Raw genomic sequence first — 269,128 nt, 5'->3', positions numbered from 1 at the left:
GCCGCACATTCACCTGGGACCTGTCACGTGTCCCAGGTGACTGTACGGCGTATCACGGCGGCCTGCGCTGCTCGCAGATGTGCAGTGGGTGCCCGGCTGTGAAGTCACAGCCGGGTGCCCACAGTACGCATGATGGCGCCGCAAGCGGAGCGGGGGAACGAGGGGGGGGGGCTTCGTTCCCCCGCATTGCTGGACCCTGGGACAGGTAAGTGTCCGATTATTAAAAGTCAGCAGCTGCAGTACTTGTAGCTGCTGAATTTAAATTTTTTTTTTTAGGGGGTGGCATGGGGAATCTTGTGAAAATGCATGGCAAGACGAATGCAGCATGTTATCAGAAAATACTGGCAGACAATATGCATTCTTCTGCATGAAAGCTGCTTATGGAACGCTGATGGCCTTTCCAGCATGACAATGACCTTAAGCACAAGTTCGAGTTGACCCTCCAGTGGTTAAGGTCCTGTTCACACAGAGGCAGCACGACTTACAGCGCGACTGCCTCAGGCGACCTGTACGCGACCACTATGGCGACTTGCAAAACGACTTCTGTATAGAAGTCAATGCAAGTCGCCTCAAGTCGCCCCAAAAGTCGTACAGGAACCTTTCTCTAAGTCGGAGCGACTTGAGTCGCTCCGATTAGAACGGTTCCATTGCACAGAGTGGGACGCGACTTGTCAGGCAGCTAAGTCGCCTGACGAGTCACCCGTGTGAACCGGCTCTCAAGCAGAATAAAGTGGAGGTTCTGGAGTGGCCAACACAGTCTCCTGACCTTAATATGATTGAGCCACTCTGGGGAGATCCCAAAAGAGAAATTCATGCAAGACGACCAAAGATTTTGCATGACCTGGAGGCATTTTGCCAAGATGAATGAGCAGCTATACCACCTGCAAGAATTCGGGGCCTCTAATGCCACGCACACACGATCAGACTATCCAGCGGACTTAGTCTGGCGGAAAAACCACCGTAAAGTCCGCCGGACTTTCCGAACGAGCGGACCTGTCCACACACAACCAGACTATGGCGGGAGTCTGCCGTACTTTTGAAATGAACGGACTTACCCACACACTCATTTTGAACGCGTCTCCAGGTAGCCGGGACTAGCGAAGGAAGTCAATGTCGCCGCCTTCCAGTGGCGGCTGGTGCTCCATTTTTTGGGGGGGGCGCAAAGAATGCCCGAACCAGCCCTGCGCCCCCCCCCCCGCTGGTCACTCGCCCACAATAGAGCCTACAGATAGTTGGATAAATAGACAGAGCAATTAGATAAATGGACACATGGATAGATAGACACTGGGTGGGGGGAGGGAAGGATGGATGGATGGACACTGGGTGGGAGGGATGGATGGATAGATAGATAAATAGATACTGGATGAAGGGATGGATGGATAGATACTGGGTGGGAGGGAATGGATGGATGGACACTGAGCGGGTTGGATGGATGTACACTGAGCGGTATGGATGGATGGATACTGAGTGAGTGGAATTGATGGATGGACACTGAGTGAGTGGGGTGGATGGATGGATGGACACTGAGTGAGTGGGATGGATGGATGGACAGTGAGTGGGATGGATGGATGGATGGACAGTGAGTGAGTGGGATGGATGGATGGACAGTGAGTGAGTGAGTGGGATGGATGGATGGACAGTGAGTGAGTGGGATGGATGTATGGACAGTGAGTGAGTGGGATGGATGGATGGATGGATAGACAGTGAGTGAGTGGGATGGATGGACAGTGAGTGAGTGGGATGGATGGACAGTGAGTGGGATGGATGGATGGATGGATGGATGGATGGATGGATGGATGGATGGACAGTGAGTGAGTGAGTGGGATTGATGGATGGACAGTGAGTGGGATGGATGGATAGTGAGTGAGTGGGATGGATGGATGGACAGTGAGTGAGTGGGATGGATGGATGGACAGTGAGTGACTGGGATGGATGGGCAGTGAGTGGGATGGATGGCTGGACAGTGAGTGGGATGGATGGATGGACAGTGAGTGAGTGGGATGGATGGACAGTGAGTGAGTGGGATGGATGGACAGTGAGTGAGATGGATGGATGGACAGTGAGTGAGTGGGATGGATGGATGGACAGTGAGTGAGTGGGATGGATGGATGGACAGTGAGTGAGTGGGATGGATGGATGGATGGATGGACAGTGAGTGAGTGGGATGGATGGACAGTGAGTGAGTGGGATGGATGGACAGTGAGTGAGTGGGATGCATGGACAGTGAGTGAGATGGATGGACAGTGAGTGGGATGGATGGACTGTGAGTGAGTGGGATGGATGGATGGATGGACAGTGAGTGAGATGGAGGGACAGTGAGTGAGATGGATGGACAGTGAGTGGGATGGATGGACAGTGAGTGAGTGGGATGGATGGACAGTGAGTGAGTGGGATGGATGGATGGACAGTGAGTGAGTGGGATGGATGGATGGATGGACACCAGGGCCGTCTTTAATTTTGATTGGGCCCTGGGCAAACATTTTCTTGGGGCCCCCCCTCCATTCTGAGACATACAAAAAATAGCAGGTAGACTCAAAATCAGTTTACTGTAGCAGATCACGCAGTGATTGCAATTGTTTGCCAGAGGTTACAGCCTATCCTTACTGCTCGCTGGCTGGTTGCTAGAGGTTACAACACATAATTTCTGCTTGCCGATTGGTTGCTAAAGGTTAATGCACATCATTACCACTTACTGATTGGCTGCTAGAGATTAAAGCAGATCACTACTGTTCGCTGATTGGTTGCTACGGGCTAATACACATCATTACCTCTCACTGAGCAGTGGAGCAATCCTAAATAATTGAGCAAGTAAAGGGGCACATTATTACACATACTACAGGAAAGTGTCAGAGAGTGCAGACATACTACAGGAGAGGTTCAGAGACTGCGGACATACTGCAGGAGACAATCAGAGACTGCGGACATACTGCAGGAGACAATCGGAGACTGCGGACATATGGCAGGAGACAATCAGAGACTGCGGACATACGGCAGGAGACATTCAGAGACTGCTGACATCCTGCAGGAGACAATCAGAGACTGGCGACATACTGCAGGAGACAATCAGAGACTGGCGACATACTGCAGGAGACAATCAGAGACTGGCGACATACTGCAGGAGACAGAGACTGGGGACATACTACAGGAGACAATCAGAGACTGCAAACATACTGCAGGAGACAATCAGAGACTGCGAACATACTGCAGGAGACAATCAGAGACTGCGAACATACTGCAGGAGACAATCAGAGACTGCGGACATACTGCAGGAGACAATCAGAGACTGCGGACATACTGCAGGAGACAATCAGAGACTGCGGACATACTGCAGGAGACAATCAGAGACTCCGGACATACTGCAGGAGACAATCAGAGACTGCGGACATACTGCAGGAGACAATCAGAGACTGCGAACATACTGCACGAGACAATAAGAGACCGCGGACATACTGCAGGAGACAATCAGACTGCGGACATACTGCAGGAGACAATCAGAGACTGCGGACATACTGCAGGAGACAATCAGAGACTGCGGACATACTGCAGGAGACAATCAGAGACTGCGGACATACTGCAGGAGACAATCAGAGACTGCGGACATACTGCAGGAGACAATCAGAGACTACAGACATACTGCAGGAGACAATCAGAGACTGCAGACATACCGCAGGAGACAATCAGAGACTGCGGACATACCGCAGGAGACAATCAGAGACTGCGTACATGCTACAGGTGATGGTCAGAGAACTTTTAGCAATGCACAGCTTGACAGTTGAATAACACAGCTCAGGGTTTAAGCAGTCAGGCATTTTATGGGTGCAAGGACATACCTGGGCAGCCAAACTCACTACATACATTTAGAGGTGTGTGGGCGGGGCTTCCATCCTCTGATCTCATTCTCTGAGCTCCACTGATGCTTTGTAGGGGGGCCCCGTTACCCGTGAATTGGGGCCCCGATGAAGGTTTTGCAGAGTGCGCAGAGAACACGGGAGGTTGTATTCCCGCGCTAGCCAGCTGAGAGGGGGCGGGGCCAGGAGCTCCACTGACGCTCTGACCCCGCCCCCGTGCAGCCTGTATGCTCGGAACAGAGCGGCTGTAGTGAGAGCCAGTGATCGTAGTGGGAGCGTCAGTGGAGCTCCCGGCCTCACCCCCTCTATACTGGCTGGGGAATACAGAGGTCCGGGGGCGGGGCCGGGAGCTCCACTGACACTCCCAATCCGATCACTGGCTCTCACTACAGCCGCTCTGTTCTGAGCATACAGGCTGCAGGGGGGCGGGGTCAGAGTGTCAGTGGAGCTCCCGGCCCGCCCCCTCTCAGCTGGCTAGCACGGGAATACAGCCTCCCGTCCCGTGTCCTCTGCGCACTCTGCAGAACTTTCATTGGGGCCCCAATTCGCGGGTAGCAGTGCGGGCCCCCTACAAACATTGGGCCCAGGGCAGGTGCCCCGTTTGCCCTGCGCTAAAGACGGCCCTGATGGACACACACAGATCAGTGATGAGGACTTACATGTCTGTTAATGAGGCTCTGTCCTGAGCAGGAATCCATGGCTAGTGATTGGCAGCTGTGACTCCTCCTCTGCCTCCTTCCTTCCATACGCTGGCTGTGAAGGATGTCTTGTCTCGTGTGTAGTCAGTCACACAAGGCTGGTCTCCTTATATCTACAGGATGGGCTGTGTGTTTAACAAGTGCCTCCACTGACACTGCCAAACCGAGACAGAGCAACACCAGTGGAGATAATAGAAGCACTGACGATCAGCACTTGTTAAACACACAGCCCGTGTGAAACCTCCCCCTCCATCCATCCTGTAGAAATAAGGAGACCGGCCTTGTGTGATCGTCAATGATTCTATTATCTCCACTGGCTGTGTCTTGGTTTGGCAGTGTCAGTGGAATTATTCTGCTTTGCCCCCCTCCTGTGGATTTCCTACTAGGTGCTTGTTGTTTTGTCTCTGACAGCGCAAGTGAAGGAGTCTGCTCCTCCACTCCTCCGCTCGGGCGCACTGGTCTGACACAGGGGAATTCCGGAAGTGACATACTAACTAGTCTGTCACTCAAAGCACACAGCTATAGTAATCCTATGAGCGCCGGGCGGATGCAGATCGGCACTTTTCATTGCGCCACAAGGCGGGTTAAAACCCCGCAAATGAAGCGCCGCGTCTGCAATCTTGTGATTGTATTGACGTGGCACTTCACATAGTGCACTATGTCCGGCGCTTGAACACAGTGCACTTAAGCACTTTTTTTCATTTCTTTTTTCTTTTTTTTTTTTAAAGGGCCATTTGAAGAAAAAAAAATTTTTTTTTCTTTTTTTTTCTTTTTGTGACTGATTGCCTGGAGGGGGGCAGCGCCCGGGCGCCCCCTATGGACGGGCCACCACTTCCGCCTTCGGCGGCAAAATTGACACGTCGCTGGCCCCGTCACCTGGTATGGACTTAAAGGGGAAGCCCTACGCCGAAAAAACAGCATGGGGGTCCTCCCCAAGGTCCAACGAGCAAACGCCCCCCCTCCTGAGCCGCACCAGGCCACGTGCCCTCAACACTCCAAAGCACCTTGTGCTCATGTTGATGAGTCCGGCGAGAAGACCCCCCAAGACGGAAGAAAACCCCTGGAGCAGTGCAATAAATTATTTTAAAACCTTGTGTTACTCATTCACATAGGGTGGGGGGCTGGTATCTGGGGGCCCCTTATTAAAGGGGACTCCCAGATTCCGATAAGCCCCCAGCCCGCAGACCCTGACAACCAACGGCCAGGGCACCCCCCATGTTGAGGGCACGCGGCCCGGTAAGGCTCAGGAGTGGGGCGCTCGCTCGTCCCCAACCCCTTTCCTGAACGGCCGGGTTGCGTGCTCGGATATGGGTCTTATATGGACCTTGGGGGGACCCCCACGCCGTTTTTTTGGCGTAGGGATTCCCCTTTAAGTCCATACCAGGTTACAGGGCCAGCAACGTGTCAATCTCACCACCGACGGCAGCGACATTCACTTCCTTCGCTAGTCCCGTCTACCTGGAGCCGCGTTCAAAATGAACAGACTTTTCTCCGTGTGCAGTAAAGTCCGTTCATTTCAAAAGTCTGGCGGACTAGCACACAGGCAGCCGGATTGTCCGGCGGACAATTTTTGAGTCAAAACTACTTTCTAAGTCCGCTGGACTTTTGGGAAAAAAATCCGCCGGAGCCCACACACGGGCGGATTGTCCGGCGGACTCAGGTCTGCCGGACCAAGTCCACCGGATAGTCTGATCGTGTGCACGCAGCATTAGTCAACTATTACAAATAACTGCACGCTGTCATTGATGCTAAAGGGGGTGATACACAATATTAGGAACTAAGGATATACAGACTTTTGAACAGGGGTCCAAAATTGTTTGTTCATGTTTGTACATGTTTTGTTTCATGATTGTGCCATTTTGTTATGACCTACAATTGAATTTAAATCCCATAAGAAATAAAATAAATATTAGTTGCCTGCTCACTCATGGTTTCTTTAAAAATGGTGCATACTGTATATTACCAATTCTCCAAGGGTATGCAAGCTTTTGAGCACAACTTATATATTATATGTGTAGCGCCGGTACTCCTGAAGAGCATGCGCTATGTTTTGTAAATTTAGTTTTTCTAAGACCATAGTTGGGTCTTAGGGGTAAATTATGTAAATTGTGATTCTGGTATCAGTTTGGCTGGACTGTGCTGTGTTCTGCCTGGTCATAGGCGCATGTATCACCTTTGACAGGCATTGGAATGCAGTCTGGTTGGACGCATTGGGTACCAATCAGCGGGTGCTTTGTCTCGCTGTGTATTCCTGGAGAGGGTACTTAAGGTGCTGAGGTCACGTGATTCTGGGTTCCGGTCCAGAAGTATGTTCTGACTCCAGGGGTCCTGGTCCTCCTGACCAGCCCACAGAGGCCCTCATGGCCTGGGGTGCCGATCCATCCATTTCCGAGTCTCGGGGCTGGCTAGTCCGAGGCACAGTAACTGGAAGGAGGGTTCCAAGGTGTTCCGGTGCTGTCCCGGTTTTGGAGAGGCCCAGCAACTCCAAACCCAACCAGAGGAGGACTCTTCAGAAGAGGGCCATGCACGAGGCTGGCTGCTCGGTAAGAGCCTGGAAGTTGAGCTGAAAGGACGCCAAGCGAATCCGCATTCTTACAGAATCGCCGGATCAGCTGCAAGATACTGGTACTGTAAGAAAGTTCCTAAATTCATCCTTCGGTTACACCTAGGTTTCTGTGCTAACTTAACCACTTCAGGACCGCCGTATTGCCAATGTACGTCAACACAATGGCACAGGCAGGCACAATCACGTAAATGTACGTGAATGCCTTCTAGCGGGTGGGGGGTCCGATCGGACCCCCTCCCGCTAGATACGGCGGTCCCTTTCGGTGCCGGAGCGATCGGCGATGAGGGGATGGCCGTTGGTTTCCGCCCATCCCCTCTCGATCGCTCCTGGCCAGTGACGAACTTCCTCCCCTGTGAAAATGTAAACACAGGAGGAGGAAGTGATGTCACACTCCTCGTGGCGGTCTTTTTGAACCGGACAGCGAGGAGTGAAGACGTCCAAGTAAGTGCACCAACAGTCCACTGACACATAGGTACACACAGGCACACATTTCACCCCAGTCACCCCCCGATCACCCCCCCGATCGGCCCCCCGCCCCCCCCCAGTCACAGTGTCACTAATGCAGTGTTCATTTATTTATTGATCACTACATTTAGTGTCAGTTGTGACTGTAAAAAGTGTCAGGGCAGCTAGTGTTAGGCCCCTTTAGGTCCAGGGTAGCCCCCTACCCCCCCCTAATAAAGGTTTAACCCCTTGATTGCCCTCCCAGTTAACCCTTTCACCCTCTTTTACCAGTGTCACTAAGCGATCGTTTTTCTGATCGCTGCAATAGTGTCACTGGTCCCGCTAGGAAGCTAGTTTTTTTTTTAGGTTCAACGCCAGGTTTTTATACCGTTAGGTACCCCGATATATAACCTAATAAAGGTTTTAACCCTTTGATTGCCCCTAGAGTTAACCCTTTCACCAGCGATCGCTGCATAAGTGTCACTGGTGACGCTGGTTAGCCAGTTAGTTATTTAGTTATTTAGGTTCCCCGTCAGGTTTTTATAAAGCTTCAGGTACCCCCATATAAATACCCAATAAAGGTTTTAACCCCTGATTGCCCTTAGTTAACCCTTTCACCAGTGATCACCGTATAAGTGTTACGGGTGACGCTGGTTAGGTAGTTCGCTTTTTATAGCATCAGGGCACCCGCCATTTATTACCTAATAAAGGTTTAACCCCCTGATCACCCGGCGGGTGATATAAATTTGGTTTTAGGGTCAGAAAGGGTCTGCGTCACCCCAGGCAGTGCTAGGTTAGTGCCAGCACCGCTAACACCCACGCGCAAAGCATACACCTCCCTTAGTGGTATAGTATCCGAACAGATCAATATCTGATCTGATCAGATCTATACTAGCGTGCCCAGCAATTTAGGGTTCTAAAAAAACGCATTGTTAGCAGGATCAATCCAGATACCTGCTAGCACCTGCGTTTTGCCCCTCTGCCCAGCCCAGCCCAGCCCACCCAAGTGCAGTATCGATCGATCACTGTCACTTACAAAACACAACACACATAACTGCAGCGTTCGCAGAGTCAGGCCTGATCCCTGCGATCGCTAACAGTTTTTTTTTGTAGCGTTTTATACAGTCGCTGACAGGCTAGGTGCTTTTTTACCTGTGAGTCTCACTACTGTACCCCTAAATTTAGAGCCCAAAATGGCAAAGCGAAGGTACACTAGTGAAGAGGCCTACACGTTTCTGAGCATGACAGATAGTGAAGAGGAAGACACTGATCTGTCAGATTCAGGCTCAGAATACGAACCTGTAGAGGACAGCGCCTCCATGTCAGATAGCTCTGACGACGAAGAAGAGGTCCCTGCTATTGTCAGGCGTACCCGACCCCGATTTTCTGATGTTGTTGAGGTGCAGGAACCGCAAGTCCCTCGTATGGAGTATAGAGCCAGTACTAGCGCCGCTCATCCTTTTGGTGAACTGGCAAGCACCAGCGGCCTAGTACACCCTGGACGTACATCCAGCACTGCAGTAACACGTGGTGACGTGGCGAGTCCCATAAGTGCAGTTCAAGCTGGCGAGGTGGCAAGCACAAGTAGTGTCCCGCTGCCACCAAGAAGAAGACAAAGACAGGCCCGTCGTACCCATAGTGCCCTTCCTGCAGAATTCGCCTATCCCAATTGGGTGCCCACCACTTCTGCAGAACCCGTACTTCCCCCATTCACTGCCCAACCCGGTATTCAGGTGGATACAGATGATTTTACGCCACTCGATTTTTATTCTCTGTATCTCACGGAAGATCTCTGTAGATCTATTGTGGACCAAACCAATTTATATGCTGGTCAACGCATCGCCGCTAATCCCCAGTTGCCGTCTCTTGCCAGAGATTGGAAACCAGTTACGGTTTCCGAATTTAAGACGTTTTTGGGCCTTTCCCTCAACATGGGCACACATAAATTTATGCGGATGCGGGCTTATTGGTCCACGCATCCGGCTGACCAAATGCCCGTGTTCTCTAACTCCATGTCCAGGAAACGATACGAGCAGATCTTGTGGTTCTTGCACTTCAGTGACAATGAACTTTGTCGTCCACGTGGAGACCCTGAATACGATCGGCTCTACAAAATTCGGCCCCTCATAAACCACTTCAACCAACGTTTTGCAGACTTGTTTACTCCCCAAAAAGTTGTCTGCGTTGATGAGTCCCTGGTTAAGTTTACTGGTCGCTTGTCATTCAAACAGTACATTCCCAACAAGCGTACCAGATACGGGGTCAAGCTCTATAAGTGCTGTGACAGGGCCACAGGCTATGCATGGAGCTTTATGGTTTATGAGGGTAAAGATAGTTACGTAGAGCCGGAGAACTGCCCTGATTACATAGGAAGCGCTGGCAAGATAGTGTGGAAATTGGTGTCACCCTTATTCGGAAAGGGGTACCACTTGTACGTGGACAACTATTACACCAGCGTGCCACTGTTTAGTCATTTATTTGATAATCAGATTGGAGCATGTGGCACCGTGCGTCCTAATCGCCGGGGCTTTCCCCAGCGGCTTGTAGATTCCCGTCTTAGGCTGGGGGAGAGAGCCTGCTATCGGTGTAATAATTTGCTCGCTATGAAGTGGAGGCATAATAAGAATGTTTTCGTTCTTACCTCCCTTCATGCAGACACGACGGTCCAAATTTCTACGGCGACTGGTATTGTGGAGAAACCCCTCTGTGTCCACGAATATAACAAAAATATGGGAGGGGTGGACCTCAATGACCAGATGTTGGCGCCGTATCTAACTTCCCGTAAGACCAGACGCTGGTACAAAAAAGTGTCTGCTTACTTATTTCAATTGGCTTTGCTGAATGCTTTTGTGCTATACAAAACTTCAGGCGGAACATTAACCTTTCTTTTCTTCCAAAGAGAGGTTGTCACAGAGCTTCTGTTTCCAGACGGTTCTGTACCTCACCATTCCCAACCAAATGCAGTAAGCCGGCTGCATGAGAGGCATTATTCTTATGTCCTCCCGAGTACCCCTACCCAACGAGCCCCCCAAAAAAGATGTCGTGTCTGTAGCAAGCGCGAATATAGGCGTGACACCCGTTCTTATTGTCCACGCTGTCCTGGCAATCCTGGTCTTTGTCAGGGTGAGTGTTTTGAACGCTACCATGAACTAGTGAAGTATTAGCGTAGGGTACAGCATTTCACAGGCTAGGCACACTTACACAGGGTCTCCCAAGATGCCATCGCATTTTGAGAGACCCGAACCGTTACAGTTACAGTTTACAGTTCAAAAAAAAGTGTATAAAAAAAAAAAAAAAAAATTAGTAAAATAAAAAAACCAAAAAAAATATAAAATATAAAAACCAAAAATAGTTGTCGTTTTATTGTTCTCTCTCTCTCTCTCTTCTCTCAAATTTTTTATACTTTACTGTTTACTGTGTTATTGTTAACCATTTTTCATGTTTTCAGGTACGCCATTCAGCTGCAGCGTGGATTTATTTATCTTGACAGCAACAGCGTTTGCTCCCACGATACATAAAGCCGCGACTCCAGTGCTGTAGGAGGTGATTTCACCACCACGATTTTGCTCCTAATGCCGCGTACATACGGTCAAAATTCCGACGGAGGGCTTGCCCGTGGAAAAGTTTGAACGTATGTACGCAGCATAACTTTTTTGCGGGAGGATGCCCCCATGCTTCGGCATATATATATTTTAGGCACAGGTTGTGTTAAAAAATGTTTTATTTTTTACTGTTTTTTTTGGCAATTGCTTTGCAGGTATGGTATGGTAAGGTTTTACTGGGATGTTACTTTGTTTTAACGTTAACCATAATTTGCTTAGCAGGTACGCCATTCAGCTGCAGCGCGGATTTATTTATCTTGACAGCAACAGCGTTTGCTCCCACGATACATAAAGCCGTGACTCCAGTGCTGTAGGCGGTGATTTCACCACCACAGTTAAAAAAGAGCATATATGCCGAAGCATGGGGGCATAAGGGGTGGAGGAGTGATTTTGCTCCTAATGCCGCGTACATACGGTCAAAATTCCGACGGAGGGCTTGCCCGTGGAAAAGTTTGAACGTATGTACGCAGCATAACTTTTTTGCGGGAGGATGCCCCCATGCTTCGGCATATATATATTTTAGGCACAGGTTGTGTTAAAAAATGTTTTATTTTTTACTGTTTTTTTTGGCAATTGCTTTGCAGGTATGGTATGGTAAGGTTTTACTGGGATGTTACTTTGTTTTAACGTTAACCATAATTTGCTTAGCAGGTACGCCATTCAGCTGCAGCGCGGATTTATTTATCTTGACAGCAACAGCGTTTGCTCCCACGATACATAAAGCCGTGACTCCAGTGCTGTAGGCGGTGATTTCACCACCACAGTTAAAAAAGAGCATATATGCCGAAGCATGGGGGCATAAGGGGTGGAGGAGCGATTTTGCTCCTAATGCCGCGTACATACGGTCAAAATTCCGACGGGGGCTTGCCCATGGAAAAGTTTGAACGTATGTACGCGGCATAACTTTTTTGCGGGAGGATGCCCCCATGCTTCGGCATATATAAATGGTGCATGTATGTCCATCATTAGAAGTGGGTGGATGAAGGGAGGTATCTAATGGTGGGCATACCCACCGATCAATCTCTTTTTTTTCGTTCAGACAACATGACTCTCAGTAAATAGCTTGGGGTGTCTACTTTCCAAAATGGGGTAATTTGGGGGGGTTTTGTGCTATTTTGGCATTTTATGGCCTTTGCACCCTTAGAAATCCTGAAGGTGGTGATTGGTTTTCGGGGTGCCGTACGTGACTAGACTCCCAAAAAGTCCCACACATGTGGTATCCCCATACTCGGGAGAAGTAGCTGAATATATTTTGGGGTGCAATTCCACATATAACCATGGCATGTGTGAGCAATATATCATTTAGTGACAACTTTTTGTACATTTTTTTTTTTTTTTTTGTCATTATTCAATCCCTTGGGACAAAAAAAAAAAAAATATTCAATAGTGTCAAGATGGCCCTCGGCAAATAGCTTGGGGTGTCTACTTTCCAAAATGGGGTCATTTGGGGGGGGTTTTGTGCCATCTTGGCATTTTATGGCCGTCAAAACTGTGATGGGTAGTGATAGGTAGTGAGGAGTAAAATAAAAAAATTATGCCCTTAGAAATCCTGAAGGCGGTGCTTGGATTTCGGGGTCCCGTACGCGGCTAGGCTCCCAAAAAGTCCCACACATGTGGTATCCCTGTACTCAGGAGAAGCAGCAGAATGTATTTTGGGGTGTCATTTCACATATGCCCATAGCATGTGTGAGCAATATATCATTTAGTGACAACTTTGTGCAAAAAAAAAAAAAGTTTGTAATATTCCCGCAACTTGTGGCAAAATATAAAATATTCCATGGACTCAACATGCCTCTCAGTAAATAGCTTGGGGTGTCTACTTTCCAAAATGGGGTCATTTTGGGGGGTTTTGTGCTATTTTGGCTTTTTATGGCCTTCGAAACTGTGATAGGTAGTGAGGGGTGAAATCAAAAATTTGCACCCTTAGAAATCCTGAAGGTGGTGATTGGATTTCGGGGTGCCGTGCGCGACTAGACTCCCAAAAAGTCCCACACATGTGGTATCCCCGTACTCGGGAGAAGTAGCGGAATATATTTTGGGGTGCAATTCCACATATAACCATGGCATGTGTGAGCAATATATCATTTAGTGACAACTTTTTGTACATTTTTTTTTTTTTTTGTCATTATTCAATCCATTAGGACAAAAAAAAAAAATATTCAATGGGCTCAACATACCCATCAGCAGTTTCCTTGGGGTGTCTACTTTCCAAAATGGGGTCATTTGGGGGGGGGGGGTTTGTACTGCCCTGCCATTTTAGCACCTCAAGAAATGAGATAGGCAGTCATAAATTAAAAGCTGTGTAAATTCCAGAAAATGTACTCTAGTTTGTAGACGCTATAACTTTTGCGCAAACCAAAAAATATACGCCTATTGACATTTTTTTTACTAAAGACATGTGGCTGAATAAATTTTGCCCTCAATGTATGACTAAAATTTAGTTTATTCGATTTTTCTTATAACAAAAAGAAGAAAATATCATTTTTTTTCAAAATTTTCGCTCTTTTTCCATTTATATCGCAAAAAATAAAAATCGCAGAGGCAATCAAATACCATCAAAAGAAAGCTCTATTTGTGGGAAGAAAAGGACGCAAATTTCGTTTGGGTGCAATATTGCATGACCGCGCAATTACCAGTTAAAGCAGCGCAGTGCGAAATTGGAAAAAGGCCTCTGGTCCTTAAGGTATTTATTGGTCCGGGGCTGAAGTGGTTAAAGTTCTACAATCAAGTCTGTGGCAGAGACTTTGTTAATCTTGAATCACCTGTCCACTGCTAAATCTACAAATGGTAGTTGAAATATCCAGTTGCGAATGGCTATTCCCTGAATCATCTGGCGAGAGACATTTTAAGTGTCAGCTTTACTACCCATACCTCTATTCCCAACTGAGAGACTGTGTTCTGTTCAATGTTTTATGCAAATAAAAATTCCTAAAAAGGGATTCAAGTGTCGGTCTCTGCAGTTATTGGGCCATCAACCTCGGAAACCCCTAGACAAGAACGAGGTGCAGAAGGTAAACGGTAAGCCCAGCAAAACCAGACGCTCCTTCGGGGGTCAGTGCTACATATATATATATATATATATATATATATATATATATATATATATATATATATATATATATATATATACCAAAAGTTTTGGGACACCTGCCTTTACATGCACATGAACTTTAATGGCATCCCAGTCTAATGCCCTGTACACACGGTCGGACTTTCCGATGGAAAATGTGCAATCAGATCTATTCGTGTGTGGGCTCCATCTTACTTTTTCCGTCGGAATTTCCGGCACACAAAGTTTGAGAGCAGGATCTAAAATTTTCCGACAACAAAATCTGATCGTTTAAATTCCGATCGTGCATAGATAATTCCGACGGACAAAGTGCCACACATGCTCAGAATAAATTAAGAGACCACAGCTATTGGCTACTGGCCTGTTTATAGTCCCGACATACGTGTTGTACGTCACCTTGTTAAGAACGATCGGATTTTCCAACAACTTTGTCTGACCGTGTGTATGCAAGACAAGTTTGGTAAAAAATCAGATTAATTTTGTTGTCGGAATGTCCGACCGTGTGTACAAGGCATTCGTCTGTAGGGTTCGGTATTGAGTTGGCCCACTCTTTGCAGCTATAACAGCTTCAACTCTTCTGGGAAGGCTGTCCACAAGGTTTAGGAGTGTGTCTATGGGAATGTTTGACCATTCTTCCAGAAGAGCTTTTGTGAGGTCAGGCACTGATGTTGGACGGGAAGGCCTGGCTTGCAGTCTCCTCTTAAATTCATCCCAAAGGTGTTCTATCAGGTTGAGGTCAGGACTCTGTGCAGGCCAGTTAAGTTCCTCAACCCCAAACTCACTCATCCATGTTTTTATGGATCTTGCTTTGTGCACTGGTGCGTAGTCATGTTGGAACAGGAAGGGCCATAACCAAACTGTTTCCACAAAGTTGGGAGGATGAAATTGTCCAAAATGTCTTGGTATGCCGATGCCTTAAGAGTTCCCTTCACTGGAACTAAGAGGCCAAGCCCAACCCCTGAAAAACAACTCCACACCATAATCCCCCTGCACCAAATGATCTGGACCAGTGCACAAAGCAAGGTCCATAAAGACATGGATGAGCGAGTTTGGGGTGGAGGAAATTGGCTGGCCTGCACAGAGTCCTGACCTCAACCTAATAAAACACCTTTGGGGTGAATTTGAGCAGAGACTGCGAGCCAGGCCTCAAAAATGCGCTTCTAGAAGAATGGTCAAGCATTCCCATAGACACACTACTGAACCTTTTGGACAGCCTTCCTAGAAGAGTTGAAGCTGTTATAGCTGCAATGGGTGGGCCAACTCAATATTGAACCCTACAGACTAAGACTGGGATTCCATTAAAGTTCTTGTGCATTTAAAGACAGGCGCCCCAATACTTTTGGTAATGTAGTGATGTAGTGTATATATATATATATATATATATATATATATATATATATATATATATATACACACACACACACACATATACAGTCTATGTATATACACCATTTTAAACATCCATGCAGCCCTTCTTATCATTTATTGTGCCGTAATCATTCCTGCCATAATACAGCATATGTTGCTGTTGCTAGGTGATATAATTTACTGTGATGTGAAATGCTTGCCTGGCATGACACTCAATGCAATGCTACTTTAGCTCTATTTGTGATTTCCGCTCATAATAATATTCTTCTAAAATGTTCTGATACACCCCTCCCCTTCTCTGCAGTAAAAGTCTGTGTCAGGTCACTTGTAATAAGAACTGTTGCTGTAACTCAGCTCTGCCAGCTGGGTGTATGAACTAGAAGCAGCTTTTTCACTGAAAGGCAGCAGTATTTTAAAGCCTTTCTGAGAACAGTCACAGGCATAACATAACATGGGTACAGAATTCTAAAGAAATAGAAAGGTGTAGGACTTCAACTGCGTTTTTATTCCCGCCTAGGGTGGCCCCCTAGGTGGGAATAAAAGCCCAGTTGAAGTCCCACACCTTTCTATTCTGCAATTTCCTGAACATTCTGGGCCCTGCCTCTCCCCTGTGCCATAAATAAAAGGGGGAAGGGCTATACACACAGAGTAGCAGTCTGCAGGGGTAGAAGACACAGACAAGCCACAGTAAGAGATCTATTGATTTCTCCGTTTGGCCTTGTTGCACTTTTCTCTTCTACCACTAGGTGGCTGGGTAATTGGTGGTACTAGATACGAGAAGGGCAACGCAAGGTCAGGTTATGGGTAAATGGGTATCTCAGCCAATGGGCAGGGGTTTTCTTGAATCCCTTGGCCTGCTGGGAGAGCCTATATATTCGGTGAGGTCAGGTGATCTGTGTTCTGTGCCACCTGGATGGCTGTCTGCGTGGACGTGTGTTGAGATGGGGCCTATCCTGGGCACATTTGGCTGCTAGGCTGTCTGAGGGCTTATCCAGAAGCAAAAGAGCAGCACAGGGTTGGTACTGCGGCTTGCAGTCCAACCAAAAGTGGCGGTTCTGTCGGTGGGAGAACCTGTCGTGATCAGAGGTAGAGGGGAAGCTGTCGCCAGTAAGGCACTATCCACCTAATTGTGAGGGACCACAGAGTAACTGAAGCAAGTACTGTAAGGTGAAGAATCTGGAGAATTCAGTGGGAATCAAGCCAGGGACCCAGCCAGCGGAGGTAGCACTTGCAGAGCAGCCTTGTTTGTCAAGCCAGGGATCGAGCAGGGCAGTGGGGGTGAAGCTTGAGAGGTATCTAGAGTGCCAAGTTAGGGACCCAGCAGAGAAGCGGGGTGATGCTTGAGGAAGATACCACTGTAAAGATTGGAGGAGCTCAAGTGATTCAGTGGCAGTGAGATCTATGGACTGGTCACAAGGTATGAGATGGGAAGAGTTGGTGGTAGTTCGCATGAGGTCCACGCTATGTGCTTGGTGGGACCCCATTCTGTTACTAAGAGTGATGTAACAGAGGAACTATCCACCTTATTACCAGGGAACATAGTGAGTAACTGAAGCAAGTACTGGAGCAGTATTCTCACCAACCAGGGATGGTGAAGAATTGGTAAACTTCAGTGGGAATCAAGCCAGGGACCCAGCCAGCAGAGGTGACGCTTGCAGAGCAGCATTGTGTGTCAAGCCAGGGACCGAGCAGGCCAGTGGGGGTGGTGAAGCTTGAGAGGTATCTAGAGTGCCAAGTTAGGGACCCAGCAGAGAGGCGGGGGTGACTCTTGAGGAAGATACCACTGTGAATATTGGGGGAGCTCAAGGGATTCAGTGGCAGCGAGATCTATGGACTGGTCACGAGGTATGAGATGGAAAGAGTGGGAGTATGCATGAGGTCCACTCTATGTGCTTGGTGGGACCTCATTCTGTTACTACCGTGTTTCCCCGATAGTAAGACACCCACGATTGTAAGACGTATCGGGAGTTTCAGAGGGGTCGGCTAATATAAGCCGTACCCCGAAAGTAAGACATATGTCTTACTTTCGGGGAAACACGGGGGTATTGCCGCCTCCAGTGACGTACGGTACTAAGAGTGGGGCGGGGGGTGCGGGCCGCACCCTGGGGGGGTGCCAGGCCAGCGCCCTCCCCCTCCGACTGAAGAGACAGCGCCGTTTTGATCAGTCTCGGCCGAGCAGAGTGAAGCCGCCTCCCCCTCCTCTTGTATGGCTACACAGTGCTGTGTATGGAGGAGGAGGAGGGGGAGGCGGCTTCAGTGAAGCCGCCTCCCCCTCCTTCTCCTTCATGGACAGCACTGTGTAGCCATACAAGAGGAGGGGGAGGCGGCTTCACTCTGCTCGGCTGTGAGTGATAGCCGCTGCCCGAGACTGATCAGAACGGCGCGACGCAACCACAGAGAAGGGGATTATTGTGCCAGGTCCCGGATCACTGCCGACAGGTGTCACTGGCTCTGTGTCCTCCCGGGAAAAGGTCAGTGCTGGTCATACAGAGAGAGACCAAGGAGGGGGAGGGGGAGGGGGGGGGGGTGTGAAGAGATTCTCTGCAGCTCTTATTATGTAACCGCAAGATGCAGCTGAGGAGGACTACAAGTCCCAACATACCGGGCTGTGTGGGCTTACAGTTCTCTGCTGAGCATAGCAGCTTTGTATGCTTGGACTTGTAGTCCTCCATAGTGCAGCCTTGCATGCTGGGACTTGTAGGCCTCCTTGTAGTCCTCTGTAATGCAGTGCAGCCTTGCTTGCTGGGACTTGTAGTCCTCTTCTGTAGCGCATAAAATGCATATACACTAAAAAACACATTTTACACAGTTTTTTTAGCTGTGTAAAATGTTAATTTTATGGTTAAAACAAAAAATTCGACAATTTTTTTCCAATATAAGACATACCCCGAAAGTAAGACATAGTGGGGCTTTTGGGGATAAAAAGAAAGTAAGACACTGTCTTACTTTCGGGGAAACACGGTAAGAATGAGGTAACAGAGGAACGCTGGACTGGTGCACTGGGCACAGGCTCAGCACATCCCTCCTAACGCAAACATACAAGTTACAGTGTGTAGTGACATGGGACAAGTAATTTTCCAGAGGAACTCTGAACTTTATTACTGCACACAGTGAAAGCTCATCTTTTTTTTTTTTTTTAATTCATACTTACCTAGGTGGATGCAGCATCAGATCGTCCCCCGGCATCTCTGCACTGAGAACCGAGCCACCGAACATCGTCGATGGCCCGGTTCTCACTCCTCCCTGAGCGGAGAGATGCTGCCTGTCAGTCAGCATCTCTCCTGCTTCGATCCTCGAATCATTGAAGTAAGAGCTGTGGAGGGGCGAGGAGAGACAGCCTCAGTGTCTCTGTGGCTCACTGAGCCGCTGAGACTGTCATCAGTCGGGATGATGCGCTGCCACAACTGATTGCAGTGACATCAGCGGAGAGCGGACTTCAGACCGTTCTCCACTAAAAACTGGCCAAGAGAGTGCAAAACGAATTGCACTCCTGTGACCCATAGGAGAAGCCAAGCCTAAAAAGCTCAGGCTGGACTTCTCCTTTAATTTTAGATTCTTCCATGACCACACTGAACTGGGCACTGGTACTGGGCATTGATGAGCGTGCTCTGCATGAGAGGTGAGGTACCCTCACATGCACGGGTGCAGATGACACGGACCCCCACAAGCACATCTGTGCACATGCAGGGGGCGGTAAGAAATTCTCACCTAGGTGCAAATAAAGCACTGTTAAAAAAAAGAAAAGAAAAACTTCCATTTGTAAGAGAGGGAGGAGGCAGCTCAACATGCCCTTTAGGGTGAACATCTGCTTTAACTCAAGGCATGAAAACTTTCATTCAAATATATTCTTCAATAGCCACGAAAGATATACAGTAAACCTACTTTGTGTGTGCCAAATGTTTTTGCAAACCCATTATTGCTTTGTAAAGTAGCAGTGACCTCATCACTGTGCTGTCCATACCCTGTATAGAGAGCAGAGCTATTGGAAGAACCAAGGAGTCTCCACTCACCACAGGCTGCCAGGAGAAAACTACAGGAGGGTCAGTGACAAGACCAGTCACCCTGACAAGGAAAGAGAGTGTCAGTGACTGGTCTTTATTACAGGTAGCGCCTGCATAGCGGTAACATTTCACACTGGATTACTGCACAGATCTTTATCCAGCTTTTGATCCAACCATGATGGTTAGAGGATATCTGAACAGTCTTTATTACAGAAAATCAATAAAATCCCTGTTCTCCTTTCTAGCTCCCTTATTATATTTAGCTGAGGCATCACCCTGCATTTGTTCTTTTATTACCTCCTCTGATGACGGTGACCTTCTGTATTGTCCATGGCGTGGTTGGTAAAAATCAAGCGCAAACTGCCTACACTTGCACAGTGATGTCCCATAGGCCTAAAGGCTAAGCTCACCTTTTCCACAAAGTAGCCTATGCAGTCAAGGGACCCCCATAGGTATTAACCACTTGCCGACCAGCCGGCATCATTATACACACTCGTCATTATACACGATCCCGCAAACCGTTGTAGCTGTACGTCTGTCCCTTTAAGCGGGATAGCAGGCACACCCGCTGCACTTCGGGGGTGCCAATGCACGTGGCTGGCGGTCGCAATGACCGACGGCTACGCGCAATTGCAGGCACAAGAGCCATAACAGGGATGTGTGTGTGTAGACACACACACATCCCTGTTTTGTAAGGAGAGGAGAGGCAGATCGTGAGTTCCTACTAGCTAGAAACAATGATCTGTCATTTCCTCCAGTCACTCCCATTCCCCTACAGTTAGAACACACCTAGGGAACACAGCTTACCCCTTGATAGGCCCCTAGTGTTAACCCCTTCCCTGCCAGTGACATTTACAAAGTAATCAGTGCATTTACAGTATATAGCACTGATTGCTGTATAATTGTCAGTGGTCCCAAGAATATGTCAAAAATGTCCGATCTATCTGCCATAAAGTCACAGTCACGATAAAAATCGCTGATCACTGCCATTACTAGTAAAAAAAAAAACAATAAAACAATAAAAATGTCATAAATCTATCCCCTATTTTGTAGACGCTATAACTTTTGCGCAAACCAATCAATATACACTTATTGTGATTTTTATTACCAAAAATATGTAGAAGAATACATATCGGCCTAAAACAAGGAAAAAATTTGCTCTTTTTTTAAAAAAAATGGGGATATTTATTATAGCAAATAGTACAAAATATTGTGTTTTCTTCAAAATTGTCACACTTTTTTTGTTTATAAAAAATAAAAAATAAAAACCGCTGAGATGATCAAATACCGCAGAGCTCATCAAAAAGAAAGCTCTATTAGTGGGAAAATAAAGAAAATAAGCTCTATTTGTGGGAAAATAAGGACGTCAGTTTTGTTTGGGTACAGCGACGCGCGACCTCGCAATTGTCAGTTAAAGCGATGCAGTGCCATATTGCAAAAAATGGCCTGGTCATTTAGCAGCCAAACCTTCCAGGGCTGAAGTGATTTAACTGTGCAGTTTTTAAAATAATTTAATTCATTTTATTGCCATACCAGTGAGCATGTGTGTGCATGGGGGGGAGGGGGTTTCGCTTGGGGATCAGTAAAACCACAGCTCAGCCGCCTGTTTTTACTGGCAGCCCCCCAATTACAAGGGGTGAGCCCTAACTTACCCCTTCGGCAGACTGCCTGTACCCCATGTAAGGTATATGCTCTCTGGTAGTGGCAAACCACCTCTATCCTAGCCTTGTGCTCCCCTTCAGTAGCAGCAGCAGCAGTCAATGAGAGCACAGTCTAGCCTTCTCTCTCCCCTGATGTCCATCAAAGCAGAGAGAAGAGGATAAAAAGAACTCCTTGATGCTTTCATTTTCAGCACTGATGGACAGAATGTGAAGAACCCATCTAGCGCTACATTAAAACCTATTTCTTTCCAATTTAAAGACTAATTGTAGTTAAAAACAAAATCAGCACAAGGGATGCTACTTACTATCAGTGCGATGTGTCTATGGTGCTTTTGCCTCCCCTTTGATATAGTAGAAATCTTCCTTCTCCAATCCCCTCTTCTCCTGCCACTGAAGGCAGGGGTTAATAGAATTAAGGACCTGTGACAAGCACTTATCAAGCATGCTGAACTATGCCTGCCCTTTCTTCGCCAACCACTATTCACAGAAGCTGTACTATGGCCAGGGCCGTCTTTAATATTGACTGGACCCTGGGCAAACATTTTCTTGGGTCCCCCCCTCCATGTAATTTCGCTCTCCACCTGCTCTGAGACATACAATAAATAGCAGTTAGACTCCATTCACTGAATCAAATTAGGCAGCGATTGCGTTTGATCACCAGAGGTTACAGTGTATTGTTACCACTCACTAACTGGCTGCTAGAGGCTACAGCACACATTTTGGCTCACTATTTGCTAGCGGTTACAGCACATGACTTCTGCTTGCTGATTGGTTGCTAGAGATTACTGTACATCAATACTGCTCACTGATTGGTTTCTAGAGGTTACTGGACATCCCTACCACTCATTAATTGGTTGCTAGATGTTACTAAGTAAAAATGAGGAGGATGGAGGGCTGGTGGGAGCTGCTAGTGAACACTGAACAGTCATAAGATGGTTGATAAAAAATGGGGATGAGAAAAGGCTGGGGTTTTTTTTTTCGTGTGGCAATTCAGAACAGTTTTTACAGTTCAGACTTATGTTAATAAGTTCTGGTGAATGTTGTGAGTGTCAGCCGGCTCCAGAGAGCAGAAGAGACTCTGTAACATAGGAGAAAAGAGAGGTAGAGCAGCGCCGCTCTGAGAGTAGTATGTCTATTAAAACATGGCTTTATTTATAATTTAAAAGATGTGCACTCACATTTGAGTTGATAAAAATAGGCATAATAGATCTCCGTGGCCGTCCTCAGCTATCATCCGGTGTGTCTTGCTGGACTGTAGTAGGGGATCAGACCCCGGTCGCTTCCGGTGGCGTCCGTCGCTCCGGGGTGTTTGTGTCCTACAATGAGCACGTCAGCAGGTGGAGAACGTCAGCAGATGGAGAACGTCAGCCACTTGAGATCGGGGGGCGTAGCTACAGTGCTCACTTTCGGAGCATGCATGCTCCTTCATCAGGCATTCGCTGCTTGAGATCGGGGGGTAACTACTCCCCCCGATCTCAAGCGGCTGACATTCTCCCCCTGCTGACGTTCTCCACCTGCTGACGTGCTCATTGTAGGATACAAACACCCCGGAGTGACGGACACCACCGGAAGCAACCGGGGTCTGATCCCCTACTACAGCCCAGCAAGACCCACCGGATGATAGCTGAGGACAGCCACGGAGATCTATTATGCCTGTTTTTATATACTCAAATGTGAGTGCACATCTTTTAAATGATAAATAAAGCCATGTTTTAATAGACATGCTACTCTCAGAGTGGCGCTGCTCTACCTCTCTTTTCTGCTAGATGTTACTGCACATCCTTACCGCTCAATGATTGGTTGCAAGAGGTTAGTGCACATCATTTCTGATTGGTTGCTAAAGGATATAGCACATCATCTCCTCACTGCCTGCACACCATGGCGTGGGGAGAGGAGGTGAGGGGACCCATCAGTAGACAGAAAACTCCTAGGGATACTAGGACTCCTGGGATCATTGGAAATGCTGGGGGGTGTGATCAGTGGTGGGGGGATGGCATTAGTTAGGAGGCAGTAAACTCTGGCAAATTCTGAATCATGTAGAGCAAAGCTGGAAATCTTTGGCAAGTATATAGTGGGGGATTCTACACTGACCACCAATGTGAGGGGGGATTTATACTGACCACTAGGGATGAGCTCTGTGCTCGACTCAAACGCATGTTCGACTCGAACATAGCCTGTTCGGTGAATTCAGAACTTTGTGGACTGTTCGCACCAAATTCGTGTGGCACGAATGGCCCACAATGCACTACGCCATCGCAGTGCATTGCTGGGTCATGATTGGCCAAGCATGCACTGTGACCCCGCATGCTTGGCCACAGCGCCGGCAGCGAGGAGAGCCATAATTGGCCACAGGCAGGATGCCTGTGGCCAATTATAGCTCAGGGGGTTTAGTACACGCCCCACACTATATAAGGCTGCCAGCGCGGCGGCCTTGTGTAGTGTGTTCCGGCATGCAGGGAAAGAGCTAGATAGGCAGGGACAGTGTGTTCTTTTCTCAGGCATCTTAAAGTTAAAGTGGTGTTGTGTGCCTCCAGCACAGTATACACCTGTATCTACCCTTTATTGCTGTTTTTCTCTAATTAAGGCATCTGCAGGAGTTAGTGGGTGTTGTGTGCCACCAGCACAGTATACACCTGTATCTACCCTTTATTGCTGGTGTTCTATAATAAAGGCATCTGCAGGAGTTAGTGGGTGTTATGTGCCTCCAGCACAATATACACCTGTATCTACCCTTTATTGCTAGTGTTCTCTAATACAGTAATCTGCAGGAGTTAGTGGGTGTTGTGTGCCTCCAGCACAGCACAATATACACCTGTATCTACCCTTTATTGCTGGTGTTGTCTAATACAGGCATCTGCAGGAGATAAAGTGTGTGTTGTGTGCCTCTAGCACAGTATACACCTGAAGATACCCCTTATTGCTGATGTTGTCTGTTGCATATCTTGCATATTAGCCTTTAAAATTAGCACGTTTGATTTTGAACGTTCGAGTCCCATAGACTTTAATAGGGTTCTAAAGTTCGTACGAATTTTAGGTCCGTTCAAAGGTTCTGGTGCGAACCGAACCAGGGGGTGTTCGGCTGATCCCTACTGACCACCAGTGTGAGGGGGAATTTGCACTAACCACAAATATAAAGAGGGATTTCTACACTGACAACAATGTAATAGGAGCATTTACACCAGCCACCAGTGTAAGGGGGAATATACAATGAATGGGTCCTAATATGGTTGCCTATAGGCAGAAGGTTGGCATGCTGGTGTTTCTTTCAGAACTCATTTTTAAATCAGAAAAAGTTTTATTGAGAAATAAACAGGAAATACAAAAGCATACAAATAGTGTCCAAGACAGCTCCACATATGCCACAAGCATCTACATTTAGTGTCATCATTAGTTGAAACCACAATCTAAACGTTAAAGACCAAAAGAGGAATACTACCTTCCTTGTCTTATTAGATACTTCCAGGGACTTACTTCCTGTGGTAAGGAGAGTCAGTAGAGTTACTTTTCCTAAGTATTACCCTTAGGGCTTGAAAAAGAGCTCCAGCAACCGTCTCACGTGTGGAAGCTTGTAATTGAAAGTTGTCCAAAATGCCCAGAAGACAGAGTTTAGGGTCTAGTGGTATAGAGGTCTGGAACACTGAATTTAAGGTGTTTCGATACTCCCATCCAATAAAGATGCAATTTCGGGCACCTTCAGGTTAGATGAATTGGATAACCATGATATGTTAAACGAATAAGTAAAGTCGCGCTATGGAAAAATCACCCTAATTGTGTAAAAACAAACAAAACTCAATGTGATAAAAAATTGTGATAAGAGGAAATGTGGAAAAAATGAAAAAAATGTTTACAGGGTTAGAGCTGCCTATACCTGAAGCCCTCTCTTCCTTAACAGGAAGGGGAGGGAAATTTTGAGAGTGTTAAATGAAAAGGTTATGGCGCTAAACCCGATTAGTGGTGTGCTGATTTAACCTATCATCACAAATTGGTGCTATCATCACATTTTTGCATTTTTATAATTAGGAAGCATTTGCACTTTAATTGCATATAGCACTTTCTCACAGCACCAATTTGTGATGATAGGTTAAATCAGCACACCACTAATCGGGTTTAGCGCCATAACCTTTTCATTTAACACTCTCATGATCTGTTAAACACTTGCCACAGGTAGGGGAGTTTAAGATACCCATCTTATGCAGCCTGGCCAGGGTAAAGTGGGCCCTCAGGAGTATGTACCATTGTATCACTCTTTGGGACACATTAAGGGAGCATTGGGGGACTGCTTGCAGAGCCTCCTCCCATTGATCATCAACGAACGGACCAACATCTCTCATCCATCGCTATACCATATAGGGCTAAAACGAGTATAGCTGGTCTCTTGCTGGAGCTACTTAGTCTTTTTCCACACTTTTTGAATGAGAGTGTATGTGGGTAACAAACAATTAGATTCAGCAAAGGCCACAGTCTCAAGGCCTGTAGGCACATCAGGGACCTCCGTTTATAGGAGAATAGTTAAAAAGGAGTCGGCATTAGTTTAATGGATATCGGTGTTGGGCCCCAGACCCTTACATAGGTGCTGCAATTGTGCAGCCAGTTAATACAGCCACTGTGAACTATAAATTAACATATACCGCGCTGTCTAGAGAACAAGAAGCACAGCAGTAGATCAAGTTGCAAAAAGTGACAAAAAAGGTAAAAAAGTGCAGCGCTAACAAATGACAAGTCATTAAACCACTATAAATAATATTGGTAAACTGGTAATGTAGATTTAGTGAAAAAATGTCCAATAATTTGTAATTGAAACACAAATTGTCTTTAACCACTTCAATACAGGGCAATACATACCAATTTTTTTTATCTTTCAGCGCTCTCACACTTTGAATGGCAATTACTCAGTCATACAACAATGTACCCAAATAATTTTTTTAGCATTTTAATACAAATAGCGATTTCTTTTGGTGGTATTTAATCACCACTGGGTTTTTTTATTTTTTGCATCATAAGTGAAAAAAGAGCGAAAATTTTGAGAAAAAAACACTTTTTTTAGTTTCTATGATAAAATTTTGCAAATAAGTCTACAAGCTATGGTGGAAATCATTGAAAATGTATCACATCTAATCACACCTGATGCACTGATGGCCTGAAATGTCAGGAACGTACAAATACCCCCCAAATGACCCCTTTTTGAAAAGTAGACAGTCCAAGGTATTTAGTAAGAGGCATGGTGAGTTTTTTGAAGTTGTAATTTTTTTCCCACAATTCTTGGGAAAAAGAAGAATGTTTTTTTGTTTTGTTTTGTTTTTTACAAAATTGTCATACTAACAAGTTATTTCTCATACACAGCATATGCATACTTCCAATTACACCCCAAAATATATTCTGTAACTCTTCCCGAGTATGGCGATACCACATGTGTGGGACTTTTACACAGGCTGGCCACACAGAGAGGTCCAACATGCAGGGAGCACCATCAGGGGTTCTAGGAGCATAAATTACACCTCTAATTTCCTAAAGACCTATTACAATTGTGAAGGCCCTGGAGCACCAGGACAATGTAATTACCAACAAAATGACCCCATTTTGGAAAGCAAACACCCCCAAAATCTATTCTATGAGGCATAATGAGTCTTTTGAACAGTTAATTTTTTTCCACAAGTCTTTGCAAAATGTGGAAAGAAAATGAAAACATATTTTTTTTTTACACAAAGTTTAGAAGATATTTATATAACTCAAAGCATGTACATAGCAAAAATGACACCCCAAAATACATTCTGCTACTCATCCTGAGTATGGTGATACCACTAGGGATGGCCGAACGGTGAATTTCGGCTGTTCGCGGTCCGCCCGATCGGCAGACTATTGCCACTGTTCGCCCGGCGGACTTCCGTGTTTACTGTGTAAAAGAACTTTGACCTATGATGACACATCCATCATGTGGTACAGGACAGCCAATTGAGACATTACAGCACATGGACACTTGGACATTCCCCCTAACTTATAAATAGACCCAATCTGGCAGCCATTTTACATTCTTTTGTATGTCACTATAGGGAGAGGTTGCTGTGTGGAGCAGGGAGAGACTGCAGTGACCCAAATCGCTAGCTATTAGGTCCACAAAAGTTCTTTTAAGGACTGGTATGGTATAGGTGTTAGGTGTAGTTCAGGATATAGGTTTAAGGCACTGCTATTCAAGTCATTGTTGCAGCAGCCTGTCTTTTTTCAGTGTAGAGAGGGACAGGACGCTGTGTGCAGCAGGGACAGTCAGTTTAATCATTAGCTGTTACTATTAGGTCCACAAAAGTCCTTTTCAGGACTGGTATGGTAAAGTAGTACAGGATATAGTTTTGAGTGCTATTCAAGTTATTGTTGCAGCAGCTTGTGTTTTGTCAGTTTAAATAGGGACAGGCAGGAAGCTGTGTGTGGCAGTGAGGGACAGTCAGTTTAATCAGTAGCTGTTACTATTAGGTCCACAAAGGTTCTTTTCAGGACTGGTATGGTAATAGGCTTGTACACGTATAATATTCCTTCTTCCAAATATAGAAAGAATATTATACTTGACTGCTGCCCTTCTGCTGCAGTAGTCCTTTATGACTATAGGGACTGAGGTACAGTCTGCTAATCACAACCTACTAGTTGCACAAAGGTCCTTCTAAGGACTGGTAAGGTATAGCGTACTAGAGTATATAGGGTTGTGTGAGGTACAGTCTGCTATTCCTTAAGGACTGGTATAGGTCCACAATATATAGGGTTGAGGTGCACTACTGCTGACTGCTGCCCTATTCTGCAGCAGTCCTTTATCAGTATAGGGACTGAGGTACAGTCTGCTAATCACAACCTACTAGTTCCACAAAGGTCCTTATAAGGACTGGTAAGGTACAGTGGTGTGAAAAAGTGTTTGCCCCCTTCCTCATTTCCTGTTCCTTTGCATGTTTGTCACACTTAAGTGTTTCGGAACATCAAACCAATTTAAACAATAGTCAAGGACAACACAAGTAAACACAAAATGCAATTTGTAAATGAAGGTGTTTATTATTAAAGGTGAAAAAAAATCCAAACCATCATGGCCCTGTGTGAAAAAGTGATTGCCCCCCTTGTTAAAACATACTATAACTGTGGTTGTCCACACCTGAGTTCAATTTCTCTAGCCACACCCAGGCCTGATTATTGCCACACCTGTTCACAATCAAGGCATCACTTAAATAGGAGCTGCTTGACACAGTAAGGTCCACCAGAAGATCCTTAAAAGCTACACATCATGCCGAGACCCAAAGAAATTCAGGAACAATTGAGAAAGAAAGTAATTGAGATCTATCAGTCTGGAAAGGGTTATAAAGCCATTTCCAAAGCTTTGGGAATCCAGCGAACCACAGTGAGAGCCATTATCCACAAATGGCGAAGACATGGAACAGTGGTGAACCTTCCCAGGAGTGGCCGGCCGCCCAAAATTACCCCAAGAGCGCAGCGACGACTCATCCAAGAGGTCACAAAAGACCCCACAACAACGTCCAAGGAACTGCAGGCCTCACTTGCCTCAGTTAAGGTCAGCGTTCATGCCTCCACCATCAGGAAAAGACTGGGCAAAAATGGCCTGCATGGCAGAGTTCCAAGGAGAAAACCACTGCTGAGCAAAAAGAACATCAAAGCTCGTCTCAATTTCTCCACAACACATCTTGATGATCCCCAAGACTTTTGGGACAACATTCTGTGGACCGATGAGACAAAAGTGGAACTCTTTGGAAGGTGTGTGTCCAAGTATATCTGGCGTAGAAGGAACACTGCATTTCATAAAAAGAACATTATACCAACAGTAAAATATGGTGGTGGTAGTGTGATGGTCTGGGGCTGTTTTGCTGCTTCAGGACCTGGAAGACTTGCCGTGATAAAAGGAACTATGAATTCTGCTGTCTACCAAGAGATCCTGAAGGAGAATGTCCGACCATCTGTTCGTGTACTCAAGCTGAAACGAACTTGGGTTCTGCAGCAGGACAATGATCCTAAACACACCAGCAAGTCCACCACCGAATGGCTGAAGAAAAACAAAATGAAGACTTTGGAGTGGCCTAGCCAAAGTCCTGACCTGAATCCTATTGAGATGTTGTGGTATGACCTTAAAAATGCCGTTCATGCTCGAAAACCCTCTAATGTAACTGAATTAGGACAATTCTACAAAGATGAGTGGGCCAAAATTCCTCCAGGACGCTGTAAAAGCCTCATTGCACGTTATCGCAAACGCTTGGTTGCAGTTGTTGCTGCTAAGGGTGGCCCAACCAGTTATTAGGTTTAGGGGGCAATCACTTTTTCACACAGGGCCATGATGGTTTGGATTTTTTTTCACCTTTAATAATAAACACCTTCATTTACAAATTGCATTTTGTGTTTACTTGTGTTGTCCTTGACTATTGTTTAAATTGGTTTGATGTTCCGAAACACTTAAGTGTGACAAACATGCAAAGGAACAGGAAATGAGGAAGGGGGCAAACACTTTTTCACACCACTGTATAGAGTACTACAGTACATAGGGTTCAGTGAGGTACAGTCTGCTAATCCTTAAGGACTGGTATAGGTCCACAATATATAGGGTTGAGGTGCACTACTGCTGACTGCTGCCCTATTCTGCAGCAGTCCTTTATCAGTATAGGGACTTAGGTACAGTCTGCTAATCACAACCTGTGTCGGAAGCCTCATGGGCTCAATACACCTTTAAAGTGATCCCACCAAGTTTAAAATCCATATTTACATTTATTTGTTCAACAATTACTCTCTCTTTCCCGTTCCCCTTACTTTTTCTCCCCCCCTTTTTTTCCTTTGTGGAGAAATGGGTGTGTAAATAATCGTACCAACTTCCCCACTCTCCTTCGGAAATGGTGGTCTCTTCATCTGGGACACACGTTGTGAAGGAATAACACTGTTATCAGCTCCTGAAGAAGCGTCATTACAGACGCGAAACATGTAGAGCACCAAAAATACATGTAATTGTTGACTGTATGGTTGATATCCTTGATTCTATATTTATATAGATATGTACTTTGTTTTTTTCCCTTTTGGAAATTTGAAATGGACTTTACTACCTTTGATAGGATGTCAACTAGGTCTTAAATGTGTAGTTATAAGGAGAAAACATCTCTCTTTTTTGTAAAAAGAAAATTAAATTTTTTATTTATTTTTTGTTTTTACTTCTGTTTTAATAAATAGAAATAATTCTTTTTGAATATATTGGTTGTGTTCACAACTTTCTTTATGCCTAAAAAGTCCAACTGAACCCACATTTTTTCGAGGTCTTTTATGTGAAGGTTCTTTTATTATTTTTTTATTTTTCTCCCCAATTTCCCTTTTTCCTTGTCAATGTTTACATTTATAAAGTCCTTTATCAGTATAGGGACTGAGGTACAGTCTGCTAATCACAACCTACTAGTTCCACAAAGGTCCTTATAAGGACTGGTAAGGTATAGTGTACTACAGTACATAGGGTTGAGTGAGGTACAGTCTGCTAATCCTTAAGGACTGGTATAGGTCCACAATATATAGTGTTGAGGTGCACTACTGCTGACTGCTGCCCTATACTGCAGCAGTCCTTTATCAGTATAGGGACTGAGTTACAGTCTGCTAATCACAACCTACTAGTTGCACAAAGGTCCTTCTAAGGACTGGTAAGGTATAGCGTACTAGAGTATATAGGGTTGAGTGAGGTACAGTCTGCTATTCCTTAAGGACTGGTATAGGTCCACAATATATAGGGTTGAGGTGCACTACTGCTGACTGCTGCCCTATTCTGCAGCAGTCCTTTATCAGTATAGGGACTGAGGTACAGTCTGCTAATCACAACCTACTAGTTCCACAAAGGTCCTTATAAGGACTGGTAAGGTATTGTGTACTACAGTATATAGGTTTGAGTGAGGTACAGTCTGCTATTTCTTAAGGACTGGTATAGGTCCACAATATATAGGGTTGAGGTGCACTACTGCTGACTGCTGCCCTATTCTGCAGCAGTCCTTTATCAGTATAGGGACTGAGGTACAGTCTGCTAATCACAACCTACTAGTTCCACAAAGGTCCTTATAAGGACTGGTAAGGTATAGTGTACTACAGTACATAGGGTTGAGTGAGGTACAGTCTGCTAATCCTTAAGGACTGGTATAGGTCAACAATATATAATGTTGAGGTGCACTACTGCTAACTGCTGCCCTATTCTGCAGCAGTCCTTTATCAGTATAGGGACTGAGGTACAGTCTGCTAATCACAACCTACTAGTTGCACAAAGGTCCTTCTAAGGACTGGTAAGGTATAGCGTACTAGAGTATATAGGGTTGAGTGAGGTACAGTCTGCTAATCACAACCTACTAGTTGCACAAAGGTCCTTCTAAGGACTGGTAAGGTATAGCGTACTACAGTATATAGAGTTGAGTGAGGTACAGTCTGCTAATCCTTAAGGACTGGTATATCACGGTGCTGGTGTCAGTGCTTTATGTCATGCTGCTGATGTCATGGTGCTGGTGCTGGTGATCATCTCCTGCACCCTCTTCTTTGCCTACCCTGACCTTCCCTCGCCTCCATTGTCTCAAGAGTCCTGAATTGTCAGAATTTCACATATAATAAAAGAATGCTTGTAGTTGTCGATCCCAGATTCACCTCATACATGTGTTATGTCATTGGCCATGTGGTGGGACTATGTGTGCACAGCTAGTAATTATTTTGTGGCTGCAAATATGACCTGTAGGTTTGTAAAGTTCACCATCCCTGTGCTGTGCTGACTTCCTCCTGGGGCTGCTTATTATGAGGGGCTCCCACCATCCCTGTGCTATGCTGACTTCCTCCTGGGGCTGCTTATTATGAGGGGCTCCCACCATCCCTGTGCTGTGCTGACTTCCTCCTGGGGCTGCTTATTATGAGGGGCTCCCACCATCCCTGTGCTGTGCTGACTTCCTCCTGGGCTGTACCTCTGCTGTGCACATTATGAGGGGCTCCCACCATCCCTGTGCTATGCTCATTATGAGGGTCTCCCACCATCCCTGTGCTGTGCTGACTTCCTCCTGGGGCTGCTTATTATGAGGGGCTCCCACCATCCCTGTGCTGTGCTGACTTCCTCCTGGGGCTGTACCTCAGCTGTGCATATTATGAGGGGCTCCCACCATCCCTGTGCTATGCTGACTTCCTCCTGGGGCTGCTTACGGTGCAGGTGTCAGTGCTCTCTATCACCGTGCTGGTGTCAGTGCTGTATATCACAGTGCTGGTGTCAGTGCTTTATGTCACGCTGCTGATGTCAGTGCTCTCTATCACGGTGCTAGTGTCAGATCACTCTATCATGATGCAGGTGTCATTGCTGTATGTCACGCTGCTGATGTCAGTGCTCTCTATCACGGTGCTGGTGTCAGTACTGTATATTACGGTGCTGGTGTCAGTGCTTTATGTCACGCTGCTGATGTCAGTGCTCTCTATCATGGTGCTGGTGTCAGATCACTCTATCATGGTGCAGGTGTCATTGCTGTATGTCACACTGCAGGTGTCAGTGCTGTATATCACGGTGCTGGTGTCAGTGCTGTATATCACGGTGCTGGTGTCAGTGCTTTATGTCACACTGCTGATGTCAGTGCTCTCTATCACGGTGCTGGTGTCAGATCACTCTATCACGGTGCAGGTGTCATTGCTGTATGTCACGCTGCTGATGTCAGTGCTCTCTATCACGGTGCTGGTGTCAGATCACTCTATCAGGTGCAGGTGTCATTGCTGTATGTCACGCTGCTGGTGATCATCTCCTGCACCCTCTTCTTTGCCTACCCTGACCTTCCCTCTCCTTCATTGCCTTCATGCGCTTCACAGTCCTGAATTGTCACAATTTCACATATAAAAAAAGAATGCTTGTAGTTGTCGATCCCAGATTCACCTCATACATGTGTTATGTCATTGGCCATGTGGTGGGACTATGTTTGCACAGCTAGTAATTATTTTGTGGCTGCAAATTTGACCTGCAGGTTTGCAAAGTTCGCCTCCCATTGAAGTCAACGGGGCCCGCCGCGAACGTTACGGTTTGCGAACTATCGGCCACGTTCGCGGTCCGCGTTCGTGGTCCGCGTTCGCGAAACGTCCCGTCGGAAGTTCGTCCATCACTAGATACCACATGTGTGTGACTTTTACACAGCCTGGCCACATACAAAGGCCCAACATGCAGTGAGCACCGTCAGCCATTCTAGGAGCATAAATGACACCTCTAATTTCCTAACGACCTATTACATTTGTGAAGGCCCTGGAGCACCAGAACAATGGAATTACCCACAAAATTACCCCATTTTGGAAAACAAACACCCCAAAGTATATTCTATGAAGCATTATGATTACAGGTACTTTGAAGGCTGGTGACAGGTCCTCTTTATTGGGGGGGTAATCAGTGTGGTTGGTGTGTAAGATGTTACCACAATCTCCTCCTCACACACGATGTGTGAGGAGGAGAACCCGGTAACATCTGGTTACCGTGGTTTGTTTACATTCTGTGACCGGCTGTGATTGGACACAGCCGGTCACGTGGTAGAATGAAATTGGCTCTCTACTGCGATCGGGGATGGGCTGTGTCAGGGTGACAAGCCGCATCCCTGATCTCTGCACTGCACGCGCCCTAGGTGCGTGCACGAGCGCCGTGAATGTACACAGTACATGTGACTGGCTGTGATTGGACACGGCCGGTCATGTGTATCGGGGGTAGATCGGGGATGCCAATCACACAGATCGGGGATGGGCTGTGTCGGAGGGACACACCTCATTCACGATAGCCATGCTGCGGGCTCCCGGGGGCCCCCAGGAGCAGCGAAATACCGAGGACGTCATATGACGCCCACCCAGGATGGGAGATCCCATCTGTGGGCATCATTTGACTATGGCCCGGTATTAAAGTGGTTAAAGAGAAAAGAGAAAGTTATTGAGGCAATAGCTTTGTTAAGACGCAGGGCCAGTACCATACCTAAGATTTTGATGTCACTTTGAAGTAGAGAAATCATCATGTATGGCCCTGGATCAGTTGGCTCCTTACCCAGTTTTTAACAAAAGAATAATGTTTGCTTTTGTCATAGAGTATGGTAGAATGCCCCGTTTCCTAGCAGCATTCAGCACTCTTAACAAGTATGGCAGTACCTTTTCCCCATACTGTTTATACACTATGGCAGGCCGTCATCACCTGGTGCCTTGCAATTAGGGAACACAGTGACTGCCTGCTGCAGCTTCTCCAATGAAATTGGAAAGTCAAGCATTCTCATATTTTGGGTAGATAAGTTTGGTAAACTAATTCCGTTCAAATGGGTCAAAATGTCCTCCGGTGTACATGTTTGTCTGTATTGATACAAAGTGGTATAAAAGGAGACAAGTTCTACCATAATAGAGTCTGGAGCAGTGACAAGTCTCCCATCCCCCCCTCGCAAAGGTCCAATTGAGCCCCCAAGAGTCTGTGCTCTAGCAATCCTGGCCAGTAGTCTCCCGGTTTGTTCCCCCTCCTCATAGAATGGCAGTTTTGAAAAGAAATGCTTTTTAACCACTGAAGATGACACCACATGATCTAAGGCATCTTGGGCAGATAGCCACGGACCCCTAGTGGAGTCTGTTGGATTAGCAGTATAGGCTTGCTCCAACTGGCATACCCATTGTTCCAGTTGTACTCGTAAACGGATTGAATTTTGTTTGACTGTAGTAACTTGGCTTATGAAAATTCCACATAATCTTGGTCTTGATGGGCCAATAAAAATTCCACTATAAATCTGTGTACAGCTGTGTGTGAGAGGAAGAGGTTAAGCCAAAATGGATTAAGCTTTCATGGGGCAGGTAGAAGGGAGGTTATAGGGTTCACCCCTAGGTGAATAACCAGTGACTCTAGGGAGATAGCCAATGTTGGACACGTAGGGCAATAGAGAAGAGCTAATCAATGCATGACAAGGACATTTGGGATTTAGAAAAACACGAGAACTGTTTCTCCTGTGGGTGTCTGGCACGCCGAAGGTCTATCCAGCCCACCTCCTGCTTGAACTTAAATAGAACCATACCGCTATCGCTAATTCCCATATTGGGTGATGGATGCTTATCCAACCAAGGGTGAAGGTAACAATTGAAGTTGCCCATCAATAATAGGGATTTATCAGCTTGTCCAACAGTTATGCCAATAGGGTTTGCAAAATGTTGACCAAGACTTTCAGAGCTAATTTGATTGCAGGTTGTCAGCAGACATTTACTTCTATTCACCTGTGCCTTATGGATAGAGATATAAGATATATATTTATATGGATATAAGGATGAAGTCAGTGGTTTATAATCTTCACCATTATATGCAATATAATTTATAAAATGTGCTGTGTACACATTTCATTTTTTTTATGCTGAAAGGCATTAAACCATTTCGGATTTCACCTTCTTCAAATAGATTGCTATCATCTGCATCAACTAAAGGAGCAATACAGATTATTCTTATGGAAATGACTGTATTTTTCTCTTCAGGGGTTAAAGGTGCTTTATCTCAGATTGAAGGCAGACTGGCTTTGACAGCTCTAGGGCCCTCATGAGAGATAGGACTGAAATCAGGATAGGATTTCAGACACTTGCCAATATCCCATTTAAATCTGTTCTCTATGTGGCTGAAAACAGCGAAGGAAAAAAAGTCTTTGGTAGGTGAAATGCACTGTCTTTTTTTATTGTTATAACATACTGTATATACATATTTTACAATGCATGTAATGCATGTAAAAACAGTAATGTAGAATTGGGCTCCTTTACATATATATGTGTAGATAACTACAATTCCATCATGTGAATTACAGATTTATATGTTTTTACATAAGTATATTACATGTTTTCAGATTTCCATAGTTGAGCAGTTGGTTGAGGCCAAACATTTAGTGGTACCACTATTTGTTGCCATGATCTAGTCCTAAATGAACAAATCTTTTGGCAGAAACAATAGCCATTCTTTGTGTACATTATTTTTTTATAACATTTAATCCAAATGCTTAGATTTACAGGTATGCTACAAACATATGGCTTTATTAATACGAATAGTCTTCTTTCTATCCCTTCTAAAACCCTGCAGCTGGACCATGGATACAGTCACCATGGCAGCTGGAAGATGAGAGAGGCGGGTCCCATGGAAACTGTTTCCATGGTCACAGGAGCTGCAGCATCCCTCCTATCATAGAATCCTTATATAATCAGTAGAGTACATACCTCTCAAACAGACTCCTTTCCAGATGCAATGCTGGCAGTAGGCGCAGCACTCATCTTAGTGATCAAACAAATTCTATGTATGTAGAAAGGTGGGTATACAGCACCACATGTAGTGGCATGCAATGTTTCCAGGAAATAGGATTTTGAAACAAATTAAAACGCTGCTTAATAGGTTTATAGAGTCAGTGCAAGTATAAACCAAAGGTTAATGTATTATCCCAAAATCGTAAAACTATGATCTTTTTTTACAATTTTCATCAGATACAAATTGAAAGGAATTCAGTCATGACTGAGTTTATGCAAAAAAGCAAAAATGCAAATATTCAGAGGCCAAATCAAATCCATCAATGCACACGTAGAGGTGCTTTTTTGTAGCGTTAGGCAGGTACATTGTCATGTATCAACATTCGCCTTTGTAGGTTGACACGTGTTTTGATGCAGAATAGTGTCAACAGCCATTGACCAAGGCTAGTAAATACATTTTGCCACTGCATCAAAAAACTCAAGCATTTCCTGAGTGATACGGTGCCCCAATCTCCACCTCATCCAGTCAGAGAATGCCTTCTATTCATTGAAAAAGATAATTCTATGAGTGGTGGCAGTGCCAAGCGAGCGACCTCCTGTGGTTACTATGCAGAAGGCAGCCGCTCAGCACAGCACCCAGAAGATGGCAGCCATTACTGTAGTAGATTGGGTTACTGCAGTGATATACAGCTAACACAGAGGCTGATCAGTTATCCCATATGCATACTTACATTGTGCCAAGCTGGCCTAGTGTAAGAATGTAAAGGAAAAAGGGGGGAAAAAGCCTAGTTATAGGCCCCCCCTTTCCTCATGGGATCTGAGGCAGCAGTAATTGTCTTAAGCACTTGCTGCCCGCTATATAGCAAAGTGGTTTCAATATCCTGACCGGGCATCATATGACATCCAGCAGAATAGCAAGCCGGGGGCACGCATCGCGGCGATTGTTGTTGCGGGATGTCAGTCTGACACCCCGCAACACCGATCTAAGTAAAGAGTCTCTGACGGAGACTCTTTACCACGTGATCCAATCACTGCTGATCACAGTGTAGAGCCATTTATCGGCTTTTTCTCACTCGGGTCTGTCAGGCGCAAGTAGAGGAGAGACGATCGGCTGCTCCTCTTACGGGGAAGGGGGCTGTGCTGATTGATTGTCAGCGCAGCCCCCCCCCCCCCCCGAGGATGCCCACGCTAGACCACCAGTGATGCCACTAGGACCACCAGGGATGTCACCACCAGGTATGCCACCCTAGGCATAGTGCCAATCCGTGCTACCTATCGGTGCCCATCTGTGCTGCCTATCAGTGCCCATCCATGCCGCCTTTCAGTGCCCCTTCAGTGCCTCCTATGTGTACCCATCAGTGCTGCATATCAGTGCCCCATCAGTGTCACATATTAGTGCCCATTAGTGCCACCTCATTGGTGCCACCTCATCGTTGCCCATCAGTGCTGCCTTACCAGTGCTCGTCAGTGCAGCCCCATCAGTGAAGGAGAAAACGTACTTATTTACAAAGTTTTGTAACAGAAACAAAAAAAATAAAACAATTTTCAAACTTTTTGGTCTTTTTTTTATTTGTTTAGCAGAAAATAAAAATTCCAGAGGTGATCAAATACCACCAAAAAAAGCTCTATTTGTGGGAACAAAATGATGAAAATGTTGTTTGGGTACAGTGTAGCATGACCACGCAATTGTCATTCAACGTGCAACAGTGCTCAAAGCTGAAAATTGGTTTGGGCAGGAAGGTGTATAAGTGCCCTGTATTGAAGTGGTTAAATATATCCCAATAGTTTTGAAAATGGAATAAATTCATTGGCTAGCATGAGTTATACAATGAAATTATATACATTTTAAATTTAATATAGGATAGGTCAGTTAAAAATCAGTTAATCCACCAATGAATGCATATAAATAGGGGCTACTGGTTATGGACCGTTGACAGTTGCGAGAAGAAAGTGAAGAGGGCAGCTCCCCATCCCCCTCTCCCTTGTCGCTGCTTTTTTATGTGGTTCAGATCTTTGTCTTTGGGGTATGTTTGTTTTGATTTCTCAGAAGAGAGAATATTATTAAGCCTGAGCTGTAGTGGTTAGGATTATTAATTTATCTATCTATACTTTTAAGTGATGTGATAATAAAATTATTTGTAAATATTTTCGAAAATGTATTAAACCAATTAAAACAGCCAAGGCCAAAATATTTATCCAATAACATATTTTATTTCAAATTAATTGCTTGTCTGGTTTTGAATTTATTATATATACAATGTAAAACGCCTGCTGCCTTCTATCCCATGCAAAATATATCATAGTCCTGGAAGACAGTGGAGGTCACTTTAGTAGGAGCAGCTACTACAGTAGTTTGAATCTGTAAATCAGACAGTTTACATACTTACATTAGACATGTGTGCCGTCAATAAATTTGTTTTGTTTCATTCCGTTTCGTATTAGAATTAATTCGTATTTCTTAATTCATGTCCAAAATTCAATATGGATTCGTACGTAAAATATGAATTTTTGTTAGGCACGTAAAATTTTCGTAACAATTACGAATGTTCGTTATGATGCATTTATCATTATGCGGGGCTCCCACCATCCCTGTGCTGTGCTCATTATGAGGGGCTCCCACCATCCCTGTGCTGTGCTCATTATGAGGGGCTCCCACCATCCCTGTGCTGTGCTGACTTCCTGGGTTTTTTAACTTTATCATAGCGAATAATCATAATTAACGAACATTCTTATTTTGTCCGATTCTGAATCTCCCATCGACTACCAGTACCAGCCTCCCACTCCCATATTAAAAAAGGTCATTTTCCCAACCCTCACTCAGCAGCAGAAGAAAACCTCTGATTGGTCAACAAAACACCAGTCACGTTTCCGTTGTATCGGAATTTGGATCGGAAATTCATAAACGAAATTTCGTATTTCATACAAAATTTGGAAGCATAAAAATTAGTATTTCGGATCCTTTCGAATGTTCGAATTTACGGAATTTCGTACAAATTTTTGATACGTACAAAACGAATCACACATGTCTAACTTACATTGGTCCAAGCTAGACCAATGCTACTATGCAAGAAAAATAAACCTAAACCTCAGTATTAATACTCCAACTGTTGCATAAAGCTACCTGTGGCTGGTTCTCTTGAACATGAACTTTAATGCCCCATACACATGGTCGGATTTTCCGATGGAAAATGTTCGATGGGAGCTTTTTATCGGAAATTCTGATCATGTGTAGGCTCCATCAGACATTTTTCATCGGAATATCCGACACACAAAATTTGAGATCTGGACAACAAAATCCGTTGTTGGAAATTCCGATCGTGTATACACAATTCCGATGTACAAAGTTCCACACATGCTCGGAATCAAGCAGAAGAGCCGCACTGGCTATTGAAGTTAATTTTTCTCGGCTCGTCGTACGTGTTGTACGTCACCGCGTTCTTGACGTTCGTAATTTCCAACTAACTGTGTGTGACCGTGTGTATGCAAGACAAGTTTGAGCCAATATCCGTCGGAAAAAATCCCATGGATTTTGTTTTTGGAATGTCTGATCAATATCCGATCGTGTGTACGGGGGCATAAGGCTGCATTCACAACTTGCCGTTTAGAATCATGGGTACATTTGCTGTGATTCTGCCCACGAAAGGGCAGAGGTGTGAATAACAAATCACAGCACGCACATTTGAAATCGCAGTGCTGTTCTACTGCTTTTGGTGTGCGCTAAATCGCAATGCAATCGGGTGAAGCTTGTCGCCCCAAAAAAGTTCAGGAGCTACTTTTTGGCGACATGCTTCATGCGTTGCCACTATTGCAGTGCGATTTATTGAGGCAGAACCGTACTGTGATTTTAGGTGCCATTCAAATGCGTTCTGTAATTTGTGATTCACACCTCAGGGCTTTGAAATCGCCGGCATATCTGCCCGCAATTCAAAACGCTGAGGTGTGATTGCAGCCATTCTTTTCTAGACAAAACCTTCCAGCTTTTTGCCTGTCACAGAACAAAATTTTGCTGATTTTAACTTGAACCCAGTAACATAAATCTTCAGTCAAACACTAAAATGAGTTATACGCTGTTCAAAGGTGGGGGTGACACTGGGTCACATTTAGTGTATGTTTGGGCAAAAGAAACCAACATATGTAGTACACCTCTGCAATACACACATTTCCCCATTTTATCCCTCTAAAGGCCTTATAAATACTTAAAAATACTGATGATCTGCCAGAAATGTTGTGGCTGACAACAAACTGCATTTTTATGGACTGAATGGTAACAGCCCTGCCTAGTTTTCTTTTCTTTCTTCTCTTGAACCCATCCACTTACCTGCCTCCACAACACATACACTAGTCATCCTGTAGTTCCAAGATAAGAACTGGTAGGGCTGATTACATTGGTTGAGGTAACAAAGGAAGTGTACACAAGACACAGAGAAACTCTAAACTTCTGATATGATCAACAGGTAGTTTTTGGCACCTACTGAACAAATATAAGAAAACACTTCAAATGGCAGCCGGTCCGGCGATACCGTATGAGTGTAGATCCATGAAGTGTCCTTTCAACTGAGCCTCCAGGCTCCTTCAGAGAAGCCAGCCTTGCACACGGCCTTTTCCTGAAAAGTCCTTGTCTGGGTGCTTCTCCACTTGCTGGGCCTCTCCCTTAGATGAGATGGCACCGGATCACCTTTGAATCAATAGGACCCCGATATCCATTCAGGCCTGTCCCTGCAGTTGCCTCACCTCGGGCTAGCCAGCCCCGAGACTTGGAAATGCATTATTCCGCACCCCAGGCCAGGAGGGCCATGGGGGCTGGTCAGGAGGACCAGAACCAAACAGACGGAAAAACCTCTCTGGACCGGAAACCTGAAACCACGTGAAGTCAGCACTTTAAATACCATCTCCCAGAATGCACAGCAGGAGAACACTCCCACTGGGCTGGTTCCAAAAGAAATGTGGCATTCAATACACCCAGCTAGACTGCGTTCTCAAACTTGCCGGCGGTGACAGCGACACTTGCGGTCAAGGAGAACCCAGTGCAACCCAGCCAGACTGGTACTGAAACCATAAATTTAGTAAATTTAGCCCCAAAACCCAACTATGGTTTCAGGAGAATTAACTTTGAAAAACATATAGCGCATGCTCGTCAGGAGCCAGTGCTACGTAGTTATTTCACAATCCAATATAAGCTTGCTTGAAAAATCTCCTTTCATCCTTTCATGTTGCGATTGCTGCCTGTCTGCTGGGCTCTTTCCGCAACCTCCTGGATTCCTTGCATGCTTTGCAGCATTTCTTCTGCTTTTGACATTCAGTTTCTAAGGACTACATATCCCATGATGCCTTGTTGAGTGCAAGCAGAAATTTATGTACTGACTCCACTTTCTGAAACTCCTCCACTCAGCACCTCTGTAGTTCAGAAGGCAGGCTCTGTGAAATGTGTGACACAGCAGTATCTACTTACAGGGCATAGTGAATACATGTCACAGATTTTAATAACGTAAATGGGTGGGGATCTTCACAAAGTAAGTTTACAAACTTCAAGATTGTTAGACTTTAACCTCCCTGGCGGTAATCCCGAGTGAGGCTCTGGGTGAATTTTCATTACCAAAAGCGGTAATCCGGAGCCACACTCTGTGAAAGTTACTTACCTTGTCCCCAGGAACCTGCAATGTCCTCCCGCTGTGTGTGTGGGCTCTATTCTCCGCCCCGAGGCCTCTGTGTGCCAGGCTCCATTCCCTGTGAGAATAGCAACGCACAGGAACAGAGCCTGGCCCCAAATTCAAAAAGTGAAAAAAAACATAACACATACAATACACTGTAATCTTACAGGTTACATTACTGTATCAAATTATTTCACCTCCCTTTTGTCCCTAGTGCTTTGTCCAGTGCCCTGCTTGCAGTTTTGTATTATATATACTGTTCTTCCTGCCTGGAAACTGGAGATTGTCCATAGCAACCAAAAAGTGTCCCTTTACATCAAAAGCGGTTTTAGACCAGCTAGAAAACAGCAAAAATAAATAGAATCACTCGCAAAATTGAGGGATAGCGATTTGTGGGGAGATCCGTCATCAAATACTGAAAGTAAAGACAGTGACAATTCTGCAACTGAGCAAATTTCAGTGTTTTTGATTTGATTACATTATTGAATAATTTTATTATTATTATATTATTATCTGTTATAATTATTTATAGTTATTTATTATATTATAATTTATGATTTTGGTTTTCAAACTTTATCATACCAGGGATGTCTATTAAACTCTTGTTTGGACAGATTTAAGTGAGTTATTCCTAAGAATTACAGGCCTACAATATAAAACGCCAAACTTCCATGTGAAACATTGTACCACTTTGAGACGCAAAAATCTGAAATAATTATACCGCCAGGGCGCTTAACAGACCAAAAGGAAGAAAGTAAGAGAAGATAATTGTTTCTATACACTTTAACCACTTTATGTCTGCCTTAGGCCGCGTACACACGGGCGGATTGTCTGCCCAACTAAGTTCGTCAGATAATCCGACAGACAGTCCGTTCAACTTTTGAATGAACGGACTTGACCACACACGATGAACAGACAGTCCGCTGAAAACTTGCGCGATGACGTGTACAGCACGTACGACGGGACTAGAAAAACGACGTCCAATACACTGCAATGCAACCTTCGGCCGTGTAAATCCTTTCTGAGCATGCGCCATACTTAGTCCGTCCAACTTGCCTACACACGAGCGGACTGTCCGCTGAAACCAAGTTTGGACGGACAAAACCAAGTTTGGACGGACAAAATTACGGAAATTCCGAAAGACAAAGTCCGTCAGACTGTCCGCTGAAAAAGTCAGCTGAAGCCCACACACGAGCGGATTGTCCGCTGAAACACGGTTCAGCGGACTAAGTTGGGCAGACAATCCGCCCGTGTGTACGCGGCCTTACACTTATGAGAAGAAAAAGGGCAGTTGCCTTAACTCCGCTCAAACCCTGATCATGTTAGAACCATGCAGCCAATCACAGTGCAATCCTGGCTTCGGGCACCGCAACTTTATTTTTTTGAATGAGTTGGGTGAATTTGCATTTAGTTACAACAAAGTCTGCTCACAGTGCTCTGAACTCAGTGAGGCTGATTTACTAAAGAATTGAGAATGTTCATCCTATGAATTGTGTGAATATTTACTGCAATTATCCAGTCAAGTGTAGATAAAATAGGGTAACAGCAATTTTCTTTTCATGTGATTGGATAATTTAAGTGAATTTTCATACATTTTATTGTATGAACATTCTCAAATTCTTTTAGTAAATCAGCGTTAGTGTGTCAGTAATAGCAAACTAGCCATGATTAAGGGGATCTTCTTAAACTCCTAAATATTTTTTGTAAGCAGTAAAAGGGACTTTATATTTAAAACATCAATTCAAATGACTCCTGGTGCTCCTTACAAGCTTCTTTCCCTTACCATGGAGACTTTGTTTTTGACAGTGGCCTTATTCCCATCCATCTAGAACACCTATCAGGACATGAGTCACCCACACTGCCTTTTGTGACTCAGCGTTGATACCCACCAACTTCCATTCACACTTCCGTCAGTCTCATGTTTCAGACACCGAAGGGAGAAAAGAAGGTGTATTGTTAGAAACACTGTGCATTATGTATAGCTGCATTGAAAAACAGTTAGCGTGTGGATACCGTGAAAAGAGGTGGAATTTAATTAGCTGTACTAGTTTGTTAGACCTTTATTAGGCCTCATTCACATAAGAATACTACAGCGCACACCTGTGCAAGGGCCCGTTTGCCCACACAGGTATGCACAGGTGTTCTGTGCATCCCTATGCAAGCAGTCCCATTCATTTCAGGTGGGACACAGTGGCTACATAGATACAGTTGCCACTCCCAGTTTGAGAGCCATATGGGTGAGGATGCATGGCCCCAAACGCACACTGTCTGTGTTCGAAACGGGTGTAAAGCCTGTGTGTAGAGCTGCTACTTCCCAATTGAAATGAACAAGGCTCCCTGTAGGGTGATGCATGGATCACCTGTACATCTCTGTGCGGGCAAACACAGCTCTCACATGGGTATATGTTATAGTACGACTGTGTGGGTGAGGTTTTAACCATAACACAAGAAAAATAAAACTGAATTATTAAAAACAGGGAAAAAATGTATGCAAAAGAGCTGATTTATTAAAGCAGTGGTCAGGAACACAAGTCATGCACACCAAGGTAGGCGTTAAAGGTAATTTTCAGTGCCACTCTGAAGATCGGTAGTCACATGTTTACAAAATGATTTGATATTTCTCATTAAAATATAACTGTGGTATCCCTGCCTGCATGGTCCCCCCCATCCTTTCGCATGTGGTTAAACAGAGTAGAGACCATTAGGGATTTGAAGATCTCACTCACTCTCAAAAGAACATGCAAGAGAACTTTGTCAAGATGTGGAGTCATTGGCACATGTTCCTATTTTCTGAGGAAGGCAAACAAATCATGGCCAGAGCGAAGTGAGAGTGGGGTATACTGTACTTTAGCCTTTCTCTCTAATGTAGGCCATACACGGTCAAATTTCTAACGAATTTTCTTTTCAAAATTAGAAAGTTTTTTTTTTGTGATCCAATGATGCCACCATTGATTTTCGAAATTCAGCCGACCAAGCCTTCAATTACACCTCATGTTGCTACAGAAAATAATTTTTTGTGGCTGGGAATCTTTTCTCTCTGTAAATTTTCATTTCTTGCACGATTCTCCCATCATTGATTAGAAATTCGTTCATTTTTCAAAAAATTTCCAACATGTCCGATTCAGCCCACTAATGGTGCGAAATTCATAACAAAATTCTTAGATACGATTTTCTAAAGAAAACTCTTTCAAAATTCGAACCGTGTATGGCCGGCATTAGAATCCACTTCTTTGAATATGATGATGAACATTCCCAGATCACTGGTGGCTCTCCAGGTATCACTTTCATTTTGTCCCTCCTTTTATTATTCTTGTCCATTTAAAAAAAAAAAATCTTGATTACTACCCACTGCCCAATTTTTAGTCTCCCCATTCAAAAAGAGGAACCTCTATCCTTTTTTTCCCCAGAGTTCTACCTGGGAAATTTTGACCCTAGTCCCTCCTCACCCTCTATTTGCTCCAAATTTCGATCCTAATGTCCCCTTACCCATTGTATGTTCCATTTCATACTTATTTAGGTTATTTGTTTAATATTGTTTGTGTTGTTTTACATAAAATTGGATTCCACAAGATATCTCTAAATCTCAAGATACTCTCATGTCGGATCGACCGATTAATACCTTACCCATATTGTCTTATGGGCATACAATGTTCTTATGGTCTGGATCTACCTGCACATTATGAAAGAGATCAAAGATCACTGGGGTTCAGCGCCCTTTTTTAAAAAAAAAATTAACTAGCAAGGCTTACCTAAATAGTAAGGAAAACTTAGAAAAATATAATAAAACAAACATCACTGAAAATATAAACTTAGCCTAACTTAAAAGTGGACAGTGCCAGTCAGTAGGGCAGTGGATAATGTCAGTAGGGCAGTGGATGGTGTCAGTAGAGTAGTAGATGGTGTCAGTAGGGCAGTGGACAGTGTCAGTAAGCCAAAGGTTGGTGTCAGTAGGGCAGTGGAGGGTGTCAGTAGAACAGTAGATGGTGTCAGTAGAACAGTAGATGGTGTCAGTAGAGTAGTAGATTGTGTCAGTAGGGCAGTGGACAGTGTCAGTAGGGCAGTGGACAGTGTCAGTAGGCCAAAGGTTGGTGTCAGTAGAGCAGTGGATGGTGTCAGTCAGTAGAGCAGTGGATGGTGTCAGTAAGGCAAAGGACCTTGTCAGTAGGGCAGAGGATGTGTGTTAGTAGTTTATTTTTATTATTTTAGTTTTTTTGTTATTTACAATTTAATTATGTGATTATGTTTTACACTTGTATTTGTTACAATTTTTTACTTTTCCTTTTTTTACAATTTTATTTTTTAATAATTTTTTTAATATTGTATTTTTTATGATTTTTTAACTTTTTTTTATAGCAGAACTATTGGGGGGCTTTAGTGAAATATCAGGGGTCTAAACTGACCTCTGATGTTTCACTTTTGAGACAGAAAAAAAGAGATTGAGGACAATCTCCATCTCTGCAGCCTCGGCTACACAGAATGGACAGGAAAAGGTCTGCACAGTCTCACTGTTCATTCACAAACTGAAGCATAGTGAACACAGTTTAATATGCTTCAGTTATGAATGAACACAGTGAGTGATCGGTAATGATCTGCCTGAAGATTCCCTGCAGTAGCCGATGGGAAAGGAGGGAATTTACTGTAACTGATCTCCTGTATTTTCCTCCTGTGGCAGCTAAATGCTCATTGGAGGGAGAGTAAGAAATGCCCCTTTCAGGGAATCGATTGCTGTAAATACGGCCCCTACGGCCCCTTCTGTCCGGGTTCCAGGGGTCAGCAAGGAAGGAATGCGCTCTATCCGTCACCTGCCAGTTACTGACAGGTAGATTGCAGTCAACAGGTTGCTGACCCCTGCTGTCAAGGATAGGGGGTTTAGTTCCTCTTTAGGCTGGATTCACACCTATGTGAATTGGATGTGCTTGCATGTCATTTTAAAATACGTTCATTTGAATGAGGCTGGTTCACATATGTGCATTGCATTCGCAATCCGCATTGCCCAAAAAACGTGTGCATTTTCTGGGCATTGCGGTGCAAATTGCAAGCACATTATCTTCTATGGGAACGCATCTGATTTGCAGATGCATTCCGTTATGAACAGGATAAAATCCTGACCTGATCCTGGTGTAAACCTGACCTGATACTGATGCAATCCTGACCTGATCCTGATCAAAAACTGACGTGAAACGCTAAACAACTACTTTGTCAATTAGCTGTGACAACAGAGCTTCAATTAGCACTGCACATGTGTGAACCCAGCTTTAAACTGAAGGGTTTAGTTCCACTTTAATAAAGCACTCTATAACTACTCTGTGAAAAATATAAAGCAAATATGCCGCCATGTCTGCAACAAATATAGGAAAGCAGCTAGCGCAGCAATGGATCAATTGCAACTAATAAAAACGTGAGAATTAAGTGCAGCGCTCAAAGTGAATTTCAGAATAAACTGAAGAAGTATTGTACATATACATAAAAAAGTGCACATAAATGATCTGAGAGTAAACTCAAAGAAATATATACAAACAGTGTATAAGTACATAAATAACTACAATATACATGTGCAGTAAACCAATACAATTGATATACTAAGGACAGATGTAAAATGTATGTGATTAATGTCCAATAATATCCAAGACAAAAATATATTTTAGTCCTTAATGTTTTTGGAAGGTGAACCAAACAGTAAATAATAAATATCCAAAAACATGATTCAAAGTAACTGATACCTGAACTGGATAACGATGTGACATAGAAAAAGGTGCCCAAACTTGTTGATAAGTGATCCACCACCAGAGAGTCAAAAGGCTGACTGGAACAATTGAGCCCAAATGGGTATACACCCAATCAGGCTTGTAGGGCAACATGCCCAAGGGGAACTGTCTCAAGGGACACGACCTCCAACCAGAAGACCAACTCCAACAATAGACCTCAATGGGATAGGTAATAGACAGAGAACGGCATGGATGATTGCTCCAATGGGACAATTAACAGGGACTTCAGCAGAGCATCCCGACATGTTTCGTCTCACAAGACATCATCTAGGGTAACCCTTGTGAAAGATCCCCTTGGGTGTGTTGCTCTACAAGCCTGATTGACCCATTGGGTGTATACCCATTTGGGTTCAATCGTCTCTATAACTACTTTGCCTCCTGGACTGCAGGACATAACATATAGCATAACTGCTTTCAAGCCTAACCCATTACAGTTTAATACAGAAAAAAAAATGCAATTTTCAAAACAAGCCAGCAGTATAAGTTGTCATATTCCAATTCTGGAACACATAGAGAGCAGCAGCACCCTTTGACTTGTCTAATTATCACCAATCGCCAGCTGGAGGGCTATACCAAACTGTTGATCAGCACAACTGCTAGTTTTTTTCTTTTGTGTGTATATTCCATTTCTGATAGGTTTTCTTTAATATTTGCATTTTCCATTGCAACCAAATTACATAATGTTTCCAGAGTAAGTAAATAAAAGAAAAATATCTGATTGGTTGTTATGGGTTGCAGTGCTCCCTTTCCTCGCTACTAGTTCCTTAAAATAAGCAACAATAAGCGCACTGTTATTTAAATAGTACAACTACTTATACAGATCTGTATATCAGATAGAAAGGAGGAACAGTTTTAGAGGAGAAGGGACAGAGGGTCCAAAACAGGGACCGTCCCTGCAGCTAGGAGCTATAATAATGCAGAAAACTAAGTATGACGGCTAGTCAGTTCTGATAACTTGAAAGATTCCCAGGGACAAGCTTGCAGTCCTGCGACTGTCCTTGCAAATCAGGCTCATTTGGCAAATATGTAGTACAACAGCCCGTGTGGTTAAAATTGAAAAGAAAACAGCTGTATTGGTTTGCATGCCTACTAATGAGCAGTGAAGGGGGACTTAAAAGGCAGCTAAGATAGGTCGATCAGTAGCATAATTAAATCACACAAGATCAAAGCTGTCCTCTTCTGAGAAAGTGCAAAACATCAGAGCGCATAAAATAACTTAGCTGAAATAAAATTTAAATTTAGAGTTTCACTTAAAATGGAACACCAGCCCAATATTGAAAAAAACACCCTTTAATAGTTATTAAATAAATCATTAAATGTCTTTATAAATACAACTAGCATAAATGTCAGGATCTGTCGTTATTATAATGAAAACAGAAGAGGGGCGATCAGCATACTCAGCCAATCAAATCTTAAATGTGTGGTTTCACGTAAACTGAAGCACCAGCCAGATATTAAAAAGGTATCCTTTACTCCAATTGTATAGTCATTAAATAAATCATTAAATGTCTTTTTAAATAAAACTAGCATAAATGACTGCAATCTGTCTTTGTTATCATGAAAGCGGAAGAGGGAAGGTCAGCACACCAAAATCGAAATTTAGAGTTTCAATTAAAATGGAACACCAGCCAAATATTTAAGCAAATGCCCTTTAATAAATCCAGTTATATGTTCATTAAATAAAGCATTAAATACATTTTTAAATACATCTTGAATGTGTTGCACAATGATGATTTCATCACTGTCCTGCTGCTCATTCAGACCAGGTTTACATATGTGCAAATTGGATGCAGATTTCCCCGCATCCAATTTGCATGAAATGCATGTGACCGGCTCTCAAAGGAGGCGGGTTCACTCTGGTCCGGGGTGGCCGCAGTTCACATTCCAAAAGGGTCCTGTGTGTCTTTAGGTCCGGTTCAAGTGTGAATGCAGGCAAAAATTTGGACCTGATTCTCACCTGAACTGGTGAACAGGTTCGCACCGGACGCCATGCTGGGAACCGCGGCCGCACATGTGTGAACCCGGCCCCATTGTCCATTTATAGGTCTGAAGGGGGAAAAGTGTCCATAGTAGCAGAACATCAGAAGGTTTTTTTTAATCCAATCAATCTTTATTAGTAGAAACAAAATCATTTCAAGAATACAGAAGAGAAAAGGGGATAAGTGTACAATTGACATAAACTCCTTTGTCTCTATAAATAAGGCAAAAACAATGGCCGATGAGTTTTAATGCATATAACTGTTGTCTGGGCAGCTGGCTGTTTGTCACATGTGTTATGCCCCATATTGTGATGGACGAACTTCCGACGGGATGTTTTGCGAACGTGAACCACGAACGCGGCCAAAAGTTTGCGAACCGCAAAGTTCGCGGCAGGCCTCATTGACTTTAATTGCAGGCGAACCTTAAAATCCTACAGGTCATATTTTCAGCCACAAAATACTTACTAGCTTTGCACACATAGTCCCACCACATGGATACTGACATAACAAAAGTATTAAGTGAATCTGGGATTGACAACGACAAGCATTCTTTTTTTATCTGTGAAATTTTGAAAATTCAGGAGCGCATGAAGGCCATGGAGGAGAGGCAAGGTCAGGGCAGGCTATAAAGAGGGTGCAGGAGATGATCACCAGCACCGTGATAGAGAGCACTGACACCAGCACCATGATAGAGAGCACTGACACCAGCACCGTGATAGAGAGCACTGACACCAGCACCGAGATAGAGAGCACTGACACCAGCACCGGGATAGAGAGCACTGACACCAGACCGAGATAGAGAGCACTGACACCACACCAGCACCGAGATAGAGAGCACTGACACCACACCAGCACCGTGATAGAGAGCACTGAGACCACACCAGCACTGTGATAGAGAGCACTGATACCAGCACCGAGATAGAGAGCACTGACACCACACCAGCACCGAGATAGAGAGAGAGCACTGACACCAGCACCGAGATAGAGAGCACTGACAGCAGCACTGATACCAGCAACTCGTTGCGGGACCCAAAAATATGACACTGCTCAACCTCTTCAAACAGGAGGGTACGGGCATATAGTACGGTGTGCTTATTTTGTACAAGGAAATGAGCCAAAGGTAGAAAAAAGGTCTGTGTGCTTGATTAAAAAAATAATTTATAGAGTTATGCATATACATGGTCTACTGGTCACATGTGTTGAATTCCTCTGAGATCCATGCCTCATTCATTTTTATAAATGTCAGGTAGTCAACACTGTCGTGAGCTAGGCGAGTGCGCTTAACGGTCACGATCTCCCCTGCTGCGCTGAACTTCCTTTCAGACAGGACACTGGAAGAGGGGTAAGCCAACAGTTCCTGTACAATATACTGTACACCTATACCAGTCCTTAAAAGGACCTTTGTGGACCTAGTAGCTAGTGATTTGCAGACTGTCCCTCAGTCCCTACACTGACAAAAGACAGCTGCAGAATCGGTCAGCAGTGCACTCAGCAATCACCAGCACAGCAGTCAGCAGCAGTGCACCAGCACCCTATATACTGTACACCTATACCAGTCCTTAAAAGGACCTTTGTGGACCTAATTTTAATAGCGAGTGATTAAACTGACTGTCCCTGCTCCACACAGCGTCCTGTCCCTACACTGACAAAAGACAGCTGCAGAATCAGTCAGCAGTGCACTCAGCAATCACCAGCACAGCAGTGCACCAGAACCCTATATACTGTACACCTATACTAGTCCTTAAAAGGACTTTTGTAGACCTAATAGCTAGTGATTTGTGTCACTACAGTCTGTCCCTGCTCCACACAGCAACCTTTCCCTACACTGACAAAAGACAGAATGTAAAATGGTCGCCAGATCAGGTCTATTTATAAGGTAGGGGGAATGTCCAATTATCCATGTGCTGAAATGTCTCAATTGGCTGCCCTGTACCCCATGATGGATGTGTCATCATGGGTCAAAGTTCTTTCACAATGTAAACGCATATGTCTGCTGGGCGAACAGCGCCAGAAGTCCGCCGGTTTGGCAAATCGCGAACACGCAAAATTCGCCGCAAACCAACCTTTTCCATCGGAATTTCCATTGCATAAAATTGGAGATCTGGTTCTGACAACAAAATCCGTTGTCGGAAATTCCAATCGTGTGTACATAATTCCGACGCACAAAGTTCCACGCATGCTCGCAATCAAGCAGAAGAGCCGCACTGGCTATAGAACTTAATTTTTCTCAGCTCGTCATACGTGTTGTACGTCACCGCATTCTTGACATTCGGAATTTCTGACCAACTTTGTGTGACCGTGTGTATGCAAGACAAGTTTGAGCCAACATCCGTCGTAAAAAATCCATGGATTTTGTTGTCAGAATGTCCGATCGTGTGTACGGGGCATTAGTATTAAATATGTTCTCCATCCCTTAGTCTGAGTTTACACTAGTGATGCTGCATAATCATGCACATTCAGTGCATTTTTTTGAGCAAATTTTTCATGTTTTTTAACCGATTGCCAACCTGCTGCTGTCATTTTACTGCGGCAGGTCGGCACGATCCTGCGAACCGTCGTAGCTATATGCCGGTGTCCGATCAGATAGTGTCCCCCATCACATAGTGTCCGCCCTGCCGCAGCCTGGGCGAAAAGGAGAAGCCAAACATCTCCGAAGATGAACGGTGCCTGTGCTGTGAGTCCAGGTAAAAGCCACACCATCCAAGTGGACATAGAGTTAGAATATAAAATAGCCGAGCGAAGCGAGACCATGCCTGAAGCGTGGCGAGCGAAGCAAGCCCGTGAGGGGCCCTGTTACTATGAGCAACCCTATGTCCACTTGGATGGTGGAGCGCCTGTGCAGTACGGCCCGGACACTATTCGATAGGCGGACACTTTGTGTCAGAACACCGGCTTGCCGCATCAGCATAGCAGGTGCGCAGACGCCCACTGCACAGCGAGGGTGCCGATGCTCGTGCCAATGGTTGCGATGACAGCTGGCCATGAGCGATTGCGAGCACGAGAGACAGAACAGGGACGTGTGTGTGTAAACACACAATTCCCTGTTTTGTTCTAAAAGGTGTGCCAGATCGAGAGTTCCGATTAGCTAGGACCCAGATCTGTCATGCCCTCTAGTCAGTTCCCTCCCCCTTCAGTTAGAAACATGTAGCAGGGAACACATTTAACCCCTTCATCGCCCCCTAGTGTTAACCTCTTCCCTGCCAGTGACATTTTTACAGTAATCAATGCATTTTTATAGCACTGGTGGTAACTGTATAAATGACAATGGTCCCAAAAATGTGTCAAAAGTGTCCAATGTGTCTGCCATAATGTGGCAGTCCCGATAAAAATCGCAGGTCGCCGCCATCACTAGTAAGAAAATAATAAAAATGCTATAAATCTATCCCCTATTTTGTAGACGCTATAACTTTTGTGCAAACCAATCAATATACGCTTATTGCGTATTATTTTGTTTACTAAAAATATGTAGAAGAATACATGTCGGCCTAAACTGAATAAAAAATGTGCTTCTTTAAAAAAAAAAAGGGGGATATTTATTATAGCAAAAAGTACAAAATATTGGGGGTTATTTACTAAAGAAAAACCCACTTTGTACTGCAAGTGCACTAAAAGTGCACTTGGAAGTGCAGTCACTGTAGATCTGAGGGGGGACATGCAAGGAAAATAAAAAACAGCATTTTAGCTTACACATGATTGGATTATAAAATCAGCAGAGCTTCCACTCATTTCAGATCTACCCCTTAGATTTAGAGTGACTGAACTTCCAATTGCACTTGCAGTGCAAAGTGGATTTGCCTTTCGTAAAGAACCCTCGTGTTTTTTTCAAAATTGTGGCTTTTTTTGTTTATAGCGCAAAAAATAAAAACTGCAGAGGCAATCAAATACCACCAAAAGGAAGCTCTATTTGTGGGAAAAAAGGATGTGAATTTTGTTTGAGTGCTACGTCGGAGGACTGCGCAATTGTCAGTTAAAGTGACACAGTGCCGAATCGCAAAAAAATGGCCCGGTCATTTAGCAGCCAAATCTTAAGGGGCTGAAGTGGTTAATGCATTACACGTTTTTGCTCTGGTCAATGACTAGCAATATTCACCATGACATCATTGTTTTGGATGTTAGGCAAAAAAAGTGCACTAAAATCATACTAATGCACTCTGATTGAAGTCTATGGGCTCTAAAGAACACACTCTGTAGCACTAAAAAGAAGCACATGCACCTTTTCAAGACCTGCACTGCTCTAATGGGATTTCCATTGTCATTTCCATTGTCACACCCATGACAAATCACTCTACTGTGAACAGGGGCTTATGCATATATAAATAAATAAAAATATATTTACTAGCAGAAAGGGGAGTCTGAGTCTTTGTTGGTCACAACTGTATAATGTAACTAATACAGCAACCATTTTATGAGATGAATGAGTGCTATTACCGTGATTTCAGGGGGGAAAAAGGTTTGAAACTGTATATATGGAGGCTGCCTGCATTTACAGCAGTAAAGTAGTAAATAAATGCATTAAAGTGGCACTAAAAGATATCCTTGTTCTCTACAAATAATTCATATACATCCACTACGTAATGGCCTTGTGATCTATTTTTCACAAAATCATTTTCTTTCTGTGCTTTTCTGCCTCCTTGTAACATCCTTCTGCCGAACCCCTGCGTCCCCCCATTTCCACTTGTTATAATGTTATAAACAAGCAGTGCATGTTAGTTGTGGTCATGTGCACTGCAATATGCACACTACAAATCCCATTGTCCACAGTCAGGAGCAAGCAAGAGGGGGGGTGGTTACATGCCTACATACAGTGGGACCATAGCGAATGAATATAGCCACCCTCTAACAGAAAGTAAGATCATTGCAAAAAAAACGGATCTGGAGAAGTGTGAGCAATAAGGTAAAAAAACTTCCAATACCAGCCCCCCCCCCATACCTAAACATTTACCTGAGTCCCCTCTCGATACAGCTCTGTCCCGTCTGCAGCAGCACTGCTCTTCTCTTTCTGGATTCACAGGAGACCCTGAGAGCTGCGGGAGCCATTAACTCCTGCTGCTGTCAGTTAAATCCTGTAGGTAGGGAGAAGGGGGTGTGGCTGAGTGTGTGTCTATGGAGCGCCCGCAGCCGCCGGCTTGCTCGGGAAGCACTTGGAGAAGAGGAGGAGTGGAGAGCGCCAGCAGGGGACTCCAGAAGAGCAGGATCTGGGCCTTTCTGTTCAATACCATTGCACAGAACAGGTTCGTATAACATGTTTTTTATTTTAATGAAAAAAACAATTAGCTTTACAATCACTTTAACTGGCTTAAACAAATTCCTCCATCAACAGATCCAACATCCAACAGATTTAACTGGCAACAGATTCCTCCATCCACACAAATAAGGTGTGTGGAGCAATCCCTTCTGCTTGGACATTGTATTCAGACAGTGGGACCCCGAGCTGCTGATTTACAACAATTTTCCAGCATGTCCCTTTGGCATAAGTCAGTCACACGATCCCCGCTAAAACAGACAAATTTCAATCATTGTATGGCCGGCTGTAGGAATAAGTTCTTGAATAGAATTTTTTTTAAACCAGAGTTTAGTGTTACCGTAATTAAAATCAGGGGAAAATCGCGACTGCGTGTTATACGCTGATCCCCTGCGATTTCTGAGCGATTTTTGGGCTCTGGGCGGCTTTCAGCCGCCTTCGGCTCTTCTCGCGGCTTTCGGCCGCCTTCGGCCCTTCTCGGCAGCTTTTGGCCCGCCTTTGGCCCTTCTCGCGGCCGAAAACCGCTGAGAAGGGCCGAGAGCGGGCGAAAGCCGCCGAGTGCGGCCGAAGGCGGCCGAAAGCTGCCGAGAACGGCCGATGGTGGCCGAGAACTACCGGGTGTCGCCGAGATACACAGGACATCTCGGTGGCGCCATTTTTAAAAATAAAAGCTGACATTATTACAAAAAGCTGACAATGATGCACAAGGCTGCAATGATGGACAGGCTGCATGACGGCAGGCTGCATGACAAGGCTGCAATGATGGACAGGCTGCACGACAAGGCTGCAATGACGGACAGGCTACACTACAAGGCTGCAATGATGGACAGGCTGCACGACAAGGCTGCAATGATGGACAGGCTGCACTACAAGGCTGCAATGATGGACAGGCTGCATGACAATGCTGCAATGAAGGACAGTCTGCACGACAAGGCTGCAATGATGGACAGGCTGCATGACAATGCTGCAATGAAGGACAGTCTGCACGACAAGGCTGCAGTGACGGACAGGCTGCACGACAAGGCAGCAATGACAGACTGCTGCGACCTTGGTTTCTGGTAATATGGCCTTTTAAAGTTATTCTGTTATTGGATGGTGTTATTTGATACACATTATAATTCTATGTGCTTTGTCTTTGAATAGAGCTAATTTAATTAGTGTGAAAAATGCAAAGTATACAATCATTAATGCCAAACGGCCACATAACCCATGGGGTTTTAAAATGCATTGCTGCAATTGAAAAACAAACTCCTTGTTGGTGGTGACTGGGCTCCTAGCTAGCATGCAGGGCTGGACTTACTATTGGGCTTGACTGGGCTCAAGCCCATGGGCCCCACCCAATAGATACATAGCCGAGTGTGTTCGGCTCCGCTCACAGTCACGCCCAGTCCCGCCCTATGATGGACATAACACAGGGACTGGGCATGACCGTGAGCCGAGCCGAGTACACGCGGCTATTCTCGGCTCCTCTTGGGACTGCAAGAGGACCCGAGAGCCACCGAGAGGACCTGAGAGCTACCGAGAGCCACCGAGAGGACCCGAGAGCCGCCGAGAGGACCTGAAAGCCACTGAGAGGACCCGAGAGCCACCGAGAAGACCCGAGAGCCGCCGAGATACACGGACTCTGTATCAAGGCAAATGACAAAGCTACACTGACAAGGTGCAAATGACACTGGACAAGGCTGCAAATGACACTGGGGCAAGACTGCAAATGACAAGGCTACACTGACAAGGCTGCAAATGACACTGGACAAGGCTGCAAATGACACTGGGGCAAGGCTGCAAATGACAAGACTACACTGACAAGGCTGCAAATGACACTGGACAAGGCTGCAAATGACAAGGCTACACTGACAAGGCTGCAAATGAAAGGCTACACTGAAAAGGCTGCAAATGACACTGGGGCAAGGCTGCAAATGACAAGGCTACACTGACAAGGCTACAAATGTCACTGGACAAGGCTACAAATGACACTGGGTCAAGGCTGCAGATAGATGGACAAGGCTGCAGATGGACACTGACAAGGCTGAAATGACACTGGACAAGGCTGCAGATAGATGGACAAGGCTGCAGATGGACACTGACAAGGCTGAAATGACACTGGACAAGGCTGCAGATGGATGGACAAGGTTGCAGATGGACACTGATAAGGCTGCATTGATGGGCATTTAAATGTAAGTTTTTTTCCTTAAACTTCCCTCCTAAAAGTTTTTTTCCTTAAAATTCCCTCCTAAACTTGGGGTGCGTGTTATACGTTGGCGCGTGTTATACGCCGATAAATACGGTAGTGTATAGAAGGTAGAGCCCGAAAGGGACTCAAGCCCAGGGGCCCCCACCACCCTAGGTCCTGCCCTGCTGGCATGCAATGTTAGTTGGGACAGGCCACAAAAAAGGTGACAACTGCGACATGTTGTACAGCTTAGGGAAGCGGAACTAGAAAAAAAGCTTGCCAAGATAAAGCTAAATAATAAGTAGCATAAAAATAAAAAATAAAACCCTTGTTTAAATAAGCATTCTAAGAAAGTAGGTATAAAAAATGTTCATTTAAAAACCATGTCGGTGAGGATAGGCAATCAGTTGTCCGCATGTATTTGTTCTGTCTACCACAATCATGCGGTAGCAAAAAACCTTTTTGATTGCCGCTGACCAATATCATTCCTCCGCACCTTTTCTTATTACCTACCCCCCTCTGCATGGTTGCCATGGATTGCAGTAATATTTTCCACTAGTTTTAAGAAACAATATCCTCTGAATCTCACCCATTTGCTAAACAAGCAATCATCACAGATATATAATGCACATTATGTGACAAATCAAAGCAAGTTTGAAGGTTGTGCTAGATTTAAAGGCTTACTGTTCTAGGCTTGTAAAATAATATCAATTGTAAAAGCAAGAACAAAGTGACGTCTGTTTGTGCTACTCTGTAGCGAGTGAAAAGAGTCATTGACAGGTTTAAAGCAATATTACATAATGGTAGATACTGGTGTGTTATGTTAATGTGCCTGGGAACATACACGGAATTGGAATATCTATAACAACTTAGTAGAGTTGTTAGAGCAGCTGTAAACAGAGGTGATATTACTAATGAACTGAGCGCGTGGAGAACGCCTTACACTAAGTGTTACACAGCATTTAATTGCTAGCTTTCCATAAATTATACGCTTATAGAGACTAAATGGCTTATTTAATAAAATAGTGCAAAAGGAGCACATGTGCCGGAAGGCGAGCGTCCAATTGGGTATTGGCTTTTGTTTGTCTCGTGACACTATATTTTCAAGACCACCAGGCTTATCCAGTAAGGCAGTGCAAATAGCTATATGTCTGAAGAGTACCAATGATAAGTCAACTTTCACTGATCTGTCTCACTGCAGTAAACTAATAGAAAAAGAGCTTGGAGATACGGGACTTTTAAGGTACCCATTAATACAGATGGCACAGCAGTTTGGGACTTTAAATGAGGCACGGGTTAGCGCCTCCATCCCGGTATTTAGCACAATAAGGAGGGAAAAAGTGGGACTTTAAAATGAAGCGGCTGAAGTGTGAGGGTCAGAAAAAGGTAATTTAATTGAATTCATAATATATGATACAAAGTAAATTCATATATATACATACATACATGTGCCATTGTTGGGCACAAAATGTGTTATATGAAGACATCAAGGTGTATGTAAAGACACATAAAGTCAAAAAACATATATGAACAATAAATAGTATGTGGAGCAACAGCATAGCCTAAAAATGCCTCAGGGCGACATATCCGGTACCTATGTTTGTAATCACATAATGTAAACATAAATGTACTGAATTAATATTAAAAATTAAAAGTAACGTCGGGCCGTAGTAATTATCACTGTAGCATCAAATGTAGCTCTACGCGTTTCGTGGATGTAATCTCCACTCATCAGGAGCAGATGCGACAGATACCTGTAAAATATATAGATATGGTAAACCACACTCTGTATAGAGGGGAATAGGTACAGTACATAGAGTGCTTTCAGAAGAGATTGACTAAGCATATCTACCATCCCCGGCAGCGAACACAGCAAACAGCAACTGGTCCGTGGTGCGTCGGAGGCGCAGATCGCCCCCCCGGGAGCTGAGGCGGCATATTTGGGCGGCGGATATAGTGAACAGGTGCCTGGGTATGAAGATAAGTTCCATGTGCTAACAGTGCTGGTATATGGAGAATAGGCGTATCTAAAACAAAGTATGTACATGAACGTTAAGTGAGCATGTAAAAGAAATGTAATGAAATAAAAGAGATTGTAAGTGTGTGAGGTGAAAAAATATACAAAGAATTCCGTGATAATGAAAAATAGTGTATGGGAATAAGAGTGTATAAAAATGAAATGTATGAAGAGTGTTAAAACAATGCGAGTGAAGACTAGAGGATGAAGTGTAGACATATATGTTGGTTGTGATGTGCCTGCAGAGGTATGAAAAGGATGAACAGTGTGGTGAGAGTGTGGGGTGTGAAATGAGCCAAAGCAGAGGGAGTGCTAGGTGAGTGCGGTGAAAGGGTAAAGATGTGAAACAAGTGAGTGTATAGGTGATAAAAAATGAAGTGATATAACAAAAGTGGGCAAGCAAAAAAAACAACCAAAGTGAATCCAGGACCAAATTACACCTACCCGATAGCTGTAAACCCAGCATCACCCAGTGAGAAATCAACTGGTGTGCAGGAACCACAGGAGGAGACCGGCTGTGTCAACAGCCATCCTCAACTGGGAAAGCCCAAATACAAGCCGCCAGCACCATGTGTGTGAACCGAGGGGGGGGGGGAGGGGCGCCAACACTAGAGCAGGTGGAGTCGCCCAGCAATTGGCGCCGCCCAAACACCCCCGTCAGGGTCACGTAGGTGGTACCTGCGGCGTCGGCGCGATGACGCGAAAAAAAAAAAAAAAAAAAAAATGCACACGTAACGCGCATGGCGCGCAAACCGTGGCGCCGATGCACGGAGGGACAACCACCCGAACCTCCCGGACATAAAAATTATATGTACAGGGAGGAGGGGGAGGAGCCCACAATGTGCATCGCAGCTCCCATAGGTGAGGAAAAGGGGCCGCCAACGCCACCAACGCTACCAGCAGCCAAATGCAGATCACCAGCAGAGACATAGACATGCATAATTCAAAAGGACATGAGTATTCATGTATAACCATAGGAATTGTACCGGAGATGTCATATAAAATACTTAATAGACTTGTTGTCAACATACACCAATAAACCAAGTCCGTTCTTGGCTGTACCCGATGTACATATCCCTGTAGGGCATATGGACATCTAAAGAATGACCCTAACACATGGATAGCAGGGGAGCACTACTAATCCAAATCTCCAGCCGCTCCCATCCCTGTAATAGTAGGCACAGCAGTTTGGGACTTTAAATGAGGCACGGGTTAGCGCCTCCATCCCGGTATTTAGCACAATAAGGAGGGAAAAAGTGGGACTTTAAAATGAAGCGGCTGAAGTGTGAGGGTCAGAAAAAGGTAATTTAATTGAATTCATAATATATGATACAAAGTAAATTCATATATATACATACATACATGTGCCATTGTTGGGCACAAAATGTGTTATATGAAGACATCAAGGTGTATGTAAAGACACATAAAGTCAAAAAACATATATGAACAATAAATAGTATGTGGAGCAACAGCATAGCCTAAAAATGCCTCAGGGCGACATATCCGGTACCTATGTTTGTAATCACATAATGTAAACATAAATGTACTGAATTAATATTAAAAATTAAAAGTAACGTCGGGCCGTAGTAATTATCACTGTAGCATCAAATGTAGCTCTACGCGTTTCGTGGATGTAATCTCCACTCATCAGGAGCAGATGCGACAGATACCTGTAAAATATATAGATATGGTAAACCACACTCTGTATAGAGGGGAATAGGTACAGTACATAGAGTGCTTTCAGAAGAGATTGACTAAGCATATCTACCATCCCCGGCAGCGAACACAGCAAACAGCAACTGGTCCGTGGTGCGTCGGAGGCGCAGATCGCCCCCCCGGGAGCTGAGGCGGCATATTTGGGCGGCGGATATAGTGAACAGGTGCCTGGGTATGAAGATAAGTTCCATGTGCTAACAGTGCTGGTATATGGAGAATAGGCGTATCTAAAACAAAGTATGTACATGAACGTTAAGTGAGCATGTAAAAGAAATGTAATGAAATAAAAGAGATTGTAAGTGTGTGAGGTGAAAAAATATACAAAGAATTCCGTGATAATGAAAAATAGTGTATGGGAATAAGAGTGTATAAAAATGAAATGTATGAAGAGTGTTAAAACAATGCGAGTGAAGACTAGAGGATGAAGTGTAGACATATATGTTGGTTGTGATGTGCCTGCAGAGGTATGAAAAGGATGAACAGTGTGGTGAGAGTGTGGGGTGTGAAATGAGCCAAAGCAGAGGGAGTGCTAGGTGAGTGCGGTGAAAGGGTAAAGATGTTACCCATTAATACAGATAACACATAGCAACAAAATAAAACAAACAAGTATTTTTTATTTAGAAAAAGTTAAAAGGGAAAAATGTGGCCTCTTCAGGAAAAAGTATTTCTTTCTAAGTATAAAGAGATATATCCCACTCTAGATGTATATAACGGAGAATAAAAAACAAAAATTAATGAATAACAATACATAAGAGTTATATTAGCACATACATAATATACATCTTTGCAAATGTGTGGCTCTATAACCCATAAAACCAAGAAAAATCCTGAACATACACCCGCTACAAAACATGGTGTTGTTGTTGATGCTTTATACATCTAGAGTGGGATATATTTCTTTATACTTAGAAAGCCACATCACTGAAACATGTCGAAAAAATGGGGACGTCGTATTTAACATTGTTTTATGTATTTGAGTGCTATGATAGCAGGCACCATTGCGGTCATTACATTTTCCCTTTTAACTTTTTCTAACTAAAAAATACTTGTTTGTTTTAGTTTGTTGCTATGTGTTATCTGTATTAATGGGTATCTTAAAAGGCCTGTATCTCCAAGCTCTTTTTCTACTTTTCAATCTTGGGATGTTGGTGCCATACTCTATAGATGTGGAACTAATCCTTATCCAATACCTTTGAATGCAGTAAACCAATATTTAATTAGTTGCTATGGGTAATCTATAAGGCCTCCTTCACACGGCTATTTTAAAAAAATGTGTATTCTTGCTGCTGGAATCCGATGTATGTGACTAAACGCCATGTGAAGGAAGCCTTATGCATATTATTACTGCAGTTTGCACTTTATTGAATAAAGATGGCCATGGTACAATCTGACTGTACAATTTTGAACATGGTATAGAGAAAGGCCTTGGGTATAAATTTGCAGAAGCATTGTTTAATTAGGTCCTCACACTACATCTAGCAGAGAATGCGTATTTATTGGATTGGATGCAGCCACTGTTCCACTTAGGGTTGCCACCTCATCCCTTTAAGCCCAAACACATAAGAATTCCACAATTTCTGAGGCTAATTTAACCACTTGCAGACCGGACCATTTTGCTGGTCAAAGACCAGACCACTTTTTGCGATTCGGCACTGCGTCGCTTTAACTGACAATTGCGCGGTCGTGCGACATGGCTCCCAAACAAAATTGACGTCCTTTTTTTTCCCACAAATAGAGCTTTCTTTTGGTGGTATTTGATCACCCCTGCGGTTTTTATTTTTTGCGCTATAAACAAAAATAGAGCGACAATTTTGAAAAAAACGCATTATTTTTTACTTTTTATTATAATAAATATCCCCCAAAAATATATAAAAAAACATTTTTTTCCCTCAGTTTTGGCCGATACGTATTCTTCTACATATTTTTGGTAAAAAAAATCGCAATAAGCGATTATTGATTGGTTTGCGCAAAAGTTATAGCGTTTACAAAATAGGGATAGTTTTATAGCATTTTTATTAATATTTTTTTTTTTTTTTTTTTACTAGTAATGGCGGCGATCAGCGATTTTTATTGTGACTGCGACATTGTGGGGGACCCATCGGACATTTTTGACACATTTTTGGGACCATTGTCATTTATACAGTAATCACTGCTATATAAATGCAGTGATTCCTGTGTAAATGACACTGGCAGTGAAGGGGTTAACCAGTGGGTGGCAGTGTAGGGGTTAAGTGTTCCTAGGGGTGTGTTACTAACTGTGGGGGGGTTGGGCTTTCATTTAGTGAACACTGATCTCTGCTCCAATCACATGGAGCAGAGATCAGCGTCACTAGTTGCTAGGCAGAATGGATAAATGCTGTTTACTCTGCATTTCCTCCATTCGGCCGCTCCGTGAGACGATCGCGGGGATGCCCGCGGCGATCGAGTCCGCGGGTCCCGCAACCGGACTCAGGGGGTTTCCGACCAGCGCGGGAGCGCACCGCTGGCGGCGCGCTTCCGGTGGCAGGGCGGCATTGAATATTGGACGTACCTGTACGCCAATATGCCTGCCCGTGCCATTCTGTCGACGTACATCGTCATGCGCTGGTCGGGAAGTGGTTAATGCAGATAAGGCTCCAAGTGAGTTTAATTACCACCTTAATCAGCGAAAGAACTGTGTAATTAATATGTGTTAGGTGTTAAAGGGGTGAGGTGGCAACCCTAGTTCCACTGTTCAGTCAACAATTTTCTGCCCTGCTCCTTTTATTTTTATAATTTTAGCTGGTTAAAGAGGAAGTAAACTCTCCCACTCTGAGGCTTCTTTTCATTTAGTCCATTATAATAAGTAATTATCAAACTATAGCATAGCACAAATTACACCCCAAAACACATTTTGCTATTACTCCCAAATACGGCGATACCACATGTGTGAGACTTTTACATAGCGTGGCCACATACAGAGGCCCAACATGCAGGGAGCATCTGCAGGCGTTCTGGAGCACCCAGGCCAATTTTGACATTTCTCTCCTACATGTAAAAATCATCATTTATTTGCTAGAACGCCAAACTTCGCTACTTAAAAATCCCCATAGGCCACGCTTTAATTTTTTTTACTGGTTACATGTTTTGAGTTACAGAGGAGGTCTAGGTCCAAAATTATTGCTCTGGCTCTAACGTTCGCAGCAATACCTCACGTGTGTGCTTTGAACACCGTTTCATATGTGGGCGGGACTTACTTATGCGTTCGCTTCTGCATGCAAGCACAGAGGGACAGAGGCACTTTAAAAAATGTTTTTTTTATTGTTTATTTTACTTTGTTTATGGGGTCAATAAGGGGTCAATTTATTTATGGGGTCAGCAAGACCCCACATCTCACCTCTAGGCTGGGAAGCATGAAATAAAAAAAATAAAAAAAAGATTCTGGCTTCCATCTTAGCGGTGAGTCGTAGAAGCACCAGAGGACGGCAGGAGGGGGGGGGGGGGATAACCCCTCTCGCCTCCCATAAGAACGATCAAGCAGTGGAACAGCTGCTATGATCATTCTTACGGTGAATCGCCAGCTGAAAAAGCTGATATCTGAATGATGCCTGTAGCTGCACCCATCATTCAGATATCCCCGCACAAAGTCATATGGATGTCATATGACGGCCGGCGGGTGGGAAATGGTTAAAATGCTTTTTTTTTAACACAAAGTTGTCCATTTATACAATATTTCTAACACATAGAATGTACATACCAAAAATGACACCCCAAAATAGATTCTCCTACTCCTCCTGAGTACGGTGATACCACATTTGTGAGACTTCCACAGCCTGGCCACATACAGAGGGCGAGTATAGTCATGCATGGCTGAGTATGGCTGGGTATGGCTGGGTATGGCTGAGCATGGCCGAGCATGGCTGGGTATCACCGAGTATTGCAGGGTATCACCGAGTATGGCTGGGTATTGTAGGGTATCACCAAGTATGGCTGAGCATGACTGAGCATGGCCGAATATGGCTGGGTATTGCAGGGTATCACCAAGTATGGCTGAGCATGGCCGAGTATGGCTGGATATTGCAGAGTATGGCTGGGTATTGCAGAGTATGGCTAGGTATTGCAGGGTATCATCGAGTATGGCTGGGTATTGCAGGGTATCACCGAGTATGGCTGGGTATTGCAGAGTATGGTTGGGTATTGCAGAGTATGGCTGGGTATTGCAGGGTATCACCGAGTATGGCTGGGTATTGCAGAGTGACTCTGTTGGGTATCGCAGAGTATGGCTGGGTATTGCAGGGTATGGCTGGGTATTGCAGAGTATGGCTAGGTATTGCATGGTATCATCAAGTATGGCTGGGTATTGCAGGGTATCACTGAGTATGGCTGGGTATTGCAGAGTATGGTTGGGTATTGCAGAGTATGGCTGGGTATTGCAGGGTATCACCGAGTATGGCTGGGTATCACCGAGTATGGCTGGGTATTGCAGAGTATGGTTGGGTATCGCAGAGTATGGCTGGGTATTGCAGGGTATCACCGAGTATGGCTGGGTTTTGCTGGGTATGGCAGGGTATTGCTGGGTATGGCAGTTTATGGCAGAGTATTGGCAGGGTATTGCAGAGTATTTCTGGGTATTGCAGAGTATTGGCAGGGTATTGCAGGGTATTGCAGAGTATTGGCAGGGTAGTGCAGGGTATTGCAGAGTATTTCTGGGTATTGCAGAGTATTGCTGGGTATTGCAGAATATTGGCAGGGTATTGCAGAGTATTGGCAGGGTATTGCAGAGTATTGGCAGGGTATTGCAGGGTATTGCAGAGTATTGCTGGGTATTGCAGAGTATTGGCAGGGTATTGCAGAGTATTGGCAGGGTATTGCAGGGTATTGCAGAGTATTGGCAGGGTATTGCAGAGTATTGCAGGGTATGGCAGAGTATTGGCAGGGCATTGCTGGGTATTGCAGAGTATTGGCAGGGCATTGCTGGGTATTGCAGGGCATTGCAGGGTTAATTGTCACAGAGCAGCACTGTGGGCACTACAGATCTAGCCCACAGCGCTGCTGCCACCGATCTCTTCCCTCCACTGTACTGATCGGTACAGAGAGGGGAGGGAGGAACCGGCATCATGACATGACGTCGGTTTGTTTACAAGTGATCGCTCCATAATTTGCCGGAGCGATCACATGGTAAACGCCCGCGATGAGCGCCCGTTTACCTTGATCCGTGATGCGCCGGGTCACGGATGTTCTCCAGTGCACGCCCCAGGGGGTGCGCGAGAGCGGAATTCTGGGAGGGCGTCATAGTACGTCCTCCCAGAGTTAAGCAACCGCCCTGTAGCCATCATTCGGCTATGGGCCAGTTGTTAAGCAGTTAAAAAAACTTTAAAATACTTGTTTCCAGGGGTAAGGCAGCGCCATCTTAAGTATTGTTTTCTGAGTCCACAGTGTTTCCGCCCTGACATTGAGCACTTCCTGTACTGTTAACCAAGCCTCCTTCTCAATCCAACATTTCTATGGCAACCCTGCTTCCCTGCTCATAGCTGACTTGTTTTATTTCATAGTATTTACTTGTGCTGATTATCTAGTGTTTGACTATGTCAGTCTTATCAGCTTCAGCTGATAAGACTGCAGTAATGCTGTCCGATGCCCAGGTTTACACTGCATGTGATGTCAAATGGTCACATGCGGTGTAGTAGTAAGCTCTGAGTGATTATGCAGTCTTGTGGGATTTCAGTGTTGTGCCGTAGGAAGTCCTGATATTACACAGAAAAGCACACAGAGTGTGCCGTAAATCAAGGGAAGTCTGGACATGCTCAGTGACGTCATTCTAAAGAATAAAAAGGATTACAACAATATCTAAGAAAGTAAGGAGATATCTACAAGCAGTGTTCATTAGGGTTTTGTATGCTGATTTACATGGGACAAAGTTTTGGGGGAGAGTTTACAACCGTTTTAACCAGGAACAGGCTGAATTTTCTCTGTGTATGGTCATCCTAAAGTGATTCTAAACCTATTTTTTTTCTTTAAAAAAACAAACGTTATATTTCCCTGCTCTGTGCAATGGTTTTTCATAGAACAGCCCTAATCCTCCTCTTCTCAGATCCCCCACTGGCACTCTGGGCTCCTCTCCCCTGCTAAGTGTCCCTACAGCAAGCCGGCTGTGATTGACCAGTGAGGAGAGAGAGAACTGAGAGAGCTGTTGCTCTTGAGTACATTGCGCGATTGAGGTCGGGTTCAGGTAAGTATTTAAAGGGGGGGGGGGGAGAGGCTGAGAGGGAGCTGCATGCAGAAGTTCTTTTTTACCTTATACGTATAATGCATTAAGGTAAAATCTTTCTGCCTTTAGAATCACTTTACGGCCTCTTCAAGCTTTGGCTGTGTCAGAGTGAAGCAATATCTGGAATCGCTTACTGGGTGTATAGAATATGTATTTACTGCGCTCGTAGTTGGAACTCCTTATAACAGAGTTTGTAAAATTCAGAAATGCATAGATCGGAAGCAAGCAGCTCACTAAGTGTACTGCACTGGACACTATACTGATCACAGTCTGCCAGCTAGCTATCCATTTACAGAGTCTTGCCAGGTTTCTAATATGCAGAGATTTGATAAGAAAGGCTACCAGCTATAAGATAGCGGAGATAAATGCAGGTGTATGTATACCAATGTCATTTGATCAGAAACAATCACTGGGGCTTATTGTTGCACTGCAACAAGTAATGATGTGCATTAGCTCGAATCTATCAAAATAAATGCTGCAATTCATCAATTTATAGCAGTCAGACCAGCAAAAAGATGATTAGTAAATGGCTGCTGTTTATTACTGCACTCAGTGCATTGATATATTGTGCTTATTTGCAGAACAATAAAAACGTACAAAGCTGGAAAAGCAGCCGATCTGATTTTATTTTACTGTAGTTACATCTGTTGTACAGTAATCCATAGTAATCAACCTAGTTTCACCTTTCATCATGAGGTCTGGTCAGTGTAATAAATAGCAGATTCTGAAGGCTACAGGCTACATCAGTGTTTATGTACCTCCCAAAATCTACATGGATCGACTTATTTCAGGGAATCTGCAACATTGCCTGTGCACCCAGATTGGGAATAGATGTTTTCCAATAAGAACATGCAAAGTGTGAAAAGAGCCAATCAGATCTTATTTTACTACAGTTGGATCCATTTTTGTGCAGTAATCAACCCAGCTTCCTTATTATGTAGTCTGGTAAGTATAATAAAAAATGATCACTGATTCTGGAGACCACAGCAGTGTTTCTCCTCCCAAATGGGATCGTAGGCAGAACTCATTAATCCTTAATAAATAATCACTCTTTGACTCAAACCTGTAGATTGAATAGGCCGTGGCCCTTTATTATAGGTATAAATAAATAAATAATTTATTATATCAACACCAAACCATATGTAAATAATGAATTAAATAATTAAGCAACACTCATAACATAAGTATAAGCTTATACATAACCATATAGCTCAGCTATTGAAGCTCGAACTACCACTTTCAATTAAACGTAGCTTTCAAAGAAAGGGACAAACCTTATAAAAAAGGCCGCAACAGGGGTGGGGGAGAGTACTATGTGCTTTCTTCTGTTTCTCCCCGCTTTCTTGTTTATGACACGTCATAAACAAGAAGTCTAAACTTCTTGTTTATGATGCATCCTCTCTTCTTTTATAGGTAACAGCTCGTGCCAGAAGACCGTTTTTGGACAACTGTAATTCCATCAACCAATCACTGGTAAGTATTTATTTTGAAAAATTTCTATCCCGCTTCTAGCCTTTTCTATTGTCTTCCGTGATCCCATAGGTGGTGGGTGGGGACATTTTATGCCCCACCTCTCATCTTTAAATCTTTGTGGATCTGCTTATTTCAGGGACCAGTTTTGGTAAATTCATTGCCCGTACACCCAAATTGTAAAGAAATGTTTTCCAAGCCGTAAAGGTGTTTACCAATAAGAAAGTGCAAAGTGGGAAAATGTCCTCTGAACAGTATAATCAAAAATGACGGCCTGTGTTTTTGCATTGCTTCTGAAAAAAAAAAAAACATGCAGGTCAACTCAGCTCAGGGACCCTGCAACCTGTGCATATTCATTGCCTTTACCCCAAAATTGAAAAAAATGAGTGCATATTGGGAAAAAATAAACAATCAGATTTCATTTTACTGTAATTAAGTCTATTTTTGTGCAGCAATCGATAGTAATCAACCCAGCTTCACCTTTCATCATGTGGCCTGATCAGCATAATGAAATGTGATCGCTGATTCTGGAGGCTATAATAGTTTTTCTGTACCCCCCAAAAATCACGAGGGTCAAATCATTTCAGGGACCCTGCGACCTGGGTAAATTCATTATCTGTACACCCAAATTGGGAAGAAATGTTTTCCAATGCTTTAATATATTACACTACGTATCTGCATTTTTTTCTGTTTCAATATTTTTGCATTTAAGCATTTTGTATATTAAGTATTTTTTTTGCAAAAGAGAATACAAAAGTTACAACAAAGAATGCGGATTATCTACCATGTAGATTACATACAGGATAGGTAATAGTCCAAAAATATGTTCGTATCTGCATTTTTTTAAATATGTTTTGTTTGTGAATGCTTTAATCGTTTTACCTGGTAATTCCTGACCCATAGTCCCACTGATTAATCATCTCTGTATTAAAGCACTTTGCACATCCCTCTTTGCCTTATTAAATAAAGGTCATTCTGTTAATGTAATATCCATATGTAATTGTTATTCATCATAATGAATTGGAATTGCTCCCTGCCTGTAAACCAACTATTCTTCCCTCGCTCTCTCTCTGTTTGATTCTATTGTTACTAATATATAATTATCTTGTCGTACTTCTATGCAGAGCTGCATAGTGTGTTTGCTAGTTATAAATAATCTCATGTCATAGCACACATTTTGCTGTCTTTCTGGCTTGCTTTATTATTTTTTTTAAGAACGCTGAAAATGTAGCCGTGCAAGCTCAGACCTCAAACGCATTAAACGTATAAAAAAAAAAAAAAAAGCTTTATTCTTCACGTATCTGTTTAAAGATGTATGGAGGAGAGAAGACGTGACTGTGGTTGATTTCCTTTACAAAGGAGAGAAGGAGTTAAATGGCACTGTGTGCCACCCCCAACCCCTCGCCACTTCCCTTATTCTCTCTCTGCCTCCTTATATCTTACACACTCTCCATCTATCCTTCTCTCACACCAACACACATAAGCAGTGTCTCTCTCCCTGGCTCACACACATACGCAGTTCCCTGTGTCTCTGTACTGCTATCCAGAGTGAGAGACTGACACACACAGCAGTCCACAAAGCAGCAATATAGGCAGAGCAGAGATGTCAGCACACCATTATAGCATTGGCGACATAGGCTCCCTATACAATCTTCATACACAGAGCTAATTACATTCATGGAAATAGTGGCATTCTGCGTACACCAAGGGGATAGGTAAACGTACGCGTATACACAGGAATACAAACACACCCCGCACCTACACACCGTATTCTGAATAACGGATTTGGCTCATAGGAGCTGCATGCAGCTGATGTTATGACAGAGCAAGAAATGCAGCAGCCATGAACCAGCTGTGTATGGAGCCCTGCAGAGCACTGCAAGGTGAGTGAGCGTTATCTATCTATCTATCTATCTATATATCTATCTATCTATCTATCTATCTATCTATCTAGTCATCCTATACAAATCCATGTCACTGCCATTATCTTTTATCTACATTGTCATATACTGCTTATATATTGCCCCCTGATCCTTAAATTAGCATCGTTATCTGTGTAATTGCCTCCCTATACATAGCCGTTGTACTTGTACGAATCGCCAATATGAAAGGTCATGGGTCACTTCATAAGTAATTACTCGTAAGCCCTGACTGTGAATGGCCTAACACTTTTGTTGACATGCAGATGGCCCCAATAATCACATAACCTTGACTTACATTAAATAAGCATTTTTTTTTAAATTATATATTATAATATATTATATTTTTTTGTACTGATCCAGCACATACTAAACTAAGTGTGAACAGCTTATATTGTAGTTATATGAAGCACTGTTCTGAAAGTCAGCCTCCTGTTGTCTCACTGTAGTATATAATGTGTGGGTTGTGAGATTATTTTTGCTCCACGTAGCAGTGACTTATTCATGGCTTGCGTCCATGCATTATCTGCCATGGTTCCATTTAGCAGTAAAAGTGCCTACAAACTCATGGTGCATAGCTCAGATTTCTTGCTAGATTTTTCCATCGCATGTAAAAAGTATCAATATGCTCACCGCATTGTCTCACACTGTCTCCACAGACAGCATTAGACAGCTGCTGAGCCGGGCTGGAGGAGAGTTTCGTCTCCAGAGAGTGCAACTGGAGACCAGACCCAGAAAGCTGGAAGACAGGATCCTGGTGAGTAGCAAATGTGTATTACTGCACTATCCCCTGGATGGCTGTACCTGTCATGGAAAATATCTTAATGTCCACTCTAGAATCATAGCTTGCTTTTGTAGAATCATAGCTAACAAGGCCTAGCTTGCCTTCAGGATTACACTTTTCTAGTGTAGAATCTTGGCAGGATGTTGGCAGTAGGGAGGAAACCACATAAAAGCAATAGTTGATATATACCCATGCCAACCAGACAGGCTCGGATCACTATCTACTGTAAAATAAATGTCATTAATATCGGTATCAATCTGTAGTCCTTATCTGCAGTGTCCCTTCAAACAAGGCATCTGCACAGAGTGAAGGGTGCATGCCATATCAGAGATTTGAGGAGTGTGGGTAATGTACTGTCTCTGTCTATACACCTGTTACCAACCCACATTCAGGATTTGTTTTTTTCCTGTAGGATTCTTAGAGGACACCTTGAAGTATTCATGATATAGTCAGTAAATTGTTTAATACTGCAGAGCATATGGTAGGCTTTTGGTTCTTTTTCTTGAAAGAACTTTCTTGAGATCTGATCCCTGTGGCAGCATGTGTAATGTAACCTCTGTATTCACCATTTTTGAAGTTTGAAAAGCTAAAGTCAATTAACAACTAGAGAGTGGTATCAGCAAGCACTGATGTCGTGTGAGGACTGGCATCTTGGCACGAAGCATGTTTCCTTGGCAACCCGTTGGCTTTACTGCTGCAGATATATCTGTCAGCTACCATTTCATTGACGTGAACCTGAGCTTTTTAAATGTGGTTAACTGAACCGGAGCCACGTCTTTGAAATCCCAGGTGTCAGTTTTGGTTGTTGCCCAGCTCTAGTTCTAACACCTCATCTGGAATGTGAATCTACAAGTTGTTCACCTTGAATCCAAATTAATAGGCTTTTAAATACATTAAAACAGCAGTAATAACGTATTAACAAAAGAAAGTTAAATAGAAATTAAATTCTACTGCTAAGTTAGGTCTATTGAAAATATAATGGAAAACATTAAGAGGTTGGGTGCTTTGACTACATACAGGGTATATATATAGGAGTAAAATGTCATGTGTTAACAGTATCGTGTAGCTAGACTAGTGAAATCAGATCTTTTTTTGGTTGATACGGTTTTCTTTCAGTCATTGACATTTTAATACTGTATCCAGTACAACTGTAACTGACCAAAGATGCATATAACATTGCAAGTATAGAAAGTATAAGGTAAGACGGCGGCATTAAATGGTACAGTTTTGCAAGCAATGCTCTTGCTTCAAGCATCATTTGTCGCAATCAGGATTTTTTTTGTCCTCTTCAGAGAGAAATAATTAGCATATCCAGCTGTTGAAGGTTTTCATCGTTTAACACTGAGATTTTCCAACTTAAAAAAAAAATTGTGTGCAAGCAGGCTCCAGTTTTCCACAGATGGAAGGGAATTGCTTTGCCTGCTCTACTTTACGTGTCAACCTAATATAATAGAAGGCCCTGTCTCTCTGTTAACAGATAGCTCCCCAAACATTGTTCTCTACCATCTATGGTCACCTGCAGGGCCATCTTTAATATTTATGGGACCCTGTTCAAACATTTTCTTGGGCTCTCCCGAATCCACTCATCAACTATTTTCTGGCAGTGCGTGCTTAAGGGCAAGCTCATTTGGTCCCCACAACAATGAGTGGGCCCATGGGCAGCTGCCCCTTTTGTCCTGGGTTAAAGATGGCCCTGGTCACCTGAAAACTAATAAGCAACCCTGACAAATGAAAACACCAGCTCAGTTTGGTACAGGGAGTATATTTGGTAAGCAGTCAAACCTATAAATATGGTTTACATATTGCCCTTCCTGCCGAGCCTAATATGTGGGTGGGGCGAGGGGGGATTTAGTCAAGTCTAGCAGGCAGCGATGAGCTTTGGAACTTAATGAAGCAAAGCTGATTAAAATAACCTCACAATACTGTACAAATAGCCTCCGACACACCCGTTTTTCAAGTGCCAGACTTGTTCTGTAGAGCTGAAAACATTTCACAGCTTAGCAAAGCTGTTTCTTCATCTCTAATGAGTGTCAGGAACACAGCCCAGCATTTAAAGCCAATTAAAGAACTCTTACCTTGTAAAACAACCCATTCCATTTAAAGGAGAAGTTCACCTTTTCAAAAAAAGTTAAAATAAATGCACTCTTTTTTGCAGGTTAAAAAAAATGTGCATTTATTATTTTTTTTATTATTGGGAGGCTGTAAATCAGCAGGTCATGGGTACAATGCAAGGCTATTGCAGGTTGTCGGTGTAAACTGTCTGCTCGTACCTCGTACTGGCAGGCAGTTACACACTGGGGGAGATTAATTAAAACTGGTGCATTCAGAATCTGGTACAGCTGTGCATAGTAACCATTGAGCTTCCAGCTTTTATTGTAAAAGCTTAAGACCCCTTTCACACTATAGCACCAAAGCGCCGGATGTTTTTGCCATGCATTGGAAGCGTTTTAGCTGCGATTTTTGGCCGCTAGTAGGGCGGATTTTACCTTAAAAGGTAAAAAGAGCTTTCAAATGCAATGGGCAGGGGGGGTTTCGGGGTGCTATTTACAGCACTCCCAACCTGTCCCAAAGATGCTACTTTTAGGACTTTTTATAATGTCCTGCAAACGCAAGCACGAAAGCACACACTGCAAAGAACGGGAGGCAACTTTCAGGCACTTTTTAGAGGCTATTTCTAGCACTAAAATGCCTGAAAACTGCCTCGGTGTGAAAGGGGTCTAACTGAAGAAGCTGAAGTTAGAAGTTTGGGTTCCTGGAGAACTTCTCAGTCGGTCGCCAATTCTATAGAACTATTCTATAGACGGACTGCAACTAAATGAGGAGGGTGCAGATCTGCTGGGATTGAAGAGGGCCAAAAAGTTAGAGAGGTTTTTAAACTAGGCGATGAAGAGGTAGAGATAGTCAGCAATGAACATATTCCAGAGGGTAGTATTAAACCCATGGTATGTATAGTAACTATAGTAAGTCCTATTTGCAATCTTGGAACACCCAATAAGAGGACAGTATGTGACCGGTCTAAACTATGTGGCATGTTCCCCAATGCCAGGAGCCTGGTGGACAAGATGGGTGAACTAAAGATACTGTTGAACGAGGAGGATTTAGATTTTGTGGGAATTTCAGAGACCTGGTTCAACAGCTCTCATGATTGGCTGGCAACCATTGAAGGGTATTCCCTTTATCACAGGGATAGAGAGGGTAAAAAAGGGGGAGGGGTATGCCTATATATCAAGAATAATGTACAAGTGAATGTGGGAGATGACATCAATTAGGAGTGCAACGGATCATCACTGATCCGTGATCCGAACGGGTCACCCGCTCGGATTGGCACACTCTGCGATCCGTGGAGCGCTCCGCGGTCTTGGCCTTAGGAAAGGAAGAAGTGGCTGAGATAGGCTGCAAAACATCTTCAACTTTGCAGAACAAGTCCAGTTGAATGTGGCTAACTTCTACCAGCTAACCTATGAACTGGATAAATGAGAACTTTCACAGCTTGAGGCATTTTCTTTTTTGTGTGAATGGTTGGTGCAATTGGTATTAATGGAAACATTTTTCATCAGGTCCTTGAAATGTTTTATGTCCTGATCTTAGGGAACTTTTTCACTCTCTATTGATTATTGTATTGGATTTCACTTTTATGATCATCGCCAGACATTTTGGGAAAAATCCAGAAGCAAACCATAAGGGAATGTATTGAGATGTCATCTCAGATATTTTCCAGCTAATACACAACTGCCTCTTTCGGATCATAGGTTGTTTTTGTGATGCTTAAATAGTATGTGTTGCTCTATAGTATCCTACTAGTGACATTCAGAATAAATTACATAATTCATAAGTCCATCTCAATACCCTATATTGTCAAAAGTATTGTGACGCCTGCCTTTACACACACATGAACTTTAATGGCATACCAGTCTTAATCAGTAGGTTTAAATTTTGAGTTGGCCCACCCTTTGCAGCTATACCAGCTTCAACTCTTCTAGGAAGGCTATCCACAAGGTTTAGGAGTGTGTCTATGGGAATGTTTCACCATTCTTTCAAAAGCGCATTTGTGCGGTCAGGCACTGATGTTGGACAAGAAGGCCTGGCTTGCAGTCTCCATTCTAATTCATCCCAATGGTGTTCTATCAGGTTGAGGTCAGGACAGTGCAAGCCAGTCAAGTTCCTACACCCCAAACTCACTCACCCATGTCTTCACATCTTTTACATTGCTTTGTGCACAAGTCCATTTGTAAATAGTACATCCACCAGTGCTCTGTTTAACACATATTTCCACCACTTGTGCTGGTGGAAACACTTCCACCTTTCAAATGCGCTTACCAAATTTTCAGACCCACGAAAGTTAAGGTCAAACAGACTAATTACATCAATCCCCACGGCTAGTGGTTCAAAATAGCTCTCACCAAGAGAGGAATGTTGTCCCATCAGCATTTTTCATGTTTTTTTGCCTCACAACCTGGAATTAACATGGATTGTTTGAGGATTTGCATAATCTAATTTACAGAACATGCCCACAACTTTGAAGATTTTTTTTTAATTGTGATGCAAACAACATTTTAATTGTGATGCAAACAAATAAGACAAAATAACCGAAAAAGTCAATGTGTATAACTATTCACCCCTAAAGTCAATATTTTGTAGAACCAGCTTTTGTGGCTATCACAGCTCCAAGTCGCTTTGGATAAGACTCTGTGAGCTTCATAGTTTCATAGTTAGCAAAGTTGAACAAAGACACCAGTCCATCCTGAGTGAGTATCTACAATTGTCCCTATCCCTGTACATTGCACTCACATCAGTCCCTACCCTCAAGGAGCCCACAATTCAAGGTCCCCATTCATATACTAGGGCCTATTTTGGACAGAATCCAATTAAGCTACCTGCATGTCTTTGGATTGTGGGAGGAAACCGGAGTACCCAGAGGAAACCCACGCAGGCACAGGAAGAACATGCAAACTCCTGGCAGGAAGTGTCATGGTTGGGATTTGAACCAGCGACCCTTTTTGCTGCGAGGTGAGAGTGCTAACCACTACACCACTGTGCTGCCCTATAGCTTGCCACATCTTACTACTGGGATTTTTGCCCATTCCTCCTTGCAAAACTGCTCCAGCTCCTTCGGGTTGGATGGTTTGCGCTTGTGAACAGCAATCATTTTTTTTTTTAATCTTTTTTATTGATTTTTCATTTTCAATCAAAACAACACTAGCCCATGCAGGGGCCAAACATTATTTACCCACACAGGTGCAGGTCTCATATTACAGAATCATACCGTAACTTGAATTCTATGTACGTAAACAGCAATCATTAAGTCTCACCACAGATTTTCTATTGGATTGAGATCTGGGCTTTGACTAGGCCATTCCAACACATTTACATGTTTCCCCTTAAAGCGGTTGTATACCTGCTGACACTTTTTTTTTTAATACCCCTGTAAGGCAAAAGGCATAATGAGCATACTAGCTCATTATGAAAATACTTACCTTAGACCGAGGCATCGGTATCTCACCTGGTCCACGCCGAGGGAGATGACATGCTGCCTCGGCGTATCGTGGTTCCAGGGCTGGGAGTGGCTGGAGCCGTGATGTTGTCACTCCCACGCATGCGTGCAGGAGACTTCTTTCCAGCAAGGTCTGGCATCTGCCAGGCTTTCAGCTGAGAATCCCCTGTGTGCATGCGCCACTGCAGTCAGTGGTTATTGTCGTCCTATGCACAGACATTCCAGTCTCTGCTGTGGAAATCTGCAGCTTCTACAGGGTTGCCTTAGGTCTCAGTGCTGCCTCTCTGATTAATGCCCTCCTTGCCCGGTCCATGAGTTTTGCTGTGGGGCCATCTCTTGGCAGGTTTGCTGATGTGCCATATTCTTTCCCTTTTCCTTTGGTTATGATAGATTTGATGGTGCTCCTAGGGATCATCAAAGATTTGGATATTTTTTTATAACCTAACCATGACTTGTACTTCTCAACAACATTGTCCCTTACTTGTTTGGAGAGTTCCTTGGTCTTCATGGCAGTGTTTGGTTAGTGGTGCCTCTTGCTTAGGTGTTGCAGCCACTGGGGCCTTTCAAAAAGGTGTGTATATGTAATGACAGATCATGTGACACTTAGATTGCACAATGGTGGATATCATTTCTCTAATTATGTGACTTCTGAAGGTAATTGTTTGCAGCAGAGATTTTTATGGGCTTCATAACAATGGGGGTGAATACATACACATATACCAATTATCAGTTTTTAATTTCTGAAAAATAGTTTTATGTATATATTTTTCTAGTTTTTCTTCACCAACTTAGAATATTGTGTTCTGATTCATCACATATAATTCAGATTTAAAAAACATTGAACTAAAGGCTGTAATTTAACAAAATAGGTAAAAAGCCAAGGAGGTGAATACTTTTGCAAGGCACTGTAATTAGCCTGTTTGACCTTAGCTTTTGCGGGTCTAGAAATTTTGTAAGCGGATTTGAAAGGTGGGGTTGTTCAAAGCACAAGTGGTGGAAATATGTGTTAAACAGAGCACCACTGGATGTACTATTTACAATTGGACTTGTGTACTGGCACTTTTTATATGTGGATGGACTTATGTAATATTATTTTGAATATCACTAGTAGGATACTATAGCGCAACACATTATATTTAAGTCTTTTATGTACTGTATCCAGTTTCAGTTTTTTGATTTATTGATTTATTAATTTTTTATCAAGTATTTGTGTGTTCTTTTATGGAATAGGGAGCACTTAGCGCAGTGTTTATATTTAATTTCTGTTTTTGTGATACAGTCCAGTGTTACCTCTGCCTGTAAAGTCCATGCCATCTTGCCTCTAGTAGCATGCCAAAAGTTTTTTTTTTTTTCAATTTAGTTTTTTATTTATTTAATCAACCAGTGAACACAATAACAAGAAATCTCGTACAGACCATAGGTAGAATACATTATGTCACTCAAAAGTTTATTTTCCACAATATTAGTTAAGCATTTGTTGACCAAGATATTTAAATATATAAACAATATTAAGGAATTATTTGATTTCCCTGGACAAAGATTCATGATAATTAGGTGGTTCACTCTGTAATATATATTTAATGAAACAATCTTGGTATTTACTAACAAATATCTAACATCTTTATGTCCAAAGAGATGATTAACCAAGGTCATGCTAATTAGTCTGTTAGCCTGTTAACTATGAAACCCTTCAAATTTTGGAATCAGGATAGGTCACCAGCAACAAAAGTGAAAGCCGCTAGTTATGGCTACACCAATATCTGTCTATTATTAGTAATGGATGCCAGGCAGAACAATAAATCTTGTCTTAGACATTTCAGAGCAATGGTTTGTGTACACTGTGACCATCTTGCAACGTCTCCTGAGCCAGCTCCTATTTCGAGCAATAGAGGAGGGAAAGGAGGGAAAGGGAGCAGCACATTGTCTAATTGCTGGCAAACTAATGAGGAAAATTATTCAAAATTACCAATTTTTTGGTTTTAGAAGAATTCTCATTTTGGCTGGCATGACCTGCCCCATAGACCTTGGAAAATTGTGTAGTCCAGACAAAATTAGCCAAACTGGGGTTCTATCATTTTATGGCTATAGTCACATAGTGGAAAACATACTCTATCTGCAGGATCAGCAAAAGGTTAAAGGTAGATCATCCAGGCTGCAGAAACTGGTGTGAAATGCAGATTCTGAAAATGCTTGTATACTGTGCTCTAAAGAAGTATGAACTTCTGGGAATAATAGTGAAGCTAAGCTGGAGTTAAAGTTGAACCCCAGTCAAAAATATATAATTGAAATAAATATATGGGTACTGCTTTGCATTCCAATGGTTTCATAATACTTTGCACTAATCGAACTTTGCCCGAATTTTGCATCTTTTTTCGGACATTCGCATGTATCCGAATAACAAAATAACGAATTGCAATGAATACGAACAAAATTATAGCAGATATAACGAATTACTTTTACGTGATTCGGTAATTCATTAAAGATCTAATGAAAAAAAGGTCAACTCAAAGTAAATCTTACAGTCCAATCAGCTGATTAATTTTGTGCTGGAGGTTGGATTACTGGCAAAGTGCATTCCTGAGAACGGAGTGAGACGGGGGTTGTATTGTATTTGAGCAGAGGAGAATAGATGTTGTCATTGTGTGTGTTAAAAGATTCAATAAACAAACGACTTTCCAAACTATGAATCATTATCACGAATATATATACATACATAAATATTGAATTTCAACAAATACGAACAAAATTATAGCGCATATAATGAATGAATTCGAGATTCAGTATAACGAATATCGACACGCTACAGAAATAACGAATTATAAAAAAACGTATTAACATAACATGACGAATATAACAGAACAAAACTATGTATTTTACGAATGACGAACAGAAACTAAATTCAATTTTCCATTGTGCACAAGTCTAGTTTGCAGCCAGTTTTGAAATCCAGGCATCCTGTTCAGGTACTGTTGTCTGATTTGGATATCACCTTTTACATATTAGAAACACACTCCCTCAGTTTCAGAAATGGAATCAAACTATAGCAGTGTTTATCTTCAGAGTGTGTATATGGGAATGTTTGACCATTCTTCCAGAAGCACATTTGTGAGGTCAGGCACTGATATTGAACAAGAAGGCCTGGCTCGCAGTTGGCCCAACCTTTGCAGCTATAACAGCTTCAACTCCAGCCTGACCTTAACCTGATAGAAAACCTTTGGGGTGAATTAGAGCGGAGGCTGCGAGCCAGGCCTTTTCTTCCAACATCAGTGCCTGACTTCACAAATGCGCTTCTGGGAAAATGGTCAAAAATTCCCATAGACACACTCCTAAACCTTGTGTACAGCCTTCCCAGAAGAGTTGAAGCTGTTATAGCTGCAAAGGGTGGGCCAACTCAATATTGAACCCTACGGACTAAGACTGGGATGCCATTAACCACTTTCAGACCGGACCATTTTGCTGGTAAATGACCAGAGGTCTTTTTACACTTTGGCACTGCGCTGCTTTAACTGGTAATTGCGCGGTCATGCAATGTTGTACCCAAACAAAATTTGCGTCCTTTTCTTCCCACAAATAGAGCTTTCTTTTGATGGTATTTGATTGCCTCTGCGATTTTTATTTTTTGCGATATAAACGTAAAAAGACCGCAAATTTTGAAAAAAAATGATATTTTCTACTTTTTGTTATTAGAAAAATCCAATAAACTCAATTTTAGTCATACATTTAGGCCAAAATGTATTCAGCCACATGTCTTTGGTAAAAAAAAAGTCAATAATTGTATATTTATTGGTTTGCGCAAAAGTTGTCACATCTACAAACTAAGGTACGTTTTCTGGAATTTACGCAGCTTTTAGTTTACGACTGCCTATCTCATTTCTTGAGGTGCTAAAATGGCAGGGCAGTACAAAACCCCCCCAAATGACCCCATTTTGGAAAGTAGACCCCCTAAGGAAATTGATAAGAGGCATGTTGAGCCCATTGAATATTTTATTTTTTTGCCTCAAGCGATTGAATAATGACAAAAAAAAAATTTTTTTTTTTTTTTTACACAAAGTTGTCACTAAATGATATATTGCTCACACATGCTATGGGCGTATGTGAAATGACACCCCAAAATAAATTCTGCTGCTTCTCCTGAGTACGGGGATACCACATATGTGGGACTTTTTGGGAGCCTAGCCGCGTACGGGGCCCCGAAAACCAAGCACCGCCTTCAGGCTTTCTAAGGGCGTAAATATTTGACTTCACTCCTCACTACCTATTACAGTTTTGAAGGCCATAAAATGCCAAGATGGCACAAAACCCCCACAAATGACCCCATTTTAGAAAGTAGACACCCCAAGCTATTTGCTGAGAGGCATGTTGAGTTCATGGAATATTTATATTTTGCCACAAGTTGCGGGAAAATTACAAACTTTTTTTTTTTTTTTTTTTCACAAAGTTGTCACTAAATTATATATTGCTCATGCATGCCATGGGCATATGTGAAATGACACCCCAAAATAAATTCTGCTGCTTCTCCTGAGTACGGGGATACCACATATGTGGGACTTTTTGGGAGCCTAGCCGCGTACGGGGCCCCGAAAACCAAGCACCGCCTTCAGGCTTTCTAAGGGCGTAAATTTTTGAGTTCACTTCTCACTACCTATTACAGTTTTGAAGGCCATAAAATGCCAAGATGGCACAAAACCCCCACAAATGACCCCATTTTAGAAAGTAGACACCCCAAGCTATTTGCTGAGAGGCATGTTGAGTCCATGGAATATTTTATATTTTGCCACAAGTTGCGGGAAAATTACAAACTTTTTTTTTTTTTTTTTCACAAAGTTGTCACTAAATGATATATTGCTCACGCATGCCATGGGCATATGTGAAATGACACCCCAAAATAAATTCTGCTGCTTCTCCTGAGTACGGGGATACCACATATGTGGGACTTTTTGGGAGCCTAGCCGCGTACGGGGCCCCGAAAACCAAGCACCGCCTTCAGGCTTTCTAAGGGCGTTACAGTTTTGAAGGCCATAAAATGCCAAGATGGCACAAACCCCCCCCCCAAATGACCCCATTTTGGAAAGTAGACACCCCTAAATTTAGGGGTACACTAGTGAGACTAGGTAATAAATGGCGGGTGCCCTGAAACTATAAAAAAATAACTAACCAACCAGCGTCACCTGTAACAGTTATATGGTGATCACTGGTGAAAGGGTTAACTAGGGGGCAATCGGGGGGCTTTATGCGGTAGTATATGGGGGTCCCTGGCGCTATAAAAAGCTGCAGCGAACCTAAATACCTACCTGCCTAACTAGCGTCACCTGTGACACTAATACAGCGATCAGAAAAACGATCGCTTATTAGGCTGGGTTCACACTGGAGCGATGCGGGAACGCCACGAATGCGCGGCGGGTTCCCGCATCGCATGCCTCCCGGCGGCAGTTCACACTGCCCTATGCAAACTGCTGGGAGTGTCAGTGAAATGTTACTGACACCCCCAGATCAGTTCGCATATCGCAGTGCGATCTGCAAACTCGGATCAAATGGTGTGAACACCCATGCGATCCTATTCTGCTGCGGGCCAAAAAAAGGGTCCCGTGCGAATTTGCGGCGGGTGCGGCGGGTGTGGCGGGTGCGGCGAATGGCTGAACTCGAATCGCACAGAGATCGGATGTGATTTGCACTGCAGTGCGGTGCGAATCACATCCGTTCTCATAAACCGCTGCAATGTGAACCCAGCCTTAGTGACACTGGCGACGGGGGGTGATCACGGGGTTAAACCTTTATTGGGGGGGTTAGGGGGGTACCTTAGAACTAAAGGGGGCTAACCCTAACTGCCCTAACAGTTATTAGTCACAAATGACACCCGCCGGGTGATCAGGGGGTTAAACCTTTATTAGGTAATAAATGGCGGGTGCCCTGAAACTATAAAAAAATAACTAACCAACCAGCGTCACCTGTAACAGTTATATGGTGATCACTGGTGAAAGGGTTAACTAGGGGGCAATCAGGGGGCTTTATGCGGTAGTATATGGGGGTCCCTGGCGCTATAAAAAGCTGCGGCGAACCTAAATACCTACCTGCCTAACTAGCGTCACCTGTGACACTAATACGGCGATCAGAAAAATGATCGCTTATTAGGCTGGGTTCACACTGGAGCGATGCGGAAACGCCGCGAATCCGCGGCGGGTTCCCGCATCGCATGCCTCCCGGCGGCAGTTCACACTGCCCTATGCGAACTGCTGGGAGTGTCAGTGAAATGTTACTGACACCCCCAGATCAGTTCGCATATCGCAGTGCGATCTGCAAACTCGGATCGCATGGTGTGAACACCCATGCGATCCGATTCTGCTGCGGGCCAAAAAAAGGGTCCCGTGCGAATTTGCGGCGGGTGCGGCGGGTGCGGCGAATGGCTGAACTCGAATCGCACAGAGATCGGATGTGATTTGCACTGCAGTGCGGTGCGAATCACATTCGTTCTCATAAACCGCTGCAATGTGAACCCAGCCTTAGTGACACTGGCGACGGGGGGTGATCACGGGGTTAAACCTTTATTGGGGGGGTTAGGGGGGTACATTAGAACTAAAGGGGGCTAACTCTAACTGGCCTAACAGTTATTACAGTCACAAATGACACCAATGCAAAAAAAAAAAAATGACATTGGTGTCACTGTGACTGGGGGGCAGGGGTAATTGGGGGGGTGATCGGGGGGTAAAGGGGGGGTGTGAGTGTGCCTGGCATGTTCTACTGTGTGTGTAGAGTGTTGGTGCAACTCACCGATCCGCTCTCCTCCGTGTCGGAACGAAAAATACCGACACGGAGGAGAGAATACATCACTTCCTCTCCTGTGTTTACATTACAGGAGAGGAAGTGATGTCACGGGGGATTTCTATTCGTCGGGAGCGATCGCGAGGGGGTGGCCATGAATGAATGGCCGCCCCCTCGTCCCGGATCGCTCCCGGACGAAAACCGACCGCCGCAGGCACCGGGCGGGGGCCCGATCGGGCCCCCGACCCGCGGGAGGCAAGGGACGTACATGTAAGCCCTTATGCCTGCCCGTGCCATTCTGCCGACGTACATCGGCGTGCGGCGGTCGGCAACTGGTTAAAGTTCATGTGCGGGTAAACGCAGGCATCCCAGTACCTAATAATATAGTGTATATAGTCATGGGAAAAAGTAAGTATACCACATGAAATTGTGACATTTTCAACATATTTGCACATGCAAACATTAGATATTCATTAAAACAATGCTTACAGATTAATTACAGTTACACTGGTTAAAGTGAGGCAAGCTAATATTACCTAACAAAACACACACAGCTGCACTGAACACAGTGAGTAAGCACTAAATCTAAGGAATTCTACCACCTATCTAGGAGGGTGCTACATAGGGTTCCTTGCATAACCTGCAAATTTAAAACCCCTCCTCCCCCCATAACACTTCCGTGTGATTCAAAGCTGGGCTTTGACTAGGCCAGTCCCTAACCCTCCATCTCTTCTTTTTGAGGCATTCTTTGGTAGATTTACTGGTGTACTTAGGATCTTTATCATGTTGAAAGATCCTGATTTTCTGTTCAACTTTTGGACAGATGGCCTCAAATTCTCATAAAGTAAACTTAAAAAATATAATTATTATTATACAGGATTTATATAGTTTACGCATAGCTTTACAACTTTAGGGTAGACAGTACAAATACAATACACTTTAATACAGTAGGAATCAGAGGGCCCTGCTCCTTAGAACTTACAATCTATGAGGGAGGGTCAAGAGATACAAGAGGTAATAACTGTGGGGGATGTGCTGATGGAGAAAATGTACAGTTGTTAGGTGGGGGCCAGATAGGCTTCTCTGAAGTGATGAGTTTTCAGGAATCGTCTGAAAGTAGACAAAGTAGGAGATAGTCGGACAGATTGGGATAGAGCATTCCAGAGTATGGGAGAAGCTTGGAAGAAGTCCAGGAGGTGGTCATGGGATGAGGTGAAAAGGGAGCTAGAGAGCAGGAGGTCTTAGGAGGAGCGAAGAGGACGATTTGGTTGGTATTTTGAGAACAGGTTAGTGATGTAGCTGGGGGCCAGGTTTTGGATGGCTTTGTAAGTTACTGTTAGTATTTTGAATTTATTTTGTTGGTTGAGTGGCAGCCATTGGAGGGATTGGCAGAGAGGGGTAGCAAACGCAGAGCAATTTGTAAGGTGGATGAGCATGGCAGCAGCTTTCATGATGGGCTTAGCCTATTTAGAGGTAAGCCAATGAGGAGGGAGTTGCAGTAGTCGAGGCGAGAGATGACCAGGGAATGGATTAGAAGCTTTGTGGTGACATTGGTTAGGAAGGAGCGTATCTTGGAGATGTTGTGGAGGTTGAGGTGGCAAGCTTCGGACAGTGACTGGATGTGGGGCTGAAAAGATAGTCACTTGTAGATAATTTTTCCCTACAGTGGAATGATTGATTTCATATAATTTGTCATTCTTTTTAAATCCCTTGCCAGACATATAGGCATCCAAAACTTTCTTTCTAAGAGCCTTAGAGAGCTCTTTTGCTTTTGGCACAATAACACCACACACTTCAATAGTAAAGAAAGCACCAACCCTAGATATTTGAGGTATAAATGAGACAGGTTCCACATGCATACTACATAACGACATTCTAATCTTTAGCACCTAACCTGGGACACCTGATTCTAATTTCATGGAGTTAAAGGAGTGGTAAACGTAGGAGTGTACTTACTTTATCCATGTGACAAATCTGCCCTTTTGTTAATTTAGATTATAAGAATAAACACACCATGTCAATTTTATGTGTCACGTTCAAGCATATCACCTTTACAACTGTTTGTGTGAAGATCTAATGTTTGTCTGCTCGAATATGTTGAAGAAGTCATCCATTTCCATAGGTTATATTTACTTACTTTTTCACATGACTGTGTGTGTGTGTGTGTATATGTAGTTCAAAGCTCAGTGGTAGATGCATTTTCATGTAGTGAGTCCACATCAGACAGACGTTTATAGTTAAGGGCCTGGTAGCCCATGTTTATTAAATGATAAAAACAAAACAAAAGTCCACTCAGAAATCCCACACAGGGGTTTAAACGTCATTCAGACACAACTGAAAATACAAGCCCACCTGGTAAGCCCACTCTTCAACAGCACTACTTCTACAGGTACTGGTCCCTCAAACCACCAGCTCTTCCAGGCCCTCAGTCTTGGATGCACACAGCTTTGGGCTTCTTAAACGCACACAGACTTCAAGCCCCTTAATGCACACAGGGAGACTCACTAGGAGCCATTGCTCCAACTCCACCTTCCTTCCACCTTTTGCTTTCACCAACCCCTCGTTATATGGACTGTTTGCAGGCTTTCTTGTGCATCATCTTCAGAAGAGGCTTCCTTCTGAGATGACAGCCACTGACAGGCTGACAGCCCCCCCCACACTTTCAACCTCTGCAGTAATGCTGGCAGTATGTATACGTCTATTTCCCAAAGATAACCTCTGGATATGAAGCTGAGCACGTTCACTCAACTTCTTTGGTTGACCATGGTGAGGCCTGTTCTGAGTGGAACCTGTCCTGTTAAACCACTGTATGGTCTTGGCCACTTTGCTGCAGCTCAGTTTCAGGGTCTTGGCAATCTTCTTATAGCCTAGGCTATCTTTATGTCGATTCTTTTTTTCAGATCCTCAGAATGTTTTTTTGTCATGAGGTATCATGTTGAACTTCCAGTGAGCAGTATGAAAGAGTGAGAGCGATAACACCAAACTTAACACACCTGCTCCCTAGTTACACCTGAGACCCTGTAACACTATTGAGTCACATGACACCGAGGAGGGGAAATGGCTAATTAGGCCCAATTTGGACATTTTCACTTAGGGGTGTATTCACTTTTGTTGCCAGTGGTTTAGACATTAATGAATGTATATTGAGTTATTTTGAGGGGACAGCAAATTGACATTGTTATACAAGCTGTACACTCCCTACTTTACATTGTAGCAAAGTGTAATTTCTGTTGTCACATGAAAAGTTATAGTAAAATAATTACAAAAATGTGAGGGGTGCACTCACTTTTGTGAGATACTGTGTGTATGTATATATATATATATATATATATATATATATATATACATATATACATATATATATATATATATATATATATATATATATATATACCATGCTCAACTACTGTTTATGATTTGCTTGTGCTTTTGAAAAACTGTAACGCAAAATTCTATTTCTTACATTTGCATTAAGCTTTATAATGGTTTTAGGCCATGATAGCATTAGAACATATTTCCTTTTTGAAGAAATTCATATATTACCACTAAATGTAATGCGTATTATTATTAAAACATGGTTTAGTACAATTTTTAAGCACTGTTAATCCAAATGCAAAGGAGCTTACATAGACATCTAGAAATAACAGGTTTTTGTAACTGTATTTTGCTGCGCAAGTTATTGCATGGGAGATCAGAACTACAGGAGCACAAAAAGCTTAGAGCACATTGACATAGTTCTAGCAATTGGCCAACCAATGTACAAAGGATTCAAATGAGCACATGTAAAGCCAGCCAAACATGGATCTAAATTTGTCCGGTTAAGCTGGGGCCAGCTGAATTTCAATCTATGTATGGGTAATTTACAAAAATAAAATAAAACAAAGGACCGACTAACCAATGGTAATATGTAAAATAATATCTCTACACCGATTCATCAGTTAGATGGGACCCCTCTACAACTATAGAGAGTAATTGCAAAAACAAGGACCTGAGACAAAGAGATGACTCCCAACAGATAGCAATAACAGGGGTCAACCACGGTATATCAGAAAAATATATTTATAGAAAAACAACCTTTATTAACCACTTGACCACTGAGCTTTTGGTGCTCTCACATTTTCAATGACAATTACTCAGTCATGCAACACTGTACCCATATGAAATTTTTGTCCCTTTTTTCACAAAAATAGAGCTTTCTTTTGGTGGTATTTAATCACTGCTGGGTTTTTTCTTCGTTTCTGTTATAAAATTTAGCAGATTAGTAATTTTTCTTCATAAATTTTGGCAATAATTTATACTACTAAATTACCCCTTTTTGGAAAGACGACATTCCAAGGTATTTATTAAGAGGCATGATGAGTTTTTTGAAGTTGTAATTTTTTCCCACAATTCTTTGCAAAATCAAGATTGTCATATTATCAATATATGCATACCACAAATTACACCCCAAAACACATTCTGCTATTACTCCCGAGTATGGCGATACCACATGTGTGAGTTTTTTACACAGCCCGGCCACATATAGAGGCCAAACATGCAGGGAGCACGATCAGGCGTTCTGGAGCACCCAGGCCAATTCTGATATTTCTCTCCTACATGTAAAAATCATCATTTATTTGCTAGAAAATGACACAGAAACCCAAAATATTATATATGTTTTTTTTAGCAAAGACCCTAGAGAATACAATGGTGGTCGTTGCAACTTTTTATCTCGCACGGTATTTGCGCAGCAATTTTTTTGGAAAAAAAACAGTTTTGTGCTTTAAAAAAAAAACAGTAAAGTTAGCCCAATGTTTTTATATAATGTGAAAGATAAAGTTACGCTGAGTAAATAGATACCTAACATGTCACCCTTCAAAATTGCACACGCTAGTGGAATGGCGCCAAATGTCGCTACTTAAAAATCCCCATAGGCGACGCTTTAAATTTTTTTACTGGTTACATTTTTTGAGTTACAGAGGAGGTCTAGGGCCAAAATTATTTTTCTCGCTCTAACGTTCGCAGCGATACCTCACATGTGTGGTTTGAACACCGTTTTCATATGTGGGTGGGACTTACGTATGCGCTTCTGCATGCGAGCACATGGGGACAGGGCGCTTTAAAAAAAAAAAATTATTTTATTGTTCATTTTACTTTATTTATTTTAGTTTGACATTTTTTTCCCCCAAAAATAAATTTTTTAATCACTTTTATTCATATTACAAGGAATGTAAACATCCCTTGTAATAGGAATATGGCATGACAGGTCCTCTTTACAGTGAGATATGGGGTCAATAAGACACCACATCTTACCTCTAGGCTGGGAAGCCTGAAATAAAAACAAAACAAAAAAAACGATTCTGGCTTTGATCGTATTGGCGAGTCGGTAGAAGCACCGGAGGGTGGCGGGAGGGGGGTGTCCCCTCTCGCCTCCTGTAAGAACGATTAAGCAGTGGAACAGTCGATATGATCATTCTTATGGTGTAGGGAATCGCCGGCTGAAAAAGCTGATATCTGAATGATGCCTGTAGCTACAGGCATCATTCAGAAATCCCCGCACAAAATCAAGGACGTCATATGACGGCCAGCGGGCGGGAAGTGGTTAAAATGCTTTTTTTTTTAACACAAAGTTGTCCATTTATACAGTATTTCTAACACATAGCATGTACATACCAAAAATTACACCCCAAAATTGATTCTCCTACTCCTCCTGAATACGGCGATAACATGTGTGTGAGACTTCCACAGCCTGGCCACATACAGAGGCTGAGTACAGCCAAGCATGGCCGAGCATGGCTGGGTATCACCGAGTATGGCTGGGTATTGCAGGGTATCAGAGTATGGCTGAGCATGGCCGAGTATGGCTGGGTATTGCAGGGTATCACAGAGTATGGCAGGGTATTGCAGGGTATTACCAACTACGGCTGGGTATTGCAGGGTATCACAGAGTATGGCTGGGTATTGCAGGGTATCACCAATTATGGCTGGGTAACACAGAGTATGGCTGGGTATGGCAGTTTATTGGCAGGGTATTGCAGAGTATTGCTGAGTATTGCAGATTATTAACCAATGACATAGACTGCATAGATCAGCATATAGCTGAAAAGCTGGGGTATATATATATATATATATATATATATATATATATATATATATATATATATACCAAGAACCATGCAGTGACTGGAAAGATAAGTTCCGCAATATGTCGGGATAACACAATACAATTGTGTATAAACAGTGGCAGTCAGTAACTTTATACGCCTTAGTATCTTTAACAGTCCAGCTTAGAGATGGTATAACGTATCACTGAGGGCTTGTCTGCCAAGCAATTCAAACACGAGGTAGAAGGATAATGCCCGGGGGCTCTCACCACTGCATAATTGTTAAAAATATAAGTATTCCCGCGCTAGTATGGAGACTAGTGTCAAAGTTCCTGGGGTGCAGCAAACACCCAAAAAGGCCAAACACTACCCACAATAAATATATAAAGGAAAATCAATACATGGTGTCGCACTCCAAAATCAAAATGCAATAAATGACAACAATAAATACTGGTATGTATATATCAATACATTCACCCATTATATAAGTGCAATAAGAATAAATTAATGACTGTAGTAAATATATACTAAAAGTGCGTGTTCATACAAATAAAGTGACTGAAAGTAGAAGTAAACCCATCGATTTAAACAGTTAAAAAAAAAGGCATGCCAGGAATGCTAACTGCACATTGGCTGTGCTCCTAGCCAAACCATCCAATGGCTGGTGTCATAACGAATCACATGTGCAGCACCATAGCAGTTGAAGATTAAACAGAGGCAAAGATGGCAGCTTCCTTGGCTGAAAACGATAGGGGCGTTTACTTCCACTTGAAGTGCATGAATGCTAAAACATCCCGATGAAATCACATGACGTTGACGACACACGTTGGCTATACGGACACCGAAAGTGACGTCCTGCCTGTGAGCTCGCCGCTCGTTGGAGGCACTGGATGTTTTCATTGTATATAATGTGAGTATCTGAACTTTTTATGTTTAATAAAAGGACACTATTTTAAAACTATTAGAGGCTTCCTGTCTCCCCTTTCATATACCTTATTTGGTTTGATGAAATTGAGCAATGTTTGGTCAACCCTGAAAGAAGGCATCCATAACAACTACCACAAAGGCTCTGTACATATTGGAAACCCTCAGGAGGAACGAATAGGAGATCTCCATCTTCCCTTTGAGTGACCGTTTACCTCCTTTGTTTTCTTTGAATGTTGCTTACCTTAAAGCAGTAAGGTAAGAAGTTAGTACACCTACGGGTGTTATTAGCACCGAAGATCCACACCACTCAAGTCACAGTGCCACCATTTTTTTAAGCTAGCTAGCACTTTCTATTTTGCACCCTGCACTTTTCCCTGGTCGAAAGATTTCTATCATTGCCAGACCGGGATTCATCTGCACTATTTGCACTTGTCTATATGGACTACCGTTGAATATTAATTTGGGACATTTTAGCATTCATGCACTTCAGTCACTTTATTTGTATGAACACGTAGTTTTGGTATATATTCACTACAGTCACTGCATAATTGTTGTTGCGATGGAAATTAAATGTTCCTTCATAAACGGTGATAATAAAAGTGGTGTTGCGCTCCCACGCGTGAATATATATAAATATCACAAAAGAAAAACCAATCATTATTAACAAACCAATCTCAAATATAAAAGCAAACGTGTCACTTGTGCAATTATTATGTTGGTGTCCAAGACCAATAAAGTGCTGATGTGCATAACAAATCAATAAATAAATCCACCCATAAATATCATCAAATATATATAAGCGGATAAAATTAATAAAAATTATGTAGTGGACAACGAAAGAAAACAAATAAAACAATAAAAATAAAAAAAACAAAGTGATGTTGTCACCCAAAGTGAAAAAAACCATATAATCAATAAATAAATAGTCCAAGTGAAAGTGTCACTTAAAGTGAAAATCTATGACACAGTGGATAGCATCCTCCACACAATAGTACGTCACTGTCCACAGGACAGTGACGTAACGCGTAGGACACCGGAAGTGACGTTCGCACACGAGCAGGACTCTCGTGGTTTATTGTACTGTTTTATATGCATCTGCAATTTGTGATTAGTTTTAATCTCTATTAAATTAGTGTTTTTTAAAAAACGACTACACTATGGTGGGCTCTATGTTTATCTCCTGAGCATCCCCTTTGAGTTAACCCGTGGATTAACCCCGTATTGAGAGGTGGTAAGATTACAAGAGATCGAGGCTCCTTCCCTGGTTTCCCCCTAGAAGGCTATATACATGCTGTATACCTTACAGCTGTAAGGTAATCACCCAGTGTGCTCAGTGAACACCCGGATATCACTGTTGTTGCTTTGTTTGTCACATATGTGTGTTTCACTATTGTGTGGAGGATGCTATCCACTGTGTCATAGATTTTCACTTTAAGTGACACTTTCACTTGGACTATTTATTTATTGATTATATGGATTTTTCACTTTGAGTGACACCATCACTTTGCTTTTTTATTTTTATTGTTTTATCTGTTTTCCTTCGTTGTCCACTACATAATTTTTATTCATTTTATCCGCTTATATATATTTGATGATATTTATGGGTGGGTTTATTTATTGATGTGTTATGCACATCAGCACTTTATTGGTCTTGGACACCAACATAATAATTGCACAAGTGACACGTTTGCTTTTATATTTGAGATTGGTTTGTTAATAATGATTGGTTTTCTTTTGTGATATTTATATATATTCACATGTGGGAGCGCAACATCACTTTTATTATCACCATTTACTTTAATGAGAGTGTTTGGCTCATAAGGTGTGTGTAGCATCCATTTAGATGTTATTTTTTCCATTCCATAAATAGCGCAAGAGCTTATATATATTTTTTTCCTTCATAAACGCTGCAGTCAGAGGTAGGCAATTCCTAAGTACCGTATATACTCGTTGCGGTTGCTTCGGCTCAGTCTCAAGCAGCAACTAGACAGTCGGGCGTTAAAACGTCAGATCCAGGAACCCGTCAGTATGTGTACCACAAATTCGTCCAGTCAGTCCATGTAAGTGGAGCAGCTCAAAGCAGCGCGTGCTTGTTGGAACGCATGTTGGAGCGCAGGGTGGAGATGGTGCTGCCTACATCAACACGTTTCGCACAGGTGGCCGTGCACTTCATCAGGACGTATAAAGTTCAGTATCCACGTCTTTTTAAAGGACTAATGCCCAATCAGCATCAAATGAGGACAGTTGGATGTTTATAGCATTATCAATCTGTTTGTTCATACATTCATACATGTCTCAGGTCTACACCAGAAAAGGTTGTAGTTACGAAATCTTACATAGAGCTTAATGAGGTTGAGTCCCAAGGTTTTTATTCTTATCATGAATAGAGCCAATAAGCAAATATTCCCGTATAGGGATCAAAGATATCATCATATTATTCTAAGGCTCTAGAAAAATCTTGAGACTAAGCTCATGGTTCCTTCACTGTGACTATCTGAAAACATAGTCACTTGTACATAATTTTTCCCTACAGTGGAATGATTGATTTCATATAATTTGTCATTCTTTTTAAATCCCTTGCCAGACATATAGGCATCCAAAACTTTCTTTATAAGAGCTCTTTTGCTTTTGGCACAATAACACCACACACTTCAATAGCTCTGTATTGTTTACATTGACAGAGCTTTGTCCTGTCTTCATGCATGCTAATCGGCAGGTGCTGGCAGTCTTTCATTGGCCGGTATCCACTGATCGGTTTGTGCTGTGACTAATCAGCTGCGCCCTACCTGGAAAAGCAGAATCACGTGTATATATATATATATATATATATATATATATATATGTGTGTGTGTGTGTGTGTGTGATTCTGCGCAGCCAGCTCACACTATAGCAGTAAAGCTACAGTGCGTGCTCGGGAAGTGGCTACATAAAACAATAAATTGATATCCTGCGTGATTACCTCTGGTAGTGATAAAGCTTGTCCCAAACCTTTTTACTGTTATATTTGCTGGCCAGCTTGGTCTGCATATAAATGTGGTGAAAAATAATAAACAGGCATATAAAATAAAATTAACTTTGACTACATGTGACTACAATGCCTTCTACTTTATGGTTACAGCTGAATTTATTGGAAATCATAACTGTAAAATTTCTTTTGGCTACTAGGGTCTTATCACTTCCCCCTCAAGACATACACCTCAAGTATTCCATATTATGTATTTATTTGTGAACTATTGTACTGAATCCATCTGATCTTCTAGCTCTTCTATCACTAAATAACCCATTGGGGTTTATTTACTAAAACTGGACAGTACAAAATCTGGTGCAGCTGTGCATGGTAACGAATCAGCATCTAACGTCAGCTTGCTTAATTAAGCTTTGACAAAAAAAAACCTGGAAGCTGATTTTTTTACAGTTTTTTTCTGTTTTTTTTATGCAGAGCTACATCAGATTTTGTGCTCTCCAATTTCAGTAAATCAACCCATTATGTTAAATTAAAAAATGTTTGTGTATTCCTGTGACCATGTTGACACGTTGGAAAGAAACCCTTTTCCCTCCCCTTCATATCCATCCCTTTCTGTTCCTTTCTCTTCCCTCCCCTTATTAGTAGACTTACCAAGTGTAATGCACACAACCAGACTTTCTGGCAGACTAGGTGCGACGGAATCAGTCCGTGCGACATTCCGATCTTGTGTGGGCTAATCTGATCGTTTTTCATTTAAAAAATCAGACGGACCTAGAAATAGAACATGTTTCAAATTTTTCTGATGGACTCAATTCCTATCGTGAAAAACGTTCCCCTGTATGCTGGTCCGACGGACCAAATACGACGCAAGGGAAGCTATTGGCTACTGGCTATTGAACTTCCTTTTTTAGTCCCATCTTACGTTATCATGTTCAAAATGAACGGATTTTCAAATGGACTTTCCGTCCGTCGGAACTCCACCGAAAGTCCGTCGGGAAGACCGTCAGACCTAGTCTGCCAGAAAGTCCGGTCGTGTGTACGCGGCATAATACTTCTTACTTGTGTATACAGGTGAGAACTACTACTTTGCCTCTGCCTGCATGAGATGCCTTGACCATTCTGTCATTACACCAAGCCATGCTATGTGACTGTCTTCAGGAACTTTGTCACATTTTTTTTTTTTATACTCTGAAAAAACTTCAATAAATGTAATTATAAAAAAAAGTCTAAAATTTAATTTTAAGGTAAGTGCTTTAAAATAAAGTGGAAAATTTCATTTTTTTCCCGTTGCTAAATGCAAGTTTTAATTTCTGTGCCAAGAAATTTCAAACAAAATTAAATTATTATTTTTTAACTGCATGGTTCCCAGAGATGCCAACATTTTCCTAGCCAGTTACATAAAAATATTAAATGTTGCTTTTGATTGGTTCAAAATCTGAAATGTTGAAATTATTGCCATCAGTCTTGATTGCATGAGTGTTGATCGCTTAGTTATAGTAGGATCTGCCCATCACAGTTTTGAATTGTACATGGCAAGAAAATTGGAAGGGGGGATATTTGCTCTTCCTCTCACAAGTCTTTTTTTTTTAAAGTATAATTTTATTTATTTTCATACACAACAAACAATACAGAAAACAAACTGGAGATAAAGCGAACATCACTTAAACCATTACATAATCTGGTAAACTGGCATACATTTAGTGAATATGTGACAACCTAAAGGTTCAATGTCTATTCTGCTTAATTGGAGTCAAGGAATGAGCAAGGGGCTTCATTTATTCTTACAAGGAGTCGGTGGTATGGTACTTTCAGAGCTGACCCAAGAGCCCCAAATCTTAAGGAATTTTTTTGGGCATCCTCTGGCCTCATACGTCAACCTATATAATGGTATTGCACGATAAATGGTAGTGATCCAAAAGGCTAAGGTGGGTGAGGATTGAGACTTCCAGTGGATAGTTATCGATTTCTTGGCATAGAACAATACTATGCGCAGAAAGGTTTGTACATTTTTACCTCTCAGAAGTCTAACAAGGACAATACCATTGTGATCTTTCCTTGACACTGACAGTAGCCCACAACTTCTGCAACAAGCTAGAACATGTGCAATAACCCACACCTTGTACTGCATGAGCTAATTGTTTCACCCCCACTCAGTAATTGTTAAATGACACTCAATCAAAAGCAACACTTTTATGAAGCTGCTTATGGCCAGACTTACCTGATCTGTTTAGATTGGCCATGAGTGTAAGATATAAACTAGTTTGCAAAGGTTTTAGGCAGTGAGAAAATGCTTTAAATTAAGAATGCTTTTAGAAATAGAACTGTTAACAGTTTATTTTTATCAAATATATAAAGGTGCATACAAACTAATTTTAAAATTTCAATTTACTAATTGGTTGCACGTGGCGCTATTACCTGTGTTACCTTTCAGTAAACGCTACCTCACCTCCTAAGTGATCCTATCTAAATCCAAAAAATGTGTTGTAAATTACAAACAAAACATTACATAGATCATTATCACTCAGTGAATACTCGAATTTGCATTTAAATTATACACACAGTGACAAATATAAACAGATGTGAATATAGTCCATCCACCAATCAATATTAATAGTAGATATCCAGATTACAAAAAGTCCTTCTATAAATGCGTGAACAAATCTCCAGTGTTCAAATCTCTTTTTACAAATGACTCCTTCACCACACCATCCGTGCTTGTGATCCCCGTGAAAACACTCACCGACTGATAAGCCTTACACTCTCGTGTGAGGCCAAAAGGGCTTTCAAAAAACCTCTCAAGAGGTCATTCAGATACCAGCACATCCGATTAGATCTTCTCCACTTAAGCACTTCAATGCATATATCTATACCTCAAAGAGAAATCAAAGAGTGCGAATCTCTGAACATTTGTCTAATATCCGAAAGGGTTATCAGTATCATAGCGTATCACTACATTTTAAAGAATACCATCAACAGAATCCGAGTCTACTACAGTTTTGTGGAATAGACCATGTTCATCCCTCTTGGAGGGGCTCTAATCGAGTTAGAGATTTGTCGCAAAGGGAGACCAGGTGGATCTTCTCGTTGAAGAGCCTTCATCCAAGGGGTATGAACATAGAACTGGACCTAAATTGCTACATTAGTGACTTTTAGTCAAGTAATCATGGAGAGTGACATCGCTTTTTAAGTAAGGGAAATTAGCTCCCTGCATTTGTAAGTAGAAAAAATCCTGAAATAGTTGTTGGGGTTCAATGTTGTCTCAAGGGTTATAGAGGGGAGGTTGAAACTCTGAGATGGAAGTGTACCTGAGGTTACCAATTATTGATCTATAATTTTTTATACCAGTTTACACCTTTAGACAGATGTGAAGTTATTGATGGGGGGGATCTGGGAATACTATGAGGGTGCCAATTATGTTTCTTTTTAAGACAATAGTAATAGAAATTCTTTTAACGTTATTTTAGATCTTTCATTTTGAGTTATGTTTATATGTTTTAATTTATTTGCACCATAGATGTTGCTTTAGATATAAAAAAAAATGTTTATTATTTTTTTAGATTTGCATTTGGAATGCTCTAGTATAGTAATGAATACGTGAACCAATGGGTTTATTTAAGATGTTTGATAATCATCATTGTAAACGTTGGCGCATTGGTGACACGGCGGCAGAGGAATGTACCAGTATGTAGTTGTGAACATACTGGATTACACACTATGTATGGGCACATTGAATAGATGGGATTTATGTAAGTGCAAGAGTAGTCGACTGAGTACAGTGTACAATGTAGAAAGATACCGCTCGCTTAGATGGAGAGACACTACTGATGGGGAGTGACATTACCAGCAGAGAGCGCGTTAATGGTTCTACATTTCTTTGTGATGGCGGGTGGGGACACGGAATCCAACACTTGAATATTGTAGAGACGGGGACACGAAGTCTCGATTTCGGCGCACGCGCGATCTATTAGTACGCAGCCTGGGTAAATATTTGAGACCAGAGCGGAATCTACATAATATCGAATGTAACATCTAAGGTCGAATGGAGTTCGACGCACATAGTGTTTAACTTTTATGGTCGAATACATTTCGACATACGCACCGGAGACCGTAGCGAATTCTAATATCGAATATTTAATGCCGAATACCAGTTTTTGAAAGGGGGACATCGAATGCTGTGATTTGAGCATGCGCAGATCAGGGATCTGGTTTCGGCGCGTATTGTAGACGCCAGGACATACTCCATTGACATGGGTGTGAGAGATGGACAGTGAAGAAAGTTGATTGGACGAGGGGGGAAATATAAGGTGGGATGCTAGACCAGATAGCCAATCCCATGATTAAGTCTGATATGACGAAACATGTCGGGGGCGTGGCTATCTGGTGAATATTGAGCTGACATACACGGAGCTGGGAAGGAGGTCTAGGACTAAGAGGACTGTATCATTTGGCTTGAAGGCGCCCTTTTCGAACGGACCTGCTGTGTGGGACCAGGCGGGACGCACGAGGAGGGGTGAGATTAAGCGATCCAGTACCTTATCTAATGAGTCCGCTGTGACCACCAATGCCCCGACGTATTCAGAATAGTGCTGTGGAGTGGAAATGTGAAGCGAGTCTTTTTACCCTTTTGAAGTGATTTAACCTTTTTGAGTTCATGTGAGTGCATAAAGAGTGAGATTTTTAACATTAAAAAGTGATTGCAGTATTACACTATTGGGGTCTCCCTCTTTGATTTCTCTTTGAGGTATAGATATATGCATTGAAGTGCTTAAGTGGAGAAGATCTAATCGGATGTGCTGGTATCTGAATTACCTCTTGAGAGGTTTTTGAAAGCCCTTTTGGCCTCACACGAGAGTGTAAGGCTTAACAGTCGGTGAGTGTTTTCACGAAGGGGGGATCACAAGCACGGATGGTGTGGTGAAGGAGTCACTTGTAAAAAGAGATTTGAACACTGGAGATTTGTTCATGCATTTATAGAAGGACTTTTTGTAATCTGGATATCTACTATTAATATTGATTGGTGGATGGACTATATTCACATCTGTTTATATTTGTCACTGTGTGTATAATTTAAATGCAAATTCGAGTATTCACTGAGTGATAATGATCTATGTAATGTTTTGTTTGTAATTTACAACACATTTTTTGGATTTAGATAGGATCACTTAGGAGGTGAGGTAGCGTTTACTGAAAGGTAACACAGGTAATAGCGCCACGTGCAACCAATTAGTAAATTGAAATTTTAAAATTAGTTTGTATGCACCTTTATATATTTGATATTTTATGGTAAGTGGCAGCTAAGGTGTAGAATTTAGGCAATTTGAGCGCTGTGATGATACACTAGGTAAAGGGATTGTGGTTTGTGTATCTTTAGAAATATATAGTTTATTTTTATCAACTAACAAAATGAAAAGTAAATGAATAGAAGAGAAATCTAAATCAAATCAATATTTGGTGTGGCCACCCTTTGCCTTCAAAACAACATCAATTCTTCTAGGTACACTTATGCCATGTACACATGACTGTACTTTCCAGCAGACTAGGTCCGCCGGTCTTCCCGACGGACTTTCGACGCCGTTACAACAGTTACAGACGAACGGGTTTTCCCGCTAGGTACTGAGTCCGGCGGAAAGATTTAAAACATGTTCTATTTCTAAAGTCCTTCGGATTTTGGGTCAGCAAATGTCTGATGAAGCCCACACACAATCGAATTGTCCGACGGATTCGTTCCGTCTGACCTTTGCTGTCAAAAAGTCCAGTCATGTGTACGTGGCATAACACACAGTTTTTGAAGGAACTGGGCAGGTAGGTTGTTCCAAACATCTTGGAGAACTAAACACAGATCTTCTGAAGGATGTAGGCTGCCCCAAATCCTTCTGCCTCTTCATGTAATCCCAAACAGGCTCAATGATGTTGAGATCAGGGCTCTGTGGGAGCCAAATAATCACTTCCAGAATTCCTTGTTCTTCTTTACACTGAAGATAGTTCTTAATGATATTGGCTGTACGTTCAGGGTTGTTTTCTTGCTGCAAAATACATTTGGGGCCAATCACAGGCATCCCTGATGGTAGGGCATGAGGGATAAGTATCTCCCTGTAATTCTCAGCATTGAGGACACCATTAATCCTGATCAAATCTCCAACTCCATTTGCAGAAATGCAACCCCAAACTTTCAAGGAACCTCTATCATGCTTCAAGGCTTCCTGCAGATATTCATTATTGCACTGTTCTCCGGTCCTTCAGCGTACAAACTGCTTCCTGCTACAGTCAAATATTTAAAATTTTAACCAGAGCACCTGTTGCCATTTTCTGTACCCCTATCCCTGTGTTTTCGTGCATAGTTGAGTCGCTTAGCCTTGTTTTCACATCGGAGGTATGGCTTTTTGTCAACAACTCTTCCATGAAGCCCACTTTTGGCCAGGCTTCTCCAGACAGTAGATGTGTGTACCTGGGTCCCTGAGCCACTGCTGGACATCTTCCGATGTTGACGGGAAGTAAGCATGATATGTCTTTTATCTGCTGTATTAAGTTTCCTTGACTGACCTCTGTGTCTGCAGTCCTCAGTGTTGCCCATTTCTTTGTGCTTTTTCAAAAGAGCTTAAATAACACATCTTGAAACCCTTGCTTGAAAAGTTTGCTTTGGAATCTTTGCCTGGAAGAGAGGTTGCTGATACAGTGTAACTACCACGTGTCTTGTTGCTGTTTCTTGCCATGGTGTATGACCTGTGACATGAAGCTGTAGTCTTTGGCTGTTCCTCACACAGTTTTAAGCCTCCTACACAATTGTTTCTGTTTAAGTTAATGACTGCGTTTCAACCATCTTATGAAATTGATGATCATTAGCATCTGCTTGGTATAATTAGTTAATCATATGCCTAATCCTACTAAATCCTTGACTTTGTGCAAGTGTACATAGTGTGCAAGTATAAGAATTGATGCAAGACAAAGGGTAATAACACCAAATATTGATTTGATTTCGATTTTTCTTGTGTTTGCTGACTTTGCATTTTATACATTGATCAAAATAAACAAATATATATTTTTGAAAGCATTCTTACTTTACATCATTTCTTCACACCGTAAGTACAAACGTGCAGCTAAATCACACTTAAAACATAAGACATAAACATAATCCCATAGCTGAAATAACAAAAGCAGTATCAATAGTGTAGTCCCCAATATCAAGATTCCACTGTAGTGTAGTTCCAAGTATGTGACAATCCTTAAAAAATATCCAATGTGTTCGATGCCCACCACCTCCAGATAAAATGCCTGCTCACCTCCAAGGTATGACCCCACCACAGAGTCACAAAGGCCTCAGTGAACTCTACCCAGGATGGTACTGGAACACTCCTCAATTGGCATCCCAGAATTACGCTACTTCACTTCTTGAGTCTCAAACGTATAACATACCAAAAAATAAAAATGGAGAAACCTTAGTTCTCTCTGGTACAAATTTATTGAAAATTGAAACAAGGGATTAAAAACACTCACATAAATGTGTGTGTAAAACAAGCATGTATTTAGCTCAACACGCTGTTACTAAAGTAAATAATGACGTTGCAGGTAATGGCTCTTCCCGCCCGTACGCGTTACGCCGTCCTTATGGACTTCTACAGCGGGTGGCAAGCCGTCAGTTAATCAGAGCTTAAAAGCGTGGTTGTTTGCGCTGATTATACTTCACATATATTCATTTCTTCACACCTGCCTAAAACTTTTGCACATCGCTGTATACAGTAACAACAGGCTTTGTTCGTAGAGGGAAATGCCTTTTCTAGGCATAGGTACATTAAGATGTATATTAAGCCAAAATTTGGGATTTCCCATCACTTTCTGTATTAGAGACAGTGGTCACTAGGACAATTGTGAGGGTGAATTTCCCCAGCAGGGCCATAGACAGCAATAAAAAACACAACAGATGTTATAACCGTTTCACATTCCTAGAAAACCACCAGCTAAAGAGGGAGTTGAAGGGAAGAATGGCAATCATAAGTTTGAATTGACCGCAGTCTTATAAACCTATGTCCAGCTCACAAGAATAACATTGTATGACTTGTAACCATTGCTGATTAGTTTTTGTTAAAAATACCCTTTGCAATTCAGTGAGGGGGTAAACACAAGAGGCAACATTTGGAATAACAAATTTGTGTTCAGGAGAAGTGTAGAGGAGGACAGACAATGAAGGGACATAGGCAGACAACACTGAAAAATAGAACACGTGCACAGCATAGTGCGGTAACTCTTTTAATCAAAGATGAATAAAAACGAAGTATCACACTCACAAAAGTAGCCTTGTACTTAGAGCATTTCAGAAGTAAAAGTGTGTTGGAGTTTTTGTGTTTTTTTTACCACTTTGGTTTAAGGCATTGCCACACTATACTTTGTACTCTTCTGTGTTTGTCTTGTTTTTCAATATAAATTTATAGTGCTCCTATCTTCATTTGGCAGAATTGCGGGGTGCTTCCTAAATCTATGGACTTTAATATAACTTTTTATATTGAAACACTTTTAAACATCTGGTCTCTTGTGGATTTTGAGATTGTTATGGTTTTCATGTACACTTGGATACATTGTTGCATATACCCGCTGTGCAGTAGCAGTCATTCATTGCAACTTGGGGTAATTTGTCATCCTAAATACAGTTATTAAATTTGGCTCTACACTAATAGAATTTTGTTTGAAATCTTTCATTTTAAGAATCCTCATTCAATTTTTTTAGTTGCTAGTATAGTCAATCCAATGTTTGTTTTCCATCAAAATGACCAGAAAATTAGAAGGCGCAAGATAGGAAATTTTTCTTGAAATAACACATTTCTAACACTGTATGTGTTTTTTGTTGGGAAAGTCCATTTATTCCAAAATCAAATTCTAAAAGCAATGAAATTTTAAAGTATTGTCAAATTACATTCATCAAGTCATCGAGTGTACTGAGAATTTTTTATGGATTTTTGTACAAATGTTTGCACGAATGCTCATTCAAAAATCCTTCTTGTGTATGGCCAGCTTTACTTTCCTTATGATTAGCACACAAAAAAGGTGGGGATTGGGATCTAACATTTGCCTTTAAAAAATTGTAGGCAACATAGGAGTGGGTATGTCCCATACAAAAGGCAGGGTTTGAACTTGACATATGCATTTGGGAGGAATGTAACGTAGGGTAGACAATGTAGAAGTGAGTATGGTTGCCCTGTCTGGCCAAATGGGAGCGGGATCTTGACTGTCAATTCTCACCACTACAAACGAACCACATAGTCACTCTGGCCCTCAAATCTTCTCTCTGTACCAAAATTCAGGAATCCAACTTCAAGATCCTTACCCGTTGGTACCTGACCCCCTCCAGGCTGAGCAGATGCTACCCCTCGTCCTCGGATCGGTGCTGGCACTGTAATGAGGAGGAGGGTACACTGCTGCATATGTTCTGGTCTTGCCCCAGGCTGCGGTCATTCTGGGAGGGGGTGCGTCGCATCTCTCAGAGGTTAGCGGCCTACCCCATCCCGGTAGACGCCGCTTTCTTCTTGCTCCATCTCTCAGTGACACCCCTTAAACAGTATCGGAAATCGCTTATATGCCATCTGCTAAACGCAGCTAAGGCATGTATCCCCCTTCACTGGAAACAAAGCTCCCCCCCGACAGTGGCACACTGGCTGCGGAAAGTAGAAGACATACGGAAATTGGAAGACCTAATTCTCACTTCACAACACAAACAAGAACAATACAAAAAAACTTGGGACATCTGGTGTCTGTTCATATTCTCCGCTGAAGGACAATCCTTGCTTAAACCTTGATTCTCCCCTGACCCCCCCTGTGGGTTCGATGAATGCACCACCGCCATGTCTATTGGTTATTCCTTTTCCAGTCTGTCACCCTCTTCTTTTCTCCTCTTGCTCCCCCCTCCCCCCTCTCTTTTTTCTCTTCCCCTCTTCTGTCCCCGTCCCTCCCAGGTTCTTCCCCCTATACCCCTCCGGCAGCTCTGGGTTTTCTCCACGTGACTAGTGGGGTGAGACTCAGATGTTGTACCCCGTTTCTGTACCTCCTCAATGAGCTTTCACACCCACAATTTTTACTTTAGACGAAAGCAAGGATATCCTGTGCACCCCTTTGTTTTAACATGTATTGCTCATTGCATTGCTTGGATTGCTACTATTTTTTTTTTTTTTTTTGTATCACATTGCTTTTTGTATTCCGGGCTCTATTTGTTCTGGTTGTTATTTCTGCTTGTATTGTGGGGTACTTTTCTGCCGGAAATAAATAAAATCTATATTTGAAAAAAAAAGAAGTGAGTATGGTCAGAGAATAGTTTGGGGCACACACAAAAAGACAGGTTTTGAACTTCACATATGCATTTGAGAGGAGTGTGAAGGAGGGAGGACAGTCTAGAAATAGTGGTGGGAAGACAACAGTGTGAGGAACACACAAGAGGTAGGTTTTGAATATGACATATGGGTGGAGTGTAGAGGGCAATGGAGAAATTATGGGTAGACAATATTGTAGGGGGCACACCAGATGTGGAGACTGAGATATACAGTATACTGCTTTTGGGAGGAGTGTAGCCGAGGAAAGGCAATGTAAGCATGGGTATGGAAATGATGGGTGTTTGTAAAACCAGTAAGTATGAAGAGGTGGACAAACATTATATAACCTTTGCTGAACTTAAAAAAAATAATGGCGGTGATGGTGTGACTAATAGTTGCAGGCAGCCTGGGATGGAACACCAGAATGGTCAGAAGGGGCCCTAGAAGAAGACAAGAAGAAGACAACCATTTTGCTAGTCCATAACAGTTTGTCAGCGTAATCCTTGTTAATCCTACCTACCAAAAAAACTGATAAAATGACATGGGCTTTCTAAAGTAATGGGACGACCACCCAACATGCAGTAAATGATCGATATGCCTGTTGAGCAATGATGGATTGTCTGAAAGCCTAATTGTTAGTTTGTAAGTGATCAGAAGTTTGACCACTTCATCATACTATGTATGAAGAACCCAACATTTTCTTCACAGCTTGCAAAAACCGTAGATTTGAAATGGAGTAGACTGAAGGCAGGTTCTGCTGGCTTGCTTACTTTGTGGTAAAACATACTATTATGCTTAGCATATAGTTCTATGTGTGTCTAACGGACCGGTTTGCTATTCTTTTGAAAAACCTTGTCAGAATCCTCCTGTTCACGATGATAAACCGCGCACACAGTTATTTATAGGCTCAGCTTTTTTTTGTCTTTTTTTTTTCTAAAATGTTAGACAATTAAAAGGCTTTCCGAAATAGAGGATGAATGTTACCATGGCAACTCCTGTTTTTGGTACCTGTTTCTGTGCAGGAGATTCGTGAACAATAAGTTATACTCTGTAACTGGTTCATTAGTAGAAATGCATGCATGCTTCTTTATATTAATTTACACTCAGCTGTGTTTCTCTGCAGGTAACAACATGCTGGAGATTCTATATTTTTTACATCAAATTACCAGCAAAGGTCAGTATGCACTATCCTTGATGATTTCTTCTATACATTTTGACTTTGATGCATTTGATTTCTGGAAACTGAGCAATTTGTTTGTTTCTTTCAAGTGTTCTGTTTTGCACATTGATTAGGGCTGGTAAAGGAAAATTCCCATGTGGTTATGAGCAATAATTGTAACCAGAACATTTGTATGCAAGACTATAAAAAATTGTATATGCGGAGCTGTCCAATGCTGACTCTGTGTTTTTTACTGGATTTTTTTTTATAATTATTTCTGTAATAAAAAAAAAAATGTGCTAGTCGCCAAACTAATACCAGTCTAACACACTAAGCATATAGCTTGGTATCCCAATAGCAAGGGGACTGCGGGATACATGCTATATTAATATTAGCTTATGTATTTGCACTTTAACACCAATCAGGTGCTTCTAAGGAGGGGCCCATCTTAGCTAAAGTTATGCTCACACCTTTATCCCATATTGAGAAATTGTTGTATTATTTTTAATTGATTGACTAATTTAATTTTTAATTAATTGTATTATTATTAATTGAAGGTGTTACAATTCTTAAGCCTGGTGCACACAATCAAATTATCAAGACGAATAATCGTCTGTTTTGTGTTGCATGCTAGTCTCATATCGAAAGTGAAGAGGTTACTCAACTTACGAAAATACAACTTCGGCTACGATTAAGCACCAGTCCAGGTGTGAAACGCGTTAGCTGTTACTGTTGTTTCACAAACCTTTGCTGTATGGGTAACGTTTTCTTTTATTGCAAGGATTAATAAAAGGTGACTATATATCGGAGTGCTGCTTTTCTTCCACAAGTGATGCCATATATTGTTTTGTAAGGTTTTCTTTCATTTGCGAGTATGCATAGTCTTGCTCTTCCATTTTTTTCCGGACTAAAACTGTTCTAATTAAACGAAAATTGAGAGAGGATTCCCCAGGGATTATATGGGTGGGGGGTCTAGATATGTGCATCAAGTACAACAATAATATGAAAGTAGTACATTTTATTAGAATAATATAAAAATAGACACATTAAAAACAATATGTTAAACAATTCATACATATCTGTATGAATTGTTTAACATATTGTTTTTAATGTGTCTATTTTTATATTATTCTAAGAAAATTTACTACTTTCATATTATTGTTGTACTTGTTGCACATATCTGGACCTCCACCCATATAATCCCTGGGGAATCCTCTCTTTTTTCTTGATTTTTTGGGAGGATGTGGGTGGTCTTGGATGCTATATGCTATTGCTAGATAGATTTTTTTTTCTTTTTTTAATTAAACGAAAATAGGACATTGTGTTCACGTACAATAACATTTTTATAGCATGCACCTTCAGGTTTTGTCATCTAAAATAGTCGGAATTGATTGTCAAAAGCATTATACTAACGATCAAATAATCGGGCAATCGCTCATCCTACGAAATTTATATTTTCTTATCGTGTGAATGGGCCTTTAGGAGAAGATTTCAGCTCAAATACCCACACATTATTAAAGGATATCTCAACCCCAGCATTTATATGTTGTTGCATGTGTTCTTGTACAGTAGTGTTAAAAAATCTTACCAACAAAGTTTATCCTAAGAGCTCATTCACACTATGTGCAGACAATTACCTCTAAGGCACATAGGAAACAATTGCTTTTTATGCACCTCGTTCAAACCACAAAGCTGCTGTCATGTGCAGTGCAGTGGGGATAAATACAGCATGCCTGCATTTTTCCGCAGCACACTGGATGGCACCATGTGTCACACCGCACAGCAGCATAACGCATCATGGTGCTATGCAGGAACATGAAAGAAGTGGCACTATGTGACACCTAAAATAAAATAATTGCTGCAGAGATGGCTCCCATGATCTCCCCCCCCCCCCACCCCCTGGCAGGTGAACACAATAGCTCCGCAAGAGGAATTCCACCATCAACACTGACTGTGTTGATGGAAAAAAACACAGACCACCATAGCGCACTACAAGTCCCAGCTTTAAAATTCTATGACAATGGCATCCATAAAATCCATCTTCCATGGGGGATTTGGGATGATCCAATGCAGCTCAAAAGACAACATAAATGGGCAGACATTTGATAGCTTTCAGATTAGGTCTCTGTAATTCCTGCCAGGAGATCGGGAGCTGCTGCTACTGCAGTACAACTTTGCTATTGTTCCCTTCTACCCTGTTTCCCCAAAAATAAGACCTAGCGTGATTTTCGGTGATGGCTGCAATATAAGCCCTACCCCTAAATAAGCCCTAGTTAAAGTCCTTGTAGGTCTTATTTTCAGGGCAGGGCTTATTTTTGGGGAAACAGGGTAGGGCTTATTTGGGGGGTAGGGCTTATGTTGCAGCCATCACCAACAATCCCACTACGTCTTATTTTCGGGGAAACAGGGTAGTTCTCTCTACTACCCATGCTGATCTACAAGAATTATAACTGTAAGTGTGCTATGTTTCTTTGCTAATAAATACATGCTCTTATTATAATGTGGATCCCACGCTCCTGTCTTCTGGTCTTTTGGACTGTGTTGATGGGGGAATCAAGCGTTTCTCAGTTCACCTGGGGAAAGGTCACTCTTTCCTGCACACTCCGGAGCTGGACAGATAGTAGTTGTTGCAATGCAAAGTGCACTGGCGTGTTCTGCCCCTCACTGTCACTGCAGCAAAACTGACATTCTGTGACTGCTTCTGGTGAGTGCACAACCTATTGCAATGGGATTGAGTTACTAAAGGCAAATAGGCTGTTCTTTTTGCAAGGTAATTTTCCCTAAGCTTTGAGAATGAGGTGAAGCTCTGCTGACTTGCATCATTCCATTGTGTCTGAGCCAAAAATGCTTATTTTTTTTTATAGTTTCTTTGTATGTGATTGGGTATTCTTTGCAAAGTGAAATTTTACCACATTCACTAAGCTAAGTGAAAATTTCCCTTCAAAGTAAACAGCCTATTTATCTTTAGTAAATCAATGTGCTTACAGCAGCAGGGGCAGCTGGTGCTCAAAATATTTGGGGGGGGGGCGCAAACAAACTGAAAAACTCTGGAAAAAACCCCATCAATTGCAGCCTCACTGTGCCATCAAATGCAGCCACTGTGCCATCAAATGCCGTCACTGTGCCCATCAATTTCTGCCACTGTGCCTGATAGGCATCCAATCACAGCGGCTGTTGTTTCAGCCAATCAGGTGACAGGTAACAGACCCGAGCACCTGATTGGTGGAGAGGCATTTCAGTGTTAGGAAAGCGAAAATGAATTCGCTTTTCTAACACAGATGGGTGAACTGCGAGCACCAAGCATGGCGCTTGCAGGTCACCTTTTTTGATGCCTATTAGAGCCTATAGCTCAAATCAGGTGCTTCAAAAACACCCCCCCCCCCCCCCCCCGCTGCTGGAATTCAGGCACTCACAAAGGGGCCGGTGCCTGAATAGGAGGTGCCAGTGGTGGCCATGGATAGATTCAAGCAATGCATGAATCTATCTCTTGGTGATAGAGGGGGTTGCTGGAGAGAGGGGGCGGCACCCGTAAGCCCTTATGGACGCACCACCACTGGCTTACAGGATCTGCTCACAGGAGAGAAAACATGAACTAAGAAAGGGAAAAACTGATTTTTAACACAAAATTCGGAACCTGTTTTATGTGCAGTTTGGGGTCAGTAAAAACACATGGCTGAGATGCATTTTTACTGGCCCTCCAACTGCTCTCCCTTAAGCTGTAAAGGCATACACATGACCAATGCTTTGCACCCAGTGTGGAAAAAATTATTTCCCCCACGAAACCCATTCAATTGAAGCGTGGTTAGCGGTTAAAACAGACATTGAGAAGGTAACTTATGACCACCCGTCAAATGCCCTCAGAAAAGTGATCCACGGCAGATTGCTCTTCGGAGGGTGAATAAAGTGTACACAAGCCCTTACAGTGATCTGCAAAACAATGTATTGTTTATGAGGATTTATTTAATGTTTGCAACATTTTGCCTTTGATGAATAAGGGAGTTAGAAATGTATTAATACATAGCAATAAATCATTTACTAGAACCATAAGGAATGGTTACAAATTGCTATGGGTTGCTTTTTACCCAGTTAAATAAATTATCAAGTAATATTGTATTCTTGTATTGCTTTTACTCTACACTTATTTGCTGTTGCGCCTAGTCTTCCTTATATTCCTTCCATCTGTTTTATAATTGCACATCTTTGTTACTCATCATCACCCAGTGTTCCCTTGTAATACTTACCTTGATGTATCCGTTTTTTTCTCTTTAGATCGAAAGTTCTTTCAGCGTGCTGGAAATCCGATCTCTCACAGCAATCAGTCTAAACCAGGTAATAAATATTTGTCATATATAAATTATTGCGATAGATAAAAATGTATCAAACACTATTATGCCACCAAATTACATTAAACTAATCTGATTGCTTTGATTACCTACAACAGCTAAACTGAACCAGGGTTGCTCGGGATTCTTTGAGCTGTGGCTGATTGACCTCCCATTTTTATGTTGCTTGCATACAGTAGTTGGCAGAGTCAGCAGCATGACCCCAGTGATCTTTTTGGCTATATCTAAGGGTAGCATTCTGACCACAACTGTATGAGGAGCTTTTTTCTCACTGACCACCAACCTAATGCCCCATACACATGATCAGAAATTCTGCCAGGAAAAGTTGGATGTGAGCTTTTGGTCAGAAATTCCGACCATGTGTATGCTCCATCGGACTTTTGCTGGCAGAATTCCAGCCAGCAAAAGATTGAGAGCAGGTTCTCTATTTTATGGTTGGAAAAAGTTCCTATACAATTCAGATGCTCAAAAAAATCACGCATGCTCGGAAACAATTTGACACATGCTCGGAAGCATTGAACTTTATTTTGTCGGCTCATCGTAGTGTTGTACGTCACCGCGTTCTTGGCGGTCAAAAGTTCAGAGAACCTTTGTGTAACCGTGTATATGAAAGGCAAGCTTGAGCGGAATTCTGTCGGAAAAGCCATCCAAGTTTTTTCTGATGGAATTTCTGATCGTGTGTATGGGGCATTATGGACATTTTTCCCATTGACAACAATGAATTGGTTTTAGGATGGGTTCCTCAACACATAAAAATTATTTTAAGGGTTCCTCTAAGGTAAGAAGGTTGAGAAAAGAAAATCTACACCATGTACTTCACTCCATGACAATTAAATACGGAACAATCAGCAGTTAATGCGGCCCTTCCCAACTATAGGCTGACATGTACCAGTGGCAGTTACCCAAGAAAGTTTGATGAAATCTGGTCCAACTGGATAGATGCTGAAGGATTACTATCTGAGGACAACCAATATCTGCATACTACCAATGTTCTTGGTGGTTATGGCCCAACCTGTGGCATGTTTTTTTCATAATGACTTGTGTGTGGTCTTAACTGCTGCCACCTGTCCACTCCTTCCCCTTCTTCCTTCCCGCTTCTTTCCTTTCCTTCCTACCCCCCCCCCCCCCCCCGTCCTTAAATTCTGCTACCCCTTAACCCCTTCTCGGTCCCTCCTACTCTGCTCCTCTGGGGTGGTATTCATCTAAATAGTTGGTAGACAAGTGCTATGCTAATGTAAATATTTAATTGTGTATTCGGACTCTCATTACTAAAGTGCCTTTCTATATTTATTCAATGTATTCTACTGAGCTTTGACCTGTACCCTGTATAAAACCTTAATAAATATTTTACTGACAGTACAGAACATATACACTCACCAATCACTTTATTAGGTACACCTTACTAGTACTGGGTTGGACCCCCTTTTGCCTTCAGAACTGCCTTAATTCTTCATGGCATTGATTTAACAAGGTGTTGGAAACATTCCTCCGATTTTGGTCCATATTGACATGATAGCATCACTCAGTGGCTGCAGATTTGTCGGCTGCACACCCATGACGTGAATGTTCCTTTCCACCGCATTTCAAAGGTTCTGTATTGGATTGAGGTCTGGTGACTGTGGAGGACATTGGAGTACAGTGAGCTCATTGTCATGTTCAAGAAAGCAGTTTGAGATGATTTGATCTTTGTGACATGGTGCATTATCCTGCTGGAAGTAGCCATCAGAAGATGGGTACACTGTAGTCATAAAGGGATGGACATTGTCAGCAACAATACTCAAGTAGGTCTTTGCATTTTAACGATGCTCAGTTGGTACTTGGGCCAAAAGTGTGCCACGAAAGTATCCCCCACACCATTATACCACCAGCCTGAACCGTTGATACAAGGCAGGGTGGAGCCATGCTTTCATGTTGTTTACGCCAAATTCTGATCCTATCATCTGAATGTCGCAGCTCAAATCGACACTCATCAGACCAGGAAACATTTTTCGAATCTTCTAGTGTCCGATTTTGGTGAGCCTTTACAAATTGTTGCCTCAGTTTCCTGTTCTTAGCTGACAGGAATGGCACCCAGTGCTGTCTTCTGCTTCAAGGTTTGATGTGTTGTGCATTCAGAGATGGTATTCTGCATTCCTTGGTTGTAACAAGTGGTTATGTGAGTTACTGCTGCCTTTCTATCATCTTGAACCAGTCTGCCCATTCTCCTCTGACCTGTGACATCAACAAGGCATTTTTATCCATGCAAACGCCACTCATTGTTTTTCTCTTTTTTGGACGTTTCTCTGTAAACCCTAGAGATGGTTGTGTGTGAAAATCCCATTAAATCAGCAGTTTTTTATATACTCAGACCAGTCTGTCTGGTACTAACAACCGTGCCATGTTCAAAGTCACTTAAATCCCCATTCTTTTCCATTCTGATGCTTGGTTTGAACTTCAGCAAGTCGTCTTCACCACATCTAGATGCAAAAAAAATGCATTAAGCTGCTGCCATATGATTGACTGATTAGCAGTTTGTGTTACAAAGCAATTGAACAGGTGTGGCCAGTTAGTGTATATAGGTGGTATTCAGGGGCAGATCTAGTCTCGGGAGGGGCAGTGCCAGAAAATACATCCTGGACGATTGGCCAGCTTCCCGCTCACCTGACGACCGGCCTGCCCGCTCACCCACCAAGCCGCCCACCCACTCACTCAACCGCCCACCGAGTCGCCTGCTTACCCACAGAGCCTCTCGCCCGCTGAGTCGCCCACTCACTCACTCACCCTCCGAGCTGCCTGCCCACCCGCTCACTCCCCCTCTGACTGGCCGCCACTCACCCGCAACTAATTTCTCGGAGGGGGGCAATTGCCCCATTGTCCCCCCGGATCCACCCCTGGTGGCATGGTGACTTAGGAGTGGACCCGAATGCTGGGGTATAGTTCATTACTGATCAGAATTCTTTTAATATGAAATGTTATACTTTGGTTTTCCTCCACAGTCCCAAACCTTACTGACTGCTAGTTAAACTGGCCCTGTAGTACATGAGTTCGTAAGGCTAACAGCATCCGATTAGCAGCATCCCTGTAGAAGGTGCTTCCATAGTGGTCCCATATACTCTGTATAACTGTATATGCTACAAGATACATACTGTATAAGAATTGACCAGCTATTTGTCTACCAAAGACTTGTGTCATAAGATTGTAGGGTTGGGCTGCATGGAAAGTAGTCTGACATTGGAACACGGTTAATATTTTTAATGATTTGGTCATGTATTTTCCCCTTTTTGCAGATACTTATTGAGACAGAGAAAGGGAGTTTCCAGCTGACTCTGAGTGCGCAGAATACCGACCAGCTCATTAACGGCATCCAGGCGACCCTGTCCAAAATATTCCCTACTCCAGATACAGTGTGAGTTCCTATTAAGAATTAAAATCCCGTTCTTTGTTTTTGACACACGGCAGCTTAATTAGTTCTCAGCTCGTCTGTCGCGCGTGAATGTTTTAATTGCAGTCTGATGGTCTCCGTGGTATAGAAGGTTTTTATTAACAGTTATCTGAGCCTAAAAGAAGTAACAGATTTGGGAAATTGTCTGCAGGATCCTAAGACAGGGCTAGTATGCTCTGTCAGGAACACATCAGCTTTCCTAAACTCTTTTAAATTGCTTTTCATTTCAGTATCCTTCATATATATATATATATATATATATATATATATATATATATATATATATATATATACAGTTGTGCTCATAAGTTTACATACGCTGGGAGAATATGAATGATAACACAAAAACACACATATATATATATATATATATATATATATATCTATATACAACTTTTAGCAACTGTGGACCGGGTATTGGTTTAATAGGTATATAGTGTTTGCTACACTTATTATGCCCCATTACTACTATCCTATACACGCCTGACTGGTTACCTCCTTATTATCAAGGTATCCCCATCATTGTTGTATTTATTTAGTCACATATTGGGATTTTTCTATCGTTATTGGTGACACATACACTTTTTTTTATCACTTCACTGATTTTTCCTCCTTGTCATTAGCGCATTTTTAACCATATATTAACATATATTAAACAACACTATTATGTTTCCAGATGTGTGGCAGTTTTTTTTCCTTCCTTTGGTTGCATTTACATTGACCACCAGGAAGTCAGATCTGTGAACACACCATGTTGTTACCATCTCCCTGCCCCTTCACAGCTCCCATGGGGAAAAGGAGTTGACTTCTGGACACGCCCGGGGGAGACCCTCTGTATGTTACCATATATATTGCTACAAATAAGCTTGCTTTCTTTATCCAACCAGATAACTTTTACGGCGAGAGTTGACCAGCATTGGGTACTACTTGTAAGTTACAGATATTGAGATATACTAATACATATATGGCTCTCCTCCTGCCCCTTCCCCCAACCACCCCTTCCTCCCTTTTAATTTTTACATTTTTTTTTGTTATTATCATTCATTGATCCATTTTTATCTCCAAATACCTACCTGCACCTCTCCTGAGGAAGCGAGAATTACCTTGCGAAAAGCATAGAGATCAGCAGCGCAGCAGCTCTAGATTGATTGGGGTATCTGTATGGTGCCTTCAGGTCCTACATATCTAATTTTTTCATATGAACTCTATGCAGCACCATTCATGTCCATCATTTATGTCTTCTTTATTATTGTGGTACACATGTTTTTAAATGTATGATAATACATTTTTCATATTTTTACATCTACTGTCTGAGGTGTGACTCTTTAAAAGTCTCAAGGGAAATATTTTTTTTTTCCTGTGTTATACAAACTTATTTGGGACTGAGACACTCCCTGAACCCTTCTCCCATTAGCTCTCATTGTCTGTCTATGGAACATTTGCATTCATCAGCCGTAGCTGAGCATGGGACGTACTTGGACATTCCAACATGACAATGATCCAAAACAGAAGGCCAAGTCGACCTGTCATTGGCTACAGCAAAATAAAGTGAAGATTCTGGAGTGGCCATCTCAGTCTCCTGATCTCAATATCATTGAGCCACTCTGGGGAGATCTCAAACGTGCAGTTCATGCAAGACAACCCAAGAATTTACAGGTACTGGAGGCTTTTTGCTAAGAGGAATGGGCAGCTTTACCATCTGTGAAGATAAAGAGCCTCATCCACAAATACCACAAAAGACTTCAAGCTGTCATTGATGTTAAAGGGGGCAATACACGGTATTATAACTGGGGTATGTAAACTTTTGATCAGGGTCATTTGACTAGTTTCTGTTGTCATTATGATTTAAAAAGTAAAAATAGTTGATTGATAATAAATGGCTTAAGCCAAACATTAACCACGAGGGAAAGAAACGTTTTTGTGTTATCATTCATATTCTCTGAAAACTGGCCAAGAAATTCTGCCAGAGTATGTCAATTTTATGAGCACAACTGTATATATACAGTATCTCACAAAAGTGAGTACACCCTCACATTTTTGTAAATATTTTATTCTATCTTTGCATGTGACAACCCTGAAGAATTGACACTTTGCTACAATGTAAAGTAGTGAGTGTACAGCTTGTAAAACCGTGTAAATTTGATGTCCCTTCAAAATAACGCAACACACAGCCATTAATGTTTAAACCGCTGGCAACAAAAGTGAGTACACCCCTAAGGGAAAATGTCGAAATTGGGCCCAAAGTGTCAATATTTTGTGTGGCCACCATTATTTTCCAGCACTGCCTTAAACCTCTTGGTCATGGAGTTCACCAGAGCTTCACAGGTTGCCACTGAAGTCCTCTTCCACTCCTGATGACATGGTGGATGTTAGAGACCTTGCACTCCTCCACCTTCCGTTTGAGGATGCCCCACAGATGTTCAAAAGGGTTTAGGTCTGGAGATATGCTTGGCAAGTCCATCACCTTTACCCTCAGCTTCTTTAGAAAGGCAGTGGTCCTCTTTGAAAAGATATAATGAGTGGGTCATGCTTGATGAAAGGTACTGTCTGCCTAACATGATGTGAGAATAATTCTTGTCACATATGTGCCAAGCATCCTGGCTGCAGCATGTATACACCCCTGTCCACTGCCTTTGAAGCTTAAGAAGGTGCCGTTGGAGGGAGAGGGCGACCTCAGCTCAACCTCCTCTTTTTACCACCCCCAATCACAAATGTCAACAAGGCCTAAAACTCTTCAGCTTTTGACACTTGCAGGAGTGCCCCAAACCATGCTCTGTAGCGTTACTCTCAAACTTCTATATGCATTAACTGCAAAGTCCAGGAGGCACTGGCTTCTAAAACTGGAAATGCAAAAGAGTCTTGTGGACACTGTAATGCTGGGTCAGAGGGAAATAACAGACCCCTGACACTGAAGAGGAGCTATTATTTCAGTGCCTCTGTTATGAACCATGAAGATTCATTTCTCTATAATGCCTATAGCTACAGAGGTGATTAATGGCTTGTTTTGTAGTAATTTTAAAGCTGAATTCCAGGGATTATATATTTTGGATATTTATACTGGGCCAGCTCAGTCCAATATAAGTATGCATATGTGATACCAGATCAGCCTCTGTGGAAACTGTATTTAACTGTAGTAGCCCAAGCTACTTCAATAATGGCCACAGTCTTCCAGATGTTGTCCTGAGTGGCTGGCCTTCTGCATAGTAACCACAGGGAGTCTCTTGTTTGACATTGCTGCATTACATGCAATGCATTTCCTGATTGGACAAGGGGGGATTGTGACCTTACAGCCCCTCTTTCCTCCTTATCCAATCACAGAACAACCAAAACTAGATTAAAAAAATGTGTTAATATATAATTCCATGTTTAACTGGACTTTAAATAGTTCCTTTGGGCCAAGCTGGCCCAAACAAACTATTTCCATTACATAACTATGTGGCAGATGTGTGTCCTGTCTGCTGCCAGAAGAGAGATGTGCCTCTCTGGCCTCTGGCTGAAAATTCTGATGCCATTTACTTGCCTTTCCACCTCAGCAAATCAGAGGAAGAATTGTATTCACTGAAAAAAATACAAGGCTTCTCTTGAATGGCAGAAAAGCATTCAGGCTGAACCTATATAATTCCAGCGTCAGCGTCGCTTGTTGTATGTAGCTAATACTACTACAATATATTATGGCGCATACAATGGCTGCCTAGCTTTGTAATAGACTTAGTACGTTTGGGCCACCTTGGTTCAAGGGAACACTTTTTAAGTCAATTTAAACATGAGGTTTTAATTTAAAAGGTGAAGTTCATATTAGAAGGATTATGTCTCTGCTATAAGATTATGCACAGCCAAAATGTGCTATATCAAACTGACAATTACGTGTGTGGGGTGCTATTTAGAATAAATTGCACTTCAGGCTAGTGCAGATATACTCATGCATTAAATTAAACTGCTATAACGCACTGTAAAATTCACATTTTATTAGGCGCTACCATAACACATATCTGTATATGGGCTTGCATATGCATATTAGGCTACTGATTTTTTTTGATTCTTTTGTGTTTTTTTTTATGTTTTAACAATCTTGCTTTTTTTGTCTGACACAATATAGAGTATGGGATTTCAGATCAGATATGCCCAATCTTGCCATAAAGAGTTAATCCAGCTCTGAGCAATCCTCATATCTTTTTTCAGTGAAATAAAACGGACAAACTGTGAAAACTTTGTCCGTTCTTCTCCCTTGCTGTGAGTGACAGGTGATTTACATATCTTGTGCACTAGCCTGAGACATGCATTATTTTTTAATTCCCACCCCCACTCCTTTCTTCAGCAGCTCTGCAAGGATTGGCTGTTCCACACCTCAGCATGATTTGGCATGCTGAAGTCATGTGGGGACTTTTCTGGGTTTTTACTGGATGTTAGTGATCATAGCAGAAGTTCAGTGTAAGAAATACACAGGAGAAAATGCATGCTGATAAGCGGAGTGTAGAGGTGGGCGGGGAGTCTACTGACATCACGACTCCACCCACTGAGCCCTGGTTAATCCAGCTCTGAGCAATCCTCATATCTTTTTTCAGTGAAATAAAATGGACAAACTGTGAAAACTTTGTCCGTTCTTCCCCCTTGCTGTGAGTGACAGGTGATTTACATATCTTGTGCACTAGCCCAAGACATGCATTATTTTTTAATTCCCACTCCCACTCCTTTCTTCAGCAGCTCTGCAAGGATTGGCTGTTCCACACCTCAGCATGTTTTGGCATGCTGAAGGCATGTGGGGACTTTTCTTGGTTTTGACTGGATGTTAGTGATCATAGCAGAAGTTCAGTGTAAGAAATACACAGGAGAAAATGCATGTTGATAAGGGGAGTGTAGAGGTGGGCAGGGAGTCTACTGACATCACGACTCCACCCACTGAGCCCTGGAAAACAGACCCTCCCACAAAATCTGCAGTTTTTTGTTGATAAGGGGAGTGTAGAGGTGGGCGGGGAGTCTATTGACATCACAACTCTACCCACTGAGCCCTGGAAAACAGACCCACCTACAAAATCTGCAGTTTTTTGAGTCTCATAGCAGACAGAGGGGAGACATTTGACAGATAAGTATGCATGCAGGAGGCATGTATATCCTTCTAGATAACCGATATTGCAGTAGTTTAGAAAGGATGAGAGTGGATTTACATCCACTTTAAGGAAAAGAGGTAGTTTCTTAAAGTGAACTGCTTACAAGACTTTATATGATTTATACCCTTATAATGAACAAATATTATATACAGAGTAAATATAGAGTAGGATTCTTATTCACGAATCACAGATCTATGGTGTGTTTCATCAGAGTTTTGAACTGCAGTACCAATCAGCTAGGCTATATTCATCTGACATTTTCCATATCTTTTCATATAAGACTATAGATAAAGAAAGTCAAATTATGTTTGTAGGCAGACTACTGTCAGACTAGTATTTTCATTTGTTAATTTGTACACCAAGAAAACCATAGCATAGAATTGTACATACCGTATATACTCGAGTATAAGCCGAGATTTTCAGCCTCTTTTTTGAGGCTGAAAGTGCCCCCCTCGGCTTATACTCGAGTCATCGCTGTCTGCCTGCTCGATCAGCGTGTCGAGCAGACAGACAGCGGACATTCTAAAATTCAAAAGCCGCGCCTCCGCCTCCGCCTTCGCCTGTGATAGGCGGAACACTGAATTTCCCAGCAGTCAGTGTTCCGCCTATCACGGACATCCGCTCATCCTCGTACTACGGACGAGGATGAGACGATGTCCGTGATAGGCGGAACACAGGCTGCTGGGAAATTCAGTGTTCCGCCTATCACAGGCGAAGGCGGAGGCGCGGCTTTTGAATTTTAGAATGGCCGCCGAGGCGCCGACGAAGAGCGGCGATCCTGGCAAGGCAAGGCACGGGACGGGACAGGACGGGACGGGACGGAGGCAAGGCACGACACGGGACGGAGGCAAGGCACGGCACGGGACGGAGGCAAGGAGGCAAGGCACGGCACGGGACGGAGGCAAGGAGGCAAGGCACGGGACGGAGGCTCGGGACACAGGCTCGGGACACAGGTAGGCTGGACACACACACACACACACACACACACACACACACACACACGGACACACACACACACAGGGATGGATGGATACACACACACACAGGGATGGATGGATGGAGACACACACACACAGGGATGGATGGATGGAGACACACACACACAGGGATGGATGGATGGAGACACACACACACAGGGATGGATGGATGGATGGAGACACACACACACACAGGGATGGATGGATGGATGGACACACACACACACAGGGATGGATGGATGGATGGATGGACACACACACACACAGGGATGGATGGATGGATGGACACACACACACACACACAGGGAGGGATGGACGGACACACAGGGATGGACGGACACACAGGGATGGACGGACACACAGGGATGGACGGACACACAGGGATGGACGGACACACACACAGGGATGGACAGGCATGTCTCACCCTCGGCTTATACACGAGTCAATAAGTTTGCCAGTTTTTTTGGGGGTAAATTGGGGGCCTCGGCTTATATTCGGGTCGGCCTATACTCGAGTATATACGGTAATTAAAGTGAATTTGCTTTTCCTATTTTCTTACCTACTAACATTGTGCTATCTATTGCATTTAGTGAACTTCTAGAAATTGAATATGGTAAAAGCGTGTTTAAATTCATCTAAAGTATGTATTAGTATGTACAGTGCCTTGCAAAAGTATTCAGCCCCCTTGAACTTTTCAACCTTTTGCCACATTTCAGGCTTCAAACATAAAGATATAAAATTTTAATTTTTTGTGAAGAATCACCAACAAGTGGGACACAGTTGTGAAGTGGAACGAAATCTATTGGATAATTTAAACTTTTTTAGCAAAAAAAAACTGAAAAGTGGTGCGTGCAAAATTATTTACTTTCAGTGCAGCAAACTCACTCCAGAAGTTCAGCGAGGATCTCTGAATGATCTGAATGATCCAATGTTGTCCTAAATGACTGATGGTGATAAATAGAATCCACCTGTGTGTAATCAGGTCTCTGTATAAATGCACCTGCTCTGTGATAGTCTCAGGGTTCTGTTGAAAGCGCTGAGAGCATCATGAAGACCAATGAACACACCAGGCAGGTCCGTAATACTGTTGAGGAGAAGTTTAAAGCCGGATTTGGATACAAAAAGATTTCCCAAGCTTTAAACATCCCAAGGAGCACTGTGCAAGCGATCATTTTGAAATGGAAGGAGTATCAGACCACTGCAAATCTACCAAGACCTGGCCGTCCCTCTAAACTTTCAGCTCAGACAAGGAGAAGACTGATCAGAGATGCAGCTAAGAGGCCCATGATCACTCTGGATGAACTGCAGAGAACTACAGCTGAGGTGGGAGAGTCTGTCCATAGGACAACAATCAGTCGTACACTGCACAAATCTGGCCTTTATGGAAGAGTGGCAAGAAGAAAGCCATTTCTCAAAGATATCCATAAAAAGTCTCGTCTAAAGTTTGCCACAAGCCACCTGGGAGACACACCAAACATGTGGAAGAAGGTGCTCTGGTCAGATGAAACCAAAATCGAACTTTTTGCCCACAATGCAAAACTATATGTTTGGCATAAAAGCAACACAGCTCATCACCCTCAACACACCATCCCCACTGTCAAACATGGTGGTGGCAGCATCATGGTTTGGGCCTGCTTTTATTCAGCAGGCACAGGGAAGATGGTTAAAATTGAGGGGAAGATGGATGCAGCCAAATACAGGACCATTGGGGATGAAAACCTGTTGGAGTCTGCGAAAGACCTGAAACTGGGATGGAGATTTATCTTCTAACAAGACAATGATCCCAAACATACAGCAAAATCTACAAAGGAATGGTTCACAAATAAACGTATCCAGGTGTTAGAATGGCCAAGTCAATGTCCAGACCTGAATCCAATCGAGAATCTGTGGAAAGAGCTGAAAACTGCTGTTCACAAACGCTCTCCATCCAACCTCACTGAGCTCGAGCTGTTTTGCAAGGAAGAATGGGCAAGAATTTCAGTCTCTCGATGTGCAAAACTGATAGAGACATACCCCAAGCGACTTGCAGCTGTAATCGCAGCAAAAGGTGGCTCTACAAAGTATTAACACAAGGGGGCCGAATAATTTTGCACGCCCCACTTTTCAGTTTTTTATTTGCTAAAAAAGTTTAAATTATCCAGTAGATTTCGTTCCACTTCACAATTGTGTCCCACTTGTTGGTGATTCTTCACAAAAAATTCAAATTTTATATCTTTATGTTTGAAGCCTGAAATGTGGCAAAAGGTTGAAAAGTTCAAGGGGGCCGAATACTTTTGCAAGGCACTGTAAATGTCTGAACTAGGCAGACAAAGGTTCTCTAATTGGGGTCATCTGATTCTATGATGCCCTAACTAAAATTGTGCACTAGGGCTTGTGGCTGATGCTTCTGCTGTGATGTCATAGAGCTCAAGGACCCTAGGAAAATGGCATAAAGCTGTTATTTCTATGTAATGAACAATTCAGCTAGAAGCCAAATAGTATGGAATATTAATTGCATAGCCTGTGTTTCTTATACAGATGTCATATGGCGCAAAGGAAGATCGACTGCATCTAAAACTTACTAAGCTCTCCCTCATATTCTAAGCTCTGGTGCAACTGCACTTGCAAAAGTGCATGCTTTATTTGCCTTTAGTAATCAACCCCACTATCTCCAAATACCTGCACTTAAAGTGGAAGTAAACTCCCTTGTATGATTTTTACCTTTAGGTAAGCCTATAATAAGGCTTACTTATAGGTACAGTAAATATCTCCTATTATGTTACTATGTGATGCATACTAGCACATTATGACTTAAACTGCCCGGTGCCTATTTATTTTTAATGTGGTTTACTACCACTTTAAATGGTTATTAATAAACAGGTGTAATGAACCAGATCAAGAGCTTGTTTACTTTTTTTACATGAAATTAAAGGTGAGCGTTTTTCTACATGCGAACACTATTTTTTTTTTGCCCACATTCTGTGAATCAGGCCCAAAAGGTTATTTTTCCAGGGCTTCTGTTTTTCTAAAATGGCATTGGTGTTATGTTATGTGCTTTGAATTGATATAATAACAGTGCTCATAGGCATTCTAAAATAATAGCTGACAGCATAACACACTAGTTGTTAAAGTGGATGTCAACCCAATTATTTTTTTTTTAATTAAGGCTTTCACTTTGTACAGTAAAGGATTTCATGTCATATGTACCCAGTCTTGCCATGAAGAGTTAATCCAGCTCTGAGTAGTCCTCTTATCTTTGTTCAGTGAGATAAAAATGGACAGATAGAGAAATAGATGTCTCCCCCTTGCTGTGTATGAGACAGGTGATTTACTTATCTCATGCACTAGTGTGAGAGAGGCATTCTGTGTACTTCACATCTTCCGCCTTTCTTCTCCAGCTCTCCCAAGATTGGCTGCTCCACAACTTAGCATGATTGGGCATGCTGAAGTCATGTGGTGACTTTCCTGGGTTTTGACTGGATGTTAGTGATCATGGGGCATAATCCACGAGACTAGCAGAAGTTCGGTGTAAGAAATATCGATGCCTGGCCAAGGGGAGTGTAGAGGTGGGCGGGGAGTCTACTGACATCACGACTCCACCTACCAAGCTCCAGACAACAGACCCACCCACAGATTTTTGGGTCTCATAACAGACAGAGGGGAGACATCTGACAGGTAAGGATACATGCACAAGGCATTTATATCCTTATACCACTATGGCAATAGTTTAGAAAGAATGAGAGTGGGTTTACATCCAATCTAAGGCTCCCTAGAAATTATCAGTAGGTTTCTGAAACACCCATTTGTATGCTAACATATAAAAATATTGTAGCAACATTGAATTTAATTTTGGACCTTAAGGTTATATTCTATGTGTATTGGCTCGTAAACGTCTGTTCTCAGGCCCAAGCAGAGGCAGAAGAGGTACCTGAGTTGAGAGCCATGCTAGGGGGGTTCATCTGAAGATTGAGCTTCTCCTGCCTACACAACAACACCCAGCTGTCTCCTGCACTTAGCAGGAGCAACTGAGCTGTAAAAACTGAAATCTCAGTCCTGCGAATTACATTGGAAGAGCACAGTCTTCTATGTGTAATCAGATAAGTTGCTGTCACTTTTGCAGCTGCCTTCTGTATCAGGAGCCCTGAGAAAGTAGCACAGAATGACTGTCAAAATTACAGCAGAGCCCCAATGATAATTACATTAATTATGCAGGGAGAGCTGCAATCTCCCCTTGATATCTGAAGGATTTAGCTGTCAATTTGACAGCTTTGTTCTGCTTCTTGTTCCTTTATGAATGAAAGCTACAGCTGTAGCCTTTATTACTGTTTGACCCCTTTCACACTGGTGTGCTTTTCAGGCGTTTTTGTGCTAAAAATAGCAGGACAGGAGCTGTGCATACAGCGCTCCTCCACCGCCCCTGCCATTGAAATCAATGGGCAGCGCTGCCGAAGCGCCTGCAAAGTGCTTCGGCAGTGGCGCTTTGTGGGGGCTTTTAACCCTTTATTCAGCCGCTAGCGGCCAAAAAGCACCGCTATGACAGCGGTAAAGCGCCCCTAAAACTAGCTTTACCGCTAACGTCCCGCCCAATTGAGAAAGCAGCCTTATGTTTGGAAAAACAAAAAGTGGAGGTCTTGCTTCATGTCTCCTCAGCAACTATTTAAACTGTGTATATACCGCTCCCAAATTACCCTGCCCATTGAAATGAATAGGTAGCGCTGCCGAATGGCCTGCAAAGCGCTTGGGCAGCGCAACAACACGGCCGCATTTAACCTTTTCTTTGGCTGCTAGCTGGGGTTAAAAGCGCCCCACTAACGGCCGAAAAGCACCACTATAACAGCAATGCTAACGCCAGCACCGCCCCAGTGTGAAAGTATCCTTCATCGGCCCTTTCCTTAGAAAGTTTTTGTTACAATTTATTAGCCCTATTTAAATATTTTCTCTCCTGAGTACCTGCTCTTCTTGGGCTTCATACAAATGCAGGAAAAACTGATCTAATAAGTACTTCTCCTATGTTTAATATACTTGTGTGTGGTGTGCACTCAGATGCGTTTAACTGCATAAAACCAGACTGTACATTTTCTAGATGTACATATTTCTTGTAAATGCAACTAGATTGAATGCACCTAGACATTATTGAAAGTCCAGTGTTTATTCAGTCATAAAAAAAATAATATGTTTGCAGATCTATTTAGAAATTAACAGACCCAGGTGCATGAGGCCTTAGCGTTTTTATTACTTTTTTTTTTTGTTTAATTTGCTTATCAATTTTTTGTAGTAATAGTCATTTTAATTACCACATATGAGCCATTGAATAAAACTTTATTTTCTTTGGAAAGAATTTTAATGTCAAAATGAATGAGTAATTGCAGAATATTATTATATCTGTCAGAATGCTTGTTAATTTAAACTTACCACCGACCAAACTGAAAACTAGTGCTATTTCTTGACCCTGCTTTGGTCTGTCCACCTATATTTACATGTACTGTACAAGCTCTGTCCATCTCGGTTGTAAAGGATGGGGTAGGCAGCATTTAGCAATGTAGCCTTGGGCGCCTTGTCCTGGTCGTATCTGTTGTAGCAAGATGGGGGGGTCAGTGGGTTGTCTGGAGGTATCAAAGTTGAAGGTAATCTCTGTATATAAATTCAGTTCTCTTCAGGTTTTAATTCCCTCTTCAAGGGCTTTTCATCTTCAGAAAGGGATGATGGTTACGTTGATGATTGTCATGACAGTCATTTTATGCTGCTGACATGAAAGGAACTGGAACTTAGTTGAAAAGATGACACCAAAAAATGCATAAAATGAAATAAAAAACATACCGTGGCCCAGTTTCATTAAAGTGCAATAACATTTGTGCTAAAAAGGCACATAACATTGATTGAAGTGCCACTTTAAAATGACTTGAGTGCTATTTAGCACACCTTAAAGAGGACCTGCAGTCTGCTCACATAGTTTGTAATAAAAACATCTTTGCCATTCTGAAGCTTCCCTCCAACCACTTTGCATATTATTTTATATGTACTGTGATTCTGTACTTGCCAAATATGCTGCAGAAATCTCCATCCACTGAGTCTGGCTGCAATCATTTTAACAACTGTGGGCAGCTGAAGCTGCTGCTTGTTCACTTCCTGGATTTACACAGACACACAGAAGCACACCTCCAGCTCTGCAGCCCTGCAGCTATCATTGGCCCTCTTATGACTCACCCTCTCACACCCCCCCCCCCGCCCCTTCCTTGCAAACTCTCACGAGAGTGAGTGAGAGAGCTGTGCGTTATGTCATAATTTTAGGCTAATGACCAGACTAGAAGCAGGAAGTGGGCTGCACAAGATATTTACTGGCAGAACAAAAATGTTTTACTATCCAAAGTTAAAATAACAAGGGCAGAAGATTTAATAGATGGAAAGTTGAGAAGATGGCTGAAGGTTCACTTTAAGTGTGATTGCTGCTTGAGGAATCAGGACCATTTATGATATGTTTTTAGAGCAGGTCAACTTTTTCATCATCTTTCCATAACAGTTTTAAGGGTTCCTCTCACTGCTCATTATTTACAGTGCTTCAATTTACAGTGTATAAAAATCTGAGCACACCTATGTGTTTTTTAGTAAGTTTTGCAGTGTGCAGAAATGCACTACAGTCTATTTAACATGGTTTCCTATGGAACAAGTTCACATCTATGCATTTTTCAGCCACTGCATTTTTGGAACAGGTCAGGGACTTTTTTCCCGCAGCAGATTGCATTTTGCATGTAGTAGACTTCAATGGACCCACACCAAAAATGCAAGTGTTGCATTTTCACATGTGTTTTGCAGATTTTTCTTCCCTCCATAACAAACTGCCTGTTGTTATGGAGCAGGCAGCCACTGCATCCTTAGCAACCGATGAGTCATCTGCTGTCAGCTGGGTTCCCTCCTGACGCCTGAATGTAAAAAAGTCCCTGATGCCCACCACTTTTGCTGACCCGAAAAAAGGAAAAAAATAAACCGTCCACTCCAGCCGAAGGCTCCCACCGTCTGCCAGCTCTGCCGTCTGACAGTTCTTAAATAATTAAGCGGTGGAGTCACCCAGTGATGTAACCGGGTGACCCCGCCCCCTTGTGACGTTGTTGGTCTGCCCCTTAATTATTTAAGAAAAGGTCAGGCAGACGGGAGTAGTGATTGATGTTGAATTTACTTTGGGGGACATTGTTTTAGTTTTTTAATAAAGGAATTGTCAAGAATGGCCTACTGTATTTTTTTTACACCGTTTTTTTTTTTTTGGTGAATGAGTAGGGGTACTGTGTACCCCATACTTATTCACATGCGGGGGTAGGATCTGGGGCCCCCTTGTTAAAGGGGCATCCAGATTCCGATAAGCCCCCTGCTCGCAGACCCCCACAAGCACTGGCCAGGGTTGTGGGGAAGAGGTCCTTGTCCCCATCAACATGGGGACAAGGCATTTGGGGGTGGGCAAAGCACCCCTCTGTGTTGATGGTATGTGGCCTGGCATGGTTCAGGAGGGAGGAGGCACTCGCTTCCCCCCTTTCCTGGCCTTCCAGGCTGAATACTCAGATTAGGGTCCGGTAAGGATTTTGGGGGAGCCCCACACCATTTTTTTTTTTACATTTTGGCGTGGGATTCCACTTAAAATCTATAGCACACCCGAAGTGCCTGCTATGGGTTGAGGGGAACCACATGACATTTTTCCCTTTTCCTTCTTTGCTGGCAATTCTTTTTTTACATTCAGCTGTCAGTGGGCAGCCCTCAAATGCAAAATGCACTGCAAAACCGCATCAACCAGAACCACATGGATGTGAACCTAGCCTAAATGCAGAATTTGTTAATTAATATAAGAATACTTATTCATATTGATATGAATTTTAAGCAAAGATTTTCATATTTCTGTAGACTGTTCAATTTATGAAAAAAAGATAAGATAAATAGAAAACGGAAAATTGTTATCAAATACGGGTTAACACCTGCCCCCGTGACATCATTCACAGCTGCTCTCAGACTGACAATAAAGCCAGGAGAGCAGTGCAGTGCAATGCATATAAAAAAAATGCCAAGGGAAAGCCAATCATGACATTACAAAGCTTTTATAATACCACACCTGTACAATGTCAATTCTGTTTAAGCATCATTTTGCCCACCACCTGGCACAAAGAGCATCCAGTTTTTAGGAGGGTTTACCGTCAAACATTCAGGGTCTTCCAACTCCATGAGAGGCTGAACAGGGGTAGGTTCGGCGGGGGGGGGGGGGGGGGTGCAGCAAACAAATTACTTACCAACTGCAATCAACAGGCGGCCTGGAGCATGCCCAAAAAGGAAGAACACCTTAGTTGGGGGAGGGGCTGTCATTTAATTAGCTACAAGTGGTCATGTAGGGCTACAGAGGAGATGTTAACCCTTTGTGTGCTGACCTGAGGTGGGCCAAGAAATAGTATTTTTAGCTTGGAGCCTGCAGAGATATTTACTTTGATCTTTGTAGTGATAACAATAGACAAAGCGGGAGTCCGCCGGGACTCCACGTTTTTTTTAAAGCCAGAAGCTACAAATACTGCAGCTGCTGACTTTTAAAATAGTGACACTTACCTGTCCAGCGCGCCCGCGATGTCAGCACCCGAAGCCGATCTCTAGATCGTCTCTCAGGTCCTGCCGCCACCATCTTGGGTATGGGAATCAGGAAATGGAGCCTTTCGGCTTCATTTCCCGGTTCCCTACTGCGCATGCGCAAGTTGCGCTGCGCAATAAGGACGATCCCCGCTGCCTCTGGGATCTGTGTGTTTCCCAGCAGGCAGCGGGGCACTTGCGGAAAGGGGCGGGCACTTGCGGAAAGGGGCGTAATGTACGCCCCTTTCCGCAGAGAGCTATCCCGGAAGTGGGTGCAGATACCTGTACTGTACAGGTATCTGCACCCCCCTCCCCCCTGAAAGGTGCCAATTGTGGCGCCGGAGGGGGGGAGGGTTCCGATGAGCGGAAGGTCCACTTTAGGGTGGACCTCCGCTTTAAAGGGAACTAGCATGTTATTTTTTGCTATGGGGTCTAGATTTGGAAATTTTGTAGATTGTTATTTTGGAAACAATGTTCTCCAGGCAAGTTTTTTTCATCTCATTATTTCTCATAAAGTTTTCTAGAAGGCAAACCAAATATATATCGAGAAATGTAGATGCTAGTATGCAATGTTCAGACCTTAATTCTTCCGGAAAGGTTACAAAGTATGTCTGTGGATTTAATTATTCACCTAATTATCTTGAAGTGGATTCCTGATGTTGTCAATTGCCATTTATTATAGAAGGCTGGAACATATACATTATACTTTAAGGCTTCAGCAAGGCACAAAATACAGTAGCCCATTCAAATAACAGAAGCATATGGCTACCAAATTCTTTTTTTTTTCTTTTTTTTTATAAACTTGGTTTATTGTAAATAGATGCATATACAAATTACACAAGTCATATCAGTGCAAGAGCATATTGTTGACCAGAATCGTAGCATGACAACAACAAAGGAATAGGCATGTAAATATCTGAGCTTACAAAAAACATCAAACGTGCCTGAATTACCAGATAAATACATGTGTGTACCAGCATTACCAACAACAAAGCCAAAATTATTATTGTCAGGGAACAAAAATACCACAGTAAGCAATATTAATTACAATAACCCTGGTCTAGTACACAGGTAATATTAGTTTGTTCACCTGAACTATCCATCAGAATCACTTGCCCTTAGGACAAAGTTACCATTGTCTCAGCAAAGTACAGTGGAATGCTGACCTGCAATGCAATAAGAGGTAGAGACAATAAATTTGAGTAAGACAAACTCTGGGAGAGAAAGTAACTATGGTAGAATAAGAAAATGAATGTAACAAGGAGTCACTAGAGTCCTGTATATCTATCATCAAGGTCCCCAAATTTTGGTGAATTGTGCTTGGCAACCTCTCGCCTCATAAGTCAGTTTACATAGTGGGAGGTTTTGATTAATTAGACACCTCCACAATCCAATATGCAAGGGGTTAGTGCATGTCTGATATAATATAATGGTCTTTCTGGCATAATAAAACACTAAATGTAAAAAAAGAGTAGCCTTAGTAGTAAGCTTAAAATTGAACACAAGGGGTTACCAAGGGGTTAACGAGAAACATGATTATTTTTTTTTGACTTGCAAGATTCCTTTAAAAAAGAGATCCATACATAGTTAAATTGGTCTAGCTTGCATGTAACTATGCATATATATCAAACCCAGCCAATGCCCCTCGAAGCTGGAAATCACTGAAGTGGACATTGCTACTCCATTGAGTTGCTGTGCCTACTCCAATGATTGCTACATTGTAAGGATTTTTGATACTGCAGACACTCTTCTGAGCCTCAATTTAGACAGGAGCAAAAACAAAATCTGCTGCTGGGTATATAACGCAAATCCTGGCTGTCGAAATGATAACTCGAAATTAGTGGTAAATGTGATTGGTGAGCTGTGGGGGACTGGGTGTAATACACATGACCAAAGTATTTAGATGAAATTTGTTAAGCATATAGCATGCACAATGTCAGTCAATAGAATATATAGCAGATTTTTGATTTAACAATACCACATCCACCTGGCTAGATTTTACATGTAACACGTAGATAACTACTTTGGTATACAGTATATCCTCCTTACCACCATTACTAAAGTCAGTGAGATCTAAACACAGCACAAAATAATCAGAATAAGGAACTGAGGGTTGTCAGCACTTATGGCGACATCAACTAACTCATATATTACCCTGAATATGTGAATTTACCTTTTACTATGAATCCTCAACCTCATTCTCCAATCATCGTTTTTCCTTTAACTACATATACTGATCCAGCTTCTTATTTCAGTAATATTTTTCCCAAGTCTCCTGTTATGCATCTCTTAAGCTGTTTGTATTTTTGTAAAGATATAAAATCTAAAGGTGTAAAGTTAGTGATACACTGGCAAAATTTGGTTCAAGATTCATCATTTTTGAAATGTTCAATAGTTAAAGACAATTCAAGGATCGTTTTTGACCACAAAAGAAAAAAAAAGAAAATCTGTCAAAAAGGATTTGGATGTATGAAATTTTTACTGTGAATGTGGTTCCCAATCATGACAAAAATGTACTTATTGCAATGTGTATGTGCTAGAAACATTTTAATGCTTCATGTGAGTGATTATATAAGTAAACAATGTGTGATCTGAGTCTTTGACACCATTCAAATACACAGTGGGGTTGATTTACTAAAACTGGAGAGTGCAAAATCTGGTGCAACTCTGTGATCCCTCACTCAGTACATTGATTTCCTGTGAGGCCCTAATAAGTAAGGCCTTCTGCATACACCAGCTTTAGAGTCCATCATATCCATGGGCATACCAACAGGGTTTCCCAAGTCTTCATATATGTTTCACCTAGATGGAACAACACCATTCTATTTTGTAATATATTTCAGTATTCAATTTAAATGTTTTTTACATGATGTTAAATAAACCTGGATTTGTATTCAACTGAGTGCTCTTTTTCAGGGTCTACTGGTGGCTACCAATTTAAAGTCCATGTTCATCCTTGTTTTTTCTTTGTTGCTTATATTTGGATGTGGTGCTACGCTCTGAGTCATGTCTTAACCACTTTTTTACCATAGCTATGCATGATAGCTAACCAGGCTCTGACCAATTAAGCTTTGACAAAAATACTTGGAAGCTGATTGGTTTCTATTCAGAGCTGCACCAGATTTTGCACTCTCCAGTTATAGTAAATCAACTCTTGTTTATATTTATAGCAGTCTTTTGTATCATAAAAACCTTATTGAAGCCACCCTTATTCATTTAGTGCATCTAGCCTTCTATTCAAGGCTTGAGTAGACGTTGCACCTTATGTAAACTTGGCTTTACTGTGATATTCTATCTCCATCTAACAGGTGTCTGGTCAGACGACAGTATCCTGAATCTGCAGACAGTTCGCGGAATTCATCTCCAAATTCAGACATAGCAGGGCTGCCAGCAACAACCGGAATATGTGGTGAGGCTATGTATATATGTAAAAGCTACTGTCATTTTCATAAAAGCCTCCAACAATTATAGGTGTATAGCTTGGTTCTAGGAGGTGTACAGGGTGGGCTGGATTTTCCATTGAGCATAGCAAGCACAGGCCCGTTAGTGGGAAACGAAATGAGGTGACATAAAAATAATATTATTTACATATTGTCACAATTTTCTTAAACAGATTAAAAGCAGGAAAATTAAAAACATTTTTTTTGTAATGGTGGTGACGGGGGTTAGTTTGAGAGCCAATGGCTGTGTGCCTATGGGCTCTGTTGATGGAAGTCCAGTTCTGTGTACAGGGTATTCATACTATCCTTATTACTATCCTTATTACAAGGTGCTGCTATTAATTGGATCAAAAGATATTTTTGGAATAACTGAAGCAGTGATACGCTGGGTATAAAGATCTAATCCCAGCCATGAATTTTTATTGTTGCAGTGATGTTTTCAACGAATACGTTCAATGTGTAGCATAGCGAGTATACAATATTTTTTAAACTGTGATAAGACAGTAAGTAGCCTTATCCTACCAGTTGTTGCGGATTGATGTCTGGGCCAAAACCAGAATGTATCTGCTATTCTGCCTCTGGCTCTAATTCAATGCGATGTGAGTGCATGCATGCAAAAGAATCCACACTGAAACAGTGCTCAGTATAAAAGCTCCTCATCAACTCCCTCCTTTATTAAAATTATAACTCTTTATAGTCAAAGTGACATAAGCAAACGTCATCACATATGTGTGTATATGATTGGTTCCTCTGTATATTATCCTCTTCCTGTTCCAACATCTGTCTCCAGGGACTGAGTGCATTCCGGGATATGGTCTCCATCTTTCTTACACGGTGGGAGGGGGGAGAAAATGGAGTTAGAAGAACAACTGTTTTTACAAAAACATTTTGTTTCTAAATATTCTCAGTAGGAGGTGAAATGTTGTGTTTTAGCTCTTCAGCTTATTTGGCATTGAAACTGTGGGGTTATACTGCTACCTCTGCAGCCAAACTTCATTATTTTACATGTTTAAATGTAAGTTCTGCTCTTCTCTAGCTAAATGTCAACCATGCTCTTATGTGATGCCTATTTCTGTTGCCCTCTGTGTACCCTTCCTTATTTATGGTTATTTATCTATGTCCTGGCAGGCTTTGTGAGTTTAACTGGTGGTCTTGGTTATGACATTCCTTGTTAGAAAACATGTAAAATATCTTAGCGCTTACAGTATTTAGCTACAAAATATTATATGGTTTAATATGAGTTCAAAATTTTGAGCCAGTGATTGAAGTTTTATTGAAAGATAAGTGGTTGTTAGAGGGGTAGATGTTTTTTTACCGCATGCAGTCCAAAGTGTAGCTATACAGTATATAAAAATAGATAAGTGCGCAACCTAATAAATACTCTATAATGTAAACCAATATCACACATTATATGAAAAATTCTCAAAGGTGAAAAAGCAATATATCCACATTAGGTACTTAGTGAAAAAAGAAAAAGTGAAAAAAAGTCCAATTGAACGTTCTCTTGTAGATGAAAAGTGATTTTAAAAAAAGCTGCTTCAAGGTGCTTTCCCCACATAAAACACATGCCTCTTACCAGAAGGGCTGGATCTCAAATTATAAATGTAGGAGATAAGGGTATGATTGATATATTAATCAGGCCAACATCCCATGTATATGGAAGGAACAAAAGAAAATACCCCATAGTGGACTTTAGTGGCCTGTAGCAATCATTAAATCATAACTAAAAAATATTTTGTCGAGAAAATATTAAAAAGTTCAATATTGGAAAAAACAATTAAAAACAATTAAAGGCTGGTGAACATTTAGGCCAACAAAGTACAAAATATACAAGTGCATACAGATCTACATATTCCGCAGACTACTGTTATGACTAGCACCATAGCAGAACAGACATGGAAGACACCCAACGCGTTTCAGAAATGTCTTTCTTTGCTCAGGGGTGTATGCTTTAAAACAGCGGAGCACTTATATTGACAAAGGCGAACCGTACATACATAAGCTAAAATATTTAAAAACCATCAATGATGTCCATCATGTTGCCCAGGGAAGAGAATGGTTTCAATATTAGCAGCCCTGGTTTTTCCAGGTTTTCCCAACAAAATTTGTATTGAACTTTTTAATATTTTATTATAATTCATTATGATTTAATTATCGCTACAGGCTGCTAGTCCCACTATGGGGTCTTTTTCTTTTGATCTCAAATTATAGGGATCTAACTTGTTCACACAGGTTTCAGCCACCAGGGATATCCCACTCATTAGGCTCCTATAAGGGTGCTCCACCCTTGTAAGATAATTGCTCCACTTTGTTACAATGCATCTCATGTGTCCTCGGTGTCTATATGAAGCATACCACTGTAGAATCTCTCAAGCATGGAGGATTATAGAAGGAAGAGGCTTCATAGTGCAATACGTTAAAAGCTGTGTGAGCGAGTTAGATCTCTATAATTTGAGATCCTTCTGGTAAGAGGCGAGTGTTTTATGTGGGGAAAGCACCTTTTTTTGTGAACCATTTTTCATCTACAAGAGCACGTTTAATTGGATTTTTCTTCACTTTTTTCACTAAGGACTTAATGTGGATATATTGATTTTTCACCTTTGAGAATATTTCATATATATGGTATGATATTGGTTTACAACATAGAGCATTTAATAGGTTGCGTACTTATATATTTTTAACATATTTAGTTAGTTGTGTATTCAGACCTAATAAGTAGCATCACCTTTAATAATATTCACTTGTTTTTTTTATAGTTTGGGTGAGAGCAAAATATTTTATTTTTTTTTCAAATAACAATTTTTATTTTTCATGGTCGTAAAACAGAGATATCAGTGCAGGCATACAGCAAAAACAGCAAGGCTCCCAAAATCTGGAGGGCCCATTACAGGGATACAGCATATAGTAACTTGGTATAGGGCGGTATAGCAAAAACAGGCGGTTCGACCAGGGGGTGCAGAGCGGGACGAGAGACACAGAAAGTCAAGCGGCCGCACAATAAACCACGAAGCCGCCCAGGGTCTACTGCTCAGCTCGTATGCCACACGGGAAACAGGACAAAGACCATCAACAACATACACACAAAAAAAAACGGAGAAAAGAAGAAGAGAGAGAGACAAGGAAGAAGAAACGGAAAAAGAAAAGGAGCTAGAGCGCCAGCGGTCTACATCACCACATCCAAACCGGTTCGCCATCAATCCTCCAGCAGCCGCCATCTCCCCCAGACCAGGTCATGCTCCTCCAGCTTATCCCTCAGTCTGGCTGTCATCTTCTCCATAAGCTCAACATCTTTGATCCTGGCGTATAAAGCCTCCCTTGACGGGGGCACCGGGCATTTCCAGTTTAAGGCTATCAAGCAACGGGCCGCTGTTAGGACATGCCTGAGGAGCTTCCGACTAGGCCTGGCCAGTGTGGGCTGGGACAGGCCTAATAAAAACAATTTAGGGGAGTGGGGTACTGGGACGTCAAACAAGCGCTGGAGCCGCCTGCGGACCATTAGCCAGTACGGGGCGATCAAGGAACAGGCCCAGTAAATGTGGAACAGGGAGCCCCGCTCCTTCAGGCATCTCCAGCAGCGGTCCGAGGTGGAGGGGTATATTTTGTGGAGGATATCCGGGGTCTGATACCAGAAATAAATAATTTTGTAGGAGTTCTCCTTGTACAATGTGCACATAGAGGACTTGGCTGCCTGGCCCCACACCCCCTGCCAAGTCTCGAGGGAGAGCTCCTCACCCAACTCCCTCTCCCAGCGTCTCATATAGGAATGTTTACCCTTCGTTAGGAAATGATATGTGTTAACAATGCGATATATGTCCGAGATCAGGCCTCTGCGATGTCTGCCTTCCAGAATTATCTGTTCGAAAGGGGAGGGCGGGGAGAGACGCAGGCGAGGGGCTTTAGACTGCACAAAATGTCGAATTTGTAAATAGCTGTAGAACAATTCTTTGGGGAGGTCGTACTTGTCCTGGAGCTCCGAGAAGGACAAAAGCTGTCTTGTTCTGGGATCTACCAGGTGCCCTAAGTGGAACAGATCGCGCGAAGCCCAGGGCCAGGACATCTGATGGGTCAGGCCAGCCGGCAGGAGCGGATTATACAGGAAGGACGTCAGTGGGGAGAACTCCGAATGGAGACTGTGCTCGCGGGAGAGCTTCCGCCAGAGCAGACGGAGGTGAGCCATCGGCCCTAGAAGCCGACCCGAGTCCATCTCAACACTCGCACCCCAGAGGAAACTGTTCGGATGTACCGGGGCTAACCAGATTCTTTCGATCTCTGACCACCTATTAAACGATCTCTGTGGGAACCAGGATGCTATGGCCCGCAGCTGAGTGGCCTGGTAATAACGAACCAAATCAGGAAACGCCAGGCCGCCGTCTGAACGTGCGGCCGTCATAACAGAACTCGGGACCCGATGTCTCCTGTAGTTCCAAACAAATTTCAGCAAGTCCCTCTGGAGTGCGCGTAACTGAGCATATGGAACCGGGATTGGCAGTGTCTGAAACAAGTAAAGAAGTTTGGGGAGGACCACCATCTTAATGGACGTAATCCGTCCCAGGAGAGAGATGTGGTGGGTCTTCCATTTACGGATCAGATCCCTAATCGTCCGAAAGAAGGGAGGGAAATTGGCTTGGTACAGGGTACGGAATGACGGTGTAAGGAGGACCCCCAAATATTTAAGGGAGGAGCTTTCCCATTTGTATGGGAACGCGGAGCGCAAATGGGTCGTCTCAGCCGTGACCATGTTTAGAGGGAGGGCCACCGATTTGGAAGAGTTAATTTTGTAGCCCGAGAGCCCTCCATAGCGGTCCAGCTCTGAGTGGAGATTGGGTAGTGAGATCCTAGGCTGAGTCAGGGTGAGGATAATATCATCCGCGAAAAGCGAAATCTTGAATTCTCTACCCCTGACCGGGATCCCACGGATATCAGGATTACTTCTAATGGCAGCCGCCAGAGGCTCCACGCACAAGGCAAAAAGAAGAGGAGAAAGCGGACATCCCTGGCGAGTGCCATTAGCAATGGAGAAGGTGGAGGATGTGGCGAAGGGGGTCCTAACTTGTGAGGAAGGTGTAGTGTAGAGGTGTTGTACCGCGCGCAGAAACGGGCCCCGAAAGCCCATACGGTGCAGCGTGGCCTCCATGAAGGGCCAACTGAGGCGGTCGAACGCCTTCTCGGCATCCAAGCTTAAGACCAAAGACGCCATGTCACCCCTGTTCGCCACGTCAATGAGGTCAATGACCTTCCTGGTGTTGTCCCCCGCCTGTCGCAGGGGGACAAAGCCCACCTGGTCCTTATGTATTAGGGAAGGGAGGATCGTATTTAAGCGGTTGGCAAGGAGCTTCGTGAAAATTTTAAGGTCAGCATTCAGCAGAGCTATAGGCCGGTAGCTAGCGCAAGAAGTCGGGTCTTTGTCAGGCTTAGGAATGAGGGAAATAAATGAGCCCAGCATGTCGGACGGGACCGGGGTTTGGCGGAGAAAGGAGTTGAACAGTTTGGTTAGATGCGGGCTCAGGAGGGGTAAGAACGTCTTGTAATACTCGTAGGGGAACCCGTCCGGTCCCGGGGACTTATGGGCTGGAAGAGCCCTCACAGTCTCGAGGAGCTCTTCCTCAGTAATAGAGGCGTTCAACTCCTGGAGGTCCGCGTCCCGCAGTCGGGGTAGCACAATGTCTTCCAAATACTGGGCAATACGGGCAGACAGGCCCGGGGTCGGGGGGTTGTGGGGGATGTCAGGCCTATTGTACAAGTCCGTGTAGAAGTCCGCGAACGCGTCCACTATCGCTTGGGGGTGGGTCAAAAGGTCTCCCCCCCTATTTTTAACTTGGGCCGGAGTGGAGGACACTGTGCGGTCTGCCAACTTCCGAGCCAACAGTGACTGTGCTTTGTTTCCCTTGTCGTAGTAGAGTTGACGTAGGCGGACCAGTGCTTTCTCTACCGACCCCAACGCCAGGTCCCGAAGCGTCTGCCTAGCCTGGACAATTTGCTTAAGAGTGGATAGGGAGGGGGATGCCGCAAGACGGGCCTCTAAGGTCGCGAGTCGTTTCTCGGCCAGTAACCCAGCGGCCCGTGCGTCTCGCTTCAAGGCCGAGGACAGGGCAATACAACGCCCCCGGATGACCGCCTTGTGGGCAGCCCAGAGGGTAGTGAGGGAGATGTCTGGCGTAGCGTTCTCTACAAAGTAGTGCCGGAGCGAAACCTCCAGCTCCGCCTTTGCTGGGACATGCTGCAGGAGATAATTGTTCAGCCTCCAGGTACAGGGCTTACGGAGGGGGGGGTCCAAGTCTAGGGTCAGAGTTATGGGGGCGTGGTCAGACCAGGTGATGGGGAGTATATGTGCAGAGCGAGCCGCCCTAAGCGTCGCGTTGTTGACAAAAAAATAATCGATACGCGAGTGTGTGCTGTGGGGGGCCGAGTAAAAAGTGTATTGGCGGTCCTGTGGGTGCAAAGCACGCCAGGCGTCAAACAGTCCCCGCCTTCTGGTGATCTGGCGGAACAGCCTAGAGTCTCTGGAGGTCCTGGCCTGGGGTGCCCGAAGGTCTACAGCCAGTCCCTTCCTATCACCAGAAGTCCGGGGGGTGTCTTGAACAGGCGGGAAAGCACCCTGGACAGAAATTGGTGTTGACGGACATTAGGGGCATAGATGACGCAGAGGGTCAGGGCCTGTGTGCGCCACAGACCGCGGAGAATGATGTAGTGGCCTCGTGGGTCCAGGTATACGGAGGTGCAAGTAAAGGGGGTACCCTGTCGAAAAAGAATTGCGACTCCTGCCCTCTTCCGTGGGTTAAAAGCCTGATAGACCTGAGGGAAATATCTGGAGGCAAATGTAAAGGAGTCACCCCGGTCAAAATGTGTTTCTTGGACCAGCACTATATCCGCCCCTGCCTGCCGGAACTCCCTAAGCGCTAGGTGGCGTTTTTTGTTGGAGTTCAGGCCGTGTACATTAAGGGACAAGATCTTAGCCATGATCAAGTAAGGGTGGGGTACAGGGCATACTTAGCTTACGGAGATGGAGGCCTGGATGCCTCGGAAGGAGCGGCGACCACTGGAGGAGAGGCGGCGACCGGGAGAACCGCTGGCAGAGCGTCATAGGTAAGACCAGGGGGGGAGAAAGCCTAGAAAGAAGAGAAAGAAGAAAAACAGTAACAGAATACAAAAAAAAGGAGAACATTATCAAACAACAGGTCCGGGGGTCCTATAGGGACACCGGATCTGTACAGTTCCTTATCGACTCCCTGACCAAAAAATCCAGGAAAAAAGAACCCGGGTCAGGGAGGCACCAACAGTCCACACCACAAAAGGAACCAACTAGTGCAAAAACCACGGGGGGGGGGGGGGGCAGAAACCGTCCTGGAACTCAACCGGAATCAGCCCAGGGATAGAAAAATCAGGTGTAGCTTCGGCAATCGGGGGGAGGAGAGAAAAAAATTCAAAAAAAAAAGGAACCCCCCTAAGACAGGGGGAAGCTAAAGCTGCCAAGGGGAGACGACCACTGGACTGGGCCCGTCCAAGTCACTGATGTAAAGGTGAGTTGCGAGCCGGCTCCGGTCCTCTGTGCCGCTTGGTGGAGGGAACTTTCTGCCAGATCACCGGCGGAGGTGGCGGGGAGGCAATCAGGTCCCAGTCGGGTAACGTGGGGACTGGCAGGCCCAGGGTGTCACAAAAGGGGGCCAGGTCCTCCGGGAATCGGAGGGATGCAGATTTCCCCTGGTTTCTGGTCGTAAGACAGAAGGGGAATCCCCAACGGTAGGGTATGTCCTGGTCCTGCAAGGCTCGAAGAAGGGGCATCAGCAACCGCCGTTTTTGAAGGGTTATCCAGGAGACATCCGGGTAGATCTGGATCGGAGCATTGTCGAACATAAGGTTGCGGATGGAGCGGGATTTACGCATGATGTCTTCCTTGAGGGGAAAAGAATGGATCCGGCAAATGACATCCCTCGGCTTGGAGGCAGGACCTTTGGGTCGGAGTGCGCGGTGGGCCCTGTCCATTTCTATGGGTTTGGCTGGGTCTTCCCCCAACATCCCGTTGAAGAGAGCTTGCAAGGAGGCCTGCAGATCCTCAGGGCCCTCGGCTTCGGGGAGGCCGCGGACGCGGATGTTGTTCCGCCGACCCCGGTTGTCGAGATCTTCCACATGGCGCTGCATATCACGTAGTAGGAGCCGGTGATCTGAGTTCTCCACCTGGGTGCGATGGACAGCCAGCTTTGTCTCCTGGATCTCCTCCTCAGCCATCTCGACCCTTTCCGCTAGGTGTTTGAGGCCGGCGTGCAGTGACTGGATTTCAGAGCGACAGGTAGCCTTCACATCTGCTACAAGTTGTTTAAAGTCTTCTTTTGTGGGGATGGCTGTCAAATAGGCATGCCAGGGGGGATAATCACCGTCGTGATGCCTCGGCGGGGAAAGGGGTGGTGACGGGCGACGAGGGGAACCTCCCTGTCGCGGCCTTGCTGCCAAAGATGGGGGCCAGGACGGTGGGGGATCCAGATGGTCCGACCAGGACGTGACATGGGGAGATCCGGATAAGGGGTCCTGACGGACTTCTAGCGGAAGTGGGGAGTGAGGACGGACCACCTGAGCATAGGTAGGGTGACTGGCTACTCGGGGTCGGGGCAGGCTGGCGTCCCTGGATCGAGGCAGTCTTTGGGCCTTGGGGGGAACGGGTGGCTGCTGCATAGGTGGGGCCCCCCCTTCAGCCAGGGGGGGTGCTTCGGCTCCAGCGGGACGGGAGGGGTCCTCCGTGGCCCCCAGCAGATAGGAAGAGAAAGACCCCACTATGGCCGGGTCCGAGGCCGTCCGCAGCAAGCGGGGGAAGGCCTCAGAGCACTGAGTAGAGGAAGGGGGGGTCAGTGGGGCTGCAGCTCGCAGTCCCAGCACAGCAGAAGATGGGGTGGGGGAGGGGGAACCATCACTCACCCCTGGCTTTCCTCCAGCGTGCGGCGGCTCCTGTGGGGACCAGCGGCCATCCTGGGGGTCCGATCGGCTGCTCGCAGGCAGTGGAGGAGAGCGCCCATGCTGCGTCCCCGACGCCATCTTGAGGTCGCGGCCTACGCCGGATCGCGGCCTGTCCCCCTGCTCGGCCTGGGTGCTCCGGGATCCGCGGGGGGGGTCAGCGGTGTAGTGCGGGCTGGTCACGTCCCGGAGTGGGGCCGTATGGTGCTCCACGAAGAGGTCCCTCGGGTGCAGCGGGGGAGGAGGCGAGGCCGGACCCCTCCGCAGCGTGGCTGGGTCGGCCGGCGCCATCTTGCGGCCCCCGCTCGGCGATCCTCCCGGCTGAATAAAGAAGGCCTTCAGAGAGGCCGAGGAGCCCGGGGGCGGTTGGGACGACCCCCGGGCGGAAGAGGACCTGGTGGCCCGTGATCTCCCCATGGACAGCGACGGAGAACCCCCGATATACGCCGATGTAGTGCTGGGCTGGAGGAGAGCTCTCACTCACAGCGTCCTTCCAGCTCGGCTTCCGGACACGCCCCGAGAGCAAAATATTTTTATATATACAGTATATAATATGTCCCAGCTTTATCAAAAACAGTTATAGGGCCCACTGACACCAACCTCCATCTTAAATGCAATCCAGCTTCATATTTTGGGGTTTACTAACTGGTTTCACATCTTTCTGTAGAGGTAATTGGATTAAACGTGAATGACTTCTCTCCAAATTTTACTTCGAAATGCTACTGTTACTTAAATAAATCATTATGAAGCCCAATAGTACTTGGCCCTACTCCAACTGGAGGGTCTACTATGAATATAGTTACAAGATTGTACACTTCGGCAGGTGTATCAAGAATACTTTATTTGAACTAAAAATAAAAAAATACGAATTCATATATAAAGTAACTATGTAATAGACTAAAACACTTTTTAACGTTTAACAAAGGCCAACTCTTTTTGTGGGAAAGATTAGAACTTCATTGGGGTATTATAACTGTGTTGGTAAGATTTTTCCTAATTCCCTGTTCCGGTGATAGGTGGTCACTGAGACAGGAAGTGTGAAGCATTCTCCCCAAGGGTAAAAAGCCATGTATAATCTGACAGGCATCCTAACTATCCACTATCCAAAACTAACAGGCACAGCAAGAGTTAAAACAAGACCCAGGAATCATGTATTAATATATAGATACATTTCACACACATAAAAACGAAACAGCAACAAGCTTGTAAGATTAGTCCTGAAAAATATAATTCCAACTTGCGAAAATGATATTGGAAGAGCTCTATGTTTAGACTCTGGTGCCTGTCTAATCAGCTTTCTTTTTTAAGAAGGTCACAAAGCAGATAAGAATAAGCTGATTATTTGGTTCCTGTTATAAGTTGTTTTTGTGTTTGGTCTGCGGATAATGATAATAAAAAAAAGGCTGTTTCTTTCAGACCAATTTCAGTCTCTAAAGCTTGTTAACCAAATACACTATGTGCAGAATGGCATTAAACCATTAATGTCTGCTTTCTTTGCCTTATTATATGAAGCTGGTGAGCTTGGCGCGCTGTCAGTACTGTCAAACAAAAAAAAAAGAAACAGAGGGGGCATACCATAACATAATTTTGCTACAACAAACATAGAAAAATTCATGAGTAAAGATACCTAGGGATAACATAAACCTCTTCGTAGTAACACACAGTATTGGTAATTCAGAACATTGCTGGATATGTCTGATGGGCTATTGGGTGATGGTAAGCACCAACTTTTTGAAAAATGGCCCCTGAGCAGTCTGATTGTTCACTTTGCTATGGAACAGAGAGCAGATGGAAGGATCAAGGTGCCAAATATGTGCCATTGTTTCTATCATGCAATAATTGCTGCAGGTCCTGAAATTGCAACACGTTTCAGGATAGACAGATATCTTCTGCGCTTAATATTAGGGAGAAATCTACCAGCCTAGGGCAGCTTTACAGTTCCAGTTGTTCTGATGTCACCTGCTGTAACCTATTAACCTTGGTGGTGGGTGAACAGTTTACTATGTAGGCCTATCGACAGGGACAGATGTCCCAAGGGGCCTGGTGAAAAATTGGATGGTCTTTATGTGTTCCAGCAGACTTACAGATAAGATTTTGGGGTTGATTTACTAAAGAGTGGACAATTTTCACTTTGCAATGTAAATTTCACATTCTACATTTGAATTTGAATAACTAAAATAGTAGAGGCTGTTCAATCAGCAATGTGAATGTTAGAAATATGATGAACTGGTATTTTCTTTGAATGCCTAATCTTGTGCTAGCAAAAATTCTGTTGTTTTTTTTAAATTTCACAGGCACATAATTGGGTACTTTCCCTGTGATAATTCTTTACTCCTCTAGTAAATCAGCTCCTAGCATAGAGAACGATCACTTAATCTGATGAATAAGGACTTATGAACACAGGTGTGTTAAAATACTGCCTTCTACACTGAATCTTTCTGCAAGAACCTTCCAATAAATCCAGCATAAATTTTTTTATAACATTTAGACGTGTATGTGTGGAAACTCTATTCTATTGGTTAGAATAATAATTTGGAATCTTAAATGCACATGCGCACCTTTAGACGTTTGCGTGTGTAAGTGTGTAATTTATGCCAGTAAGCCACTCTCTGCACACATGTTTTGGCAGTTATATGCCCTAAAATGCTGTAAAATATAGATCGTAATGCCACAATATGCATCAACACACTGGCTGCAATAGATCTGCACTAAGAGGCAATAAAAAATGAAAAATGGTGTTTATTTTTTGCATGTGCATAAAGCCTAAAGCCCCTTTTACATGGGCACAGTCACTTTTGACTTGATCAGCAGGGTATCTTTCCGCTGATTTCAGATCAGAGTAGAGTGTGCCAATGACAGGTCTGTGACAGCTCAGTTTATACAGAGCACACATGGACAGAGCCCACATTTCTCTATGAGCGGCTGAACGTAAATGTACTCGACTGTCTGTTTATACCCAACTCTAATTCGCCTAGATAGATAGATTTACACACAGACACGTCCCCATTCTGGCTCTTGTGCCCGCGATAACAAGTGGCCGGCAGACATCGCGGTCGTCGGACACGCGAATCATTTCCCCCGTCATGCAGCCTGCTAAAGCTGTTTAACCACATAAGCCCCGGACCATTTTGCTGGCCAAAGACCAGACCACTTTTTGCGATTCGGCACTGTGTCGCTTTAACTGACAATTGCGTGGACGCACGACGTGGTTCCCAAAAAAAATTGACGTCCTTTTTTTACCACAAATAGAGCTTTCTTTTGGTGGTATTTGATCACCCCTGCGTCTTTTATTTTTTGCGCTATAAACAAAAAAAGAGTGTCAATTTTGAAAAAAAAAGCATTATTTTGTACTTTTTGCTATAATAAATATCCCCCAAAAATTTATAAAAACTATTTTTTTTCCCTCAGTTTAGGCCAATACATATTCTTCTACATATTTTTGGTAAAAAATAATCGCAATAAGCGATTATTGATTGGTTTGCGCAAAAGTTATAGCGTTTACAAAATAGGGGATAGTTTTATGGCATTTTTATTCATTTTTTTTTTTTTTACTAGTAATGGCGGCGAACAGCGATTTTTATCGTGACTGCGACATTAAGGCGGACACATCAGACATTTTTGACACATTTTTGGGACCATTGTCATTTATACAGCAATCAGTGCTATACAAATGCACTGATTCCTGTGTAAATGACACTGGCAGTGAAGGGGTTAACCACTAGGTGGCAGTGTAGGGGTGAAGTGTGTCCTAGGGGCGTGTTGCTAACTGTGGGGGGCGTGGCTGTGTTTTACACATCAATGATCTCTGCTCCAATCACAGGGAGCAGAGATCAGTGTCCCTGCTGCTAGGCAGAACAGGGAGATGCTTGTTTACTTTAGCATCTCCCCATTCTTCCTCCCTGTGAGACGATCGTGGGTATCCCCGCGACAATCGAGTCTACGGGACCCAGTATCGGCGGCGGCACGCACGCGATGGCACGGTGGCAAATTTAAAGGGACGTACCTGTACGCCCATTTGCCTGTCCATGCCATTCTGCCAACGTACGTTGGTGTGTGCCAGTCGGGGAGTGGTTAAAGGACCAACGTACAGCTACGGTGAATCGCGGAAATGTGCCGACCTGCCGCATTATAGTGACGGCGGCTGGTCAGAAAGGGGTTAAAGTAAACATAGCTATTAATTTAGATAAGTAAATATTCTCAGTTTGTGAAAGTTAAGCTGGCCATAGATGGATAGAATTTCAAACAAAAAATCTTAGGAAAAGAATGTTCTAAGAAGTGGTTTCCTCCCACACTCCAAAGACATGCTGGTGGGTTAATTGGCTCCTCTCTAAATTGGCCTTAGTATGTGTGAATGTGAGTTAGGGACCTTAGAGTGTAAGCGTCTTGAGGGCAGGGACTGATGTGAATGTATAATTAATATGTAAAGCGCTGCATAAATTGGTGGTGCTATATAAGTACACATAATAAATAGATTTGTTCATTTCTTTAATCATTAGTTTGGTCAAATCAACGGTCGTTTTTGACTGCAGTGACAAAATTCAAAGGAGCAGGATGGAAAAATGTTTTGTACAATGAAATTTTATAACAGTATATGTGCTTTTTGTTTGGTAAAGTCCATTCATTTCAAATTCAAATGTAAAAAGCAAGCAAAATCTTTTGAACGACATTTGAATGTTCTGAGAATTTTCATGTGAATTTTGCTAAGACTTTTGCTAAGAAATTTCACTTGAAATTCTATCCATCTATGAGCAGCCCAAGACAGTGGCAATGTCCTGACTAGATTGTGGATGTAAGTAGATGGGACAGGTGGCTTTATCATGGTGGTATACAACTGAGCAAAGATTGGGAAACTCTGGCTTACAGTAACAGAGCTCACTGTACCAGCTGGGGGTTCTAAAACAAACGCTAGTCTCTTGAGCATCAAAACATTTATAAGACAATTTTTTGGGGGGAAATAATTCAGTGCAACTACTTGCGCCGGGAAGAACAGTCATGAAAGAGTGTATTTTTGTGAGGGGTAGACATGTTGTTTCGGTACGCCTAGAATCATCATTTGTGTTCACATCTGACTGACATTTCATTGATTACCACAACAACTCAAATTATCTCATTATTAGCCTCAATTATTGTCTCAAATGTCCTCTCACGTCCAGCAAAGGCAGCACACCCTGGATCAATTAATTCAATAAAAACTTGCAATTATGTTTTTTACAAAAAATTTTAATCAGCTTCTCTTTACTTATTGATCGTGTTTCAATAAATATCAGGTAGCTCTGTAAGTCAATATTGTGTTAAAATGTATACATCTGGCTTACCTGGTTTCTGTCAGCCATATAGGTGATGGTTTACTAAAGACAATCAGACTGTTCACTTTGCAAGGAATTTGCACTTTGATAGGTCATTTTCCCCAGAGCTTAGTGAATGAGGTGGAGCTCTGCTTATTTCATCATCCAGTCTTGTGCAAGAAGAAATACAGTTTTTTAATGTTATTTTATTTGTACGTAATTAGGTATACTTTGCAAAGTGAAATTTTACCTCATTCTGGGGAAAATCCGCTTGCAGAGTACAATTTACAAGTGAATAGCTTACTAGATAAATTAATACATTAACCTAATAGATTATTATCAGAGATTTGAGAAAGTAAGAACAACAAAAAAAATGTAAAAATGTACCTTGCAGCATTCTAAATTTAGCTTTTCATAGCAGATGTGAAAATAAAAGCTTATATTTAATATTGAAGCTGCTGATTAAAGCAAAACTGAAATAAATGATGTTGTCCCCCACTGGACCCCTCACCTCCCAGCTAATGAACAGATCTATGGACTTCTGAACCGATTTGGGTACATGCAGCCCGCTGGATCTAAAAGATGCTGCTAAAATCCCTGGCCAGGCCAACGATTTTTTTGTTGGTCATCTTCTGGATGGTGGGGCTGGGGAGACATAAACACAAATATTATTTCAATTACACCTAAAACTAAGAAAGTAAATCTACATTACGCTTCATAAAAAAAAGGCATGTATATGTCTCGTAAAATTATTAATCATAAATATATAACCTATGTAGAAGTAGTGAACTGATTATTTTTTTAGACATTGGACCAGTACTAATCTTTTTTTATAACTACTGTCATTTCTCTAGGTGGCTTTTCAGAGACATACGCTGCTCTATGCGACTACAATGGTGTGTGTTGCAGAGAAGAGGTGCAGTGGGTAAGCAAATCCCATTAAACTGAAACATCAAGCCAGCAGCTAAACAAAAGTTGAAAAAACGTGATGATGACTTTGTTACCTCCCAAAAAATTTATAATTGCCTTCATTTAGTATTGTGATTTGCACTGCTCACCTAGGATGCTAATTCATAGTCTGGTAAACAGGCAGGAGCCACAAAGATGATCTAGGAGCCTGCACAACTGCACTAGAAATGCAGTGTTAGCTGCCTGGCTGTATAGTGTGGTAGACAATATGGGTCATAAAGTTTGCCAAATATTCCCAAAGCATTTAATGGGTTAATAAAAAAAAATATGTATTTCAACTTTTTTTTTTAACTCTATATTTTTCATTTTAATAACAAAGCAATGCAGAAAATAATGGTGTACAAGCAGAAACATATCTTGTTTCAGAATCGCATATGAAGAGTACCAGGGTACATTAAAGAATAAGTTCACCTTTTTGAACATGTTACATGTTACACCCATATTTAGGGTGTAACATGTTACATCTTTCCAGGCCCAGCCTCCATTTTCCCCTAATGGCTTCCCCTGTAACAGTGAGTGGAGGTTCCTCTGCCCCACAGCCACTGTCACATTTTAAAATCGGCACAGCTGTGTCATTCATTTACAGTAATCTGTAAATAAGGAAACTAAAGAAAATAAAGAAGTCCTGTTTACCAATGCAGCAGATGGCTTATCATTTTCAATGGATGGCTTGTAGTCCATTGACACTTCCTACAGCTCTAAGACTGATAGCCCAAACAGAAGTACTAGCACAGAGTAGTAGGCTGAGCTGTAGGTGTTTTCAGGAGCCTGACATTGCACCCGAAATCCACTGATTATAGGTGCAATGCTCTGCAGGCTTCTGTGAAAAATATAATAAATGCCCTTTTTTATCTGCAAAAATATGTGCATTTATTATTTTTTCTTAAAGGGGAACTTATCCTTTAACTGTATAATCCTAAGGGCAAATAAGAAAACATAACCAACATTATTTCAATTTATTCAGTTTCACATAATGACCCAAGACTGGCTCCCGTTAGAGAAGAGATGAATTCTCTAGATCCTAGATATCAATTGAAACGTGTGCACTACTATCCATGAATGAGTTAACCCAGATACCACTTATTCCACATATAAACTATTACACAGAGCGCTAGAGTTGAGTGGATTCCCTTGAAACACAAAGGGGAAAATCCTACCCAGGAACCCCAAGGTGAAAGGAACAGGAAAGTAAGCCCCTGAGAGAGGACAAGGAAGAGAGGAAAGAAAAAAAGGTGTGTGTGGGGGGTGGTATTAATGGGGGAGAGGAAATGGGTTTAAGGCACGGGTAGGGAAGTTCGGCTCTCCAGCTGTTTTGAAACTACAAGTCCCATGAGACATTGCAAGACCCTAACAATCACAGACATAACTCCTAGAGGCAGAGGCATGATGGGATTTGTAGTTTCAAAACAGCTGGAGAGCCAAGGTTCCCTACCCCTGGTTTAGGGCTTTGAGAGAGAATAAACCTTCAAAGACGTGACATCAAAGCTCCAAATTCAGAAAAGCCAGTAAAATACAACCAATAAAACCACGATTTCCAAAATTGGTCATCTCTATGTTTGCAGAGGCCAAGACATCTTCCATAGTTTTGATCTCATTAACTTTGGAGATACAGACTCTGATGGAAAGTGGGGTCATCTATTTCCAGACGAATGCACAATTTAGCCACATTCAAAAGATATATCAAGAGTAACGTGTATACTGCTTTACTGACAAAGGTGTAAAGTGGAGGACGAAGGCCATGGGGTTGTCTCCAAAGCAAACATTGGTCAGTTTGAAAATAATGTTCCTCACTTGGTTCCAGAAGTTGTGCACGTGAGTGGGAGTATTTCCACTTTTAAGGGTTTTAATTGCAACCTCTGATGAAAGCTGCCATTGTTTCTTGCTCTTCTCATAGGGCAGTGTAGCTGATTGCACTTGGCTTCACTCAAGTCACTGCTCTAGATCTAGGATGTGGCCTGTGATTCAAACAATGCAGGATTCTGTCAGAAGCTAAGGTTAGCACGTATGCTTTAAAGCTCTGTGGGCTTCCATTTGAGCCCAAGTCAGGACACTACATAGAGTGTGCCTGTGCTTGTGTGGGCTACTCCAGTGTCTTCCCACACTCGAAAGGCATGCAGGCCGCTTAATTGGATCTTGTCTAAATTGGCCCTAGACGTGTATGTATATATGTAGGGCTAGGTACCTTAGACTGTAAGCTCCTTGAGGACAAGGACTAATGTGAATGTACAATACATGCTATCCTCACTTAATGACCAGGTTCCATTCCAGCGACCAGGTTGTTAAACATATTGGTCATTAAACGAGGAATCAATATTTTTTGCATTCTTAACTACTGTACTGTATTCTGAAAAAAAGGTCTAAACACAAAACTCCAGCTCCATAACATTGTGCTAATTTGCATAAATACAGAACACAAACATATAAACAACAACAATTCTGTACTGTACTGTGCAATACAATGATATACAGTGCATCGCTTGGGTTGGGAGTGCTGGTCATAAGTCCGAGTGGTTGTAAAACAGGTAAGTCATTGAACGAGAAGTATCTGTATACATTTATATGTAAAGCTCTGTGTACATTTTCAGTGCTAAATAAATATCTGTAATTAATATATAACGGATTCTGTTTAAACAAATGAGATATCACCCATATATAGGTAATAATTGGCCAAATGCATAAAAAGCTGTGTCTTTTTTTAGGATGTGGATATGATTTATCACTCTCAGGACAGCCGGGAGTTTAACCTGCAAGACTTTAGCCATCTGGAAAGCAGGTCAGAGGGTCAAGGTAAAAATGCAGTGTGAACATTCATTGGCTGAATTTTTTCCTAGTTACACCATACCTTTTTTGTTTCACAGGGACCTGGCTCTGGTTGTTGCCGCTCTTGCATACAATCAGTATTTTCTCAGGCTCCAGGCCGCAAATCTCAAACTGGTAAACACGGAATAGACCGTACATATTTTTTTGGGAAATAATTAGCATCTGTTCATATCTGGTTAAATTTTAATTTTAATATATTTTTTTTATTGTAGGGATCGGAGGTGACAGAGCAGATCCTGCACTGCGTCGGCCGATCGCAGCACCTAGAGGAGCTAATCCTTGAGGACTGCGGACTGAGAGCGTGAGAGAGGGAGACAGAGAAGGAGGGTTATATAGATGGGATACCGAGATAAGGGGAGAGAGGGAGATAGGAACACAGGGGCAAGTTGGGTGGATTCAAAAATAGATTGAAAAATTAGCATTGTAGTCAAAGGGAAAGGGACAGAATTATGGGTAAAAAAAGCATGGCCTCTTAAGAGTGACACAATCAAGAGTCTGTTGTTCAGCATATTGTGTGAGGGATTGCCTAGTTATTAAGAGTACCTATCTCAAAGGCATTGTCAGAGTGGAATAATTTAATTCAATATGGAGTAGAGGGGAAACTTAGTGCTACACAGTCAAAGAGCATGACAGGATGACTGGATGAGATAAAGTGTGAATTAATAAATATGGTGTCAGGCTAGTTTTGTTATGTCCAATAGCACAGTACTCCCTCTCTCTCTCACCCCTTATCTCTCTCTCTCTCCATTCCTCCTCTCTCTGTCCTTCTCTCTCCTGCAGTGATTTTGCTCTCCGCTTGGCCTCTGTGTTGGCAGATAACTCAGCCTCCTCATTGCATTCACTGAACCTATCACACAACCCACTGGAAGACCGAGGTAATCCAACTTCTGCGCTGTACATACATGTCAGTGTCACATGTCATGGAAAAATTAAATCACGTCCATCATTTACTCTCTGCTGGTCATACAGTTATGAACTCATTAGACAGATTTATCATTAAAGTATTATTAATTGTTATTATTTATTAATAACCTTGGATTTTATTTTATCGCTATCCTCTAGGAATCTCGGCGCTCTCTCAGCAGTTTCTCTATTTTCATGCCGGACTTCGGAGCCTCAACCTGAGCAAAACAAATATTACTTCTAGAGGTACAAGGGTGATTGATATTGCGTGTGACTTTTTGATATTTAATTATGGTAACTAATGGTGTTTGCAATTTTTTTACTATGTATAAAAGGAAACAATGTCAGGAATGGGTGGCTGATGCACTGCAAATGACACCTTTGTGCCTGTATAATGTAGTGTATGAGTGTATATTACTGTGGAACTTTCTTTCTGTAGGAGCACTCTCTCTGTGTCAGTCTCTCTGCCAGAATGCTCTCTTCTCCTCCTCGCTGCACTCTCTGACCCTCAGTAAGAACCCTGGACTTCTCGGGAGTGAGGAGACCAATGTGAGACTGCCCCTTAACAACCAAAAGCAGATATAATGCATGCTTTCATCATTCATCTATCTATCAATACCTAATTTATAGCACAAGCCTTCCAGTTACTATCTACTTTCTTGCATGCCAACTGGTCATTTCCACACTGTATCCTATATATACAATGCATGTATGCTTGCAAATTATGGAACATCTTCCTAAATTGTTTTCATTCATTCATTTTAATTCTCCTGTAGTTAGGCCGCTACATGTTATTTAGAATGCAGTGTTCTTTCTTTCAATTACTCAAGCTGTTTAAAAACCAATACAAAATTGGTACTAAATATGTGTAAAATTAAATTTGACTAAAGTGGACGCAAAGTATTTGTATTGAGGGTTATGCTACAGATGCAGCCTGCAACAAATATTGCAGTCTGTTAATATTTTATTGGCATGCCCTGTTATATTATAGTGTCATACAAACTTCCAATTCATAACCTATTCCATGATTTTGTTGGGAGGCTGGACAGTTACACGGGGAGGAAATGACATGGCCCTTATATTGGATTGGGTGGTCTACTTGTTTTGTATTACACAGTGCTAAAGTTGCAGAAGCTTTCTAAGTTGATTGGGTGAGAAGGGCTTATTAAGAAGGTGCCCAGCTTTGTACAGTTGTGAAATTAATTTTGCCACTGCTGCAAATAAAGAATAACAGATATCTCACCAGCCACTTCCATGTAGTACATAGGAAGAGGTTCAGATTAGAACTTGAACAGGCAAGAAATATATCACCAGCACAGCAGGGAACCTCATAAAAGGGTCTAACACTTGTTGATTGATCACACTACAGCAGAAGATAGCAACATTTCTTGGAGAAGGACTCACCTTCTCCAAGAAATGTTGCTTTCTTCTGCCGTGATGTGATCAATTAATAAAGCGTTGGACCATTTTATGGAGTTCCCTGGTGTGCTGGTGATATTTCTTGCCTTGAGGTCCTTCCAGTCTCCAGCCAGTGGTCGCTACAGCATCCACTTATTTTTTAGCCATTTTCAGAAACATGTGTTTTGAGTACATTACCTTAGAACTTGAACAAATCATGTCTGAAGAATGTCTATATTAAAATATTTTTATTAGTACCATGACAGCAGTACAAGAGAAGAAATTATCAACCAGTTATGTATTTTAAATGTCTAAGTGTCCTTACCTATAGCAGTACTAATAATGAACAGAAGCTTTCTCCTAGTGTGCCATAGATAAAGTATGTCTCTTATTCTCTCTCTATATGGTAAATATTGCATGGATAATCCCATTCTCAGATATCTACAGCTTAGTAAACCCTCTGTAAAATGCTCATCCATTGCTAATATATCCATGATATGATTCCATGGAAATCTTTGCTACTTGGTTTTCTATAAAGAAACCTTTTTGAAATTCATCCTTTGTCTCCATGTTGTAACACCTATCCTTCCTGCTACTTTACAATCCACTTACATTTAAACCTTTCTCTTCTGCACACTCCTAATAACTAATACATCTCTGTTTTCCCAGGCACTTTACACTTTTCTGTCTCATCCAAATTCGTTGGTTTATTTGGATCTCTCAGGAACAGACTGTGCTGTAGACACTGTAAGGGAATGGGAGCAGTGATATGGGTTATGGATGACAGCTGTATGCCTATAGTTAATGTCTCTTGACTGTTTTGGGAATGGCGGAAAAGAGCTGTACAAGTGTCTGAATGTTTGCAAATGTGATGGTGGCAGAAGTGTGAGGTTTTCTTTGCATAAGGAGTGTTTAGGTGAAGAATAAATTAGTGTAATTAGGATATTAGTTCATTGGCATGGAGATCTCAATGCAGTATGATCTTTCCTTTCAGATATTCGGGGCATTGGCTCTTGGTTGCTGCTCCTGTCTCTCACATCTTGATCTCTCTAAGAACTCTATATCACACCGGTAAGTTTCCTTAAACAATTACCGGTATATTTTATATTTAGAGATGAGGTTTGGATTTTACATTCAATGCTGTCCAAATCCTCACTGTTGATGATAATGATGATTATGCTATAGTATAGTGCAATAACAGGTAATATATATTTTTAGATATTATTGTAATATTTACCTTAAATAATTTTTGTATGTGTTTATTGTACATGTACATTGTACATATTTGTTGTTCCATCATTTTTTCATCTATGGATATGTTAATGCTTCATCCAGCTGCTTATCAGAGAAAATAAATAAGCACTATCCATTGTTTTTAGATAGATCAAATGAACTAGTAGAGACGTCATATGTAAATTACATTTTTCGGTAATAATAATAACATATACAGCATATATATAACTTTTCCTCAGCTCTGCTGTGTGCTCTTTGTCTTGCAGTCCAACAGTTAGTGCTTGATTAAACAAGTGGCTGGGTGGCAACAAAAATAGGCAGTTGAGCCAAATTTCTATGCCTCCCTTCCCCCTGATCCTCTATAAGCTGCAAAGGCAGCTTTGTGTTGTGGCATTTGGCAAGCAGTGTCACCGTCGAACAAGAGCAATTCAAGTGAACTGGGCCATGCCGCAGCCACCCCGCAACCCTGTGAAATGCACATGGTTGCAGTGTGGTGGTGTGGCATTTATGGGATTAAAACAGATAATAAGCAAGTGACATATTGCCTCCTCACTGACTATCAAACAGCTTTGAAATGGGATCCCCTGCAGAATGCTTTCAGAGGGCCAGCAAAAGTTAGCTTAAAACACTATATCTTCAGCTGTTAAAAGGAATGAACCATGGGCGTGCGCACAGGGTGTACCTGGGCACACCCTAATCACCATGTAGAAAAAAAACAACAACAATCAAACAAGAGTAATAGTGTTATCAGTCACCACATCCCAGGGTTAATTGTTCAAAAAAAGAGAGAACAATCCCCCAGTAAAGCGGGACTTTATAAGTGACTGAAAGCACTGATATCTAGTATTAATACAATATTTTATTGAGTACAACATTTTTTAAATACATATAAAGCATTTGAAAAAAATGTATGATAACAAACAGCATAATATAATACATAACAAAAAATCATGTATAGTGCAGATTTCCTCTGTTTAGACCCCTGATATTTCACCAAAGCCCTCTAATGGGGCTCCTAAAATAATTGTAAAAAAATAAAATTGTAAAAAATAATAAAAATTTAAATATAAACTACTGACACTGTCCACTGCCCTACTGACACCAATCTCTGACCTTATGACACTGTCCACTGCTCTACTGACAGTAGAAAGTATATATACACATGCACACGTGCATATGTGTTTGAGCTTTTGGGTGCACACACTAATGCAATAGGCATGGGGAATAAACACTATCCTGCCTACTGTGCTACTTCTGCAAGTATTTATTATTCTGGTATGTGACATTACAGTGTTAGCAGTATTGTGCAGGACTGCAGGATGAGTACAAGGATTGCAAGGTATGCTAGAAACCAGGGCCGGTGCTACCACTAGGCAAACTAGGCAGCTGCCTAGGACGCACTGCTGCCTAAGGGCGCTCAGCCACTGGTTTCCCTCCACGTCTGCATGCTCCAATAGTGGAGCCAATAGGTTGGAAAAATTAGGTTTTGCCTAGGGTGTCAAAAATCCTTGCACCAGTCCTGCTAGAAACTGCACATTTCAAATCTTTGTTTAAACTATGTAATATACTATAGATGTTTTGCTTGGGTAAGGTTCAGAACCTGCATATGCGGCAACAAAATATGACTTTCATCATGACTTTACATCCAGCTGAGTTATTGCACATGTACTGTATACCTAAAAAAAAATCAAATAATTGATTCCTGACAGGCGTACACCGGAGACACTGCCATCTGTGGAGAAGTTTTTCGGCAGCTCTTTGTCACTGTCCCACATATCACTGAGTGGAACCAAAGTGCCCCCAGAACTCTTGAGGTAAGAAATTTTGTTTTCTATTTGTCTATATAGAAGTGTAAAGGGATGCCCATTTACTCACCTTTCTCAAATTCAAGTGCAGACTCCTTTTACTCCATGTCTCACTGCTTCCTGGCAGTGCTGGGACAAGGGGACGACAGGAGGGGCACCTGCTCTGGCCATGGGGTATTTCCATGTGGGGGGGGCTATTGGTTCTGCATTACATTTAATGATGTCAGAATGAGACTGACGGCCAGAGCTCTGTAGAGGTTTTGGTGGTCCTGTTTGCACAGAGTGGTGGAAGCCTGCTAGGGTGAGGAATAAGGTAAGTATTACAGCTTGGGGGCGTGGCTTGGTCATGGCAGAGTGAAAACGTTCACTGCTAGAAAATGGCTGAAATGCCCACCTAACACCTTCTTTTGACCTGCCATGACCTACCGAAAATGCAGGAGAACCAGGGGATCATCAAAAGCTGTATCAGCATCCCCAATCAGTCGGTTCTTCCAGGATAGAGCATGTTCTATGGCCTCCCCGGAGGTGACACGTGGCAGGAGGGGGCTCATGGACTCACCTTCCCCATCCATGGCTGCCTCGTGCTTAGCCCTGTGCTTAGCTCCCTGAAGGGGCTACCATCGCTCCTGAACCAATCTCCCAGCACTCCGAGAACCTCGGGAACCCCCACACAATCGTCCCATGCCAATGCCGACATCAGGGCCCTGCTTCGTGCACTTCCAACTAAAGGAGACATGGCGGCACTGGTCATTGCGACTTCCACAGACTCCTCTTTGAGGTCCATGGGTTGGATAACTGACTGAGGAAAGAGGAATTAGAGGTGAGCACACTGGAGCTCCGTGTTTCCCACCTGGAGAGGGAACACACAGCATTCCAAGAACATCTGCCGGGAGTACAGCTCCATGTGGAGGATTTAGAGAACTGGAGGCGCTGCAACAATTTACGTATCCGGGGATTACCTGAGGAGTTTGATCGGGTGCACCAGGCACTGGGACCTAAGGCCCCGGGCACTTTGATCTGCCGTCTCCATCAATACGCCCAGAAGATCCTAATTCTCTGTGCTGCATGGTCTAAGGGCTAGATTGATTTTGATGGTGCTCAAATCTCCATCTACCCAGACGTATCTAGGGCCAACCTGAAAAGGCGAGCCATGTTGAAACCCCTGCTTGAGCCGATACTACTGCGAAACCTACTGCCTTATTGCTAGGGATTTCAACTGCAAGGATAGTTCTTCCTTCACCCTGCGATGCCACTTGGATCTCCCGGACCTGTTCGCCTTCCTGAACATGGAGCCAATACCCCTTCTAGACTGGCTGAGCCCGCTGCCTACCAGGGACTCCCGCTCTGCACCTCGGGCCCCCAGACCGGATCTGCCCCACCACTCCACCAAACATAGGAGAGGAGACCAGACGCCGGCGCCGGTGCATGAGTCCGAAATGTGAGCCCTGGAAGTGACAACCCTAACTGACACCTGTCTTGGGCTGTACACGGCCGGCCCGGCCCACAGCTCAGGTACTTTTTGTGCCTTCAACATGGTTAACTGTGCTGGGGGGAGGTCCCATAGCCCCACATCCAGTGACCCTGTGATCCCCCCTGCTCCCACCGTGCGATCAATCCCAACCTCTCTCCCTGGATTCCATAGAGCACCCTCTTCCTCCCAGTTGCCTGGAGAGACTCCAAAGCCCATTTGTCACAGCACAAAACTAGAGGCAGTGCCTTGAACTATCCACAGGCCTCTCCAGTACTGGCCATTTCTCATTCCAGGTGTGGGATGTTAACTGATTTCCGGCTGGACTATCCTGCTCATAGCGGGGGGAGAGGAGTGGGTTGGGGCTGGTGGGATGCTCCAGGGGGTCTTGCTCTGCTTTGGATGCTTTCTGAGCCTAGTCATTTGATGTGGTAGGTACTGGACTCTCCATGCACTATATGTAATGTTTTATGGTAGATGAATGCCGAGTTAGACTCATCCATCGTGTACAGGAAATCGGGTCTTCCTGTGCTGTGTGCATGGATCCTCCCTCCCACTAGGTTCTCCTGAGTCTCCTCCTTTCTGCCCTCCTGGCCTTCCCCTTCTTCTGCCCCCCCTCCTTCTGCCCACCCTTTCCCCCTCCCCTTCCCTTGCTTTCCCCTCCTTTCACGCTCTCCCACCCTCACCCTATCTTCCCTTCTTTCCTCCTTTCCCCCTTCTTCACCCCACCCCTCTTTCCCCCTCTTCTCTTCTCTTCCCCCTTTTTCTGCCCCCCCTCCCCAGGATCCCGAATCAAGAAAGCTAGAGAGCAACAGATTGTCAGTCTGTTGGACAAAATTAGAGGCAAATTGATTGGCTCCTCCTTTTTTCCCACAAAACTTCTATCTGTGCCAGACATCAGGAGGTGGGATTTAAAATACTGTCCCGGTGGTACTACACTCTGGAAAAAATCCAGAAGATGTTCCCTCAGAGTACGAACCTTTGCTGGAGATGTGGGGAGGCGGTTGGATCGCTCCTTCACATCTTCTGGTCTTGTCGCATTCTTCAACCCTTCTGGACATCGCATAGTTCAAAAATTCACTGACCGGGAGGTACCAGCATCCCCCGAGTTCTTCCGCCGGCATTATCAAGGAATTCCTAGTAAGGTTTATAGGAGATCCATATTGCCTCTCCTGCTTACAGTGGTGAAAAGCTGCATCCCCCTACTCTGGAAGCAGACACAACCCCATTGGGGTAGTGGAGATCAAGGCAATGGATAACTTGGTGGCCACGGAGAAAGGCCACAGTGAGCAATTCTCAAAAAAAAAATAGTTTTATTGGCACAAATTTGCCTACTCTGAGGAATATGGGGAGCTGGTGGCTTAGTTTCCCCATGGTGCGGCGAACCTGGAGGCTCCCTGGATGGAGATGATGTGACTGGTCGGAGGTATATCTCTTTCCCTCACTAATTGACCTTGTCCTGGTACTGCTTCTTGGGTTCCTGGGCACACCCAGGGAATAAAAAATTCCTAAACATACCTGCCTCAACAGCTTAGAGAGGCCACACATGATGAGGCAGAGATAGCTGGACAAGTAATCTTCAGCCAAGTGAGAGGCCCTCCATTGTCAGAACCAGCATACAGTCAGCTGAGCCAGAGCCTAATAGAATGCAGATTCTCCCTTTCCACCCAGCTACTGTATGAGCCCTTCCCTGATTGCACCCAGAGTACTCCAGTTCCACAGTTCCAGTGAGGTTACCCTTTGTCCTTGGAGCCCTCCAACTGTCCACTTATCACCAGATCTACCCTGGACTTTACTCAGAAGGATGTTGTTTCAGGACAATCAGAAGATAATTACCCATTTAATAAATTGCAAATTACAGTTAGGCCTCATTGACACAGGATGATTACATGCGTGCCCTGCGCAAGGCTATGTTTTGCTCGCACAAGGGGTGTAGAGATGTTGCATGCATTCCCGTGCCGGAGTCTCCTTGTCATCGATTGGGACATGCAGCTGCACAGAATAGGTGCTGTGTCTCAATATGACTTGCAAGTGCAAGTCCCTAAACTCACCCTGTGTGCATTCAGGGAGCCACACCCTCACAGATATCATATTGGGACATAGCGGCTGTGTGCGTACAGTCGCATGTCCCATATACTTGTATGCAATAGCCAGGTACATGACCTACATATAGTAACTGTTTCCTGCTGTAAAGGAAAAACGATGAGCACTGGGCAATTGTTTCCAACATATCAATATTTCTTACAATGCAATGCAATTGTTTCTATCTCAAGCCCTGTTGAATTATCATAAGAATTCAGCTTCTTAACTATGATGTTTTAAAAGGCACACCAATGAGATATTAACTCATTATGGTACAACATTTCCAGGCAATAGCAGCATTAAACGGATAGTGTATGGCATGCAAAACTGAATCAGCTTTGCAACTCATTAGACAGTAGTTCAGGCGTTTGGTGTTTTGCCACAGGCAAAACTAACACCTAATATATTTGTTCATTTATATAGTATGGCTGCTATTGTGTTTTTTTCCTCTGGCATCTGGAGACAGTCTGACCTTTGAAAACTACATGAAAATGAAAAACTAAAACTGTCTTTAGCCATACCTTTGACAAAAAGCAAGAACAATAAGGGGCCCAATTTTAACGCAGCGATATGACCTTGCCACGGTCATATCGCTGCTTAATAAAATTTAAAAAAAGGCACATTTATAAAGCCCTGTGCTCCACAAATTTGCTTAGCTCTTTAATTGCTTTAGTGCTCTGAAGCAGGCAAAGCTCCATTTATTTTTATGAATGAGGAGAAAATGTTAAGGGGAGAGAAGAGGCAGGGCAGATGATCTGTCAGTCATGGAGTGTGCTCTGCAATGTTATATTCTCTATACCCTAGCCTACATTTTATGAATCATTTGTAAAAATCAGGCGCAATGTTGTGTCTGAAGTGCCTAGCAGATTGCAGTATCCGTTCTGCTTTTAAAATAGGTCCTTAAGATTTTAAACATAACCTGACATGATACTGTTTAGTGTTCACCATAGTATGTTATAGGAGTTAGATGATTATAAAAAAAAAGAAATCCAGAAGTGCAACTCAACTGCAAGAATGTTATATATTTATTAATGTACCAGAGCTTACCTTATGCGCACCACATATCTTGTTTATCCACTATGATCCTTGAAAGATCTGACATAATGTATTCTGCCATCTGGCAATTGTGTTGCGTTGAATTTTAATCAGCACAGCTAGTGCAGTGTCCAGTTCTCATGCTAGTCAGATTCTTTATATCCCTCCTCCATGTCCACAAAAGCAATTACAGGTGGGAGTACATCGCTTATTCACGCCACTCTGCTTGTTGAAAGCATCAGAATGCATGTACCTTAGGACCTTATATACACACACTTTGATGTGTTCTGTTGCATCTTTTATATGCCTAGATTAACAGCGATGTTTAGGATGGATGTTTCATGTGCCCTGGGATGCAAAAACATATTAATGTGGTTAAGCCCTGAAGAGAGGCAGAATTCAAATATTGTTTGTACATGATACTGCACTTGCAGAGATTTATAGAGATTTAAAATGTTTTCATATATGCAAGTAGACATAACACTGTAGAAGTCTTTAGTGACTTGAATGAAGGCTACATTAAGCAGTAAGCTGATATAATTAACTCAGTGTTTCTCTTCCAGGGCCATGTTGCAGGGTTTATGTTCTAACACTCACCTCCAGGATGTTCACCTTGACTTAAGCAGCTGCGAGGTAAGATTTAGCTAGGTGACTGTAAAGAGCATTTTGCATTTTTATGTGAATTTGAATGGCCAATGTTAAGATTTTTTTTTCAAACATTTTTCTTCTTTCTTTCTTCTTTCTTCTGCATGTGGTCATTTTTTGAAATCTGGGTTATACTGCTGCCTTCAGGAGGTTTGGGCACTGGCAAACAGAAAACATTGTCAGACTTTGTTTATCCCTGTCTTCAACTTCTGTGCCTCAGTTTGTTTTCTTGTTAGCTTCCTAGGAGGTTGGAAGCCTCTTCTTCGACTATGGTGAAATAAAATCTAACTATATTTTTAGAAGCCTTTTTATTTTTATATATATATTTTTTTTCCTCAGTCAAGTTGACTTTTACACAGCCATTTTTTTTTCTTTTTTGACTTCAAAAACCCTACTTGGGTTTACATAGCAACTATACAATTGGCAAACTCTCAGCAATAGCTTTGAAGGCCATACCAGGACCCAACTGGACTGAAATCTTGCAGAGCCTTCCTGGAATATGACATTTGAGCACTGGGCTCTGAACTGTGGCACTTTTTAGACATTTGAGTACTGTGTTAGGTAACTGTAGAACACGCATCCTCGAAAATCCAGAGCTATGGCACAGCCTCTGGTGTGACCCAGTCTCTGAAGAATTGTGTAGCGAATAGGCCTCTGGATGTGTCAAAGTTAGCCTTCGGGCACTAGGCTCTGCATTGTGGTGCTTTTAAGACCTTTGTATACTGGGTTAGTTAGCTGCAGAGCACTGTCTAGTTTCAGAACTGTGACACAGCTTCTGGTGTGACGCAGTATCTGTGGGAACTACTTCACAGTTGGCATTTTAAAATTCCCACCATTACCATCTTACTGTCATGATGGTTAAGACTGAAGGAGATAAGCACTGATGTCAGCAGATTCTTTGCCATTCACTTCTTAGGGGTTTGTGGGATTGTTAGAAACTTAATTTCATGTACTCCCCCTTCCTATACTGTCCCACAGTTCTTTTTAAAATTTCCTTCTCAATTCGAGAATCTGATATTTTGGCAAGGCACTAAGCTGGAGGGTGAGCATTATCCCTTTTCCCTTATCCTGGGAGGATTCTCCTAAGGCATGGGTCTCCAAACTATGGCCCACCAGTTGTTCAGGAGCTACAATTTCCATCATGCCTAGTCATGTCTGTGAATGTCAGAGTTTTACAATGCCTCATGGGATGTGTAGTTCCACAACAGCTGGAGGGCTGTAGGATGGAGATCCCTGTCTTAAAGATTATATCATCCTGTCTAATCCCTGAGTTTGATTTTATGGCATAAACAGCCTTGCAATTTTTCAGGAAATCCCTCAGTTGGTCAGTCCATAAGCACAAAACAGACAAAAATCCACAATTGTCTGTCTGTTGCTATGGGCAATGGTAGCATGAACTAGTGGAGATTTCCAGAACGAGCCCCCATTTGTAGTGCTCAAACCTGGAGGGACCGCTGGAAATAACCCAGGTCTCTCCTACCTGTTTGAAAATGCCCAGCCGAGACAACAGTTCCAAGCACACTGACAAACAACACAGGTTCCATTTAGAGGATGTGTTTTTATAGTTGTATTGCAGAAACTGAACAGGAGAGAGGTAAGAGGGTACAGAATACTTCAAGAATGCCAGCAAGTACAGGAGAACAGATACACAAGCACAAATATATTAGCAGCAGCCTTTGCTGGAGGTAGATTGGATAGTCAACTAATCTGAGAGTCAAGGATAATTGTCACCAACTAGCTTCCATGCAACACTGTTCAATGATATAGGAGTCCTTCCCCATCCTAGCTCCCTAAGGTAGTGTCCTCCAGCAAAGCACATGCTGAGGCCTAGCAACAGCTCTTCAGTACATCGGCTGCCTTCCAGGGGGAGTAGCCCCTGAAGAAAAACCCTGCAGAACAAGCCAAACATTTATCTTCTCCCCAGCCTTCTTTTTGGTGCCCAGTCCCAACAATTGGCTGAGGTCAGATAAATATTCATAACTCAGTGGCTGACCCTCCTACTCTATTTCTGGAAGCTTATACCAGAGGCAGATAGGAGAAATCAACCACCAAGCCTAGGGAAACCTGACCAGAAAATAGATTGCTGCTCCTCTGAGTACAGCAGAGGCAAAAAATATTTGGTCTGACTAGGGCATTGAGCTATACTTCTCTTCATCTATCAGGATACTATTCCTAGTACCAGTACTGGGATTTCTACACCCAACTCCTCTACAGAGGAGTTGGGCTAAGTTTAATGATTTTTCGAAATGGATATTTAATCATTGGTCAGATTTGCAATATAGTTACCACACCTCTAAACATCTATGGGTGTTGGTTGGAAGGACTCATCCCCATCATTTTGGTTGGGATGTCTTTATACTCCAGCTTACTTTATGTTACATCCTCACCCCTGCCTACCCTTTTTTTACTGATGTCGTTAATCACCAAAAACGTCCTTTAGATTTTATATTTGAGAGGCTTCTCACATCCTTCTAATAAACCTTGCTTTCCCTAATGTCAAAGGTTGAGGATATTCATTTGTTTACCACCTTACCTATTGGTTTAGAGTTTTTCTCCCATTCAGTTAGCTTGTTCCACCTATTTTCATTATGGTGAACAATTGGTCATACTTCACATTGGTAATTGAGGCTAATCTTTTGCAGTTTGCCATCAGTAGTATCTACCTGTCCTGAACTGGAGCACCTGGTTGAGCCACCTTCTTCATATTTGATTGGCCCTTCTTTATCCAACCTTCGTTCAGGTGCTGATCTGTTGGGATTCCCTGGTAGTATGATCTCCATACTTATTGGATATCTCAGTGGCTATCACTCAACCCTCAGCTAAACTGCTGTTAGACATCCCCAATGTCTAAGAAATACTGCATTTCCGTGTCCCTCAGTGGATGATAAAGAAAACAAGATCTTTTACCTAAAGTCTATTGAGGGAGGCTGGTCCCCTCTGTATTTTTGGCCTTTTGTAGTTCTTGCCTACAAAAATGAGACATGGAATTTGGAGATGGGGTTATACAGGAGCTGGCTTAAAGTGGCTACAAAGGCAAACGTTTTTTTATCTTAATGCATTAAGATAAAAAACTTTCTGAGTGCAGCAGCCCCCCTCAGCCACCCTAAACTAACCTGAGCCCCAATTCAATCCAACGATGTACACGTGTGCCTTGTCCATCCAGGCTTGAGACATATCAGGGGCCCCATCGGCTCCCGCTGCTGTCAAAGGAAGTAAGCCAATGAGGAGAGTGAGGGGGCAGGGTTGAACCGCAGCTCCGTGTCTGAATGGACCCACGGAGCTGCAGCTTGAGTCAGGAAGCAGGGGCCAGGAGCACTGAAGAGGGACCTGCGAAGCGGAGGATCTGGGCTGCTCTGTGCAAAACCACTATACAGAGCAGGTAAGTATAACATGTTTGTTATTTTTAAAGACAAAAAAAGAGACTTGACAATCACTTTAATGTTTTTTGTTTGCCAGTGTCCCAACGTCCTAAAGGTGGCATTATAACACAAATGTGTAAGATTTACTACATTGCTGTAGTAATTATTACACATTTGTGTATTTACAGTAAAATGCTAATGTTATAAACAGGGCCTTCTTCAGCTTACATGAATTTTTAGATTTGGACGTAAAATTGTAAAATGTGTTGCTATTCTCATTTTTAGCATTGCAATTTCTAAATAAATATTTGGCATCATAATTTTTCATGAGTTGTATTGTTTAAATTTACTTTTTGACTATTTGAAAACCAACCAACTTATGCCAGTGCTTCCATATGGTTTCAGTTACGTGCTGCAGGTGCTCAGATATTACAGGACCATTTTCCTCCCATCAGCAGTGTAGGAAGTCTGAATATATCTGATAATGGTGAGAAATGTTTTGCTTTAATAACTTATTTATTTCTGCTGTCTGTGCTACATATACAGTACTGTACATTTCTCTTCTCTTTCCCACTGGGCCCTATTTTAATCTGACCCCTCAATTCTTCTCATGAGAACCTCCTTTTTCTTTGGAAACTCTTCATTGTGTTTTTCTGCACTTTCTAAACCTTAAGGCCTCTAAACTCCCTTATAGCTAAGCTTGTGAAGCATGCATAAAATCTGGGTTTAATATATTATTTTTACTGACTGCCCATTTTGTGCTCCCAGTCATAAGGTTCAGAAGACTTGTATAAATCATCTCCTGAATTGTCTCTTAAACAGTATACATTTACCAAAAAACAACAAAAAAAAACTTACAAAAAATGCTCATGTGGCAGTGCTATGTAGAGAATTCACCTTTAATAGTACTGTATATGACAGCTTGATTACCTAAATATGTAATAGATCTGTGAAAAGATAATTTTTGATTGAAATCAACTGCATCTCTCTGACTTCTGCCTTATGTTCATGGGTGGTCTTACTAATTTTCTCATTTTTATCTTTCAATAATAATTTTTCAGTGCAGGGTCATCATTTCTACTATACCTTGTTTATGCTGTACATGTGCACTTGTTGCTCTAGATTTTTTATGTATCAGTGATATCTACTCTTGGTTATAACATCATTCACCACAGCTCCAAAAGTGCAATGTAAATAATACCCTGTTTCCCAGAAAATAAGACCTAGCGTGATTGTCAGTGATGGCTGCAATATAAGCCCTACCCTCCAAGTAAGCCCTACCCTGTTTCCCCGAAAATAAGCCCTACCCTGTTTCCCCGAAAAGAAGACCTACAAGGACTTTAACTAGGGCTTATTCAGGGGGGTAGGGCTTATATTGCAGCCGTCACCGACAATCACGCTAGGTCTTATTTTCGGGGGAAACAGGGTAGTACTACCTATTCTACTGATATCTACTGTATATATATTTTTTTTGCTACATTATAGCATTGTAGCATCCACATATTTCACCCTGCTGGTCAGACATCCATTTTGGCACACTTTACCAGGCAATGAACAGTCTCTTGCTTGTTTTTGTTGTTTTTATTAGGGGATTAAACTTGGATGGGGAAAAGGGACATGGAATGCCCAGATAATGAATACTTCTCAAAGAAATTAATATTGGTTGAGTCTAGATTTGCCAGTCTCTTCCTCTGCACCTCCTCCAGCACACTACTTGAGATCACTTGCTTCACTTCACTGTCCAAATCTAGGTTCCTGTATCCATTAGCATGTGGCTAGGCCTCACTCTGAATAAGTCCTAACATTTTCCCATGTAGCGGTACCCCCGTGGGTTCCTGTCTCCATTAGCATGTGGCTAGGCCTCACTCTGAATAAGTCCTAACATTTTCCTAATAGCCCATTATAGGCAGGGGTCTGCAGTCCCCTTTGTGGTAGCAACCAATTTAGTATAGAAGAATAAATGTGCTTACTGACACTTGATGGATAACTAAACCAGCACGTCCGATGCAAATCCTGCCAGCTCTCGTACCTGCAACGACTTGACTCCAAAACACCACAGTCTCTCCCTCTGGCTCCACATCCAACTGCTGGCATGGCTCTCCCAGAGCTTCACACTGTTCTTCTCACTCACCGACCCCGGCATGGATCCCTCCTGAATGACTTCAGAGAGGCTCCCTCCCAGCTCCCGAGCTCCAGGCCTGAGGTACACCCCCCCCAGAAAGGGGGTTCCCTCAGACAATGACAGTCTAACACTCCATCATTCAGTTCTTCCACCCAACAACTCTTCCCACAGCAGGCTGGCCATGGTTATATATAGGAGGCCTGCCCCCTGCCAATCCTATTTGGAGATTGGTCAGGGCTCCTACATACACCCCATGTCACTCCAGCTCTCTGCCCTGCCTCTTTTCCAGAACCTTCTGAAAACCAAAGGAGGCGCTCAAGAGCTGAAACAAATGTCAGTCACCTGCTGTTACACTAAACCACTCCCCTGCGCCTAGATCAAAACAAACAGGCCTAGCTCGCAGCATTTGCTTTTTCTTTTTTTTCTTTTTTTTTTGGTGCAGTTTTCCACTTTTCAAATAATCTATGTGATTTTCTTTTTAATCTCTGTCAGGCTTGGATTCTCATTTGCTCTCACTTGTCCCAGCTCTGGGCAGAAGTAGACACCTTAAGCATCTCTCCATGGGCAAAAATTTCTCAGTTAAGTCACGGTAAGGGTGTTTTCTCTTTTGAAATAGACAGCAAGAAAGGCATTTGTTTTATTTTCTATCTTATGTTATCTGTTATTATGATTGTGTTATACCGTAGTGCTGCCCCCATTGCATAAAACATTTGTGTAAAATATATCTCTTCAGTAGCGGCCCATGCATTGTGGGTGCACGGGCGCCATTCCCCCCAACACTGCCGCCGCCCTCCCTATCAATGCGCCTGGCCCCTTTCAGGATGCCAGGCGCATAAATTACAATTGCAGGGATAGGCAGGGTGTGTCTTTTGAAGCACCTGATTAGAGCCAGAGGCTCTAATAGGCTTCAAAATAGGGTGAGCTCGAGGCACAAAGAGTGCGCCCTGATCCAATCCAGTTGTATGACACTAGCACATGAATATTCGCTATTCTGCCACATTCCCCTCCCGGACAACCAGGAAGCCCCTATTGGCCAGGGAGTCTTATGACTCCCTGACCAATCATGTCTCAGCACACACTTCTGGATTCCAATCGGCTGAAAGGAGAATGTCTGTGTCCTGGCTGGAGCGGCCGGTTCTTCATTCTCCCTGCCTCCATGTCTCCTCCATGCCTCCACTAGGTAAGGTGATCGGCGCTGCCTGTGTCTCCCGCGGGGGGGGCTGTTGGTACTGCGGGTGATCACTGCTGCCTGTGTCTCCTATGGGGGAGTTGTTGGTACTGCAGGTGATCGCCGCTACCTGTGTCTCCCGCGGGGGGGTTGTTGCTACTGCAGGTGATCACTGCTGCCTGTGTCTCCTATGAGGGAGTTGTTGGTACTGCAGGTGATCTCCGCTGCCGGTGTCTCCCGTGGGGGGGTTGTTGGTACTGCGGGTGATCACTGCTGCCTGTGTCTCCTATGGGGGAGTTGATGGTACTGCAGGTGATCGCCGCTGACTGTGTCTCCCGCGGGGAGGGGGAGTTGTTGGTGTTGCGGGTAATCGTTGCTGCCTGTGTCACCTGCGGGGGGGGGGGGGGTTTGGTGCTACAGGGGTTATTGCCGCTCCTGTATTTTCGGAGGGAGGGTGGTTGGTGCTGCGGAGGTATTGCCACTGTCTGTGTCTCCCGCGGGGGGGAGGGGGGGGGGTTGTCCAGCTCAAAAGTTAGTCACAAAAAAGGAAATAAATGTGAACCACAGTCTGCTTATAAAAGAGAAATTCCTTCCATCTATCAATCAAAACTGGGCCTCAGGGAAAGAGCAGATAAGCTCAAAAATAAGGAATGGAGAATGCATGTTTTTCACATTTCAATACCATTTTATTGGAGAGGTTATTAAAGGTATTTAGACATGAATGTATGGAATTGTATTTAATGCTTTATTGCTCATGCTCATTCTTCTTTAAAATGTTTCACTTAGAGTCCTTGAAGAGATTCTGCAGAGGATTGTAAATGTTCTTCAGGATGAAGACTGTGTAAGTGCTCCTGAGATATCCACAACTGGAAAAAAAAAATGTTTTCAAGTATAGCTTATAATTGTTCTCATGATACAGACATGTTGCCAATGGAGAGACTTCCATACTCATGAAGTAACGGTATATATAACAGTATATATTTAACATGGACAGAGACAATAAAAGGCAGACTGATCATTTCCTAGTTTGATTAAAATAATATTTTCATTGCCATTGGTGTCATTGTTGCAGATTTTTTACCACTATCTGTAGTGGTATCAACATTGTCACCAGAACATACTGTAAAGTAAGAGCAAATCCCCCAGCGAGGCCTTAGGGCACAGCAGGTTCCACCTTTTCTCCATAGTATCATAAGCTAAAAATAAAAATTTGACTGGAGATATACTTTAAAGTAGTACTATGGCCTCCCATTAACTAAGTGTTGCAGCACTTAAAGCAATACTAAACCCAAAACAAAAAATAATATATTGCAGACTACCAATCATTAGATGTGGTGGTTGCATTTGATTTCTTTTTTAAGGTATTTTGCCCTCTATTTCCACCAAGTGATCTGGAAAGTAACACACCTCCTGTATTAGAGTGTCCCCGCTCTGGATGAAGGAGAACAGGGGCACTTTTGCACAGCGTCACTTTCAGGCTGGGGAGTGTTAGATTAACTTACATATTTAGATACACTGAACAAATTGAAACCAAATTCCAGCTAACACTTTACAAGTAGTCACAACAACATTTTTTTTCTCCTTTTGGGATAAAGGTTTTACATAATAAATAAATCTAACCATTGTAAGCACCCTTGTCAGTGTTAAATGGTTTGTCTCATCCATCTAACTGCTACATCTGCAGTTGCTATACTTTTGAAAAACAACAGACTTACTGGCCAAGCCATTAAGTGAAAATAAAGGAAAGAAAGCCTAAAAAGGAAAACAAATGCAGCCATCACATCTAAGAAATGTTAAGTTCCAATAATACTGCTTTTTACCGCTTCCCGCCCAGCCACTGTACATATAAGGCCAGGCAGAACACACCTTATTCTAGGAGGATGTACGTATATGTCCTCCTGCTCGTGCGCCCTTGGGAGCACTCAGCAGCATGATCTGTGATCGGGGTACAGGGTTAATATCATTACCAAGACTCCATAAATGCACCTTAATCGCTGATGACTTGTTTATTACAGAACCGTTATTAACTTTGTCTAACTTACTTAAACTTTTATCAGAGTTTGGTGCTATATCCAGTTTGAAGATGAACCATACGAAATCAGAATCTCTAAACATTACCTTGATGGCCCAATCTTGGTGTCTATTAAGGCCTCCTTCCTGTTCAAATGGTGCACCCATGCACTTCCTTACCTGGGAATACAACTTACCTCAGACTTTTCCTTACTGTTACAGGTGAATTATGGCCCCCTCTACACTTAATTAGAAACTGAACTGCACATGTGGCACACTCACCCCCATACCTGAATAGGCAGGATAGCCACGATAAAAAATGGACCGCTCTCCCTAGAGTACTATATTACTTTCCCCAACTCCTAATATTGGTGCCATCCTCTTACCTGAACAAACTTCAATCACTGTTTTTCAAATTTATTTAGGGATCTAGTGGATGCTGTGTAACCCGCTCGACTTTGTATACCTCCAAATCCTGTGGGGGCTTGGGAGTCTCTTACCTCCAAAAATATAGCAGGGCTGCGCAACTAATTCCACCAATTATAGACTAGATTGGAGTAGGCTCGAAGCTCAGGTGGGCAACCCGCATCTTATAGACCTCTTCTTTAGGCTCCCACCCAAAGTTTGTCAGGCAATTCTGTGCCCCACATTATCGCATTGCCTCTGCCTTTGGGGCATGGCTTCAAAATGTATTCCCTTTAATCTCCTCATATACCCAATTCCCCTCTCTGTAATAATCAACTGTTTCCCTGGGTCAAACCGCCCAGAAGTTCCAGTGGTGGCCTAACAAAGACTTCAGAATTTATTGTCCATAAAAAACATAGTGTCAGAACCCAAATGTAAACACACGTTTCAGCCTTGTGGACCTTGCTCACTAGGATTGTGCACTTTCTTGATCACAAAGGGGTTAGGCCCCTTGAGTATTTTACCCAAACTCTAGAAATGCCTCCCCACAATACATTCCACTTCTGCCAAATAACTCACTTTTTGAATACACTTAACTCACTTTTGAAAATAGATGTCTGTGGTGTCCAGGAACATAAGGGTGTGGAACTGGGGGTGGAAATTGAGGAGAAGGACTGGGTTCAGTGATCGATTATGGCACACAAGGGGATTCTCAATACAACTCTAGTCGAAGCTAACTACAAAGTGCTTTCCAAATTGGTACATAGTTCAATCGAGACTTGCAAAAATGTTCCCTGCCAAATCTTCCCTGTGCTTTAGAGGCTGTAAACAGGAAAGCACCATATACCATGTCTGTGGTCTTGTCTGAAGGTCTGGTGTTATTGGAACTGAATCTTTAACCTTATATACTCAGTCCCAGGCCTTATTGCTTATTTTTAGTGACCTCCCAGAGGGACCCTCAGACAACTTCGCACCTTAACTTTCTTTATTTTCCTAGCAACTAGGGTGACTATTGCCAGAGTGTGGAAAATCCCTACAGTCAATTATGCAGCCACTAAACTAAAAAAATATTGGATTATGCTTCAGGAAAAAATTAGACAGCATCCTATGCACCAAACAGCCCAGATTTGAGAGGGTTTGAAATCCCTGGATTAATTACCTTCATTTGCCATCCTATGGTGGGCTTTGTTGGGGCAGGCGTTGTTTGTGTGGGCCAAGTCTAGCCCTTTTTTTCCTTCCACTATTCTTTTTTCTTTTTCGTTCTCTCCTCCTCTGATGTATGCTGAATACAATACCTTGAACACACTCTCTTTTATATAGCTATTATAGATTTGATATCTCAATTTTTAGAAAATGGAATCATATTCCAGGAAGCATATCTTGCTTTAGAAACGGTTTTTGGGCCCTATACCAATATACTTCTAAATTAGGGTTTGGCACACACCTTTGACTCTGATTGCTCACTTTCTTTATAGATTATTAGTTTACAATTTTGAAGTAAAGAGACTGCAATAGGCAGATAACATTATAGTGGTTGTGGTTGTATTTCACAGATAACTCCTGCACAGTATGTGCTTACTAATGGTATGTAGCCTCGTCCAGATGTACTTATTACCATGACATCAGAGATTGTATTATGAAACTGCTGTTCTTGTACTTGTTTCTATGATTTCCCCCAAAAATATTTTCAATAAAAATGATTGAACCAGAGAAAATGTGGAAGTGGCTGTGACTATTACCCTTGTCACTGCTGATTTACAGGCCTGCCCACAACTTCCTGAAATAACAAATAAATCTGCTGCTGAATTTACATAATTCATTAATATGTTATATTATTTGAAGAGTAATGTGTACTTAACATTAATCATTTTGTTTGTGAAAGGGTTAAATCACTGTCACTTGGCTGAACAGCTTGATCTGCATTTACATTAGATAAATAAGGGCAGGTAGCATAAAAAATATTTTATATACTAAATCATTACATGTGGTCACAATTATCAGAATACAACATTTTTGCTATAGCGGTTCACTGTCAAAAAAATATATTGAAGATTATGACAAAATTATTACAATCTGGGGAACACACTGCAGCATTGCACACTGTAAAAGCAATATGTTTGCTTATAAAATATGCTGTGTATTGCAGGCTATTGCAATGAATGTGTGATCCATGTATTGCCAGAGGCTTGCATAAAGAGTCTCTTGCAGAGCTTCTCAAATAAAATGACTGTGTGATTCATCACTCTTTGATTGGAAGTGAAGTGACACATGTAATTCTGAAGGAGGAGGTGCTGATGTTTTTCCCTTCAACTGTGTTATGTAGTTTCCTGGGGTGAGCTCTACCCACTGAGTCAGATGCTATGTTATGCTTCTGTATTACTATTTATGCATCCCCTAGGGAGAAAACAATTCATGCTGTTTGTGTATTTCTTCCTGTAGAGCAATGTTATGGAGGATAGCTAGATATACAGAGCTGTATAATTACCATATCCGGTTAGTAAATAAGCTGTTTGTGATTTTTATTTTATTTATTATTATTAAAGGTCATCTCCAACCACCAGTAAAATCTTTCAGTGCATATCTTTGTACGTTATCAGTTTATAATTATTCCCCAACTCCAGCCAATCCTTATTACGTTTCGGACAGTGTAATAACAGGTTAAAAAGTTTGCCATGATCTTAATGCAGAACTTTCTTCATTTCCCCAATGTCTGACCATGACACATTGGGGATTATTTACTAAAGCTGGAGAGTGCAAAATCAGGCTCACTTCTGCATAGAAACCAATGAGCTTCTAACCTCAGCTTGTTCAGTTAAGCTTTGGCAAAAAAAACTAGAAGCCGATTGGCCTTATTTTGCACTCCTCCAGCTTTAGTAAATAAACCCCATTTGTTATTACCAGGAAAGAAACTGAGGAAAAATAGCCCCAGTGAGGACATGGACAACTAGGGTTCCTCCAGAGCTTTCCAGAGGTTCCTTATGTTATGGCTGATTAGCCTCCTATTCGATGGTAAATAACAAAATATACTGCGTTGTCTACACAATAAGCAGCCAGCACAAAAGTATAAAATATATAGTATATATTCCTATTCGATGGTGCCTGCATAGTTCAGGGTTCAACATCACTTTGCAGAGCCAACTGCATGATACCAATTAAGTTTTTTCACCTGCCTGTAAGGGTGGCATTCTGGCCATCACCGTAAGGGCAGAATTCTTCCCACCGACAACCAATATAAGAAGCATCATTCCTACAGACACCAATGAATTGCTTTAGCAGGAGTTCCTTAGGACATGATAATTATTTCAAGGGTTCCTAAGGGGTAAACAAGTTGAGAAAGGCTGCTCTAGAGAAATACTAATTTAGTAGCAATCAAGTTGAGGTTTCCAAACAATGCATACATAAATGTTATCAAGATGTATTCAATAATTGCTATTGCTGTCTGCATAATTACTATGTAGCTGTACTGATATGGGCACCTACACTTCTGGGCCCTATAGCAGCCAGGATATAAACATATTAACAAAATAGACAGCTACAAAGCATTCCTCAAAAAATATATTAGATACATATACCGTAATTATTCAATAATTAAAATATTATCAATATTAGGCTAGTTTCACACTCGTACCACCTGTTTTCTTCATGTAAGTAGTCCATTTATTTCAATAGGCTTGCCCTACCCACAGAAATGGAGAGACGGAATTCCCTGACTCTTCCTTTAAATCGCACTGCACAAAGCACATGAGATTTAGTACACGTGAAAACGTGCTGTGTTTGCCGATGCATGGGGGTGCCATTAAGACTTAATGGCACCTCTGCTTGTCTGTGGGTCGAGAATGCATGTGATTTTGTAAGCATTCCCAATCCGAACCTAGCCTTATATAAAATTTCCAAGATAGCTAGATGAATATGGATTCACCCGGCTTTATTTTAAATGCTGGCCATATATATTACAGTTTTATTGTTGGTTAGAAAAACTAAACAATTGTAGGTTCTCATAATATAAAATGTATTTAAACATTTTGGAGGTTATATAAAATAGTGATTAGATAAGTGCAGACAACATGATAAAAGTAGGCAAAGCTCCCAATATGAAGTACTGCTTGCAATTTCTTTCAATTTTGTGCTATTTTTTAACCACATAAGTCTATTAACAAGCCTTTCAAGCAAACGGGGTATATTTAGAGTTGCCATTTGGAAGGATGAAGAAACTGAAATACCATGTGGACCCATGTTAAAATCCGGCAAATCGTCATTAATGGGAATATACATTTTTTCCTTGGGCTTTTTAAAGTATTTATTAATACATCGACACTAAACTGAATAAAATATAAAATGAACAAATTATATAAAAAGTGATGCTATTGCTATCACCCAAATAACGTGTCTAAAATTTGTCTAACTGGTACACGAACAAATAGTTATTTTTTTTAGAACCCAGTTGCTATCAATAGTATAAACTGATACATTTTTAGACTACAAAAGGAATACAGTATGTTTTGGGCCTAATGTACCAGTATGCGCTGGAAATGCCGAGCATCGTTGATACTTCATTGATGGCAAAATACTTGCTTTCACACACATCTATGCCCATGCTTATGTTTGTCTAAGCACATCCATGTACTAAACAATCTAAGGGATGCAATTAACAAATATTTAAAGTGAAGGATATCACCCATTGAGCAATCTCTATTATAAGGATTAAATAGAACTACAGTATGTCAAAAGCATTTTGTGGAATATCCAAAATATTTATTTAACAGAAGCGAATAATTTTGTGAAAAATGTAGAGGATCACGTTTTGAACCTACATCTTCGGAGGCTCTACTACTCTGTGGGGTTCCCACTGTTTAGTCTGTATCATATTTCTATTGTATGCAACCAATCTTTTATATATTGCTTGGATTAATGTGTATCAAGTTTGTTTTCTATAATAAAATATATATTTTTTATATCTAATTGTCCATTCCCTGAGTACCGAGATAGTCATTAACAATCTCTTTGTCATGGGGCATTTTTTGGAGTAGCTCCTGACATCCCCTATACCTTCATCACTGTAAGCGTAAGGATTATGGTACCCACCCCTACTTTTATCTACTTAATCAGATTGAGGCACTTCCTTTCAAAATATATAATGACATTATTTTGGGGAATAAAATCAATTTTTACCATATATAAAGCTAATAAAAATTAGCATCTCCTGGAGCAGTGCCAGTTAGAATTTATGCCATGCACATGGGCTGATAAGAAAATCACTGATGGATGGAGAGAGCATAGTGACCATAATAATGTCCTTAATTGTCCAATCAGCAAGCTGTAGGGAGGGAAATTACCCCACTCCATTTCTTAGCTCTAATGGAAAAAGCAGCATCGCCATCCTTGCTGTATTGTCTGGTGGAGGTGTTTTAAATGTCAAATGTCATTTGTTAGATTTCAACTGTGTATTTAGCTGCTTGCCTGGAGTCCAACTTTCATTTATTTATTTTTTTGCTATGCATCACCAGAGATATTGCTAACCTGTAACAAAGTGTGTCCCATGCCTGGTTAGCTGCTGCATAGTGTAATAATCTTTTCCCCTGTGCCGCTGGGTCCTCCCCACAATGTTGATTTTCTGCCGCTTATGAAGTTAACATCAGATGCTTCAAGTTTGAGTTGTGCACCTTGCTTGTCCCATTCAACATGCCTCCTTTATTCATAGATCATGTAGTATTCTTTCCCAGAATTCAAAGTGTACTGTGATTGGATGAGGCAGATCTTATCATTCATCTGCCTGTTTTCCAGTCACAAAATGCTTTGCATTCTGGGAAAGAACGGTATGAGCTCAATGATCGGAGGAGGCAGATGAGCAGTATAACATTTTTAATATGCGGCTCACTTTAACTCAGCAGTGCTGGAAGAGCAGCTCTGTGGGGGGGGCACAATAGCAGTGAGGAGCAGATTTTGATGCTATCCAGCAGCCAGCCAGACATGGAACACACTTCATTAGAAGTAAGGTACATCCCTGTTGCTGTATAACAAAATAATGATTTAACTAAGCTTCAGCTTTAATATTACAGTCATTGAGCAATTTATTAGAAACATTCACACACCTCCTTATTTATGCAATTATCTAATTAGCCAATCATGTGGCAGCAGCGTAGCACATTAAATCATGCAGATACAGGCCAGAAGCTTAATTTAGTGTTCACATCAAACGCTAGAATGGGGAAAAATTTGATTTCAGGGATTGTGACTGGCATCCTCCGAATGCACAACATATTGAGGCCATTGGGCTACAACAGCAGAAGACCACGTTGAGGTCTACACCTGTCAAACAAGAACAGAAGGTTGAAATGACATTGGCAAAGGCTCCCCAAAACTTGGATAGGCAACCAAAGAGAGTTGAGGACTGTAAAAACTTAGACTGGTCTGCTGAATCCAAATTCTGCTGAGGCACACAGATAGTAGGTTAGTCACTAGATCTGAATTCAATAAAAACACCTTTGGGATGTGATAAAAGAGGAGATTTGCAGAATTAATGTGCAGCATCATGCAGAAACTGCATGATTCAATGATGTCAGTGTGGACCAGAATCATTGATGAATGTTTGGGGAATGGGGAATCCATGCCACAAAAGTTGTTTAAGGCTGGATTCACATCTACACATTTGTAGTGATTTTTGCATTTTTCAAATTTGCACTACAGTCCATCTAACATTGGTTTCCTATGGAACACGTTCTGTAGTGCAAATCTGAAAAATGCAAAAGGCACTAAAAATGCATAGGAGTGAATCCAGCCTTACGAACAAAGGGAGGCCTTAACCAGTATTAGTATATAGTGTGTCTAATCAATTGCTTGGTGAGTGTTTATGTTTAATAATCAGATGTAATAATAGTAGGCATTGGTATATTTTCTGCAATATGATGGTAAGCTTTCCCCAAATTTGTTAAAGTACTACTTGTCAGGGATGGCTATCAATTAGGTTTCAGGATGGCGTGGATGTTGTAGAACAAGACTGAGCACACACGCCTTACCTGTGATGTTAAAAGGGCAGTAAACCATAGAACCTGATTTCACTCTACAGAAGTCAGACTAGGGAAGGATTAAATCCAACATGTTGCATTAGGTTAATACCCTTGGTACATCATTGTTTGCTTTACTAAAGAGACCTGTGTATTTTAGGTCCTTAAATGAACTTGTCAATTATTTTTCCCAAAGTAACAGCGACAAATATCCTCTTAAATATAAAATACATTAGCATAAAGCAGGAAGCCCCAGCAGGGAATTAATGACTCAGATGAAATAAAAATGAACAGCTCTCTTTGACTTGAGTCATAGAATCTTACACAGGAGACATGTGGCCAACTTCAGAAGTCACCAAAGAGTTTTTTTTATTAACTAATGTTAACCGTTTAGGATAGGGATGTAGTGTTCTTCATGTGGCAAAATTTACTTTTATAAAATTGTACTTTTCATATTTAAGCACTTATGAGATCATTTAGCAGAAAGATTGTGTAACAATAACTGAGTATTGCTGCTAACCTGACCTAACCTAATGAAAATCTTGCTGGAATATTTACCTTTCAGCAAGTTTGGCCCTTCTCAGTGGTAACAGGGTGGATCCAAACAACAACATGTAGGCTGGGGGGATAAATGTGTAGATAGAGTCACCAGTTGCACAGAGCTAGCTAATCAGTGCCTTAGCCTGCACAGTTCCTACTATTTACACCCCCAGTGTTTGCTAAACGTTTATTATGTCTTAACCCTCTCCAGGGTCCTAAAATGGATGTTTCTACTGCCTTAGCCTGCACATTGGTCCTATCCATTGCTTTCACTTGATACTAGAAACATCCATTTTAGGACACTGGAGAGGGTTAAGACATAATAAAAGTTTAGCAAACACTGTAAGTAGTAGGAACGGGTGATTTCAGAAAAATGGATTTCAACATTGGGGGAATTTTGCCAAAGTGGCAACTCTCAGGTTAGCTCATTGAAACCAATATACTTTTTTTGGTTGCTGTATTGTGGATGGTTTAATTTCTTTCATTTACTTTATTTATTTAATTTGGCTGTACTTTTTTCACTGGCCAAGTTGTATGTTTTTGGGAAAAAATAATATAATAAAGGGTTTTTTGATACAAGTACAGGTCCAGGATAGTTAAAATGGGCCATTCATAACTCGCAGGAGCCATTAAAAGCCCACTGCACCATTTAAAGCCAGGAAAAACATTTTTATTTTGCTTTTCCAATTGACTTCAATGCATTTCACCAATACGGCAAAATTTTTTACTAAATCCTACATTTTATGCTGATTATTTGGGGAAATTAAAACTCTCAATTTCAGTCACTCATCACTAGTAAATAGATGAACTGTAATGACTGATTTAGGGCACCTTTAAAGGCATTGCACTTTTTTATGTGGCGCATAGGTTCATTTGTTTTCAGAACACAGGAGCAAGTGCGGTTATTCTGATCTGATCAGCTAATCAGAAATCAGATCAGCTTCAATTAATCTGGATACACTGAACTGTCACAGGCAAACGTTTCATTGGCTGTTATAGATTATTGCACTTTAGTTCTCTTATAAAAAAATATATACACTAATAAATAATTGAATATTCAGAGATCTAATACTGTGTAAATTTGCATTGTCACATAGATTTTTTTCTATGTTTCTGCAGTGCCTGCAATCTCTGTCTATCGCAGACTCTCGTCTAAAATCTCGCACTTGTATCGTGCTTAATGCTCTTGGGAGCAACACATCTCTTCAAGAGTTGGATATCAGCGGCAACGGAATGTCAGATATTGGAGCGAAGATGCTAGGAAAAACCTTACAGATAAACAGTACTCTACGGTGAGTTCTACTATAGAATTTAGAAGGCTGGGTGCCTAAATAGTCCATGCTTGGGCAGCACAGATGCTGATTGTTATTCTCATATATAATAGATAATAAATAAAATATATAATATATTCCAGACTGGTCTGCAGTGTATTGGTGGAAAGTATACTGGATACTTAGCCCTTGTACACACGATTCCGACAACCAAATCCGTCGGATTTTGTCCGTCGGATTTTGTTCGAAACTGTTGCATACACACGGTCGCACGAAGTTGTCGGAAAATCTGATCGTTCAGAACGTGATGACGTTATTTCGTTATGACGGGACCATGTTCAGGCTAGTAGCCAATAGCTTTGATGTAGGAATTTGATCTGAGCATGCGTGGCACTTTGTCTTTGATCGGAAATTCTCTACACATGATCGGAGTATGTATGATCGGAGCATTTTGTCGGAAAATATTTCCGGCAAGTTGGAAAATTTGGTCTGACGGATATTCCGACGCAAAACAGTCCGATGCAGACCACACACAGTCGGAATATCCGACAAAACGCTCCGATCGGACACATTCCGTCGGAATCTCCAATCATGGGCTTACAGTTCACCAAGTCTAGGTCTGCATTTCTAGGACCAAATTGCTAGAAGAGTAGGGCAACACTTTGGCCTACCCTTCTGTCATTGGACCTAGGCATACTGACACAGAGTGGACCAATAGTTTCTCACAGCCTTAGTATGACACTAAGGCTAAGCAGTAGACTTTTGAACAAGACTTTTGGCCCCAGAGGGAAGTAGTATAGAATTGAGCCCTGAAAAAATCCAATTAATGTCATTAATATACCTCCTGTTGGACCAGGTTTCTAATTAAACAGCTGATTAATTGGAGAATGTTACAAAAGGAGGAATTGACATTAGGACTAAAAAAATCCCACTGGTCATCTTTATTATTCTTTCTAATATGTTTGCTAACAAACTAGAAAAAGCTCTATATATTATATGTCTGATGCTCTTAAAGGCCTGCTCTGAATATTGTAGGATATTGTGCTTACAGCTTGATAAAAGATAAGAGACTGACTTCCATTTATGGTATTTAATCTCCTGTCTAAAATATGCCTTCTCCTTCTCCAGATCTGTGCTTTGGGACAGGAATGCAGTGTCAGCTTCTGGGTTTATGGATGTGGCAAGAGCACTTGAAAAGTGAGTTGGCAAAATGGGGCTTTTCATGTATGCACTTGGAGGCTTAAATAAACCATAATGATATTATTACTACTTTTTATTCAAACTAGAAATAAAACACTTCGCTTCATGTCCTTTCCTGTGGGAGACATCTGCCAGGCTTACCAGAGACACCCTGAGAGAGCAGAAAGTGCCTGGAGGAAGGTAAATGGCTGGTTCATGGAAGCCTGTTTTTTGACATTTGTGGAGACCTATATTTTTTGCCTATTTAGTAAAACAGAACTGGTAGAGCAAATCAAGGGGATGGGCCCACCAAATTAAAAGACATTTATGCAGATATGTTACTATCGAGATCTGATTGTTAGTGTTCTTTATGACCTTGAAAGGTAAGAAACGCCCAAATTGTTTTTTATTTAAATCTGTCCTGTAAAAGACTAAATTAAAGAAAAATGGTTTGATATTTTATATATGCTACGAAGGTGCTAGGAATAGTGGATGAAAATTTTTGATGAAGTGGGTAGAATGAAAGGTAATGATGTGACAGGGAATGGAAACTGGTGGTTGAAGGGGTATACGGATAAACCTGTATAGTAGAAAGGGTGGTAGATGGTCTGGGGATGGGAATTGATAGTGGAAAGTGAAGTGGGTGCTGATGGTGTAGCAAAGAGAGAGAGAAAACTTTATTAGGATCACTTTTTGGAGACACAGGACAGTGGGGATGTGCATTATGTCGGAGATATGACAGAGTTAATGAAAATTGGATAAAGCTGGGACATTAATGGTATTTTTGGGGAGAGCTGATGAAATGTATGTAGTATAGGAGCCTGAAGATGAGAAATGGAGAGCAGCCTTGGATTGGAAGACTAAGCACACTCATATGTGAGGCTAAAGTGGAAAGCTGTAGTAGAGGTAAACAAAGAAATGTGCAGTTGGGGAGTAGCAGATCAGGAACAGAAGGAAAACGTATGTTAAAAAATGTGTTCTTTAGGAAAATAAGTGACATACTCTAATGGCATTGGGGAGAAAGGGGAGAATTATCTCAAAGGAGAAGAGATGAGAAACTGACACTGATTGCCCCAGATAATGGGTGCTAGGGGATGGATTTTAGAACAGGAACAGAACAATCCAATAATGTAATCTTTTTCTCAGATACATAGCTGTCTCCTTCGAAACTCTCAGACTTTGGTTGCCTCTGATCAAAGAGCACTGCGACTTCAACAGGGAGTAGCAAGTAGTGCAGAACAGGTAATAGAAGTCCCATTTCACTATTGCATCCCTTAATTGCATAATTTAACAGTCTTTCTCTCTGCCTTTATCCACCTCCCACTATTAGATGCTGCAGACACTATCGATGTTGATACATGATCACATTAATGCTTTGCGGTCATGTGATCTGGAAACTGTCCAAGAAGATATCATATGCGCAAGACAGCTTCTCCGAGATGCCAAGAACTGTCGGGCCGTAAGCCTCTCCTAAACTAATCCACACGAGTCATGCTGTTGCCTGAATCACAGACCAGCAATTATTTTTTACTGTTAAAAAGAAACCATAATATAATATAAAATATATAAATGAATATAAGAAAATACAGAATGCCACATGTTAAGCACATGGGGATATATAATCGAATAATGTGTAATTATGAATGAAAAATAGAGTAGCGGCACGCTAATATGTAAAGATTTTGATAGATAAAGTAATGATAAACCTAAAATTGCTTAAGGTTGCTGGCAGCTATCACTATTGTGCTCCCACAGATAACAATAAAAATATTGAAAAATGCGATAGCACTGCAATATTACAATCTGTATACAATAAATCAACAATTCAACTAACAGTGCAATATATGAGCTAATAAAAAAAAAAAAAAAAAGTGAAACAGAGTCCAATAAACAATGAATGATAATTTCTTCAGTGATATAGAAAAAAACAAATGTGATGCTTCTTCTAAAGGACTCCTTATCCAGAGTGCTTCCACCACCGCATGCAATGGCCGATCACCTCCTTAATACGACCCCAGGGGGTCAAACACGCCTTGAACTTACTGCCAATAATCTCTCCAAAGAATCCTCTGAGATCTTTACTTTGCTCAAGGTATAGACAAATGGTCTATGGCCAGCAAAGGTTCCATCCACTGTGCTGCTTTAAACCTCAATCCATATTAGAGACCAGCAGATGCAGAAATACATAAAAAAGACAAGAAAAAGTGCCCCCTATAGTGCAGTATCTGAGGGATTAGAAATCCCAGCCAGCAATAAACTCACATTTATTAAAATGATTAAAAGTATAGATACAAATCTGATAAATCTCACTCTGTAACGATCAGTCCACCGCCAGGCTCCACCTCTACTAGTTTCGCCACCTCTCACGTGGTTCCTCTGGAGGATTCTTTGGAGAGATTATTGGCACTAACAATATTAATGGCAACAACCTTATCTGGAATGATGTAATATACTGTCATATTACAGTATGATGTCATAATAAAGCTATTGATCTACAAATATTAAGCAATTATGTATGCTGAAAGACCCTTAATTAAATAGCGCTGGTAACATTTTTTTTCCTTTAATGACCCACACACTGGAAGTAATCTTCCTTCCAAGAGGGAGATATTTAATGCCATAGTCTTATACATCCTTTTCAGTGTATCTCTTTCTAACCCTGACACTTTTCCGTTCTCGTCACCAGCTATTACCACGTCTCCTGGAAGCGGGCAGCTGGCTGTCTCCTTCTGGCCCCGCTCAGCGCCTCCTCGAAACGGTCTCATATGAACTGTCTCGAGCAGTGGATAGAGAACTGCAGGTACTGAAAAAGCATTGTTTCAAACGTGACATCTCCATCTTTCTTTCCCTTTGTGTCCAATTTGCTGTCATATTTAACTTCTCTTCAGTGTAGATTGTTATGTTTAACTAAATTTAAAAAAATGCACATTTTTTTGCAGGTAAAAAAATATGCATTTACAATTTCTTTTAGGATTCTGGAAAGCATTGCACCAGCCATCAGCAGATCGCTGATAGAATGCAGGTCTCCTGCAGACAGTCAGTGTGAGCTGCCTGCCCGTACAGCATACGACCAGGCAGTTTCACACTGACAGGAAGAATCAATGAACTACCAGAACACTCAACAGCGCTGTGGTAGTTCATTGAGAACTATAAGCTGACAGCCTCAAAGGGTGTCAGTACTTGTAGTTCTTTTATACACAGAACTCTGTTTTCAACTTCTCCCTGTACTGCTGTCACAGGGATAGAAGGCAGTGGGGAGAGGCTGCAGCAGTGGGAACATGTTACATGTTCCCCCTAAAAGTGGGTGTAACATGTAACATGTTCCCAACGGTGAACTTATCCTTTAACACTTTAAGGTAAGAGAAAAGGATAATTTCTCACTTTGAACTTGGTTGATTTACTAAAGGAGTAAAACATATTCACTTTGGAAAGTTAATTTTCACTTATCTTAGTGAATGAAAATTCACTTTGCAAAGAATGCTGAAAAATGTGCAAGAAAAAAAGAAACAGGACTATTGCTCACCCATGATTAGATTATTGTAGTCAGCACTGCTTTGCCTGATACCCTAAAGTAAATAAAATTGTACTTTACAGAGAGAAAATTCACTTATCACAGTGATTGAGATGAAACTGTTCTGACTTCAACCATCCAATCATATGCAAGCACTTGCATGTGAATTTTGTATACAGTACATGAAACAAGTCCGGCAACCCATGGTTCCATGTCTTCTGTACTGGCTGAGTCTACTTTATCTACACACAAAGCTCAACTCATGAACCAATAACATTTGAAAATTACAATAAAAATCCTCATAGTATGTAGAAGCTTTGTAAATTGAGCATAATTATGGCTGCATACCTGTTTGGTGATTAAACTGTCTATGTTCCTAAAGGGGAATCAAAGTCCACAAATACATTCATTCCAACTATGCTACATCTGCAAGCTCTGTAGCTGGTGCCAACATGGCTGTCCTGGGATGATGTAACACCCGCACATGTGCATGGGAACGATTTCATTCTATCACTTGGAATTGTAGCACATTCGTAGCTCAATATACAATGTACAGAAGATTGAGATGTTGAAGGTATGAACCCTTTATTGTAGAAGAGACATAGAATGTCTTTTCTGTGATAAAATACCTTCCTTCTCATAATTGATTTTTTAAGGCCACAGTTTAACTTTAGCATATACCTTTAGTATTGGGATCCCATGTGCTGTTGGAATCTTGCTTTATTAAGATATATAAACGTAGACTGTTTCTAGTTTAGCACTGGATTATCTACACAGGAAGTTTGAAAGAAAAGCCTAACTCTAGCCAAGACTTTATGTTTTATTTTGCATAGAGCAAAGTTTTGGAATGTTTTTTTGCTGCCCGCAGCCCCATTGGGGAGATTTCCTCTGATTTCTTGTTGGGACTAGACTTGTTGAGAAACCTTCCTAACAAGGACACAGACATCAATAGAAACTCAATCTTAGTGGACTGGGGAAAAGTTAGAACATCTGGCGATGTTTTCATTGCTGTCTGTGTCTTCTCGTAATGACCACATCCCACATTTGTTGTAAAGACAGAAATAAAAAGCTGACAAACAAGTAAACTCCTTTCCACTCAATCCAAAACAAAAAAATGGACGGACTTAGGCTTTATCTTACTAGGGAATTGAGTATTTCCACACATTTGGAACATACAGTTTTCAGTGCCCTGTTATGTTGTGTATTATTTTCTATGTATTTTGGTATCCTATTATAAAATTATTATTACAAGATTACAAAAATGTCATTACAAAATGAATATGAATTATTAAAAAAATAATACAACTGATTTTTTTTTGTGTGTAACAAAATGAGCAGTTATATATTTGATCTTTGTCTACAGATTATATATATATATATTTTTTTTCCATATGGCAACCTATGAGACATTTCCTCTTTCATTCATATCTGCACTAGGAAAAATTATATGTAGCTGGTTCCCGATCAGCTCACGCAGATATACTGTGTCACAAGGGCTCTCCTGGGCAAAATCTCATATGGGTACATACTTCCCCTTTTCGGCCACCAGAGGGTGCCAGCTGCACGGTGGGGGGACTTGATCATGTGCATGAGCGCCAGCACAGGGATTATTGTGTGTGTAAACAGAGAAGATATATTGGGGGTTATTTACTAATGGAAAATCCACTTTGCACTGCAAGTGCACATGGAAGTAAAGTCGCTGTAGATCCGAGGGGGACATGCAAGGAAAATAAAAAACAGCATTTTAGCTTGCACATGATTGGATGATAAAATCAGCAGAGCTTCCCCTCATTTCAGATCTACCCCTTAGATTTAGAGCAACTGCACTTCCAAGTGCACTTGCAGTGCAAAGTAGATTTGTCTTTCGTAAATTATAACCACCATTGCGTGTTCCTACTAAGTAGGAACAGCGATATGTCTCCTCTCCTAATCAGTCCTATCCCCATACAGTTAGAACACATTGAGGGAACACACAGTTAACCCCTTTTTCGCCCCCCTAGTGTTAACCCCTTCACTATCAGTGACATTTACACAGTAATCAGTGCCTTTTTTATAGCACTGATCACTGTATAAATGTCAATGGGCCCAAAAATGTGTCAAAAGTGTCTGAGCTGTCTGTCGCAATGTCGCAGTACCGCTACCAATCGCAGTTAAAAAAATAATAATAATATAAATGCCATAAATCTTTCCCATAGTTTGTAGACATTATAACTTTTGCGCAAACCAATCAATATATACGCTTATTGCGGTTTTTTTTTTACCACAAATATGTAGAAAAATATATATTGGCCTAAACTGATGAAGAAATTTGTTTTTTTTTTAAATGTTGGGGATATTTATTATAGCAAGGCACATTTTTAAGCATAAGACTGACTGTGCTTTTAATCACATTTTAGCAGTTTTAGTTTGTGCATATATAGGTATTGGTATATAGGTTTTGGACCACATTCCTATAAAGACATGCACTCATATACCATGGCATTTTATACCCTTCTAAAATAACAGACTGACTTTTAATTTTCTTTCCTAGAACATTGCAGATACCATGTGGGAGGCTACTCAGGATCTTTTCCCTGGAGCAGCACGGGATGCTCAGCGAGGAGGAGCAATGCTTTGCAGACTTAGAGAACAACATGGACTCAGCCCACCTCACATCCGAGATATGCTTCGCCAAGTGGGGAGCGACATACACAACAAGTTAAGGTAAGGACTGTAGTAATTTCCACAAAATACTGAAGAAAAGAGCTACAGAAACATAAACCTGTTCCAACAGTAAAGAACGTCTCTGGCTTCAATACTTCTTGGGTCATGGACCCAGTAGAAGCATAGAGACCAGGAAAATCATAGTCAATTCTGAACTCCAGATCTGTATACTTTTGTTGGGATATTGATCTAACAGTACTAAAGCCTTAAAGTCCAACCCCGGGCAGACATTTTCAATAAAATGGACCCAAGACAAGGTATAGGTTTAAAAAAGCAGCTCAGGCTGCAATAATCACCTTCAGTCCTATAACACTGGTGTATCCTTGTCCTTATGGATAATACGGTCATGACGCACGAAGTTGCAGTATTACATACAACATAATAATGCATAATACACTTAAAGTGTAAGTATAGGGTTTATCACCAAGCTTGATTCATCAAGAAAAGTACAGTTTCAGTCATTTTTATTACCTGCAAGTTTTCAAGGGGAGTTTTATACATGATATTTTTCCTTGCAAATGTAAAACCTGATTTCCAAAGATTTTTCACTAAATGAAAAAGCTAGTTTTGAAAAAAAAAAAAATGAAAAGCTACTTATTTAATTGTCTAAAAAAAGGAAACAAATGGATTTGGAACTTTACATGGGGCTTGTCTTTGTTTCTTAAAAATGAATGAATGAAATACCTAATTATAAATAGGTTGAATGTCACAATCCCTGAGGGGTAGTTCCTGGAAGTATAATATATTAAATTAATGGTTTTAATAAATTGATAAATATGATATATAATGCATAGTATAAAAATATACAATGCATGGGGTATATGAAGAAAACCATAATTAATGTAATAATAATAATAACATATTTAATGTTAATCATAAATGGTCATGATTGGTACAGACAGCAGCAATAAATATAATGAGCATATGAATCAAATAAACATAATTATCATAATAAATAGAAGCAATATATGGCACAAAAGAACAAATTCATGATTGTGGGCAAGCTTGACTTGGCATCTTTGAATGAAGGATCAACGCGTTTCATGGGATTACAGACAATTATCAGGATTAGGATGCATGAATTTAACTACAAAATTAAATAGATAGATGGGTAAATAAAGTGACAAATGATATACTATGTTCTCTAGATGAAGAGAAGGGGAGAGAGATCTGGCAATTTATACTTTACCTATAGCATTACCCATAGGTATAACCCAGCAGCTCCTATAGTGGGATTAAAAGATGGCTTGGAGTGAACTATCTTGTCTGGGGTTGAGGCTTTTTCTCTCCTCTAACTTCCCCGGATAACCGGGTAGACCATGGGACTAAGCGGGCCGGACAGCCACAACATGACATCAGGATTGGAGGTGTATACACACAGGACATAGTCCCAGTTTTGTGAATAAATATTAATGAATGAGTGAGGATGGATATGCTAAAAAACAATATAAAGACTGAAATAAAAGATATATAAAATATATATGAAATAAGATAAAAAAAAGTAAAGTAAATAAATAAAAAAAATGGAAAAAATTAAGTGAAATAAGGATAAAAGTAAAAAAAAATACAATAAAATAAATAAAAATAAAAATAATAAAAATATATTAAAATAATAATAATAAAAATAAATTAAACTTATAATCAAAAGAAAAAGGAGAATAAGAAAATTACGTGATTCTGTGAATAGAACAACAATGTTTCCCCAATGTGAGCATATGTTAGACTTAAATAATGTGTATATAGCCATTGGGTGCATACTATTCAACAGAAAACAGAAAAGTGTGTGTTGATAAGAAGAGAAGTGAATGTGGACACATCCAACAATGGAGTATCAATGTGCTAACAATACAGGCACATAAGTATATGCATAAGTGTGTATGTGAACGTGTGTGTAAATGTGTGTGTCTGTGTGTCTGTGTCCTTGGGGATCCCCTCCATACCTAAAGTGTAAGGAGGAGATGCAAAGATCGTCTCCTCATGATTGAAACAGGTACAGTGAGCCACTGGCTCGTCCTGGCTGATGTACCCACGGCTTGGGGTGGGTCCCCGCCAGCAGATCCCCTAGGACTACACACACACGCACGCACACACACACACACACTCACACACACACACATTTACACACTTATGCATATACATACACCTATGTGCCTATATTGTTAGCACATTGACACTTCATTGTTGGATGTGTCCACATTAATTAACCACATTCACTTCCCTTCTTATCAACACGCACTTTTCTGTTGACACATAGTATGCACCCAATGGTAATCATAGGTGCAACTATATGCACATTATTCAAGTCTAAACTACGCTCACATTGGGGAAACATTGTTGTTCTATTCACAGAATCACATAATTTTCTTATTCTCCTTTTCTTTCAATTCTAATTTTATTTATTTTTATTATTATTATTTTTATATTTTTATTATTTTTATTTTATTTCAGTTTATTGTTTTTTTTTACTTTTATCCTTATTTCACTTTATTTTTCCTTTATTTTATTTATTTTATTATTTTATATATATTTTATATATCTTTTATTTCATTCTTTATTTCGTTTTTTAGCAAATCTGTCCTCACTCATTCATTAATATTTATTCGCAAGACAGGGCCTATGTCCTGTGTGTATACACCTCCAATCCTGATGTTGTGTTGTGGCTGTCCGGCCTGCTCCTTGGCTGCTGCATCCCATGGTCCTCCATCTGGTCTACCCGGTTATCCGGGGAAGTTGGGGGAGAGAGAAAGAGGGGGCCTCCCGTCTCAACCCCGAATGAGATAATTCACTCCAAGCCATCTTTTATTCCCACTATATGTCACTCTATAGGACAAAGTATAAATTGCCAGATCTCGCTCTCCTTCCCTTCATGAAGAGAGCATAGTATACCATTTGTTACTTTATTTACTCATCTATCTATTTAATTTTGTAGTGAAATGCATGCATCATACTCCTGATAATTGGCTGTAAACGCCATGAAACGCGTTGAGTCTACATTCAAGGGTGCCAAGTCAAGCTTGCCCACAATTAGGGATGAGCTTTATGTTCGCGTCGAACATGAGTTTGACTCGAACATTGGCCGAACAGCCGAACAGCGAACAATTTTGGGTGTTTGCGGCAAATTCGAAAGCCGCGGAACACCCTTTAAAAGTCTATGGGAGAAATCAACAGTGCTAATTTAAAAGTCTTATATGCATGGTATTGTCATAAAAAGTGTTTGGGGACCTGGGTCCTGCCCCAGGGGACATGTATTAATGCAAAAAAAGTTTTAAAAATGGCTGTTTTTTCGGCAGCAGTGATTTTAATAATGCTTAAAGTGAAACAATAAAAGTGTAATATTCCTTTAAATTTTGTACCTGGGGGGTGTCTATAGTATGCCTGTAAAGGGGCACATGTTTCCTGTGTTTAGAACAGTCTGATTGCAAAATTACATTTCTAAAGGAAAAAAAGCCATTTAAAACTACTTGCGGCTATAATGAATTGTCAGTCCGACAATACACATGAAAGTTTATTGATAAAAACTGCACCGAATTTCCCCGCAGGGGAACCCCGAACCAAAATAAGATAAAAAAATGCGTGAGGGTCCCCCTAAATTCCATAACAGGCCCTTTAGGTCTGGTATGGATATTAAGGGGAACTCTGTGCCAAATTTTAAAAAAAATGGCGTGGGATCCCCCTCAAAATTCATACCAGACCCTTAAGGTCTAGTATGGATTTTAAGGGGAACCCCAGTGCCAAAATGTAAAAAAATAAAATGACATGGGGTCCCCCCAAAAAAATCCATACCAAACCCATATAACAACCACCCCCCCATGGGAGACAAAGACGGGGGCAATCACCTGCGGGAGATGGGCGGTGGTGGCAATCACCCCCCACAGTAAGAGGGTGCCTTACCTTATGGAGGCAGAGAGAATAAAGAGCCGGTGCCGCTCTGGCGAGCACACAGAAGACATTCTCCTTCCAGCTGATTAGAAACCGGAAGTGTGTCCTGAAACATGATTGGCCATGGAGTCCTAAGACTCCCTAGCCAATAGGGGCTTCCTGATTGGCCAGAGGAAAATGAGGAAGAATAGCAAATATTAATTTGCTAGTGTCACACAACCGGGTGGGATCAGGGTGCAGTGCTCTGTGCCCTGAACCCACCCTGTTGTATTAGAGCCTCTGGTTCTAATCACGTGCTTCAAAAAAACACACCTCCGCCATTGGAATCCATGTGTCTGCCGCCCTGTACGTATATCAGGGGGCCAGATGCATTGGATAGGGGGGCAGCGCCCTAGGCCCCTTATGGGGCAGCCGCCACTGCCTATCAGGTTCAAACTTGGACTGAAAAAAATGTCATGAGGAGAGTCAAAGCCTAAATATGGCTGGTTAAATAGGAACAGTGGGAACTGTTCAAAAGAAAACTGTTTTAATAATTGGGTCTACTATGATGTTTTATAATTCCAGAGGTGCCCAGCTTTCCCTCATGACTCGTCTCAGTAACTCAGTTTTGGAGCAAGTTCTACAGGAAATGCAAAGAACACACAGAAAATTGGTATGTATAAAATAACAAAAACTGATAGTGTGGACAGACAGAGTGGTGCCAGGGAACCCATTCACATTCTGTGTGAGACATGATGTTAAGAAGGAAGGGGGCGGGGGCGTGGCCAAGATGGCAACCAGCTAGGACGTGTTTGCAGAGAGCTCCGCACCTGGCAGGCTATTTATCCGGCATTTAGGGACATATATCTCTCCCCGTGGGCCGGTGAAGCGGTGGTGAGGCTCGGGGATGCGCAGGGGTAGCTCCGGTTCCCATAGGAAGAAGCATACGGTCCCGGGAACCCCGCCGGGAACTCCACTACAGACCCGCGCGGCACGCGGGCAGGCCTACACCAACATGGCGTCTCAAACGGACCACGCCGACACGCCACCGATGGGTGATGATCAATTTCAAGCACTTATGCAAGCGATCACTGGTTGCCAGACTACCCTAACCACTAAGATAGAGCAGATACAGCTCGACATGGGGCTTATCCGGCGAGATATGGATAAACACCGGGAGCGGCTTGCCGAGGTGGAGCGGAGGGTTGGAGACGTGGAAGATGTTACCCGCGACCATGATGCCTCCCTCCGTACCCTGCAGGTGCGGGTGAAGGCGCTGGAATCCAGGGCCGAGGACCACGAGAACAGGAATAGGAGGAACAACCTGAGGTTGGTGGGCCTCCCGGAGGGGTCGGAGGGCCGTGACACCGAAGCCTTTACCGAACGTTTGCTACGTACACTTCTCCCGCTCGCTGAGTTCTCCCCCCATTTTGTCGTGGAACGAGCGCACAGAATGCCGTCGGTTCGTGGCCCACCGGGCGCCCCGCCACGCACGTTTATTTTCCGCCTTTTGAACTTTAGAGACAGAGACCTGGTTCTTCGGGAGGCGAGGAAGGTGGGGGACCTGCGCTTTGAAAATGCTAAATTAATGCTTTTTCCTGATTATTCTGTGGAGACGCAGAGGCAACGCAGGACATTCGACCAAGTCAAGGCCCAGCTGCGCACCAAAGGTCTCAAGTACAACATGATGTTCCCCGCGAAACTCAGAGTGATTGACGGAGAATCCGTTCGTTTCTTTACCGCCCCGAGTGAGGCCTCCAGATGGATTGATTCCCTTCCCCAGCAGAGATAATTTTTTGATGGTGATTACCTGACTGGGGTCCACAAGCATCACAAGCTTTGCCCAGTGTCACGCGGATCGGATTTCCCCCCCCCCCAGCTCTGTCCCTCCATTTTGGAACTTGGAGGGCAGGTCGGAGTGCCCCTCTCCTTTTCAATACTGGTTTTGGGCAGGGGGCGAGGAGCCGACCTGATATTCTGATGCTCCTCAGGGGGGGTCTACAGGTTCATGTCTTCACATTTCTGTCTAACGGGCCTTAGGGCCCTACCCCCTCCCTAGTTTATACCCGGGGGGGTCTGCAAGATTACTTCTGGATGTGAATACTCTGTACTGATGATGCTGGACCCCGCTACTCCGATGTTGTCGTCCTGTTGGATGAGTTGCTACTAAGAATGGGCCCTTGGAACATTCCAAGAGAATTTTGCACTTCAATCTGAGGCGCCACATACACTACGATTTGTTCCCTTTTGTCTTGTTTTTTCTTTTCCTTTGCCTCCAGGAAGCGGCTGCGCTGGAGTTTGTCTACTCTGCGCAGGAGACTCTGTCCTAGGTGTGCTGGTTGATACGCACCGCCCCCACGGGAGATTTCTCCTTTAAATGGGTTTGATTATGTTTGGTTTGGGTTCTCAAACACCCTGGGGCTGTTTTTCTGGGGTGTGGGGTGGGAAGGGAGGGGAGTTCTGTTTTTTTTTCTGTTTTTTTTGTTGTTTTTTTGTTACATGCTTTCATGTTTTCTGGTATAGACAGCGCTACTATAATGAATGTATAAGGTATATCATTGCATTACTTAAGATGAGATATTTGTGCCCCGACCCTGGCCGGGTGGTCGTATCCGTTGGTCCCCCCTGCCCTTCCAGATTATGGCTCCGTTGAAGATCCTCTCCTGGAATGTTAGGGGGCTTAACCAGAAGATTAAACGCTCTCTTGTTTTTGACTACATGAAAAAATATGCTCCGCATATCTGTATTCTTCAGGAGACGCACCTAGTGGGGGGAAGGATTATGGGATTGAAGAGGCCCTGGGTGGGATACCACTATCATGCCACATACTCCGGCTATGCCCGGGGGGTTAGCGTCCTTATCCATAGGTCCCTTAATTTTGAGCCTCTTGATATAGTCACAGATAAGGACGGGAGATACGTACTGGTCCATGCCACAATTGACATGATAGAAATGGTGCTGGTGGGTCTTTATATGCCTCCTCCTGCGGATCTGTCTCTACTACATAAACTGACTGCCCTGATAGCCCAATTCCAGACTGACAATGTGGTTATAGCAGGGGACTTTAATATTCCTCCTAATCCTTCCCTGGATAGGTTGACGCCTGACCGGGCCACAGACTCTCCAGTTTCTCGCTGGGCACAGGTGTTTGGGCTGGAGGATGTCTGGAGGTGGAAACACCCATCAGATCGCCAGTTTACGTGCCACTCCTCCTCCCACAACACACTCTCCCGTATTGACCTAGTCTATGCTGGTGCCCCCATGCTTCCCAGGGTCCTTGGAATAGAGTTACTTCCTCGGGGCATCTCTGACCACTCCCCACTGCTGTGTACATTGCAAACCTCTACCCCTCAGAGGGATAGACTATGGCGCTTGTCTAGGTACTGGATTGAGCATCCCACTATTGCCTTTGAGATGGGCGGTGAAATCCGGGGATTTTGGGCCTCAAATGTTGGCACGGCTTCTGGGGGGATGGTCTGGGATGCCTTCAAGGCCTATATGAGGGGGTGCTACCTCTCCTCCATTGGTCGGGAGCGCAGGAATGATAAGATCACGGTAGAGGAGGCAGAGGCCAGGGCCCAGGAACTGGAGACCCGGTTCACCCTCACGGGTAACCCGCTCACGGCTCAGGATATGAAAGTAGCGTATAGAGAGGTGGTGCTCCTTAGGGTGGCTAAAACAAGCAAACGTCAACTGGCTCAGACGCAGAGGATTTTTGAACAGGGCGAAAAGACGGGGAGATTGTTGGCCTGGATCTCGAGGGAGCAGGCCCCAATCTCCACTATCCCTCGAATACAGAATAGTGCTGGGACAATGGTGACGGATCCCCTTGCCATCAACGCTTGCTTTGCAGAGTTCTACTCCGCCCTTTATTCATCTAGGGTGCAGTACTCAGCGCAGGAGTTAAGTGCTTTTTTAGAGGGGGTGACACTCCCTGCCCTTACTTCTGAGGCCAGGGACGGTCTGGACTCCCCGATTACTCTGGCGGAAGTCCGGGTGGCGCTGGGGTCCATGCAGCCGGGGAAGACCCCTGGGGAGGATGGGATACCCCCGGAATTTTACAAGTATTACCTAGAGGAGATGTCAGTTAGAATGCATGATATGCTCACCGCGTCCCTTCGTGAGGGGGAACTTCCTCCATCTATGGCACAAGCCATCATAGTGGTGATCCCTAAACCTGGGAAAGACCCCCAGTTGTGCTCGTCATACCGACCCATTTCCCTACTCAACTCGGACGCGAAAGTGCTGACCAAAATCCTTGCCAGGCGACTGAACGAGGTTATACTTACCTTGATCCATGAGGATCAGTCTGGCTTTATGCCAGGGAAGGGGACAGATATTAATATTCGCAGGCTCTTTACTGTTTTGGCCTCGGGGGATGCAGAAGGTGGGGAGGAGGTTGTGGTCTCTCTAGACGCGGAGAAGGCCTTTGATTCAGTGGAGTGGGACTATTTGTGGGCAGTCCTCCGTAGATTTGGATTCGGTCCAGCCTTTATCTCGTGGGTCAGGGCGGTGTACAGAGCTCCCACGGCCAGAGTGCGTACGGGTGCGGTCCTCTCCCCGCTCTTTCCCCTCCATAGGGGAACCAGGCAGGGGTGCCCACTGTCCCCGGGGCTTTTTGCACTGGCAATTGAACCTATGGCGGCTATTCTCCGCTCCTCTCCTGAGGTTCGGGGTATTGTCCGGGGTCCTTTGCAGGAAAAAGTTTCCTTATACGCTGATGATACCTTGTTGTATCTCAAGGACGACGGAGCCTCCCTACAGGCGGCACTGTCGCATATAGACCGGTTCGGACAGTTCTCGGGTATACGTATAAATTGGGCGAAATCAATTCTATTCCCACTACATGATGGTGAGGGTGGTCCCCGAGTAGATGGGCAACTGCAGAGGGTTTCTCAATTTAAATATCTAGGGGTGGAAATACACAGAGACTTGAAACAATTTATTACCCTTAACCTGAGTCCGGTGGTTACCCAGTTGACCCAGAGGTGTACTGGGTGGAGGTCCTTGCCGCTTTCGCCAGTGGGACGGGTCAATTTAATTAAAATGTCGGTCCTTCCTCGGTTTACCTATCTCTTCCGTCAGACCCCAGTCCACATCCCGCTTAGATTTTTTAAGAAATTAGATGGCATTGTTTCGTCCTTCGTCTGGAATGGTAGGCCCCCTAGAATAGCTAAAACAACCCTCCAACGGCCCCTTGTGAGGGGCGGTCTGGCACTGCCCTGTTTTCTGAAATACTACTGGGCGGCAGTCCTAGTGACTGTCAGGTGGTGGCTCTCCGAGGGCCCGGTCAACCCTGCGTCCTCGTTGGAGGCGGCGTTGTTGGGCTCTCATGCGGAACTCAGGAACCTGATCTATAGGGGACCACGATCTAACCCTGGGATAACCCTCCCGATGCGTACGACGCTTAAAATATGGGATCTGGTGAACAAAAGGTTGGTGGGCGCAGGGGTGTGGGCCCCGGGGACTCCCCTTTGGGGGAACCCCCGCTTGCCCCACTTTCAATCCATCCCGGATCCGATTGTTTGGGCCAGGCATGGAGTTATAACACTGGGGGACATAGTGTCCCAGGGGCAGCTACTCTCCTTCGATGCTATTAAACAGGCCAGGGACCTCCCGAACCATATGTTTTTCAGATTCCTGCAGTTGCGACACGCCTTCCGATCTCAATTCCCATCTAGAGCGACTCTTGGGGTGTCGGCGGTGGAGGAGGCGCTTGGTCCTGAGGGGGGAGGGACGCGCACACTGTCCATGGTGTATGCCGCGTTGACCGTATCGGAGGAGACTAGGATCTCCCATTTGTTTGAGCTCTGGCAAGGCGACATTCCGGAACTTACTGAGGAGGACTGGGAGGAGGGTTTACAGCAATACCTGACCCTTGCGATTTCTGCAAGGGACAGGTTTATACAATTGAAGTTCCTCCACCGGGTATATTTTTCACCGGCACGCCTGGCAAGGATTTACCCTGACCGATTGACTACCTGCCCCAGATGCAAAGAAGATGATGCTGACTTTTTCCACATGGTCTGGTCCTGCCCTGGGGTAGGGGGATTTTGGAGAGGGGTCCTGGCCGATATTAATGCAGTGGGGGAGCTTACGATTCCACTTAGCCCGATACCTCTCCTGCTGGGTATCTGTGATTTTCTGGATATCTCCTGGGGGAAGAAACTGTTTATTTTTTACACTACACTCTATGCGAGGAAAGCCATACTACTGCAATGGAATCAACCTCTCCCTCCTACTAAACAACTGTGGCAGTCCCTGGTGAACGCGGCTTTGCCGCTTTATAAACTTACATATCTGGGCAGGAACTGCCCTGGGAAATTTGGGAAGATTTGGGCGGCTTGGGTTGAGGCGAAGCATTTGACTATTGTTTAGGCTAGGGGGAGTGGAGGGTGGGGGGAGGGAGGGGGGTTTCCCCTTTTTTTGTAATTTATGTGGTTTTTTGTGTGGTGGGGGGAGGTCTCGGGGAGGTTTTATATTTTATGTTGCAATGATTAGTGACTCTATATATTGCTAAGAACTATCTGTGCTTATATGTGATACATTTGATTATCTGTCTACTCAAAATATGTATGTACCTTGCTGACGCATGTCTGTTTTCTGTTTTTTTTTTGTTTGAAACATAAATAAAAATTCTTTGTTAAAAAAAAAAAAAAAGAAGGAAGGGGGCCCACTCAGATCATACCTCTCAACATTTTGAGATGGGAATGAGGGACTAGCATATGTATGTAGGCATAGGACATGCCCCTTAAAGGGAACATAACCAAAAAAAAGGTTAATTAAACCCACAAGTGCTTTTTTACCACTAGTATTCCTTTAAATTGGCTTATAAAATTGACATATTCAGCGATTTAGAAATTGGATGTGCAAAAGTGCATTTTATATACAACTATATATATTAGACCACAATGAGGGACAAATGAGGAGTAAAGAGGGACAGAGGGACATTGCTCCAAATCAGGGACCGTCTCTCGAAATCTGGGAGCTATGCTCAGATGACCTCATAAAATACAGAAGTTTATTTGTTAGACAGTGCATACAGCATCTTCAACCCTAGGTCCACCCCTCTAACACATTTCACCCATCTGGGCTAAGTCATAAATATCTCTACGACTAAGCCCAGATGGGTGAAATGCATTACAGGGGTGGACCGGGGGCGGAGGGATGGAATATGTTTGCAGATTTTGTGACAACATAAGAGAGCAGCTCTTTTATTTTTTAATGACATGTACTTCCTGCATTGAAATGGACCTCAGTGATTATGCATGCCTTGCAATAAATGCAATAAACAGGCCTCAGGGTACTCATTGGATCAGAAAAATAACACGTCTCGTTCTTTTTTTTCCCCATAAACTTTAATAGGCTCGTCACAGATCTCAGCTGCAGAGTATTATGGAAGAAGAGCAGAGGCTGATGGGATATCTCCCGCAGACACCACCAAGGAATAAACAGGAGACACACGAGGGAGAGATGTATTCTAGTATTGTAAGTGGATAAATCCCTTTTCATTTCAGTATGCTAACCTTTGTGATTTTTACTATCCATAACATCGTGTTTTTTTAAGGTCAACCTAATGCAATCCCTGACCAGCAAATGTTTATTTTATGGTATCTATGAGCTGCATTTGGACAGATTGAGTTGATGGAGGAGAGCCATATGTAACATATGCCATATGTAACAAGTGTAACAGTGAAGAATGGATCAGTGAATACCATGGGGATGGCAAATCTGGGCCTTGAGTATTAAGTTTTATCAAGCCCCAAGCCTTCATAAAATTTGGTTTTCTCTGTCCTATTAATACCATTATAGTTAAGTCCCATTTGTACATCTCTGCCTGGCATTATATCAGTTACATGCACTTCCCAGGACCTTATGTACTGGCCTTTAACACTTCAGATACAAAACAGTAAAATGGTATTAATCCCAAAAGCAAACACCTATTATATTATAGCTTACCAATTATTAGATGTGATGGCTACATTTGTTTTCTTTTTTAGGTTTTCTTTCCTTTATTTTCATCTGGTTATCTGGCCAGTAAGTAGGGTTGCCACCTCATCCCTTTAAACCTGCACACATATAATTTACACAGGTTCTGAGGCTAATTTAATGCAGATAATGCACTAAGTGAGTATAATTACCACCTTAATCAGCCACAGAACCTGTGTAAACAATATGTGTTTGGGTTTAAAGGGATGAGGTGGCAAACCTACCAGTAAGTCAGTTGTTTTTCAACAAAACAAGCTATTCTGCAAATATAGCAGTTCCAAGGTTGAGACAAACCATTTACACTGACAGGGGGTACTTACAATGGTCAGCCTTTACTTATTCATTTAAAATGTTTACCCAAAACGGAAAAAAAAAAAAAAAAAAAAACAACTGTTTGCTGTAACTGCTTATTAATTGTTAGCTAAAGTTCAGCTTCAATTTGTTAGTTAGAAATCTGATAGTATACCTAATACTACCCTCCACCTAGATTAACAATGTTCCTGTCTGCAGTACCCCATGTGTTCATTCATCCAGAGAGGGGGCACTCTAATACAGGAGGTAATTTACTACTTAGCTCACCAGATGAAAACCAAGGGAAAAAAATAAAACGAATGCAGCCATTACATGTAATGATTGGTAAGCTGCAATATGGCAATATGATACATTTTTGGTTTTGGGTTTAATATTGCTTTATTTCCCCTCTTTACTAATGTCCTTATTTGTATCTCTGCAGGATACCATGGTAATAAAGAAGCGTCTCCAAGGCAGAAAAATTCGCCCTGTGTCTGCATTTATCAGTGAGATCTCTGATATATATACTATTTCCAAGTTTTCACGCACAACGCTAACATAAACATTTCCATGCAACATGTTTTGTGGGAAACATCCCTTTATTGTTCAACTATAAAATCTTTCTGTTGTAGAATATTAACTAAATCTGTATGCCCCTCATTTGGTAGGTGTGAGTGAGCAGGAATTAAGCCCCAAGACACTAGATTTGGGGTCCCCTGGCTCCCGTGAACTCAATTCTCCACCTGCGCTCTCCTCATCCGCTAGCAGTCAGCTCTCTCGCTCTCTAAGCGTGTCACTAGAAGGTCTTTCTGAACTACCCACAGAAGGGAGTAAGCTGCAGCATCAAACCCGGGACAGGCCGAAGCAACAGTCACGTAGAGCGCCAGGAGGAGGAAAGGTAAGAGAAAGCGGAGGTTGAGGAGATAAAAACACCCTAATTAAAACATGTTCATATAAAACCATTCAAGTCATCCTTGAATATCATTATGGCCAAATAAGAGATTCAGCTTTTAAGTATTTGGACTATGGAAATGGTCCCATGCAAACTCCATAGGGTTCAGGGCATCGAAGCTAGGCCTGTCCAGAATGGAAAAATGTGTTTCATTTCAGATAAATTTGTTATGTTACTAATTTTGTTTCAGAATTTGTTTCGTTTTGCTTCATTTAGTTTTGTTTTTTTCTTATTCATTTTCTAACGAGTTCCAAATTTTCAGAAAGATTCGATCCAAATTCTGTGTGAAGAATAGCTGGTTGGTAAGGAGTGAACCGGGAAGCGTCCTTAACGATGACTCATCAACTGTCAGAGAGTTTCCCACTGACAGCTATATGGAAACAAAAGAGTACCAGTAATGAAAAACAAAGAAAAAAACAGCGTGGGGTAGTAATGAAAAACAAAGAAAAAAACAGTGTGGGGTCCCCCTCCTCCATCCATACCAGGCCTTTTGAGTTTGGTATGGATTTTAAAGGGAACCCCACACCAAAATAAAATAAAAAAATTGCATAGGTCCTCTCCAAAATCCATCCCAGACGCTTATCTGAGCATGCAGTCTGGCAGGTCAGGAAAAGGGGGGAATGAGCGAGCAGCCCCCTCCCCCCAAACCATACCAGGCCATATGCACCAGTCAATGACATCACTAAGGGGTCACCCAGCAACATCATCGGTGACCCTGCCCCATTGTTATAGAAGAACTGTCAGATGACGGAGCTGTCAGACGACAGGAGCCTTCAGCAGGTGCAGATCTTTTTTTTTTTTTTTCTCCCAGCCAGCGGTGGCATTTATAATGACTGATGCTGGATTTACTTTGGGGGACATGTTTTTTTTTTTTTTTAAATAAAGGAATTATCAAAAACTGTCCCTGTATTTTTATTTATTTTTGACACTTTTTTTGGTGAATAAGTAGGGGTAAAATGTACCCCATAATCATTCACATGGAGGGCTGGGATCTGGGGGCTTCCAGGTTCTGAGGTTCTGATAAGCCTCCCTGCCTGCAGACATAGTTGTGAGGAAGAGGCCCTTGTCCTCATCAACATGGGGACAGGGTGCTTTGGGAGCACCCTTCCCCCCATGTTGAGGGCATGTGGCCTGGTATGGTTCAGGAGGGAGGGGCTGCTCGCTCACCCCCCCCCCCCCTTTCCTGACCTGCCAGGCTACAAGCTCAGCTTATCCTAGTATAGATAGGGTGTGAGGACCCCGCACTGATTTTTTTTCTTTATTTTTCATTGCTGGAATTCTAATGTTTACATTCAGCTATCATTGGGGAAACCTGCTGACAGCTAATGAGTCACCGGTTGTTAAGGACGCAGCAGTCAGCTTCCGGGCCTGTCTGCTCCTTAACAACCAGCTATTCGTCAACATAGAATTCAGGCGGGTGAATACATTTTCGACTGATTCTAATTTGAATGATTCCGAAAATTTGTAATTTGTTCGAAAACGAATAACCAAAATGAAATGAAGCAAATTTTAACAATAGTTATTTAACAATAACTATTGTTATTGTTAACTATTGTTATCCGGAAATTCAGATACAGCTGAATATATGAATAACCAAAAGTTTGTATGAATTTAGATTCGGACCGAAAAACATTGCACATATCTAACCAAAGCATTTACCACCCTGGTTGTTTAATATCTCTAATCAGAAAGCATTCTAATTTAAAGAAATAATTACCTGTGTAGAGGAACCCTAAAGATAAACTGTGCTTTGCTCATACATGGTCGAGTATGGAGGCCAAGTGACAGATTTTGGTTCCATCAACGCTGTCAGAAAGGGGAATCCATAGCCCTGTGTCTGCTATGACTCTGAGGACTCGTAGCTTTCATTATAATACTGGTGATTGAACAGAATAGTTTAGGAGTGAAAAGCAGATAAGTGTTTGCTGCTAGGGAAGTCCGCATTAAAGTGAACCAGTTGCTTTACACAGTATGACAAAGTGGGCTTTTGCAGATTTTTTTATTTTTTTATTTCACTTATGTGTATTGTAGCAGTAAAATTGTATTTCCACTAAACCAAGCAGATATTTTTAATGAACCAGCTAATATTTTACACCTTTTTTACACCTATTTGACACCTTACACATGAAAGTCACTGGGTGGAGTTTTGTTTGTATTAGAGCAAACGTTTTAATCATTTTATGGAACAACAATCATTTACTACTATTTTTTTTTATCAGATGAAATGTCCACTTAAGAAGACCTTGATCAGTATGGTTATATAGGCAAGCTGATGCTTTTGTATTTTAATTTAGGTGCGGGGCCCAGCTTCTGATTCTGAGCGTCCTGATCCTGCCTTAGATGAGGGCCTTGATGAATTTTTCCATCGCACAGTGTTGACTCAGTCAAATAGGTGTTGTACAATATCCCTAATTCTACATATTCTGCATTTGTTAAAGTAGAGCTACAGCTATAGCTATGTCTTACACTATGAAAAATAATGGAAAAGTGAGTTATCACCTGTCATTTTATGTCCTTTCAGTGTCTCTTCAGGTCAAGGTGATACAGATGCACCTCCAAAAAGAAGGCGTCGCAGCCTGTTCCATTTCCGTAGAAGTCGAACCCCAAAGAGGGAACAAGACAGAGGGAGAATTGCTCCTCCCCCTTCCCCAGGCCCAGAAACATCAGATCATGTGAAAATTGAAGGATACTCAATAACAAATGGAACTTCCATCAGCAATGGAGCTGAAACACATAGTATTGGTGGAGTCAGGGGGTTACCTGGCCGAGGAACACCGGTAAGCAGCACCTGACAAAGTGCAAAGTATAGCTGGCAATATACAAACAATAGGTCACAAGGAGGTTTTTACAAACCAATGCTAGATGATATTAGAACTCTGTATCGAATATAACTTATATGAACATACATAAGCCAGTTTTATGTGTGGAAAAATGCTACTTTCACACTCCACAGAGGTGTTTTGAGTGTATTTTTTGCTCTGAGAGCACCACTCCATATATCCTTTAATATAATACAGCAGCATGTGCCCTAAGTTTAAAGCAACAACATAGTGGACTGATACTTTGAGTTTGGAGAAGCAGACATTGACGACAACCATAGTATTGTGACAGTACCATTCCACCATGACCTGGGCAATGGTATAAAACAGTCTAAAATACCGTGTTCATCAGGAGTTGTTACGCCAGACACAATGCATTAGAGTTAATATGACTGTAGTGCAAAGCCTGAGACATTTACACAAGGGAAGCTCAATGCTACCCATGGCAAAACTGTCAATCCCTTTTTGATACATTATATTCATTTTGAGAAACAATAACTAATTGACTTTGCATGTGAAAAGCAGGTACTGATTGATAGTGCTAGTTTGTAAAAAGTTTGCTACTTTACATCGGCAGCATGTAAATTTTAACCTTTGGAGAACCTATCTCTGGGGAAGTCCCCCCACATCCCACAATGCAGGTACCTGGAGGACTCATTGGAAGGCCTCTGCATTTCTATATGGGGTGCAGTGGGGCATCCTTCACCCCCAATTTGCTCAAAAGTTGACATTTGCACAGTACATACACATAAGGCTCCTGTGCACCCTGCAGCATAATTCGGACAAACTAGCATTGCTGGTCTATCATTCTTTAAGTAGTGACAGGTTTACTTTTATCTCACTTTACTGCCTGAAGTCTGAAGTTTTTATCCCATCTTGTAGATTTTCTAGCACATATTACAATAAAATAAATTGAAATTAAAATAAAATAAAAAACAAACATTTTCACGTTACACACAATAGTAAACAAACATTGAATGAATTTCTGAAAATTCTGAGAGATGATTGACAATTATCGGTTGATCATGCTGTAATCAACAAATATTATGTAAAAATGTCTGTTTTCAGTCCTGTGAGCAAAGGCTAGAGGAAGTACAACCAGCAAGAGTACGAGGCGTTCCACTTCCAGGGATGGATGGTGTCCGGCAATGGAAGGAGGTATGTCAAGGAGGGGCATTATTACCTTTTCTAATATGTTTTGACATTTACAGTGCTTTATTGAGTTCTAAAATGCTACATATCATTTTCAGATTGATGCACCAGGAAGTACTAACTGTGCTTCAGAGGACAGAAGACGCTCTTCTGGGGATGGGGGTAAATATCTATTCCACCCTATGTTCTCTATCTGTACTTTTCCATAACTCTGAAATCTCATTCTCTTTTCCCCATGAGCAATTCAATCCATGCTTGCTCTGTCTTTTTTCTGGTGTTTCTCCCCACCTATTTTCCACTGTCTATGTGCTTCCTTTCTGTATGTGCAATGTTTCCCTCTTTGCCTTTCCCTACACTTTCCCTTCCTGTTTCTTCTCTCTCTGTCTCTCGCTCTCTCTCTCTGTCTCTCAGAGGAGGGTGCTACGTTTGAGGACAGACAGCCTTGTTTTTCCAACGGAGACAGGAACAATCAGAAGAATTTATCAAGAGAAGAGGTAATCCTAACATTGAAAGTTTTGCAGAGTCAGGGATATAAAAGGAAAGAGGTGGTGACCCAAAATAATGCAATGCAAGGAAGCCATCAGATATACGAGATCAGTTTTTGTGTGCATTGGCTAATCCAGATAATTTCTCATGTATTCACTATAAGTGGAAGAAACTGTAGCAATTTATTATGATCTAAAATCTGTAAAAACCAAAATGAAATATTTTGCATGTAAATATACAAGACAAAGACTTTGGTAGTGCTAAAAATTCAAACCTTAAAATAAACAATCAACAGGCAGTAACAATGAATTTCCTAATCACAATGCTTGACATATAAGAAAAATACAATAAAACAATGAAATAAATGTTTTTCTATTGTAAAGCTGTTTTGGCCAACTCAGGCTGGTGGGAGAACTGATCGTAAGTGTAGACAGAAAAGAAAATTATGGTCCTAGTTAGAATTTGCATTTGGTTATCATGCAAAAGCTTTAATGCTTAATTTAAAAGTGCTGCTTAATTTAAAAAAACATGAATATAGCATTATAATGAGACCCTGGAGATGTGTATTTGTTCAATCTACAAAAATCATAATCACTGTTTTATTGCTTTGGCAGGAGATTGGGGCTTTGTTAAGTAAAAAGACATTGGTCTGTGAAGGTAATTTTAGAGGTACCAACGGTAGATGACTGGCATCTGATTCAGTCTCTCTGAGAGAAAAACATGATTGGCAGGCGTGGATTTGGTCAGATAATAGATATTGTTACATGAGATAGTATGTGTCTATACTCAATGCACGGACATGTATAAATATGCAAGATTAGCATACATGTCTATGCTTTAATCAGTTTAAAAAATATATATATATATATCGCTCAGGGGGCCACAGCTGACTGCCATCTGGTTTGATTCTTCACGCTGCTACACAACCTATTGTATGCTGAATGTGGCATGTTAAGAGGCATCACATGTGATATTATTGTTTGATTTATCAGAGGAAAAAGTTGCAGGTGTAATTAATTTCTTTGTAAATTTAACACCTGATTCACTCATTCACATTTGACTAGGTAAAAAGGCTAAATTTGTGCTTTAAAGATCACTTTAGCTTTCCACCTATTTCAAACATGTCATGTTACAATAGGAGTGCTGTGCTTAAAGTGTACCTGTGGGTAACTAACATGGGTAGCAGATACCTCTTCCTTTTATGAGGTATTCAAGCCTTGCTGTCTTCAGCTCTCCTGAAGTGCCTATGCAAATAGAAACTATCTCAAAGTCGCTATATGCATAAGCATGTGCATGTCCATCTGCACCCCACTTGGAAATTCCAGTGCCTGCAGTTTGGTCACTCAGTCACCACTGGGATGAAGGCAAGGGCATACTTATTTTCCAGTAGAGGAAGTGTAAACAATGAGGGAATGGAGACATCACGAGAAAGAAGACTCATCTAGTTAAAAAATCCTCAAAATCTCATTAAAGCAAAGAGACGTCCTCATCATTTTTGTTTTCAGTTATCTTTACATTTTAATTTGACACTTTTATGGATAACAAATGAAATCTGGTACACTAGGCATGTAAGTTGGTATCCTATGGCAAGGAGATAGAAAATGTATGCCCCTTCCCCACCATGCATATCCTAGCCTGCATGTCCTTGAACATTAAAGGATTGCTTAAAAAGTGATGAAGTGAAAAGTGGCACTGCTCCCAAAACATACATACCTTTTGACTCCAATTCTGGCAGTGGAAAAGTGTTTCAAAAATCAAAAGAAACATTATTGTGCAACTAACTTACTCGATAATCTACTAAAGAGTTCTTACCCATTAAACTTTGAGGCTAAAAACACAAAAAACTTAAATCCGTCTTATAAAAAAAAGTAAAGTTTATTCTACATTTCACTTAATTTATCCAACATCAACTGGCCCATCTCCTTCTTATATCAGAACCTGGGCTAAGGTAAGTATCTAGAGACACTAAATTGAATTGAGGAGATACTGGCCAGTGAACTTTTTCAGAATGTGCACAAAGAATCTTTGGCACTACAGGTTTTTACATGGCAAAGGTTGCAAACTACTTAACACCTAGAGGGTAGGTAGGTGGTTTACACATAATTTCTCAATACCATTTTTTTTCTTGGGTACCAATGGTACAGAAGAATCTGAGCCTGTCAGTATCTGGCAACATTACTTATTTATATCCCTTAACTGATGAAGGGCACGCTGCACAATATCACCATGGCAGGTTTAAGGGTTGACATTGCCTACTGTCCAGCCATAGAGATACCACTTTTCTTTCTTTGAGTACCAAGACTGGTAATCTAACTGTGTAAATCTACAATCTTTGAAAAAAATAAGATAATAGAATAATAATTCAATTATCTTATAGAATTAATAACACTTGATAATGATACTATAAAAACAGTATTTACATAGCATGCCACTAGCCTTTAGTGGTCACCCCCCTAGTATCTATGGCTAGCTTTACAATTATTCTGATGAATTCTTCTGAATTTGTATGGTTCAAAAAATCTGTTTCTGTGCAATGTAATGCAGTGTTAACTCATTCAACATATCAGTGCCTAATCATACAGCCTATGAATCATGTAATCAATGCTATGATTAAGCATTGATGTGTGAGGGGCTTTGTGTATCCTTATACTGCACCATTGTTTAAGACAACTTACCAAACTTGCAGATATTGGAATGCAGATGCAGTTTACATTTATCACATCTGATTTTTGCTTTGGGCTGAAAACCATCATTTGAACTGCACCCATTCTAGCTCTGTAGCAGAACTAAGTTGAACGGTAATTGATTCTGTGTTCTTTCAAGTTAAATATGTTTATATAAACTTTGTTCATCCACGCACTGGAAAAGTAGGGACCATCTGGTAATGAATAGTGTGGTGGTTGGGTCATCTACTATACAGAAAATAATTTAGCTTTTATTGCCATCACTATATCTTTTGCATCTTGCATGTTACTATGAAATATAGAAAATGTCAATAGCGTGTAACAGAACTGAGTGATGGGGTAGTTTGATCTACATTATTTTAATATGAAGCAATCTGTCCCCCAAATAACAGGGTAACAGATAATGTTTACTTCCCATTCACTGCACATTCCCGTCCCTTGTTTTTCCAGGGGGGTCTTACTGTTTCCTGCCCCCATTCTGCAGAACTGCGGCCAATTGCTGCCCCACGGGGTAGGAAAGTGTCTTGTGGGGGGGGGCAAGGTGATACCGAATGTCCGGAAGAGGCGAGGAAGGAAATTCCAGTGCCCAGACCAAGAATCAGAGAACCTGTGAAAGAGGCGGCCCCCCCAGCGGGAGGTGGGAACAGCCCATTGCAAAGACTACACAGCATGCAGTACACACTCTCTCACCCACGTTTACCCAAGTCTGCATTTTTGCTGCCTATATCTGTTACCGCTTTCTCAGTTTTGGTTTGTAAATGCATTCAGCCTTGCTGTTTATCTCTACATTCTGCATTTGTTTTCATTTCTGACGTTTGCTATCCATTATATTTTGCTATTTGTGTGCCCTCTCTCTTTCCATTCTACTGTGACTTACAGCAACCCTTGCTCTGCAATGTAATCCCTTACTTTTTTAAAAAATGCTTTCATTAGATGGTGCACCACCTGTGCGTAGGCCTCCTCTTAAGCCTCAGCGATCTCGAAGGATGCAGTCATGTGATTCAGCTGAAGCGCCAACTTCTGGTGAGATCTTTTTATAACATAATAAGAAAACATAATAATGTACACATACAGTGGGCAGAGCAACGGAGATATGATTGCAGCTCACTGTTTAGAGACATAATTGTTTTCTTTTTTGAAGAGCATGGTTCATAAAAATCCCATGACAAGATATAATTATGTTTGGGTCCAGCTAAACATCACTGATACAGATATATGAAAACAAGAAGAAAAAGTAAAATTTTCCCTAACTGTTTAATAACTAGCCCATAAAAAACAAATTGGCTGTTCTGGTCAGCACCTTAATCAAACTTGTTCTTTGCCAATTTAGGGCAAAGTAATGAGTTTGCTATAGCACCCTATAGCCATCAATGTATCCTTATGCCGTGTACACATGGCCGGACTTTTTGACCGAGTTCGACGGAGTTATGACGGAGTTCCGCCAAAACTGACTTGTCTACACACAATTACACCAAAGTCCGACGGATTCGACCGTGATGACGTACGACCGGATTAGAATAAGGAAGTTCATAGCCAGTAGCCACTAGCTGCCCTAGTGTCGGTTTTCGTCCGTCGGACTAGCATACAGACGAAAGGATTTTTTGACCGGACACGAGTCCGTTGGAAAGATCTGAAACATGTTCTAAATCTAAGGTCCGCCTGATTTTTCGACAGCAATGGTCACACACGGTTGAATTGTCCGACGGATTCATTCCATCTGACCTTTTCTGTCAAAGTCCGGCCGTGTGTACATGGCATTACATTTCCTCCCCTCCCCCAATCCTCCTTTCATGACACGAAGCCAAAGAAATACTCTTTGTACTTCTGGGTATTGAGAAACATGTGATTAACTACATAGGACAGCACTGGGTCAATCAGAGCTATCATATGGAAAACTGACCAGTGAATTTTAGCTTACAGAGGACTTTCCTCTATCTCCCAGCATTGGCCAAGCACAGGTTCACTGTAAATTAGCTACCTCGGCCATATTATTTGCAAAGCACAAGGATAGCTTGATGTTCCATGGGTAGGCAAGAAGAATTAAGAAAGGTAACACAACTAGATTTAAATATAAGAGACACTGGGTGTTATTTACGAAAGGCAAATCCACTTTGCACTTGAAAGTGCACTTTCAAGTGCAGTCGCTGTAGATCTGATGGGGACATGCAAGGAAAATTAAAAACAGCATTTTAGCTTGCACGTGATTGGATGATAAAATCAACAGAGATTCCCCTTATTTCAGATCTTCTCCTCAGATCTACAGTGAGTGCACTTGTAGTGCAAAGTGGATTTGCCTTTCATAAATAACACCCGTTATCACTTTTCCCATTTTTAGGGCTGACCCTTAAAGGTTTAATGCTTGCCAGCACTCCCTCTCTGCTCCTAGCTCTGTCGCAGCCCTAAAATGTCTAGTTCGGCTGGTTTCGGATGCTAAGGGGAGTGGACACGTCATATGACAGTGCTCAGACCTAGCGGTTGGCTGCTAAACCTGAACACTCACATGGGAGGAGGTCACATACTTCTCTGTACTGGGAAAAGCACTGGGAATTCCCACTGGTTGTGACAGAAGCAGGAGTGGTGAGGGAGTGCTGGCAAGATGAGTATCAGGGGTTAACTTTAGGGAAGGTAGCTGTGGCTCTTTAAGTATTTTTTCCCTGTATTTTAATATATAGAGAGATTAGCTATGATATTTTGTTCTAGTGACTGGAGCAGGTATTACACTGCACACAAATGAACAGAAAATGCCTCAGACAGGTGATGCCTTGCAACGTGGACTACGCCACATGGCTGGTAAGTTCTAAACAAACTCACAGAAAAAAAAGCTAAAACCAGGTAAGGTTTAAAGGTAATATAAAAAAATTACCTGTATGCTCCAAGTAGTGTACAGTTCCAGCTTACTCCTTGTATGCTGAGAATGAAGGCTCTGGGGATAATCTGACTTGTGTGTGTGTGGAGGTACAAGGAGCAACAGTCCACCCCCATATACAGCTGACTCCAATTCCATTTAAACAGAACATAGCAAATGTGTTTATTACAACTTCTTGCACAGTTACAAGAATATAAAATATTTGCCTTGCTACAGAATAATCAATCATTGAATACATGCAATGCAACACTATCATGGTAATATTAAAAAAAATCATTATGACAGAGTTTCATTTATAACAACCCTGTTGCAAAAATAGAAAATGAAAAAGATTCTTCTGTGGAGAAGATATATTTTTCTGTCCCTGTTATCTGCCTTCAAGAGGTGCAGTTCCTGGGGAATCCATATCATCTGAAGCACTTCTATATTCACTCATGCATTGTCAAGGATTAGGGCCTTTCAGGAATTCTCACACCGCACCCCTCAAAATTTGCTAAAGTATATGTCAAGCCAAAACTTTTTCTTGATTGTGCATTAGGGGACACAGGATGTACTGTATTCAGGTACATATGCTTATATTGGGCACAAGGAAAACAAACATTGTAAAGGCAACCCAGTAAAACCCCTCCCACTCCCATCATGTCTTAGTTTTTTGCTAGTGTCCTTATGAGAATGGATGTCTTCTTTGTACTCTGAGAGAAGAAAACCATTTCCTACTTTTTATGCTTTTTATCAAGACTTTTTTTTTTTTAATCAAGACCTTTTTCTTCTAACAAGATTTTTCAGTTGCTGCTGAGCCGCTGGGGTTCATTGTATAGTTTCTGGGTCAATTGATCCTTGGCATAGCCTTGGACACCAAACCCAGATCCCACTGTGCGAAAGAAGCTGGACCATCCTCTAATGTGTCCTCTGAGCACTGGCTCTGCATTAGAAACTAATCAAGAAGCTCTTCCAGATACCCTCAGTGTAATATGAGTTACCCGCAAAGTGATTTACAGGTCTTCCCACTGGGAGGATGAAGGGTGTCTGAGTGTCCCCCAGATCCAGCCTCGTGTTGCCATTTACTTGGAGGGGACCAGAAGCTGACTCGGGACCAACACTATAGCAAGTGAGGGCTTTGCCCTTATCAGAAACTAGGTGCCTTGTATCTTAACTGCTCCTAGAGTCCCCAAAGGGAGTTCTGGCCGTGACACTTTTGGTTACATGCTAGCAAATGTAGAAGGCACTGTGACATTTTTAATATGATGCCATTAAACAGGCCTTACTGCCTGTATGTCTCCACTAAGTCTGCACAGTCTCTTTTTCACTGCGAACAATGTGACTGCACATGCCATTTTTCTAGAATATGCTGGTCTCTAAGCAAGTCTGTGAACATCGTTTCCTGCCTTCTCCACTGTGGCACCCTAAAATCCTCACATGTATTGTGCTCCTTGCTGTCTCCAATGACAAGGTCACAGATGGCTTTAACCCTTCCTGCTCTGCAGATGCTTGTGAATACCCCTTGTGAAAATCTCTCATTAACATCAGTATAAACATTAGCCCAAAGGGGTTCAGTCCTGCCAGCCTTGTCAGTTTATAATCTACTGACAGTTGTGGGGTGGATTGTAATATTACATCAAAATTACCTGACACCAATAGCCTAGACCACTGCCCCATGCCTCATTGCAGCACCCCTAAGAGACTTCTATAACCTCTTCAGGGGTGGCTTCCCTTTCCTTTTTATCCAGGGAGGAGTTCTCAGCTACTGTGTCTGAGTTTATGGGTAGAATTTCAGCCATGTTTGCTGATATAGAATGCAGGAGTGTACATTTACAGACATCACTCCAACACTTAAGGACCAAAATGGTATCCTTATTGATGCAGTGCACGTGTCTAGACCTGGCACAGTCTGTGTCAGCCATACCCAAGGTTACCAGTCTGGGCTGTCTTTAAGGTCCCCAGCCTGTTAAAAGTTTCCTGTACACTCACTATTTCAATCTGTTTTATACAGTAATTTTCCTAATCCGAAGAAAGTCTTTACTCCTCCTAAGTTGTTAAGCAATATCTAATTGAGGGAGCTCTTAAAAAGTGGACCATCCCTATAGTGGATCTAGCCATTTTCTGTCTTAACAAGTTTTTGAATTTGACAACATCCTAGTGCTTAACCACTTGCTTACTGGGCACTTAAACCCCCCTCAGTCCCAGACCAATTTTCAGCTTTCAGCGCTGATGCACTTTGAGTGACAATTGCGCGGTCATACAACACTGTACCCAAATGAAATTTTTATCATTTTTTTCCTACAAATAGAGCTTTCTTTTGGTGGTATTTAGTTACAGCTCGGAGTTTTATTTTTTGCTAAACAAACAAAAAAAGATGCAAAAAAAAAAAAAAAAAAAATCATGTTTTAATAGTTTGTTATAAAATTTTGCAAACGGGTCATTTTTCTCCTTCATTGAAGTGCGCTGATTAGGCGGCACTGATAGGCTGCATTGGTGGGCACTGATGGGCTGCATTGGTGGGCACTGATGGGCTGCATTGGTGGGCACTGATAGGCTGCACTGGTGGGCACTGATAGGCATAGTTAAGGCGGCACTAATAGGCACAGATAAGGCGGCACCGATGGGCACAGATAAGGCGGCACTGATGGGCAAAGATGGGCACAGATAAGATGGCACGGATGGGTGGCATGGATAAGTGGCACGGATGGGTGGCACGGATGGGCACTGATAGGTACCACAGATAGATGGGACTGATGGGCACTGATAGGTGGCACTGATAGGTGGCTCTGATAGGTGGCACTGCTGGGCACTAATGGGCGGCACTGCTGGGCACTGATGGGCGGCACTGCTGGGCACTGATGGGCGGCACTGGGGTGCAGCACCTGAGGCAGATTTTGGGTGGCACTGTGGGTGGCACTGCTGGGTGGCACTGTGGGTGGCACTGTGGGCACTGCTGGGTGGCACTGTGGGCACTGCTGGGTGGCACTGTGGGCACTATGGGCACTGCTGGGTGGCACTGACAGGGGGGCACTTACTTTATTCAGGATGGCACTGCGGGTGGCAGGTGGGCACTGGCAGGGGGCAGGTGTCCTTTTAAATTGCTGGCCGTGATCGGGACTGATGTCCCGAACACGGCCGCCGGCGATCGGCTTTTTTTTTTTCTCCTCGCGCTGTCAGCGCGAGGAGGAATACTAGCCGATTACCGGCTCCGTTTTATCACATGATCAGCTGTCATTGGCTGACAGCTGATCACGTGATAAGGGGTCGGGATCGACCCCTTACACGGATCGGTGATCAGGCGAGTCTCACGGACTCGCCGATCACAGAGCGCGCCGCGCGCGCCCCTCAGGGGGCGCGCAGGCCGCTCGTAACCGGGACTACGTCAATAGACGTAGTCCCGAAAATGTGGGTCCGCGCTATTGCCGTCATTTTGCAATAGCGCGGGTCCCAAGTGGTTAAAGATCTAGTGGCCAAGAGTCTAAAAGCCTATTCCAATGCCTTATTCTCCCTCACAGGCCCTGACTTGCATCTGGCCATTGCCACAATGTCCCACCTTGGCCAATTGGTCCAAGGATATATTTCAGGATCCTGGATCTATTCTAATGGACCCTTCTGTCCTCCAACAGTTGGAGCTCATGGCAGTTGTTCTGCTTTACTGTGATGGATAGATGGATATTATACCCCTAATATGCAGAATAAGTCTCCTTTTGATAAGCATGCCGAGGTCCCTTTGGCTCAAAAACTTCTACTGAGGGAACAGTCACAACACACCCTGTCAGTCAATGTCTACAAAACCTTTAAAGCCTAGTACCTGAAATACAGGGGCTCACCTGATTCAGTTATCCCTATGCCCTGAAATGCTAGGAAGTCAACTTCTCGCCAAGTCTATTATCGCACACAGAAATAATTTTTCTCCCATGAAAGGCAAGGAATTTCCAATCCAGGAATTTCTCAGGATTATTTCTGTCTTTTCTCCAGGCTCGTCTGAATCAATATCTGGCCTTGAGTACCATCAAATTTTGGCCCGAGTGATTTTAATTCTATGACTGTCTCCAACTCTTTAATGAAAGCATTAAAGCAGAGGTCCACACAATTTATTAAATTAACCTTAACCTCATCAGCGCTATGAGCAGATGTGCAAATAAAAAGAAAACATATTTTTTGGTCATGTATTTACCTTAGAATCGTTCTTTATTCAGCCACTTCCTGTATTTAATTCCTGTGGGAGTAGGCATGTATTTTATTTTCCCCCTGAGGCGCACTGTCTCCTGGGAGCTAAGTGTCAGGCTTCCCAGGAGTCAATGCTGAATGCCGCTGTGAAATCCCCACACACTGAGCATGCGATATGAAAACAGACATCGGGAGAATTATTACAGCAAACGCATGAGTGTTATATTGATATTAAGCAAGTGTCAGAATGCCAGAAAAAAATAAATAAATGAATGGTCGAAGGACATCCGCTTTAATGCAGGATATTGTACGTATTGTTCCCCCTATACATTCCCCAGTGACTTTGTGAGATCTCAGCCTGGTTATTTTGGTTCTCCAGAAACCATCCTTTGAGCCAATCAGTGTTATTTCCCTGCCTACTATTACTCACAAGGTTGCTTTCCTTCTTGCCGTCACCTCTGCCAAACGTTCTGAATTGGCAGCCTTAACCTTCAAGGAACCCTTTCTTCTGCTACATAAACATAAGGTTGTTTTGAGACAGAAATCCTCTTTTCTTCCCAAGCTGGTTTCTTCCTTCCACCATAACAAGGACATTGTTCTCCCATCTCTATGATTCACAACATCCCAAGGTTTTCCTCCACTGTCTGGATATGGTATGCACTGTTAGAGTGTATAGCTGAGCTACAGCCTCTTTCTGACAGACTGATTCTTTTAATCGTCATTCCTGAGGGTAACTTTAGAGAACAGCCTACTTCTCATTCCATTATCTTGGGGTAGATTCCTCAGCTCCTCATTTGACCCTCCAGACTTAAGGCTAAGGTTCCACTTTTGTCTTTCAAAGAGCACTTTGTTAGACCGGTTAGTGCTTTATGAGCTTTCAGCATCTGACATCTGTTTCTCATATTTTGCAAGGCTACCACCTGGTCTTCTGTTTAATACATCTTTTATAAGTTTTACCAAGTGAGTGTTCAACCTCATGCTGATGCCAGCTTCAGTCGTAATGTTCTTCAGGTGACTCTGTGAGCTCTACTCAGTCTCTTCTGTTATCCTGTTACTCATGTGGGCCTGTTAGCACATTGTTTTCTGTGTTGCCAAACCCTCAGTTAGACTGCTTTTGGGTGTCCCTATGTAGCTTAATACATAGTTAATAATACATGTCCCTTAACCTACGATTAAGAAAATACCTACCGTAAAATCTTTTTCCTGGGGGGGCATTAAAGGTCCTACCCCTCTGTTCTTATGGTCCACTATTACTATTGCCTGCTACAAAACTGAGGCATGGTTGGAAGGGTAATGTTGGCTTTCCTCACAGCTTTGTTTGCAACTGTCCAATCTCCTGAAAGGTAGCTGCATAACCCTATTTTCCTGAGTACATCCTGTGTTCCTTAAAGTACTCCAAGAATTTGATGGAAAGTCAAAAATCCTATTTTTCTTCTTACATTTGTAGGAGTGAGGGATGGTCTCAACATCGTATTTCCTGTCCCGATGAAATAGTTATGCCAGACAGGAATTCAAGAGAAACACAGACAGAAAATGTTTTTTTTTTGTAGTGTATGGGAAGGCTAGAACTCCTGCAACATTTTTTATTAATTTCTGTGTCCCTGATGCAAATTGTACCTCACTTTCTGATTGGCAAAACTATTGTCCATGTCAATGGGACAGAAGTGAGCGTAAACTTCCTAACGGAGTCCCAATAGCAGTAGCAACCTGGTGGGGGTTCAAATCCTTTACCACTCTATACAAAATGTATGAAGGTCAGTTAATAAAAATTACCTTCTGAAGAAAGAAATTCTAAGATAGTAATGCCATGTGTCCACCTCCAAAATCTCAAAATGTAAATGGAGTATCAGTCAACCTAGCTAATTGAAAATTAGGTAGGGCATCTACAGTAGCCCTCTGGTATGCTGATGTAATGCTATTCTCAAAGGAGCCACTGGAAGATAGGTCCTCTGCTGTTGGCCTTGACCTACGCAAAGACTCTAGGCTGAGTACACAAGCACAAAATATCATAAGAAATCACTGTTCGCAAAACACGCAGTCATGATGCTATTTTTAAAAGAACGGGCACAAAATCAAGCAGTAAAAGCAAATGTGATATATTGTCACCCAGATAAAATCAATAACAAGTTAACAAAGGGGAAAAGGAGGAAAAAAAATAATAAGAATGGTAGTAATACACTTTAATATACAAGGTAAACAACAATAAAGACAGGGCATAAAATGACACAGCTGTCCAGATCAGCATAAACAGTTACAAAGTTACCCAGAGTGAAACAGCGAGCAGTGGTAAGGCTTGAATTATAAACCTATGGAGCCAGGCTGCCGAAGCATACTAAAGACAGCTATGCTAGGCCTAATACTGACTAATAGTAATACTAATAGTAATAGTAATAGTAATACTGACTAATACTGACTGTTAGTAACTGATCAGTGAAGTGCAAGCATAGAGAGGTAGAGACAGTAGTATGCAGGATGGTTAAATAAACAGGCAGTCCTTAAGTTGTTTCCTCTATCGGCTATCGTTGGGGCCCCTTTAAGAGCATTGATGCACTTAACAACAGATTTGATGAACATGCATGCAGTTAAGGTGTTCTAGAGAAGCAGTATAGTCTTTTCACAAATGCAATGTAGAGAAATATAGGGAGAAGGGAAGTGCAGAAGCACACAGCTGAAAGTGGAAAAGTGTGTGAGAGAAAAAGTCTGCATAACTCTGTAAATTTCAGAACCAATAGATAGCGAACATTCAGAGTGGCAACAAAAATGTAAAAGAAAAAAAAAATGGCATGTATATTATGTGTATGTAAAAAAAAAAAAATGTTGCACTGATGTATGTTTTCATTGCAGAAGCCAAAGAGAGAGATGCAAAGAGTCTGCCTTCATAAGCTTGGCTCCACCATCTGGAAAACTTGAAGTGTGACTTATTGGAAATCTGCCTGTGAACACACCATACAGAGTGCCCAACCTTAGTCTAGGTTGCACTAAGAGGCCTATAACATACAACTGTGCATTTTCAGCACCTAATAAAACTTTAAACCTTGATAAATGGTTGTTTTCTTGTATACTGAATATGTACAAAAAGATGGTTTAGAGACAGGAAATAATAATGCTTTTAGATTATTAGAATATGTTTTCGAAGAGTTTGATATTGTTTAAGTCAAACAGAGTTATAGGTAAGCTTCCTTGCACACTGGTGTGTTACTGCAGTGGCTACAACTGTTCCTGGGCCTATAAAGTCATGGGGCTCAACCAAGATTGCTATATCTCTTTATTTATCTTTATTATATGTGTTGAAATAACATGTACAGAATAAAGCAGCCTTTTTCTTTCCTTCTGATCCTTTTATCTCTTATCTGCTGATTGGGCTTCTAAGGATTGAAATAGGTGGATTTTCTTTTGTTAAAAATGTGCAAATTAAGTTCTGAACAAGGCAGGTAAAGAATTCTGGAATAGAGACAAAGGAAAACCATGGATGGTTCCAACCTTGGCCGGTTCAGCGCGCACTGGCTGAGATTCGAACCATCCATAGGCAGGCTGATTGTACCCAAATGTAAAATTTTAACATGCAAATATTGCCAGCGGCTATAGCTGCTACGGTAGCAATAATGATGATGGTCACCTAGCAAGAACATCTATGCATGCCCCCCCTGGGAGAATACTAAAGCTCCGCAAGAGGTATCCCACCATCAACACCGGCTGGGTTGGCCATAGATTATGTTTTTCGGGTAACCGAAAAGCATCGTCTATGGCCTGCCAAAGTGACCCTTCCCTCTGTTTGTCTGCAGATATGATGAAAAATTCTTAGGGGTTGATTTATTAAAACTGTAGAGTGCAAAATCTGGTGCAGCTGTTTATTCTAGCCAATCAGCTTCTAAATTCAGCTCGTTCAATTAAAGGGTAACTCCACAATCTTGGGGGGAAAAAAATAGCAAATAAAGAAAAAAATATATAGCGTGTACAGTTGCGATACAAATCATTTTGTAACTGAATTTTATTAAAAATTACTTTTCCTTTTCAATCTGCAGCCGCTGTAATTTTCTATTAATGCAATGCAATGCAATATGGCTACATGGAGTTGTTCCATATACAGAATGTGTACTCACCACTCCCCAGAAACATAATTTTCTGCTTGTGTGATTTAGTTTACCAATTTTCCCAGAAGTCTGCCTAAGATACTTAAGTCAGATTTCAGGCATCTCCTGCAACAAAAATTTTATTTTTGGGGAGATGCTTCCAGTAGGAACACGGCCAAAGGGATGCAGGCCCTGCAGATTTCCTCATTAGTGCCCTGCAGCTGCCACAGCTGACTGAATTATGAAACCACTCCCATCAGACCCAGAGGCACAGACAAACACACATCGATTTCTTCAGAATAACAAAAAGGTAGGAATCTGCAACAAAGTCATTATAATCCTTGCAATGTACACAGATCACCCAGGCGCAAAAAAAATTTTCTCAACAAAAGTGGGGTTACGCTTTAATTAAGAAACTAGAAGCTGATTTGTTTCTGTGCAGAGCTGCACCAGATTTTGCACTCTCCAGTTTTAGTAAATAAACCCCTTAGTATTTCAACTTGTGCTTTTTCCTCTCCTTATTATGTTTACATTTTTAAGACACTTCAAAAAAATAAAACTGAAACAGCAGTTTTTAGGGTAATTTGGAAGTGGAGGTTTTAACCGCATGCTGACCAGCGCACGCCGCTGTAAGTCAGCAGAATGGCGCTGGTAGGCAAAAGGGCGCAAAGGTACGTCCCCTTAAAGAAGTGGTGTCACGCGCGCAGCCATCGGCATGGTGTTGCGGGCCTGCCGCGGTCTCCGTGACCCTGGATCCTGCGGACACGGAGAGGAAGAACGGGGAGATGCTTTTGTAAACAAAGCATTTCCCCATTCTGCCTAGTCATAGCGTTGAAGTCCAGCCCCCTAACAGTTAGAATTACTCTCTAGGACACACTTAACCCCTTCACTGCCCTCTAGTGGTTAAAACCTTCACTGCCAGTGTCATTTACACACTAATCAAGGCATTTTTATAGCAGTGATCGCTGTATAAATGACAATGGTCCCAAAATAGTGTAACAAATGTCCGATATGTCCCCCATAATGTCGCAGTCCCAAAAAAATAAAAACGAAGATCGCCGCCATTACTAATAAAGAAAAATGCCATAAAACTATCCCCTATTTTGTAGATGCTATAAATTTTGCACAAACCAATCAATATAGGCTTATTGTGATTTTTTTTTACCAAAAATATGTAGAAGAATACCTATCGGCCTAAACTTAGGGAAAAAATTGTTTTTTTATATATTTTTGGGGGGTATTTATTATAGCAAAAAGTAAAAAATATTGTGTTTTTTTTAAATTGACCCTCTGTTTTTGTTTATAGCGCAAAAAATAAAAACCACAGAGGTGATGAAATACCACCAAAAGAAAGCTCTATTTGTGGGAAAAAAATTATGTCAGTTTTGTTTGGGTACAACGTTGCATGACCGTACAATTGTCACTTTTTGAACGAATTGCAAAAAGTGCTCTGGTCAGGAAGGGGGTAAAATCCTCCAGGGGCTGAAGTGGTTAAGGGTCGTGGCCAAGCAATGATAGTCGTTCGTGAGTTTAGTCAACTTGAAATAAGAATATCAAGAAAAAAGAAAACCTGTACTGCCCCAAAAAAAAAATGTAAAGTCAGAAAGTTTTTTAATCTGAGACTTGGGAAGAGTTAGATACCCTGTCAAGTTTTTATTACTGTCTTTGTCACCACCGGTGAGATTTACCTCTCTATTTTTCAACAGAGGAAGAAGTCAAACAAATATAAAGAGATTTCCAAGCTCAAGTTTACCAACCAGCCAGCAACCAATCGAATTGACCTGTCTAACAATATGCGTTAAGAACGGGTTTAGTTGCACACATTTGCAAATACATGCGTAAGCTGCAGGCCCCGCCAAGGCACCCTGTTTCCTGCAGTCCCTAACTACTAGAAAAGTCTCCATCTTGGAAGCACATGTATTTATAATGGAGAGGTAGAGGACAGGTGAGCCTGGAAGGAGCCCACCACACCTTAAAAGGTACAGGGTCACACTGAACACCAAGCATATATCACTATGGCAGCAAGGGCATCAGTGCGTTGCCTAGCCAATATATTCAAGGTACAAAAAAGTTCCAGGCTCACCTGTCCCCTACCTATCCATTATAAATGCATGAGCTACCAAGATGGAGACTTTCAGTAGTTATAGACTGCAGGAAACAGGGTGCCTTGGTGGGGCCTGTAGCTTACGCATGTATTTGCAAATGTGTGCAACTAAACCTCTGTTCTTAACGCACATTGTTAGACAGGTCAATTCGGTTGGTCGCTGGCTGGTTGGCAAATTTGAGCTTGGAAATCTCTTTAAATTTGTTTGACATACGTTGCCCTTTCAGTGCTCCGTGCTACAAAGACCAGTTATAGGTGGCCAGTGGGTCCCGGCCAAAGGATGACCACCAACACCCGTTGATCGGCGAGGAAGAAGACAGGACAGAGCTATGTCTATGTAAACATTATAGAGCTCTGTCCTGTCAGCAGGGATGTGCTGTTTTTTTGTTTCCTTGCAAAGCAGGGAATAAAACCCAGAACATCCCTTAGCGAATGAACCTTACAGTAAACACATAAACACTAGTTAGGCACACATTTAACCCTTTGATTACCCTAGATGTTTAACCCCTTCCCAGCCAGTGTCATTAGTACAGCGACAGTGTACATTTTTTGCACTGATCACTGTATAACTGTCCCACAAAGTGTCAAAAGTATCAGTTAAGCCGCGTACACACGGGCGGACTGTCTGGCCAACTAAGTCCGTCAGACAATCCGACAGACAGTCCGTCCTACTTTTGAATGAACGGACTTGACCACACACGATGAACAGACAGTCCGTTGAAAGCTTGCGCGATGACGTGTACAGCACGTACGACGGGACTAGAAATACGACGTCCAATACACTGCAATGCAACCTTCGGCCGTGTAAATCCTTTCTGAGCATGCGCCATACTTAGTCCGTCCAACTTGCCTACTCACGAGCGGACTGTCCGCTGAAACCAAAGTTGGACGGACAATATTACGGAAATTCCGAAAGACTTAGTCCGCCAGACTGTCCGCTGAAAAAGTCCGCTGAAGCCCACACACGAGCGGACTGTCCGCTGAAATGTGTTTCAGCGGACTAAGTTGGACAGACAGTCCGCCCGTGTGTACGCGGCTTTAGGCTCCATGCACACTGGAATTACTGGTTGTAAACCCTTACAAACCACTTTGACCTACAGGTAAGCCTAGATTAAGGCTTACCTGTAGGTCCAAGAAATATCTCCTAAACCTATACGGTTTAGGAGATATTTACCCGAAGACAGCCACCGCTGTCTACGGCGCATGCGCCATAGACAGCGGCACGCAGGCGCACTGGGCAGGCCGCAGATCAGTTAAGTTATTCATAATGAGCTAGTATGCATAATGAGCTATGCATACTAGCTCATTATGCCTTTGCCTTGCAGGGTGTGTTTTTTATTTTTTTTCCCTTTACTTCCTCTTTAAAGGAAATGCCATTTCCCTTTAGCAGAATTATTTTATTTTTTCATGTAGAGCATTTTTGTACACAGTTTAGGTGGGTTTAGCATTTTTTTTTTCTGCCAGAAAGCTCCAATAAGAAACGCAAACCAGAAGTTTTTTTTTTCCTGCCTCTAAACACTGAGTTTAAAATATGCCTATAATTGTCCTAATGTGCATGGACACATAGGGTAACGTTGAGCTGCTTCTACAGGTAAAACACAAAACTCATGCAGAAGCAGCGATTTTTAAGCCAGTGTGCATGGAGCCTTAGTGTCAGACTGCCTGCCCTACTATAGCAGTCCCATTATAAGTCGCTGGTCGCCGCCATTACTAGTATAAACATTAAGTAAATGAATAAAAATTCTAGTATACATCCCATAGTTTGTAGACGTTATAACGTTTGCTCAAACCAATTAATATACGCTTATCAGCATCAGCATCTGAAATGCAACCAGTTGTCCTGTCCCTGCAGCTGAAAAATACCCCCACAGCATGCTGCTGCCACCACCATGCTTCACTGTTGGGACTGTATTGGACAGGTGATGAGCAGTGCCTGGTTTTCTCCACACATACCGCTTAGAATTAAGGCCAAAAAAAAAAAAAGTTCTATCTTGGTCTCATCAGACCAAATAATTGTATTTCTCACCATCTTGGAGTCCTTCAGCTGTTTTTTTAGCAAACTCCATGCAGGCTTTCATGTGTCTTGCACTAAGGAGAGGCTTCTGTCGAGCCACTCTGCCATAAAGCCCGACTGGTGTAGGGCTGCAGTGATGGTTGACTTTCTCCCATTTCCCAACTGCATCTCTGGAGCTCAGCCACAGTGATCTCTGGGTTCTTCTTTACCTCTCTCACCAAGGTTCTTCTCCCCCGATAGCTCAGTTCGGCCGGACGTCCAGCTCTAGGAAGGTTTCTGGTCATCCCAAACGTCTTGCATTTAAGAATTATGGAGGCCACTGTGCTCTTAGGAACCATAAGTGCAGCAGAATTTTTTTTTGTAACCTTGGCCAGATCTGTGCCTTGCCATAATTCTGTCTCTGAGCTCTTCAGGCAGTTCCTATGACCTCATGATTCTCATTTGCTCTGACATGCACTGTGAGCTGTAAGGTCTTATATAGGTGTGTGACTTCCCTAATCAAGTCTAATCAGTATAATCAAACACAGCTGGACTCAAATGAAGGTGTAGAACCATCTCAAGGATGATCAGAAGAAATTGACAGCACCTGAGTTAAATATATGAGTGTCTCAGCAAAGGGTCTGAATACTTAGGACCATGTGATATTTCAGTTTTTCTTTTTTAATAAATCTGCAAAAATTTCAACAATTATGTGTTTTTCTGTCAATATGGGGTGCTGTGTGTACATTAATGATGAAAAAAATAACTTAAATGATTTTAGCAAATGTCTGCAATATAACAAAGAGTGAAAAATGTAAGGGGGTCTGAATACTTTCCATCCCCACTGTAAGTAAATGTTATCCTTCACTGATGAGCACCGATGAGGCGGCACTGATAAGGCAGCGCTCATGGACACTGATGAGGTGGCATTGATGGGCACTTATAGGTGGCACTGATGGGCAATCATAGGTGGCACTAATAGGCCGCACTGATGGGCATTAAAGGTGGCACTGATGGGCACTGATAGGCAGGACTGATGGGTGGCACTGATGGGCACTGATAGAGGGCACTGATAGGCAGCACTAATGAAGAGGCACTGACAGGCATTACTAACGGGCACTGATTGGCATCTCTAATGGGCACTGATTGGCATCCTTTATGGGCACTGATCGACATCCCTGATGGGCACGGGTTGGTATCCCTGGTTTGGCTCTAGTGGGCATCCTTGATGGGTCTGCACTGATAATCAATGCGCTAATTATGAGCACAGATTATGAGCACAGACCACCCCTGTCAGGAAAGCCGTTGACCGGCTCTCCTCTACCCGCTCCTTGTCAGCGCAAATAGAGAAAAAGACGATAAACAACACTTCTTGGTTACGATGTGACCAGCTGTGATTGGACACAGCTGATCACATGGTAAAGAGCCTACGTCATACACTCTTTACCAAGATTGGAGATGTGTCTGAGCGGGTTATCCTGCTGGACTTCATATGACACCAAGTCAGGATAATAGAACCACCCTGCGGCCATTATTCCACATACGGCTGGTAGGAAGTGGTTGAAGTAGTGGTTCTAAAGTTTAAATGTTTTTACCTTAAAGATGAATTGCTCAGTTGTCTGCAGATCCCCTAATATTCTGGGTTTAGTTGTGGCTTTGTATCATGTGACATTCTGTATATCTTGCTGCATAGTTGCCAACTGTCCCGAATTTCCCGGGACATTCCCGGGATTAGAACATTTGTCCCAAATTAAATTTGTCCCGGGAAATGTCCCGGGAAATTCGGTTTGTCCCAGGAAATTGAACTTCCCAGTTTTTTGCCAATGTCTCCGCCGGCCGCCATTTTTAAGAAGACCAGAAGCTGGTCTTCAATAGAGAACCTGTGGCATCGCCCACCCCCGCTGCCAGTGTGTGTGAAGAGCAGTGGGCGGCGCCACAGTTCAAAGTCAGCGTGGCAACGACGGCTGCCCATTGGAGGCCAGGGGATGTAATGTCCTGTCGGGGGAGTCCGTGCAGTGAGTATGTGAGGGCCAGTGTGTGGATGCGGGGGCCAGTCTGTGGATGCCGGGGCCAGTCTGTGGATGTGGGGGCCAGTCTGTGGGGGCCGGTCAGTCTGGATGTCAGAGGGGCACCAGATGTAAGGAGGGGCTCCGCTGATGTACGCAGATGTGAGGAAGGTACCTCTGATGGGGCACCTGATGTAAGGACAGACTCCGCTTGGGACACCTGATGGCATCTGGTGGCAGGCAACGTGGCTAGTGAAGCGCTCATGGCTCCCACTGATTCTGCATTATGGTGAGTTGAATGATTTCATTTCATATTACAATGTAATAATAGAAATAATGTGCTTCAATCATCCTGACACCATAACAATCATGGCGCCGGGATGATTGAAGCGCTAACACCAGGTATTTGGAGTATCTTTATCTGCTGATTGTCAAACTCTGGCAAACACATATTGCTATTGTGGTGTAGGATCGGGGGGCTGCTGTCTCTCCTTTCCCTCTCCCCTCCTTTCCCTCTCCCCCCTCCTTTCCCTCTCCCCCTTTGAATCTCAGACTCTAACCACACCCCTTTGAGCTATGCCCATGTAAGCCACGCCCACTATTTTACGCAAACCACGCCCATTTTTCACCTTTTTATATGCCACACCTATAACTGCATGCCCCGCCCTCGAATTATAATAAAACTCCGCCTACTGCCAAAAAAGTGTCCCGTATTTTTTTTTTTACAATGTTGGCAACTATGTTGCTGATATACTCTGTCTCTTCCACAGACACTTCGTGCAGCAGCTAGAGTCTTTAACACTCCCTTTTGGTCTTTCACTGCAAATGATGTAACTTCCTTCACAGCTCTTATGGTGGATGGGATTGAATACATCCTAAATAGAATTCAATCCCACCCAGTCACACCTACAGGAAGAGTCCAAACCTCTCAAGTTCCTCCTCGCAGATCACAGCATAATTCCAGAAGGAACCCCCTTCATACACAGCCTATTCTGATAGCTACCCTGTTTCCCCGAAAATAAGACCTAGCGTGATTGTCGGTGGTGGCTGCAATATAAGCCCTACCCCCCAAATAAGCCCTAGTTAAAATCCTTGTAGGTCTTATTTCCAGGGTAGGGATTATTTTTGGGGAAACAGGGTAGGGCTTATTTGGGGGGTAGGGCTTATATTGCAGCCATTACCGACAATCACGCTAGGTCTTATTTTCGGGGAAACAGGGTAGCTGTGCTGCTGGACAGGATTGAATGGATCACAATTAGAATGTAATCCTGTCCAGTAAATTGCCAACCAACGCTGTATCCTGGCCTAGGCCAGCACTTTGCAGGGGGGCAGCACGAAATAGTCCCAGCCGGCTTGCGCTACACTGTTATGCCTTGTACACACGGTCAGAAATTCAGACGGAAAAGGTCGATCGGATTATATTGTCGGAAAATCCAATCGTGTGGGCTCTATCGGACTTTTTCCGTCGGAAATTCAGACGGAAAAAATGTGAGAGCATGATCTTAAATTTTCCGACAACAAAATCCGATCGGACTTTGTCCGATCGTTTGTAGAGAATTAAGATTGGACAAAGTGCCACGCACGCTCAGATCAAATTACGAGACCAAAGTTATGGGCTACTAGCCTGAACGTAGTCCCATAGTAACGAACGGACATCATCATGATCGGATTTTCCGACAACTTTGTCCGCAACATCAGTTTCGGACAAAATCCATCTGAAAAAAATCGGATTTTGTGGTCGGAATGTCAGACCGTGTGTACAGGGGCTTAGTGTGACACCAGTCTTACTGGGTGGACTGGGCTGAGGGGCAAATTAGTCTAGAGTCAACATAAAGCGGTCCCACTGCTTCCGGTATGCGCCACTTCTAATTTTGAATTTCCTATCATCCTGGACCACAAACCTTCCTCACTGTGCTATATGTTTTCTGCTGCACCATTGGCATGGTTATATCTTCTTAGTCCTCTCCATAAAATTATCCAAAAGTTGTGCTTAAAGTAGAACTATAGGCAACACTTTATTTTTTCATTTTGGATAGAGTAAGGGAGGGTTACAGCCCCTGTCAGTTTATTTTTTACCATCCCTGTCCCATTGCAGAGATTTCCCTTCACTCCCTGCCTCATAGCCAAACAGGAAGGGAAGAGGAAATCTATGCATATTAAGGGAATCCATTGCCCCCCCCCCCCCCCCCCCAGGCCCTCAGAACTAGTGTCCCCACTCGCAAAATTTCAGGACGGGTCTTAAACAGCAAGGGGTGTGGCCTTGACAGGAAGGGGTGGGTCATATTTAAATTAGGGGGTATATGAGTTTAGTCAGGCCTAGGGCAGCACAAAACCTAAATAAACTACTGATGCCAACCAGTATGAACAGGGAGAGTCACACCCCTCAGGTCCCACCCTCTCAGAGCCCTGCACTCAGCGAAGTGATCAATTTACATATGAAGGAAACACCTTCATAATACCCTGCCATAGCCCTTCCTCTGTAGTCTTGCAGTAAACCATTATTCTTTGGCATGCTGGAAGACAGGATTGACACAGAAGGAATTATGACACATTTACACCTTTCACCACCCACATGAAGGCCCAGAAACACCCACAGTAACTCTAGGACCCATCCACATCAACTCCCAGAACTGCTACAAGTGACTCCAATAGCCAACCCTGAAGCAGAGGCTCAAGGGGTCATGGGACATGTAACATCAGGACTGGAAAAGGAAGGAAACAGGAAGTCAGAAAACTTTGAAATGCATCCAGGAGGGGAAGTGACATCACAGACACAGAAACCTGCTGTATACAGCTAAAGGATGCAAGTTACACATAAACTAACAGTGTGGCTGGGATTTACTCATATACACAATTAGGCATGCACCAAATTTTGGCGGCCAAAAAAACTGGCGAAAATTGTGTTTTCTGCTCAGTGCCAAAAGGAAAATATTGCAGATAATGGAGCCGAAAATGGGGCCCTGGTGGCACCCATTGCGGGGGTGTCATCCTGGCAAGCCCCAGTCCTCCCCTCCCTCCTCCTCTCCTCCATCCCACAGAGCAGCGATCTCCGTGTGTCACAGAGCTGAATTGCAGGGGCTGCAGTAACAAAGTCCCGCCTCCTGTGACGGATGGCACACTGATCCAATGGTGGGACATTGAATCAGTGTGACATGATCACAGGAGGCTGGACATTGTTACTGTGAACCGAGCAATTCAAATACAGCTCCGTGATACACAGAGACTCTGATCTGGGCGCTGGCAGGCTGCATGATGGACACTGGTGAGGATGCATCCACAGACACTGGCAGGCTGCATGATGGGCACAGTTAAAGCGGAGGTCCACCCTAAAGTGGACCTTCCGCTCATTAGAATCCTACAGTACAGGTATCTGCACCCACTTCCGGGATAGCTCTCTGCGGAAAGGGGCGTAGATTACGCCCCTTTCCGAAAGTCCCCCGCTGCCTGCTGGGAAACACACAGATCCCAGAGGCAGCAGGTCCATCCTTATTGCGCAGCGCGACTCGCGCTTTCACAGTAGGGAACCGGGAAATGAAGCCGAAAGGCTCCACTTCCTGATTCCTATACCCAAGATGGCGGCGGCAGCACCCGAGAGACGATCGAGAGATCGGCTTCGGGTGCCGACATCGCGGGCGCGCTGGACAGGTAAGTGTCACTATTTTAAAAGTCAGCAGCTGCAGTATTTGTAGCTGCTGGCTTTTTTTTTTTAAAACGCGGACTCCTGGCGGACTCCCGCTTTAAGGCTGCATCCACAGACACTGGCAGGCTGCATGATGGGCACTGGTGAGGCTGCATCCACAGACACTGGCAGGCTGCATGACAGGCACTGGTGAGGCTGCATCCACAGACACTGACAGGCTGCATGACAGGCACTGGCAAGGCTGCATCCACAGACATTGGCAGGCTGCATGACAGGTACTAGTGAGGCTGCATCCACAAACATTGACAGGCAGTATGATGGGCACTGGTGAGGCTGCATGATGGGCACTGGTGAGGCTGCGTGACAGATACAGGCAGGCTGCGTGACGGGCACTTGTGAGGTAACATGATGGGCACAGGCAGGCTGCATCTGACAGAAAATAGTGAGGCTGCATTGATCTCTTGTATCATGTGTGCAGTTTCTGACCATCTCCTGTACTATGTCTGCAGTCTCTGACCATTTCCTGTATCATGTCTGCAGTCTCTGACCATCCCCTGTATCATGTCTGCTAGAGGGGCACCAAATGGTAATTTTGCTAATACTATTAGCAGTGTTTTTAAGTTTAAGCAGGAGATTGCAGGCATGATACCAGAGATGGTTAGAGACCGAGGACATGATACAGGAGATGGTTAGAGACTGAGGCCATGATACAGAAGATGGTTAGAGACTGAGGACATGATACAAGAGATGGTTAGAGATTGAGGACATGATACAAGAAATGGTTAGAGACTGAGGACATGAGCTCTCTCGTTTCCTCCTCCCACACTCGTCTCCAGGATTTCTCCAGAGCCTCTCCAATCCTCTGGAACTCGCTACCTCCACTGGTCTGGCTATCCCCTACCCTTGCTACCTTGAGGTGATCCCTGAGAACTCATCTATTCAGGGAAGTCTATCATGTCTCCAACTAATCTCCTACCACTTCCATCAGCTCATTCCCCACAGTTATAACCTTTTGTACCACCTGCCCCACCTTATTAGATTGTAAGCTCTTCTGAGCAGGCCCCTCTTAATCCTCTTGTATTTTATTGTATTGTAACTGTATTGTCTCCTTGTTATATTGTAAAGCGCTGCGTAAATTGCTGGCGCTATATAAATCCTGAATAATAATAATAATGGCACCCCAGTCTTATCTATCTATTAGAGTAACAGCACCACAAATGGATATTCTGAATATGAATCAATGATCTGATGGATCGCTGCTGCCCAGATTAATTGGTAACCAATTAACCACTTCAGCCCCGGACCAATTTTCAGCCTAAGGACCAGAGGTCTTTTTACAATTTCGCACTGCACTGCTTTAACTGGTAATTGCGTGGTCATGCAATGTTGTACCCAAATGAAATTTGCGTCCTTTTCTTCCCACAAATAGAGCTTTCTTTTGATGGTATTTGATTGCCTCTGCGATTTTTATTTTTTGCGATATAAATGGAAAAAGACCGAATATTTTGAGAAAAAAATATATTTTCTACTTTTTGTTATAAGAAAAATCGAATAAACTCAATTTAGTCATACATTTAGGCCACATGTCTTTAGTAAAAAAAAGTTCAATAAGTGTATATTTATTGGTTTGCGCAAAAGTTATAGCGTCTACAAACTAGAGTACATTTTCTGGAATTTACACAGCTTTTAATTTACGACTGCCTATCTCATTTCTTGAGGTGCTAAAATGGCAGGGCAGTACAACCCCCCCCCCCCCCAAATGACCCCATTTTGGAAAGTAGAGACCCCAAGGAAATTGCTGAACCCATTGAATATTTTTTTTTTTTTGTCTCAAGTGATTGAATAATGACACAAAAAAAAAGTTTACAAAAAGTTGTCACTAAATGATATATTGCTCACACATGCCATAGTTATATGTGGAATTGCACCCCAAAATATGTTCTGCTGCTTCTCCTGAGTATGGGGATACCACATATGTGGGACTTTTTGGGAGTCTAGCCGCGTACGGCACCCCGAAAACCAATCACTGCCTTCAGGATTTCTAAGGGTGCAAATTTTTGATTTCACTCCTCACTACCTAACACAGTTTCGAAGGCCATAAAATGCAAAAAAAAACACAACCCCCCCCCCCAAATGACCCCATTTTGGAAAGTAGACACCCCAAGGAAATTGCTGAGGGGCATGTTAAGCCCATTGAATATTTTTTTTTTGTCCCAAGTGATTGAATAATGACACAAAAAAAAAAAAAAGTTTACAAAAAGTTGTCACTAAATGATATATTGCTCACACATGCCATAGTTATATGTGGAATTGCACCCCAAAATATATTCTGCTGCTTCTCCTGAGTACGGGAATACTACATATGTGGGACTTTTTGGGAGTCTAGCCGCGTACGGCACCCCGAAATCCAATCACTGCCTTCAGGATTTCTAAGGGTGCAAATTTTTGATTTCACTCCTCACTACCTATCACAGTTTCGAAGGCCATAAAATGCCAAAATAGCACAAAACCCCCCCAAATTACCCCAATTTGGAAAGTAGACACCCCAAGCTATTTACTGAGAGGCATGTTGGTAGGTAGGTAGGTTAGTATTCATTTAAAAGTATGTTTTCTTTTTAGCAAATTTCCCTGCAATGCTTTATCTTAGTTATCTCCACCCTCTTTGCTAACAGCTCTTACGATAGAACAGTATTTTAAAAAGAAAGGCATTCAGAACATTTACTTTACGTTCAGTCCAGGGGGCAAGGAAACCTTTTACATTTCAGAATTCAAGTGTTTAGATATTTTCTTTGTATTATACTATATGTACAGTGAGTAAAATAAGTATTTAACACGTCACCATCTGTCTAGGTAAATATATTTCTAAAGGTGCCATTGACATGAAATTTTCACCACATGCGGGTAACAACCCATGCAATCCATACATACAAAGAAACCAAAACAAATACGTTCAGAAATTAAGTTATGTGTGTAGCACTAACGCCTGAAGGAGCTGCTAGTTTTATTCCGGCTTACCGTTACCTCACCTGCTCATCTTAGGGGGGCCTGTGGAAAGTAGCCCAAATGATGATAGATCAGACACGTGGTCCTTTTTGAAGATTTATTTGGGGGCAACACCAAAGAATGACACAAGACACAGTCTTTCAATAGAGGGTTAGAGGATAAGGGGGAGTTCAGGCATCTGGTAATTGCAGGGGGAAACAGTTCTTGCACATGGGGCGGATCAGTGATGATCTGCCCCGTGGATATCCACTTGCTCCGTTGATCCCCGCTGATCAGGAAGATGACAGAAGTGTGCAAGGACAGACCTGTTAGAGTGCCACTCTCCCCTATGGGGGATTGGATGATGACGGACCGCAGAGTACTTCGTCACCCAATAGGTTTTTCCTCCGTCACACTTTTTTGGATCGGAGCGGGTCGGATGTCATCACTGACATCCAACGTTTCATAGACCTCTATGGAGCATCCGTTCAGGTCCGCCTAAAAAACTGACAGGTGGACCTGAACGGAGCGGTAGTGTGAAAGAGGCCTTAGAGGCATTAGTCAGATCCAGAGGACAAACGGCTCCACAGGCTGGATCCAGCAGTCACCGGATAGGCCCCTCTCACTTGACCTAGCAGCTGATGAGATGCTAAACAAAGTCTCTGCCACAGACTTGTTAAATGAACTTAGAAGTTTTGAGAGTAGATACACAACAAAGTCTCTGCCACAAACTTGTTACTTGAACTTAGAGGTTTTGAGAGTTTATAGAAAGAACTACTATACAGTACCAGATTCTTTCAGCCAACCTGGCTATACTGTAAGGATACTGATCCGGGTTGCGTCCTCAAACTGAGTTTCCAGGCTCCTCCGGAGACACCAGCCTTGTGCTCGTTCCTCCACTGGAAAAGTCCTCTCCTGGATCCTCCAGCTTTCTTGGCTTCTCCCCACAGGCAAGACAGCACAGGACCACCCCTGGATCAGCAGGCCCCAAGACATTCCTGAGCCTACACTCTCAGTTGTGAGGCCTCGGGCCAGTTTGCCCGAGGCGTTAGACCATGCGACACAGGCCCCAGTCCAGGAGGGCCCTGGGGTTGGGATCACGGACCCCGGAAAACTAACCCCAAAAAATGGCGTCAGTACCTTAAATACCCTCTCCCAGAATTCACAGCAGGGAAACCACACCCACAGAACCATTTCCGAGCAAGAGGTGGCAATTCAATGCATCCAGCCTGCTGCTGTTCCACACCCACTGACGGTGATAGCGACACCTATGGTCAGGTGGGAATCAATGCAACCCAGCTGAATTGGTACAGAAACCAGAACTTTGAGTAATTAGTCTGAGCCAAACTACAGCTTCAGACAATTAGATTTGAAAAAAGAACAATAGTGTCTGCTCATCAAGAGCAGGGCGCTACATGTGTAATAAAATGGAATAACACAGGGAAAAAGTATTGAACACGTGAAGAAAGGGAGGTGCAAAAAGGCATGGAAAGCCAAGACCCCAGATGAAATCTATCAGTAATTAGATAGCAAATGAATATAATAATATAATAATCTCAAATGATGGCCTATAAAAAGATGTCTCATTACCAAGGTGTCACACAAGAAACATCTAAGGATGGGTAAAAGCAAAAAGCACTCTCAAGACCTTTGCAACCTTATTGTTGCAAAACATACTGATGGTGTTGGTTACAGAAGGCTTTCTAAACTTCTACATGTTCCAATGAGCACTGTTGGGGCCATAATTCAGGAGTGAAAAAAACAACATTTCATCATAAACCGGCCATGACCAGGTGATCCTCGCAAGATTTCTGCAGAGGAGTGAAAAGAATTATCAGAAGAGTTGTCCAAGAGCCATGGACCACTTGTGGAAAGCTTCAGAAAGACTGGAATTAGCAGGTACAATTGTTTCAAAGAAAACAATAAGTAATGCACTCAACCCCCATGGTCTGTATAAACGTTCACCATACAAGACTCCATTGCTGAAGAAAAAGCATGTTGAAGCTCATTTAAAGTTTTTCTGCACAACATTTAGACAAGTCTGTGAAAAACTGGGAGACTATAGTCTGGTCAGAGCAGACAAAAATTTAACTCTTTGGATGCCATAATGCACACTATGTTTGGAGGTCAAATGGCACTGAACATCACCCCAAAAACACCCCCATGCCAACAGTGAAGTTTGGAGGTGGGAAAATCATGGTGTGGGGCTGTTTTTCAGCATACAGTACTGGCAAACTTCATATCAGTGAAGGAAGGATGAATGGAAAAATGTACCAAGACATTCTTAATAAAATGTGTATGTTCGGGAAAGCCTATAAAATAGGACTTTCAAGGATGTGGGGCTTACACTGAGGTGAGTACACAGTGTTAAGTAGAAATAATTTATTGAAAATTGTAAAAACACATACAAAAATACTCATATCTCCTAAATATGATCAAATAGCATAGCATGGTATAAAATAATGATATGCATTTCACATGCTCAAAGACAGTTGATACAAGTCGAATAAGCCAACGCGTTTCACAAAGTAATGTCCTCGCTTATACAGGGAATTTCACATTCTATCTAATTATCATTAAATTAAGAAGGATACCATTATTATTTCCATTATTATTACGCTATGCTAAGACATGAATTCATAAACACTAGGGATGAGCTTCGAGTTCGAGTCAAAGTTTTTAAAACCAATTTTAAAGGCTAATATGCAAGTTACTGTCCTAAAAAGTGTTTGGGGACCTGGGTCCTGCCCCAGGGGACATGGATCAATGCAAAAAAAAGTTTTAAAAATGGCCGTTTTTTCAGGAGCAGTGATTTTAATAATGATTAAAGTGAAACAATAAAAGTGTAATATTCCTTTAAATTTCGTACCTGGGGGTGTCTATAGTATGCCTGTGAAGGGGCGCATGTTTCCCGTGCTTAGAACTGTCAAAAGTGTCATTTCGCAAGGAGAAAAAGTCTTTTAAAATCACTTTGAATTGTCGGCTCCCGTAATACAGAGACACTCAATGAGTGGTTTCTGTATTATGGAGCCAACAATTCATTCATTGATACAAAAAAAAAAGAAGCGTGGGGTTCCCCTAAATTCAATTACCAGGCTCTTCAGGTCTGGTATGGATATTAAGGGGAACCCCGCGTCAAATTAAAAAACAAAATTGACGTGGGGTCCCCCTAAAAATCCATACCAGACCCTTTATCCGAGCACGCAACCTGGCAGGCCGCAGGGGGGATGAGAGAGTGCCCCCCCCTCCTGAACCGTACCAGGCCACATGCCCTCAACATTGGGAGGATGCCTTGGGGGTCTGTGACCCCTCAAAGCACCATGTCCCCATGTTGATGGGGACAAGGGCCTCATCCCCACAACCCTGGCCGGTGGTTGTGGGGGTCTGCAGGCGGGGGGCTTATCAGAATCCCCCAGATCCCGCCCCCCCCTGTTTGAAATGGTAAGGGGGTAGAAAAGTACCCCTACCATTTCACAAAGAAAGTGTAAAAAATGGTTTAATAAGACAAACACACTTTTGAAAAATTCCTTTATTAAAAATAAAAAAAATAAAAAAAAGATTCCAGCGGTGTTAATCCACTCTTGCTATCCAGCGATGGATGATCATCTCTCCGGGGGGTCCAGCGATGGCTGATCTGATCCAGCGACGGGTGATTTTCAGTCCAGCGCAGTCCATGCATGCATCCGTCTTCTGTCTCCACTGAGGAGACACTGCGGGGATCCCAATGCTGACGTTTGTTATATTAGGAGGGCGGGTCCACCCGTCACCTGACCCCGCCCCCTCTGATGCTAGCGAGGGAAGCCAGGGGTTCCCCAATGACGTATGGGTGACCCCGCCCCCCTCTGATGTAACACAGGTTTCCGTTACATGGGGGTGTTCGGCTCATCCTTAATAAACACATTTAATTATTATGCTCCTTCATGTTTATGCATCCCGATGTAGTTGGTGAGCATGTTTATAATATGAATTATACAGTATATTAATAATTTAATGTGTTTATGAATTAAATACATTTCCGTTAGCGTCTTCAATACTTTTTCCCTGTATCATTCCATTTTATTACATATAACTTTATTTCTGAACGTATTTGTTTAGGTTTCTTTGTATGTATGGATTGCATGGGTTTTTACCGACAATAGCATCTTTAAAAATAGATGTACATCAAAAAATGGTGACGTGTTTAATATTTATCTTATATACTGTATATATATATATATATATATATATATATATATATATATATATATATGTGTGTATATATATATATATATATATATATATATATATATATATATAGCAAGTTATTCCATTTGCTGATGTACATGTACATAGGCTTCTTTGTCTGTTTCTGATGGACAATAGGCGTTCTAATCCCATTCATATAATTGTAGGTGCTGCTCCTCGTTTTTCCCATTGGGGTGCCATGTCTTTCCCCCACAGCTCCCAAGCCAGACACTTTGCGGCGGTTTCTATTTGGATGTGTTATCTTAGCTTGTTCTATAGCTGAGTTGTAAGTATTATTCTATTAATGGACATCTATATGTAAAAATATCACATCATCTCCACCCTTCCCCTGCTTTGAGGGAATTTTTGAACATACTCTATGAAGCTGTTTTTTGATTTGCAGATTTTCCAATGAACATCTGTTCCTGAAGAAGTGAGATTATTGTCACGAAACATGTTGAGATAAAGAATGTACCCATCATTATGTTTTGTTAAAAACTTGGAAGCGTGGAACCTGTATATGTATCATTAAATTAATATTATGTTGATTTTATGCAGATACATGGTAGTGTTTACAAAGCCTGCTGTTTTAAAAAAAAATCTTATTCATGTAAAATATTTTCATCTATTGCTTAATAAATCTTTTTATGCAAATGTTGTCCATCATTTAAAATCCCATGGAAAATGTTTTTAGTATATGCAAATAGAGGATGGAGGCATGACATTATAAGGCACCAGAACACATTATCATTTATGATATGATATGATTTGGTACAACCAGCCTACCCATAGATGGATCGAAATTTGACCAATTTAGCAGGCTTTAGACCAGTTGCACATGGATGTAAAAATTTATTGATATTTATATTAAGGATCTTGTTGTCAAAATGATCCTGAAAATGTTTCATAAAGACCTTGCGCAAATGTACATAAAGTAGTGTAAAAGCGTGTACGTGTATACAAGTGTTAAAATTCTTCATTGTCAGTATTGCAATATATGCATAAGCGCATAAACACGCGTAAATTATTGCACTCAAGCATAACATTTTCTATTTTTCTTTTACAGCGCTGTACTCATCACTCTATCACATCATGTTCTTTACTCCCGTGTGCAAGAGGCTTTATGGCTCTGTACTCATTGCACTATTAATTATCTTTATGCAGTTGTGTGTATGGTTCCATAGACTACAATGCATGTAAAAATGTGATGTTACTGATCTGAATATAGATGCATTGTTGTCTATGGAACCATACACACAACTGCATATAGATGAGTAATAGTGCGATGAGTACAGAGCCATAAAGCCTCTTGCACACGGGAGTAAAGAACGTGATAGAGTACAGCGCCATCAAACAAAACTGGAAAGTTTTATGTATAAGTGCAGTAATTTACACGCATATATGCATGTTTACACGTGTATATATATGTAGCGCACTACTCCCTTGGGAGCTGCTGGGTAGGGATGAGCTTCGAGTTCGAGTCGAACTCATGTTCTACTCGAACATTGCCTGTTCGCCTGTTCAGCGAACAGTGAACAATTTGGGCTGTTCGCAGCAAATTCGAAAAGCCGGAACACTCTATACAAGTCTATGGGAGAAATCTAAAGGGCTCATTTTAAAGGGTAATATGCAAGTTACTGTCCTAAAAAGTGTTTGGGGGCCTGGGTCCTGCCCCAGGGGACATGGATCAATGCAAAAAAAAGTTTTAAAAACTGCAGTTTTTTCAGGAGCAGTGATTTTAATAATGATTAAAGTGAAACAATAAAAGTGTAATATTCCTTTAAATTTCGTAGCTGGGGGGTATCTATAGTATGCCTGTGAAGGGGCGCATGTTTCTGGTGCTTAGAACTGTCCCTGCACAAAGTGTAATTTGTGCAGGAAAAAAAGTCTTTTAAAATCACTTGCGGCTAAATTGTCGGCTCCCGTAATACAGAGAACACTCAATGAGTGTTCTCTGTATTAGCCGACAATTCATTCATTCATTGATAAAAAAAAAAAAAAGCATGGGGGTTCCCCTAAATTCAATTACCAGGCCCTTCAGGTCTGACATGGATATTAAGGGGAACCCCGTGTCAAATTAAAAAAAAAAAATTGACGTGGGGCTCCCCCTTAATATCCATACCAGACCCTTCAGGTCTGATATGGATATTATGGGGAACCCCGCATCAAATTTAAAAAAAAAATTGACGTGGGGGTCCCCCTAAAAATCCATACCAGACCCTTTATCCGAGCACGCAACCTGGCCGGCCGCAGGAAAAGAGGGGGGGACGAGAGAGCGGCCCCCCTCCCTCCTGAACCGTACCAGGCCACATACCCTCAACATTGGGAGGATGCTTTGGGGGTCTGTGACCCCTCAAAGCACCTTGTCCCCATGTTGATGAGGAAAAGGGCCTCATCCTCACAACCCTGGCCGGTGGTTGTGAGGGTCTGCGGGCGGGGGGCTTATCAGAATCTGGAAGCCCCCTTTAACAAGGGGACCCCCAGATCCCGGCCCCCCCTGTTTGAAATGGTAAGGGGGTACAAAAGTACCCCTACCGTTTCACAAAGAAAGTGTCAAAATGGTTAAATAAGACAAACACACTTTTGAAAAATTCCTTTATTAAAAAAATAAAAATAAAAAAAGATTCCAGCGGTGCTAATCCACTCTTGCTATCCAGCGACGAATCTCCGGGGTCCAGCGATGGATGATCATATCCAGCGACGGGGGATCTCTCAGTCCAGCGCTGTCCATACATCCTTCTTCTGGCTCCACTGCGGAGACTGGGGAGATCCCAGCGCTGACGTTTCTTATATTAGGAGGGCGGGGCCACTCGTCACCTGACCCCGCCCCCTCTGACGATGGTGAAGGGAGCCAGGGGTTCCCCAGTGACGTGTGGGTGACCCCGCCCCCTCTGATGTAACGGAAACCTGCATTACATCAGAGGGGGCGGGGTCACCCACACGTCACTGGGGAACCCCTGGCTTCCCTCTCCAGCGTCAGAGGGACGGGGTCAGGTGACGGGTGGCCCCGCCCTCCTAATATAAGAAACATCAGCGCTGGGATCTCCGCAGTCTCCGCAGTGGAGACAGAAGAAGGATGTATGGACAGCGCTGGACTGAGATCCCCCGTCGCTGGATGTGATCATCCATCGCTGGACCCCGGAGATCCGTCGCTGGATAGCAAGAGTGGATTAGCACCTCTGGAATCTTTTTTTTATTTTTTTTATTTTTAATAAAGGAATTTTTCAAAAGTGTGTTTGTCTTATTTAACCATTTTGACACTTTCTTTGTGAAATGGTAGGGGTACTTTTGTACCCCCTTACCATTTCAAACAGGGGGGGGGCGGGATCTGGGGGTCCCCTTGTTAAAGGGGGCTTCCAGATTCTGATAAGCCCCCCACCCGCAGACCCTCACAACCACCGGCCAGGGTTGTGAGGATGAGGCCCTTGTCCTCATCAACATGGGGACAAGGTGCTTTGAGGGGTCACAGACCCCCAAAGCATCCTCCCAATGTTGAGGGTATGTGGCCTGGTACGGTTCAGGAGGGAGGGGGGGCCGCTCTCTCGTCCCCCCCTCTTTTCCTGCGGCCGGCCAGGTTGCATGCTCGGATAAAGGGTCTGGTAAGGATTTTTAGGGGGACCCCCACGTCAATTTTTTTTAAATTTGATGCGGGGTTCCCCTTAATATCCATATCAGACCTGAAGGGTCTGGTATGGATATTTAGGGGGACCCCCACGTCAATTTTTTTTTAAATTTGACACGGGGTTCCCCTTAATATCCATGTCAGACCTGAAGGGCCTGGTAATTGAATTTAGGGGAACCCCCACGCTTTTTTTTTTTTTAATCAATGAATGAATGAATTGTCGGCTAATACAGAGAACACTCATTGAGTGTTCTCTGTATTACGGGGAGCCGACAATTTAGCCGCAAGGGATTTTAAAAGACTTTTTTTCCTGCACAAATGACACTTTGTGCAGGGACAGTTCTAAGCACAGGAAACATGCGCCCCTTTCACAGGCATACTATAGATACCCCCCAGCTACGAAATTAAAGGAATATTACACTTTTATTGTTTGACTTTAATCATTATTAAATCACTGCTCCTGAAAAAACGTCAGTTTTTAAAACTTTTTTTTGCATTGATCCATGTCCCCTGGGGCAGGACCCGGGTCCCCAAACACTTTTTAGGACAGTAACCTGCATATTACCCTTTAAAATGAGCACTTTAGATTTCTCCCATAGACTTGTATAGGGTGTTCCGGCTTTTCAAATTTGCTGCGAACAGCCCAAATTGTTCACTGTTCGCTGAACAGGCGAACAGGCAATGTTCGAGTAGAACATGAGTTCGACTCGAACTCGAAGCTCATCCCTAATCTTGACACATTTGGTATTTCTATTTCTATTTGATGCAGCCTCATCTTGTATGGTTATTGCATTGTGTCTATGTGCACTACAATTCACTCAAGTGTATTATTTTCCTGAAAACTTGTGTTTGATAAACAGCTGTGAAAATATTTTTTGACATTATGCATAAGTCACCAGGAAGGGGTTAACAAATTCAAATCTAACTGCACTGAGCTAAAAATAACTGTCAGTTGAAAAAAATAAAAATAAAATAACTGTCGCTATGACATCACTAGAAGCTGCTTGTATACAGGAGCAGAGCCAGTACTGGGCACAGAGTGTTAGTGATTTTGCTAGGTGTAAGCCCCCGTACACACGGTCGGACATTCTGCCAACCAAATCCGTCGGATTTTGTCCGACAGATTGTGTCCGAAACTGTTGCATACACACGGTCGGACCCAGTTTTCGGATTTAGCGGTTGCCAAGAACGCGGTAAGCCGTGTATGGCGGGACTAGAAAAGGGAAGTTCAGCACCACGTCCAGCACCCTTTGGGCTCCTTCTGCTGATCTCGTGTTAGTAGAAGTTTGGGGAGAGATGATTCAAGCTTTTCAGATTAGTGATTCAGATCGCTACTGCTCTTCAGTTTGTGCTTGTCTTTGCGTATCTGATAATCAGTGCGTGCAGTCATTAAGTATTTGCTTCTCATTATGGACTCTATCTTGGTATACGCTTTGAAAGGCATTTTTTATTGTCTGCATGCTTCTGCTATTCAGGTCATCCTTTCAGGCCTTGCTGTTTATCGGTGCTTTCTAGTGTCCGTTCTGACCAGCCGACCGTTTTCCAAACATGTTTCGTCTACGTACTCATCTTACAGTTTGTGCTGTGCAGGGGTTCTTACTTTGACTTTGACACAAGCCAAAGGGCTTGTGTCAAAGTCAAAGTCAAAGGAAGAACCCCTGCACAGCACAAACTGTACGATGAGTACGTAGACGAAACATGTTTGGACGACCAAGAATTGGTTGCGCCAGCGTCACCAGTTCTCCCACATGCCTTTGCTCCGTGAGATCCGCAAGAATAATCCTGATCATTTCTGGATTATTCTCAGGATGACGGACCCCGTTTTTCACTGTCTGCTGGCTTTGCTGTCCCCTTATATCACCAGGCAGGATACCTGCATGCAGCAAGCCATCACTCCGGAGCAGAGGCTCATCGCCACGTTGCGCTACTTGGCGACAGGGAGAAGCCTTCAGGACCTCAAGTTCTCTACAGGCATCTCCCCCCAGGCTCTGGGGATCATTATTCCAGAGACCTGTTCTGCCATCATTCAGCTCCTGCAGAAGGACTATATTCTGCTAAGTTTTATCCTTATGCCGCGTACACACGAGCGGATTGTATGGCGTACTTAGTCCGTCGAAACACATTTCAGCGGACAATCCGCTCGTGTGTGGGCTTCAGCGGACTTTTTCAGCGTGCAGTCCGGAATACTAAGAATTTCGTTTTTGTCGAAATTCTGTCCGTCGTACTTTGGTTTCAGCGGACAATACGGTCGTCAGTATGCTAGTTCGACGGACTAAGAATGGCGCATGCCCAGAAAGGATTTACACGGCGGAAGGGTGCTTTGCTGTGTCTTGGACTTCCTATTTCTAGTCCCGTCGTACGTGCTGTACACGTCATCGCGCAAGCTTTCGACGGACTGTTTGTGTATCCGTGTGTGGTCAAGTTCGTTCAGTGGAAACTACGACGGATTGTCCGTCGGATTGTATGACGGACTAAGTACGCCATACAATCCGCTCGTGTGTACGCGGCATTAAACATCACATTCTATGTATTTCATGATTGCTAATGTCTTGCATTTCTTTCCTCATTCCCTAATTACCATCATTGCAATATGCTCTAATTCATATGCTCTGCCCCTTTGTCCTCATGCATATTTGCCTCACTAACTTCCCCACCATGCTCTTCTTGGCCCCTAAAACTATAGTCTAGTCACTTGACAATGTCTTTTGGCAGCTCCATAGTATTGCTTTCCCCTAAACACCCCATAAAATCTCTACAAATGTTATGTGTGTGCTTCAATTCATGCAAAGTGACCTTTTTTGGGTTTTTTGGAGTTGGGCCAAACTCATTAGGAACCCCCCTCCCCCCAACTGCTAGCTCAGCTGATAGCAATCTTCTATCTGATGACTTGACCCAACTCAATACACACTCTAAATACCTTTTTCATGATCACATTTATGGACAAATTCACCAAAGCATGTAGTGTAAGGGCCTCAATACTTTCAAATGCTAGTTTTTTGTTTTAAACACATTCATTTTCTTGCTATGGAATAGCAGAATGTCAAAATGTCCTTCCATTTTGTTATTATGACACTTCTTACCTGTCCGGTGGGCTGCCAATAGTGTAACTAAGGAGGGGCTTCACAAAGTATCACACATTATTTAGGCATTCAGCTCTTAATCAAATGGAGAGGGTTACCTGTCCTAAACATCCCCCCCTCATTTTTTAGCAAGGGCCCATCAGATGGGGGGGATGGGGGGGTTATGACTCTCATAAGGGGACCTTATACTTTAGGCTTTAAATACTCATTTCAAAAAATGTTATACTAATTTTGCCCAAAAATGTGGGTGTCTAATCTGCATGCAATGTTGATTTGTCAAATTACTATTTTTTTTTTCTTGTGTCACTACACAGTGTCCTTCAACGCCACAGGAATGGCAGACTGTGGCCTCCCACTTTGCCATTTTTAGTAAAGTTGTGCCTTTTTCACCAACAGTGCAAACCCAAGTTCAGAGCGAGATGAGGGGACAGTCTCTTCTTCAGATAATCTTACTATGTTGTGGGTCTGCTACACACACACCTTCTTTTTGTTAACTAATGTGTAGTGCATTACTGATCAAAATCATGCTAATTTTCAGCACCATGGCAGGAAAATGGCATGATTGTCCAAATTTACACCTCACTCTGGGTGCTTTTTTACTAAAGGCACATCCACTATGCACTACAAGTGCACTGCAAAAGTACACCTGAAACTGCACTTGGAGTGCAAAGTGGAGTTGCCTTTAGTAAATCACACTCCTTCTCAGCACAAACTCAAATTTCACTACAAATACATTTTAATCCCAATGAAAAAGGAAGCCACACATTGGTGAGAATTCAACTTTTTAATACAAGCACATTCATATGTGCGTTTAGTAAAGGTTTTTACAACAAACCACGATATTTTGGGTATCCAAAACCGAGTTTAATCATATTTATTTTTTACTTGTTTTTTTGTGTAAACAGGCATGTATCAAACCGTAAAATATAGAACACAGGAACTTACAAAGTTCAACTTGGAAAAGTGAAGACAATATCAGACACGAGTATGTACAAACTGGGCTGATATTGCCTTCATCACATGGGGTGTCACCCCTGAAAAATACAAATTTGGAAGATGCACACAGTGTGTCAACATGTGCTATCTCCCATCATGGGGGATTAATCTACATGCTTTGGGGCTGCAACCCCTTCATCTCAGACACTTTACACAAAACACGTACATTGATCCCCCATGATGGGAGATAGCGCATGTTTACACACTCTGAAGCCGCGTACACACGGGCGGACTGTATGGCCTACTTAGTCCGTCATACAATCCGACGGACAGTCCGTCCTACTTTCGAACGAACGGACTTGACCACACACGGATAGCCAAACAGTCCGTCGAAAGCTTGCGTGATGACGTGTACAGCACGTATGACGGGACTAGAAATAGGAAGTCCAATACACAGCAATGCAACCTTTCGCCGTGTAAATCCTTTCTGAGCATGCGCCATTCTTAGTCCGTCGAACTAGCCTACTGACGAGCGGATTGTCCGCTGAAACCAAAGTATGACGGACAGAATTTCGAAAATTCCGAAATACTTAGTACGCCAGACTGCACGCTGAAAAAGTCCGCTGAAGCCCACACACGAGCGGACTGTCCGCTGAAATGTGTTTCGACGGACTAAGTAGGCCATACAGTCCGCCCGTGTGTACGCGGCTTGAGTCTGTGCATCTTCCAAATTTGGAATTATGCAAAATACAACACCCTATCTATTTTTTCCGTTTTCCCACTCTCCTCAAAACATCAATGATGTTCTTCATTTTATTTTTAACATCATTGATGTTTTGTTGTACAATTTCCAAATCCCTATTGCACCCCATTATCTCCCCAATCAAGATCTGGGCACTTTCACTGGTAAAATGGGAATCTTCCTCCACATCACCTAGAAGAAAAAAAAACAAACACACCATGTAATCCAAATATGGTGATATACATTGATGAGCTTACCAGAAGCTGTGTTCTCCGACACTCACCTGTTGTGGTGACAATTTGGCCAACCTCCACAATCTCTCCTTCTTCCTCCTCCTCCTGCTCCTGCTCCTGCTCCTCTGTTTCTTCTTTTGGAGGTTGTCCTTCTTTGGGAGGGGTGTGGTCCCTGGTGTCCTCATACTTGCCGAGTCTTCTCTCCCCTATGAGAATGTAAACAAAGATTAATTAGCACACAGAGGGCAGAAATAGGAATCTGAAACATTGCTTGGAAGTGTTGTACAATTGTGTTTTTGGGCCAAGTTACAAGGTGAGAACATTATTGGGGCCACTTTGTTAAGCTGGAATACTTCCCTGCAGAACGATGTTTCATACGAACGAACAAAACCATGACCTTGAAAATGGCCATTTTAAAATGCACAACATGAAATCAAAGCACATGGAGCATGTATGCAAGCAAGAATAATCATATGAACACACGACAACTACTTACTTTTTTTAAGAACACGCTTGATCCTTAGGTACTGCTCGTGCTCCCTCAGTTTCAGGTCTGACCAGCGTTTTCTCAGTTGATCCTTGGATCGGCGTACCCCAAAATTCTTCAGAAGACTCTTCACAACTTTATTCATGATCTTGGCCTTTCTGATATTTGGGTTTGGGTAAGGTCCATACTTCCCATCATAGTCGGTCCTGTTCAATATGTCGACCATCTCCAACATCTCTCCAAAAGACATATTTGAGGCCTTAAATCTTCTCTTCCTGGATCGGGACGTTTCAGGCTCCGGGCTTTCCTCACCCTCCTCCTCGTTAGTGGAACTATTATTGCGCACCTGCGTTCTCTCCGCCATGTGCTCTCCCCACTGTGCGGGGAGCGAAGGGGCGGGGAATAGTCTGCAAAGAACATCAGGGGCGGGCGGAGTTTGACGCATGCGCACTGTATATAAAACGCCACACATGTGTATCATCCGTACGATCTGGGAGGAGATTTTGAGTCACAGACGCGGCGAACATCGAAACGAAGGTAACATTTTTAACTTTCTGCTTCACTAGACTAGACTGCTTGTATCTAGGCCGATGTTGGGACAAGATTAGGAGGGATTTTAATTGCATTATTAGTATTTGAGGGTTTGTCTTGTGTTGTGTCTTGCAGACAAAATGGACCCATTCAACAATGCCAACTTTATGGGGCTATTCCTCGACCTCTACATGGAGATGCCCTGCCTGTGGCAGTTCCACAACAAGTTTTATAATGACAGATCAAAGAGGAACGCAGCACTGGAGAAACTGCTTGCTTTGGTGCAGATCAGGGTCCCCACGGCAGACATGACATATCTGAATCGCACAATTGTGGCAATGAAGCTTACATATTTCAGGGAGAGAAAGAAGCACCTGGAGTCCTTGAGAGCAGGAGATCCAGATGCTGTTTATTACCCCAGGATGGTGCACTTTGACAGGCTGCATTTTCTGGTAGACCAGGGGGTGCCCAGGCCACCACTCAGGCCACCACTCTCCATGCTTCCTCCAAGGCATCCTTCACCCCCAGCTGAGGCTTCTGATGTCCAACATGGGCCTTCCAGGCAGCACCATGTGGTGGGGCCCAGCTTGAGACAGGTATTGCATTGTTGAACATATTTCTTGTGTTACATTTAATGATGTTAACTAGATGTTCTTATTAATCAGTAAGTTGAGATTTCTCAAAGTGGTTTACATCTCAATAGACAGTAGTGACCAAAAATGATTGGGACAGGAAAGAAAAATGCTGGTGTCAGAATGATAGTCTGTTCTATTTGGTAACATTCAATTAGCAAAAGCCAGGAGCACAAAATGGTGTGATTGATGATCAAAAAACTAAAACTATGTCCCCTTTTCATACACAGGAAAAATCTACAAACATAAAATGCCAAAATAGCACAAAACCCCCCAAATGACCCCATTTTGGAAAGTAGACACCCCAAGCTATTTACTGAGGGGCATGTTGAGTCCATGAAATATTTTATATTTTGCCACAAGTTGCAGGAATATTACAATTTTTTTTATTTATTTTTTGCACAAAGTTGTCACTAAATGATATATTGCTCACACATGCTATGGGCATAAGTGAAATTACACCACAAAATAAATTCTGCTGCTTCTCCCGAGTACCGGGATACCACATGTGGGGGACTTTTTGGGAGCCTAGCCACGTACGGGACCCCCGAAAACCAAGCACTGCCTTCAGGATTTAAATATAAAATGCTACCAAAAAAAACTGTTAACGATCGCAGGGATCAGGCCTGACTCTACGAACACTGCAGTTGTGTGTGTTGTGTTTTGTAAGTGACAGTGATCGATCGATACTGCACTTGGGTGGGCTGGGCGGAGGGGCAAAACACAGGTGCCAGCAGGTATCTGGGCTGATCCCGCTAACAATGCATTTTTTTGGAACCCTAAACTGCTGGGGACGCTAGTATAGATCTGATCAGATCAGATATTGATCTGTTCAGATTCTATACCACTACGGGAGGTTTATGCTTTGCACGTGGGTGTTAGCGGTACTGGCACTAACCTAGCGCTGCCTGGGGCGACACAGACCCTGACCCTAAAACCTAATTGATATCACCCGCCGGGTGATCAGGGGGTTAAACCTTTATTGGGTAATAAATGGTGGGTGCCCTGATGCAATAAAAATCAAACTAACTAACCAGAGTCACCCGTAACACTTATACAGTGATCACTGGTGAAAGGGTTAACTAGGGGCAATCAGGGGGTTAAAAATCTTTATTAGGTAGTATATGGGGGTCCCTGGCGCTATATAAAAACCTGACGGGGAACCTAAATAACTAACTTGCTAACCAGCGTCACCAGTGGCACTTATACGGTGATCGCTGGTGAAAGGGTTAACTAGGGGCAATCAGGGGGTTAAAACCATTATTGGGTAGTATATGGGGGTACCTAGCGCTATAAAAACCTGGCGGTGAACCTAAAAAATAACTAGCTACCTAAGGGCACCAGTGACACTAATGCAGCGATCAGAAAAACGATCGCTTAGTGACACTGGCAAAAGGGGGCGAAAGGGTTAACTAGGGGCAATCAGGGGGTTAAAACCGTTATTGGGTAGTATATGGGGGTACCTAGCGCTATAAAAACCTGGCAGTGAACCTAAAAAAATAACTAGCTACCTAGCGGCACCAGTGACACTAATGCAGCGATCAGAAAAACGATCACTTAGTGATACTGGCAAAAGGGGGTGAAAGGGTTAACTAGGGGCAATCAGGGGGTTAAAACCATTATTGGGTAGTATATGGGGGTACCTAGCGCTATAAAAACCTGGCGGTGAACCTAAAAAATAACTAGCTACCTAGCGGCACCAGTGACACTAATGCCGCGTACACACGAGCGAATTGGCCGGCGTACTTAGTCCGGCAAACAATCCGGCGGATAGTCCGGCGGACTTTCTACTGAACAGACTTGGCCACACATGTGTACATGTGTACCTACATGGCAGTGTAGTGTTTAGTGCACTTACTTTCTCTGTTCTCCTTGCAGTCCGGTCAAAAAGACCGCCCCGAGGAGAATGACATCACTTCCTCCCTGCCTGTGTTTACAATACACAGCGGGGGAAGCTTCTCATTCGCCAGGATCGCTCCTGAAGCGAAACCGACCGCCGCATCCAGCAGGAGGGGGTCCGATCGGACCCCCCACCGGCTGGAAGGCAAGCACGTACATATATGTGCTTGTGCCTGTCGGTGCCATTGCGCAGACGTACATTGCCATGCGGCGGTCCTTAAGTGGTTAAACGGGACAAATAGACAGAGTGAATCTCCCTAACAGGAGAACAGACAGAAATACGAACTGACAGGTGTTCTAATCCCTCCCCACTCTGTCCAAAACCAAAGAAAACTTTTTGCCTATATATATGTGATTCTGCTCCAGGTGCACCAGCTGTGATTGGTCATAGCACAAGCCTATCAGTGGGGGCAGTGGCCATTTTTTGAACAGAGGAAGAAGTGACAACAAATCCATAGGGGTCAAATGTTCTGCTGTCTAAGAGGCAAATTCCCTTAATATCAGGGAGATTTCCTCTCATTTTTCTGTTGCATCAGGTAAGAAGTGAGGGAAATCATCTCCCTGGGAAACAAACAGCAAAAATAACCTGTCGGGTTTTACCCTTCTGTATTCTATCTAAAACTACCTTGACATACACTACAAGAACAACCACTCACGAATGGTAATGTGCAAGAATCAGAACATCTTTGACTCCTGCGTCTCAATGGGGAAATTTCCCTTCACTACCTCTGTGGTGATGCAACATAAAACTGAAGAAAATCTTCCCAAAGTGAAGGAAATTCCCATCTTAGACAGTTGTCACCAGGATAGGTGTTCCCATTGGATAATTTTACCTTTACAGTAAAACCTTGGTTTGAGAGTAACTTGGTTTGAGAGCGTTTTGCAAGACAAGCAACATTTTTAAATACATTTTGACTTGATATATGAGCGATGTCTTGATATACAGGTAGCGTCATGTCACAACTGAGTATAAAAAAGAGAGGCGCCTCTAAGTGTAGCAATATGGTTACATTTAACCACTACAGATCCGCGCTATTGCCAAATGACGGCATTAGCGCGGACCTAGATTTCCAGGACTACGTCTATTGACGTCGTCCTGGTTACGAGCGGCCTGCGCGCCCCCTGAGGGGCGCGCGCGGCGCGCTCTGTGATCGGCGAGTCCGTGAGACTCGCCTGATCACCGATCCGTGTAAGGGGTCGATCCCGACCCCTTATCACGTGATCAGCTGTCAGCCAATGACAGCTGATCATGTGATAGAACGGAGCCGGTAATCGGCTATTATTCCTCCTCGCGCTGACAGCGCGAGGAGAGAAAAAAAAAGCCGATCACCGGCGGCCGTGATCGGGACATCAGTCCCGATCACGGCCATCAATACAAGGTCCCACCTGCCAGTTGCCTGTGCCCACCTGCCTCCCGCAGTGCCATCCTGAAGTAAAATAAAAGAGAAAGTAAGTGCCCCCCGTCAGTGCCCCCTGTCAGTGCCCATAGTGCCCACAGTGCCACCCACAGTGCCACCCACAGTGCCACCCACAGTGCCACCCACAGTGCCACCCCACAGTGCCACCCACAGTGCCACCCAATCTGCCTCAAAGGTGCTGCACCCCAGTGCCGCCCATCAGTGCCCAGCAGTGCCGCCCATCAGTGCCCAGCAGTGCCGCCCATCAGTGCCCAGCAGTGCCACCTATCAGAGCCACCTATCAGTGCCACCTATCAGTGCCCATCAGTCCCATCTATCTGTGGTACCTATCAGTGCCCATCCGTGCCACCCATCCGTGCCACTTATCCGTGCCACCCATCCGTGCCATCTTATCTGTGCCCATCTTTGCCCATCAGTGCCGCCTTATCTGTGCCCATCGGTGCCGCCTTATCTGTGCCTATTAGTGCCGCCTTAACTATGCCTATCAGTGCCCACCAGTGCAGCCCATCAGTGCCCACCAATGCAGCCCATCAGTGCCCACCAATGCAGCCCATCAGTGCCCACCAATGCAGCCATCAGTGCCGCCTAATCAGCGCACTTCAATGAAGGAGAAAAATGACCCGTTTGCAAAATTTTATAACAAACTATTAAAACATGATTTTTTTTTTTTTTTTTTTGCATCTTTTTTTGTTTGTTTAGCAAAAAATAAAACTCCGAGCTGTAACTAAATACCACCAAAAGAAAGCTCTATTTGTGGGAAAAAAATGATAGAAATTTCATTTGGGTACAGTGTTGTATGCCCGCGCAATTGTCACTCAAAGTGCATCAGCGCTGAAAGCTGAAAATTGGTCTGGGACTGAGGGGGGTTTAAGTGCCCAGTAAGCAAGTGGTTAATGAAGGTACAACATTTAGCAACATATTGCTACACTAATGCCGCGCACACACGAGCTAAATTAGTCCGCCGAAACGCATTTCAGCGGACAATTCGATCGTGTGTGGGCTTCAGCTGACTTTTCCAGCGTAAAGTCCGGCGGACTTAGAAAGTAGTTTTGCACTCCAATCTTTCCAAAATGAAAAAAGGAAGCTATTGGCTACTGGCTATTGAACTTCCTTTTTCTAGTCCCGTCGTACGTGCTGTATGTCATCGCTCTAGCAAACGCCGGACTTTCTGTGTGTCCGTGTGTGGCCAAGTCCGTTCGGTAGAAAGTCCGCCGGATTGTTTGCCGGACTAAGTACGCCGGACAATTCGCTCGTGTGTACGCGGCATTAGAGGCGCCTCTCTTCTCTTTTATACTCTGTAGCTCCTGCTGAATTTTGCTTCTAATCCCCTTGTGTAGGCTTCCCTTTGTGGATGGACATTTTATGGTTACACAACCTATCACATTTCTATAATCTTTTTATATGGACTATTAACTGAAGGACCTATGAATAAATGGTTGTGGAATGAATCATTTGAGTTTCCATTATTTCTTATGGGGAAATTCAGTTTGATATACAAGCACTTTGGATTACAAGCATGTTTCTGGAATGAATTATGCTTGCAATCAAAGGTTTTACTGTACCTTGTTTTCTGGTGACATCTCTAAAATAGTAGCTCTCCCCTTCTTTTCTGTCTCATTGACAACAGTCACCAGAAGAAATAGAGGTGAAAATAGAGGGGGACATTGGCTGAGAGCGCTGATCAGGAGCCGATCGCCAGACTTTTTTTGGTTATGCTGTCAGGGCTCAGCCCTTCCTTTTTTTAGAGCCCTGTGCTCAGCTGTCAGTTAATTGCCAGTACTCTTCATTCCACAGTGACTCATCTGATCTTCATTTCCTGCTTGTCAGCTAGCCCTGCTGGCTATTTAAACTGCCTGGAGCAGTTCTCCTGTGCCTTTGCCTGGTCAACATATCTGATACTCTCTGCTGTGTTTTCCTGTTAAAGACTTTTGCCAGGCTGACTTCCCTTCTGGTTCCTGATCCTGTTTACTGCCTCTAATATGCTGATCTCTGGATTCCTGTTTCACTGGCTTGTTCCAACTACCCGCTTTGGTTACAGAACCCTAGCTATGTTTTGACTACGTTTGCTCTGTTTGTATCATTTTATTAAAAAAGTGTGATTTTTACTGCACTTCTGTCTCAGTCTGATTCATGGTTCCTGACAGTAGGCGAAGACCATGAATTCAGAAGATGCAGGCAATCCACTTATTGGTAATATTTTTTCCAGATTGAATGAGCAGGATTACTGCATGGATCAGTTTGCCATAGCACTACGGACGCTCCTGATTCGCACTGCTCACCTGGATCCTCCCACTGAGGCTGTTTTGGCTATTCCGGTACAACCTTGCTGTTGCTCCAGTCTCTGTGCAGGCACCCACCTCGAATATTCCCTCTATAAGAGGTATGCCTGGTTCCACTCCGATTCCCCAGTGATTTGGGGGTGATCCAGTTCAATGCAGAGAATTTCTCAACCAGGTTGTTCAGATATACTTTGAGATGCTGTCCGGGCCTTTCCCATGGAAAGAAGAAAAGTAGGCTTTATGATTCCTTTGCTTTCTGAGAGAGAATTGGCCTGGGCAAACCCTCTATGGAAGATGCAAAAACCGTGTCGTCCTGAGTTACTCAGAGTTTTTGGCTTCCTTTAAAAGGGTATTTGACATTCCCGCATGCTCCACTTCTGCTGTCAAGAGCCTTGTGTCCATCAGAGTACGAGAACTGTTGCCAATTACACTATTGAATTTCATACTCTGGCAGCAGAGATTGCTTGGAACAATGAAGCTCCCGTGGCTGCTTTTTCTCATGGTCTCTCGGATACCATCAAAGATGAGAGAGCAGCCTGAGATATACCCACTGAGCTGGAGAAATTGATCACTTTTGCCATTCTCATTGACTCCAGACTCAGAGAGAGAGACCTTCCTTTAAGCAGTGCTTGCAGAAGCCTCCTGTATGATTGGCTCCGAGCTTTGCAGTCCCACCCTTCTCTCCCTCACCTCCTATGCCTCCTGGTACTGAGTCTGCCAGTGAAGTAGAACCCATGCAGTTGGGCTTCACACGTCTCTTTGCAGAGGAGAGAGCTTTTAGGAGGAGGAAGAGATTGTGCCTTTATTGTGGCCAGGCAGGTCACTTCCTGAATTCTTGTCCTACCCATCCGGGAGGAAGGTTGCACCTGAGGTGCTGTCATGGACAGACCTTAGGTGGCGATGTTACCTCACCAGTTATCCAGAAGGATAAGCCCCTGGTTCCGGTTACCCTTTTTAACTGTCAGGAACCATGAATCAGACTGAGACAGAAGTGCAGTAAAAATAAAACTTTTTAATAAAATGGTACAAACAGAGCTAATGCAGTCAAAACATAGCCAGGGTTCGGTAACCAGAGCAGGTAGTCGGAACGAGCCTGTGAAACAGGAATCCAGAGATCAGCGTGGCAGAGGTAGTAAGCAGGATCAGGAATCAGAAGGGAAGTCAGCCAGGCAAAAGTCTTTAACAGGAAAACACAGCAGAGATTATCTGGATATGTTGACTAGGCGAAGGCACAGGAGATCTGATCCAGGCAGTTTAAATAGCCAGCAGGGCTAGCTGACCAGCAGAAAATGAAGATCAGGTGAGTCACTGTGGAATGAAGAGTACTGGCAATTAACCAACAGCTGAGCACAGGGCTCTGAGAAGGAAGGACTGAGCCCAGCCCAGACACATGCCCCTTCGACATAAGTAAGATGTCTCCATACCTGGAAATACCAGGAAATTCTTCTGCTTTTGACTGTGAATAGAATGGCGGGAGGAGCAAAGGAAAGGTAGATATATGCTGGGGATTAGACATGTGCGCCTTCGATAAATTTGTTGCGTTTTGTTGCATTTTGTACGAAAATGAATTTGTATTTCGTAATTCGTGTCCGAAATTCAATTCGGTTTTGTATGAAATACGAATTTGCGTTAGATTCGTAAACTTTTCGTAAAATAATGAAAGTTCGTTATGATGAATTTATCATTACGAGGGGCTCCCACCACCCCTGTGCTGTGCTGACTTTCTGGGTTTTTAACCTTTATGTTCGTTATCTTTTCGTAAAAATAACGAATGTTTGTTATGATGAGTTTTTCATTATGAGGGGTTCCCACCATCCCTGTGCTGTGCTGACTTCCTCTGATTGGTGAACAAAACACCAGTCACGTTTCTGTTGTAATGGAATTTGGATCCGAAATTCTGAAATTCGTTAACTAAATTTTGTATTTCGTATAAAATTCGTAAGCATAGAAATTCCCATAGGGTTCCCACCATCCCTGTGCTGAGTTCCCAGGTCTGTACACCTGCTGTGTGTCCATTATGAGGGGTTCCCACCATCCCTGTGCTGAGTTCCCGGGTCTGAGTGTACACCCGCTGTGCCCATTATGAGGGGTTCCCTCCATCCCTGTGCTGACTTCCTGGGGTTTTAACTTTTAGGTTCATTAACTTTTCGTAAAACAATTACGAATTTTTGTTATGATGAATTTATCATGATGAGGGGTTCCAACCATCCCTGTGCTGTGCTGACTTCCTGGGGTTTTAACTTAGGTTCGTTAACTTTTCGTAACAATTACAAATTTATATTATGAATTTGGATCCGAAATTCGTGAACGAAATTTCGTATTTCATACAGAATTCGTATGCATAAAAATTTGTATTTTTGGATTCCCATAAACATGTAGCCATAAGCAACTCCTGGACCTCACTATAGAAACCTTCCTGAACAAGGACTTTGTCTCTTAAGGACTCTTACCTCTGGGAAGGTACTCACTGGGTAGCCTGGGTTTAGTTAGACAGGAACAAACTGTATCGCATTGATTTGAGAAGTTTAGTGTGCAGCAAAATCATATGGAGTGTGCAACAGAAAGAATCTGCATGTTGCTTCACATCTGCGCAAGTATGTGGTTGACTTCTAATCCTTAAAATGATTGTAAACAATCACCTTGTAAAACAACCCATTCAGTTTAAAACAGAAATGAAAGACAAATTTCATTTTTGTAAGGTATTAAAAAAAACATTATAAATACCTTTTTTCCTCTTTTTTTTTTATTTTTATAAATGATCACATTCCCTCTGTTCTCAGTTGCATAAGAGCTGGGGGGGGGGGGGGGGGAGGAGAAGCAGCAGTGCACTGAGCTTCCCAGTGAATGGCTGTGCAGCTGGGGTGTGTCAGGACAATGGACCACAATGTGCTCTCCTGCTTAGCGTGGTCAGTTTTTAATAGTAAAGCAAGGGGACTGGCAGGAATACCAGGGATTTCACATAAATGAAGCAATACGAAGAGAACAGGATACTTTATCATATAAGTACATGGTACAACAGGCATATATCAGGAATATGAAGTGTTGGGGTAACAATCACTTTAATGTTGACTTTCACATGAACATGGCCCCGCCTGGTTCCAGGTATTAGTGAACATGTATATGAGAAAGGTGAGCCCACGTGCAGGGCAAGTAGGCCCCACCCACACAAGAATAAAGTCAAAATGTTCCAATGGAGACACAAGTTTTGGTGACAACCAAGGATTCCCTCACTTTGGAGGGATTTCTCCTCACTTCCAGTTTTGGCTATGGAACAGGAAGCGAAGTGAGGTCTATTTTAAAGCGGGAACTATTACTCACCTCCTTTCCAGTGCTGTGGTGTCCTGGAGCTCTTGGCTGGACGCTGACATGTTCAGCTGGAATGTGCGGAAGTTCATGCATCTCAGCATTGTTGAAATGGTACACTGAGCTTTGCGTGCGCAGCTCAACATATAGGGTGTACAGGCAGGAAAGGGACTTTAATGCAGAGGAGACAAATGATATCTCTTCTGCATTAAAACTGCTGTTTGTCATTTTCCCCCTGAAATCCCATAATCCCATAATCTCATAATTCATATGAATAGACTGGTAATTCACCAACACATACAAAAACGCAGTTTTTGGCAATGTGGTGTGTGATGGGGTCGTCACAATGCTCTGCAGATGATTGTTTCAGTGTTCAGTTTATTCAAATGCCAACTGCCATTTCCCCAATGCACACTACAAAATGATACGGTAGCAGCCTCTCCCTGAGGTATGACACACAGGGGGTTATTTACGAACTGCAACTCCACTTTGCACTACAAGTGCACTTGAAATTGCACTGAAAGTGCAGTCGCTGTAGATCCGAAGGGGACATGCAAGGAAAATAAAAAACAGTATTTTAGCTTGCACATGATTGGATGATAATAACAGCAGAGCTTCCACTCATTTCAGATCTACCCCTCAGATTTACAGCGACTGCACTTCCAAGTGCACTTTCAGTGCATTTTCAAGTGCTCTTTGCACTTGTAGTGCAAAGTGGATTTGCCTTTCATAAATAACCCCCATAGTCTTTATCATTGTGGGTTATTTACGAAAGGCAAATCCACTTTGCACTGAAAGTGCACTTGGAAGTGCAGTCGCTCTAAATCTAAGGGGTAGATCTAAAAAGAGGGGAAGCTCTGCTGATTTTATCATCCAATCATGTGCAAGCTAAAATGTTGTTTTTTTATTTTCCTTGCATGTCCCCCTCGGATCTACAGCGACTTTACTTCCAAGTGCACTTTCAGTGCAAAGTGGATTTTCCCATAGTAAATAACCCCCATTATATTTATTGGTTATACCAGGATCATGGCTGCAGCTACAGCTATGATCCTGGTATTTTTCTTTTCAGCTGGGGATTCTTGTATGTAAAAGTGATCCAAGTGGCTAAACAGCCTCTGGATCGCTTTTGCAGGTGGTAGAAGTTGGCTCCCCCCACCCGCCCCCCAGCCGCAGCTGCCTTTACCAGGCTCTTCCATCCCATGAGGGAGCCCAGAAAAGATGAGACCAGCAGCATTGGCTCTCTGGGCACACATTGAGAGGAACTGATGTTGTTCCACCCACTGTGTGGCATCATAAACTGGAAGCGATGAGGATTTTTGTTATAAAAAAAGCCAAATAAAAAACAAAAAGGTGGGACTTTAAAGTGGTTGTAAACCTTTTTTTTTTTTTAAATAAAACTAACAAACATACCTATACTTACCTATAGCTGGAAACTCTGTTTCCAGCAGACTGAGAGGATGAGCTCACAGTGCCTCTGACTTCTTGTCAGAAGCACTGAGCTAATGAACAGCTTGGAGCATTGGACCAATGGTAAAGCCAGGACCTGCTTTAAAATTAAATGGACAATGGCCAAACATTTTCAAAATCAGTTTATTGCGGCAGATCAGGCAGAGATTGTGATTGGTTGCCAGAGGTTACAGTGTATCCTTACTGCTCACTGACTGGCTGCTAGAGGTTACAGCATGCGTTACGGCTGACTTATAAGTTGCTAGAAGTTACTGCACATCATTACTGCTCACTGATTGGCTGCTAGAGGCTACTGCACATTACTGCTCACTGATTGGTAGTGATAGATTACTGCTTATCTTTACCGTTCATTGATTGGTTGTTAGAGATTACAGCAGTAAAAAAAAATACCAGCCCTCCTGGGATACAGTTGAAAAACAAATTCTGTTGAGGATGCCGCAGAGAGTAGTGGGCATGAGCAAATTGGGTATAAGAATGGCCTAAGCCCCCTGTTCACATTGGAGCAACTTGCGCAATTTGACCTGTCAAATCGCATGACAAGTCACACCCTATTGTTGGCAATGGCCATGTTCAAATGCTGCACTGATTTGAAAAACTAGTTCCTGCACTACTTATGGTGATTTCAGATGCATAGACATCCATGCATGAAGCCGCACAGGCTTTCACACCCGAAGTCAGGCTCACATGCGACTTTGAAATCATGCGATTTCAGATGAAGATGCACTATTTCAAAGCCACAGTCAATGTGAACGAGGACTCAAAGGGGATAGTTAAACAGAACCACCCCTTGACCACCTACCTCTAAATAAACATATTATTAATATTACAGGAAATTACCAGAGACTGCGGATGCGACTACAAGGAATGACCAGAGACTGCAGATGCGACAAAAGGAAATTACCAGAGACTGCAGATGCGACTACGGGGAATGACCAGCGACTGCAGATACAATTACAGGGAATGACCAGAAACTGCGGCTGTGACTGAAGGAAATGACCAGAGACTGTGGCTGCGACTACAGGAAATGACCAAGGACTGTGGATACGATTACAGGGAATGACCAGAGACGGTGGCTTCGACTATAGGAAATTACCAGAGACTGCAGCTGCGACTACTGGAAATGACCAGAGACTGCGCATGCGACTACAGGAAATGACCTGAGACTGCATCTACGACTACAGTGAATGATCAGAGACTGCATCTGCGACTACAGGGAATGACCAGAGACTGCGGCTGTGACTACAGGGAATGATTAGAGACTGTGTCTGCGACTACAGGGAATGACCAGAGACTGTGTCTGCGACTACAGGGAATGACCAGAGACTGTGGTCGTGGCTACAAGAAATGACTAGAGACTGCGGATTCGACTACAGGGAATGACCAGTGACTGCGGATATGATTACAGGGAATGACCAGAGACTGTGGCTGCGACTACAGGAAATGACCAGAGACTGCGGATGTGACTTCAGGAACTGACCAGAAACTCTGGCTGCGGCTACAGGAAATGACCAGAGTCTGCGGATGCAACTACAGGAATGACCAGAGACTGCAGTTGCGACTACAAGAAATGACCAGAGACTGCGGATGCGACTACAGGGAATGACCAGTGACTGGGGATACGATTACAGGGAATGACCAGAGACTGCAGCTGTGACTGAAGGAAATGACCAGAGACTGTGGCGGCGACTACAGGAAATGACCAGAGACTGCAGATACGATTACAGGGAACGACCAGAGACTGTGGCTGCGACAACAGGAAATGACCAGAGACTGTGGCTGCGACTACAGGGAATGACCAGAGACTGTGGCTGCAACTATAGGAAATCACCAGAGACTGCGGCAGTGACTACAGGAAATGACCTGAAACTGCGGATCGACTACAAGAAATGACCTGGGACTGCCTCTACGACTACAGGGAATGACTAGAGACTGTAAATGCGACTACAGGAAATGACCAGAGACCGCGGATTTGACTACAGGGAATGATCAGAGACTGTGGCTGCTACTACAGGAAATTACCAGAGACTGCATCTGTGACAACAGGAAATTACCAGAGACTGCATCTCTGACAACAGGAAATTACCTGAGACTGCGGCTGCGACTACAGGGAATGATTAGAGACTGTGTCTGCGACTACAGGGAATGACCAGAGACTGCAGCTGCGACTACAGGAAATTACCAGAGACTGCGGCTGCAGGAAATGACCAGAGACTGCGGCTGTGGCTACAGGAGATGACCTGAGACTGCAACTACAGGGAGTGAGCAGAGACTGTGGCTGCGATTACAGGAGATGACCTTAGATTGCGGCTGCGACTACAGGAGATGACCTGAGACTGTGGATGAGACTACAAGGAATGACCAGAGACTGGCTGCGACTACAGGGAATGACCTGAGACTGTGGATGTGACTACAAGGAATGACCAGAGACTGCGGTTGCGACTACAGGAAATTACATAGCATAACAGGGTCTACTGTATACAGGCAGTGTGTAACTATTGACAGAAAGACTTACCGTGCCAGCCCAAGCCAATCCAACATCCCAGGCTGGCGCACCCCAGTGGTCGGACGGTGTAATAGCAGGCTCCGGCAGCACACAACAACAGCATGTGCAAGTCAGTGCCTGCCAAGAACGGCAATGTAGTTGAAGCACACATAACATTACTACTTCTGCACTGATGCTCTGGATGGGGGGGGGGGGGGGGGGGTTGTTCAACTTCTGTACGTCCCTGCATTGCTATTACCTTTTGTACCACCACCCCCTCCCTTTAGAATGTAAGCTCTACGAGCAGGGCCCTCCTGTACCTTTTGTATTGAACTGTACTGTAATTGTCCTGTACCCCTCTACATTGTAAAGCACTGCGTAAACAGTGGGCACTATATAAATCATGTAAAAATAATAATCTATTTACTGTGAAATTACTGGTTTGAAGTTATAACGTAAAACTTCAGTAATTTGTCCGTTAAGGCACCTGCTTGAGTACAGTTTTTGAAAATATAGTAAATTACTTAAAGGGCACTTTCACACACACAGTGCCCGGGCGTCGGCGGTAAAGCACAGTTATTTTTAGCGGTGCTTCACCGTCGTTTTAGCGGTGCTTTTCGCCCGCTAGCAGGGAGCTTTTAACCCCCGCTAGCAGCCAAAAAAGGGTTCAAAGCGGATCTTTGGCGGTGCTGCCCATTGATTTCAATGGGCAGGGGTGCTTTAGGAGCAGTGTATACACCGCTCCTAAAGCGCCTCAAAGAAGCTGCTTGCAGGACTTTTCTTTTATATCCTGCCAGCGCACCGCTCCAGTGTGAAAGCACTCAGGCTTTCACACTGGAGTGAGAGGAGAAGCGCTTTGCAGGCACTGTTTTTAGCGCTATATTGCCTGTAAAGCACCTCAGTGTGAAAGGGGTCTTAAACCAATATATAATAATTGTTTGTATATTACTTACTTATGGTAATTAACCCCTTGCCACCAAGGCCAATTCTGACACTTCTCTCCTACATGTAAACATCAACATTTTTTTTTTGCTCGAAAAGTACTCAGAACCCCCAAACAATATATATATATATATATATATATATATATATATATATATATATATATATATATATATATTTTTTTTTAGCAGACACCCTAGGGCAGTGATGGCGAACCTATGGCACGCAGAGCCATCTCTGTGGGCACGCGAGAGGGTCCTGGTTCACGGTGGGAAGAACATGGCAGCAAACAGCGGCGAGGTGCAGGAAATTAACTGCATGAGTGAGTGAGTGGGTGGGTGGGTGGCTCCGCAGCCTCCGCGCGGAAGGCTACAGACCTGAGAGCACGCGAGGGAGAGAAGCAAGCAGCGGCGAGGTGCGGGAAACTGTCTGCATGACTGAGTGGGCGGCCCCACATTCTCCACGTGGTAGGCTACAGGCCTGACAGCACGCATGGGAGGGAGAGAAGAGCTTCACTGCTTCATTGTATGGCTGAAGAGGGGCGCAGCATCCCTGTCGCCTTCCGGAGCTTGGACTCCTCAAACCTCCTTCAACAGTGAGGCCCGGAGAACAGACTGACCATGGGCCCAGAAGACAAGGACAGGCGAGAGGCGCAGGCTGTGAGGGAGCCGCTGGATGGAACAGGGATGGAGACAGGTACCGGGCACAATTATACACTGAATACCTGCAGACAAAGACTGGGGCAGGGAGGCAGAGCAGGGATTGCAGATAAAGACAGAGCTAGAGGTCTCCCTTTCTCTCAGCTCTCCTCTTTTTCAGCCCCCGTGTCCCCCTCTTTCTGCTCCCCCTCTCTGTGCCCCCTCTCTCTGTGTCCCCCCTCTCTCTCTCTCTCTGTCCCCCCTCTCTCTCTTTCCCCCCTCTCTCTGTCCCCCCTCTCTCTCTCTCTGTCCTCCCCTCTCTCTCTGTGTCCTCCCCTCTCTCTCTCTGTCCCCCCCTTTCTCTCTCTCTGTCCCCCCTGTCTCTCTGTGCCCCCTCTCTCTCTCTCTCTGTCCCCTCTCTCTCTCTTTCTCTGTGCCCTCCCCTCTCTCTCTGTCCCCTCTCTCTCTTTGTGCCCTCCCCTTTATCTCTGTCCCATATCTCTCTCTCTCTGCCCCCTCTCTCTCTCTCAGCATCTCTCACACTCCTCCCCCTCTGTGTTCCCCCCATCTCTCTGTCCCCCCTCTCTCTCTGCCCCCCCGTGTGTCCCCCTCTCTGTGTGTGTCCCCTATCTCTATCTATTTGTCCCCCCCTCACTCTGTCACCTCTCTCTCTCTCTGTCCCCTCTCTCTCTGTCACTGTGCCCTCCCCTCTCCCCTTTATCTGTCCCATATCCTCTCTCTCTGTCCCATCTCTCTCTCTCCCATCTCTCTCTCTCTCTCTCTGTCCCATCTCTCTCAGCATCTCACACCCCTCCCCCTCTGTCCTCCCTCCCCCCTCTGTCCCCCCTCCCCTCTCTGTGCCCCCCATCTCTCTGTCCCCCCTCTCTCTCTGCCCCCCCGTGTGTCCCCCCTCTCTGTGTGTGTCCCCTATCTCTATCTATCTGTCCCCCCTCACTCTCTGTCACCTTTCTCTATGTGTCCTCTCTCTCTCACACCCCCCTTTCTCTCTCTCTCACAACCCCCCTCTCTCTTACACACACCCCCATCTCTCTCACACACCCCCTCTCTTTTGCTCAGCACCCCTCTCTCGCGAATTGCCGTGTTGGCACTTTACAACACAAAACCAACTTATTTATTTCAGTTTGGGCACTCAGACTCAAAAAGGTTCGCCATCACTGCCCTAGGGAATAAAATGGTGGTCGTTGCAACTTTTTATGTAACACAGCAATCTTTCAAACATGTTTTTTGGGGGGGGAAAAAAAAAGTTTAATAGAAAAAAAAATGATAAAGTTAGCCCGATTTTTGTATAATGTGAAACAATGGTGGTGTGTCCATATGGGCGCACGGGTGCCACCCCCTCTCTCCAGCCAACACTCTATCACTAATAGATAGATTCATGCATTTCTATCTATGGCCGCCACTGCCACCCCCTATTCAGGCACCCGGCCCCTTTTCAGGTGTCGGTCGCTTGAATTACAGCAGCAGTGTATTTTTTGAAGCACCTGATTAGAGCCAAGGCTCTAATGGGCGTCCAAAAAGGGAAAAAAACAAGCGTCATGCTTGGCGCTCGTAGTTCACTCAGCTGTGTTAGAAAAGTGAATGAATATTTGCTTTCTAACACTGAACTGCCACTTCGCTAAGCAAGTGCATGGGTCTATTTACCCGTCACCTTATTGGCTGAAATGACAGGCACTGTGATTGGACACCTATCAGGCGTCCAATCATAGGAGAGGGCGGGAGGAACGGACGGAGAAGACATCGAGGACATGGAAGAAATCACCCGCCTCCGTCACCCGCTGCCCCACCGAGACAGGGTAAGTGCCGGGCAGGCGGTGGGGGGGGGGGGGGCACAGTGGCAGAATTCGATGGGCACAGTGGGAGTATTTGATGGGCACAGTGGGAGCATTTGATGGCACAGTGGGAGCATTTGATGTCACAGTGGCAGCGTTTGATGGGCACAGTGGTGACATTTGATGGGCACAGTGGCTGCATTTGATGGCACAGTGAGGCTGCAATTGATAGGGTTTTCTTTTCAGTTTGTTTTTGCCCCCCCCAAAATTTTTTGATTACCAGCAACCACTGATGTGAAAGATGATGTTACCCCAAGTAAATAGATACCTAACATGTCACGCCATATGACGTCCAGCAGGATAAGCCGCAACGCGTGCCCATGGGCGATCGCTGGTGTGGTGTCTCAGTCTGACACACCGCATCTCCGATCGAGGTAAAGAGCCTCTGACAGAGGCTCTTTACCATGTGATTAGCTGTGTCCAATCACAGCTGATCACAGTGTAAACAGAAGAGCCGTATATCGGCTTTTCCTCCACTCGCGCTGACAGACACGAGTAGAGGAGAGCCGATCGGCTGCTCTCCTGACAGGCGGGTCTGCACTAATTCAGTGCAGTCCCCTGAGGACACCCACCCAGGACCACCAGGGATGCCCACCTATGACCACCAGGTATGGCAATCAGTGCCCAATAGAGAGGGGACCACTTCCTAAAAATGGCTTTGTGATAGGCCGAAACATTGAAGGTTACACCGCGTCATCACGTTACTTCCACCCATACGAACCTACCCGGAATCAAGCTGAAAGCCGGCAAAAGCCAGGTTTTCCTATCAGGGCCGATTACCCTTAACAATCACCGGCTACACACGCCAGGTGCCAGGAATATAAGGCACTTTTAAATCTGAGTGAATTGTTATATAATTTGCGTATTTAATAAACCTGGTTTTACGGCATTGCCTGTAGGTCCAAGAAATATCTCCTAAACCTATACGGTTTAGGAGATATTTGCCCGAAGACAGGCACCGCTGTCTACGGTGCATGCGCCGTAGACAGCGACGCGCAGGCTCACTGAGCGCGGCATTTCCAACAATGGAGCTGCCGCACGTGTCGGCTCCCGTGCGCATGCGCGGGAGTGACGTCATCGCGGCTTCGCCGAATGACAGCGGCCGAGCTGCGAGACCCCACCAAGAAGATGGATGCGCTGGACTACAGGGGACAGCAGTGACTTCGCTGGCTCCTGTGTCAGGTAAGTGACACATAATGGGCTACTATGCGATGCATAGTAGTCCATTATGCTTTGCCTTTGCAGGGAATGAAAGAGGAAGTAAACTCATCAGGGTTTACTTCCTCTTTAATTCAAGCATGAGCACTTTGTAATCATCACCGAATGAATGAATTCTTATAAATTTTTTGTGTGTTCTGCTTGTTTACATGAACGTGATCAAACATAAGTGCAGCAAACTGTTTTTATATTCTCACTTTGCTTCTTTGCCATTTGCTTATTAGCGAGTTTTTTTACTGCAGCTGGAGTTTGATGATCAGTTATTTTATCCAAAGGGGCTAAGGTTTATATCTTTTAGTCCCAGTAGAGATGGCACTGTGCCCATCAGTGATGCCCGCCAATGCCCCCTGATCAGTGCTGCCGAACAGTGCCGCCCACCAGTGCCACCTATAAGTGCCCACAAGTGGCACCTATCAGTGCTGCCTATCTGTGCTCAGTGCACCTATCAGTGCCCACTATGAGTGCTGATCAGTGCTGCATATCAGTGCCCGTCAGTGCCGCCTATCAGTGCTGTCTATAAGTGCCTCATCATCAGTTTCACCTCATCAGTACTGCCTCCTCAGTGCAGCCTCATCAGTAAAGGAGAAAACTTACCTATTCACAAAGTTTTGTATCAGAAACAAAGAAAAACTTTTTTTTTTTTTTATTTTCATCTTTTTTTTATTTGTATAAAAAATATAGAGGTGATCAAATACTACTAAAAGAAAGCTCTATTTGTGGGGAAAAAAATGTAAAAATTTGGTTTAGGTACAGTGTATCATGACCGTGTAATTGTCATTCAAAATGTGAGTGTGTTGAAAGCTGAAAATTGGTCTGGGCAGTAAGGTGTATAAGACCCCTTTCACACTGGGGCGTTTTTCAAGCACTTTAGCGTTAAAAAAGGCGCCTGTAAAGTGCTTGAAAGAAGCCTTATCTGCAATCCCAATGTGAAAGCCTAATGCTTTAAGAGCCCTTTTACACTGCCAGCGTCCTGAAAAATGCTGGTAAAGCGCAGCTTAAACTAGCGGGACTTTACCAGCGTTTTTTTGCGCGCTAGCGGGGCTCTTTTAACCCTTGCTAGAGGCCAAATAAAGGGTTAAAAGCACCTACAAAATGCCGCTGCCAGGAGCGGTGTATTCATTGCTCCAAAAGCGCTGCAAAGAAGCTGCTTGCAGGACTATTTTGACGCCCTGCAAGCGCAGTGCCTCAGTGTGAAAGCACTGGCTTTCACATTGGGATTGCAGATTTTTTTAATGCTAAAATGCATGATAAACGCCTAAAAAACGCCCCAGTGTGAAAGGGGTCTAAGTGTCCGGTATTGAAGTGGTTAATAAACTGCTGAGCAAATATAACGTGACATAAAAATTTCAACAACCACCTTTTTATTTCTCCAGGGTCTCTGCTTAAAAAAAATATATGATGGGGGTGAGGTCATTTTCTATCCCCAAAAACGTTTTTTTACATGCATGAGAGAACCTGTAAGCCCTGACTGTATTGAAACTGCCTGCTATATCCCAGCAGTGTCGGCTCTACATGCAGCCAATCAGAGGCCTTTAGGCACCTTCACTCTTCTTACTACGGTCACCTGACACTGACGTCCATGTGACTTAGGGGGCGGAGCTGAGCCGGGAAGATGGCGGCGCCCTTGGGTGAGGAGGAGGCATGAGTTATGTGTTCTGTGATTGTATGAGCTGTGTTTTGGTATTCCTCAGCGATGGGTGACGAGTCCGAAGTCTTTATAACCGAGCTGAATGCAGTACGATATAGAGAATACACCAAACAGGGAGGCTCGGTGTGATCGGCTGCTTGTACTGTCCTGAGTGGGAGAGGTCATACACTATACAATCAGAGTGTACGATCTTCTTTAGATTTACTAAAACATTGTAATGGAAGGGTGAAGCCAAACAAATAATTCAATTTGTATACAGACAGGTCCTTACACTACAAAGTCGATAGTAAATCTAAAGCAGCAGATTGTACAATCACATTGTATAGTGTACAGCCAGCTTTAGCCTTTCACAGCTCTGGAGGTGTGTTTATAATAGAACTAAAGGCAAAATCTCCCCCCCCCCCTTTTTTTTCTGGTTTTGGATAGAGTAATGGAAGGTTATAACCCCTCAAACCTTTTCGGTGCCAGCCGTTATTCCATTTGTTGCCCACATGTTTAACCAGTTGCCACCCGGCCACCGTCAAATGACGGCAGGACGGTGCGGCTCTCGTTCTGGGTGGACGTCATATAACGGCTGCGCGTGGCGACCACATCACGTCCCTAGGACATGGCGCGACCCCGATCTCTGAAGCTGCTCTTTAATCATGTGATTGGCTATGTTCAATCACCTGTACTAAAGCAAGAGCCGGTGATCTCTTCCCTCCTCCTCTTCTCTCCCCCCCCCCCCGTCCTCCTTCTCTTCTCTCTCCCCCCCCCCCCCCCGTCCTCCTTCTCTTCTCTCCCCCCCCCGCCCTCCTTCTCTTCTCTCCCCCCTCCCCCGTCCTCCTTCTCTTCTCTCCCCCCCCCCCCCCCCCCCGTCGTCCTTCCCTTCTCTCCCCCCGTCGTCCTTCTCTTCTCTCTCTCCCCCCCCCCCCCCCGTCGTCCTTCTCTTCTCTCCCCCCCCCCGTCCTTCTCTTCTCTCCCCCCCCCCCATCCTCCTCTTCTCTCCCCCCCCCCCGTCCTTCTCTTCTGTCCCCCCCCCCGTCCTCCTCTTCTCTCCCCCCCGTCCTCCTCTTCTCTCCCCCCCCCCCCGTCCTCCTTCTCTTCTCCCCCCCCCCCCGTCCTCCTTCTCTTCTCTCCCCCCCCGTCCTCCTTCTCTTCTCTCCCCTCTCCCCCCGTCCTCCTTCTCTTCTCTCCCCCCCCGTCCTCCCTTCTCTTCTCTCCCCCCCCCGTCCTCCTTCTCTTCTCTCCCCTCTCCCCCCCGTCCTCCTTCTCTTCTCTCCCCCCCCGTCCTCCTTCTCTTCTCTCTCCCCCCCCCCGTCCTCCTTCTCTTCTCTCTCCCCCCCCGTCCTCCTTCTCTCTCTCTCCCCCCCCGTCCTCCTTCTCTTCTCTCCCCCCCCCCCCCGTCCTTCTCTTCTCTCCCCCCCCCCCCCCCCCCCGTCGTCCTTCCCTTCTCTCCCCCCCCCCCCCCGTCGTCCTTCTCTTCTCTCTCCCCCCCCCCCGTCGTCCTTCTCTTCTCTCCCCCCCCCCGTCCTTCTCTTCTCTCCCCCCCCCCCCATCCTCCTCTTCTCTCCCCCCCCCCGTCCTTCTCTTCTGTCCCCCCCCCGTCCTCCTCTTCTCTCCCCCCCGTCCTCCTCTTCTCTCCCCCCCCCCCCCCGTCCTCCTTCTCTTCTCCCCCCCCCCCGTCCTCCTTCTCTTCTCTCCCCCCCCGTCCTCCTTCTCTTCTCTCCCCCCCGTCCTCCTTCTCTTCTCTCCCCTCTCCCCCCGTCCTCCTTCTCTTCTCTCCCCCCCCGTCCTCCCTTCTCTTCTCTCCCCCCCCCGTCCTCCTTCTCTTCTCTCCCCTCTCCCCCCGTCCTCCTTCTCTTCTCTCCCCCCCCGTCCTCCTTCTCTTCTCTCCCCCCCCGTCCTCCTTCTCTTCTCTCTCCCCCCCCCCGTCCTCCTTCTCTTCTCTCTCCCCCCCCCGTCCTCCTTCTCTTCTCTCTCCCCCCCCGTCCTCCTTCTCTTCTCTCCCCCCCCCCCGTCGTCCTTCTCTTCTCTCCCCCCCCCCCCCCCCCCCCCCCCCGTCGTCCTTCTCTTCTCTCCCCCCCCCGTCCTCCTTCTCTTCTCTCCCCCCCCCGTCCTCCTTCTCTTCTCTCCCCCCCCCGTCCTCCTTCTCTTCTCTCCCCCCCCCCCGTCCTCCTTCTCTTCTCTCCCCCCCCCGTCCTCCTTCTCTTCTCTCTCCCCCCCCGTCCTCCTTCTCTTCTCTCCCCCCCCCCCCCCGTCGTCCTTCTCTTCTCTCCCCCCCCCCCCCCCCCCCCCGTCGTCCTTCTCTTCTCTCCCCCCCCCGTCCTCCTTCTCTTCTCTCCCCCCCCGTCCTCCTTCTCTTCTCTCCCCCCCCCGTCCTCCTTCTCTTCTCTCCCCCCCCCCGTCCTCCTTCTCTTCTCTCCCCCCCCCGTCCTCCTTCTCTTCTCTCCCCCCCCGTCCTCCTTCTCTTCTCTCCCCCCCCCCGTCCTCCTTCTCTTCTCTCCCCCCCCCCGTCCTCCTTCTCTTCTCTCCCCCCCCCCGTCCTCCTTCTCTTCTCTCCCCCCCCGTCCTCCTTCTCTTCTCTCCCCCCCCCGTCCTCCTTCTCTTCTCTCCCCCCCCCCCCCCCCCGTCCTCCTTCTCTTCTCTCCCCCCCCCCCCGTCCTCCTTCTCTTCTCTCCCCCCCCCGTCCTCCTTCTCTTCTCTCCCCCCCTCCCCCCCGTCCTCCTTCTCTTCTCTCCCCCCCCGTCCTCCTTCTCTTCTCTCCCCCCCCGTCCTCCTTCTCTTCTCCCCCCCCCCCCCCCGTCCTCCTTCTCTTCTCTCCCCCCCCCGTCCTCCTTCTCTTCTCTCCCCCCCCCGTCCTCCTTCTCTTCTCTCCCCCCCCCGTCCTCCTTCTCTTCTCTCCCCCCCCCGTCCTCCTTCTCTTCTCTCCCCCCCCCCCTGTCCTCCTTCTCTTCTCTCCCCCCCCCCCGTCCTCCTTCTCTTCTCTCCCCCCCCCCCGTCCTCCTTCTCTTCTCTCCCCCCCCCCCGTCCTCCTTCTCTTCTCTCCCCCCCCCGTCCTCCTTCTCTTCTCTCCCCCCCCCCGTCCTCCTTCTCTTCTCTCCCCCCCCCCGTCCTCCTTCTCTTCTCTCCCCCCCCCGTCCTCCTTCTCTTCTCTCCCCCCCCGTCCTCCTTCTCTTCTCCCCCCCCCCGTCCTCCTTCTCTTCTCCCCCCCCCCCCCCCCCGTCCTCCTTCTCTTCTCTCCCCCCCCCCCCCCCCCCCCGTCCTCCTTCTCTTCTCTCCCCCCCCCCGTCCTCCTTCTCTTCTCTCCCCCCCCCCCGTCCTCCTTCTCTTCTCCCCCCCCCGTCCTCCTTCTCTTCTCCCCCCCCCGTCCTCCTTCTCTTCTCCCCCCCCCGTCCTCCTTCTCTTCTCCCCCCCCCGTCCTCCTTCTCTTCTCCCCCCCCCGTCCTCCTTCTCTTCTCCCCCCCCCGTCCTCCTTCTCTTCTCCCCCCCCGTCCTCCTTCTCTTCTCTTCTCTCCCCCCCCCCCCGTCCTCCTTCTCTTCTCTCCCCCCCGTCCTCCTTCTCTTCTCTCCCCCCCTTCCTCCTTCTCTTCTCTCCCCCCCCCCCCGTCCTCCTTCTCTTCTCTCCCCCCCCCCGTCCTCCTTCTCTTCTCTCCCCCCCCCGTCCTCCTTCTCTTCTCTCCCCCCCCCCCCCGTCCTCCTTCTCTTCTCTCCCCCCCCCCGTCCTCCTTCTCTTCTCTCCCCCCCCCGTCCTCCTTCTCTTCTCTTCTCTCCCCCCCGTCCTCCTTCTCTTCTCTTCTCTCCCCCCCCGTCCTCCTTCTCTTCTCTCCCCCCCCCCCGTCCTCCTTCTCTTCTCTCCCCCCCCCCGTCCTCCTTCTCTTCTCTCCCCCCCCGTCCTCCTTCTCTTCTCTCCCCCCCGTCCTCCTTCTCTTCTCTCCCCCCCGTCCTCCTTCTCTTCTCTCCCCCCCGTCCTCCTTCTCTTCTCTCCTCCCCCCCGTCCTCCTTCTCTTCTCTCCCCCCCGTCCTCCTTCTCTTCTCTCCCCCCCCCCCGTCCTCCTTCTCTTCTCTCCCCCCCCCCCGTCCTCCTTCTCTTCTCTCCCCCCCCCCGTCCTCCTTCTCTTCTCTCCCCCCCGTCCTCCTTCTCTTCTCTCCCCCCCGTCCTCCTTCTCTTCTCTTCTCTCCCCCCCCGTCCTCCTTCTCTTCTCCCCCCCCCCCCCCCGTCCTCCTCCTCTTCTCTCTCCCCCCCCCCCCCCCGTCCTCCTCTTCTCTCTCCCCCCCCGTCCTCCTCCTCTTCTCTCTCCCCCCCGTCCTCCTCCTCTTCTCTCTCCCCCCCCCCGTCCTCCTCCTCTTCTCTCTCCCCCCCCCCGTCCTCCTCCTCTTCTCTCTCCCCCCCCCCCCGTCCTCCTCCTCTTCTCTCTCCCCCCCCCCCGTCCTCCTCCTCTTCTCTCTCCCCCCCCCCCCGTCCTCCTCCTCTTCTCTCCCCCCCGTCCTCCTCCTCTTCTCTCCCCCCCGTCCTCCTCCTCTTCTCTCCCCCCGTCCTCCTCCTCTTCTCTCCCCCCCGTCCTCCTCCTCTTCTCTCCCCCCCGTCCTCCTCCTCTTCTCTCCCCCCCGTCCTCCTCCTCTTCTCTCCCCCCCGTCCTCCTCCTCTTCTCTCCCCCCCGTCCTCCTCCTCTTCTCTCCCCCCCGTCCTCCTCCTCTTCTCTCCCCCCCGTCCTCCTCCTCTTCTCTCCCCCCCGTCCTCCTCCTCTTCTCTCCCCCCCGTCCTCCTCCTCTTCTCTCCCCCCCGTCCTCCTCCTCTTCTCTCCCCCCCCCCCCCCGTCGTCGTCGTCCTCTTCTCTCTCCCCCGTCCTCCTCCTCTTCTCTCTCTCCCCCCGTCCTCCTCCTCTTCTCTCTCTCCCCCCGTCCTCCTCCTCTTCTCTCTCTCCCCCCCGTCCTCCTCCTCTTCTCTCCCCCCCGTCCTCCTCCTCTTCTCTCCCCCCCGTCCTCCTCCTCTTCTCTCCCCCCCGTCCTCCTCCTCTTCTCTCCCCCCCCCCCCGTCCTCCTCCTCTTCTCTCCCCCCCCCCCCGTCCTCCTCCTCTTCTCTCCCCCCCCCCGTCCTCCTCCTCTTCTCTCCCCCCCCCCGTCCTCTTCTCTCTCCCCCCCCCCCCGTCCTCCTCCTCTTCTCTCCCCCCCCCCCCGTCCTCCTCCTCTTCTCTCCCCCCCCCCGTCCTCTTCTCTCTCTCCCCCCCCCCGTCGTCGTCGTCCTCTTCTCTCTCTCCCCCCCCCCGTCGTCGTCGTCCTCTTCTCTCTCCCCCCCCCGTCGTCGTCGTCCTCTTCTCTCTCCCCCCCCCGTCGTCCTCTTCTCTCTCCCCCCCCGTCGTCCTCTTCTCTCTCTCCCCCCCCGTCGTCCTCTTCTCTCTCCCCCCCCCCGTCGTCGTCGTCCTCTTCTCTCTCCCCCCCCCCCGTCGTCGTCGTCCTCTTCTCTCTCCCCCCCCCCGTCGTCGTCGTCCTCTTCTCTCTCCCCCCCCCGTCGTCGTCGTCCTCTTCTCTCTCCCCCCCCCGTCGTCGTCGTCCTCTTCTCTCTCCCCCCCCCCGTCGTCGTCGTCCTCTTCTCTCTCCCCCCCCCGTCGTCGTCGTCCTCTTCTCTCCCCCCCCCGTCGTCGTCGTCGTCCTCTTCTCTCCCCCCCCCGTCGTCGTCGTCGTCCTCTTCTCTCCCCCCCCCCCGTCGTCGTCGTCGTCCTCTTCTCTCCCCCCCCCCCCGTCGTCGTCGTCGTCCTCTTCTCTCCCCCCCCCCCCCGTCGTCGTCCTCTTCTCTCCCCCCCCCCCGTCGTCGTCGTCGTCCTCTTCTCTCCCCCCTACCCCCCCCGTCGTCGTCGTCCTCTTCTCTCCCCCCCCCCCCCCCCCGTCGTCGTCGTCGTCGTCCTCTTCTCTCCCCCCCCCCCCCTTTTTTTTCTGGTTTTGGATAGAGTAATGGAAGGTTATAACCCCTCAAACCTTTTCGGTGCCAGCCGTTATTCCATTTGTTGCCCACATGTTTAACCAGTTGCCACCCGGCCACCGTCAAATGACGGCAGGACGGTGCGGCTCTCGTTCTGGGTGGACGTCATATAACGGCTGCGCGTGGCGACCACATCACGTCCCTAGGACATGGCGCGACCCCGATCTCTGAAGCTGCTCTTTAATCATGTGATTGGCTATGTTCAATCACCTGTACTAAAGCAAGAGCCGGTAATCTCTTCCCTCCTCCTCTTCTCTCCCCCCCCCCCCCCGTCCTCCTTCTCTTCTCTCCCCCCCCCGTCCTCCTTCTCTTCTCTCCCCCCCCCCGTCCTCCTTCTCTTCTCTCCCCCCCCCCCCCGTCCTCCTTCTCTTCTCTCCCCCCTCCCCCGTCCTCCTTCTCTTCTCTCCCCCCCCCCCGTCGTCCTTCCCTTCTCTCCCCCCCCCCGTCGTCCTTCTCTTCTCTCTCCCCCCCCCCCCCCCCCCCGTCGTCCTTCTCTTCTCTCCCCCCCCCCCCCCGTCCTTCTCTTCTCTCCCCCCCGTCCTTCTCTTCTCTCCCCCCCGTCCTCCTCTTCTCTCCCCCCCCCCGTCCTCCTCTTCTCTCCCCCCCCCCCCCCGTCCTCCTCTTCTCTCCCCCCCCCCCCCCGTCCTCCTCTTCTCTCCCCCCCCCCCCGTCCTCCTTCTCTTCTCCCCCCCCCGTCCTCCTTCTCTTCTCTCCCCCCGTCCT

At 43.6% G+C, this 269,128-nt stretch overlaps 1 protein-coding gene across 8 annotated transcripts; it reads left to right on the top strand.

Moving 5' to 3' along the window:
• Positions 1-70,120: 70,120 nt before the first annotated feature.
• On the top strand, positions 70,121-215,350 carry CARMIL3 (capping protein regulator and myosin 1 linker 3). Of its 8 annotated transcripts, none has more exons than XR_013270314.1 (40): positions 70,121-70,581; positions 71,277-71,374; positions 105,036-105,086; positions 109,341-109,400; positions 112,681-112,799; positions 130,794-130,894; positions 146,005-146,075; positions 148,819-148,892; positions 148,978-149,053; positions 149,152-149,240; positions 149,720-149,814; positions 150,002-150,088; positions 150,282-150,391; positions 151,910-151,987; positions 152,235-152,311; positions 154,183-154,287; positions 159,427-159,496; positions 163,273-163,354; positions 165,482-165,578; positions 166,944-166,998; positions 177,233-177,405; positions 178,513-178,581; positions 178,671-178,764; positions 179,710-179,805; positions 179,894-180,022; positions 181,250-181,363; positions 184,605-184,777; positions 189,221-189,308; positions 196,001-196,123; positions 197,358-197,421; positions 197,584-197,813; positions 200,162-200,259; positions 200,389-200,644; positions 201,755-201,844; positions 201,937-202,000; positions 202,250-202,332; positions 205,459-205,758; positions 205,942-206,031; positions 207,709-207,798; positions 214,868-214,924. XR_013270314.1 is itself a non-coding variant. In XM_077469072.1 (40 exons), the coding sequence occupies exons 1-40, from the start codon at positions 70,542-70,544 to the stop codon at positions 214,903-214,905; spliced, it is 3,984 nt and encodes a 1,327-aa protein (XP_077325198.1). In that variant the 5' UTR covers positions 70,123-70,541; the 3' UTR covers positions 214,906-215,350. The 8 variants fall into 8 exon arrangements, 6 of the variants coding, with proteins under 6 accessions (XP_077325211.1, XP_077325189.1, XP_077325219.1 ...); XM_077469072.1 differs by having other exon boundaries at positions 70,123-70,581; positions 205,459-205,645; positions 214,868-215,350; XM_077469085.1 differs by lacking the exon at positions 207,709-207,798 and having other exon boundaries at positions 205,459-205,645; positions 214,868-215,350.
• The last annotated feature ends 53,778 nt before the right edge of the window (positions 215,351-269,128 follow it).

The sequence above is a fragment of the Lithobates pipiens genome, unplaced genomic scaffold, assembly GCF_037356315.1.
Source record: "Lithobates pipiens isolate NorthernLeopardFrog02 unplaced genomic scaffold, aLitPip1_a1.2 Scaffold_11, whole genome shotgun sequence".
Classification (NCBI taxonomy): Eukaryota; Metazoa; Chordata; class Amphibia; order Anura; family Ranidae; genus Lithobates; species Lithobates pipiens.
The sequence above is the reverse complement of the archived record's forward strand: the minus strand, read 5'-3'. Positions and strand labels throughout refer to the sequence as shown.

Coding starts and splice junctions, on each gene's coding strand:
- CARMIL3 (XM_077469063.1), top strand. CDS start 70,542: ATGAACCAGCTGTGTATGGAGCCCTGCAGAGCACTGCAAG. Junction 181,364..184,604: donor CAGTGGATAGAGAACTGCAG/GTACTGAAAAAG, acceptor TTTCTTTCCTAG/AACATTGCAGATACCATGTG. Junction 200,260..200,388: donor GTGTTGACTCAGTCAAATAG/GTGTTGTACAAT, acceptor ATGTCCTTTCAG/TGTCTCTTCAGGTCAAGGTG.